The sequence below is a fragment of the Neolamprologus brichardi genome, chromosome 22 (assembly GCF_056152115.1).
Source record: "Neolamprologus brichardi isolate AB-2024 chromosome 22, ASM5615211v1, whole genome shotgun sequence".
Lineage (NCBI taxonomy): Eukaryota > Metazoa > Chordata > Actinopteri > Cichliformes > Cichlidae > Neolamprologus > Neolamprologus brichardi.
In genome coordinates, this window is record NC_142124.1 from 27,463,597 (window position 1) to 27,748,929 (window position 285,333).

General features: G+C 40.1%; 3 protein-coding genes, 1 long non-coding RNA gene and 1 pseudogene across 5 annotated transcripts; 3 read left to right on the forward strand and 2 right to left on the reverse strand.

Moving 5' to 3' along the window:
* Positions 1-3,224: 3,224 nt before the first annotated feature.
* khdrbs3 (KH domain containing, RNA binding, signal transduction associated 3) lies at positions 3,225-140,104 on the reverse strand. Its single transcript, XM_006795266.2, has 9 exons — positions 139,662-140,104; positions 74,939-75,057; positions 64,128-64,244; positions 52,628-52,774; positions 51,633-51,772; positions 45,972-46,152; positions 32,205-32,287; positions 9,491-9,543; positions 3,225-4,412 (listed from the first exon to the last, which is right to left on the reverse strand). Exons 1-9 carry the CDS (start codon positions 139,750-139,752, stop codon positions 4,321-4,323), a joined length of 1,023 nt encoding a protein of 340 aa, XP_006795329.1. The 5' UTR covers positions 139,753-140,104; the 3' UTR covers positions 3,225-4,320.
* A 56,195-nt stretch (positions 140,105-196,299) lies between these two features.
* On the forward strand, positions 196,300-208,898 carry LOC102796362 (CMP-N-acetylneuraminate-beta-galactosamide-alpha-2,3-sialyltransferase 1-like). Of its 2 annotated transcripts, none has more exons than XM_087835024.1 (7): positions 196,300-196,376; positions 196,959-197,227; positions 197,438-197,634; positions 200,155-200,316; positions 200,536-200,581; positions 200,685-200,804; positions 206,910-208,898. In XM_087835024.1, exons 2-7 carry the CDS (start codon positions 196,976-196,978, stop codon positions 207,075-207,077), a joined length of 945 nt encoding a protein of 314 aa, XP_087691150.1. In that variant the 5' UTR covers positions 196,300-196,376; positions 196,959-196,975; the 3' UTR covers positions 207,078-208,898. The 2 variants fall into 2 exon arrangements, with proteins under 2 accessions (XP_087691150.1, XP_087691151.1); XM_087835025.1 differs by having other exon boundaries at positions 196,306-196,376; positions 197,034-197,227.
* A 6,143-nt stretch (positions 208,899-215,041) lies between these two features.
* LOC102796663 (CMP-N-acetylneuraminate-beta-galactosamide-alpha-2,3-sialyltransferase 1-like) lies at positions 215,042-240,900 on the forward strand. The gene is made up of 7 exons (XM_087835026.1): positions 215,042-215,111; positions 215,740-216,008; positions 226,080-226,276; positions 227,059-227,226; positions 231,270-231,315; positions 231,956-232,075; positions 240,581-240,900. Exons 2-7 carry the CDS (start codon positions 215,757-215,759, stop codon positions 240,746-240,748), a joined length of 951 nt encoding a protein of 316 aa, XP_087691152.1. The 5' UTR covers positions 215,042-215,111; positions 215,740-215,756; the 3' UTR covers positions 240,749-240,900.
* Positions 240,901-256,536: 15,636 nt separating this feature from the next.
* Positions 256,537-259,870, reverse strand: LOC148096795 (uncharacterized). Its single transcript, XR_015717139.1, has 2 exons — positions 259,611-259,870; positions 256,537-256,734 (listed from the first exon to the last, which is right to left on the reverse strand). It is a non-coding gene; the product is annotated as an uncharacterized LOC148096795 (long non-coding RNA).
* Positions 259,871-272,015: 12,145 nt separating this feature from the next.
* LOC148096796 (uncharacterized) lies at positions 272,016-282,972 on the forward strand (annotated as a pseudogene).
* Positions 282,973-285,333: the final 2,361 nt, after the last annotated feature.

Sequence of the window (285,333 nt, forward strand, 5' to 3'; positions counted from 1 at the left end):
GTAAAATGTATACACAGCCGGTGAAGCTCTGAAGGAAATATCCCCCAACAGACCGTCCCAGAGGATAAGGAACTCCATTTGCCTCACGGGTTTCCTTCCATTCCTCCGTTCTGAAGATGTGTGATACAGACACGATCTTTCCCCTCCTTTTTGTGCATCTCAACAGGTCACCACTCCATCCCCTCCCCCACAGGATTCACCTCGGCCCAGACTGTGAAAATCTGGACGTCTGCGATTCGTCCGAAGGACAGAGTCCGTAGCTTGTTTCTTTCCCCTCATCAGGAGTGGGTTTGAATCTGTGTGGGCCTGAATGTTTGGAAGGAAACGATTCATCAAGTCTATCAAGGAAATAAAGAAGAGAGAACAATATGACGATTAACAAAAACAAAAAAAAAAGGCAAAAACAATGCTTTGTTTGGACTGCACAACATTCATTGGCCTGCTGGCGCATCTAGGCAACCTAGTACTAGGGTTTGTTTTTTCACTAAATAGGCAGATTTTCAGAAGCCAGACCATGTTACATTTCAAATGAGGTTTTATACATTTTGGCATTACAGCTGTAAATGGTTTTCCATTGGGATGTTCCAAAGATGTGAAAAGCCTTCACAAAGGGGTGCACTTAATCATACCCCTTAAAACAACACTCGATGTTCTATAGACTAATTGTGTGGGTGAGCAATGGATAGGCATTGCAAAAAAACTGGGAGGTATCAGGGGCCGTTTGAGGTTCAATGTCTTGCTCAAGGACATCTCAACCTGTGGACTAGAGAAGCTGGCTGATTGGTGAACAACCTGCTCTACCTTCTGGCAGATAATCCGGTGGGACTTGAATCCCCTCTAGAAGATTGTGGAAGGGCATAACAGGGGAGCTGCCGAGGGTTGAGCTTTCTAGAGGCAATTGTTAGAATATCACAATCTCTGGAAAAACAGCTTTACTTCTAAAGATCCATTATGACAACAACATTGAGCTGCCTCAAAGTCACATTAATATTTGATGTGCCATGATAACATTGTGTCCTCTGCAGAATATTTCATTTTAGGGGTTTTTCACTTGACATTCAAACAGGTTAGACCATCATGTGAGAATTCCTCTGACAGGCAAACATTTTCATCTGGAAGGATTAGTGTTGTTCGACTGTAACTAGCCCTCAGCCAACCCAGATAAAGCATGATCCTATTGGATGGTTGAGATCAGTACATGTGATCTTTATACTTGGACTCTAATAGAGAAGCTTTGCATAACAACCCTTCATAGTTCCCTTTTAGCTTTAAGTACAACCTTCATTTGAACTAACTTTCTCCTGATTGGTTGCTCCTCGCTTAGAGGTTAAGGCAGCAGATGAGTGGGAATTATTCTTTTAACCAGATTTGGTGCCAAAGATGACTCTATCTGAGATATCTGCCTTCACTGATCATCATACGTAGCAAAAAGGTTAAAAGCAGTTTGAAGCCTTAGCCTTATGCTTATAGGATGTGACCCAACCTAATCATTTGAATGTGTTTATACATCGTTTTAAAAATAAATTGGATTATATTTTATTTTTCTGTTTTTTTAAGAATCTGTCTTGAATTTTGTTTAAAATAGTTTTGAGCATCAGCTGATTGATTGGATCAATAATATTAAAGCCTGAATTTCATGCAAACTCTTTTCTTTTTGGTAACACGTCGAGATTTTAAATAAATAACAAAAAAATTAGCTTTGCCCTGTTTGAGATAGAGTGTGTTATTATGTTGTATCATTTTAAACATAAATCACACAACATGTCTGCACACTACTTGAAAGTCTTTGAAGTGTAACTGAAAATCATCATGCCTTTAAGTACTTTATATTTGTGATGTAGACCTGTAAATTAAGTTTACATGCTAAAACCCATAAACCTTATATAACTATGTACACTGCACTGTATAAACGCATGATTTCACATCTATACTACTGTTACATTGTTGCCTGTTCTCTTTCCCCACCACCAGATCCAACTTTGAACATAGTACGACAAGTTTAGATGAACAAGCATGCGCATGATGCAGCAAACAACATACCTTCAGCACCATTGGAATAAATGGATGGACGCCCCTGTGCAGCCAGTACTTCGACCTAGAAGGAAATATATAAACCAGTGTGACTATTCAAGTTTACGTCATAAACACAGGTAACAACAAATAACATGAAAAGAAATGCCAAGACACATAATATTTTATGGTTCAATTATTGTAACAGAGGACATATTTTTATCAAAGTCTTATGATAAAGTTATTTCACTACACAGTTAGTTGAAATATTCCTGCTATTTATCATACTTTTTTACAGTTTTTTTTTCTTTTTTTGGTTACATACATCTAATTATTCCCAACTTTGCAGCTGGATTACGCACTCAACAGAGACAGTAAAACATATTACACTGAAGTTTAGAGGGTTTATGAGCAGCTACATTAGGGGAGAGGTTAAACTGGGTCAGTTTGTTTACCTTGTGGAACGGAGGTCTTTTTAAACAGCTACTGCCATCCCTCTCTCTGCGGAGGTCAGCTGGGGGTCATTTAGAGTCTCTTTAATGGACGGGGCAGAGGCAGGCACTTTATATGACTGGGAAAGGGGTCACATGACCAGAGGAGAACAGAAAGAGCAAAACAAGAAGAGAGAGGGAAAGAGAGAGAACCCCCCCTCCCCCACCAACACCCTCCACCTCACCCCCTTAACCACACACCTGACCCCTGTGGGAGGTCAAGGAGTCTTTCTTTCTTTTTCAGTTTGACGTGGTCCTATGAGCCATTTCTGTAAGGGTAAACACCCAGAAAGTTAATGTGTGTTTACTGATGATGCTTGATGCGATCAGCGCTTGCTTCCCAGCGAATTATGTGAGCAAACAGAGCGGATAGATTTTCAGGAGCGCCGATGCCGTTATCGCTAAATCCCCTAAATCTCAGTCGGAGATATTTCCTACGAAAAGCAGCGCACGGAGTTCGAATACAAATAGGAAACTGTTGTTATCCGATCACCAAGGTCATCTGCTAGGTCACAAACAGCTGTATCCACTATTAGTATGTATTTTTTGGGAAGTTCATCTTGCCTATGCCGATATTTGACTTTACGGTGAAAATCACTGCGGCTTACTACATTAAAAGGCTTGTGTGTGGTTGTAAATATTGCAAGCGTGTTTTGTTTTTTTTTTTAGTTTAAATTATAACGCTTTTTAATGAGTTCATAATTATTCTCTTTGACACAAGTGTTTTCTTTCAAAATGTTTATTTAGCATCAACAAAGAGGAAAATATTAAAGGGCTTACATAAGCTTAAAATCAATATAGTGAACAAATCTAGATGGAAATGACTGCCAATTCACCAGCATGTGACCGAGCATCTTAAAACTCATTGTTATGCCTACACAGTCAGAGAAGTATATTGTTAAAAAGTAAAAAAAAATGACACCAAAATGACTTACTTAGATTGTCTAAAAAAATAAAATAAAAAATAATTCCACAAACATTAAAAAGCTCCTGGACTGTTTTGCAGCTCTGGTTGTGCAGTGTACATAGAGTATGCGCAGCTATTTATAGATGTACTTAAGTGGATGTTTGGGGGGCATAATCAATGAACACAACTACACAGGCTTTTCAGAATAAAACAGCTGACAATATCCACAGTTACACACCATGCTTTTATAAGCCCTTTAACACTAAATAACTATTATTTTACAAAAAAAGAGGAGGAAACAGCAATACAATATGTATACAGGATGTTTTTTTGTCTTTTTTTCAGTTTGTAAATCATTTACAAGGGACACAATTTCACCGATTACCCCTCAGAGAAAATATCTACAGAACTGCACTTTCCTAGAACTAAGCTACTACATTTTTAAGAGATCAACCACGCAGTTGAAGGTCTAAAGAATAGAGGGTGATAAATTAAGTTGCACTGGCAGCTGTGTAGAAACATTGTATCGAACACCTTACAGTGGCTCGCTAATCATTACCAAGTTAAATAGCTTGATACAATGTCATTCTTCACAATCACATAGCTGAGAGAGAAACTTAATGTACTATGAAGCTTTTTTCTTAATCTTATTGTCCAGTCGATTTCTCCTAGGGGGAAAGGATAGATTACCTAAATTGCTTCACACTTTTTATCCAGTGGGAGTATCTTTTTAGAATCAGGGGGATTCCACGTTTTTGTCTCATTCAGTGTCTCGCTATGGTCACCGTTTGGTTTGGATTATTTTTTTGCGGTTTATGTTTTCAATTCTAAAAAGGTGGGAGCGTCCATAAAAAATCCATTACTTGGGGTTGTAACAGCCATGAGGACTCAGGTGCGGGTTGTATAAACAGTTCAATATCTTGAGTATGGCTGATCTCTGTACACTCCCTTGGTTGTTCGTGCTGACGGAGCCTTGCCGCGATTGTTTGCCCACTCTTCCTGACCTGATTAAGAAGAAAAGGAAAGAAACAGGTGGAGTGATTACAGAGGCGTCGCACTTAAATCAATTTCAAGCTCTATGCAAATACTGTAAATATGCTCCCTTCCATGAAATTATTACAGCACAAAGTTAGCCGTGCTCTGGGTGTCTGGTATTGATGCTGCTGGTGAAAACCAAAAGCACTTTCATGCTGCGAGCACAAACAGCGACTCGCACCAAGAAGCTTGACTTTCACCTGGAAGTATTCATCACAGATAATTGAATGAGAGGATCAAATAGCTACTTGAAAAGAGCCCGTTTAGTGGCTCCTAGCAAAAAAGGTCACAATTACCATTAGCTCAAATCAGCCCAGTTCACCCGCTGGTACTGTCAATGTGAAAGTGCCAGTATCGATGGCACCCTTTGTCTGATCTTCAGCCAGCACTGAGACTTCCCTAGAGCTGAGGCTCACAAAGGGATTTTTTTTCCTTCTGTGTAAAGGCTCACTGTTGGCAGCACATAGCCAATACCCCTTAATTAAACCTGTCACCTCTCCACTGACAGTCACTTTGAAGAAACACACCAAGGTAACCTTGTGTTTTGAGAACATGGATGCACATCAACTCTGTTTATCTGTTTCCTTTGAACTGTCGTCCTCTTTTCAGTGTGCCGCAGCACTCCCCCCCTTGTTTTTCAGCTTCATACGATGCTAGGAAACACTCTAATGAGCAGGAGGTGCTTAGTTCTTCCACTTGTGTGGTCAGAAAAGTTGGGAAAGTTTTAAAAACTTTGACTTATTGCCAAAAACGAAAAGCTATGAGTTTACGATGCATTTGCTGTGCCTAATTAAGAAGTCACAAACTCCCAGCAAAGTCTTATTCTGCTTTAAAACACAAAAATATGCAACATGAGGTGAATCTCTACAACACATATAAATTATACATTTCAGTAATTAAAAAGTTGATCATGTCTTTGCAGTCAGTCACTAAAAAAACTGTTCGACTAGCCTTGGTAAAGTGCACAGTGAATACTCTTTTAGAAGCTTTCACGAGAAGCTAAATTAAAGCAGACACACCTTCGTATTAACACAGTGTTTCCATCTTTTCACCCAGACTGTGAGGAATTTACAGACTGACATTAAACCCAGGACAACCAGACTTGTGTATTTACAGGTACACACAAAGGCCGCACATACATAATCAAAGAAGGATGGACCTTCACAGTACAGTAGCATGCATTAGCCCTGTTATCACTGAAGTGTACTTTGCAGGAGACGTGACCTTGGCCCATTTCTCACTATATCTTGTCAGAAGCTGACACAGGATTGCTGAACATTATCTGAGATTTGTCTGAACTTTGCTGCGGTCGGAGTTATTGGCGGCTCTTTCCAGACGCGATAAACTGCCTGTAAAGCCGAGAGCAACATTTTCAAGTTGTGCTGAGGTGACTGCAGAGACAGATGTTACTGTGGCACAAACATCACACATACTTAAGTTAATTAGAAATGTTGGTGAAACTTCAGTGACTGGGCAGATGGAAGTGCAGGGATCAAAGATAAATACTGTATGATCCCATCGAGGTCATGGAAGAATCTTTGTATAACGAATTTTAGCCCGCTAAGAAGCTGCTGGATCCACCCAAATCCCTTTTCCATAAGCCACATTTTTTTTTATCCAGAATTTTTAAATGAATATATTTATTCCCCAATGCCTAAAGTATTGTGTTATTTTTGATTTTCCTGCATTTGTTTGCATCTCTACTTTATGCCAGCACACAACACAATCTAAACAAGCCATGTTGACTTTCTCAAAGACATTTCTTCCATGAAACACAATTTAATATGTAACAGGCTTTCATTTAATCTGCTTTCTTCATAATGCCAGCACAGTAGCAAGTAATCTGCCAGTGCAGCATCTGTCATTTCGCTCTTTTCAGAGCTGTAAAACATGTGTGTATAAACACAATCCGTTCCCAGGTCAGCTCCCTTCTTTGCACTGCAGTTAAAGTTACTGTTGTTGAACATTTAAGTACTCCAAATCCAGTGTTATCTCCTAAGCTAACAACTCGCCTGGCACTGTATGAAGTACAAACAGAAACCAAACACAGTTGCACAGTAACCCTGCTAACAGTAGCTGGTGTTTTATAGGTGTAGTTAAAGGTGGTGCGGACAGGTACAGTTTTTTAGTTTTCTCATTAGTTTTGTTTGCCTCAGATTGGGAACCTCACCGAGGTGTGTCCCGCCTCTTGCCCTCTGGTAGATGACTCTGATAAGGACAAGCGGAAGAGGACGGCTGGATAGTTTTGCAAGTTCACAAAATCTTTTCAGTTTTCCACAATATTCTATTCTTTGGCTGCAGTTAATGAAAAAATATTTTACCACCTAGTTTTAGCTTTAAGCAGTTTTAGGTAGCTATAATAACCTTGGTGACATATGATTCATATAGCCATATACGCTCAAATGTGTTTGAGTGAGAGTGATAGAAGGTCCTGTTCACTGGAGCAGATTTGTAGAAAACAATGAATTTAGTAAAAAGTGAGTCTTTGTAATGCTTGTTGTTAAGTATCTCCCAATAACTGGGACTCTGTAATGCTATTATGAACTATTTTAACTGAAGACTTTCTGATTCTTATAGGTACAACATTTTTAAACTACAATCTAATGTTAAAAATGTATAATAATTGTATCAATACCTGTTTTGTCTTTGCTGTATTTTCTATTGTTACAAAGTCTTTTGTCCTCTTTTCTCAATCTAAAAAAACCAAAACAGATTTTTGAACTCACTGATAATGTTACCTGCATAAATAATGCTTTTCCAAAATGTTATGAATATTTATTAATGCACTGTTACATATTAATTGATGCTTCTTAACATATGGTGCTAGCTAGTGTTTTATTATGACTTTAATTTGCATATATATATATATATATGTGTGTGTGTGTGTGTGTGTGTGTGTGTGTGTGTGTGTATATAAGAATCAGAAAGTCTTCAGTTGTGTGTGTGTGTGTGTGTGTTTGCGCGTGCAGAGCCGCATATGCTAAAGAGCATGCGGCTCTTTAGTCCTTATAGTGCGGCTCCGCGTGGTTTGGGAAAATAAATTATTTTTTTAAAGTAACTAGCTGAAGTGTAATTTATTTATGTTAGTTATTTTTTAACTTGTATTTCTCAATTGGAAGATTATTGTGATATTGAAATATAAAAATAAAATTATATTCTATTATTTTTTCATCGCTCAAAATAAGCGTCACACTCGCAGTGTACCCGCCGAAACGCTGTGCATTTATCGAGACTTTCAACCCCAGATAGGCCAATTATGGACCTTCGGATCCACATTATGTCAGCAGCTATTGTCCTCCGTGAACTATGTTAAAACAAACACCGCTCACGCCTCACAGATGACAGCTTACAGTCCTGAGTAAAGCCCTGATTTGCAGACGCTGTGCGCAGAGGTTCGGGACCATAAGTCTTATTGTAAACATATCACGACAGACCCGACGATGTTTCCATGAACACGCTTTTCAGCCTCTCTTTATTGACCACTTTTCACACACAGTTGCTGTACGCATGCAGCTGGCTGTAGCTTTTCAGCTCACAGCCCGACACACACCAATACAACAGCACAGATAGCCCAGACGTTAAGGCGGCGAGGCGTGATTGCGGGTGCCGCTCAGGTGCATCCGCCTCCCCTGCAGCGGCGCTGCAGACCACACCCCACCACACACATTAACCAGGAGAATTTTGCAAATATCTATTTTTCATCTTTTAGCAGCATAGTGCTTTTTTTCAATTATTTTTTTAAAAGTCAGGTCAAGGCTCCAACAGCCCAAAGGCGATATAAGGGTGGCGGCTCACAACAGTTTTTGTTTGCTGGATCATTTTAGTTCAGCTGGGTGTTTTTCCTTTTGTTATATTTCTTTAAGAGTTCAAAATGTGTTAATTACATAAATAAAATGTAATTTTCTCATTAGCACTTCAAGGATTTCATAAGCAACACACCTTAGTTGTTCACACAAAGCATAAAGGTAAAAAACAATATATACAGTGTTATCTTCATTTTAGATATCAAAAAGTGTTTGCGGCTCCCAGTGTTTTTGTTTGCGTGGAAACCGGGTCCAAGTGGCTCTTTGGGTTGAAAGGTTGCTGACCCCTGCACTAGGATGATGTCGGAGTAAATGTGCAGTCATATTCGTTGTGTTCCCACTAGTGCTGTCAGCGTTAATCTCGTTAAAATGACACTAATGCCATAACGCGGCAAATCTCCGTTAATGAGTTACCGCGTATCGCCCCGTGCGTGGAGCTGGATGGCGTTAACGAGCTAACTGTGCTAACGCACTAGTTCCCACCAATTGAGCATTGCGTGGCACATCCGACATACTGTTTTACTTTTGTCCATGACACGCTTACCATCAGGGTCATGCTTCACATGAAAACCAAGATAGTTCCAAACGCCAGGTCTGAATGAGGGTGGGGGAGGTTCAATTTCAGGTAGCATTGAGGCAGTTGCCATGTTGCAACGAGCTTAGCTTCTGTCTTGCTAGCTTGCGCTGCGCTCAGTGGATCTGCACTCGACAGTGCAGCCTAGGCGGAGTAGTCGAACGCAGATCCACTGAGCGCTCAACACAGACAGCATCGTCAGAAGAAAAGTTGATAAAATAAATAAAGAATTTTGTATTGTTCGATACATATGCGTACCGAACCGAAAGCACTGTATCGAACGGTTCAATATCAATACGAGTATTGTTGCACCCCTAATATATATATTAGGGGTGCACAAAATTTATACAAATTATTTATACACAAAATTTGTGTAATATTTCCTGTAAGAGAAGAACATAACATTAAAAATTACATTTAGTGCTGTTTGGTCCTTTGTCATTGCCTAATTCTCTAAATGAAGTCTGGAAGGTCTGATTTATTAGAATTCAATACGCTTTACAATTCAAACTTTTCTCATCTTTAGGGCACAGGATTTTCGGGGTGGTGTGGCAACTTAGCTGAAGCCAGCAGGACAGAATCAGGTAAAGAAAATTGACATTGTTCTGACAAATGAAACAAAAAATATTATGAAGAGAGTGAAAATACAAAAAAGAGGTCTGTAACTCACCGTATGAATCATATGATTCCCCACTGTGTCCGTATTCGTAGTAGTCATCTGAGCTGTAAAAACACAGAAAACAAAGGTGAACGTCAGTATGAGGAAAACAATACAATTATCAGCACAGAAAGAGAGCAGCTTATTTTTCCCGCAAGTGTAGGACATCAAAGTCACGTTCATCGGAGTGCAATCATGTCTAATTCAAGCAGCGAGAGTAAAGGTTTTTGTTTTCTTTACATACGTGTACTCGGTTGGAAATGAAAGTAAAAAACAAAAACAAAGAGCAGACAAGAGGCAGCTTTCAATCACTCAAAAGTTGGACCACATTTGCGGTTCTGCAAAGCAATTTTCTCCACAAGCTTCCAGTTTCATATCACTGCATATGGAGATCTATGAGAGGTGGCAACTTTAATGAAAAATAAAAAGATGGGGAGGCAAGTTGCATGGCGGTTTATTTCTTGTTTACTTATTTATTTATTTATTTGCGGCTGCCAGTGAGATGCTGACAGAACAATCCTGCGTCAGTATCATTCAGTAACAGCGCTATCATTCAAGAGAGGCAATTCATCATAAGGCTGCCACTGAGCCGACACCAGCCATCACAGCTGGGTCCTCTCCGCCTGCCTGTCACTCAGTCTGTCAGCGACAGCAGCACCTCTCTGCTCTCCAGATTAGAGAGCTGAAAGCACCAGCCAAAGCACCAATACACCACATCAACACTGTCTGACTGGTGAGGGCAAAGAGGTGACAGTAATGACACACCAGAGTGGAAGTAACAAATTCTCATTTTACTCTTGTTACTGTACTGGGGAAGCTTTTTGTGGCATTAACTAAAAAAAGCCACGGTCCAGGAGGTTGAATCAGTCCAGTCCAATATCAAATTACACCAAAGTTGGCAGAATTCAAGAATGTCGGGTTCCTGAAATTTAGTCTACTTTCACTGCGCTATATCTACTTAACAAAAGCATAAAGTTAAATATTAACTCAATAAATCTTTGAATAACAATGAAGACACAACCCTTTGTGTTGCTCTAATTAATAAGTTGTTCTTTCCTAAAATAACATAAAGCCATGTACGAGAAATTCAAACTAAATGATTTTTGTGATTACATAAAGCATCTTTCATGGATTCCAGTTTGTAGAAAATTCAATTCAATTCAATTCAATTTTATTTATATAGCGCCAAATCACAACAAATGTCGCCTCAAGGCGCTTCATAGATACAGAGAAAAGCCCAACAATCATATGACCCCCTATGAGCAAGCACTTTGGCGACAGTGGGAAGGAAAAACTCCCTTTTAACAGGAAGAAACCTCCGGCAGAACCAGGCTCAGGGAGGGGCGGCCATCTGCTGCGACCGGTTGGGGTGAGAGAAGGAAGACAGGATAAAAGACATGCTGTGGAAGAGAGACAGAGATTAATAACAGATATGATTCAATACAGAGAGGTCTATTAACACATAGTGAGTGAGAAAGGTGACTGGAAAGGAAAAACTCAATGCATCATGGGAATCCCCCGGCAGCCTACGTCTATTGCAGCATAACTAAGGGAGGATTCAGGGTCACCTGGTCCAGCCCTAACTATATGCTTTAGCAAAAAGGAAAGTTTTAAGCCTAATCTTAAAAGTAGAGATAGTGTCTGTCTCCCGAATCCAAACTGGAAGCTGGTTCCACAGAAGAGGGGCCTGAAAACTGAAGGCTCTGCCTCCCATTCTACTTTTAAATACTCTAGGAACAACAAGTAGGCCTGCAGAGCGGGAGCGAAGTGCTCTAATAGGGTGATATGGTACTACAAGGTCATTAAGATAGGATGGGGCCTGATTATTTAAGACCTTGTATGTGAGGAGCAGGATTTTGAATTCAATTCTGGATTTAACAGGAAGCCAATGAAGGGAAGTCAAAACAGGAGAAATATGCTCTCTCTTTCTAGTCCCTGTCAGTACTCTTGCTGCAGCATTTTGGATTAACTGAAGGCTTTTCAGTGAGTTTTTTGGACATCCTGATAATAATGAATTGCAGTAGTCCAGCCTGGAAGTAATAAATGCATGAACTAGTTTTTCAGCGTCACTCTGAGACAGGATATTTCTAATTTTAGAGATGTTGCGCAAATGGAAGAACGCAGTCTTACATATTTGTTTAATATGTGCGTTGAAGGACATGTCCTGGTCAAAAATGACTCCAAGGTTCCTCACAGTGTTACTGGAGGCCAAGGTAATGCCATCCAGAGTAAGAATCTGGTTAGATACCATATTTCTAAGCTTTTCAGCGCCGAGTACAATGACCTCAGTTTTATCTGAGTTAAGAAGCAGAAAGTTAGTGGCCATCCAAGTCTTTATGTCTTTAAGACATTCCTGCAGTTTAACTAATTGGTGTGTGTTATCTGGCTTCATGGACAGATAGAGCTGGGTGTCATCTGCATAGCAGTGAAAATGTATGCTATGTCTTCTAATGATGCTGCCTAGGGGAAGCATGTATAATGTAAACAGAATTGGTCCTAGCACTGAACCCTGTGGAACTCCATAATTAACCTCAGTGTGTGAAGAGGACTCTCCATTTACATGCACAAATTGGAGTCTATTAGATTATTATGACACAAACCACTGCAGTGCAGTACCTGTAATACCTACAGCATGTTCTAATCGCTCTAATAGGATATTATGGTCAACAGTATCAAATGCTGCACTAAGGTCAAGAAGGACAAGCACAGAGATGAGTCCACTGTCAGAGGCCATAAGAAGATCATTTGTAACCTTCACTAAAGCTGTTTCTGTGCTGTGATGAACTCTGAAACCTGACTGAAACTCTTCAAATAAACCATTCCTCTGCAGATGATCTGTTAGCTGTTTGACAACTACTCTTTCAAGGATTTTTGATATGAAAGGAAGGTTGGAGATTGGCCTATAATTAGCTAAGACTGCTGGGTCTAGAGATGGCTTTTTGAGTAAAGGTTTAAGTACAGCCACCTTGAAGGCCTGTGGTACATAGCCGATTATTAGAGATAGGTTGATCATATATAAGATCGAAGAATTAATCAATGGCAGGACTTCTTTGAGCAGTTTTGTAGGAATGGGGTCTAAAAGACACGTTGATGGTTTGGAGGAAGTAATTATTGAAGTTAACTCAGAAAGATCGATTGGAGAAAAAGAGTCTAACTTAACATCAATGGTACTAAGAGTAGCTGTAGATAATATTACATCTGTGGGATGATTATTGGTAATTTTTTCTCTAATGATAAAAATTTTATTTGTGAAGAAGTTCATGAAGTCATCACTAGTTAACGTTAAAGGGATGGTTGGCTCAAAAGAGCTCTGACTTTTTGTCAGCCTGGCTACAGTGCTGAAGAGAAACCTGGGGTTGTTCTTATTTTCTTCAATCAGTGATGAGTAGTAAGCTGTTCTGGCTTTGCGGAGGGCTTTCTTATAAAGCAACAAACTATTTCTCCAGGCTAAATGATGATCCTCTAAATTTGTGACACGCCATTTCCTCTCCAGATTACGAGTCATCTGCTTTAGGGTACGTGTTTGAGAATTATACCACGGGGTCAGGTACTTCTGATTAGAGACCTTAGTTTTCGCTGGAGCTACAGTATCCAGAGTCGTACGTAGTGAGGAGGTGAAATTATTAACAAGATAATCGACCTCTGTTGGGGTAGCGTTCAGATAGCTGCTCTGCTCTGTGTTGGTACAGGGCATTGACGATGATAACAGTGGCTGGATTATATTCTTAAACTTAGTTACAGCGCTTTCAGAAAGACATCTGCTTTGATAAAGTCCACTCTCCACTGCTGCGTAATCACTTATTGTAAATGTAAATGTTATCAAGAAATGATCAGACAGGAGAGGGTTTTCAGGAAACACTGTTAAATGTTCAGTTTCTATGCCATATGTTAAAACAAGATCTAGAGGGTGATTAAAGTGGTGGGTGGGTTCTTTTACATTTTGAGAGAAACCAATTGAGTCTAACAACAGATTAAATGCCATGTTGAGGCTGTCATTTTTAGCATCAACATGGATGTTAAAATCACCCACAATAATTATTTTATCTGAGCTCAGAACTAAATCAGATATAAAGTCTGAGAAATCAGACAGAAACTCTGTGTAAGGCCCAGGTGGACGATAGATGATAACAAGTAAGACTGGTTTCTGAGTTTCACAGCTGGGGTGGACAATGTTAAGCATCAGGCTTTCAAATGAATTAAAAGTCTGCCTTGGTCTTTCATTAATTAATAGACTGGTGTGAAAAATTGCTGCCACACCGCCCCCTCGACCTGTGCTTCGAGATTTCTGGTAGTTAGAATGACTCGGGGGTGTTGATTCATTTAAACTAACATAATCATCCTGCTGCAACCAGGTTTCTGTAAGGCAGAGTAAATCAATTTGTTGATCAATTATTAAGTCATGTACTAACAGAGACTTGGAGGAGAGAGACCTAATATTTAATAATCCACATTTCACTGTTTTACTCTTTGGTTCAGATGTGGATACTGTATTGTTCTTTCTTTGTAAATGTTTAAGTTGTTTGTTGCTGGTTTTTAGTTTGTTTTTTGTCTTTTTGGAAGCAGACACAGTCTCTATGGAGATGGGTTTTTGGGGGGGTAGCAGGAGGAGAGAAGCTGCAGAGAGGCGTGTAAGACTGCAACTCTGCTTCCTGGTCCCAACTCTGGATAGTCATATTTTGAGGGGTTTAATAAATTTGTCGATATTTCTAGAAATGAGAGCTGCTCCATCCAAAGTGGGATGGATGCCATCTCTCCTAACAAGACCAGGTTTCCTCCAGAAGGTTTGCCAATTATCTATGAAGCCCACATCGTTTCTGGGACACCACTCAGACAGCCAGCAATTTAAGGAGAACATGCGGCTAAACATGTCACTCCTGGTCTGATTGGGGAGGGGACCAGAGAAAACTACAGAGTCCGACATTGTTTTGGCAAAGTTGCACACCGATTCAATATTGATTTTAGTGACCTCCGATTGGCGTAACCGGGTGTCATTACTGCCGACGTGAATTATGATTTTACTGAATTTACGTTTACCCTTAGCCAGCAGTTTTAAATTTCCTTCAATGTCGCCTGCTCTGGCCCCTGGAAGACAATTGACTATGGTTGCCGGTGTCTCTAGCTTCACATGTCTGAGAACAGAATCACCAATTACCAGAGTTTGACCCCCAGCGGGTGTGTCACCGAGTGGGGAAAAACGGTTAGACAAATGAACGGGTTGGTGGTGTACCTGGGGCTTCTGTTTAGGACTACGCTTCCTCCTCACCGTTACCCAGCCGTCTTTCCCCAGCTGCTTGGGATCTGCCGGGGAACAGCTAGCGGGGCCTACGCTATCTTCGGCTGCACCAGCTACAGGGGCCTGGCTAGCTAAGGGTGAGAGAAGGGTGCAAAGCCGAGTCTCCAGTTCAGTAATCCTAGCCTCCAGAGCTGCAAATATGCTACATTTGTTACAGATATCATTACTGCTAAAGGAGGCCGAGGAGTAACTAAACATCTGACACAATGAGCAGGAAAGTGCAGAAGGGACAGGTGAAGTAGCCATGGTGCTAACGGGTCGGCTACGAGCTAAGCTAGCGAAACAGTACAGAGACAGTGAGTGAATACTATAAATTAGGTAGTGAGTACACAGAAAGTGTGCTTCGGATGAAGCACGTGAAGATTATACTGTGAAAAAAAGAATGTATTTAAAAGTTGTTAATTAAACTGCTAAGCAAATAAGCTACTCAGAAACACCACTGTGTTTGAGCAGGAACAGGAAGCGATACTATACCACAGAGCGAGCGAACACCAAGTGACAGCGCCACCGACAGCAGCTGTCAGCTATTAGTTGTATTAAAAAAAAATGAAACTTTATCTCCATGCACTTTAGAGAGGGATTAAGTTAATGCGCTGCTGGATGCTAAATCTTTGCTAAATGTTGTCATTTAAATGATGCTAGCAAGTTATACAGTTAACATGAAACTGCATGTACTAGCAGCACACTTGGACTGTATGCAAAAGCCACAGTGATGTCACCCAGGATGACCAGGTCCTTAACAGACCACCTTCAGCACATCATTTAAGGGGTCATTTTAACACGTTTAGCATTTAAAAATTATAGAACTGTTCAAATTAACCCCACAGTCCCTTATTTTGCAGCTTTTCCTACAATGGGTTTATACATGAGAGTGAACTTGTTTTGGATTTTAAAAAATAATAATATAAGCACTGACACTTAAAAGCAATCAAATCAAAGTAAAAAAAATAACTTTAGTCGTTTTTTTTCACTAAAAATAAAATATCTGGTTTGGAAAATTAATCAATTCAATTCAATTTAATCCAACTTTATTTATATAGTGTCAAATCACAACAACAGTCACCTCAAGGTACTTTAAGGTAACATTGATCTGAATAAGTGAAGGGTGAAATCTGGAGTAGGGCAGCAGAATCAGATGGGTTTCAACTGATGAGGTGAAGAGCTGCAGACTGGTCTATGTACGTAACTAATAACTGTATGGCCTATCTAAAAATGTAGCCTATGACTGGTTATGAGTGATTTGTTTTTTATACTTTTTTATTTTAGTATAATGATGACACATTATCCAAAATTCATTTTTTACTTTTCCATTACATCCTAACATAAGATGACTACATTTTTTTTTATCCTTTGTGGACTCCTACATCTATACAACTTTCTGTCACAGAGGGAGATGAGGGCAGCCATGTGCTGGATTAGTTAACCAACTAGAATTTATAGTGCCTCCTAGCAAAGGAGTGTTGCAGCAATGCCCAGTCAACTAGTAACAGTAGTAAAATATCCAATATGATTGGCCTTTTAAATGTTTTCTGCAGCAATTTTTCTCAGATCAACAAAATGACTGTCCTGCATGAGGATGCAGAAAAGCATCATTTTAAGAGCACTGAAGTGAGTCAACGAGACATGAGACAGCTCCCTAAAGAGAGTTGTGCCTTAAGTAAGGCTTAGCATAAATTTTAAACACTTCATTATTCAGCAATAAACAATGCTAAGCCAGCAGAGGCAAACAAGGCAGTTCCCCAGCACCAATGTTGTCTTCCTCTGAGAAGCGAGGCCAGCCGCCAGGGTTTGCAGCTAGCCCTCGTGGCTGAGGCGCCACCGCACATCCGCCATGGATGTCAGGTCACGGGAATATCTACCAAGAGGGAGAAGATGCGGAGAATGCATTTTTTTTTTGGCTTGTCATGCTGTGTATCCTGAGACAAGGCTTGACAGGCAACCCAGTAATTAGATTTTACTCTATGCTAAAATGTGTTCCAGAGAGGCTGCTATCAAAATATACATCATTTTATGACTTAGAGAAAATCAATTTGTCACAATTCCCTGGTGCTTGCAGACTTATTGTTTAGGATGTAAAATATTGGGTTATTTTGCGCCTTCATGTATAGCCAGGTCACATTAAGCAATAAATTTTTTTTACAAAAAGCAAGATGCCACATAACACAACTAAAACTAAACAAAATTATGTGACCTAAGATATATATATATATATATATACACACCCTTTTCCATTTAACTCTTCAAGTCTCTTTGTAGCTAATAGTGGAAGCACCTATAAAAGGACCTGCTTCGCTGGAAGCTGCCAGTGCAGAGCTGCTCTGTGCACAAAGGAGAGCAGTACAACAGGAGCTGTTAGGCGCCTCTAATTTCTGAGGTGACATTTTGTCGATATTGCTACACAACTTCTCTCCTTAGTTACTGTCTCTCCTCAGTTATATTGGCCAGAGTCCTAAAATGCATCGTGAAGGTCAAAGATAAAAAAAAAAACAATTCTCCTTTATGAAGCCAAACACTCCTCTGATGCCCTGCAGTGCATAAAACATTTTTCATTAAACTGGACCGATTACACTCATTTCTAAGCCCATGTTTAAAAAATTGTACTCTATCAGAGAGTCTTGGTTTGAATCATTAAACTAAATAGCCCTCATTGGGCCTTTTTGCCACTCAGTTCATCCACCTATCTAAAACAAGCAATTTAAGCACTCTCTTGTCCACCTCTGCCACCGGACCTGCAGCCTCACTCCATCCATCATCGACACTGCTCCGCCTCAGTATTCAGCCCTCCGGCTCTGCTCCTCAGGCCTGAAACCCATCTGATTTAGCTGCTCTTCTCCACATTTCTCTCTTTATTTGCTTAGATGAGTCCTCGACACTGGACTCTCTGCTGAGGTCAGCTATGGTTGCCCTGCTGCTCTGCACAGCCAGTTCTCCACATGTCCAGCCACACGCTCCTGCCCACTCTTTGTCCATAAACATTTGTTTGCTTTATATGCTTTTGTCCTGTAACTAAGGTTTGGTGATATATCCTCAAAATTATTGCAATATCTCATAAAAATGTGTGATAACAGAAAAGAAAATACTGAACATTTATTGATGTCTGGAATTTATAATTGTAGGTAAATGAGTGGCGTTCTCTATCCCGTTTTTCTGCAGTCAGTAGTATTCAATAGAGTGTGACTCTATTAAAACAACTATAACAAACTTAAATTTAAAACTCATCAGGAGCATGCATAATGGTGTCACATGAAAAAAGTGAAAGATATTTTCTACCTAGGATGTTGTGTCTTAGGTTAAGTTTTTTTTTACCAGCTGCTTTAAGCTCTTCTTTTCCACAATGTAACCGAATCAAGAATTATTATCCACCTTTCAATCCATCATATGGAGTACAGTTAGCGACTGGAGCTTATGATTTTTATAATCGATTTATGGATTAAAATCGATTCTGGATTGGATAACGTAAAATCGATTCATTAAAATCCTGAATCGATTTTTTAATATAAATTTATTTTGCCCGAATTGCCAGAATCTCTGGTGAAATCTCACAAAATTTCAACAACCACCAAACAGCTAATGAGAGCAGGAACACGGATTCTGCACAAAGACTTAAACACACAGCGCAACCCGCGGATCAGAATCAGTTAGATGTCGCCTTTCTCACAGTCGAGGCTGAAAGCCGACAGCTCGCTGATTCTGATCTGTCGGCGGGTCCGAGCTTTGTGTTTATGCGCTGATTCTAAAGCTGTTAGTTTGATGTCTCTCCAAACAATATTGATCGAACCAGCAGCAAAAGAAGATCCAAACTATGCTTCACATAAACATCGTCATGAATTCCCTCTGACGTTTACTGTTTTGCTTTGATCACGATGCACAGCTCTCTCTCTCTCTCCCTCTCTCTCTGTACTTCAAGAACAGTTTCCCGTCTAAAAATCTGTTTTCTTCATTATTCGCTTGCTTGTTATGCACAAGTCTACCGCTGTTTACAGGGCTGTCGGCCGCCGTTTTTTTTTTTTTTTCGTTTTATATACTTCCGAAAAGAAAACCTAATTTCTGCCGTTCAATACTGAACAAATTTAAACTTTTTAAAATTATGCAAAATACAAAACGCTTAGCCATGTCTCTAATAAAACTGCTGTAACTTCAGAGGTAATGTTCATGTGTTGATTAATGGTTTTCTTTCGTTTTTGATGTACTGCAGAATATTTTTATAAAATCCCAGGCCAGGAAAATCACCTTCATGTTTTTCTGTGTTTTATCTTCAGCTACTTTGACACAAAGGCATCTGCTGTGATGCTCACAACTTTGATAAAGTCTGGAAAGTGTCAGCTTCCTTTTTATAGATACAAAAATATATAAATGTACTGATCTGAATTATAATATTTCTGACTGTCAAAATTTCCCAGATTCAAATCGAATTGAATTGAATTGAATTAAATCGAATCGTGGATCGAATCGATTTGGGACCTTGTGAATCGGAATTGAATCGATTCTAGAAATCAGTGACGATACCCAGCCCTACTTATGATGCTCTTTTTTTTTTTTTTTTTTTTTACCTATGTTTGCCTCAAGTGCTGAAACGGGCTTGTTGTTTCTACCTTTAGTTTTCTTGCATATTTTCTACTTTACTGTATTGGAGGCTGTTAAAGTTGCTCCTTTTTAGGTACATTTACATACTGCAAATTTAACAGCTATATGACATTTTTAATTGTTCTGTCACATAAAAATTTGTACTGGTATTACTGCAGATGATATGATATGGCAGAGCCCTAACTGCTATCGACTCCTTCACCACCTGTATGCACTTGCCTGTTAAATGCAGTTCACCCCAAAATGCAGCGAATACTAAACAAAGTTATAGATTATACAGACTCCTTTTTATTCTATTGTATTGATTTATGTATCTTTCACAACTTTCACAGAATACGATTTAGTTCAATGTACTTTATACACTGATATATCTACACAGTATAAATTCACCATCGCTGACGCATCAGACGCACACAGCTGGAGGCATTAACACCAGCATGAGATGAAGTACCTGGGGTGGATCTCAGTCGAGATATCACCCTGTCATAGGTGTAAAAGCGCTTTGACTTTCTTAATAGGACAGCTTTTGATTTGACATTCATTAGCAGAAGGCGTCTGCTGCTTTGTGTGTCCCCAAACTTCACTGCCCTGAAAAGCAGGAAAGAAAGAGCCCATCTGTCTGAAGCACAAGCATGAACCCTGAGAGGCAAAAACAACACCTATTAGATAAGTGTGTCTCTTTGTGTCTCATTGATCAGGCATCTGAATCTAGGCCTGCATTTCAACTGGTAAAGACCCTTCCTCTCCTCTTCACATCTGTCATCTCTGTAAATGCTTCATCTTAAGCACTGATGTTGCTGTTCCTGGGCACTACGAAACAGATGGCAGTGTTAAATCTGAATGATGTAGTACACGTCCCTTGTGGACTTTGTTTTCTTCCATCGCCATTAGTCTTCCAGTCCGCTGTGATAAATTTGAGGAAATCTAGTAGGACATTACAAGGGGCTGTACAGATAATACGCAGCGGTCTGATGTGGAGAGAGGTTGCCTTTCTACCGTTAGCCTAGTTCCTGCATATTGCACACTTTAACTGATCATGACTGGGACTCCTAAAGCAAAAAGTGCTTCCTTGCTCCCCGTGTAATCATGCTTTTCATTCATTCTTGGCACAAGGCTGAAAAGTAAAATGCTGATGAAAAATGTCCCACGCTGAATGCGCTGATTATACCGGCTGAGTGATTTTCACAGACAACACGACAATGAAAATAAGACGGGCAGAAAGAAAGTGGAACAACCTTTTTTCCCCCACCATTTTGTATGAAATGAGGCTCACATAATTTCAAATGAAAACCTTCGTTATGGATACACTGGTGATTGCTCAGCGTGGTGACTGATTGCAAAGCTATCTCCACTGCTGACCCCCTGCTGCAGAGTCACAAAGAGGGACGAAATGGCCTACGGCAAAGATTTGACTTTCCAACTAAGTCTTATTTCGAGCTTGCCTCTTTTTTGGAAACTACAAGAAATCCTCCTCCAAGGGAAACACTGCTCCAGTCAAGTCAGGCACTGTATTCTTTAAAATTCAACATGTTTTGAATGTTGCATTCTGAGCATCTGGACTCTGTGAAAGACTTTGTCTTATTTATGGAGCATTAAATTTACAACATGTGAGTTTTGGTCCTGAGACACAGAGTACTGTAAATCCCACCCTCCTTTCCCTCAGAAGGTGTAATTCCCACACCAGGACCTGTCACTTATCTTGACAAGCTGCCTACCTTGAAAAAAGCATTAGGTACCCAGCATCTGTGACGCCACCACAGGCGTTTCAGAAGCAGACAGCTAAGGCAGCCAATCTCTACTAAGAATAAAAAAAAAGAAAACACAAGTTTTCCTGTTTTACTAACTGTCTGCCTGAGGCCTCTGACACAACACGCAGACATCAAAGCGATAGCAATGACGAAGGCTGAATGATCAAACACATTGAGTCACTCCATGCAGTTAAAGACACTGTAAAGACTGTAGGCGAGACCAAGTGGCTGCTGACATGCATATCATTCGGGGCCTTTGCGAATGCATGAGTTGCTAAGCTTGAGTTGTCAGCTTGTGGTTCTCCCGTGTTACAGGAAAAGTACAGGAAAGAAATTGCACTAAAATGGTAAAACCACTGAATAATGAGGTTAAATAACGAGACACCTGCCAAATTCTCTCTCCGGTGGGGTGGGACTAATGCCTGATTCAAACACAGAACAGAAACTCTGGGCATCAGTTGCCATAGATGCTCAATTATGGCCCAGTGACAGCAGATGGTCCGGAGCTGTGTTAGCGCCCTTTAGCTGGAAATGTACGACCTTTAAAAATACTTTTCCTCCTAGCAGTTTTAGTTATGCTATCAGCGCGGCTCTAGGAAAGGCAACAACGGTCTCTGCATTAGTCGATCAGACCACCTCTCTGTTCTACGCTGAAGTAACTCAACAATAAACAGCAGATTACTCTTATTTTCTGTTGTCTGTGAAGGTTCTCAGTCTTCCAGGTCATCGTAGTCTATGGAGCTCAGAAAGAAAAGCGTCTGGACTTCTTTAAGTTTCCCTGAAGACGTTTCACCTCTCAACCAAGAAGCTTCTTCAGTTCTAACAGCAATTGGTGGAGAGTCCCAGATTTTAAACCCTATGAGAGAGTCCCCAAGAGGGTCATGGACGCCCTAATGATCCTCTATCATTAGGTGTGAAAAACGGGTGTGGGTCACAATCAGCCAAGGTTTCGGGTGAACCCACTGTGAAACCTAACCCCACCGTGTCATGCGATTTACTGAGGTCAAATATTTTCTGTTCAGGCATTCATGGTTCACAATAACTATGGAAGATTTGTGAAATTCTGGGTTGATAAAAATGCTAAAAACGTGGTCAGTACCAATATTTTTTGTTGTTCATTCGTTCTTACTTTTGCCAGGAAAAAAGGAAATTCCCAATTTAATAAATACCTCATCTTTTTTAAAATCCTTTAGCTTCTTTAAACCATTTAAATGAGCACAAACTCACATTTCACATTTAGGAAACGTGATCCCAGACAAAAGGGCAACAAAACTGATGTTACACAACAGATAAACGAAATGCTGCTTTGTGCACCCCTGATATCTGTTTTTTTTTAGCCATTTTTGCCACTGGATTATATGCACAATAGAAAAAGAGTAACAATAATTACAAAAGTATACTTTTGTTACCCACCCCAATCCCTTCCTATGTGTTATATGCATTGTTAGTGGGATAAGACAGTTTATGGACTACGGATGAAAGTAATGCCCAATTCAACCTGCATTCCTTCTAAAAGCCAGAAAAAGATAAGCTGTAGAAAAAAGGTTTTAGTTTGCTTAATCAATGCAGTCACTAAACACTTTTCTGATGAGTCCCAATTAGTATTATTGGAAGGGCGCTAAAGCAGGGTACACTTTATGAGGTAATTAACAAGTTGCTACCGTGTGACCATGCAGTCCCTTGTTTTTCACTTTCAAATTTGCACAGCACTGACGAGAAAATGCTCAGCTCAAGTCTTTAATCAAATCTTGGACATTGTGGGGGGTAGGGGAGGGTCGCCATCCACTGTGCGTGTTGGTGATGCAGATTGTTTTGGGGTTGTTTTTTTAAGTAGTACTGTGAAACTTAGAAAAATGAGCCACTTTCCTGTGTTCCAGTTCCCGTCTCTTGTCTAAGGCTTACTGTTGCTCCTCTGGGATGCGTCTGCCCTTTAAAGCATTGTCACAGATCTATCCTTGTGCCCACCGGCTTCCCGATCCACCTTACAATGTAGCATACTAAAGCAAGGTGCAAGGGAAGGTGCGAGGTGTCAGCAGGAGAAAGTCTCCGAGGTGCCGCATGTGAAATAATACTTTGATCACACCCGAGCTGCATGAAATCACCTCACCATGACCTCTCCAAGTGTCCAGCCAGCGCTGTGCCACAGCTGTCATCCTCCTCATTTCCCTACAGAGACGTGCTCTCCTCCTCTCCACTAATAAAATTAAAGACCCTCTCCTCACAAGTACTCCCCCCCTTCAGCCTCCTTGACCGTGCGGCTTGATTGGTAGCAGAGTGCTGCAATTTTCAATGACTCTCCAGAGATAAAGCTGCCTCTCCAAAAAATGATGATAGCTCAGTGCTTTGTGTTGTATAAACACGGTAAGAGGAGGCTGTGATCTGGGAGCTTGCAGACCGACTACCACGGCTGTCATGCTGAGGTAGCGTTTTGTGAGGTTCCCCCAGGCGTCAGCTCGCTTCTGAAAGTTGTAAATGTCGTAAAATGTCTTCAGGGCATCTAAAAACAGCTTTTTAGCTCAACTCTTATGTCTTAAGGTTGCGAGCGCCTTATTTGCCTTTCAAATTTAATTATGTCTAAATTACTCAGTTCTGACTGTTCTGTATGACACAGAGTGTACAGTACAGTTACACAGGTTGTCTTGTTTCATTTGTCAGTGGCTACATTTTTTTTCCTTTGTAGACAGTAATGTGTGGTAGAACACTTTTATGCAAGTTAAACACGGCACAGAATGTTAAGATCTCTATCACTGCGGGGCGATGTCACACAGAGATGTAAAACAAGTGTCAGCATTCTGCATTTAAGCATAATGTTAAAGCCGCTGTGTGCAGATTTTTTTTATTTAAACAATCCAAAGCAGAAACATATAGTTGATGAGCCCTGTAACAATAACCACAGCAAACTAAAAAATTAAACCCATTAAAAACTTTGTCATTTTTCAAGTATTAATGCCAAAGATTTCACAGTTCCTCCCACTCTGTTAAGACCTGTAGCTGTTTTTCTTTGTTACTTTTAGAGGACATATAAAAATATTCCTGAATAAATATACATACCTGAATATTTTTAAGGAAATCCCTGTTATCATCTTGGATTCAGGTAAAGTGGTTTTTTAACCACTTTTGAGTTTTGTAACTTTAAAGCCTTCATAAAACACCTCCGGACACTTTTATAAGAAGATATTTTGAAACTCTCTTAATTTACTAATCGGATAAAAACTGCTTAGTTACAGCTTTAACAAACTTTTTACCTTGGAAGCTAAACTTATACTACCATCTATGCTGTTGTGAAATTCAAATCGGGATTTTTTTTAAATGTAATTCCTCAAATATTAGCCAACCGTTTCCCGATCAAAACACTCAGAAATAAAGATTACAATCCACAAGACATTCCTGCCTTACTTTTTTCCACTTCAGTGGAACTTTAGACAAACTTGCAAATATAAATGCATGGTTTAATATCAGTTACAAATATATATATTAAAATAAAACACCTTTTAGCATCACTAAATCAACTAATTCTTCTTTTTGAAGTTCAGTTTGATGATAATGTTCAAAAGTTTCCAGTTTGTGCATATCCGTGAAAAAGCATTAGCTAATCAAACATTGAACTGAGTGGTAGTTTGTGGTGGTAATGCACTGAGAAATGTGGCAATGGATCAGGCAAAGTAGAAAACTGCTAGCAAGAAAACAGGAATGTGAATGGATGGATGTATTAGAAGAGTCTGAAATTATATGGTGGGCGCCTATAGGGCACTTTGAAGAATGTGGATTATTACATAGCCGCAGGGTTCCAACTAGCAATTTTCAAGTAAACATTTAACCGTCACACCGATCGTCACGAAATGCTTTGAGAGGCTGATTATGACCCACATCAAAGCCACCATCAGTGTCACTTCAAACCCACACCAGTACGCCTACCGGAAGAATTGATCCACAGAAGATGCCATCTCTTCTGTGGTTCACACCACCCTCACCCACCTGGAGCAGAAGAATTCCTATGTCCGTTTGCTCTTCGTGGACTTCTCATCTGCTTTCAATACAATTATCCCGCAGACACTTGTTGACAAATGACTGACCCTGGGACTGAGCTCCTCTCTTTGTAACTGGGTCCTGGACTTCCTGACCAACAGACCGCAGTCTGTGAGGATCCACAACGTCTCCTCATCTTCCGTGGTCCTCAGCACTGGCTCCCCTCAGGGCTGTGTGCTAAGTCCCCTCCTGTTCACGCTGCTTACATATGACTGCTCACCCAACCATCCAGGCTGTCATATTGTAAAGTTTGCGGACGACACAGCTGTGGTTGGTTGCATCACAAACAATGATGAGACCGGCTACAGGAAGAAGGTGGAACACTTGGAGGACTGGTGCAGGCAAAACAATCTCTGCTTAAATGAGAAGAAGACTAAGGAGATGATTGTGGACTTCAGGAGGGGAAGACACACACACACACACCCCTGCACGTTGGAGGATCTACAGTTAAAGTAGTACCCAGCTACAAGTACCTGGGTATGTACCTGGATAGCAACCTCACCTGGAAAAAAACACTTCCAGCCTGATCAGGAAGGCTCACCAGAGGCTCTACTTCCTGAGGAGGTTGAAGCGTGCAGGAATGGAGAGCTCAATCCCCATCTCCTTCTACAGATGTGCGGTGGAGAGTGTTCTGTGCTCTGGCATATACATACACCTCCAGATGCAGGAAGAGAGCCACCTGTATCATGAAGGACCCCACTCACCCAGCACACACTTTGTCCCGCTCTCCTCAGGCAGGAGGCTGAGGAGCATTAAATGCAAAACCACCAGACTGAGAAACAGCTTCATTCCAGAAGCTGTGAGACTTCTCAGTGTATAAATGGACAAGAACTGTTATTGTAGCACCTTAACCACTACTTGACACTTACTGACACTGTCACTGTTGGGTCTGTGTTTCCACAAGCCCCGCTAATTCTAGAGACATTCATCATGAAGAAAACAAGACAGTCGATCGATCGATTATTTGCGCAAGGGAGGCCTCGTCTGTGTCCACCACGAAAATGACCTCCAGATCTGACCTCCTCCTGCTGCCTTTTATTGAGAGACAGTTCACACAAAACACGTCAGAACAAAGCCACGCCCCCTTGGTTCTAAGACAGGCATTGTATGTATATGTGTGAACTTCTGTATTTAAGTAAGAATGTGTGTGTGTGTGTGTGTGTGTTTGTGTCAGACCTCCTGCTGACCAAAGGGTCGTAAACGCAGGAAGCTTACATCAAAAGCACAAGGATGTGTCTGTGATAAAAGACTACAGCCCCCCACCTAGAACCTCGAGAATCTGGGGGGAAGGACAGTGGAATTTCTTTCATCAGAGTTAAAACAATGTACAAATGGTAAACATAAAAATGACAAACATTTAACAATTCACTCTAACAGTCATTTTATCAATGCTGGTCATTATGCCCTTTGCTGCTAAAGTATTTATTTACAGCTATATTTATACCCACACTCCATACTGGTACTCAGGTTGTTGCACTCTAGTTATAGTATTATTTATTGTATTGTCTTATTACTTGTCATTTCTGTTTGTTAAAAAACCAAAAAAAAAACCCAAACCAAAAAACCAACTATTTATTTATAACTTTAAGAAAAAAAATTCTGTTTCTTCATTATTTTTGTTTCTTTTCACTCCGAACCGTGTGTACATAATTTTGTTCCACCTCATGTTAATATGTGATGCGAATGACAAATAAAGCTCCTTGAATCCTTAATCTACATAATTTTAGAAAGCAGGGAAGCATGCCCAAATGCAAATTATTTCTTATTGTGTTGAAATTTAAGACCCAAAAAATATTTAAACAACTTATAATTTAGTAGGAAAAATGGTTTAATCAGTGAGTGTTTGACAGGAGAGGAAGCTGTTTCAGAATCTAAAAGACGAATGAATTCTTTGTTTTGTGTGTATAATAGTGGTATAAATCAATGTAATGCGCTTCGACTCGGCCAAATCAATAGGTGTAAGTAAGATGAAGTCTTATAGGATAAGATATTATAGGAACAAAACTGATCAGCAACATTTATTGCATTCACTGCACAAAACAGTTCAAGTTAATAAAGGTATCTGACGCTGCATCGCAATCAGTTTAAAATCAGCAGCCTCCTCTTTCTTTCCTTATGTGTTCACAAATGACAGCCCTGTTTCTAGCATAAGGCCATCGGGTAATACCATGACAGAGAGACTGTAAATTGTTCTGCTTGTTATCCTCCGGCAGCTGAAATCCTGCCATGCAATCGGGGCTCAGATTGGTGACTGGGAGCTCCTTAGGCTGTGAGAAACATTGTTAGGAGAATTCTTGTCCACACACACACACACACACACACACACACACACACACACACACACACACACACACACACACACACACACACACACACACACACTCTCCACAAAGCCCTGCTGCAGCTGGAGCCAGCTATGACTTTCCTCAAGGTGAAAATAATGCACCTTTGTCTATCACAAAGCTAAACAGGATTGTAACTGTGACGACGGAGTTATGGGGCAGCGTTCTGTTGCAGTTTTAATTGCGGAAGCGGCAATTAAAGGTAACAAATAGATTACTGGGGTTTTTTTTTAAGGTATGAACATAGTTCTAAATATACTTCCTGTCAGAGTAAACAAAGGACAAACAAAGAGGGCATGCTACGAATTATATTCTGTGTTTATGGACAAACAATGAAAATTTGATCTGCCCAAGACCACTTATCCCAGGCCCTGCATGAGGCTTCTGTTTCATACACGCACAATGTCAGCCTGCAGTAACTTGTGATCCACATCCAGGGCACAGGACAAACAAATAAGAGAGGAAGTAAGTGCATCAGCTGTCTCTGGAGGCAAAGGCTTCTGTGTCTGAGCCCTATTAGCTGCTTCGTCTCCCTCCAGATAACAGACATGAAAATCTCAGAGTCCGCCCAGCCTCCAGCCTCTACTTGATGGACTCCATTCTTTTCCTCCTGTGCTGCCACCAAAACACCCCCACTATTATTCACGCGGCTGCTTTTAAAACAAATAGCCTCAGACTCCTGAGGCGGACCGGCGCTTTCCCCGGCAAGCATGTGTACACCCAACCGCCAACATTTCAAGCTCCGAACGGCAGTCGGTGTGAGCCGGAGACAGAGTGTGTGTGAGAACAAAAAAAAAAAAAGACGAAGGAAAAAAGAGAGAAAAAAAGAGCGATGGCACAAAAGATGGATGAAGCCGAGGTGACATACATCCTGACACCTCTACAAAAGAAAACATCGACCACCCTACTCACAAAAGCCAGGAGACAGAATAATGCTGTTTTTGTTCTCTCTGACTGATTTCCTTTTTTGCCCCAGCTGCCGCCAATTCAATCCAATTTTTGACACCCTAAATGTGGCAACAATCATTCTTTCTTTGAAGTGGCACAGGCAGGCCTACATAAATGTAGTGCATTGTGCGCTGATAAAATACAGTGGAAGACCAAAGTGAAAGCCTTTGACCTTGTGTGGCTTGGAGAGTGTGATAGCTGCCTGGATGTAAGAAAATCAATATTCTACATTTAGCTGTTCAGGACCCTATGTTAAATGGAGCAGCATGCCACAAAGACTGTTTATTCCGCAGTGACACATTGAGGGAAATGCACCTTTCGCCTGATATTTTTAAAGGATGATTAAAGCATAGATAATATGTTTATCACAATGAGCCGGAATGAATTCCTCGGAGCAAACTGTGATTACGTCACTGAGGCTATGGAGAGAGGTTTATTTTCAGCTCTTAGATTCAAAGATTAGTTTCTCACTAACAACCAGGCCCAGACATATTAAATCTTCAACACCTACCTAATTGTATTTTTTTAAGTTGAAGCGGGTGTTTTCTGAGAATATCGCAAAGGACGACTCAAAGGTCAGTGAAAACATTTCACACTTCACAAAAGGCTTCATTAGCAGCAAGCATTCTTCTGAGTTTCAAACAGGGCAGAACAGCATAAATGACTCCTAACAGTATGCACACCATAATCCAGCTGCTCTCAACCCACAAGACTTCAAAATCTCATTGTTAGCTCATATCCTCGTTCCATACTTAAGGCCAAATGCCCAGAAAGTAGTGAACTCGCTGCCCTTGTGTAACGCAATCAGAACTTGCATTTAATCCTTCAAGAGATGTAAATACAACTCGTTGCATATTAACTGCTTTCAGTGCACTCACTCAGGCTGTTAAGATAAATGTCATTTTCAAGTTTCTGCCCTGGCACGAACTCAAGCTGCATAAAAGACATGGTGTAGCATTCAATTTGTTCGTGCAGCCATTTAAAAGGGGTGTTTGAGCTTTATGGTCATTTTGAAAAATGCTGTTGCATTGTGCTGTGTTAATGTTTCACCCTATTGCCAAATGCAGTTTTGTTCCTATTACTCACCCTGGATGGGTCACATTAGTTATGATTTGTTTGTTGAGTGGTGGGGAGTGTTGAGTTTAGATTTTAGGGTTTTTTTGGCAAAAAAGTTTTGCAACTGTTTTGCTTAAATATAGAGGGTGGGCCATTTATATGGATACACCGTAATAACATGGGAACGGTTGGTGATATTAAAGTCCTGTTTGTGGCACATTAGTATATGTGAGGGGGCAAACTCCTCAAGATGTGTGGTGACCATGGTGGCCATTTAGAAGTCGGCCATCTTGGATACAACTTTTGTTTTTTCAATAGGAAGAGGGCCATGTGACACATCAAACTTATTGGTAATGTCACAAGAAAAACAATGGTGTTCTTGGTTTCAACGTTACTTTATTGTTTCATGAGTTATTTACAAGTTTCTCTTTGTTCACAGCCATTGACATGTTGAAGAGGTTAACACATGAGGAGCGGATCAAAATTGTGTTGATATCTGGTGAACGCAGTAACCGGGTCATTGTAGCAGATTTCAATGCAAGACACCCTACGAGACCACCCATCTCCCATGCTACAGTTAGCAAACTGCAAACTGCTTGCTAAGTTTTGTGAAACTGGTTCAGTGTTGGATTTGCCAAAATGTGGACGCAAGAAAACTGTCAATAATGAAGAAACATCAGTGGCTGTCCTAGCTTCATTCAGCAAGAGCCCACAGTGTAGCACTCGCCGCATGTCACTGGAGAGTGGCATTAGTCGAACATCCCTTCGGCGGATATTAGCTACTCACAAATAGCACCCTTACAAACTCCAGCTACTGCAGCATCTCAACGAGGATGATCCAGATCGGAGCACAGAATTTGCAGAATGGGCAAAAGAAAAATTAGAACAGGACCCTCAGTTCATGCAGAAGATTTTGTTCAGTGATGAGGCAAACTTTTATGTGAATGGTGAAGTTAACAAACAAAACCAAGGCCACTGGATATTTGAAATTGCTACATGATGATGTGTTTCCCTCTTTATGCACTGAAGCTGGCACGTTCCCTGAGTTTTTTCAGCAAGATGGTGCACCACCACATTATGGGTGCCAGGTACGAGCATTCCTAGATGAACAGTTTCCTAGAAAGTGGATTGGTCGTCGTGGGCCAGTTGAATGGCCCCCAAGGTCTCCCGATCTGACCCCCTTAGACTTTTATCTTTGGGGTCATCTGAAGGCAATTGTCTATGGTGTGAAGATACGAGATGTGCAGCACCTGAAACTACGGATACTGGATGCCTGTGCTGGTATTTCTCCAGCGGTGTTGCTATCAGTGTGTGAAGAGTGGTAGAAGAGGGTTGCATTGACAATCCAACACAATGGGCAGCACATTGAACACATTTTATAAGTGGTCAGAAACTTGTAAATAACTCATGAAAGAATAAAGTTACGTTGAAACCAAGCACACCATTGTTTTTCTTGTGACATTACCAATAGGTTTGATGTGTCACATGGCCCTCTTCCTATTGAAAAAACAAAAGTTGTATCCAAGATGGCCGACTTCTAAATGGCCACCATGGTCACCACCCATCTTAAGGAGTTTGCCCCCTCACATATACTAATGTTCCACAAACAGGACTTTAATATCACCAACCATTCCCATTTTATTATGGTGTATCCATATAAATGGCCCACCCTGTACATCCAGCAGAAAACGAGAGATTGTGGGTATTTAGAAAACTGTTTATGTCTAAAGTCCAATATTTACTGCCTTTGATTTCCACCATCTCCAACAGCAGCATTTGTTCCACTGTTAGCATAAATACATGAGTTCTAACACTGTATTCTCAATTTTTACAAGCCAGTCATTGTGACAGCACCATCTGTCAGCAGTTTTCTCTGGAGCAAACGACAAACTGAGGCGACGCAGAAAGAACACTATGAAGTCCACAAAGGGAGGAGGTCAGGGTGGACGGACAGGTTAACTGAAAATTAGACTGAAAAGAGGGGCTGCTCTGCTTTTATGTTTACATTTTTAACCCATGGCTGTTTCATGTTGCCAGTTTTGTGTTTATTATTATTATAACAATGACAACAAAGAAATGACAAATTCGATTCTACTCTAAACTTGGGGTCTCTTATTTAGGAGATGCTCCTGAACAGCAACCTTTTTTGCGCCACGGACCGCTTTAATGTCAGACAATATTTTCACAGACCGGCCTTTAAGGTGTCGCGGATACATGCAACAAAAACAAAATGATACGACCAAGACAAAAACTGTGATATTTTGTAAATATAATAATAAACGCGAATTCACTGTGTAATTGTGTAACTTTATTAGCAGCGTCCTCCTGAAATGTGCCAAAAACATTGAAAGTAACATCCTCCTCTCTGCCCCTTAATGCTCTCTGGTCGCTATGGTAACGCGTAAACATTTCTTTCAAAATAAGACACACAACTACAACACGGGAAAACCATAAATTTCACACCCGAGCCTCAACTCTTGCGACCCGGCACCAAACAACTCACGGACCTGTACCGGTCCGTGGCCCGGGGGTTGGGGACCACTGCTCCTGAGGACTGCTTCCAGCTTACAGGATAGTCATGGTGTATTGCACTGTGATAATATATTATCATACATTATCTCAATGAATGGGATAATGTATTAAAACAGTAGTATATTGCACATTTACCCATAAATCCGTGTAATACATGTGTAATACTTGTGACTCTTTCGGTAAAAAGTCGAACTTACTTTTGTCCTTGATTACTGTAATTGTTGTCATACGATTCATATCCTTGGTCATCATAAGCTGTCCCGTAGCCGTCGTCGTATTCCTGTAGCAAAAAAATAGACAAAATTTACCTGGCTAGATGAAGCTCAACACAGAAAAAAATCCAGAAAACATTTTGACATTAACAGGATGTTGATATGACAAGCTGTTCAACATCACACCTGCTGAAATGTGGAGCGATGAGGTTAAGAAAACATACAGTATGATTAATACATTCGTCTGTGTTGTGCTGTTTGTTTAACTTGCGGTTCGATACCTTTCTGATGCGGGTTAACGAAATCATGCGAGTGTCGTTAAATCTTATCTCTTACTAAAGACAACTTTTTTGCAATGCAATACATCAAAGCTTTCAGCACATATATAGGTCAAAAAGCTTCATCTGCTGTTGTTGGAAGTACATATGCAGGACTATTAGAGTAGCAACTGCAGCCCTGCCCTTGTCTCTGTGTCAACTAACTGACAGTGGGATGCAAAGACTTGCTGTGGCTATGTTTCATCACCACCTCAAAGGATGAGCCTTGAACATCTGTTTATACTCCAGCAATCTGCACCCCTCCCACCCCCGCACTCTACCCAGGCCCCCGCCAAGAGGAACATCAAAGCGAACCAGTGCCGCACCCGTCCTAATTTGGGATAAATGGGACTTATGTTCCACAAAAGGCGTCGACCCCTAGCGACACATCTCTCATCCCCCACACACTTCTTGGCTAATTCCATCTGCCCCTTATTTGCAAGCTTGAAACGAATGTCTGTAAGATTCAGCACCAGAAGAAAATGCTCATCACATCCGTGTTATTATTAAAAACTTAAATCCTGATTAGAAACATGCATTTGCCAAATGACAGCATTTGAATTGACTCTTTTATGTTTAATCCTTCAGAAGCAAAGTGAAGGAACTGCATGTGACATATAACAAAGGCAACTCAGATGTAGTAAGACTTCCCTGTCTCTGGGTAAAGTATGAGATAGGCAGTTGTTTTCTTAGTCTGTGGTGGATTACGTCAGCTGGATTTTAGGAATCTGCTGGATAGGAGTATGCGGAAACTTCTTGGTCATCCAACTGGGTGACTTTTTCAGACTATAACTGGCAATTTTAATCTTCATATTGGCAATCCTCCTGACAGCAAACTAAAATAACTCATTGCTTTGTTTGATTTGGTACATCAGGTAACCCATAACACCCACATTCATGGTAATACACTAGATCTACTGATCGCTAAGTGGCCTTAGTATTACTTTTATTAATGTTTATTCATTTTTGTGTTTTCTTCAGTGGGCTGATCACCCCAGGAAATAAAGCAAGACCTACAACTAAACATATATTTAAATGAAAATGCTGGTATTTTATTATTGACAGCCACAGCTAGTCTGTGGATGACCAGCCTGATCAGTTTAACTCTGAAACTCAGGATCTTTGACGATATTGCACCTGTCATAATTGAATCGGGCAAACAGGAAGATACTTCTGAATGTAAATAGAGGAAAAGCAACCTTCAGTGTTTTCTTAAAACTACTTTCAACAGTTTAGCTGAGCTCTGAGCTTCTGAACCTTGGTGATGGTTCTCTCTGTTTATTTCTTATAAAGGAAGGCTACTGCAATGCTCTTTTTATTGCCCTCCCTAAAAGACTATTAGACAGCTACAGTTAGTTCACAATGCTGCTGCTAGAATTGTAACAAAAATGACTCCAGTTGTCAGTTCCCTGCATTGGCTTCCAGTAGGTATAATTGATTGTTTTAAAATCTTTAAATGGATTGGGGTGTAAATATGATGGATGCAAACCTGGTAGGTCTCTAAAGTCTGCAACATCTGGTTACCTCCTAGTTCCCAGATCTGGAACTAAACAGGCTGATAATGCATTTAGCCACTATGCTCCCCATAGCAGGAACCCAGAAATGAAACCACCAGAGAGCTGTACTATAATTGCTATTATTGTTGTTTTTATTGATATTATTTTTTTTCCTTTTTAATTTTATGTTGTAAACCACTTTGAATGACTGTAGTATTTTAAAGGTACTATGTTACTGGTGTTCACGTGGAAATATTGTGAATTCTTTTCTATTTGTCTTGAGGCAGCTTTAAGGGAATTAAAGTCCCTTCTGACATTTCTAATTCTACAGTTACAAACACTTTTGCAACATAAACAGTTCTTCACACTAATGCGAAGGCTAAATTTAGTCAATAACTGTACTTTCAACAATATGAACCCTCTTGAACCCACTTCAAAAGCAGAGGCTCTCAAAAGGCAGTGCAATTTTGTCAAAAGCTACGTAATTAAAACCACTTTTCAACAGGCAGAGGAAACTGAAGCTTTCCCTCTGCCTGAAACCCCAAAAACAGTGGCAATAAAAGGATCAGGCTGACAAACGCATGGTTGGATAATACTGACATGAATATTTAACTGTTAACATTTTATTGGCAACCTAGGGTTAAGGTTGGGTTAATGTCCACCTCTTTTCACAGGAGTTTCACCTTCTCAGAGCACCGAAATGGAAAATTTATATTGTTTTTAGGAGAAAAAAATACTAATTTTTTTGTGTCCCGAGTCAAAAAAAAATCTCTCAATTTTTAAAACTAGCATCTAGTGGTCATTAGAGGAACTGCAGGTTTTAGCACACAACTGGTTTCATTTTTCAGCCACGATGCATGCTGCTTCATGCCAAAATGCCATAAATTTAATGTTTTAATGTTTATTGTTAGAATACTAACCATTGAGCAATGGTGCAAATACTGATTGCTAACATTTTTAATATTGGAAATATTAAAAATGTTTTTAAAAAATCTGATGAGAACCAATGACAGCAATTATTATTGATTTTTTCTAGAATTAAGATTAGTAGCACATTTCCATTCTGAACACTACATAACTTTATCTGGCTCGGTGGTTTATTACATGGCATCAGTCAAGGTGAGGAAAGGAGCAGCTATCTTATATTAGGCTTCATTAAGTTGGTGATGCTTTTCTCCATAGCTCCTTTTTCCAGCCATAAACTCAAGCATCAGGTTCCTAACATCATCTATGAATCTTTAATCATAGAATATTTAAATGTATTAAAAAGAAATGGAAAAGCCACAACTCAAGTGTTTGAAGCTGAAACTGCGTTAACTAATAGACGACTGGAAAGATTGTGTGTGGCTATAAATGTCTTCCCATTTGAATTTAAAATAATGTTGCTGTTTTTGTCTCATTGCTCTGAGAACATCCCATTTCAATGTATTTAAAAGTTGACTCTGGTTTAAGATCACTTTATCAGGCTGGAATAAACAAGATTGGTCCTGAATATTGAATGACGAGAATCCTTAGAAGGACTCAGCTGTCAAATAAGATAATTCACAGGAGATAATTTAGTTATTTAAGTTACACTTGAACCTAACACTTTTCTGCTAGACTGAGCGAACATACAAAGTTGGTTTCCAAATATACCCAATGAGTTACACCATTTAATGCCGTGAAAAAATCGTAACTTTTCCGTGTCTCAAACTAAAACCAATTAGCTGGTGTATAAAGGAAAGCAAAGTTAATGAAATTAGCAAGGAATGTGTCTGTCCTACTTGGCTGCAGAGTTACATAAAATGATGTGGAAAAATACCACATCAGACATCTGGCTGTGTTTAAAGCTCGATAGTTAATGACACAGAGCGACATCATGAAGTACCTGTACTGAAAAGGTATGGCTAATTAAAAATAATGAGCTGTGTGGGCCGGAGAAAGTCTACCAGCCTAAGTCACTGATACTCTATATGGACAAAAGTACTGGGCCACCTACAAATATCATCTACATGAAGATGTATGATACATTTTGCAGCACCAACAGTTTCCACTCTTCTCAAAAGGCTTTCTGCAAAGTTTTGGGGTGTGACTGCAGGAAATCTCCTAAAGAGCGTTTGTGAGTACAGACGTGGATGTTGAACGAGACGGCCTGGCTTGCAATCTCCATTCTAGTTCATCCCAAAGGTGTTCGATGGGGTTGAGGTCAGGGCACGGTGCAGGCTAGTCAAGTCCTTCCACATCCAAAGTCATCCAACATTGTCTTTATATGGACCTTTAATTCGTACGCTGGAGCACATTTATGCTGGAACAGGAAAGGGCCTTCTCCAAAATGTTCGTGCAGAGTTGGGAGTACAAAAATTGTACAAGATATCATAGTAAGCTGAAGCATTAATTACCCCCTTTGCTGGAACTAGGCGGGGTTCAACAACCCCATAGCATTATCCCCCCTCCACCAAACAGACCTGGCACAATGGTGTCATGCAGGTAACGATCTCAGACTGCCAGATAATGAAGCACAATTTGTTCTAGAGTCCAGTGGTAGTGTGCATTAAATCACGCCATCCTATTTTGTGATGTAAGGCTTGGCATGAAGCTGCTCGCCCATGGAAACCCATGCAATGGCACATCTATAGTACAAGCTCCAGTTCACTGCTGAGACCCACCAGCGGTCATGTAACCATTTAGATGACTCTCCTACTCCTCTACAATACGCAGTTTTATTTGTTTTTAAATTGCATTGTTGAATTCAATTTCCTTCAGTATGAGGAATAATAATTAAATGTGAAGATCTTAATAGAAAAATTATTCTGTTCCTGTGCTATCAAGGCTGCAGGGGGGTTCTGTAATCGAGAGTTAAAGAGTAGTTTTCCTCCTCATCAGCAACCAGTAGCCTCCATCCTCTGCTGATGCTGCAATGTCATTCAGAAAATTTACTACAATAAAACAAATAGACTTCACCTCACAAATGCACTTTGTGGGTTCTATTAGACTAGCATTAGACTGCAAGGAAATGGTATTAATACAAAAAAAAAGAAACAAAAGAAAGCACTACTTTTTTTTTTAGCTCCTCACATTGCACTATATTTGTGCAATATTCCTACAGGGATAACTTTATCCCTTTTTATGTGTGTTCTGTATTGATTTCATATCATGTGGCAGCCATAGCAGCAATACATATCAATTTTCTTATACAAAATAAGTATAACATTAAAAGACAAGATGAAATTTATTTGTGCCAGGCTTTTATTAAAAGGGGGTTACAATTTCATTCACCTGTTACCAGAAAAAGACACATCCATGTTACAGATGAGCCTTTTTTTAAGAAGAATAACAAAAAACATAGTGAATATAAAAATAATAAAATAGGCGGTGGTTAAAACTGTAATAAGTAACGTCTTAGTTCTTCGTGTTTCACATGGTTGGGATTCATTTCTTCATTCATTCATTTCTTTACCTTACAATCCAGAGTTAGCCGAGATATGGTAGTAAAATTAGGACTTTATTAATAAAACTGAACTGAATTCATTTAGAAACCCTGTGTTATTGTGAAAAACAATTCTAGTTTTCAGGGTTACAATATTTTGATAAAAATCCACAGTGATTGACATTTGTGCTGTTACGCCTACTAGTAAGATGGCAATACCCTGTGGCAAAACAGAATCTGCTGTAAAAAATCAAACAAACAGAAGCAGAACTGCCAAAAACTGTTTCTCTAATGAGGTTGACTCTATTTTTTCTAATTCTCTATTTCTAACACGTCTGATTTTATTTTTTGTTTATGCTATTCATATATGTACAGCACTTTGTGAACGCTGGTTTTATTTTAAAGCACTTGATAAATAAAGGTGGTATTGTATGGCAATGGCCACATGAGCTCAGGAGATGGAGGTCATCTACTGATCGGAAGGTTCGTGGTTCAATCCCTGGCTCCCTCTAGTCTGCATGCCAAATATGCTAATGCAAGATATTAACCCCAAGTTGCATCCATCGGAGTATGAATATGGTAGTTAGTAAGCACTTAAAAGAATAGAAGACAGTGCCTGTGTGAATGGGTGGATGTGGCATGTTGTACAGAGTGCTTTGAGTACTCTGGGAGAGTAGTACAGCGCTATATAAGAATCTCCAAAAATTAGTCAATCTGCATACGATCCCATGTTAAAATCTCCAACTCAACACTATTACAAACCATAACTACAAATGTAGTACAGCTTGATGTGTCTTGATGACTGAAGCTGTAGTTAGTCTATTACTGTAATTAGTCTATTACTTACCTCTAATTAGCAGGTGATGCAACCACAGGGCTAATGAGACTGCTGACAATCTTGCTAGCGTTAGCTGATGACTTAGCGTCCTCTGGTATAAACAAAGTTCTGTAATCCAGTGTGGGAGCACCAAATTTACAAGCAGAGCTTTGAAAATGTATATTGCTCTATACAGTCCATGATGCACAAAGCCCTCTTTAACCATAGCAGATGCAGACCAAGCACAGCGGTCGCAGCGCTGGTAGACACTTTAATTAGGCTTCAGCACAAGCCCTTACCGCTAAGTCCTCATCTCGTCTCACTGGTGACTCTATCTAGGTGCTGTCCACTCACATTGGACAACGCTGACTGGTATTAAGGGCCACATTAAACTTTAACAATGGCATGTTATTGCCATTTATTAGAGCAGCTACTCTATAATTGAGTTACAAGAAGGCTGAGAGGCGAAACATGCCTGGTTTATAAATCACAGTGGCACATTTAAAATGATTCTTTTCACCGGCGTCTGTCACACAAAAAGCTTTTTAAAAATGGAGCACAGACTGTGATGATGGTTTCAGTGAAGCGATTATAATATCTGATGTGTCTGTACTGATATACCATTTACTCGAAATACCTTCCAGAGCACAATAGTGCGACAATACTGCAAAAGTGCCGTGTTTCCAGCGCTAAACAGGATTAGTGTGACAGTGAGAGGCTGAAGGGGGCGGGGGTGGGGTGCAGAGACAGATAGGAGCTGTTCTCTCTCCCTCCTAAGTGAGTCTTTCATTTGAATGCTAGTGGATGGCTGAGAGGCGTGTTGTCAAAAGATAAGGACTGGCCTCTGAGGCCACTGAAGACTAACAGAGGGTCTGGCACTGCATGTTATAACAGGCGTATCACGGCCGCGGCACTGTGCTCTACAATACCACTGTAACAGATAGGATGCCACTGACACTCCGGCGCTGGATTTATTCCAAGCAGTCTGTACTAAATCCAAATGAGTTCAGCGACGTGCAGCCCTCGCTTTACGAACTTTTCCCAGAAAGTGCACGCACGCCGTGGCCTGTGCTAAAGAGAAGGAAGAAACGCAACAAAAGGTGTCACAAAAGCAAACAACAAAGTGAGAAAATTAAGCAAATGAAAAGAAGAAGGAAAGCTTTGTTGTTCCCAAGATGACTAAATTACGACACCATCTGTTCAAAGAAAAATGTCTTGCCTCCATACAGCTGTGCCACACACTGGTCTTAACTTTTTAACGATGAAGGCAAAACAACACCCCGTGATATTGCCGCGCCGAAAACAAATAAGCCAGTATTTGCAATCCTCGGTCATCTGTCTTGGTCAAAAATTTCTCAAAGTAGCTTTGTGTCATTTATTCAGCTTCTTCCTGCCAGCATATTTCAGAAAGCTGAACAGGCTGGAATTTGCTGGAGCTTTTCTGCTGCAGGGGTAGAAATACTACTCACGCTATCAGATTGAGGGTGCCAAAAAGTTGGCCTCATGCATCAAGTTGAAGTATCACTACCCCGTGTTACGCCTGACAAATGCTTTTCCTTCCGTTATTTTAACACCTTTGGTTTTGATCTTGGCTTAGTTTTAAATGAATTCTGTTCACACCTGCCAAGTATTATCAAGGGAATTCATGCCATCAATAAATTAGCCCTGAAGAAAAACATCTGCACACTGCAAATCACTCACCGCTTTCACTTCTGATGTAGCTCGACTATACGTGCTTATGCAGAACAGAGTCATGACAGGTAGTGGCAAGACTGTATTGATACAAGGACACGAAATATCAATATTTTAATTTGTTTAAAAAATTAAATTTTCTGGATTTTGAAAAATACTACAAACAAGAGATCTCATCTCATGCACTTTGCTCCTGAGAAAATCGAACAATTGGCTCAGCTGAAAAACACCGGACACGCTTAGCTTGACAGAGCTCAGTCACAGGAGTAAAAGCAGGACAGTAGCCTCACTGCATCTATAAAAAAATTAGAGGATGCCTGATGAATGCATAAACGTCTTTCACATTCTGCGACTGACTACAGCGACTACACGGTTGCCCACAGTTGAGGCTTTGAGCGCTTTTGATCTTAAGGCCCAGGTCACCTGATTGGTCGTAACTTTTCTGCAAACAGTCGCCATCCGACCATGTCGAAGGTTTCAAAATACTTGCTGTCTAATTAATAAATGCAAACAGTTTGCCAACATGTTGCCAACAGTCTGAATGAGTTTATGTCACTGAACACAACTCGGGGGGACTCGTCTCAACTGGCTGCCAGCTGGTTGTATTCTGGTTATATATAGATAGAACAGATCACAGATCCAATAGTTAAATGTGATTTTCTACTTTAAATTTAGGCTGCTTGGAAACTTCCCCTAATGCACTGAACATTTCTTCTCCTCTCCCATTTTGCCCTCTCCCTCTTTTTGTGTTGCTCTTCTCTTTCCCTTTACTCCATAACTGGTCACAGCAGATGGTTGCGGCTCCTTGAGCCTGGTTCTGCTTTCTTCCTGATAAAAGTGAGCTGCTCCTCTCCAGTACTTCCAAGTGCTTACTTATAGGTTTGGTTAGATTGTCCAATTCTGACAGTTTTCTCTCTAACAACGCAGGACCTTTACCTTACAATATAAAGTGCATCGAGGTGACTGATGTTTTGAATTGGTGCTTTATAAAAAATGTGACATTAATTGAAGAGAGAAAGATATTTTGCTTCATGTGTGATAAAACCGTGCTGCTGGACGTGCTGAATGAAAATCTGAGAATTCATCAGTCTCCAGGCAATAAGAAAATCACATTTTGTGGCAATATGTTGTCTTGAGGCATTTTTATCAGGCTAAAAAGAGAAAGAAAAAAAGGCAATACACAAAAACAAATTAGAGGCTCCACATACAAAAATAAAATAGTAGAGGATAACTGAAATTTTTAATTTGTGGTAGAAATTACAGATGACTCTGATTTGTTGGGAGCTAACAAAGAATAATTCAATTTTCTCTGCAATTAGTACAAATCACAGGTTTGGTCCCGTGTGGGGAGGATTCAATCCTATCTTCATGACTGGTCTTGCCTGCCCCACCAGTTGGTTGCAGCTTCTTTGTTACTGTATCTAAAATATTTCCCTAACCATCACATTCAATGGTTAAAACTGCTACAAGGACAGTGAATTAGACAACACGATTCAATTAACCGTGCTTGGCTCTCAGCAGGACTCGACATGCGGAGAAGTGCCTGAGGGAGATTTTTTTGTTTTTTTTTTAATGCCACAGTAGTCAGCAAGGACTCACAATGCTCAGAACGGATTACTGTTCCTGGAGGATTTAACATAAACAATGCCAACCCACATGCATTGCACACTTCGTGGTCCTCTCACCCAAAGGAATTCAGCTACCGTGTGAACAGAAACAAACACAGTTTCTCTCGCGTACATCTCCAGCATGGAGCTGATGTTCTACTATTTCGGTTAGCCTCCTTGGATTCTGTTCCATATTGGCAATGCTGGAACGGAAAGATACCAGCCAGAGCCTCATTTCTGACATGGGAGTTACATCATGTTTAATTCTCCTCCAATGGGATTAGCAGCAGGTAAGACAGTGATCTCAATGCACTTAATGAATTACACGAAATGAGATTTGGCTGCAGTCACAGTAGGCACTCAAGACGGCTGGGGCAGCCAGGACTGGAACACGGGATAATGACATTTCCGTGATTTTGTTTGGTAACAATTAGTTTCAGAATAATTTGATACTGATGCAAGTAGAACCTTTAACAAAAGGTGCATGCCGACTGCATGGCGGAGCATCATCAAGACAAAAATCGCCAGGGGGTAATCGAGGTCTGGCTCTTTCTTCCTGAACAAGAGCGGAGAAGACGCCTCCAGTTGAACAAGTGTTCTGGCCCGTGGCGATGTCAAGCAGAGCACAACAGGAACGTGTATATGAGCAAAAGCTAAGCGGTGACAAATGAAAGCAGCGAAACATCCCTTTGTCATTTCATTGATGAATACAGGGGCCTATTTGTCAGCGGCCGACAGAGAACGCTTGCCCTGGGATAGTGATACATTCAGATAATACAGAGTAACTCATTGAGCCTCTAATTTGCAGCCATGTGCTTCGATTTATCATGTGGCAGATGTTGGGGGTCTTTTTTTCCCCTCACAAACAGACACACAGGTGCAGGTGTCGGGAAGGGAAACGGGAGGGGGGGGGGACACAGTTTACAACTGTGACAATGATGGCAAACAGCTGGTCCAGGAGTCATTCTCTACGACCTCCACGCATTTGAATTGCAACCTCTGAATAAACCTGTCAGATGTGGTTAGGTATGGGCTGCTGGGGCAATTTTCCAATGCAGGCCACCTCCTCGCTCCTTCCCTCTGCTAAATATGCGATGCTGATCCCGGGGTCTCTGGGGAACTTGCCTTGACAGTGCGGCAGGAGACTCTCTTGGCAAATGCACAAAAGCCTCTGACTCTAAGCCTAATGTATTCATCTCTGGGAGCTGTTGATATTGCAGGTTACCATAAGACTGTAGGTAAGCTACAAGAACAGTCCACAATAACAGCTCGAAAAACAGATTTCTACTGTTTACTGTAACAACTCACAGCTTAAAGTGAGGGAACTTCAGACTGATGTTTTTCTTTCCACAGGGATGTGAACTACTACAAAAACACATCTGGGAGAGACATCTGTGCCACATTTTGAGTATCAAACAGTTAATTTTCTGTACTCTGGTGATACCATCTTCACCGTTTTGTACCTTTGCTGCACTGATTTAAGGTGGAAGACCTACACATCACTCTCAGATATTTTTCGTGTTTCCTATAGACCGTGCTGAGTCGACACAATTACACAATTGTTTGTGGACGTAACCTCTTTAACTGTAAATGTGTCTGACATTCATGTTATGGTGATTAACTTCATTCTTTAGCTTCTGGACCCAGATTTTTATGCTTGTTAAGAATAATGTTGATTTCAGGTATGCAAAAGCTGACTGAAATCTAGAAGGGCACAAAATATTACTGTAAGATCGGTTAGCGAGCTAGCAACAGCTCGAGAAAAATTAGCCTAGTGGCTCCTCCATGATTATCAGCCTGCCTGCAAGTGAAGTCTACGCTGTAGAATGAGATGGAGGTAAGTAAAAGATTCTGTATATGAACTATGATGGTAACTTAAAATGGTAAACCACTGAAGAAGTATTACTCACTGGAATGACTCAGTCATTAACTGTGTTCTGGTAGCCTAACAATATACATTTTAAAGCTGTAGGGAACTTTTGATTTGACAGTCAACATTTTCAACACGTCTGGTTAGTATTTGTGCAGCACATATACATTAATAATAAATCAAAAATATTTGAATTAAAAAAGAAAACAAAATGATCGTCGTGCAATTATACTGCGTTATATTTCCCTTTTTTAAGAGGCATCTGAACCACCTAAAAAATGGGAATTTGTGGGACTATTTGTAGGTAGATGGACCGCTGTATAATTTAAAGCTTTTAAGAAAAAATTGTAACTTTAATTTATATTTGTTTTAAAGTTAAGTGATAACATTAAGTATGTAGTATGAGAACTAACTGTGAATAACAGAAGAATTTGAAGTTCAAAATACATGCAAGAAGGCTGAAAGTAACATTTTTTTCGTTTCTGAAACTATTTTTGCGGCTAAAGTATGACTGAACTCTAACCCTAGCCTTAAGTTTGCCAGAGACGGTGGATCTTAAATAGGTTACAGTTTTATGACACCCAAATGTAACATACTACCTCGAACATAGTCACATCTAGTTTTTTTTATATATGAGACAAGATATTGTGTGTGATCCTTATTTTATTATTTTGCTGCTCCAATATTGATAATTCAGAATTAGATATCAGATGCATACATTAAGGAAACAACAGAGGAGAGCTCACATTTCAAACTGAAAAAAAAGAGATCTTACTCTTAGGAGAAAATAATGATCCCATAATGTCCATTAATTAGTCACAGGCTACAAACTGAACTCAATTTTTATCCTGTATTCATTTAAATTCAAGCTAATTAGAACAAAAACATAAACCAAATTAGCCTTTTTAAGTCTCTGTTTGCAACATAACCATTACAGTACAAACTGGAGGAATACCTTAGTAGTTAAAAATGCAACATTTCTGAGGCATAAGGGACAACGCTGAAGTGTCAGTGAGACAGTGTACAGCCAAGTAACGTTGGTATACTTGGAAACCAGAAACTATACCAAGTATAAAAATATGCACATGAAACTCGTGTTTTCAGAGTTATGACTCTGAGAAGGAGTTCGATGTTTGACACACATTATAATTACACCTCCTTCAGCTATATGTCGCAGCATCTCCTGCTGCTGCCACGCTGATGAACAGACAGATCAGCAATGAAATTACAGCAACTAATCAGCTGTTGTTTCCATAACACAAGCATGCATGTTATTATTATTCTTGGCTTCTTCCTCCAACTCTCCCATTCCCACTGGGGAAATGCACCTCACAGTTTGAAAACCTCTCATCCACAATAAACAGGTCTTCCCCGGTGGAGAAAACCCCACTGCTGTGCTTTAAAATGTAATTTTTAAAACTAGATTCTACTCTTCATAGTATGGGGGTGAAACTGTCCAAAACAAACACCTCTAAAACTAAACAAACATTACAAAACAGATGGACCCAAAAGTGACCCATGCATTTTAAAGCCTAAATGTTGTGTTTTTGAAGAAAACCATCGACTATTTACCTGAGCTTCCCAGAAAACACAATGTCATCAAGCTACATTCATAGAGAACAATCATAGACTATTTGGACACAAATATAGCTCAGTCGAAGATGGATGTAACCACTGTGATGTCATTGGTTGGTGTTCAGACTCATTGTTTGGGTTTTTTGCTGCTGCCGTGTTGGTTTGAACAGCAGTCCCCAACCTTTTTTGCTCCACGGACCGGTTTAATGTCAGACAATGTTTTCACGGACCGGCCTTTAAGGTGTCGCGTATAAGTACAACTAAATAAAATGATACGACCGAGACAAAAACTGTGGTATTTTGTAAATATAATAATAAACACAAATTCACTGTGTAATTGTGTAACTTTATTAGCAGCGTCGTCCTGAGATGCACCAACAACATTGAGACTAACATCCTCCTCTCTGCCCCTTGATGCTCTGTGGTTGCTAACGTGTAAATACTTTGTTCAAAATAAGACACACGACTACAACACATGAAAAGACCCAGGGAAACCGAGTTAACGATAAAAACCGAGCCTCAACTCAAGCGGCCCGGTACCAAACGACTCATGGACTGGTACCGGTCCGTGGCCCGGGGGTTGGAGACTGCTGGGTTTGAAGACCCAGCAGTGACCATATTTGGAGGGTGACGTGCCAGCCTCAAGTGGGCATCAGAGGAATAACAATTTCTCCAGTGGCTTCATTTTTAATCCCCAGAGATTGCCTCATGGAAACAGTAAGACGTAAACTTAATTGAATCTATATTTTTAATATAACATAAAAGTCAATCCAAATCTGAAATATTTCAATAAAACTCTCTCATTCTTATTTTAAAAACGAGTAGCAGTTGATATGGCACTCAGCCCTACACTATGTTAAAAATTTATTAAACTTAAATTTCACACACATGGACACAAACTACAACACACAAACATATTTTTGCACACGTGCGCTCACTGCTGTGTTCTCGCATTCGATTGGAAATACTCACATATTCGCCGTATGAGTCCTGGACTATGGGAGGAACTGGTCTGTACCCGGTGGCCGGGGGGGCCCCTCTGGCTCTCTGCACCCCTCGCCCTCTGGAGGACGGAACCCGGCTGGGCGGGGCTCCTCTGGGTGCGGCTCCTCGAGGCAGTGCTGCGTGCAGTGGAGGAACTCCTCCGCGACTCCTGACACGAGACACAAACATCCGCCCAGGTTTAGATGAAAGAGAAGAAGAGCTAATGCATGTTTTATATCTTATTAGCTTTTTTGGAGGCGACTGTAATAAATTCTGTAGATTACTGGAGGGAGGAATGGAAATGTGCGTCTTGGTGAGATGGATCAGATGCACAACACAACATATTCATATCATTTTTAAGGCAGTAAACGATACTGTTAAATGCATATCAGTTCACAGTATTTCATCTATCTCAGATGTCCATTGCATTCCATGTCTTCACGATGATGTGCTGTAATATATCATGTTTGCAGTGAAGCTGCCTCATCTACTTCCATTCCAGTTAGTGATTTCCTACATTGGCCAGAATGACTTGACTGCAACCGTAGCAATGAATTTGATACATTCGGCAGGCAGGTTATGTGTGTAGGTGGAGAGAGAGGAACAGCGAGGGTGGAGGGCAAGTTCTTCCAGTCGAGAAGAAGTGAGTCATGTCCATTACTCAAAACACAGCATGTCTTGTGGCTGAATTGCTTTCTTGTCTATTAAGGCAAATGTAGATAAAGGAAAAAAAGTACTTCTGCCTGTTTTATAATAAATGTATTCTACTGTGTTTGCTGATTTTCTAACTTGTCAGCCTGGAGAGTAAAGCACTGGTTAAAATTCTGCAAAAACTGAACATTTTTTAAAAATCTATTTCTTAGACATGGTAGCTTTTGATATTTAGAACTGCCAACAACCGACTTCTGCCTTTAATATTTTAGTAGCCAAGCATGCCCATCACATGCGGCTCTGCAGCAAACGAGTGAGCGATTCTGATGACATCTGGAACACAGAGCCTAACTCGCACTGAAATCAAGACGGAAGCAAATTCAAGCTGCTCTGCTGGAAATCAAAGGCGGTCTGACCTTGTGGTTGGGTAAAAATGTTGCACGCGCTTTTTACATCGAATGAGCTTTCTTTTTAAAAGCAGTTAACTGATCTGGAGCAGCAGCAGAAAACCGCCAGGGGTCATTTTCTTTCTATGCTTTCCATTTCAGCTCCTTCTTCCCATCTTTTCTTTTTGTTCCTGGTGAAACATCACAGATTTGGGGCAGGAAGACAGAGAGAGTGAAAAAAGACTAACCAGGATAGTAGGGAATGTTTACTTGATTGCAATTTGGCCGTCCTTAAGTTTAAATACTTTTTTAAAAAAATGATTCCCCTTTAAGAGCTATTCCAGCAGCAGCTCCAGTCAAAGTTAGTGTAAAAAGGAACATCAATTACAAAGTCTCTATTAGATCGGCATCAAAAAAGCGTGCGAATATGGAAGAAACTGCATGCTACTTCCACCGTAGCAGCCTGTGGGACTCCTGTCTTATCACGCACAAATTAAGCATGGTAAATGCTAATTACAGTGTAATTTAAAACACAGCCAATTATATTCTGACTCTGAGCAACACAAACGCCCTTTCTTCGTGACCTTGTTTATCTCAAAATCTGATAAAAGAAGTGTGTTTTCTTTTCTAAACACAAAGAGCAAACAACACGACTGCTTTCTCTTTCTTTTTTTAAAGCGAGCGTTGAGCAAAGAGCGTTAAAGTCTCCTAATGGCCGTGAGTATTTTCATTTGTAGTCTTGTGAGGTCTCCAAGGAGCTGGAATTAGCGTGGGTTCACAGAGATGGTACAGAAGCAAGCATCAACTGGAGATCATTTGCATTTAAAGGATTTTATGCAAATGAGGCTTTGCTTTGCTAATGTTTATGGACACCAGACATTGCATCACTGCACTCTGCTAGACACTATTTACTATCATTGTTGTTTTCCAATTAGAGGTGCTTGCTCACCGGCCTGACCTATTTCATCACACATGAATAGCAGTTTTGGGTAAAACATGACCTTTTAACATGGAACAAACAAACACTGCTATTCACAAAATGTACGTTGTTAGCTTAGCCAAAAGGTGGTACACACTCGCCTCAATTTCTGTGTGCTTTTTCACATGACCAGGGGAGTACAGTTAAATTAAGAAATAATGGTGTTAAATGTAAGTATAACATTTTTCTGCTAAATAATATTTAAGTAAATGTTAATTGAAATATACCTGATCTAAGAATGATCGTGGTATAGGAAGTAGTTTGGTTTAGTAAATTCATTTAATTGTTTTTGGCATCTGCTAACTCCTTTCTATTGGCTGTTCACTGTGGGACCCTGTACTAACGTGAAATGTGAGTATGTGGCACTGCCACCGACGGGATTAGAGTGTGGAACAGAATGTAGCAGTATGTAACAGAATGAAAAAACATTAACATCACTTTTAGTTAGTCCCTTATTCTCAGTCATGGAAGCCCCAGGGGTAAAACTACTGTGGGGCCTGCAGATGCTGATAAAAAGGCAATAAGACAGGCAATAAGTCAGTCTGCTATCAGTCTGCAATTGAATGGGGTCAAGTTGACAATTACATGAATTGTGCTGGTGGTAATATGTCACTAAACTGTGATAAACCAGTGAAATCTGTTTCTGTCTGTTCCATCTACAGACACAGAAATTCAGATTAAATAGAAATTCACAGTAGCTATTTCCAATCTGATTGCAGCCAGACTGCAACATGCATCTGTCTGCCTTTATGAATTAGACGGGAATTATTTGCAAGACACGAGGCAACTTTAGCAACCACCTTGTGATCCAAAGGGGCTGATAAGAGCTGAGCTCACTACACTGTGCCACTAAGGGAAGAGGAAGGGATAGTAATGTTGAAATACTTTTCTTACTTTTCAGTTTTCTTATGATTCTTAAATTATTTATTGTTGAATATTGTAAGATTTTATATATTTTGTAAGTAAATTGCAAATAGTTTCAGCAACTGCAACCATGGGGAAGGCAAAACATGAACAGAGGTGGTTCAGGATTGTATTTTTTGTTAAATGATGGATTGGCATCACCTTTGTGCTTTGTTGCATCTCATCTTGGCTTGGTGTATTTTAAAACGTATCTGTGTTTGCATATCTGCATTTCCATTTCCATATTGCCACCCTGAAAATGGTTGTTTAACCTTAAAACCCTACAATCATATTGTTGTCTATCACTGCAAAAAACAAACAAACAGTACAATCTAGATGCTCATAATGCACATAAGGCCAGATCAATCTCAGAAGAACAGCTTGATGGAGGATCACTAAGTAAAGTTTAAAAGTTTAGATTTGACAAGTTAACAGTCATGACTTTGTAGACTAACATCTGTATAACTATAACCAGCTGTGTAAACTGTAAAATGATAACATTTGCTATTAAAAAGTATTAAAAAATACAGCCCATGCAGCATCTATACTGTATTTTTGAATAAACAGGTTTTATAACACAAGGATGATGGCTGTTATCATGGATCTAATTTATGTAACTCGTGATCAAACTGCAGCCTAGAGTTCAAAACAGCCGTACTCGTTACTGTAAGAGTAATGAAAACTTCCAAGAGTGAAAAAGCAATGTGAGTTCTACATCACAGCACATGTTCAAAAAGCTTAAGCATCAAGGAAAGGGATCTTTTCACCTTCCATGCACTCCCACTTTGTTTGAGTAAGTGAATTAAATTAAGGAAGAGCTAAAATGACTGTTGCCTGCAGGCAAACAAACTTAGCTTAGTTTGCCACAAATCAAACCAAATTTGGCTCATAGTCGTAAACTCAGGAGACCTGCAGCAGCATGCACGGTGTGTGTATAGGGACGTGGAATGTTCTCCACTACATTTATTTTAAAATATTACTACAGTGAGTTATTTTTCAGAATTACATTGCTAATATAAGTTGTATATATAATGTGTCATAATATTTAGCTAAACATTACACTATTGAGTAATTAATGTGAGGGCCTTTGATTTGATCTTTCTGACAGCAGAGCTGCTGAGTGAAGTAACAGAAGAAGAAGTCAGACTTACTTCCAAGTTATTAGCTTCAAACTTCAAAAGTCTCAGCAAAATAATAAACATCAGTGCGTGCTGCTTTTGTGTGTAAAAACTGTTCACGCAGCAAACTTATTGTGTTGCACAAAATCCGACTGCACTTGCCTGTGGCCTGATGAAAAATACAGATTATTGACTTGTACTTTATTAAAGTGGGTGAGTTTGTCTGGCTTTGCCGTAAACAGATGCGCCAGTTGATCTCTTGCATTTATAAAAAGGCTGTTCAAGGAATGCTTGCTGCATTAAAGTGCTGGTGCTGCTACCATGAGTGGAATAAAGCGTCTACAGCAGCGATCCTGGGGGCCAAATGTCTACAATGTATTTAGCCCTTCATATCTTTAACATTCAAAATGCAGAAATGTCTTTTTACACTTGTCTTTAATTAGCTTATTTGACTAGAATGACAAATAAATGTAGCTCTTTATTAAAGGTTTAATATTTAGGATAAGCAATACCAAATTCTACCTCTAAAGCAATGGTTGATAAAGAGCAGTTTTGTGCAAAAAGAAAAAAAACATGTCTCCCTCATATTTGATGCTTCTTTTGTTTGTGCCCTGTTAGTCTTCCAGAATACATTAAAAAAAGCGTATAAATTCAAGGAATTAGCAGCTGTATGCAAAGTTCCACAGTGCCAACTTCAATTGATAACGGCACTGCGTTGGGTTTGCTGCAGCTACAGTTTCTCACTCTTCTTTTAATTCCTGCTGAGGTCTGCAGCCATTCTGCATGGTGTACTCAGAAATACCAGCGCTCATTTTCTGGCTTAAGAAGAACGTTTTTTGTTACAGTTCATTCTTTCAAAAAGTAAGAAACAACTTCCAAACTATTCAATAACAAGTCATATTACACATGAAGTCTTTGTCTGGTTTGTTGTGCTCAGTTTGATGCTTTGTCCTGTTGGAATGGCGATAGATCAGTACAGACACATTATGATACACGTCTTTCTGGCAGATGCACCAACAAGTATAAATAGCAACCTAGGCTTTTTACCAGGGCTTTCAAAATGGCCTATTTAATCCTGTGTGTTTTGTTTTTTTGCTTTTTAATTAGGATAACAAAATTATTTTGTCACCTTTAGTAACAAATGATGGTACTCTGGTATCAGTACTGAAAAGCCGTATTAGCCCGTGAGGTATTATTTAATTAAATCAAGAAGTAATTACACTCACTCTGCTATCACAGCTGAGATTTCAGTAAATCCAACCCAGACTGCATTTGAAAAAATACCTAGGCTCGCTGTCACGTCAGAGATTCAAGAGACATAAGAAACATCCACTGTCTACCTTCTATTGCAAAAGCTAAACAAAAACACCAGATATTTCTTGTGTTGTTAGACACAGACGGTCAAAATGTGCTTTAATTCTAAATAGAGACATTAACTCATAAAATGCAACTGGATACTATATACATCTATTTATGGAGAAATAGATAAAGAGCCTTCCCAGTGGCTCTTTATCTGTAAATAATACTCAATCCCCAGATGATCTGAAATGCACAATATCTTGCACATAAACACAAACACACACACTCTCACACACATTTGGGCACAGGCTACCTGGGAGGCCCCGGAACAGGTGTCCCTCTTCCACGGGCGGCTGACTTGCCCCTCACTGATGGCACCTTGGCATCCTCGGAGCCGCCGTTCAGGTATGTGAGCTCCTGCAGCTGGGCCTGTCTGATCTCATCATTGTAATCCTGCACACAGAGAGGCATCATGTTCACACTCACACACACACATGCGTGCGTGCAGACGGCAATAGACTCGCTTTCAATTACACTGTATTAAATTACGTCCTTTATCTCCAGGGCTACAGCCCCGGGAATATCTAATTAATATACTTTACAGTACTGCCGTGACCGCCGTTCCTGAGGCAGCAAAACATTTCAGATGATTCCTGTTGATAAATCCTCGGGACCCAGCTTGACTTCATCTTCTCACACAGCTGCTTTTTGCCTCTAACTTAAAACGGTATGGAAATATGGCTTTAATCTTAAAATGACTGATATGATTGTCATGTGTCCCCAGAATCAGTGTCTACACTTTATGGCAACTTTGAGATGAGAAGGTAGCCAGGGGGGACGGGACTGCCTATAATTAATGACGAGATGTAAATCATTGGAGCTCTGAGTATTGGAGACATCATTCATAATGAATGAAGAGTAAATAAGCTCCATGCTGTATGCTGCTGCCAAGGAGGGTTTGGCCCATGCAGAGAGATTCCCTCCTGTGCTCTTTTATTCCTCTTATACCCACGACTTCCCACACAGGATCACACACTGAATCACACACACATACACACACTTGGAAGACCCTGACAGAATTATAGTACAAGTTACAAACAAAGGGAGACAGTGAAAGAGCGACTCATCTCTGCTGTTATTCACTCACTTCGCTGTGGACAGACTGAAATGAGTTGGCTGGGGCCAAAGAGCAGCTGGAGAGAGATTCAGGAGGAGAAAAAAGTAAAAGCCAGAAGAGGTGTGTGTGTGTGTGTGTGTGTGTGTGTGTGTGTGTGTGTGTGTGTGTGCGTGAGTAGAAAGAGAACATACTGGTATGAGAAACTTCTTGATCTCCTCCAGAGCGTGACCCATCCTGGCGTACGCCTCGGCTGGTGGGGCGAAGATCTCAATGAGGACGTGCAGGTCTTCGTTCAGGTGATGATATTTGGCCTCGCCGCTCTGCCGTAGCTCTTCTTCCTGATGCCACAACAAGAAAGAACAACAGTTTGTTATCACGTATTGTTTCTCTGCACATTATGACTGAGCTTGCTTCCACTGCAAGGAACATTCACCTTCCTGTAACGATTTCCATAACTGTTAACATAATGAGGTTTGATGCTTTGCTCCTGCAGAGTTTAAAAACTTTAGCCAATGGGCATTCTTTACAATCTCCTCAGCTGTCACATTTAGCTGATTGTTTTTGTCCCATCTTCATTACTAATGGGCGGAATTGATGTGCAGTGCATGCTTATGCCGACATCTTTGCTTGTTGCATTTTGGCTCATCTATGTGATCGCTGTCACTTCATTAAAATAAATTAAGCAACTCTGGGAGGAAATGAAAGTTTTGATTTATAATTGATGGAGTGCAGTATTGATTGCTGTAAAACAGGCTTATGTGAAAAATTGAGAAGTCATTTAGAAAAATCATTTATACGGAAAAAAGATTTTTAATTGAAATCTTTCGCTCAGTGTGTAGTAGAGGGGTGAATCTAACATCCCCGTGCTGGTGTTTGTCCCAGATTATTATAATAATGTTGGTTCGGATCACACTGCAAATGACCAATCATGTTACTGTGACGTCATAGCTTTGCATCTTAATGGGAAAAAAAAGAAATTCAGTTTTATTTACATAATGCCAAATCACAATAACAGTTGCCTCAAGGTTCTTTATATTGTAAAGTAAAGACCAGACCTATAATAAAATATCCAGAGGGTTTTCGGCCTACTGCACATTCACCTCCTCCTCTGCATACTGAGTTAATAGTGGAAACATCTCTTCCACTGCAAAACCAGCAACCAGGTGTCTTTATTTCCCACAGAAAGGCAGCTTTGGCTAAAGGCTAGCCATTAGGGCTTCAGAGGTGTAGCACCAGCATCCTTCTCCTCCTCTACTGGTGGAGCTGTTGGCTCAATGTGTTTCCTTAAAATGTGAGCTTTTTAGCATCTAACAGACATGTAATAGTTCTGCCATATAACAGTGACCCTGTCTGCTATTTTGCTAGCTGATCTTAACAAGGTAACGGATCACAAATGTAGGACTGGATACATTCCTACTACGCAGCTGCTTGGCAACATGTCAGACAGAGATGACACACGTGTGAAAGCATGATGGACTTTTGTTCTTCTACTGCAAAAATTGACTTTTTTCTTATTTTTTGTGTAAAAATAAAATACACTCTTAACAAGCAAGTTTTGCACAAGAAAATCAAGCTTGTTCTGGGAAAATATTTTTCTCTATAAGATATTTCAGCTCATATTGAGCCTTTTTTCCCCAGTTACAGGGTATGGTAATGGTTTGGCTAAAATTACAGAATAAGAATACGATTACTTTTCTTATTTCAAGAGTAAAGCCACTTAAACAACTTTTCAATTCAAGAAATGTATTTAATGGGTGCTGGTTTAGCTCACTGTGTTGAGCGGGTGCCTGCATGCTGCATGGCTGACAGCCTGTCTTCCACTCTTTCTCTCCCTCTGTTTTCCTGTCGATTCTTCACTGCCCCTACCAATAAAGCCAAACAAAGGCCTAAAAAAGAAATATATTTAATGACACTAAAGTTTGTCCTACAGTTAGCTTCTTGTTTCTTCTTGTTTATATGAAAATCTAAATTAAGCTGTAAAATCTTAAGTCAAATTTTCATCAATTAAGCGTAAATTGTAGACAGTCTTGTCCAGTTAAAAGGCATACAGAAGTCATTTGCTAGTTTTAAGGATTCTAGCAAAAAAACTTTTGCTTCCCTATTGGCAGATTTTTTTGTCAAAACAAGTTAATTTTGTCAGATTTAAGAATATTTGGCTTATTTCATGTAGAGCTATTTTTTCACTGTCTCATTCAATGAAAAGAAATCTGCAGTACTGGACGCTGCCAGACGCTCATGTGCTAATGCCTGAAATTCTTACCCTGTCAGTTTTTTGGATTTGATGAGCACCTTGAACAACGAGACATAAAACACTGACTCTCACAGACTGAATTGGTTGAATGGCAAGATAGACAACATGGAGGTAGTGTACTTTGCATTGCAAAAAGAAACTATATGGTATCTGCAAAATCAATATTTTGTGTCAATCTAAACCAAGAATAAAAATAGACTGACTCGAGACTTCTTTTTCTCCTCCACCAATATTCCCCTGCGCTGATATCCTGTCCCTTAGCACAGCGCTAAGGTTAAACTCAGATTGTTGACCTTGTAGAATCAGCATTAGTACAACCTGGTATAAAATATTGTATGAATTACACAACAAGTCCTTTCATTAAGTTATCAATATGCACTTTACATTAGAAACTATAATCTTTCCCATGCTTTAACCTTTTTGTGTCACTTAATCCTGTAAAGTAACCGAAAGCTTAAAATGCACTGACAAGACATGCAAAATGTTCCTAAAGTTGTGTGTGATTTATGCACGTGATTTCACATTAACTAGTAAGACTTAACATTGAGGTTTGGATGAGACAGACACACAGGCAGACACTGCATTTCATTCCCATTTCATTTCATTTCATTCCCTGCAAATCTCTAATTCTCAGTTTATGTCATGTTCTTTTTCAATTTAAAATGATGTTTGGCAATCATAGAAGACACAGCCAATGTAAAGAAATATAACATTTAAAAAAAAGTTAACAAATAAATAAATCACCATCTATCATCCTCTGAGCAGACACAACCAACAAGCAAATGTGTGTTTTCCCTGTGACACGCCAGCTCCACAGTGGCACTCTGAGAAGCTCCGGTTTGAAGCGCACATTTGACTTATGCGAGACGATCTTTTATAGAATATCAAGGTCACCTTATTGTTGACAGCGAGTTTCCCAGATTACTGTCACATGTAACAAAGAAAAGTGCCAAATCCTCTTAAGGGAAAGGCTACAATCCCATAAAAATGAGTAAAAGATTAACATATTTGTATCACCATAGTTGATGATTAATATTCTTTTGGCGACACAAAGGTCACCAGCAAATTGCATGCTAATCCATCACATAGTTGTGTACATATTTCATGCAAGAGTCGAAGTGTCAACCTCATGGCTGAGCTAAAAGAAAAAAGGCAATGGATCAGGAAAGGATTCATCCTCTGGGACCACAAAAGTCTGACAATTTCACGTAAAATCTGTTATGTTAGCATGGACCAAAGCAAAGAACAGAACCATTTGGTCAGAGAAAGTACTCGGATTAGTTGTATGAGCTATTTACAATTCACTGATCCACTCTGATTTTCAAATAAAGAAATTTATGCGCAAGTTCAGCAAAGAGGATCTGTAATCACTCATCCGCCTGCACTCCTGTTTATTAAAGCCTCTAGTCGATTGTTTATACCACTTTCACTTCCCCACACCGTCAACTCAGTGCTCTGCCTTTCATTCGTGCAGTCTGCTTCTTCCCGCTTTCTACCTCACCCTGTTCACTCAGACCCCCTGCAAGCCTCGTCTTCCTTTCCAACACCACCAGCGTCTCGACATCAGGGGGTCCTGTCCTAATTCCTGTCAATTCTGGGACTCTGTTTTGCCACGTTGGTTCATCAGAGTCTTGTTAATCAAATTCTCCACCTCAATAAATCATGTTCAGTTCTTCCAAATCATGTCTTCTTATGGAACAATCTTGTGGTGGGTGAAACATTATTTAATTACTCGAAAATATACCAGTTCAAAATAACGGTTTACTAGTCCTGGACTTCACACGACGGCCTTCATTTTATGTATAACACTTTAACCTGCAACACTTTTTCATGGGCTCGCCTGAAAGAGCTTGCATTTGTTGTTTACTTCCACCCAAACCCCTGAAAGCACAGCAGATGTAACTCGCTCCTCTCTGCCACGAGCCTGCGAGAGCACGGCGCATTCAGGCTGCAACAGAAAAGTATAACGTGTAAACAGAGGGGCCGCACAGGCCATTCAGACCAGACAGAAACAGGCCAGTATCGTGTTATTGATAGCGAGAAATAGGACAGCAAAAAACCCCAAATGTCTCTGACCGCATCGCACAAAGGAAACAACAGGTTTGGCGTCCCAGTTTTTCCCTTTCAATGAAAAAAAGAGTAGAGAAAAAGGCTTCTCTAGGGCACTTCCAATGGTGGCAGCTTCCTCTTCTCTCTCTCTCTCTTTCCAGCGTCACGCAAACCAGTGTCTCTGATGTCACCTAATTATAAATAACCTTCTTTTAAGAGTGCCTGTGGTATGTTAATGATATGTTAATTTCGCCCATAAATCTGTGCTTTACGAGCAGAGGGCTCCTTTGCTCATAGCACCAGAGCTGCCGGAGCTGCCGGTGTTGTGCAGGGAGTGTGAGTGGGGTGTTGGAAAGAGGCAACTGCTCACAGATCTGTCTCTCCTCTTCCCTTTCATGTGCTCCTTAGTATATTTGCATGAAAAAACATATGAAAAACAATCATTATCGAAGTTCTTTTAACTAAAAAAAAAGTCTAGGGCGTGTCATCTGAGGACTTTCTATTTAAAAATTGTTCTTTTTCCAAATACTCTGTCTTAACAGTCCATTTAACATGCAGTGTCATTGTTACACCTCGTGGATGGTGGCCACATCAAATGCATATGATATTGTAGTAGTTTTCATACATTGGGTGGCCTTTCTCAGGGCTGATGAGACACATAAGTGATGCAGCAGAGTCCTATAGCAGCTCAGCAGCCCACAGCAGGAGAATACGGCTGTCGGCTTTTTATATCTATAGGCAGCATCTTCCTTCTGTTTACATTTTCTTCCTCTGTAAATCTGCTTATTGAAAGCTGTTCACCCTGGTAACACAAGGCCACACAACACTGTGGACGTAGGAACTCCAGCAGCAGGAGCTTAGTGGTAAAAAATAACACCAAGCTTGGAATTGAAATTCACATTCAAATGAAATATTCAAGAACAGACAGTGAAAAATTCTATTATTCTGTGTGCGTGACAGGTGGGGTGAACTGCACAGCTCTATCAGCCTTACTCATCTGCACTTCTGACAACCAAAGTGGCTTATAGACACACCAGATTTCTTCTTTAACGTGACAAACGTGTACTTACATATAGTCTGAGGAAATGTGTCTCCCAACAATAGCTGTCTCACAGCATAAAGGCGCACCGCCTTAGCCAAAAAGAGTGAGAGCTTATCTCTGCCGTACTGGTGTTCTATTACTGGTTACCAGGGAAGTTTGAAATGATTTGAAGATTATTCTCATTTAAAGTTACTGAAATGATTTGAACCAGCTAGTATCTTAACCTCCAGATCTCTGAAATCTGCTGCTGAATGTCTGGTTCTCTTTGCTTTACACAGGAAAATTTTCTAGTATTTTCACCATTGTCACTCTAAATATCTCCTATTACTGTTGAAAGCCAAGTTAGACCAACATGTCCTCAGTTCTCTGAATTGGTGAGTTTTTGTAATTTTGCCTCTGTGCAGCATCACAGTAAATTTTAAATCTCACAATCAAGAAGTAATTGAAGTGGACACTTTGTAGCAAAAGTATTACAAAAGAGTGTAAGAAAACTACAATTTGGGTGAGTAGTTAAGAAGAGGATATTTACCATAACTACGTGGAATTTTACCTAACATAATTATCGGGAAATATATTCACATATTTGACCAGTCAACATGCAGCTAAACTCCTAAACAAAAGGAACATGCTGCAATATTTATCTAAATAACAAACACAGGGCACCAATTTTACATCAGGAACCAAATGATCCATCATTATTCTCATTCTGATGGTCAAATTGCCATTGAGGCACATAAAACTAGCTTTCTTTTGATTAATGTTATCTGATGATTGCTAACCTGATAGCATGGATTAAAAAAACAAAAAAATAAAAAGTAAAAATTTGCAGCTACCAGCTAACCTTAGCTTGATTGCCTGGAAACGCTGTTGTCACTAAAAATTATTTGAAGCCAGACTGTTTTTTTGTTGCTGTTGTTTTTTTTTTTTTTATAAAGGAATGAATGAACTGAGGAAAGAGCAAGCATAAAGCATGTGGCCTTACCTTGCAAGCAGCTGGTTTCTCATGAGAGCAAGATTGCTTCAGTCCATCCTGCCAGACATCATGTTAGCTGAGCAAGAGTTAGCTTGAACCAATTAGCATTCTAAGTGAGTGAGTTGCAGCTACTTTTTTGGAAAGTACCTTATCAATTCACTTTAACCTCCTAAGACCCGAACTCTTTCATGTCATGCATTTTTAATTTCTCTTCGCTATTTGGGTTGATTTGGACCTGATGAATGTAAAAACAAAGAATTACCAGTTTGTTTATTACCTGATTTTTGTTTCTGAGAGAAATGAGATCCACATATGAAGACATTTGTTGTAAATTCCGATAGACCAGTGGCAGTATAATGTCCTTGTAAGTGGATATCAGGCCCTTGTAGAGCAAAATTGAGTATTTTGGTCTAGACAACCCAAAATGTGATGTCCACATATGTGGACACAAGGTCCTAGGAGGTTAAGATGCCAGCTAGATTTCCCGTTTAAAAGTCCAGTTCTGTGAGTGAACAAAAGGATGACTTTATATGTGACCTTACGTTTATTTAAAATCGTGGCTTTATTTTGCTATATAGTGTTTGTGCACTTAAAATAAAAGTTTAAGCACTCTAACCCAAAGGTTGCAGGGTTTTTAGAACACTAGGGTACAATACAGAGCAAAATAAATCATATAAGTCTACAGAGTCTACTGCACAATGCTTTGGCAAGTCTAACCAACACCACCTTTACCTTTAAGGAAGAAAAAACAAGGTAAGCTCAGCGAATTGGCTGACTCTGCAGAAGCCACAGTGACAATACAACACCACAGAAAACTGTACCAAAAGGCTCTAAAATTACTTAGTGTGTTTCAAATAAATAAAACTATCAATCACTGAAAACAACTATAGGTAGAAATAAACTGTAGCTGTTGAACTCAACGTTATCTTCCACATTTAATCTACGAGTTTCTATGATCAAGTGGTTCATCATGTTAACTTGTTAATGAATTGTGGAATGATTAGCCATGTAGTGTTGGTGGTGGAGCAGAGTAACAGCTTGCTTATTAATCCTGATGCAGAGCTTACTAAAAGTGAAACAAAGGAATTGTGACTGTTTTATCTTTTAGGAAAATTAAAGAGTGAGCACAGTTCCCAGGGAGGAAAATGGATGAGTTAATCACGGTGCTAATGAGAAGAGGGTGGGAAACACAGATGACTTTACATCATCCTGCTCTGACAGCAGCAGGACAACTGAGCTGCTGTAAGCAGGAGCGGTGACTCCCGGCTGCTCTGGCTCCTTCCAGCTTCTGGGGACTCACATTCTTGTGAGCACATCAAGGATCTGCAGCAAACATTTGTGTAGTTATAGCAGTTCTTGCAGTGTCTCTGCCACATGTAAGAGCTTAAAAGCAAATGAAATAAGCATTGTCTAGTTTCACCCCCCAAGAAGCAAGTCTACAATTACATTTCCATGGGGTGAAAACGGTATATTATCACCTTTCCTGTCAGTCATATGTAACCCAGAGGTATGGTGCAGTATGCATTTTATCATTATAAATAGAAATGTGTCCTTAAAGGAAGCAGTTCTTCACTCGGCGTGTCTGTACAGATAAGACAGCTTTGTTTTCACTTGTCTAGAAAAAGCCTTCGGGGGTCTCTCTTTTTGCTCTGCAGTAGCCCGGCACCCTGACCCGCGCAAGGGCACAAAACTACAATGACACACACCGTGAAGCTGAAAACAGAGAGTCAGCAACCAGCTCAACATGAAGTATTCGTTTTGTAGCAACGGTATATCCCTCACCTAAAAAAAGAGAGGAAGCACTAGCTTGAGGAGCGTCCCTGACAGAAAGCTGTCAGGAATAAATCCCACAACGGTTCTACGTAGACAGGTGAGGGCTGCCGAGGTCAGCATATCGCCATAACAGATCTTTTCTCCCACCTACTCGAGGGGAGTGTACCATCAAAGACTATTGATCACAGTAATCAAAAAGAATGTGCTGTATGATAGCAAGAGTCATCGCCATCAACAAATCACCTCTGACAAACAGAGGGGGAGAGGAGACACAGACAAGCCAAGAGAAGTCGATTTATTCCCAGTTAAACACTCCTGTGTGCAATCAATCCGGCTGCTAAGGATCTTCTGTTAGAGCCATTTATATCCTCACTTTATGTGTGGACATGATCGGGGATGATAGAAGTCATTGAACTGGATTGTGTTTGAAATTTCAAGCTATACCCTCTTCACAAAATCTTTTTTCTTCCCATGAAGTTCGGTTCGAATCTTCACAAAGACTCAACATTTCTATGAAAACAAACCCATAAATCCAGATAGTGTTTTTTCCTGTGTGCGTGCTGATTTGTCTGCATGTGTTTTACACGCTACGAGAGAGACGAAGTATGCTTTGAAAGATGTCAGGCGTATTTGGTGATCCCCAAGATCATTCCCATTTCCATAAACTTTTGAAATTTGTTTTCCAGACATAGTTGTTTTTGCATTTCTCCAATGGAGCCTAGGTGACCTGAGAGCTGTCAATCAAGCAGAGATTGTAGATACGAGGGGTGATCTGAGACAAACACACTTATACATTTTCAGATCAGCGTCTTCCAATTTAGAACGAAAAGAAAATGAAAAAGGGAAAACTTCTTTTATTAAAAACACTCCCTGTGATTCTATTTGAAAGCCTTAGTAAGTGTGAATGATATGAGATAATTATTGCAGCTGATATGGGACAACAGCAATTCTATTCTCACCTGCACATATAAAACTGTATATACCACATTGTGCTTTTGTAATTATTATTCAATCTTACTGTCATTTTAAAATAAAGGTTTCATTACTGATCAGTCACCCCATGCTAATTCTTTACTGACAACCATCAATAATTACTTTTTTTTTTTTCAAAAAAGGGAATTTTTTAGTTGACTTAAAAACGCGTAGCTAGGGTTAGCATTGTTACTGATGATGATGACGTAGACCTCAGAGGGTTAATTGACTCCTTAAAAAAAACTCATTATGTTTGTTTTCTGTGATTGTAAACCACATATATTTTATATTTAGATGAAATAAGTGGAAGGGATTAACAATTATGTAAAAACGTAGTTTTAATTTTATAGGCACTTATTAATGGCCACCTATTATTTACAGCTATTTACAGTTGCATTTGTATAGTTACATAACTATGGATGTGAAGACAGATCTTAAAAAAAAAGAATTTGATGGACTTTTTTTTTTCTTTTGAGTTTTCTAAAATAAGCACAGGGTCGAAAAATATACACAGAGTGAACCTAATATCTGAATTCATTGTCTCGTAGCAAATTGCATCTTAAAACTTCTTACTGACCACCCAAAGCTCTTTATACTAAAATCTACATTCACCTTTTGAACTCTCAGTGCACTTGGGTGCTTTATCCATCTTGCATGCATACTTACGGTTAATGTAGTAGAAATACTATAAAACCTAACCTGTGAGGCTGATCCTGCAGCTTTAAACTGATAGCTAGGTTATGGCTGTTGCTGTCGTGCCACTGTGAAGCACAGTCTACTTATTTTCAGTCATTTAACATCAGCCCTTAGTCTTAGTATTTTTTATCAGGTCGATCAAATTTCAGCGTATTTTATCATAATATTTCCAGGAAGTTAGTGATAATTATGTTTCTGACGATGCAGAAAAGAATATTGAATGTTTTATTGGTGACTGCAGCTTGCAGGAGCAGCATTTATTAGAGCAAACAAAAGGCAGGGCGTTCTCCACCCTGCAATCAGCTACTGTCTCAAATGACACACTATTTAATTCAACGTGTAAATCTGTTGCCACAAGGTGCAAGTAAAAGCAGCACTCTAGTACAATAGTACAAAATAGTGACCTATTGTCAGTCAAATACAAAACAAAGAGTAGCCAAAGTAGTGTTTTCAATGGGAATTTTAAGTGAAAATAATATCTAGCCACTTTAGTTTGACAATAACAATAACTAAAGCCGCGTATCCTTCAAACTCTCTGGAACCTGCACAATACTGTTACATAACTGAAAAATATTTTCCACCTGGGATCTTGTGTCTTAGGTTGAGCTGCTTTTACCACCATGAGCCCACATCAGTAATTTCCCTCCATCGTTTGCGCTCCCTGTCATATGGAAAGCAACTAGTGAGTGCTGCAGCGATGCTCGGTGGAGTCATTTGTTTGGATCACACCACCAGCTGCTAACATCTCCTCCTCCTGTGCGTTCAGAGCCTGGTTGTTGTTTCCACATTTAGTGGGAACAATTTCCTCACTTCAGTTTATTGAAATATACTTTGTATATTTTTTAAAGTATTGTGCTTTGTCGCTTCCTTTTTTCTAAATCGTCAGAGGCTGACGAAGCTTTTGCTGTCAAACATGTCTGAGCTGGTCTTACTTTTGTGGAATGCTAAGTCATAATGTCGATGCATCATTGATATTATAACATGACACCTTTATATCATAAAAAAATATTATAGAGTATATACTATATACTATATACAGTACTATCAGAATTCCGAGGTAGTCTGAACACAGGGAACTGACTTGTGACGGATGCAATGTAGCCAGAAACCCAGGGGATAATTCTAGCAGCAGTTTGCTTTATATCACCTCAGCTTTACTCATCCAATAACTTCTTGTTATTGTGGCCAAACAATTTAATCTTTGCCTCATCTGACCATAAAAACTTTCCTTGAGAAGGTTTTTTCTTTGTCCATGTAATCAGTTACACATCTCTTGCATAGAGGCTTCTTCCTTGGACAACAGCTTCTCAGTCTATGGCAATGATAACCTCATTCAACTGTACACAGTGACACAGGTGTTCCAGGCCTATGCCGTGCTGGTTTATGGGTTATTTCTCACCATTTAAACCTCGTCCGAGCTTTCAGATCTTAGCCAAGTGGTTAAACTCCTCAGTAACTTGTACAACAATTTGAACTGTTGGTCTTGGTACATGCAGTTCTTTAGAAATGATTAAATTATTCTTGACTTGTCTAAATCCACAATCCTTCGCCTTGGTTCTGACAAGTTGAAAGATATTTTGGAAATTTCAGTGCCACTGATTTTAATAATCTAAGTGGGTGTGCGTACAAAAAGCTTACAATGTCTCTGGGAGGCCAAAAAAAAAAGTTGAGCAAAGCTGAGACAATAAGACAAAGTCATTTCATGTCAGTTCATTATTTGCTCAGAAAATCTGCATTTTATGAAATGAAAAAGATGGGCTCCTCACATTCCCCCTTTTCTATGGGAGGCATTGCTTAACTCTAAGGTATATCCTGTTCACTTCAAATCTTTTTTAAGAGTAACAGCAGAGCAAGTTAAAATGGGTTGGAGGTGAAAGAGAGCAAAAGGAGCAAGGCAAGCACGAATAAAAATGAAATAACCGACTGGAGGGTTACCTTCTCTTTGTCTCTCATGGATCCTTTACCGAGAATTGACATCTTTGTGAGAGTGTCCTCCTGTAGTCTCTTTAACGAGTTCCCGCGTGGCCCGAGGAGTTTGCCAACAAAGTTAAACTGCAACAGAGAGCAAGAGAGCACGGATCAGTCAGAATCTGTGTGTTTGAGATAAAGAGCAAAGACTTTTATGTCAGTCGCATGTGGTTCAACCTCAGATTGAAGCTAATGAAAACTTATCAGTGGTTTTCCTCTTTCATATTTTGATAAAATCACTGAGGAAGCATTTCAGAGATGTCTTATCTGAGGTTCAGAAGGTCACCTTTTCATGGGCTGTAATTTTATAGCACAAGAAAAAGCCGTGTGGCTCCGGCCAGAAGTCTTCAAAAAAGAAGACTTCTGGCCGGAGCCACATGACATTCAAAAGGCACTGTTGCAAGCTTCGGTTTCAGGAATGGCACAAACACAACGGTAAAAATATCAGTGATGAAGTTGGCATACACATGTTTCATATCTCATAATTACTAAACTGCAAAAAAGATCAACACTTCCAGAAAATAATGCAGGACTTCTTTATCTGTAAATAAAACACGGGACCTCCACCAGCAAGGTTTGGAAGCTGAAGGTGAAAATCTGGGAAAAGGCGACCTGGAGTCAGGAAACCGTAAGAGAGTGGAAGAAACCGAGTAAGGATTTCCACCCTCCCCACTGGAAAACTCACCTCTATACAGTACGTACTTCTCTTTGGGCAAAAAGCTTGTTGCATGTTATCAAATAAACTCTTAGAAATTATTTTCTTTTCAAAATTATTGTCTTTTATTCATTTATTCAATTTGATTTCTGCAAACTTTCATTGTCATCTTTCAGATATGATTCTTGACCATTTTCCCCAAAACCAGAGACACACTAGTTTACACAGGCTCAGTAGTAGCATCTCCTTGTGACTAGAGCAGATCGTTTTACTTTAGTTTTTGTTTCAATCTCAGCTTTTGTTTTTTTTAATATAAAATGGGGAACATCTGTGAGATTTAAGTACAATAATACAACACAAATTGTTTCTAAGTACATACTTTTTTTTTTAGTTTCTTTTTGTTTTTGTTTCATTCTCTAGTTGAAACAACTCGAAACAACTTCATATTTTTCAGTGACTAAAAATGTTTTTCAGGTTATTTTCTTAGCTTCTTAGTTCAGTTAACTACAATAACCTTATTTCAAAGTGATGTTATATTATGTTATGTTACATTACGATTTGTTACCAATATTTGACACAATGCAGACTGCCAGATTGGAAAAAAGCGAGCTTGAATCTTGAACTGAACACTGAAATTGTCTATTTAACAAAAACCAAAAACAACTTCTAACAACCAATGCAGAAAGCCAGTAGGACAAGAAAGCAGGAAATACTGAGTGCAATGTACCAAAGAAAAGACTGAGGGGGAATATAAGACACGGATGATCTGATATCCTCGTGTTGGTGTTGTTCCCAGATCATCATGAAAATGTTGTTCCAGGTTCAACATTGCAAGTGACCAATCACATTATTGTGACGTTATTCTTTTGCGCTCCAACCCATTCGTGCATTTATGAAATTCCAATGTTGCAAGGAAAATATCAATTCTTCTTAGCGTTTATTAAAAGGTTAGGGTTAGGGTCAGGGTTAGGGTCCGTTGATCGGCGGACAAAGGCGGTTTCTCGCAGCTTAAGTACAGTTTTTTGTTTTACGCCGGTTTTTCCCGAAGTCGCAAAAGTATGACATCACAACATTCTGATTGGTCACTTGCAATGTTAATCCTGGAACAACCTTTAGTATGATGATCTGGGAACAACACCAACACGAGGATATCAGATCGTGCATAAGACACACACCAGAGACAGGGACACTAAGGCATAGGTGAACTCCAAACAACAAGGGAAGAAAGAAAAACAGACAACCACGTGAAGAACTTTCCCTCAACATAAAATAGAATAACAGCAAGAGAAAAAAAACCCTGAAATACAAAAATACAATAGATACATTTTATTGGGAGAGATGATTTTGATGTGAATGAGCTAGCCAAAAAACCCAACAGGCAGCATATAAAGGAAGAAATGAGTCTCTATCCTAAGTGCAGTTTTTATTAACAAACTTGGGCAGCCAGTTTTATTTATTGTTCATTTTGCAGGTGATGAAGGCATAAGAACATCATGAGCTTTACCTTGTCAGTTGATGACATTCTCTCAAAGACTGGTATATTTGAATATAAATGTTTCCGTGTAGCATTTCTGGGCCATTGAAGGCTTCTCCAGCTACATCGCTTCACAAGGTCACTGCTTTTCAAGCGTAAAAACACAAATGCTACACATTGCTATCTCCAGTGTTGTGCACAGACACCTATCAAAGTCAGAGAATCTCATCACAATTTCACCAGCAGCTGAAGATGGTCAGAGAGACAAAAGGGGAACGATGCCTTCCTCCTCCTCCTCCCTATGTTTTCCCTTTAACAGTGAGTTATACAGCTGTCTCCTTCCACTATCTAGGTCATCAATTAGCGAGCAGGAGGTTAAAAAAAACAGCCAGTTTTGTTCTACACCTCACCTATATCTCTCCTGCCTTTTGTTCTGAAAGCGAGTGCTTATTAGGAAGCTCCTGCCAATTCCTGGGTGAAGGATTTGAGAGGCAAGCTTTAGTGATTCGCTCTAATGCAGTAACTGACTGCTGGGTTTTTATCCCGGCCAGGCTGAAATCCAGCCGCTCTCAGATACAGTGTGTTCCTCCAGCTTTTGTAATTACACTGAGTCCTGTGCCTGGATGTGATTGTACACTTAAAGTAAATATCATCCCTCAATGGCCAAGCCTGGGGACGAGTCAACTCCTAAAATATATCACGACTCTGAGACAATTGTGACAGAGACTATTTTTAACACTAAGATGTGCCATAGTTACATAGTGCAGGCGCACAGGCTTCTGGGTAATCTTAGCTACCTAGGTAGCATAAAAGTCTGTTAACAGCTGGGGAGGACTCTGTAGCTAGATTCAAGAAGCGTAAAGACAGACGGAGGATGAGGAGAAGAGATGCTCAGAAATTTGTGACTGAGAGAGGAGCGGTGACTGTTCAATGGAGGTTTTTAAGAAATGAGAGTGATTCTGCTTTCGTCTAACGGGTGACCAAATACTTCAAAAATCCACGAGTACTCATTTTTGACCACACCACTGAGCATTAATTTCAATGCCAATGAGCGTGATAATGAGGCACTGGTACTGTAAAACAATAAAAGAGGAAAGTAAAAACCACAGGGACATGAGGAACTGAACTTCAAAGCAAAGCAGGAGGTAAACCAAGAACTCAAACAACAGTTATACACACAGAAGGGGGAACATAAGAGTCACGTGAAAAGAAAGAACCACTAAGAATTCCAACTACCATTGTCCTTTACGTAAATATTAGGGGTGCAACGATACTCGTATCGATATTGAACCGTTCGATACAGTGCTTTCGGTTCGGTATGCATATGTATCGAACAATACAAAATGTTTAATTTATTTGATCAACTTTTCTTCTGACGATGCTGTCTGTGTTGAGAGCTCAGTGGATCTGCGTTCGACTACTCCGCCTAGGCTGCACTGTCGAGCGCAAATCCACTGAGCGCAGGGCAAGCTAGCAAGACAGAAGCTAAGCTCGTTGCAACATGGCAAATTGAACCTCCCCCACCCTCATTCAGATCTGGCCTTCGGAACTATTTTGGTCTTCATGTGAAGTATGACGCTGAAGGTAAGCGCGTCACGGACAAAAGTAAAACAGTATGTCGGATACGCCACGCAATGCTCAATTACATGGGTGGGAACTAGTGTGTTAGCACAGTTAGCTCGTTGACGCTGTCCAGCCCCACGCACGAGGCGATCCGCGGTAGCTCGTTAACGGAGATTTGCCGTGTTGTGGCGTTAACGTCATTTCAGATGAACGCTGACAGCACTAGTGGGAACAAAACGAATATGACTGCACATTTACTCCGACATCATCCTAGTGCAAAGACAAGTGGAAGCAGACAAAAACAACAAGCACGCATGCTACAAACTTTACCCGAGTCATTTAGACAGCCGTTAGCACATAATTCTCCTTATGGGGACCTGATATGTTTAATATGCCGCTGAGAATAAAGCCCAGAAGAAGCGTATAGTATAGCTTTTATTTTGGAAAGAGACATTTCTCTGTAATAAACTTTCTTTTCCAAAGATGAGTGATTTCTCGATCAGATAGATTTATTTTTTATTACTTTGTTGTTTCAGCAACATTAAATTTAAAAACTGTTCGTTTGAGTTAAAATATATATTTATAATTTTAATAAATGACAAAAAAAAGCATGAACATTTTCTTGTATCGAAAAAATATCGAACCGTGTCACCAAAGTATCGAACCGAACCGAACCGTGAATTTTGTGTATCGTTGCACCCCTAGTAAATATGTAAAAATTGTGTATGTTTCTGTTCTGTGTCTTGTGTACTGTTTGTCTGTATATGTGTCTTTCTTGCTGCTGTTGCACCCTAATTTCCCCTTGTGAGACAATTAAAGGATTATTCTTTTCTATTCAACAAGCATCAATCATCACAAAAACTCAGACAAAATGAAATGTCAGGTGAAGAATATTCAATTCAAAATTATCTACGCAAACAAAGCGCGCGCACCCTCGAAAGGAATCGAGTTTACAAAAGGATGATGAAAGCAGACAGCGGCACCAGGGCAAACAGAGGGTGTCAGGAAATGTTGTAAATGTGCTGAGTTTAACCGATGTCCTGAGCATCCATCATTTCCACCTGGATAGAGCTTTGATCACTGAGCTGTGCCGTCTCCTGAACAATGATTTGCAGAGCCAGATCACACAGCTGACATCTTTGCGCATTACCAAAGCTTTTATGCACCCTTTCCTTCCTTCTGACAGGTTGTGTATCGGACACGACGTCCGGGATGTTTGTGTAGATATCTCAGTCCTCTGGCTACCAACTGTGTGTACCCACCGATGGGTAAAAACGCTTGAACAAGCAGAAAAGAGTATTTTCTGATCAGGAACAAAGCGTTGCTGTGTATACCGTGTACAAGTGTAGTGTAGAAGCCCTATCAAATGTGCATACATGGGCATCAGGCAGAAAGCAAAAAGAAGCTAATTTACAGGGAGAGAAAATCAGACGGGCTGTGAAACAGAAATGAATGCAGACATAAATTTACTCTGCTGGCAGAGCAATTGAGGCTCAGTGGAATAAGGGACACAATTAGAGAGAAGCTGGCTTTCTGCTGAGCTGAGAGGACAAATGCCCTTCTTCATTTAGATACAGTGTTTTCTACAGAGGACAGTTTAAAGAGAGACAGAATCTACTCAAAGAGAAACGTGTCAGGGTGCTCTTCGTTTGAATTCAGATCCTACACACTGTCTCATTAGTCTGCGCTAACCAAACAGTCTACACCTGAAGAAATCCCCCCACCAGCATCCTCTTCAAGACCACATTACACTAATTAGACAAATTAACGTTGCATTTTGTATCCAATCACTGAATTGGATCTTTTTGTTGCAACAAACAAAAAAAGCACAAAAACAGAATATATGAGGCTCATCAGCAGAAAATCAATTTCTGAAATGGTTATTTTGATTATCATTTTTGAGGAAACAATATTCTCTGTTTTTTTTTGGAGGGTTTTGTTGCTCTTTCTATGAGTGCAGAGCCATAGTTTAATGAAGGAGCTGCAGAAAGGGTTAGAAATGGCAGACAGTGATGGGGGAAAAGATATTTAGGGCCTCGGGCATTTATATAAAATGGCTTTAAATGCCAAAGCATTTAGTTTCCAAAAATAATTGGTCAAGTTTGAGGCCAAGCATGGGTATTGAAGATTAACACTGACACAGCTAAAAGCATAAGGTGTGGATTACCAAGTGGGCGAACTGGCAAACCTCTAGGTTCTGTGGTAACACTTCACTTTGGTCATTTTTTATGATATAATATATACAGTACCACTAAAACACATCATGTAGTTAGCTTCAAAAGGAACTCAAGTTGGGTAGCTACATATGAGAAATTATAGAGTACTGTGCAAATCTCAGTGGACCTCAACATTATATCAAATATTTACTATATATTCTAACATACTTGTTAGAATTGCACAAACTCTGTTAATTGCCTTCTAAGCTGTAATTGTATTTCCCGTTTTTCAGTAAAATATAAAAGAAATGAATGATGGTCCAAGTCTTTTTACATTTATATACTATTCTTTAAAAAACTGCTGCAAAGATCAGGTTCACTGATAAATAAAAATGTAGCACTCCAGCTAATAAAGCCATGGTTATACGTATCACTGAAGGAGTCAAGAAGTAGTGTTTGGTACTTAAGCTAACCAGCTAACTAAGTTAGGCCATAGAGGGAAATCAGAAGAATACTGACACATATCACCTCAATTATTCTCTGGACATTTTGGGGAGTTGAGAGGGTTTTGCGACCTCCCCTCTATCCTTAATGATGAGTTCATATATATATATATATATATATATATATATATATATATATATATATATACATAATCTGATGCCTACGTAGACGTTTTTTCCTATAATCGGGCCTTAACAATGTCAGAAACCCCTCACTTCAGAAGAAGTAGAAGAAGAAGTAATGAGTTAGCAGGAGGGTGCCCCTTGAGCTAAAGCAGCTTGTATTAGACAGTGAATGAACTAAAGTGTTGCACCAAGATGGAAAATATAAAGAGGAATAATTTGTAAGTGCTAATAAAATGAACATGCTAATAAAGCTATTCTAATAGGTCTCAAGAATAAAAAATGGGCAAACAATATTTCACTTGCCAGTAGAGATATTATAATACCAGTAAACAGTTTTGCACGTATGGTCTCTGAAAACTTTCAGATGAAATCATTTTCAGGGTGCATTCTGGATTTTCAAAAAAACAAAAGCAAAAAGCTTCTGCCATGATGTGTTCAATATTGACAAGCAATGCCTATGTTTCTTAAAGCTAGTTTAAAGCCAGCTGTGCTCAAGTGGTGCATGCACATTCCTAAATTGTGTTGCCTTCATCATATAACCCCACAGTAAACCTGTTTTAATGTAAAAGTTTGGCAGGGCGAGATCTTTAAAGCGGAGCAGAGCAGCTCATGTTTGCCCCATGGCTATGTAGCAGCTTAATCCAGTCATGTTACACTAATGTTACAGACAATATAGTGACATGATGTAATGGCATGTGTTTGGAGCTATTTTAAGTTTGTGGCTGTTTAAACAGGGATCACGCAGATTTGCTTTGTACCGGTTTGATTAAAGCCAGTAAATGTCACAGAGAAGTCTTAATCCCGTTATTTGAACACATCATGAGGCAGTCGGTACATCTGCACACATCTCCTCATATGGACCGTACTCCACATATATAAGTCTATACTGAGCAAATAGCTGTAATCCCTGCTGTTTATCAGATATCAAAATCTGTCTGACTTCCAGTGTGAGTGATGCTTTGGGGTTTGGCTAATGCTTCCGTTATCAGGAAGGATTATATGACTTATGAAAACCTGCCCGGGCTTCTGTAGCCGCTTCATGTCATTAGACTGTGTGAGAGGATTGTGCTGCTGCTGTCTGTAATCACCAAAAAAACAACCTGATGTATTTAATCACAGGTTGTCACTTGCTGCTCTGTTGTGCTGTTACTTGAATGAAAAATAAATAGATGCAAATACACAGACCCCTCCCTGCCAAAAAAAAAGTTAATTGTTGCATTTTGGCCCAGCTTGTTATCTGAAACCAAAAAAAATGTGGATGATTAGAAAGAAGAGGGGACACAGGAAGAAAAAGGATGTCTGATTAATCATGCTTAACTTGAAGGGGGCGGGAGTGGTGGTGGGCACATCTGAGCTCTTTTCATCATTTGCTGAATGTATTACTGCAAGTCTGGCGAAAGGTGTGCGCACAGAGAGCCAGTGCCGAGTGATTGTGCTGAGGACAGCAGGACAGGAGCGACAGCAGAAGGATAAATCACAGCTCCCAGCCCAGAGAAACGCCACAGTCTGAACTGGAAATAAACCGGTGGGACTCCTTACGCCTCACTAATGACCTGTGGTGCTTTGTGCCAATAGAGAGCTTTCTAGGAGAAAGCCTACAGAACCAAGAAGGGTACAGATGAGCTCTGATAGCGCATCGGCATTCAAAAGGTAGAATATTTTTAGTTCCTGGGTAGGCGTGACATTATGTGTCATAGTGATTTATGTCGACAAGGGTTCGATTAAACATAAAAGACAGCTAACTTAACAGTACTGCCATGTTCACAACACCCCACACCACATAGTGGATCCCTTTGTAAGCGTCATTCTTTCCAGTATTTTAGAAATTCTAAATAATTCATCAGTGTTGGGTATTAAAAATCACTGCTGACACACGGCTCTATCTCAGCCTAGAATTTGCTGCATGGTGTCCTTGCCTGCTTCGTTTTGATAAAAAGCTGTGTTTGCAGACGATGGATTTAACCTCTCTGCACGTGCTCCTAAACGGCCATTTGGAAAATGGCAGTGCCACTTCAATGCCAGAAGCCAAAAGGTGATGCTCGCAGCTCAGGAGAAAAGCCATTCAAGTCAGACAGATCACTCTTGCCACTGCTACCTGTCAGATAGAACAAATTGAATTTGTCTTCCTCCGGTGGCTTGTAGGAGCTCTAAACAGCATATTAGTGGCTCTACTTATCAAAGTTGTCAAAGCAAATCTGTTTAGCTGTGAACCTGGGAGACTCAGATCAGTCTCAGATAGCATTGCACACATATGTATGTCGTACACAGGCAGCGCTAATTGAGATTATTTTGTTTAGCTGAATTACTTTGAGGTTTACAACAGAGTGCATCTTCACCTTACCTGATGACGAATGTATCGTCTTTTCACAGTACAGACAAAGACCTTTATATGGAAATCTAAACAAAATGTGGTTTTACTTTTTAAACACTTTGAGTTCATTTGACTATTATTTCAACAGATTTTTAAAAACATGAATGAACATGAAATGTGCTTTAAACAGCTGCAATGTCTCAAAGGCTTTAGCTAGCAAAATGTTAGCATTACATGCATTAATATCTATAGAATACAACTATGGAGACTGCATTAATGTAACATACAGTACGTATTGGACAGCTTTTACAAGGACAGCTTTTACAACAGGGCAATAGCCCTGATCAATGCAAATAGCTGACCTGATTGGCTACCTCCCTGGACTTTTTTAGGGGGGAGGTAACAATGTTTAAAACAATGACAATAATAATATTTATATTTATAACAAGGTGCAATAATAATTAATGTGCAATAATAACAGTGTGCAATACAAATACACTTATTCTTCTTTTTTATTACTAAGTTATTATACTGTGTTGTGTTGTTTGTGTTGCGTTGTGATGTGTCATATCGTGTCGTGTTGTGTTATATGTAGTGCCGACGTAGGACAGTTTTCCAATTTCATTGTACTACTGTACTATGTATGACTGTGCAATGACAATAAAGAGTTATCTTATCTTATTGATAAATTAGATTTGGCTCTATTTGAATTCCTGGTGTTTGCCTATACAATTCACAAAATGCATCTATCTATAGTTTGTCAAGGTTCAGCAGGGAATTCACTCCTTAAAAAAATATGAAATCCCTTTTAAGCCTCAGACAAATTCATTAAATAAAAATTAAAGAAAGAAAAGATGGAGCAAACAGATTTTTAAAGTTTTAAAAAGATGTTACGAGGGACCATTTTTTTGCATCTTTTTGTAAAAATCTCTAGTTTATAATACTTCATTAAAAAGTACATAAAGTGTTAACTCCTGTTTGATCTACAGTCTTTCACAAATACAAACTAAGTGCTACGTGTGAAATAATAACAATAATAAAGCATGGTGTATCGCTGATGTTTATATGCTGAAATGTCCCTCTCAGTCTGGTGTTGAGATTGATGAAACCAAACCTAGAGGTTTGTTGGTTCAGCTTTGTCCTCTCCAGTGGTATACTGAAGGTTGCCGCTATCCTTCCCGTGGGGGCTGAGATGAAAACTTGAGTGATGTCCCCCAACTAGGAGCAGCCCTCTCACTTTTACACCATGCCTCCTCATCACGCTCCCAGTGGGAAATCCCTGTCACGCATCGAGCTTGTGGCTCCAGTAAATGTAGCTGTCGATGAAGGCTCCTGCTAGCGGGTGAGGCTGAAGTGCTCTCAAATGTGCCAACAGTATTATCGCTCAAAACGGCTTTACATGGAGGTCATTGTGAAGCCGACCGTCCTGGACTCTATACTTGTGACTTATGGGCCACATTGCAATCACGCTCTCCCCATACAAGCGATAAATTGTCATGAGAAAAACAGCTTCTAGAGCTTGTAAAAGACCCAGAATCTCCCATGTTTCACAAGGAATCGTTTGACATTCAATAAAATTAAATCCACTGCGAGGTTATTCGTTGACAAATTAATATACAGAGGCATCACAGCGTCACTGACCAAGGTCAACACAAAGGAGAGTTTGGTGCTGGAGAGAGGAACAATTAGAATTAAAGTTATACATTTCAAAAGCTTAAACAGTTCTTTAGACAGAAAGTAACCTCCCTAACATCGTCCTACCCCAGTTCTGTCATCCGACTCTCTGCCTGAACACCATCTACCGGATATGCTACATCTAATAACATAAAGCATCAACAAAAAGTGTCAAGTGGCTGTTGGAAGGAATTTAAATCAAAAGTAGAGCCACTGTAGTTGACTTCATTATCTATAAATAACGCAATCTAAAATTCTCTATCTGTGCACATCACATTCTTGGAGAAGTCTCTGGTGGTGATGCCATAGCACTTACTTTAGGAAACTGCTTGACTGGTATTAAAACTTTCTGGCCCAGTTTCATGTTCTTGTTGATGACGACATCGATGAACTTCTCCTCCTCCTTCCCCTCGTCTTTCTGAATTTTTTCAATCTCTGGAAAGAAGCAAGAAAAAAAAAGATGAGCCTGTGTTGAAAAGCATGAACTTAGAGGTCTGGAGCAGCAGAGAAGTGCTAGTGCAAAAATACATTTCTTCACTGAAAGAATAATTGAAGTTTCTTTTATTTTGGGGTGAACTGTTTTCAGCACAAGAACAAGATGAAAGTACATGAGTATGCAATAGCAGTTAGCCTTGCCTGTCATAATGCCTGGAAACTGCTACACTGGCTACTTGTGTCACACAGTAATGAACACAAAACTCGCTTCTGGTAAAAGCTTTTTCTTCAAAATCCTGAACTGTTCAACCTCAAGTGAATGCTGCTTCTCAAATTGCTGAGAAAATGTCAAAAGGCTCCTTAAAGTTTTTCAATTTGAAACATTAGGATTGTGTCTTTTGTTCAAAACCCAGCTACAGCACATTTACAAAACACACAAACAAATATTTAGTTTTTTTCTCCTCTGCAAGAACCTCAAACAATTTTACAGGTAAAGCTTTGTTTAAAGGACATGAGAGTGTTTTTCATGATTTTCTCCAACTTTTCTAATACACAGTAAAAGCTATAACTATAAAACTTTAAACTATAAAAATCCACATTGCAACCTAAAATTGGGCATAAATGAAAGAATATGGAAATCTAGTGCAGTAGATTAAATCTTTTTGTGTCACTGAGAAGTCATTTAGTGTTGTTCTGAAAAAATGTTTTAACGAGCTCAAACAAAAAAAGTGTTTTAAAGGTTGGAGATGATCCAATGGAAACGAAACCCCTGACCCTATTACCTCGAAGCCTTGCATACTAAAACGGTATTTTATTATGTTTACTCGTGATTAAGCAGAATTGGCTGAAATCTGTCTTTCAGAAGCTTTAAAAACTTGAGATTTTAAGATATATTTATACAATGTGTGATTTTGTCAACATTTATGGCATCATTGTGATGCCATAGGGCTGCCATAGAGTGCGTTTAATAAAATGTGTTTTGCAGCTCTCCCCATGGTTTTTTGAATTTTTTTTCAAGGTCCACTTTGACCTTGGGCGCTAACAATGAAGGTAAAGGTCAAATGCTTAACCAACCTAGGTACTCATGTCCCCCAAGACCTAGTATATTGTTGTGAAGTTTGACTAAGATCCATGAAAATTGTGGGTAATATAAAGTTTTGACCTTGACCTGATTTTCACCAAAATGAAATCAGCTCGAGCTGTTATTGGTTTCCACCATCACACAAAATGTGAAAACGATATCTTGAAAACTGTGGGTGCTAGACTGGTAACAAAGACAGACAGCACCGATTACATACCCCCTCACTTCAGGGGGAGAACAAAATAAACACAACTGAACCACTGACAGCAGTACAGTATGTTCTGAGTCAGTTTTAAGTACTGACCTACTTTAAATTACTTCTGAAAACACATTTTTTACAGTCTTATTTTTTCATGTGCTTTTACTATATGTGATCTTTATCTTAGATTGCCTGCTTATAATTATTTCCCACTGACATATTGTTATTGTATTATTCTTTCTGCTTTCTGGCTTTTGTTCTTTTACTGGTATTCATAATTTCTTTTGCTATTTTATGTTTTCCATTGTGAATCCTTGTTTCTTGTTACTTCTTGCACACTTGCTAAGCCAAAGGTTGCTGGTTTGTTTCCAGTAGGAAAGGGCATCTGGTATAAACCTCTGTCTAATTGAACATGCAGCGTAATCCCTTGTGGCGAGGGAGCAGCTGAATGTACCTGATTTTTTCGGCTGGTGACTGTTTCCACTAATAACTTGACCTGTGAGTCTGAATGAAATTAAACCCTCACTAACTAGTTCTTTCTACTGTTTCCTTGCAGTCTGTATTTACGCATTAAAATGCCAATAAAGGTTTCCAGTCACGTGAAAAAAAGCAATTTCTTCACCTGCTCTTATCCACTGTTGCTTTGTTTTGTTGTGAGAGTGCAAATGAATGCAGAAGAAACTCAAATGAAAGCTGTCTGTATGCAGGAAAACTGTTCCGTCTGCCACAATCTTCTAATCATATCATTTCTTGTAAACTTTGCTGCAGGGTGACAGCAGCCATCCACCTTTCTCATTCTGGCAGAGAAAGCTGCAGCATGAAGGGTGAGTCAAAAAGGGGGCGCTCATTTAGCTCCTAAATATTTTTGCATATGGAATTGTTAATACAAAAAAAAGTGCTCAAAAGAATGAGCACCTCTATGAGAGCAGAAGCTTTGGCAGGTGTATGTTAACACAATACCACAATCATGCCAGGAGCAGCTGTCCCAGTAAGTTTACCCCAAACTCAGACCATTTGGTGATAAAGAAACAAGAGATCTAAATGTCTGGCTCTGAAGGCCTCAGTTACAATGTTAAATGTTAAAGTTGCAGCCAGTACAATTAGAAGAAGGCTGAACAAGTACAGCTTGTTTGGAAATGTTGCCTGGAGCAAGGCTCCAGCAAAGCATCTGAACAACTCGCAAGACTTCTGGTTACAAGATGAGACCAATGTTTGGCCATAGTACACATCACCACGTTTGGTAAAACAGCATATAAGCACTATCACATCAAACCAACTATCCAGAATGCTGTTGGTGATTTGGGCTTGAAGTCACTGAATTTACCATAACATGCTTGGTTTGTTTGGTAAATCTCACTGATCATAATCTGTCAACAATAAAATCATTACTTAATTAAATTATGACATTTGTTTGTGTAATACAAATTAGAGGCTCCATGGTGTAATGGATGACACATTTGCTTATCAAGTAAAAACTCCACAGTTTGATCCTGGGAGGAGACACAAATCCCTCGGTGGCTTTGTCAGGAAAGACGTGTAAAAATCTGTCAGTTCAAATGTGAGCTACACACTGGGTGAGTAAGGGAACACCGAAGAGCTGCTTTTGGTTTCTATAATATAAGGTACTGACTTGAAATGATATACTATGTATTGCATCATAGGTATCATAACAGCGATAACACAGGCACACGTGCCATTTTATATGCTACAGTATGTTTTTGGTTTCATCTGCTAAATGTGATCATTGGTTTGTAATTATTGATGTTTTTCTGGTGTAAAATGGTTGTTTAACGAAAGCCAAGGATTAGATATCCTCACCGTGACTCCTGTGATGCATGTGTCACATGAATTTAAGGTGAATGAATTACTAAATTACCAATAAACAGTATATAGTATATATAACAAGTGTTATTCAAAATTCATTATTACCATGATTATAAAAAAAATAAATTGAGATGCTATTGGGACTCTCTCTGTGGGGACACAGAGCTTTTCTAAGCCTGGAAATGGGAAAGAAAATGACCCTCATCAGTATATTTTTTACTGTCAAACTCTTAGTTCCCTTCAGTATCACCCATCTCACCTATTGGCTGAGTCACAGCCATCATTAATACTTTCTAATTTGAGCAGAGACACCGATTTACTTGAGCACACACGACATGCGCTACAGTCCCTTTCATGTTCCTGTGGAAAAAAATGAAAGGGAGGACACTGGCACTTGCACCTCCAGGCTACCAAAAATACTGGCTGTCACGCCTCTTCTTTCGGGAGAGGGAGACTTTGATGTATTTGGAGATGTAACCTTGAACATTTAATCAGATGGATAACATCTGTGTTTCAGCGCCAGGAAAATGGTTTTGCAGAGAGGTGCAGGAGGGGTCTGCGACAAAGACTCGGGGCTAAAAGCCCAACAGGAGGAAAGGGTGAGGGAGAAGGTGAACTCCATCACAGATTTATGTCTCCCGCACAAAATGATTTTCAAACAGGACAAAAAACATTAGATAAAAACAAAACAATCAACCTTTGTTTTTTTGAGTCGAGGTTTACGAAGACGACTTGAGAATCTGATCTGACAGTGATTAGATGAAGGCAAAACAAGGTCTGTTTCTGTTTCTATAAAGTTGCACACACTCTGGTTTAACACATCACATGAGCAGATGCACCACATACCCGTTTTTCAATTACGAGAGCTGACCATATCAGCTCTGCAAACTAGAAACTCCAAGCCAATTGTAATTTCCCAACAAAGCTCTGCAGCATTACATTAGCAGAATGTAATTAAAACCTTTGATACGAGTTAACGGGGATAAAAGAAGTATCAGCGAGATGGAGATATCTTTAAGCTTTGGTTTATCCCAAAGGGGGCACAGAGTTAATGTTGTCTTTTTTCTGAGACAAAAGACAACATTAATATTAATGCATCACCTTGCAACATGCCAAGACAGAGTTTCCTCCTTTCACCAGGCTTTACGTTGGGAGGCAGTAAGTGAGACTGTGATTCAACTGCATTTCCCCCCCTCTCAAGCTTAAAGCACAAGAAAACGCTGTATTTCAAGTCCAAATGAGCCCCAACAGGGCAGTGCAATCAATCAGCAGGTGTAATAGGCAGCCAAAACAGCAGTTTCAAATGAGCTCACCCTCTAAACATGGCATCAGAATCAGCTAGTGCAAATTAACCAACCACAGTTTCCTCCAAAATCCTGTTTGCAGCACAGAAATGTAGAAAATGTGGAACTGAGAAGCTCCTCCACCTCAGAGTCCTGCTCACACCAAAGAGATGAAACATGCATCACTGACACATGCACTGTGTGCCTGTTGTTTCCTTTTTTCTTTCCTATCAGATTCCTCTGTTCCAACTCAATTTACTTGTCTATGCACCAGGCACGACAAAAACTTCTATTGAATTTTCACCCCACCTTCCTGCATCTGAAATTGGTAAATGGCCTGTATTTGTATAGCGCTTTTACTAGTCCCTAAGCACCCCAAAGCGCTTTACACAACCAGTCATCCACCCATTCACACACACATTCACACACTGGTGATGGCAAGCTACGTCGTAGCCACAGCTGCCCTGGGGCGCACTGACAGAGGCGAGGCTGCCAGACACTGGCGCCACCGGGCTCTCTGACCACCACCAGTAGGCAACGGGTGAAGTGTCTTGCCCAAGGACACAACAAGCGAGACTGTTCAAGCCGGGGCTCGAACCGGCAACCTTCCGATTACAAGGCGAACTCTTGAGCCACGATCGCCCCTTGTTTATTAAAGGTACGTTCTCAGAAACAGGGTTACAGTAAGAGTCTCCCTGCAAATAAAACCTACATAAATGTACCATCTCAGGCTAATTTTCTGGACCAAAAAGTTTCCCAAACAATTAAAAGTTACACATGTAGACAGTGTTTCCTGATACTGCAACAAGAGACTAATTTTACTTTAAGTTTTTAAAGATTTTATTATTGTCTGACCCTCGTTCACAGCATGTCTTTTGCCTTGCCTCCTTCCTCTCAACCCCAACCAAACAATGTTAAGAAGACCTGACCTCTGACTTGACCTTGAGGTTTGAGATTTTTAAAAGAAACACCTATGGTATCAATGTGAAACTCCTACGGCACTTCACATTCACAAGCTTGGGTGTCAGGGTGGCTCACCTGCCCGGCAGGTAGACAACACCATCAGCCTTTTACAGCTGATATAAAAAAACCTACAAGGCTACAAATCAGGGCTGGGCAAATAATCAAAGTTTGTATCCAAAGAATTTTGAAAAAGAGTCATTTGCATAAGCATTTTTTTTTTTGCATTTATAAATCAGCTGCACCCCATTTCCTTTAGATTAGTTCACCTGATTTATACCTACGCACTGTTTAGTTCAGCCCTAATAAAGATCTCTAAAAGACAGCCTTCTGTCAAATAGATCAATCTATAGGAAACATAACTCCCAAGGTGAACCTGAAAAAGGATCTGTCCTTGTCTCCAGGTAGAAGGGTGCAATGACTGTAGCCTTGTACCCCTAAAGGTACAATGAGGTACTTTATTTCCTGACAGTGTAGCATCAGAAGTCTTTACTCTTGTTACACTGGCTGTGCTTTATGTGAATCTCTCATTCAACAGAAGACGGCGTCTCGTGAAGAAATTCAGTGGGTTGATCGAGCTTTTGAAGCCAATGTGTGTCAGTTGCTCCAAGACCCAAATGGAATAAATTAATGAAACATTGAATTTTGAAGATTTCCTTAAAACATCTTGAGGAGCCACTTGGCCTACATATTGTTGAATATGTATGTACATCCTGTTCCCCTGATGAGGGCTGTTGCTGCTTAAACATGTCGATTTTTTCATTATTGCTGAAGAGCAGCTAAATTCTTTTTTTCAATTTCTTTGCTTCCACGGTTATGTGAAAACGTAAGAAGTGGAAATCTTTCACTCTATTTCATTATTACTAGATCGGAACAGCGCCTACACATGAAGGTTATATACTCATATGATATAAAATGTTATTTATAGTTCTAATTTCACAGATACATTGGAAAATATGTACGCACCTACATTTAATAAAAGCATCAACATTTTTAAATTATAATCTGGTGTTCTAGATTAGATGCCAATGATTAGAACCTCCTTAAAAGCCGTAGCGTGCAACACGGGTTTAATAAGCATTAGTAGGATACCATTATCTGATGAACGCAGGCCGCACAGCTGATAATAACTACTGAACTGAGGCCATGACACGGAGCCGTTACTCTTCCACTATTTGTTTTTTATGCTACATCCCTGTTGGCTTGGTCACAATAACCGCCATATATAACATCATACAAACTGCTTATGCTCCCATAACTCAACTAGACTTTGCTTCTTTCTTTGTTAGTCGTTGGAGCCAGCTAAAGATATTGTCATAATCCTGGTCCTCTGGCACAGCCTAAAATCTCTCTCTAAGAAGTGACAAGAGGAACATGTTTTATTTAAACCTGGTGCTCATCTTTGCTGTAGAAGTGTTTGGTGTCAAGAGCGAAAGATCTCTGGTGGCTTCATATAAGCCTGGAAAGAGATTTAAAAGGATCTCCAAATCATTTCAGCTGAAGAGTTTCACTGCACAATCTTCTACATGTAGACTGCTGCTAATTTGACCAGGACAAATCACCAACAACAATAACTGTTATCTGTGGCACTCCTTTGTGTTTCTAGTTTCTCGCTTCTTCTTTCTTTCAGTGTCCCCCATCTCTGTCTTCTTGTTTCCCGGAGTTTCTTCTTTTAGTTCCTACCTACTTTATATTCAAGGTAAATTTTCTCTTATGTTTTAGTGTTGTCCTTTCCAGCCTTTCTTCATTTTCCCCTCTTTTCCAATATTTTTCCAGCCCTCATTGCTTCTACCTTTTCCAACTCCTTCAGTCTTTTATCAGTCCATCTATTTGCCCTCTTCATGCAGGAGTTCCTGTTTTGTTTGACCGAGCCTTTGGCTTCACTTTTTTAGTTATCGGGTTAAATAAAGCTTTATTGTCTGTTTTCAAGGCCTCCCTCATGTGTTGGCATTTGGATACAAAGAAGTCTCAATAAACCCCCAAAATTTAATCATGTGTTCTGAACAAAGAAACACGAGGATCTAATCTTCACAGTAACACAGGAATCAGAGTGAAAGAGGGCCAATCCACACAGACACTATGAAGACCCAGACATAAGAAGACATGGTAAAGGTTGAAGCCCCAACACATAAGTGTAGTAAACAAGGATCTTGGTCCAAGAATGGTCCTACATTTACAGCTAGTATATATGTGTACACAGAGAAGGCTTTTGTTCTTCAGCGATAAGAAAAAGCAACAAGTTTCCGCAGCAATAATCCCCATGAGGGGAACATAATATCCATATGTAGTAATGTTTAGGCCAAGTGGCTCCTTCAGAGCTCACAGAGCAGAATGTCAGAGTGAAGCATAACTTAAGAAAAAACTTCAAAACTCAATATTTTATTCATTCAATCCATATGGGTCTCTGTTCAGCTGAGACATAATATTGGCATAAAAACAGCTGAATTCTTTTCATTTTCCACACAACTTCACAAGTCAAGAGTGTTGTGCTGAATGGTGTGCACAGAACTTGGCAATTAACTTGAAGAATACAAAACAAGAAAGTTAAAGTTAAAAGAAACTGAAAAAGCACAACAGCACCTCTCTTCTCCATGTGCGTCTGCTCTTCCCTGAGCCCCTTCGTGTTTGGGATTTTTTTTGTTTTTTTCTCTTGCATCAAATGTGTCAACTTTCCAACCTATGCACACATTAAAATATATTTACAATCTATAAAATATGTCAGCCTGAGTGACGCCGCCCCACAACGGGACACCGCCCCAGCTGTCTGCTTTCCTATTAGAAATGGAATCACTTAAAAGCAGCTCTGTGATTTAGGTCTTCCCATTTAAAATTCATAAGCTGGGTAGATTTTGTGGGATTATGCATGACTTCAGCTGCATGCTACAGAGTCAAGTTAGGGACGGAAGCAACTGGGTCATTAAGTCTAAAAATTTCAGAGCTATGGCATAAATACACTATGTTCACACTGGGTGTACAACCCGATATCACGCATCTATTACACGCAAAGCTGGTCCACAGTGTCCATTTCACGATTTGCTTCTAAAAAACGTGAAATATACACACATACAGAAGTTGCAGTAAGTTGTAGTAACAGCAGAGGGAGATTTTATTTCGAAGCAACATGAAAATAATCATGAGAAAGTGTTTAAACAGACATTATTAATAAATTAACATGTATATACATATTAGCTGCTCAGCTTAATCGTTTCTGGTGATTAAGGACCCTGGAATGTACTTCATACGTTTTTTGTTTGTTACAGACTTCGTGGCTTTAAATATATCCACCTCATATATCCACCTGCTGTTAATCCAACTTCTGCATGCGTGCCCTATTCACGTGTTTTTAGAAGCAAAGCATGAAATGGTCACGGTGGACCGGTGTGTCTATTACACGTTTTGCCGTGATACTGGGTTTGGGTGAACCCACATTGTCAGTAGACAATGACAACCAGGAGGATCATGCTAAGTACATGCTGTGACTCACTTTGATCTGCAGTGCAAACACTACAGGTAACTGTTTGTTTCTATGACTCTTTCTTTTATCTTTTATTTGAGCAATCTTCCTCCAAAAAGCGACCCAGTGGGTTGATTATTTAAGCAACCCTGTGCGCTCAGAGCTGTGATGTTTGGGCCCCAGCTCAAAAAGTCACAGCTCTGGAAACTGACTGAAGAAATTAAGAAGAGGTTTTTTTAATATTTCAACACACCTGGTAAAACGGTGCCCCTGGTGGGGAAAGTTTTCGTACATTCTGTAGTTTTTAATGACAAAAATTGCCTTTTAAAGCTATAAGCTATAAGTACTATAATCAGCAGGTATATAAAGTATAATATTAGTATTATTAAATATGGTAATGGTCTTGAACAGTGTTTTTTCCTTAAACTAAACACCAGATCTGACAGAGAAGATCTAAATTTCATATATATCTATATAGTGAGACCCTAGTTTATCATGAAGAGCTTGCTACTGGCTTCCTAAATCAGTCAGATTAGCACTCTGTGTCTTATTTATTAGTCCTGCACAACAACAAAACTGTAAAGCAACATTTGGTGATTTGTCATTCAATATTTCTTGACAAACAATGCTCCATTGATCTGATTCACTCATTCTTGTCTAGTTGTTTCACCGTCACCATCCAGCCTGCGTGCTTAGCTAGACTAACTGCCCTTGACTAACTTCTTTCTTAATGCTCAGGCATCTCAAATATTCACCCTGTCCCTCTCCTCTGACAATCCAGTTTGACAAAATGTTGAGTTGTTCAGTGAATGTGAAAAAGCAGCTGTTCATTTAATCCCATGCTACACTAAAACCCACAATTTAAGAGAAACTTTACTTTGTCTTCAATTATCATGGTTTCATTTTTAATAACTGATTACCAATAATACCAAAGTGGTAAGAACCAGTGTTGCTTTAATGTAAATGTGAAAAGAGCACTGGGTCAGCGGTTTTCTAATAAGGCAGTGTGGGTGCTCTTAGTGGCCACACTTCGGTAAACAATATATATGAAGCGAAAGTTCAGAGCTAAGAAATATAATGAGCGCTACATTGGCACTGATTCAAGCGCTAATTACCCAAGAGCCCGCAGTGGCTTTAGATGTTCAGGGATATTCAAACCGTTCGTGTCAAAAACTTTGAATTAACGCGGCACAAATTTTGAATTATAGATCTACTGACACCTTTTTGTGGTGCAAACGAAAGCTGCGGATGAGAAAAAAAGGAGCATAGAAAATGAATGAAAGCCCAGCCAGTGTTGTACTTCACAGAGAATGTGCAGCTATACTGCTCTGGGTTCAATTTAGCACAACTGACTGGTGCTTTAGAATTAATCATACATTAAAAAGTGTTTTATGCCACATTGTTTTTTATGTTACTCGTGGATTTTATTTTTTTATATGTTTGTGGTATTTATCTAACTAAGGTGCCCCCAGGGCAACACGCACTTCTTAGCTGTACTAAACAGAGACTGTCAGGAGTTACATGTGCCTGTATGCAATATTAACAGACAAGTCTTTGGTCTCAAATAAAGGGAAACAACATTATTATGTTTATGTTTTTTATCTCCAGGCAATGCAGATCACATTCCTAATCGGAGAACGCTGACAAAACTGACACTTTTTCTGTCTTCGTTTGTATTTTATGAGCGTTATTATCATTTGCACTACTTTTCATTTGACTAGAGCACAGACAGGATGTACCTGCATGGAAAGAGCTTATGACTCAATGCGTTTCCTTCCGTAAATAATTGAATTGAAAATTGCAAGACAGTGAGTTTCTCTTCTGCTCCAGCGAGTGTCTGAAGCAATAAAAACATGTCTTGTCTAAACAGCACAATGGCAGTTTATTGGCAGCTTTCTGCCACTTCCTTTATGCAGCTGATGCTGTATGCAGCTGTCTGCGGCAGACACACTCATTATTTTGTTGTTTTGCAATTACGGGTCAAATGAATGAAATGCTCAAATAGGGGCAAACACATTATTATTCTCATTTTCCAGTTTCCATCCAGCAGAACATGCTAATATAAACTCAATGAAAGGACACAGAGGTCATCCAGAAAGTTGAAATACTCAGAATATAAAGTAAGAATATTCACAAAGGAAGCTTGTTAACAAAACAGAAGCTGTGCGGGAGTTTGAACAGCTCTGCTTCTTCAACTTTAAAGATTTATTTTCTCTATTCATGCCCGTGTCACGTTTTTTTATTTGTGGTTTGAAGTAGATGGAGCTTCATTGGAAACGCATGTCCATGCACCAAAGGTCAGTGAATGAACTTTGTGTTCAACCATATATATTTAAAGTGAGACACAAGTACGAGTTATGGAACAGACCTGGTTCAGTGAATTCCAAAAGAAAGAAATATTTAGCAAACACTGGCTAACCAAGATTGAATCTGCAAGGTTACTGTTGCTTTTCTAACCAAGAGTGAGAAACATACTGTTCAGAATGGGTTTTTATTAGTTATTATATTTGTAAATGTTTTCTGATTTTTACCTGGTAATTTGCTTATTTATCTGTAAGAAGAAGAATCTTTACACTACATTTTTTTTGCAAAAAACTAAGGATCTCCTTAATTTACTTAAAGTGATTACAGAGTAGCAACATTACAGTGATTATGCTGTATTATAAACCAGTCTTTTAATATGTAAAATTAATCATGTGTAGTTCTTCTGGATGAAAATTGCAATTCAGTTAATAGTGATTACAGAGCATCTCCTTTACAATCGTTGCCATTCTGCTCAGAGGCTGAACTTAAAATAAGTGTCTCAGTTTTTCTTTAGTCATACTTAAGAACTACCGAGATTGTTTTTTAATACTGCTGAAGAGCTCCGGTCACGTTGACCATCTGAGGCATGCAGCACTCCTCTCAAGTAAAAATCATTCAGGAGGAATACATGTAGTGAGTCCTGCTATTAGAGAAGCTGGAACTGCTTCCACTTTCTTTTGAACCTGTCTAACAGCATTATTTGATCAATAAAACAACTGTGGATCTTTTTTTTTCTTATTAAATAATTGTTTCAGCTTGACAGCTTTCAAAGCCTTGGTCGTTTTTGGCTGAAACACTCATATTTACCAGTCTCAATAAATTAGAACACCATTTCTTTTCCTTTGTCTGCTCATCCTATAAAAACTGCACAGGGGGACTGAGTGACTGCCGAGAGTTTCAGGCAGCGTGGTCAGTGCCAGATATGGTTTTGCTCACATAAACTTCATGTGTGCTAACAGTGTGACGGCACACATTTAGCATGAATCATGGTGTCAAAGCTGTGACCCCTGAAAGAGAAACTAACACAGGGTGGAAAAAGAAAAAGAAAAAAAAAAAGAATGAAACACATCTCGACTCGCTCCTGTCCTGAAATCTCAATTTCACTCTGGCTCCTCCATTGCCTTGACAAGGTCAGGCTGGCAGCAGGAATTCGTCTCGCCCCCTAATCTGGAGATTACATTCTCGGCGGCTGGGCAAGGCCCTCCCCCCTTTCCCTTTCCTGTTTTGCCTCTCTCCCCGCAACCCTGCCAGCCTGGCCCTCTACTGCGGGGTAACGAGCCAAGACCCACTTACAGTGTGGAGATAATGTCCGCGGATTAAGACAGAGAGCCCCTCGAGTGGAGCCTCTTTCATTTCAGTATCTGGCCTGTGAAGCATCATAAATACAGCTAGCCAGTCAGAGACTCCACTCTGTGAATGTCGGTGGAAGTCAAACTCTGTCCTCCTATGAAGTGTGTGTAAGCATATGATCCTAATCCTCCGAACTTAGTGGTAATGGTTACGGCATTACACAAACACAAAAGAACATTTTCGCAGCGAAAAATCATGGCAACTTTGGGGACGGTCTTGTCACCCTCAGGGTGAGTCACCGATTTAAAATGGTTGTGTAAGAACATTAAAGTTCCCTGAAGATCCCCTTGGGTGGCAGGGTTGTTCACAGTGCAAGAGTTTGGATTTTCAGGACATTTAACGCAACAAAGAAGCTAGAATTGCTTCAGGCGTCTACCTCGCGTGACAGCACATACTCCAGGCCCGGGTTCTTTGTTTAGCATTAAGATAGTTGCAGGGTGCATTCACCTCGGCACCGATCCATTTACATACTTGCTCACAACGAGATTATCAAAATGTTCTCAACCTGCCAAAAGTTTGCTTTAACAAAATTGCCAGTCTGTGAAGTTATGAGCAGTCACATTAAACAGCCAGGTGTAATAGATGGAGGTTTTCCTGGATAGTTTACAATCCAGGAACCGTTTTGAACAAGCTGGGAAAAATGTAAAAACAAAAACTGCCAAAGTTTCTCATGGTCAGCGCTTTATCTGCATCACAGAAAACAGATACTAGTGATCATAAAAAATTCAATCTGTAATTGACCCATTTCTATGCCCTTGCCATCAACATAACACACAAGCGCTAAGTGGATTTATGAATTTTATTAAAAGACATATTCTATGACTTGCTGACTGTGCTATACACAGCAGATGTAAGTTCCAAAGCAAATGTATAGAACATTCAGAGATTTGGCCTAAAAACTGCTGAATACAGAACGAGGTTGATCCCCAAACACCCTATATAGGTTAATATTATTCTCCCATACATAATTCAACATATTTCTCATCATAAAATATTCTGTTTTTCACACAATAGATCAGAATTTATGAAACGGTTCAGAAGTTTTCAGAAAGCAGCAAGATAAGCAAGACCATACATTAATCTTACTGTGTACGCATAAAGATATAATCACGAAAAGAAACTAAATTGCTTTTGCTATAGAATATTTAAATAATATGCATGTATAATTTTTAGATATCTCATAGATGACAGAGCAGCGTACAATGATCAGAAACAGTATCAAGTGTACGTCACAAATACATACAGACCTATCAGAAATTCCACTGAGTTTAATATGGGTTCATCAAAAAAAAGTAACAAACATACAGTCTTTTGGCATCAGGACATAAACGTTTTTTTAGTTACAATCTATGCCTGTTAGCCTGTAAAGTAACTGTAGCTAAAAACGTTTATCTGCTGTTTCACCCTTTGGGTGGCCAATGATTTGATTTTCAAATTTCATTTTGGTATTAAAAATATTTGAAAAAAAACATCAGAACTAAATCAACAAGAATTTTTAATTCTAAAAAAAGACAACCTGAATAAATAAAAAGCAGTTTTTAAATAATATCATATATTTAGGGGAAAAGGTTACCCAAACCTACCATACCACGTGTGAAAAATTGCTCCTAATGTAGGGTCGTATATAGACATTAATAGTGAATAGGCTATGTAGGTTGAATTGACCTGTTTTTGATGGTGTTTTCAGTTGTTCACAGTGATTGTGACAACAATGTAATAACAGTAACTCTTATTACTGTTTTAACCAAAATAAAGTATCAAGTATCTAATTTCACAGCCTAAAGTTAGTACTGTTCCTTTAAAACTGCAGAGAGCAATTATAATATCTATATAATCTTGTGTTATGCTTATAACACCCCTATTTTGCTTGCATCATGGATGTGAACAGAGGAAACTATCTATAGTGACATAATACGCTAGCCAGTGGCTTCACACCACTGCACCAATCTATGGGTGCATACACAAATGCAAAAAAGCACCAGCAAACAGCAAATGTGTATTGTATGTAGGAAAACACCTAAAGCATACACACCAGTAGAGCAACACTAAATGTAAACAGCAACTTTGTTAACAAGAAAATGCTGCAGGTTACCTTTGTAGAAAATTTATGGCTAGCATGCAAATACTGTATTCTTTTGAAGCAGTGGCTATGTGTTGACATCAACAAGTCCACAAGAAGCAATTAAACGGATAAAGAGTACATCACAATGTAAAGTTCAGTGCTTGTAGGTAGCTGAAGTTAACTTCCCTTGTGTCTAGGGAACGATAATTGTGCTTCCATTTGAGTTTATATTCTCGCAATAACGATAACACAAGCCCAGTGTAGAGTGACCCATTGCATCCAGGGGCACTGAGACAAAAGTAAGGCTGGCAAAAGAAAAATAATGAATAAGTGAATAAAAAAAACACAATGAGAATTCAGCAGCACTGTAGGAACCCCTCTCTCTCTCTCTTATACCAGAGGTGGACCATTTGACACACAGATATAAAAATAAAAGGTGTTCCTGGTTGTGCAGCAGCTGAAGACACCAAGTGGCTGAAAAATGAAATTAAGGTGCGATGCCTGCAGTTTGATCGATGATAACTTGAAGCCTGCTTCAAAAGCGAGCCATTTCACATAATTTCCATATTAAAATGTATAGCTAAAAGGTATTAAAAACCATGTTTGGCTAGCGTCCCCTTCCATAATCACTGTACACAGGTGAATTTAATTTTATAACTCATCCATTTGGATACTGTTATGACAAGTATCCAAATGTATGTCTGATTAATGCATATTCCAGTCCAGAATTGGACTGTTGACTGATTGTGCTTTTTTTTTAGGGCTTTTTAATGGAATTACGTGTCAAATAGCTGCCCAAAAAAAAAAACACAGTAGTTCAGCTTTGACGAGTGAAAATCTAGTGGGGTTTTTTTTTAGCTTGTTTAGGAAATGCAGACTGCTACCGAAGCCAACTAGAATCTAAAATATGTTTATTTCTGAGTCTGAAGCAAAAACAAGGCAATAAAACAAAAAAACCCCATGATGACCAAAACACCTATTTTAAAGCTCCTGTAGGGTTCAAAACAAGTGTGTGACATCACAGGTGCCATCCATCTTTTATATACAGTCCATGGAAGACACCTATTTACTTTTTTTCTGCCCAGATAACAACTTAGATGAATGAACGTCTTTGTTTAGCAGGTCCCAGTAACAATAGAGTCTGTAATGCTTTCTCATCATTAGGCTACCTGCAGACCGCTGTGCACAACAAAACACTGAGCCCCAGTGCATGTATGCCCTGAGCCAAAGGGCAGCAATGAAAAGGATTGCTCTGCAAATATAAATCATTTTAAATATCTATTAATTACCAATAAATCACCTGTCTGATCACACCCTAACCTCAACAATGAACCATTCTTTCTTGGTTGACCCAGACATGAGAGAGACACGGCACTGCCACTTTATCCCACAATTATAAGCTGATGTTTATCGGTTCAAGATCCCTTCGCCTAATGAAGTTTCCCATAAAACTGTCATTAGGCTGTGAAAGGAGCCGGGGAGGAGGGATTTGAGGAGGAAAATGAAAACTGTGCAGCTTAATGTACATCATTATCGGAGGCATCTCGGGCTGCATTATAAAAATACACTGAATCATCATATCTCATAATGACCAAGCACCTCCATTTTTACTTTCAATTACTCATCGTGTGTCAATTAACACTGCAGACAAATGCTTGAAAGCATGTAAGTGCCTCTTAAAAGCCCTCGCCGCTGCTTTGGATTTGCACACATTGTGTGTCATATTCAGGCAAATAGAGAAATTCATTTACACACTAAGTCAGCGAGCATTACAGAAGCATTAAAGGGAGCGTCTGCGTTCATGATATTATCACAAGCGTATTATTTTTGAACATTTTCCGATGCAGCACAGTGCTAACACGCTGCCTCTCAGCATCACGAGTTCGCTAATCGCAACAAGCTCGACGAACCTCTGTTCCTAACTGAGCCAAATCAATTAGATTGTGGTTTGTCGTCCCTTCATTGGACGTGAGCATCAAAGAATTCAAGAAGGGAGAAAAGATCAATATTGCAAATGAAATAAAGCACTTGATGTTCTCCAGTGGAGATACACTCATTTCTGCGCAGAGATAGGGATGGTGTTTGGCATTAACTGCGAGGGGCTGGCAAAGGCTCAGATCAGCTCTGCAAATACATCCTGTGTTGTTTTATTACCACAGATCATTTTACCGTTTTGTATTTGGGATTACCAGACGCTGCCGCTGAGTACATGATCACACAATAGAGTCAACTGAATCCATCCATCTATCCTATTTATTAAAGCCATTACACAATTGTTAGCACTCAATAGATAAATCTTACTGACGGATTATCTTCATGAAACATAAATGCAGACGACAGTTTGCTCTTCAAGAGAAGATCCATAACAGAGGAACTCACGTGACCGCTCCAAACGTCTAGGCTCAATTTTGGTGTGCAGCCAAATGTTTGGTGGCTTTAAGGATCAGAAGAATAATTGAACTGTAAGGTAAAGAGCTGCTCCATCATTGAACACATAAAAGTAAAGTTAGTACCACATGGCCTGTGAAATTAACTGTAAAAGGTTTTGTGTAGCAATGAAGTGAGTCTTTGTCTGAGCCACAACAGAGAGCCCAGGATTTTACTGAGACTGTACAGAAAGGATGGCTGTAGTCAGAAAACACAACGATCAGAGGGCTGAATTCCAACACAGCGGTGACTTTATGAGTCAGGGGTTTGAAACGAGTGTCTATCAGCAAACCGTTGGTATTAGGTGACTAATCTAAAATAATCACCACATCCATTTAAGCTGTTTACAGCTAAGAGCACCTTAGTGACCGACAGTTACATTTGCTTGCTCACATTTTCACCTTGGTGCACCTTGCAACATTAACACTGCCATTACTGAAGAGAGCATCTTGAGTGTAATGAGGAGTGAAGAATTTATAATGGATCTAAACAAAATGCCTATGTGTTTGACTTTGACCTGCTCCAGTGCAGAGAGAGGCTTAAGTGGATTAAGTGTTATGTAAGCAAAGAAAGCTACAACATCAAAAAGAAAACATCTTGATTAGGCTGGTCGGACATTTTGAAGCAGCCGGATGCCTAAAGAGACTCTAGTCCTACTGTTGGGGGAGCGAACCATGACGGGGTTTTACAGTTAGGAGGGAGGTCCTAATGAGTCTCAAAAGGCTCTGGAGAAGGAAGAGTGACTCCATCCAGCCCTAACAGAGTTGCTTAGACTAGCTGCACACATGATATGTCTCCTCTAAGGGGAAAAAATCCTTCTATCCCTCATTTACTCTTACTTTATTTCTTCCGTGAACACATGAACTTTGTGTGAGGCCTTAGATTATTCGCCTGACTAAAGGATACAAAAGCTTTGCTGTCTTTATTCCTGCTTGCGCTGAAGCCAAAACTTGAAATGTTGCTCCCAAAAGTTAAGCGTCTGTGGATGACGGCTTATGCTGGAAATGTAAAATGTCGTAAATGGTTTGTGGATGATGTCCTGATTTGAGCTCTTGGATACACAGAGGGATAAATCTCAGGCTAACAGTTTATAGATGCAGCGCTGGAAGAAAATGTTTTGACCGTGAACTCGGCTCCACAGGGGAGGGAAAACCAACAGCTTTATTTGGTGAACACACTTCATTTCTTCCCTTGCTGCCCTGAAACAGTTTGTCCCTACTGAGACTGCCACAGGACTTTAAACAGAGGAGGAAAAAAAAGAGCATTAAGCTGGTTAATGTATATACATCTGTTTGGTTTCTTTTTCTGTTTTGCTGTGAACTGATGTAGTGTGCAACCATTTACTTGCAATTTGCATATTTACTCAAATAGTATTTAAAAGACAGTAAAATGGAAAATGTTTCTTTTCCTTTCTTTGTGTGAAATGACCAACTGTGCCGCCCCCACCCCACACACCCCCCTTTCACCAGATTTATAGGCAATGTATATGCAAAAATGTTCTAATGACTTCAGGAAGTAATTAAATAGTTATGTGATATGTATTTTCTACATTTCTTTTGCTGAACCTTCATTACACGACTGTCAAAAGTTTAATTACAAAAGGAGATTAAAACGATTTCATGATGATCAAATATTAATACAGCCGGAGCGATCATTTCTCTTGGCCTTAATATTTCTTAATAATAAGCTGACTTGTATGAGTTTTACGCACATATCATTTTTGCGCAAGACACTTGACCTCAATGAAAAATCAAGGATGAATTACCCAAGATGGAGCTGAATCACATCACAATTACAGTCATTTCAGCGAAGGTATTTTCTGAAGAATGGTACAGTACTTCTTTGAGGTAGTCGTCAGACGCTCGCACAGGATGGACAGCAGTGAAAAGTACTTCAGCGCCTACTCAGAGTCCAGTGACGACGTATTGAGTTACGGTAAGTGATATCTTTGAATGGGTGAGAAGCTGATACAAGCCACTCTCTTATTTCCACGCGCACACACTGAAAGCATTGTTCACTTTTACTTTCGGTGCACCTTTCCATTTGAAACTTAGGCTTCTAAGAATGGCACAGAGGTGCTAAATTTAGTTGAGAAACAGCCTGGGTGGTAGCCTAGCACAGGGACAGGAAAACCAAAGAGATTACATCCGAGACGGGGGTTTAATCTGCAGGAGCAAATTAGAATGCTAAACATTAGCCCATGAATCATTAATTCAAGAGTGGAATTACATTCATGCTAATTACTGAAGTTGAGTAGCTTTTTACTTTGGCTTGTGTTACTTGCAAATATAGAGAATGAATGTTTGGTTCTCTTTATGCTTTTCATCAAAAAGCACACCAATGTGACAACGTTACTCTTTGTTACAGGAGTTTAAACTAGTTAATATAGAGCTAGCTACTTTTTTAACATCATAAACTTGCTAGGATACTGTGATATATAAATACCACATATTAATCTCAGATGTAATGATCACAAACTTAGCAATTATACTTCTAAAATAAACCTACTTTTAGCGGTCCGTTGACTAAAAAGGGCAGATTTTATGCTTTCAGATAGCTATTTTTAAACCTAAGAGCAGCAGAAAGTGAATGGCAGGATATATTCTAACAAAAATATATGGTTAATATGAATACATGTTTTTCTTATCTTTAATATATAATTTCATTTTTAACATCTGAGAAAAAGAGATAATTTTAGCTAGCCTGTTTCTGTCAACTAGCTAAAACAGATTTTATGTTTTTAGATGGTTTGGTTGGCAGCAACAGACTTAATCTCAGATTTATTTATTATAAAGTAATGTTATTGAGCCACCCTTTATTTCTTTTATATTTTCCTTTCAAGGAGTGGGACTTCCGTGTCATTTTTAAAGGGATTTCGTTCTCAGGCTTTTTCACTCATTTTCAGTCCAATCTTTGTATTTAACCATAATTTTTGTTTGTTAAGCCACTTTAGCACTGGAACATGAATCATGCAAGTATAAACATTTTGAGGAAACTGGAGGGAGAAAGAAAAAGTGTTATGCCTTAAAAAAGCTACAGCAGGTGAACAGGATCTAAAAGTCAAGAAGAAATACAAAAAAAATCATCAAAAACTTGACACAAGACCTGAGAGACACATTTGGTCCTCAAGTTCATCTATCTACTGTTTGCTAAAGCAAATTACCTGCAAAAACCTGCAAATGTGTAAATCTTCTGCAAATAATAAGTTAATTTCCACAGTAAAATCCACAAATACGTGAATCCACGAATACTGAACCGCAAATAGACGGGGGTCACCGGTACCATCTTAAAAAAGACTTGACTAGTAAAAGCACACCTGGATTAAAAAAAACTCATGGATTGGCCTCCCCAGAGGTTCACCCTTCAAAATTATTGTAGGAGTGTTGGATCATCATGACAGAGAATAAAAGAAAAGGCAGCCAACATTCAGAGAAAAACTTTGGATTGTCCTGGAGAGTCAGTCCTGAAGATTATTAACAAAAATTAAAAGAAAGACAGCGTTCAGGCTGTGGTGAAAAATAAAGGTGGTTGTGCCAAATACTGACTTTCAAGCTTGCTAAGTATTATAACTCTGTTTTAGCCGTATGTGCTGTTTTTCTATTTATGTTTCCATAGTTCATTAAATATCTGCAGCTATTTCCCATTTTCCTAGTGACATATAAAAAAAAGATGGACGACTAAAGACTTTTGCACAACTGTATCTACATCTTGTACTCTTATTTCAAAAGAAAAACTTACAATAAACTACTATAAACCTTACTGATATTTTACTGAATTAAAACATGTTTTCCATTGATTTTTGACAATTTTATCTGCCAAGCTAACTATAAATTTCATTTCAAGTGTTAGCAGACTCTTCATCAGTTGGCTCAAGTGTCATGTTTGTCAGATAGTATACATGGCATTGATCTTCCATTGAATTCCCAGAAACAGACCAGACATGTCTAAAGATGTCTAAACTACACCTTTAAACATTAAACATGGCTTTATCGTGAGTTAATTCTGCACGCTTGTCCAGTGTTGTTAAAAGTCACTAGCACGCCAAATTTGTATTAATCCACAAGTGGAAACTGTCCACTAAAAGCTGCAATTTTTCTGGGCAGCTCTTTATATTTGCCACCAAAAAGTACAGCGCCCATCTGTTCCTCCTTAGACTAATTATGCCGTTATTGTGACCACTAATTTCGGTGCACATCTTTAGTGGGAATGAGTAATTGCTAACAACAAACGGGGCATCGGTTTGAGTTTCAGAGAAAAGATAAGAAGCAGTCCTCACACCTTCCCGTCACTACGTTAAGGCTTCGATAGAGAGTAAGCCTGTGGTTTATAATGCATCACTTAACATTAAATATTTGTATGTTTTCTGTGTCTGCTTTTGTTAGCGGTGAGGTCAGATGCAGATGATCAGATATGATGAATTATAAAATCTGGTGGAGCTTTTAGTGAACAGTATTTCTAGACAGAAAGTCTAGAGAGGCCGCGCATGGCACAAAGAGAGATGTTGATAAAGGGAGGAGGGAGGGAATTCAGTGAGAGGGAGAGGTGGAGGGCTGGTTAGCAGTAGGCAGCTGGGGCCGGCTGTGCTGAATGGGCAGCAGCCAGGCTGATGGATTACACCGGCTCTCTCCTGGGTAAATGGACCCCGCCACCCCTCCCCTTTTAACAATGTCTCAGCCTGTATCGTCATTGAAATGTCTCCAAAGATGGAGGTGAACATGCAGCTGAGCCACTTAATCTGAGAGGCTACATTTATACCACAAGCAGTGGATCTGAGAGACCCCTGCAAAAGATCTTTTCTAAACAAATCTGATATCATTTTTCGCAGAAATGACTTGTCTACCAATACCAATATCATCTGCAAGCCAAGAGTAATGCTGAAAAACAAGACAATCCAGCCGTGCATCGATTCAGTCAAGACTAATTGCCAGGAAAGAAGCCCATATTGCTTTCATATGTATTTTCTCATTGTCATTTGCAGTACGCAGCTATAAGTGCAGCGGCTCCATTGCCTCAGCTTGGCATGTGGTTTTACAGGTTATGACACCGAGGATCACGATAGCTCCACCTGGTAAGACTGAAGCATTTTCAGGGCCCGCTGAGAGCTAGACAAGCCACTTCAATTAGGTCTGCACTGAAAGGTCACACTGCTTAAGAGTGTACTCTGACTAAATAAATAATGAGTAATGGGAATGTACGCGAGCAAAGCAGTGCAAATTAACCCCCTCACTAAACACACTCACACGCACTTTCACATTTCCTCTCATAGTGTCGATGTCGAGGGGCCGGCCTCGTGTTTTGCAGGTACAATCTGAGTCCTTTGTAAAGCCCTTGACATTTTCTCATCTATTTTGTTGGGGCTCGAAGCTAGGAAATCCTACAGTCATGCCCCTGTCTGAAGGCTTTCCGGTGCTAGGTTGCACAGTAACAAATTACAGAACAGCAATTCAATCACAGAGACTTTAATCCTCTCCTGCAGTTAAACACTAACACTCTGGCTTTGTTTGGGAAATAACCAAATGTTACAACATGTAGCAATTTTAGAACAAAAAAAACATTTAATTGTTTTTTTGCCTTGGTTTCACATAAAAGTGTGCCCTGAAGCAAAAAGAGCTGAGGAAACAATTATGACTGTAAATAATTACATCATTCGTATAACAGCTAGGTAACTGTAATAGATGTTTTTTCATGAAATGTTCTCCAAATGGTAGGTGTCAATGGACACCGTATCCTGGGACACCTCAACAACAGTCAACAGCTTTATCATCACTCCTAATTGTAAATCACTTCTCAGTCTTGACTGCAAGTAACCATAGCAACAATGCTGTATGCTGAAATAGAAAAAGGAGATTCAATTCACAATGTTTCTCTGTACCCTGAGAAACTGCCACAGATTACTGATAGTGCTTTGGCTTGAGTTTGATTAAGGTTAGGAAACCTTTGTAGTCAAAGGTTTTTAAGAAAACGTAGAATAAACAGCTGGTCCAGCCATCCACCCCAGGCTCCTCCCTGTGTGCCCTTTGAGGTCACCTATAGGTGATTAACATCGTATGCGATGCAGCTTATAAAAGATGAATAACGTTTCTTTGAAAGCACCTTCCCAGTTATAAAATGTACCAATTGACTCAGTACTTAATTTAAGCATTTAAAGCTCTTAATCTCTAAAATGGCCAATTACATAATTAAACTATGAAGGATGTGGTGCTCTAAAACTCTTGACTTAGTGTGTCATAGAGAGAAAAATACATTTTAGAGAACAGAAATCACAATTCCTTAAAACCTACAATAACTGCTCATTTGAGGGAAAAACACATTTTAAGTTTATACATTTTTATATATGCTTCGTGCTTCTGTTAAGTTCAATATCCAGCTTCTTTTAGCTCAGTTGGATTACTGACCACCTGACAGACAGGACACAGTATGTGCGACTGGCCAGTGCCCTGTCTGATCTGGTTATGCGCAGCACAACAATGTTCTGCCTTCATTCCTGTTCACCTTTCACACCTCAGACCTCCAGTACAACAGGTCATGCCACCTACAGAAATGCTCTGATGATTCTGCAGTGGTTGGATGTATAAGTGATGAGCAGGAGGAAGAGTACAGGGCAGAAGTGGATGATTTCGTGGCGTGGCCTGGGAGGAATCATCTGCTTGTGAATGTGAATAAGACTGAAGAGATGGTGGTCAGCTACAGGAGGAAAAGGACGGCTACACGTCCTTTCTCTGCCCCAAAACATGATGCTTATTTTGTGGACTACAAGGACCTGAGCATCCACATCGACAACAAACCAAAACAGAGGCTGTGCACATGAAGGACACGAGCTTTCCTAAGGAACCCGAGATCCTTCAACATGTGAAGCAAAATGACAATTTTCTGTGGCGAATACAGCGTACTTTGCTGTGGTGTACTGGGCAGCAGCATTGGAGCTGGTGACACCAACAGACTGGACAGACTGATCAGAAGGCTGGCTACATGATTGGCTGCTTTTTGCAGAGGCCACAAACTGTTATCCGTCATGGACAATCCTGAGCACCCTTTGCAACACTTTCTGGACAAGCAGAGGAGCACTAGAGGAGTCTCTAACAGACTGGTTCAGCTCCGCTGCTGCAAGGACAGACACAGGAAGTATTTTGTACCACATGCTCCATATAACACAATATATCTGACTGGCAACCAGCATCTGCCAGATAATTATTTGTCATTATTATCATTATTAATATTATTATTCAACCACTGTAACAAAAGACCTTCCCAAATAAGGGATAAATGAAGAGGTCCTCATTCATTCATACTCATGCTGCCAAGATGCTAAATGCTCCATTTTGCTCACTTGGAAACTGTTATCTGTATCTGCCCTGGGAGGAGGTGGAATGTCTCAGGTTTTCCTCAGAAAACAGAAAGCTGAAATAAAAAGTATGTGAGAGGTGAGAATAACCAAACCTCTGATCGCTGACCTTAAACTAACTAAAAATCATTCTAAAGGGAACGGTGAGTTGTGTGATAATTCTCTTTAGGTTCACCTTCAGAGAACACCTTCGTGCTGTCACATTGTTTTCAAATTGTGATTTGACGAGGTGTTCTTCCGCAGATATTGACTGAACTCACTTTACTTGAATATTTAGCTTTTGTCACACAGCTTATGCATTATTCAAATCTGCACTTCAGCAAAATTTCCTGCAATGCAAAATAACTATCATCCTGCTTTGTGTCTTTGCTCATATATTTCCTACACCCCCTTCATCCATTCTCACTTCCATTACTCACCTTCTCTACATTCTTGGCAGCACAATTTGACATGGATTGCAAAGCAAAAGCCAGATCGCTGGGTTGGGATGATCCAGTGGATGTTATTGCTGATTGATTAATCTGCAGTCTCTTTTTTTTCTATTTTTTCCTTTGAAAATAACACTCGTTACTTTGATAGCACAATCTACAGTAGACTACCCTATGTAGCAGATTAACCTTTTGTACATGGCTAAGCCTGTAAAAGGAAAAAGACATGAACAGAGCACCCCTATATTCTGCTCCTATTCTATGTGATTAAATCAATTGCAAGTGCTTAGCCTTGCTTCAGGCCCTTGCTTTAGGAGCGATAGTGTCGGCCTGCTGACTCCATGTTTGCTGAGTCACCCGGCGTGTACTGCCAAGCACTTACCAGATCCCTGGGAAGCACATCAAACCTGGGATTTTATGAAATGGGATACGGCAGAGAACCACAATGGGGCTTCAGGTTTGTGACAAGATCAACAGGATGAAAATGAGAAACGACAACAAAAAGAATGCATGTCTTTGTGAGGCTCCTTTTGCTCGGTTAATGCTTGGAGAGCATGGATCAGTTGTCCGGCAGCCTCTTGTACCTCTACGGTCTGGTAGCCTGAGGTCAAAAGTTACTCGAAGGCTTGAAGTTGCAGGATCTACAATTAATCATCCTACATAGAGCTTAACAAGGAGATCTATTCACCATCTTTATTGAAGATATTGGATTTCAGAGTGTTTTTCATTTGTGCAGTGGATTTTTTTTTATCCTGCCCCATAGGAGGCAATATGTGTGATCAAGTAGCGAGCAAACTGATGGAAAATAATGACTCAGTGTTACTGGACTGGCCTGTGGGCAGAGATTAAGGAAATGAAAAAAGAGTTCATGGAGTTATTCATGCCGCTCTCCCAGTCTCATTATCGACCACACACCAGAGGGGATGACACTGTGGCTCTCAGCACCTGCGTCCTTGCAGCAGCGCTAACTCTGCGACGGCTCCACACAGCATCACGGAGGAAACAAATTAAAGCTGTAACCGAGTAAGGCAGGGGAATGGTGGCAGGCTGTAATAGCAGTGCTTGGCAGAAATCTCCGCTTCCGTTGACTGACAGCTTGGATGTTGAGTGGAATCTCATACTGCATGTGAGTGTACATTGTGTAGGCTTCATAAGTCTCAGAGGATAAAAAGCACAAAAGCAGCTCTGAGACTTCGACCAGACCTATTAGCAGAAGCACTGGGGTGTGCTGTGTTGGTTTACATTTGGCATAAAAGCCTGAATGTATGGAGCATTCTTATCTTTTCACCTTCTCGCTTAGTCATTTTTGGCAAACAGACACATTCAAATGTAACTCGAGTAGGTGGTTGTCTTTGCATAGGCCACCGTGGTTTAAGATTGAGTTGCTGCACCGACTCCTCCACACAGCCGGAAGCTTTCTCCCCTAGCATCTGCAGCTTCAAAATCCACATAAATACTCCAGGTATGGCTGCCGTTGTGGGGTAGCATTCATTCTCCAGATTGGAGTTTTTGCTCTACAAACATTTTTCAGAGGCAGAGCTATTCTGGAGCCAGATGGTTTGCTTAGCTCTCAGTGTGCACAGCTATGAAAAAACAATGGTTCGGGGGTTATGTGTGCAGCAAACTTAAATGGCGCAGCGAGATTATAAATAAAAACAACAACTTGTGGGTTTTGTTTTGTTTTTTTTGTTTTTTTTTGGGGGGGGGGGGGGGGGGGCATTCACTCACATTTAAAATGTATGCATGCACCTGTTTAGGAACAGCATACTAAAAGAAAATGGAGTCACTTATTTTAGCATGCACCAAGAACGCTTGTTTAATGCATTCTTTCATTCAATACTGTTTACTTTTAGCATTTAAATGCATTTCTTCAACAACCTGTAATGCATTTGGAAATTTTCTATAGACTAGGACTGGAAGAGCAAGTAGCATTATCATGGTTTTATATTTTCAAATTAGTTATTTACTAGTTATTTTTATTTTGCTTAGACTTTGTTTTTCAATTTAGTTTAATCTCATTTATTTTGTTTGTTTGTTTTTAATGTTTAGTTTTTATTGGTTTCACTGTTAGTTTTTAATTATTACTGTATGGTAGACCAAAGCCAGAGGCAAATTCAGAAAATCAGTACAATACAAGAAAAACACAATTTTTGAAAGCAGTTGACTCAGTCTCAGTAAAATGTCCACCAAGTTCTAATAAATCTTACACCAAACTAACAGATAGCAAAACTAAGTGTGTTTGATTTTTAGTTAGATTTGCCAAGTTCACAAAATCATTGTAGTTAGTTTATTTTTTTCCAAAAGACTACTTTTTATTTTTATTTTTATTTATTTTGTGTTTTTTCCAACTGTAACATTGGAGTGGAGCTGCTCAAAGCAATATTTTTACATTCCAATTATTAGATGCAACACAAAAACACAGTAACATCATTCTTGAATGGAAGCTTTACTTGCTAAACATGGTAATTATACAAAATGAGAATTTTATTGAATAGTTATCCGACTACAACATTATTTTTCCATCAATAAGGGAAAAGGCCGTTGTATGAAATGATTATTAGATCCAGCATATTCAGATCACGTTAAGAAGTAGAACTGGCACTTTAGATTAAGTTTAGCAAATTCAAATTTAAAACATCCTGTTTTTAGCTAGTAATCTGTTCTATTAAAATTCATAATCTGCCAGTGAGAAATTTGTAAAAATGTGCATACTGACTAAATAAGCAATCAGACTTGTAGAGCAGAGACCTTCAGAGAATCACGTCCCAAGTCATCAAGTGTCTGCAGCATTTCAGCTTATTGTTTCTGTTTGACTTCTCCAGCAGGAAGAAACAGCTTTAGCCAAAAACACAGCTCTGATGTACTCGCTGCACTCTAATCCACCCAGCACTATACAACACACAGACAAAGCTGGCAACTGTGTAGCATTAGTGTAGCATTTAACAGAGAGTAAGTACAATTTTTCCCATAACAAAGCTTAAAGAAACAGTGGGTGTTGGACCAGGTGGCCAGAAAGCTGATGTCAAATGAATGCTAATGTTGCTCTGTGTCTGATAGACCCATAAACAAAGCAACTGTTTCCTAACAAATTAGCCTCGGCAACTTAATGTGGTAATCCATTTGCTGGGCATACAGGGCCACAGTAAGGAGTGATGACTCCTTTCTTACTGTAAGTATACTCTGCTACAGTAGTAGCAGCTTTTTTTTTTGGGGGGGGGGGGGGGGGGGGGGGGGGGATACTTACTACCGTAAAATAAGAAATCTGCACATCTGCAAACTCCTTTGCAACCCAGTTTAACCCCAGCACCACCTTTCATACTGTGTCTGACTTAATGGCTCATCTGTTAGTATTCCTGGGCTCTAGCTATGAGTCTCCCAGAACAGAATGCTGTCAAATATTAATTACTGACAGAAATCCAGTTTTATCAATTACTTTGGCTCAGTGGAGAGATCTACCTTCTAAAATACCAAGGGGGCACACACAACATTGCTTTTTGTCGCAGCTGTTAATAGAAAGTGAAACTCCAGATTTCAAAATCTGATTTGTTAGCAGATTTATCTTTAGCTTTCTCACACTGTAGCTTATGTGACATAAATCGATTCAAAGATTTTTCATTGTTGCAGTAAACCTTTTTCTTATCAACCTTCTGTTCACAAATCAGATATTTTATCTTTAAGGCAGAAATCTGGTTTAACTAGCTGTCCTAATTCAGTCAGAAAAAAAATCAATCCTTTCTTTTTTAAAGTAGCTTCAAATATTTCAGAAACTAATAAATGATGACATAACACAGCAGAATTTTTACACCTGATTAAAAGTAGCAGATGAACACATACTGCAGCTGCTCTTTTCTACTGTAGTAATAATAGTAAATCCTGTTCACTAGACAGATACTTCAGTGGTCTTAGTATGCTGTATTTTTAGGTGAGAAACTCAGCATATGTGTAAGTGTAGATTTGTGTCGGAACAACCTTGCTGTCATTTCTGACGTTGCCTAGATACCGTAGCTGAAGGCTGGTATGGCATGTGAACTTAGAGGTTAACTAACTAACTTGGACAACTTGGCACATGCTTTGTTTTTCTTTCCTTTTTCACTTGGTGCCAGAAGCTTAAAAACTGTTTTGGTTTTTTGTTTTTACGTCTACATTTGAAATGAATAAAACAGCAGTTCTGTAGCATCTCCTATTAAATTTAAACCTGACAAATGACATCAATTTGGCATCCAGAGAAATTTAGCTTCCAAGAAATATAAAGACTTAAAAAAAATCCGTAATTTTATAAATGTTATCAAAACGTAAGCTTTTTGGAAGATATGCAAATATGAATACAGGATACAGTAACTGCAATTCCTCAATGTAATGAAATCAGTTGTTTTAAAAAAGAAAATAAAAAGCTAAATCTTGTATGAATGATACAGTTGTCTGTGCATCAGCATCTGGGCCAACGCTGCCAACAGGAATGCGGCAGAATGCGGAGGCTGACACAGACCTCCATCTCCCAGTGGCTGCAGCCGCAGCCAGCCTGTCAGGAAGATGAAAATATGCCTGGCTTCATTTAGTGCTGTGGGGATCCTGTGGAGAAAAGGGGCAGGTAGAGCTAATGGACTACTCTAGGACACAGCGGGGCTGTCGACTCAGCAATGCCGCCGGCTGTCTCTCCAGGACGCACCATTTTTATGACAATCTCTCCAAGGCAACAGCAGGCATACGGGGCCAAGGAGCCATCACCTCAGTGCCCGCATTGTGCAGGATTTACTGTAAACAAAATCAATTTTCAGGGTATTTTCAGATATTTTTATTTTATTTTTGCATTTTTATTTTACAACCAGCAGCGCTGACATAAATCATATGCGCTTCCTTTTTCTGCACTCCGAACATTTAAAACAGAATTAAAACACGCACTATTCAGCTAGAAATCAGGAGTTGTTCTGTCTCAAGCCTTAGTTCCAATTTAACAATTTGATTATTTCAACGTATGGTGCTGTCTGAACAAAAAAAGTGTCACGCTCCAGTAAAACTGAACCCGGGTCAAACCTTAATGGGTTGCTAAGAGTTTTGCACAGTTTGTGCACACACACAGCATGAGCAGGTGTATGTAGGTCTCACTTGCATTTATGCATGTATTTGCAGGCCTGTCTTTGTAATCACACTTCTCTGCTGCTAAGCGAGAACTAGATCTATCATGAGCCGTCAGTCTTGCAGAGCAATAAGAGAGATACAGCTGCTGTACTGATTGACAGAAAGGAAATTGAAGTGTCACATGAAACATGTTAACCATATTTTGCTGTGTGTTGTCACCCACTGACACACCGCTTCAGTCAAGCAACTCGAACTGGAAAACAACAACAGGAGTGCAAATTCAAGGAGAGGAAGAGCTTAAAATAACGGCAGTTGTTCCCCAATTACCGAGCATGTAAATGTCTAGGTAAAGGCATTCTATCGTGCCGTGCCCTTTATGTTGGAGATGCATCTCCGGGTATACTGTCTGACAGTAATTTTTGACAGTGATGTCAGTGTCAGATCTGCAACACGAGACATATGAGCAAATAAGGCTCAGGGAATGAGAAAAAACAAGGCACTGTGAAGGGTATTCTACTCTTCAGGATGTCAGTTTGCCGTGTAACACACTGCAGACGTGGCTTTATGTCAGCAGAAAGTGAGAAGTACCCGTTCTCACACCATGGCAGTGGCATGTGTAATGCCTCTGTTCATCACCACCCACCGCACATCATTAGCATGAGAGATTTCAAGTTAAAAAGTACAGGAGGCCACTCTCCACCGCTGTCATCAGATTCAACCAGTTCAAGCCCGAGTGAGCGCTCAGAGGCGATCAGGCTTAAACTGCACCACAGAGGGTTAATGGGTTATTTATATCTGTCCAAAAACATCTGCATTGGGGTTGTGCTGTGACAGCGCCAGATAACAGAAATCATGTTTGCATGCAATTTGGCAGTGAAAACTCTCCAATAAATGATCACTGGTAAAGTGTAGGTGTGAAACACAACTCTGAAGCAAAACTGTGGGCAGGTGATAATAGGATGGAATCTCAACAGCTAAAGGCCATCATATATTTTCAGTTGTTAGCTGCACTGCAGGCTAAGAATGTCTGTTTTGGGGGTTTTTTTTACTTACAAATCAAACATTTTACACACTTTATATACTACACAACATCACAATAACAATATTATTATTGTTACATTATAAACATTAAAACATTTTTTTTTTGCTGAACTTATTTTGGTCTTAGATTGAAGTCTGCAGCAGTAAGTGCTTATTGATTTCACTCAAACGTTTTCAGTTAAATTGCCAATTGTTTACTTTTATAATTACACAAGAGCACCATTGTAATTCCATTTAGACAGGCATTATGAATATCACCTAATGGCCATAATTTGCTACTGCTAATTACTACTACTACTAACTTTCCTTACATGAAGCTTGACACTGCAATATTAAGATATAGACTTTATTAATCGCACAGTGGAGAGAGTGACTTTTTAGAGCAGTAATCAGCAAGGGTGAGAAAGAACAAGTGAATTAGAGGCGTACTGGAAGACAACAATAACAGAAAAATAAAAAAAATAATGTACAACAAAAAAACGAAAATGCTAAAACTGCTAAAAATGCAAAAATCAATAAAATACAATTAGAGACACATCACTGAGATTTTTTTACGCACATCAAGTGCAGTGCGAATGATAATGCATGTATGTGCATTTTTTAGCAGTATTTATTTATAGTCCAGCGCAGACTGCAGTAGACACACAACAGAAAAAAAGGTTCTCTGAAGTTATATTTTTAATTCTGTTTTATTTAATCTACAGTCAAAATTGGAATTAATCAGAAATAATTAGTATCACTGAAAATCAAAACAATTCAGTTGATTTTTGTAGGGAAAACAGCTTTTAAATACACTGAGTATGATTTTGAAGAAACAGGCATTCTCATTATGTGTTGCTGTCTTTGTTTTTTGGACAAATTAGGTAAAACTCAAAACAGTATAGTATAAAAGTAGTTAAAGCCTCTAACTGTACATAAAAACAACAAATACACTGCACATCATAATATTTGATAACCACGGTTGTAACCAGTACACGGCTATCATGACACCCATCATTCACACCATTCGCTCCCTGCAAACAGACCTGTTTCCTACTTCAAATTCAAAACCTCTAACCCTTTTAAAAAAGAAAATAATGAGTCCACCTTAACAGTGGTAACACTGAACAAGTAGCAGAGCTGGAGGAACATTGCTTTTGCGTGTTTGTTCATTTGTTCATTTGAAGACACTGTGTCTAAGTGGTAAAATTGAGAGCAGCGTTCATCCAGAGCCAGAAAACTGCCTCCAAATACAATTCTCATGCATTGCCAAAGCACATGACACATTGTTCTGCAAAAACACTCAGCACATCCTTTTTATGATTTCAGCACTGCCACAGGGCTTTACTCATTGTTCAAAAGTAGATTTGCTGTAATTGTTGTATTTACTATCCTGCTTTCCAGAGCTTTTGATGAATAAACTGCATAAGCAAAACAATGCAGACCACCTATGCAGAATATCATTGTGAAAGCATGCATTTGACATTTTCATGCCCTCCCACTTCACCTTTTTAGCACCAAAGTTGGCTTTAAATTTGGTTACCAAGTTACACAGTTTCCATTCTTGACTATAGATGTGTGCAAGCAAGTTGGAGAAACTTTAAACTTTTAAACATTCAGACATGTAAGGGGAAAAATAAAGTAACTTGATGAGAAGAGGCCTTTTAGTAAAATGACGAGGCCAAGTACTCAATCAGCTTCACACGCAGGGAATCTTAAGGTACTTCTGAAGATGAAAGAACATGTCCTCGAGGAAATCTTGCCAAAAAGGGAAATTTTTTACCGTATATGAAAAGCTTTAATTTAGTCTGTCATAACTGCTTCACCACTCTCGACCTCCGTCAGCGATAAACGGAGAGAAAGATTAGGCCGGCAACTAAAGTTATTTTTATTCACCTCACTTTTTTAATGACAAACTGATTAAATGTTTGGTTTTAAATCGGATTATTCCCACAGCTGATTTCTAAGAGACAAATTATGTCTCGGGATATTTTTTCTTGCTCTTTTCAATCCAATATCCACATGGCTGCCACAGAAAACTCCAAAAGCTGGCAACTACTCATAGTTAACTGGAACTCGTGGTATTCCAGATAAACTTTGTTGAATAATTAATTTTCTGTTAATCACGGAAGAACAATCCTTAATCCTTTTACAAAGCATTTGTTAATGATTATATTTTCACAATATTACTGCCATGTTCTTCTTCTATTAAACCTCTTATCTGTTTTTTCTTGTGTCAACCATTTCAATTTGTGATGATACAACAATTACTTGGAGTTTCTCATAAAGCAAACTTTCTACATTATGAACACTGTGGGTGAGAATCAGTCACATTACGATTCATTACGCAGCGACCACGATAACATCGATTATGACATGATACTCAATGCTTTGCGATATTTACATATATGAGATAAATATGAAAATATGAAAAAAGAAAGGATAAAAAAGTGGTGTAATGTCAGTGTCTGGGTATTATGCTTATTACTTTATTTTAGTCAGGTTTACATTCACTTAATTAGCTTTCTGACTCGCATTTCGTCTTGTGAGTTTGTTTTTTGTTTTCTTCACTACAACTCGTCATTATTAGCAACTTTAATAATTCAACCTGGCACAGGGACAATCTGCTTAAGGTGTCTGCACATTTGAATAAAATGGTTAATATTTCACATTTGTCTGTATAATCACATCAAAGCCATGCAATACATTGTGACATTAATATTTCCCCCTAGATTCACCTCATATAGCGTCTTAGTGATAATGTTGCAGGCTGTTTTGTTCTTATCCCGGACTCTAAAGGAACACTTTGTATACAACTCTTCTTTCTCCAGAATTGGGAGAATGTGTTTCTAAACTGCGCACTATTTGACTTGTGCACTCATGAACAGATCAACACTACATTCTGTAGGTTATGATTAGAAATCCCTTTGCTTAAAGCAGTCATGTAAAACACAGTATTATTTTTATGAATCTAGAGCTTTGGCCTGATGGATGCCCTGATTTTGAAAATAAGCACAATGACTGCGTTAATGTAAGTACGAGTCAGTGAAGTTGATTCAAAGCCAGTGCAGTCAGCATGTTTTGGGGGTTTTTTGTCTTCTTTTGTAGACAAAAATGAATTTCCTATTATCTTGGTTCTAGTTGCTGCAGGAGTTCACTCCTCTTCCTGCTGTTCTTAGTTCTTGTGCTTAGTGCCAGCAGATGTCTTACAGTGCTTCGCTTAGAGGAGAGAGAACCAGACGTGCACATCTCATTAATTATGTCTAAGCTGAAATATCAGTCCAGAGCTCTCAGCCATTTGACTAAGGCAGAGGTAATGAAACCCTGCGTGTTGAAGTTAAACCAGGGACGGTGGAGGGTGGCGTCGTTGTTGTCGTCAGGTTGGGTGGGAGCTAAATCTGAGGCTAAACCCTGTGCTGTGCTGAGGCTGAGTCAATCTGAAGCTTCATTTTGGGCTGGTGGGTTAGGCTGTAGCTTTAGTTTCCAAGACCCTGTAAGCCATTGTTACAAGAAAGCCCTGACCTTCACTCAAGTAGAGAACGGTAGTCTGGACTACATATACAACATACACTGGAAATAAGCTGAATTGGCTAAAACAGCAGCAGCAGTCATATCATATCAGCATGTGCTGTATTTAAAGCACCAGAGAAATTCTTAAGTAAAACGTTGAGAAGGTCAAGCTCAATTAGATGGATAAAGTAACAGCGATGACATTCACATTGTCACAAAAGGAGAAGGTTGGGCCCTCTGGGACCAGGGGGCAGATAAAGTTGAGACCTACTGTTGCAGCTACATCTGCAGGATGTCAGGGACTGATGCCGGCACAGACAACAATGTTTTTGCCTTTGTGCAAATTGAAGAAACATAACCATAAATTTGCAAGCAGCAGATCAATACAACACAGACGTAGCCAAGTCCTGAGAAATGTATCCAAGGAAAACTATTCGATAACTCCGATCAGAGATGGTCTGGTGGACTGCTATTAATCTTCCATGGCCCGCCACTGGCCAATGGCCATTGTAAAGACGACTGAAGACATTCAGTGACAGATTCAAGGTGCACTGTGAGATCGTTTATAGTTGACAATCAAAACCATTTCACTGTGTGTTACTGGTGGAATCACGACTATTATTCAAGTGTGGCCTATTAGAATGGTCACATTACAAAGGGCGGCACCCTTCACAAACACAATGCCACATACTCTATCACTAGGAACTGGGCAAACATATTCTGTATTTCATCTGGTATTGCTTACATGACAGATCATTGATCGGCTGAGTTGGATTTCCAGCATCCCGTCCATAGAAGGATCAAGGGCTCCTTTTTTAAAAGTCTGCAGCATTTGAACGGATCTGTAATAATGCAGTAATTGTAACCTAAAACTATTCTTAGTTAGAAACAGAGCAAGTGTTTCTCTTTTCATTTTATGGCAAGGACAGGCCTGTGACTATGCTTAATAGTAATGTTCCTATTATGCACAGCAGCATCTCTGGAGACTACCCTTAAATATGGGACTACTCAATCATGACGAGAGGAACCCATGTTAGAATGAAATGGGTCATACGATACTTTAAATAAATATGATAATGAGGCAGACACCACCGATTGCCGGGAGGTGTTATTTGTATTATAAGAAGAGAAAAGCAGGTAGACTGGAAATGAAGAATACTGTTACAGTGGATATGTAGTGAGAGTAGAAAGTGGTCTGCAGCCGGACCAGTTAAGACTGCGGGGAGTTTTGCTGCGTGTAACGGAGTTGCATTAGCCTGCAAGTGCAATAATTTATTAACATGGTGTGAGCTGTGTGAATTCCAAAATAAATGAAATATTCGGGTAATTTATTAACATGGTGTGAGCTGTGTGAATTCCAAAATAAATGAAATATTCGGGTAATTTATTAACATGGTGTGAGCTGTGTGAATTCCAAATAAATGAAATATTCGGGTAATTTTTATGTATGAGAAACATCTAATGAGCAGCTCTCTCTGATACAATAATTTATAATTAAATAGGAGTGTGTTTTATTGCTCACGAGTTAGATGTTTTATAAGTTAGTCGAACAATGTGTTATTTCTTCTTAACAAAAATCTCACAAAGTCTAGCTGTAAAGAGGAACTACGCCCACATCTATGGAATACAAAATTCAGTTCTACATATACATCAGTAGGTGGTTGATAATAAAAAAAACAAGGGGGTGGTAAATATATTATTAAAAACACTTTCTCATCTATGGGTCTTTCTTATGAATGTAACAAATATATGTAGAGTGCTGTGAAAAAGTACTTCCCCCTTTTGATTTATTAGAAGGGGCAAGCTAATAAATGAAGCTAATTTTACATTTTTTCAAGGGAAAAAGTTATCTAAACCTACCTGGCCCTGCATGAAAAAGCAATTGCCCCCTAGACCTAATAACTGGTTGGTATCAAGAACCGCAAGCAAGCATTTATCATTATCTTTATCGATGTCAGTTATTGTTGTTTGTGATAATTTCGTTATGAACCTTAACTGAGTTAAGTGAGGCCTGCAGGTTCTTAGCTGTTGTACATGTACAGTACTGTGCAAAGGCAGGTGTGAAAAAAATGCTGTAAACAAAGAATGCTTTCAGAAATAAAAATGACTGTTTATTGGCCCCAAATGTATTCTGCAGCAGGACAATGACCCCAAACATACAGCCAAAGTCATTAAGAGCTATCTTTAGCATAAAAAAGAACAAGAAGTGCTGAAAGTGATGGCATGGCCCCCACAGAGCCCTGATCTCAACATCACTGAGTGTGTCTGGGATACATCCAGAGAAGATCTGTGGTTAGTTCTCCAAGATATTTGGAACAACCTACCAGCTAAGTCCCTTCAAAAACGTTGTTCAAGTGTACCTAGAAGAATTGATGCTGTTTTAAAGACAAAGGCTGGTCACACCAAATATTGATTTGATTTGATTTAGATTTCTCTTTTGTTCATTCGCTGCATTTTGTTGATTGATGAAAATGAATGATTAACACTTGAATTTTTGAAAGCATTCTTTGTTTACAACATTTTTTCTCACCTGCCTAAAACTTTTGCACAGGCCTGTTCGTTAGGTAACTTTTGAGTAGGTTCCTCAATATTCCAAGTTCTCTCCTTTTGTGGATTATGGCTCTCAATGTGGTTTCCTAGAGTCCCAAAGATGTGAAATGGCTTGCAATCAGGTCCAGACTGATAGATGATATGCAATAATAAATAAATACAAAAGAAATCAGCAAGGTGACAAATACTTTTTCATAGCACGGTTTATTAAAACAAAATTCAGCCTTAGTGACGAATCCCCTCACTCTGATATTGATGGTTCAGCCCATTCTAACCACTTAAAACAACCCTTTCCCACTTCGTGCTTCTATACGAAAAGACTTAGTCGGTCACTGTCATGGGCGAGCCACAGAAAGTCTCATCCCACAGCTGGACAGACTCTAACTCCACCTTTATGGACAGTAGCTAGTGACAGCTGTCCTGGTTCTGCTCTGGAGAACTTCTGTGAATATTACTTACTGACACAAAGAATACATGGCAATTTTAGTTAATTTGTTAAATTACCTACCTCCCTACTTCCTGTCAGAGGTACAATAGCATACCATAGGGCAGCAGTCCCCAACGCCCGGTCCGTGGCCTGGGCTGCTAATAATAAAGTTACACAATTACACGTTATTATTATATGGTATATTAACAAAATACCACAGTTTTTGTCTTGGTCGTATCATTTTATTTTGTTGTATGTATTTATCCGCAACACCTTAAAGGCTGGATTGGGGACCGCTGCCATAGGGGACACTGCCTCATTGACAAGCCATTGTAACCCTAGAGGTAAAATAGGCTACTGTGGAAGACTTGAAAACTATTTTGATTGTCACATTTTAATGTCTACATACTGTAATTTGAAGTAATCTGTAAAATTTCCCCAGCTGCAGTGTGTAACAACCACCAAAAAGGAAAAGAGGGCATAAGGGAAAATCAGGAAAAATCAGAGGAATGAGCCCAGGATCACCGTGCTGACTCTGAAGGAAAATAGAGTAGCTGAATGCCTCTTAAAGAATAGAAGGTGGCTCCTCTAAGTTGGAGTATTCCCTCTCAGCAGGGGTCACAATTATCTCTCACTAGGTGACCTGAGGATCTCAGTGGGAGTAATGTAACTCCTGACAGTAAGATCCATGACACATAGAGCGCAATTTGTCCTACAGAGCAATAGATTCTCCGGCCTGGAAGGCAATGTGTTGAGGAAATAAAAGCAGCACTGAGTCAAGTGTTTGGAGTGATGTCACATTCCAAGAGGGTCTCGTTGATGTATGGCTTTTGATACGCACCATATATTGATCGATGGCGTGATCCTGCTCTGATACATAGACTTCTCCACGTTATATTACCTGTAATCAGACTAGCTCTGTAAGTTAGCGTCTTTGTGTGTTTGTTATGATATTCTTTGGTGCAGTGTCAAAGTTTTTTTCCACAAATGAAGAAATAAAGCTCAGCTCTGAACCAGCGTTACAGCAAATTTAGCTAATTTAGTTTTAGTCATTTAGACATCTAAATTATTTTAGTTTTAGTTGATGAAATATCATAAGATAACATAAGATAACATACCATAAGATAACATAAGTTAATTACATTTAAAGTTGATTCAGTTGACTAAAATAAAGTGTAATAGTTTGTAAACCATGTGGAGAAACTCTCACTGGTAAAAACATGAGGGTTTCCTATTTTCTTTGATATAAAATATAAAATGTGCCCATGTGACTACTCTTCTCTTCCTTCAAAGCACTAACAATTTATCACAGCAATCATGGAAGATCTTCCCTCGTTTCCTGGGGGCAGATCAAATGGGCGCGTCCAACTTTATTTCTGTCTCTTGAATCACTTCCAAGCTCACCTCGCCTTTCTACACGACTTCTGAATGTTCTGAATGACTCTCTTCTCTCCAGAATACTTTTCTTATTATTTTAGTAATCATTTTGTTTCCATCAGAAAAAAAATGTTGTTAATGAAAACTATAGCCCCTTTTCCATTGTTACCTACACGGATTGACTCGTCACGACTCATTTCTCCTCATAGCAATGCATCCGAGCGTCCCGCGACTCAATTAATATGCGACACGAACGCTACAAAAAAGGTGGGCGTTGAAGCAAGAATATAGCTGCTGCTCGGTCTGTAGCTTTTCGTGAGACTCAGGGTTGTTTTTTGTAGCCATTTCCCTCGTTGCCGACTCATGACTCATCGACTGACCAGCCAGTCGGTGGCATGCAGTCTGATGATGTCACATTTTAGTACCTGCTTGGATTACTTGGAACCCCGGCTAAACAGGTAAAAAGTACCTGGTACCAGGTACTATGACCTAATGGAAAACCCTTGAAAACCATGGCAAACAGTGCTGAGTGGATCCATGTAGGTATTTGTGACAAAGTTTCAACAAAATTAACACTCCTCTTTCCTTTTTGCTAAAGCATATAGTTAGGGCTGGACCAGGTGACCCTGAATCCTCCCTTAGTTATGCTGCAATAGATGTAGGCTGCCGGGGGATTCCCATGATGCATTGAGTTTTTCCTTTCCAGTCACCTTTCTCGCTCACTATGTATTAACAGACCTCTCTGTATTGAATCATATCTGTTATTAACCTCTGTCTCTCTTCCACAGCATGTCTTTTATCCTGTCTTCCTTCTCTCACCCCAACCGGTCGCAGCAGATGGCCGCCCCTCCCTGAGCCTGGTTCTGCCGGAGGTTTCTTCCTGTTAAAAGGGAGTTTTTCCTTCCCACTGTCGCCAAAGTGCTGCTCATAGGGGGTCATATGATTGTTGGGTTTTTCTCTGTATCTATGAAGCGCCTTGAGGCGACTTTTGTTGTGATTTGGCGCTATATAAATAAAATTGAATTGAATTGAATTGAATGTATCCATTTTTAGTAGCCAGATTCATAGAAAGAAAAAGGAAAAGGAAACTGATAAAGCTAATACATTATGAGTGACACAGACACTGAATTAGACTAAACTAGATTAAATTAGATTAAACAGTGAATATTAACTCAGCTCCTGCTCACAGCCTTCTGCTGCAGGGCTAAAAGCAAGACAAACGTATGTGCCTCAAGTGTGGTGGCAGTTGTTTTTAAGCATTTTTGAAGCATTATCTAAATTAATTTCAATGATCACTGGGACGTAAACACTGCAATGTATAACAACACCAGTCAAACCTCATCTTTTTTCCTTCTTACCACCATGTCTGATGTTGCAGAGTTCTTCCAAAGAGTTCTTCAAGTGCCCCGTCTCTCTCTCCTCTAATGTCTGTGATAAAATGCAGTGAGGTTCTCAGGCATTCTGTACGGCTTTCAAATATTTATTCTCACTTTTCTCAATAAATGTCATCCCCACTGAGCAAACACACATATAAGAATGATTTGCTCTTTTAGTTTTCTTATGTTTTGACTGGGGATGTAACCTCCTAAGACGTGTAGGTGTTGTCAGCATTAAAGACTCATTAGACATTTATAAACCTGTGGACCTGTGAACAGCTCATGTTTAACACTTTGTCACGCACAGGTTGTGATGTGGGATGGGAATCCTGTACATTGCGACTGTTTTACTGAAGGGAGATTACATTAGTTAATTAAACAAATTTTCTAAAGTATTAAAAAAAAACATGACCAAGTGCTCATCTAAACACTGGGTCTGCTTGCTCACAGTAACACACTCTGTTGTTGGCTGTGATTACACCGCAGTGTGTCTGAGGCAGGGTTAACTGCATCTGTCTAAATGATTACTTATTTTATATTTTATTTGCAGTAAAAAAAAAAAGACCAGACAGCATCAGAGGCGTTGTTGCACTTTTATAATGTTTCAGTCCCAAGATTAAATATATTTTTTCTTTATAGGATGGGCAAAATCAGATGTAACCGATCATAGTCTGAGTCATCCCCTAAGGCCCGTTCTGTGGTTGGAAAAACACTAATATTTTCTTAGTAAAATAATTATCCAGTGAGCCAGATTTATAGCACAGTGCTGGTAAACTTTAAGGCCAGCTACTGTTAAAAGCATCAAATCAGCATCCACGATACGAGAGCAAAAGAAACAGGCAGGAGCAACAGAGCATCTTCTGTCTCTATAAATGCATGCAAGTAGAGCCCCAGCAAAGCAAAACTGTGGCCCAGCAGAAAGAAAGCAGCGAGGTCCCCTGTGTTTGTGTTTTGTTTTCAAATCAATGCACTTTCCCTCATTGATTTCAAATACGATGCTCCTCAAGCATGCAGGTGTTTATGCACAACCTCTCCACTCATCCTTGCCATCTACTCAGGCATTTTCTCTCTTGTATGTGCATTTGCAGTAACACCGCTACCCTGCTCTTTTGTGCCCTCTAGAAGTTAAATGTGACCACTCACTAGCCCCCACCACACCCACCCAAAAACAGCTTTGATTCCTGGCCCCGAAATGCAATCCGCTTCTACTTTGGATCGCGTGTTCTTATCAGCTCCTCCAGGATGGGGAGCTGTCAATACAACAACCACAGAGAAAGAAAACCACTCCTTCCCCCCTTGCTTCTCGTATCAAGGCACCACATCTTCACACAGACCCAGCTCTGGTCAGACAGCAATTAAAACCCCAGTGTTCTGGTGAAGGGGTGGGCACGCACCAACCGCAGATCTATACACTTGATTTCTATCCGTTCACCTCTTGAACGGATAGAAATCTCTTGCATCGACACTCCAGCTCAGGAGGCGTCAGCTCTGTGGACTTCGCGCTCGCTGTAATTACCATCATCTTTGCTTGGAGACGCGTCACATATGACAGAAAAGAATTCAGCTGCGATTCTTGTGATCCCCACCGCTAATGAATGAGCTACCTCCTAAAAGGCTACAGACGTGCAGACGTGGAGTTTAACTTTTAGATATATACCAGAGGCTCTGTGCTCTGCACATCATTAATTTCTGCTGTTGGTAATGTTCTCGATTTTTCTCCTCGTGAATAACTTCCACCAAACCAAACTGATGTTGCAAACAATCACAGCCTGTGTCCAGAGCTGGATATTTATTATTCAGCCGCAATTGAGTTGTTTTTGTCGACAAACTACACACAAAAAAAACCAAAAAACGCACAAATGAGGCACAGTGACGCGCTTGACTGGCATGAGCTTTAATTAATATTAGTTTGAGTCGCTCCCACATGCTCCAACCAGCTGCTGTGAATACTCAGCAGCACAAAAAATGGATATTAATCCGCAGCTGAAAATAGTCCCAAAAAACAAATCTATTGTTTTTCCTGCTGCGGTTTTAAAAAATTCTTTCTTTCTGTAACAGACTCACATCCATAGCAAAAGAACCACAGACAAAGCAGAGAACATGCTTTGTCTTTTGTGAGCTTCTTTTTGGCAGCCAGGAGCTAATGCAATATTCAGGAAATGTAAAATATTTCACATTTTTCATTATTTCTTTAGGTGAGGTTGTGACATTCATGCGCTCAAACAAGCAGCGGTACTGGCACTGAAGCTATGGGAAGGGGTCAGCAGCAAAACAGATTTTATCCACCAAAATAAATCAATCCTGTGTTCACAATTCCCACAAGCTTTTCAAAAAAAACAACACCAGCACCTTGGAACACTGCAACCCTCTCTTACATTTTCACCTCTTGGGCACATTCAACTTTACGCCCCCCGCCCCCTTCTCGCGCGTGCACGTGCGCACGCACACGCACAAACACATCCTCCAACCACACACACCCATATTTTGCTCCATTGCGGTTTATTTCACACCTCAAACATTTAGTAAACAATTAAGCAAATACAAGTAATCTGCAATGAATGACTGGTAGTAATAAAATAAACTACTAGCTACTTTAGGCTACGTCCACACCTACACGGGTATTTTTTTCCTTTTTTGCGTTTACGTGTGGATGAGGAATACAGAGTTCGTCACGCAACGTCAAAGGTATGTGCCTTTTTTCACGTCACGCTGTGCGCACGTTATTGTTTACATGAGATGAATTGCAGAATGGCAGATAGAGATGAAATACTGTTAATCTGACTATCTGCAGGTTTTACACCTTACATATACACGCAGTTACTGTCCCTTCATTTAGAAAGGCAGAGGCGTCACGGTGTGATTATTTTACATGTAGTTGTTTTTTTTTTCATGTGCTATAATATTCAACATTGCTATCAATACATTTTTCAAAAAATGCCTCTCTGTGCAAAATGGGTTTAAAAACAAAAACAACTGTGGGATACTGTTTGTCCGTGATTTGAACAGCCCAGCGCTGCTCCCGACACAGGGAAAACCTATTATGCAGGGGAGACCTACCTTGGCACTTGTGCAGGAAAGATATGCTTCACCATATTTCCTGGTCTTTGGCTTAGAATGAAGTTGGTTTGGAAACATATTCAGCGATGCAGGCCCCACACTTTGGGAAGGTCTGGATTAGATTATTTAAATTGATGTTTGTTTCTTTTATTCCATTATCTTTTACAGTGTTTTGTAATGTTAAGGGGGGGAGGGGGGGAGGGGGGGGGGGTTGTGAAAAGCAACCAAGGCAACTCTAGCCAATCCTGTTGCTTGTCAACATTATGAGTGACACAACTGGACAGTGAGTACAAGTGACCTGGACACTGCTTGACTCACCATGCAACCACACCTGGACAGTGTGCCAGGGTCAGCATGGTTTATTGGAAGAAATAAGGCTACGTTCACACTGTCATATCATGATCGGATATGGGTCGCTTAGGGTCAAAATAGTCGGTTTTGATGCGCTTTCGCCTGCAGTGTGAACGTAGCCTTAGTATGCAGACAATTCACAGCTCAGGCATAAGATAATGACCACTGACAGGTGAAGTCAATAACACTGATTATCGCTTTATTGTGGCACCTGTTAGTGGGAGGGACACATTAGCGAGGAAATGAACATGTTGTCCTCAAAGTTAATGTTAGAAATGGGCAGGCATGAGGATTTGAGCGAGTGTGACCAAAGGGCCAAATTGTGACGATTTGATGACCTGACCCTGAAGCATTTTTTAAGAGCAAAATGTGGTTTGAGGAGCACAACAATGAAAATGAGGTGTTGATTGGCCTGCAGATTCCATAGATCTGAAGCCAATCTAACATCTGTGGGACGAGCTGAACTGCAGGGTCAGGACTGTTTTGGCAGCAAAGGGGGGAGCAACACAATATTAGGCATACCATTATGCCTGATCAATTATAACCAGTATTGCTCAGATTTAAAATCTATCAGTAAGCCAATACATGAACACCCCCACAGTCATAATGTGATTGGCTATATTTGTCCAGAACTGAATAACACCAATGAATTGCCACCATGACACCATGAGTTACATTTTTAAGAATCTGTTGTTTAAGGGTTTAATATGTTGCACAAAATTGGTAAAAAAAAAATTTCTAGAAAATGCCCAGAACAAGAACTCTGCAGGACACAAGCAGCATTATTTTTATTATAATTATATTTCGCCAAGTATTGTTCAGTTCTTCTATTATATGTGCCTATATAGCTTATATAAATGTTATATAAAGGTTTGTATAATTAACTCTGTTTGTTTTGTGAGAGCCATGCAGGATTTTGCTCATACATATAAATATAAATATATATACCAGTCTATATAAGTGCCAACCCTTTTTCATGTTGACTAATGATGGCCCCGACAGAAATTCAACAAGCAGACAGACAGAGATCAACTCCCAAGGCAGACTTTAACAAGCCTCTTACTGGGCAAATGCTGGGGTCAAACTTTACCAAGAAGCACTGCCAGATGGCACAATGAAGGAACCGTCCGCTGGAGTGCCGAAGAACCAGCACTATCTTTTTATTACCAAGGCGAGAGTGGAAAACTGGGCTGGTTATGAGGGTCATATACCCTAATTTGACCCCTTGTTTGTGGCTTTTCTATTGCTTAGACTTAATGAATGATTTACAGCCAGCTGGAACAGCAGTGACATGTTAACAGGCTGACTGAAAAGCACGCTGCATCTGTTCTCAACGCTGTATTAATGAGAACGAGATAATTCATGTTTAAAAGCAGCCATCCTAAAAAAACACACAAATTACAAATGGTGCCTTCTATTTTTAATGATTCTGTTGGCATGCTATGTGACAGGAGAAAAAGGGACACAAGAAACAGAGGAGAGATGCCCCTGAAAAAACTCTGAACATAATTAGGCTGTAATATCAAGCTCTTAAAATAGAGATGGGAGACACAGCGAAGCCAGCAGCCCGGCAGGACACGAGGAAAGGTCTCCTGGCACAGGTGGTAAATGAGCATCCATCTCCCCTCCTCTTCCTCCTCCTCCTCTCCTAGTGCATTACAGGATAACTTCTCCTGCTCCAAAAACCCAGAAAATGCACTTAACTTTCATTTACTGATATCTCCACCACCCTCGCTCATTAAAGATTCATGTTCCACCAAAGCCCGCCCTGTTTTCTTTCTTTTTCTTTTTTTTTCTGCTGTCAAAAGATGAGCGGGGCATTTAATACTTAACGCGACAAACAAGATTAATGATGTTTAATAGTTACTTAAAGGATGATGCTTGGAAGCAGGTCGCCTCTGTGTGTGACATCAAAACAATGCTTAAATGTAGGGATGTTTTCTGTAAGGATGTTTTCTAGTCCTGTTTATTATATTTGATCCTAATTGGATTTGCATTATCCTACACTGCATACAATGTTTGCTTTACTCCTGACAAATGTTGTATATTTCAGTAACAGATTCATTCTGCAACACTGAACCAGACTGTGGTGCAGACGACAGAAGTATTGTAGACATCAGAGCAGAGCCTAGACTTTTTTTCTCACAATTGGTGGGTGATAACTTCTGCTGCCTAGTAAAGTCCACTGCATTAACACTGCCACACAGAACTGGAAAATGTCCTAGTGTTGGCCTCTTGTTTGTCAAATTGTGGTTTCTGTTTTATTTATTGTTCACCTCTCTCATGTACACGTTCTCTAGAATCCAGCTGAAGGGTTAAAAGAAAAAGAAAATCCCTCCCATGTTTTTTACCAATCCCTTTTTCTACCTTTTGACTGAAAACATCACGAGTTTCAGGAAAGATGCGAAGGAGGTGAAATGAGTGCTCGGGGAATCTGATGACACCAAGACGGCAGCAAATATGTGACAGCAGATGTGTCCAAACTGCAAGCGGCAGAGAAGAGACAGAATCCAAAAATAGTCTGAAAAGTACATCAGGCCAAACTTACATGAAAGGCAAAAACTGTGATCCAAAAAACAAAAAAAAACTGGCATGAGGACACACATGAAGGTGCGGGAGCACGCTAGAAAGGGTGCGGAGCAAATGGAAGCATGGCTGTGTGCTGTATGCTGGGTGAGTAATCAGGGAAACAAAGGGAGGAAGTAGTAATAGCAACGATGAAACCAGGTGAGTCATTTGAAAATAATAAAACTGTGCGCATGTTGCATGAAAGTGGACAACCTAAAGACAAATTTACAGAGGCTGGAATTTAAATTAAAAAAAGAAAGGCTACCAGTCACATTTATGAAGTGAAATGTTAATAAATAAAACATGTTGCTCAGCCTGCTGTCCGCTCATATTCTCGCATCCCGCTGCCTTCCTGCTCCCTTTGTTAAAGCTTTCACCGTCTCCAAAGTAAAATCATGCAGAAATTTCTGGACATCATTCAGTTAGGAACCTTCCCAAACAAAACTGATTATCCAACCACAGCCTAGGTATCTTCTGTGCCTCCTTGGCTCGTTTTTTCGTTTCTTTTGCTGTCTTCACTCACATGAATGTATGTGATATAATTGTGCTGTATGTAGGTCTGTTGAATTAAAAGGTGCTTTACGAAATTATGTGCACTTTGACTGGTCATAGAGACAAAAAAAAAGCCACAGCAGAAAGCTGACCAAAAAAAAAGAGGACCGTGTCAGTCAACAGACCTTTTAGTATCACTGCCCTGTAGCAAGAGTACATCTGTCTATCATTATCTGTTAGATCCTATAAGACATGCTGTATGACAAAGGATGTTCCTGGTGACTAATTTCAACTTAACAAGGGAAAAAAATAGACTAATGGAATAGTCTAAAACTAACAACAATCAGATGTTAAATTTGAGACCCGGTTAATCGACAATGTCAAAAACTCTCTAAACAAAGGCACTTGAAAGCTTTAATCGCATCCTTTAAAAATAAATCATTTAATTATGCTTAACTGTGTGGCACCTGGCATCGTACATCGTGAACATTATACTCCAAACAGACAACAAAGAAGAATACAAAAGTAACTTAAATTAAATAAGCTAATTTTAAATATGATATAAAATATGTTACTACAAAAGATGTACACATATTATTAAAACATGACAAATTAACACCCAAGAAACGAAAAATTGTGATTGAAAAGTGTGATGATTGTGCCATTCTACTATTCATGTCTAAAATGAAAAGAAAACAATGAATCATCCATCCATCCTCTTCTGCTTATCTGGGCCGTGGCAGGAGTGGCACCTTAACCAGAGAAGCCCAGACATCCCTCTACCCAGACACATCTGCACATAATCTCTCCAGAGTCTAAAGGGTCTACCCCAGGGCCTCCTTCCAGCAGGACAAGCCTGAAACACCTCACCCAGGGCGTGACCACCTCGGCTGGCTCCTTTCAATGTGGAGGAGTAGCAGGTCTACTCTGAGCCCTTCCCAAATGACTAAACTCCCCACCCTATCTCTAAGGAAGATGCCAGCAACCCTTCAGAGGAAACTCATTGTATCCACTGAGTATCCAAGTAATTAACAATAATAGGGCTAGCAAAAAGATCATGCCTAGATTAACAAACTTCTGGCATTTTGCTACAACAATATTGTGGCTAAAAATATTAACAATTCGATTAAATAACTAGTACACGTGGTACTTACTAGTGACAATAGCTAAAATTAATCGTCTACTCGTCTAATCAACTTGTCGCGCACACCCCATTATAAGACAGTTTTAGCTATATTAAGGCTTACAGAACAAAAAAAAATAGTAATAGTAAAATAGTTTGTTCCTAACGGGGGGGGGGGGGGGGGATCAAGAAGCAAAGTTGCTCCTAGAAATCTACATTTCTTATTAGTATTATTAAAAAAATTTAAAAACTTTTGTCTAGTCCCCACAAACTATACATCCTTTTAGAATGTGCACATCGAACTCCACGGGTATGGTAATGCTAATTTTCTGCTACAGAGCAGGTTATGGCTTCAGTTTGAGTTACTACAGCGATGCACCCCAATAAGAAGAACCACCTTCACAACCCTGAAAAAGCCTTGGTTAAACCTGAGGTTACCCCACTAAGCCTGAAATCCTGCTCCGTAGTACAGGACTCTGGATCTCCAGCTGTCTTTTCTTTGAGACCGCCTCTACATCAAAAGTAGTCTTTTTGTTCATTTTCATCTGCCTGTCTGCTCCAAGTTTGCTTTGGCTCCTCTCCCTCAAAGAAAAACATAATAGAGGTATTTCTCACCCATGAAGAAATTGCGCCATGAGAAGCCAAAGGACATCTCGCAACAAAGATTTACCGCACAATTGCCACATTCTGAGTCGTATTTTCAATGTGGTCAGGCTATTTGTGAGCCCTTGAGCCATTTTTTAGGCTTTGGTTGTGAGCCTTTGAAATTCCATGCTGAGGATTAGACTTGCAAAAGTAATAAGGAAGAATGTATAGTGGGCGTATTAACTCTCTCACTATCAAGAGGGTGGAGACGGTGCTAAACTGTACAAATTCTCTACAAGCGACATCAAAAATTGGGTTATGATCTTCAGCCTCGGATATTTTTTCCATGTCACGCTGATGTTTGAGCGGTGCTTGAAAACATAATATTGTGCCTAACACATTATTTACTGAGAGTGTAGGTGACTTACACCATCTGTTTATAAAGCAACAGGCTCAGGCAGATGCTCTGCCAGCAAAGAGGCACAAGGTCCCCAGGCTTATCTTGGTAGAGGTGTGCTGCTGCTTCTCGGCACCAGCGAGGTGGAACGATAAACATAATTAAATTGAGTTGGATTACACAAAATGGATCGGATCAGTTGGGAAGGCGGAGAAGCTAATCCAGTGCAATCCTCTCTATAGAGGTGCCAACCACACAAAACGACATAAATAAAGAATAGAGTGAGAAAGGGAAGCAGTGGCTGTCGTGGGGAGATCAAGGTGAGGCAGGGGCATAGAAAGAGCTCCTGCAAGTTCAAAAAAAAGAAAAAAAGGGGAGAAAAAAGCTCCAAAGTTAAACATAAACTATAATAGATCAGTTTAGTGCAAAAGAAAAAACTGGGCTGAAAATATATCTGAATCTCTAGTGCATCTCAAAGTAAAATAAAACACTCACGCGATAAAAGGATGTTTCCGAGCGTGCAGAATGTGTTTGCACAGCTTCCATAGCGTCAAAAATGAATAAGCGATGACTTTGCAGCACACCGGTCCTTTGAGGGAGTGGGAAATCACACTTATCTTTCATCGTATCAGTAACGACAAAATATTTTGTTGGGGATGCGCAGTGCCACCCTTTTAAGCTTTTAAAACTGTATTTCAGATGGAGAAGATGAGATATAGCATGAAAGCAGGAGTCAACAACAGTGGACGTGGACTTTTTTTAAAAATTGTATTTTATCACTAACACATCAACAGCAGCACTCTATATCATAACTGCGTTTTTTTCTATTCCCACTCCCATTTCATTGCACTCACCACCCCCACCAGATTGCATTTTGCCTTTTGTAAGTGACTTTGGTACAATCCCCTTACAAATAACCTTTCCCCAGGGGAAAGAGGCTCTTACTTTCTCTACAGCCCTGCCAACCCTCTCCTTCTTTTATATCCCCATCCCTCTTTGTCTCTCAGCCTCAGGCGCAGCAAACAGATTGATACAGTCTGGGAGTTTCTACTGCTTTTCAAACTAATCCAATGTAATCCTGGTCTGTCTGCGTCCTGTCTTGGACACCGCTGTGGATCACATTATCATCCAATAAAATTTTGATTAATGATCTCTATATATGTGATGTATGAAAGCTGAAATCTAGGCTGCACTGTTAAGGTGATGAAACGAGCTTCTCAGCATCAGTTCTGCAATAAGAGATCTAAACTGGCCGGTCTAGATGAACACTTTATTTTCTCTTGGCACGATGGGGACAGCCAATCATGATAGAAGGCATGGACCGATACAATTTTTTTATAACATTAAATATTTTACATACCAGTGAAATCATACACAAGAATGGGAGCAAGATAAATTAAATGAAAATCTATTTATAATACTCGCCTAATTTTTTTGGTTTGTGCTTCATTTCAGCACATTGTGAGTCTTTGCTGCACTTTGCTGTGATTTGAATGTAGTGCGCCTTTTCTGCTCTCAGTGTAGAACCCCGCACACACAGAGTGGAGCAGGCAAGAAAATGACACAAATGGCAAGTAAAACAACCTGTTCATTTTCATCATGCTGCTGAACTGAACAGATACTGTATATTCAATTGTGACATATATTATCTGACAATGACAGACTAACACACAGTCTAACAGTTTGCATCAGACCAATATTTCATGAAAATATTGAATCAGTGCATCTTTAATCACATCAGCTATTTATATCATACTAAGACTGCACATATGAAAATAAAAAGAATCCAGTGTAAGGAGCTGTGTAGTTAACGCTCCAGCATAGCAGCAGAGTGTGGATGATATGGATGATGGTTGCTGCTGCATATGTACTAGGGCTGCCACAAACGATTATTTTGATAGTCGACTAGTCACCGATTATTTTTGCGATTTGTCGACTAATCACATCACGCGTCCATTGGACGTAAAACATACAGCTTATTGCACCAGCATGCATCTGCTCTTATATAACTATCATTAGCTTACAGCTTTAAGTGTTTAAGGTATGTGCTAACTAAAAATAAAGACAAGATGATAGTTTATTAAATTTTAATGAAATTTGGAGCTTGTTTCGGTGGAGTTTAATAAACGCAGCCGTCTGCTCGTTGATATCTAAAATATAACAGGACACCGGAGTATATTCTCGAGCATCTCACACTTCTGATAATCAGTTGTCTGCTTGACGTTTATTCAGCGGTGTAAAAACTATAACTTTAATCTCAGCCAAACCGATTTACTCAGGAACAAATAAAATACTGAAAAAAGCCAAACAATAACATTTTTAAGCTATCTAAGTGACTTATATATCATGTTTAACCTGAGTAGCGAAAGACAACGGTGGGTTTGATTGTATGTGATCAAGGAACTAACTTCAAAGGAGGAGATAAGGAACTACGGGCTGCTTTTGACAACCTTGCTCCGACTCTACAGCCGGTCCTGATGACTAAAAGAATCCATTTCAAATTCAATCCCCCACATGCACCCCATTTCGGTGGAGCCTGGGAGAGGGAGATACGTTCTGTGAAGAATGCTCTGAAGAGAACCATTGGTGCACAAATGGTCACTGAAGAGGTCTTAAGAACAGTCCTGATTGAGATTGAAGGCATTCTTAACTCAAAACCCCTAGGCTCAGACATTACGGCTATTGATCCCATAACCCCAAACCTTCTCATTATGGGCCGACATGATTCGTCACTTCCCTTAGTATCCTATTCTGATTCTGACCTCCTAGGTCGATGACAATGACGATATGCACAAATATTGGCAGATCACTTCTGCTGGAACTTCATATAAGACTATCTACCATCCCTCCAAAGAAGACACAAATGGCAGAAGGAGAACCCAGATCTCACATTGAACTCTGTCGTAATGATCATGGATTCACACCTTCCACGTGCCCTTTGGCCCGTAGGAAGAGTGACACGCCTCCTGAAAAGCCCAGATGACCGCATCAGAACCGTGGAAGTCTTAGCACAGGATAAGATGAAAACGATCTTGTCTTGATAAACTGAGCATATACTTGAGGTTTACACAGTTACATTCCCGCCTGAAAGTATGTTAAACATTTATTTTGTGACCCAGATAGAATAATAAGAGTAATATTATAACTAACTAGCCGCCGCCGCCATTGTTGGAAATTGAGCAGGGCCGCGCTATGAATTCTGGGATAGGTTGGGCCACGAAGTATACACCCGACCCATCCTTCAACTCTGTGGAAATGAAGGGTGCATTTGTCGGAGTCTTTGGCCTACAAATGCGGGCACAGGAGGATGCGGTTCCTGAATTTGGATAAAGCTACGATAACGGACACTGCTTCTTCTTCTTCTACGTAAATATTCACTGAAAATCTTATATAGATACAACATTAATTCAGCATTTTAAGCTTTCATTATTTTGTTTATTAATTTAATAATTTTTGTTTGATTATTTTGTTTAATTGTCTTGATTATGCACAATTTTGAAAATATATTACAAATAGCCAATCTGCATGGAAAAACACTATTTTTTCAGGGAAAACAGTAGTTTTATTGTACCAATACCTGTATCTAAAATTTTAAACCATACCCAGTGCTGTCAAGGACCTAGCAACACACACCTATGACTGATCTTCTAACCAGAGAGGTGGAATATCTGCTTACAGCATACTGCTGCCTAAACAAGTGCGCTTTGCATTATTTAAGCAGCTCTGACCGTCCGCTTTAATTGAGTCTCCTCTTGGACAGCCTTCCTAGTAGACAGCTCAAGGCAGGCCCTCAGCAAGGTATGCAAGCTGGTCGAGGAGGAAAACGCACATTTCTGTGGCATGTGAAATATGAATGCAGCGTTTAGACCTGAGGAGTGTGTTCAACATGGAAATTTGACAGTCTCAACATTAAATCAACATACTGAGCCCACGGCAAGCTTTGCGCCAGGTGGAGACTGTATTCTGTGAAATGTGGTGATGAGATTGTGTGGACAATGATAGAGATGCAAGGAGAGACCAATGAGCCAAAAGCTGGAGAGGAATCATGCAATTATTAAGCACTGTGGCGTGGAATGAGCAAAAAAAGCGCCCAGAAAAGCCACAGCCCATAAGCTACAACAGGAATGCTCTTAGTATTGGACAGTGATGCTAAAACAATGCCTATTGGTAACGGCTTTAAAAACAAAAAAATACAAAAAATTAACAAAAAATAAACAAATAAAGCTCTTTAGTACATTAGTTAATGTTATAAACAAAATTATAACTTTCCCCCCAAAAAAGTAAAAGAACAAAATGTGCACAACTAAAAAAATGAGACTATAAAAAAAATATTTATGCCAAAAATGCTAATTTTAAGTAATCTGATTACAGGTGACTTTGTCGTGTTATTTAAGCACAATTTAAAATGTTATATTACATGGTCAAATACAGTTTTTTCGCTTACTATACATTTAGTTTTTACCAAGCATATTTTTCTTAAATAAATAATTGTTTAAACAAATAAACCTTTGATTTTATAAAGATACATATTATAAGATACATCTTACTCAAAATTGTTGCTTTATGTTTATGGAGCCAAATAATTTTGGCTCTTTTTTTTCTGATATTCATGGTATTTAGTACTTACTTGAGAATTACTTGCTAAGCGTACACTGTATTGTGCACATCAAGCAACCATGGTATTAACATCAGTTGCAGTCTTGTTTCTGTAGTGCACGTAAATATAAATTATTCTTATTTATCTTTTTACCTAGCTGGTAGTTTATGATGGGCATATACTGAAAATGGCAAATGGAATATGGAGTATAACTGGCACATTGGTACACATGTGGTACATTGTAAAACCAAAACAGTGAGCTAAAAGCCACTAAAAGGCCCCATTTAGCTAGAGGAAACTACAGATAAGTGACATTTCTCATTGGGTTCATCACTTTAAGCAATTCCGTTTTCATTACATACATTTGCCATGGTTTTCTTCCAGGCCTTTAATGACATATATCAGCGGTCCCTAACCTTTTTTGCGCCACCGACCAGTTTATGTCCGACAATATTTTCACGGACCGGTCATTAAGGAGTCATGGAGAAAAAGACAAAATAAAACCAGTACTGGTACCAAAAAAAAGAAGACTTATTCATAACACACAGGAAAAGACCCAGGGAAACTGAGTTAATGATAAAAACGCTAAAAAAATAACGATAAAAACGATAAAGACGATCACATAAAGATAATCCCACCCGAGCCTAGGGGTGGGCCATAGAAACGATATACGATAGAAACAATATAAATTTGACCAACGATAGAGATTTGGACTATACCGCTCTATCGCGATAGCGCATGTTGATGATGTCATCAAGCGGCACCTGTTTTGGTCGAAAGCATCGCAGTGGCTACAACCATTATCATCTGCAAATTATGCCGGGCGACAGTTATAGCAAAGAGATGAAGCACTTTTGAAATATGGGGAAAGCCAAAAACTGTGCTTCCTCCACTTCCGTAACATTGATTCATTAATATTGAATTCTCTCGCAGCTGCTCTATTCCCATGTTCTTGCAGTATATTAATAACTAACCTCGTATTGTGGATGAATAATCTCAGTTGTTCTCCTGACTGAAGTTTGGCCCGTGTATAGCATCCTGCTGTGCGATTGCATTTGTCCCTGACCACCAGAATCCCTCACGTTAACTTTTATTGAGTGGAAGAAAGGTTGGCGTTCATCTTCCAGCTTCACTGTGCTAATGTTATGCTAACATAGCTGTGTCGCTAGCAATCACGTAGCACAACATTATATACCAGGTAGTCCAACTTCAGTAACCCCTCAAACGCCACTGCTGTTTAGTTTTCTGTCTTCATTTATGTCGGAAGTGATAGCAGAGCTGTACGTTTTAATTAGTTTCAAAAATCTCTCAGCCAGGACATGGTATGTCATGTTTAGGTGTAAACTAGCGAGCTAACTTCCTGTTAACTTCTAACTCCGTTAAATTTAATAACTTCTGTTTTCATGGATGCCTGGATGTTAAACTTAATTGTTACACCTGGTAAAGCAGCAACGCTGATCGTTTTTAACTCTCAGTGTTCGTTTGACTTTGGGACCTGAAGGGACGGAGTTTTGGACCCAGATTATTCCGTGAAGCTCCTCACTACGGCAGCCGTAATGCTCTGACAATCCATCAAGCAGTGCGGCTTACCAAAGTTGTACTAAAACATTTTTTAACAGATTTCTGCACGCCCAAATCGGTTCAAGGTGAGTAAGCACAACCAGAATTCATACATAAGGCACACTCTTGATTTTTGAGAAAATTAAAGGATTTTAAGTGTGCCTTATAGTGTGGGAAATACGTTATACAGAAGAAAAGAATATATCGCGATATATATCGTTACCGCACTTGCTTCAAATTATACCGCGATATAAATTTTAGGCCATATCGCCCAGCCCTACCCGAGCCTCAACTCGGGTATCAAACAACTCAGTACTGTTCCATGGCCCGGGGGTTTGGGACTGCGGACATACATAATAATTATTATTAATATTATTGTGCAACACAGGTGGTTTAATCACTAGCTCCTCTACTCTATATGTTGAATGAATCTTAAGGCAACCATTTTTACCCCTTCAAGGGGGTAAACACATATGTATATTTTTTATATATAAAAAATATATGTGCATGTTCTTAAGCAGTAGAAGCTACATATTTGTACCATATTTGTAAAAGAACATTGCAATAATTTAATAAAATTGCATGAGCTGTGAGAATTGCAAACTATTAAATATAAGAAGTTTTTAGTTTTTCTGGTAAATTTCTCATATAAAAAACAGCTAATAAGCAGCTCTGATACACTCATTTATAATTGTGTAGGAGTGTGCTCTATAGCTCATGAGTTACACTTTGAAATTTGTATTTGTTAGTCAACAATGTGTTATTTCTCCTTTGAAAACACACAAAGCCTAGCTTTAAAGAGAAAATATACGCCCACATGTATGGAATGAAAAATTAAATTCCACATACACCAGTATGTGGCTGAGAATAATGAAGCCCTATATAAATATGTGCTTAATAAAAACACATCAACTTCTACCAGAAGAAGATATGTATAACATATAATACAGAAAAGTTTAGTCATTTAAATTAAAAGGTGCTAATGGAATTGTAACATTGGGAAGTATACATTTATATGTATTGTAGTGAATTTTAAAATGGATGCATTTTCTAACAGCCATTCATACACAATAAACACTTTTGGAAACAGAGACACAGTAAAAGTCCATTTCTGTCTCTACAGTTGTCTACACTAATACTAAAGAGTGGCTTTAACTGTGTGCCCAAAACAGGCCCAAAACAGATACATATACATATATTCATACTTCTTTGCAAATGTTGCCTCATTTTAAGGATTTTAAGGTTTACTACCAGTCTGTGTGTGGCCAAATAAGTTAAAATACTAACTTTACTTTTAGATTTTAAGGTTTTACTAAATTTAAAGTAGATAAAAAACATTTAATATGTTCTAAGAAGTATCTAACTCTGTATCTGTCTTTAATATTGGTGGTGACTGCTGGGTTTTCTCTGGTAGTCAGGTTCCTCCCACAGGAGTGTGCTTTATTGCTTATGAGTTTTTTTTATTTGTTAGTCAAACGCTGTTTTTTTCTTTTCTTTCAAAACTCACAAAGTCTAGCTTTAAAGAGGGAGAAATCCGCCTACATCGTTGGAACACAAAATCTAATTCCACATATATATCAGTAGGTGACTGAGAATAAAAACAGGACTTGATAAATATGGGCTTAATGAAAACGCATCAACATCTATCAGTCTTCCTCATGAAGGCAACAAAGAAGCTATATGTATTAAAGATGGATTAAAAACAGCAGGAAATGTTGCATTGTGAAGCAAATATGTATTGTTATGAATTCTAAAATGGACACATTTTCTTGCACACACTCATACTTCATATACTCTCTCAGAGATAAGGATGCAGGAAAAATCCATTTGTGTACCTATAGGAATAATCTACATGATTACTGACTGAATAAAATAATGACATAAATAATTATTGGACCGTAAGGTAACTATGTGCACCGTTTTAAACGTCCAAAAGGTTCATATATATTTTACCAGGCAGTAAAAGATACATATTTGCACCTAGAAGTGAAAGTATGTATCCTTTACAACACCAGGAAACATCCAAAGGACAAAACTTTTTCTCTAAGAATTTAAGATTTGTTCTCCTGTCCTCTCACAGGGCAAAGATGTACATGTTAGGTAAGTATTCCCCAAATCTATTGTGGGTTCAGATACAAAATAAAGCTTTGAGGAGTCAGTAAAGTTAGAAAGGCCACATACATACCTACCCAACTCAAGAAATTACCTGAATAGCTACCCCTATGTCACCCTTTGTAAAGGGTCTTCTTGTTAAAATAAGTACCCCCTCAAAAGGATACAATAGACATACCTAAGGACAGAATATGCTTTGAGCACTCAGAAAAGTGTTTTATGAATGCAGTCTATTTACCATTCTAATTGATAACTAGTGATTGTGTTTGTTTACATGTACCAGTGTGACTCTATAACTTGAGTAACATTAACATATTCCAGGTTTTACATTTCAACTGTATTAAAGTCTGTGAAGGTTCTCAGTCATCCAGGTCATCGTAGTCAAAGGAGCTTGCAAAGAAAAGCGTCTGGACTTCTTTAAGTTACTTGAAGACGTTTCACCTCTCATCCGAGAGGCTTCTTCAGTTCTAAGGTCAAATGGTGGAGAGTCCCAGATATAACCCTAGTGGGAGTGTCCCCCCACAGAGGGACAAACGTCTTCAAGTAACTTAAAGAAGTCCAGACGCTTTTCTTTGCAAGCTCCTTTGACAACTGTATTAAAGCTTATCAGGTGCAGCTTCGAAGTGGCTCATTACTGCTGCCCTAATGAGCGAGAACATGCATTTCACATTAGCGGAGAAATCAAGGAAAACATGTGATCCGTCACGCCTGCAAACAAGCAGGATTTTGGAAATAGCCGGGGTGTGCCTGCGTTTGTCCTGGCCTACATTTCACCCCTGGATTCCAGTGGGAGCTGCTGCGAAGCAGGAGACGGTGCTCCGCAAACAGCCCTTAGCCACGGCAACGCTCTGCAGACTCGTCTGCATGCAAAGCCAGTTTCTGGAGCTCCGCTTTTCTGCTCACTTACAGTTCACTTGCGAGTTCACTACATCTGTGGGTCAGATCACCGGTCAGGTCCCGGCCTCAGACAGATTCAGTGCTGTGGCTGCGCCTTCACCTCCACCTTGCTGTGTGGCTCAGCATGTCGGCCCGCCGCAGATCCGCAGATCATTATCGCTATCAAGTACTGTTTCCCCAACAAAATGATATCTCTGCCTTTGATCCTATGCCAAAGCTTATTTCTGCACACTTCTGGGCATTGTATCCCACAGACTGCTCTCACTCAGGACACAAAATCAAGCATGGCTAAAAATACCCCCTGTTCTTCAGATGAGACGGAAATGTATGAATTAACAATAGGAGCATCATGTCTGAATTAAGGTTACTTTCCCACACCTGCTCATTTTTTGCAGATGTTCTGTGTGTGTGTGTGTGTGTGTGTGTGTGTGTGTGTGTGTGTGTGTAGGTGTGTGTGTGTGTGTGTGTGTGTGTGTGTGTGTGTGTGTTGCTGTTAGGGTTTTTTTTTTTATGGGGAAGCTAGCTCAGGCTGTTAATGTAATCCAAACATTGTGCCAGGCTCCCGCTGTGGAGTATCCAATTAAAAAAAGCATCTTATGTGTGGGACTGAGGTTACAATGTCCAAACTGGGCCAGAGGTCCTGAAAGATTCAGAGTGGGCTGCACGCAGCTCTGCAGACACATCCTGAACAAACAGAATACATCTGTTGCAAGGAGACACTTGTTTACAACTAGAAACCCACACAAAAACACGACTGTCTGTCCTTTGAAGCACAGCAAATTTTGTTTCAATGATCTTTAATAATCAAAGGTGTACACAAAAAGTTTGTATCCTCTGCCTGATATTGTGGAGGACTGCAAAAATGCCACGGTGGGTGGTACAACTCCAAGGTGATCAAGGCTGTCAGCTTTACCTCCTTTTAATATTTAGCTCATCAGTGTGCATCGAGGCTGCAACGTCAAACGAGAGCTGACAAATCTTTGAATCTCTCGCATTTTCGTCACATAGTCTACCACCTCACTTTAGAGCCAAACAAAATGAGTTGACAGCGAGGAGCTAATCAGGAGTAGAGTAACACCTACACGCAGAAAAAAAGCTTACATTTCCAAAAGCATTATCAACAAGACTGTCAATAATGTGTCTTTAAAGTTGTCCTCTTTTTTTCTCTATGCTTTTATGTAACTTTCTTTTTTAATTTTGTTGTCATGGTTTGTGTTTGGTTTAAGACATATATCTGTAACACTTTTCTCTACTCCTTCAAAAACAAGTAAGTAAAGGTTCATCCAATATTCCTTTTCTTTGTTGATGCTGTGCTATTAAAAAGACAAGGCCTGGTCATTTGTAAAGAAGTTTGCACTCATTTCCATTATTATTACTATTAATATGTAGAATTTGTAGACAGGGGAGGATTTCTAGGACCTCATGCTTTATAGTTTCCATAGCCCTGACCAATCACATTTGAGCAGGCTTTGCTGCAAGCAGGTAACTGGCCTATCGGACATCATGTGGCCTTTAACTTATCCAATTTTGCTAATTTGGGAAAGCAGCTGATGAGTTCCCAGACTGCATTTAAACAAATATAAAATGTATTAACATATCATATGTGCTAACCATAACTCTAATACACTTTGGGAGAGCAGCACCAACAGTAGCAAATGGTGCTTTGCAATATCAAACTGAAAAAAATACAAGAATCCAAATTATCTGTTGAGATTATTTAAAATATAACACTAAATGTTATATTTAGCTACAGCAGGTGGTAGAGCACCTGGCTGTAGCTAAATATAACATTTAGTGTTATATTTTAAATAATGCTCTCAGGTGGTAGAGCAGGTCATCTACTGATCGGAAGGTTGGTGGTTCGATTCCTGGCTTCCCCTAGTCTGCATGCCAAATATCCTTGGGCAAGATACTAACCCCAAATTGCTCTCCGATGCATCCATCGGAGTATGAATGTGTGTGAATGTTAGCTATAAAGCACTTAGAAAAGTGTGAATGGGTGAATGCACAAGTTGTGTAAAGCACTTTGAGTGCTCAGATGAGTAGAAAAGCGCTATATAAGAAACAGTCCATTTACCATTTACCATTCAGGGCATTTATTTTTTTTATATAGTTTAACAGTATCATTCACATCATAACATATCTCAAAAGCTTCTGTGTTAATTACAGTTAGACGTGTCCACAACATAGACAGCATAAGCAAGGTAAACTGTCAATAAAATCCACAGAACTGCACAGTTAGGTTTGAAAACTCTTCCATAACTTGAGGTCTGCACTTTTGACACAAGTTGAAACAGAGAGTCAGTGGGACTGTGTCTTGCTGCTACATCATCTTAAATCAGTCATGTGATTTGGCCATTTGTTAACTCTCGAGACTTAATTATAAAATGTCTCATTAATCCTAACCTTTTAATATGTGTATATTCACATGCTAACCTTGTTGTAACTAGGGTTTCTACAACAAGCAAAGCCAAACAGACCTCAGCTGACCTGTGCTGCATCTATCCACTGGGAATTCCCGGTTCACAACAGGTGGAAACAAACCCAGCCTCAGAGCTAGTCTACGCCTAGTGCCAGTCCCAAGATCGGATAAATAGAATGGTTGCACGAGGAAGGGCCTCCTGTCTAAAAATGTGTGCCAAATCCATTGGATCCATCAACTGTGGCGATCCCTTGGAAAAAGCTTCCCAACGCCCCCCACCTCTTTCTCCTCCTGTTTGCACAGGGACTGTAGCTGCTGGTCTCTCTGCACTACCACACAATTAAGAATTAACAATTGCATCGCACTTCATGAATCCTGTACAACACTGTATCAAGTCCCTTCTCCCCTTATAGTCACCAGGGTCTGGCAACTTTTCTAATGGAAAGACAGTGGCTCCTAAAATTTATTTTTACACTCTAAATTTATTTTCCTGTATTCTATGTGCATTACTACAGTGACTGTAAGCTAGGCTTCCAGACCTGCAGGTGATGTACAGCTGAACACTGCACCTGAACGCCTCCTGTGCAGACCCACGCAGAGCACCAGAGCTGCTGCTCTGCTAACATTCTGCACGCTGTGCAGACACACACGGCTTAAAGCAGATTCATTTCCCCCAAGTCAGCAAACAGTCCCACCTTTATCTATTATTTTACCGCACATTACTTCTTAGATGCTTTGATGTCATCACTCGGGTAGCATGGCTTGCTAGATTTCTCCAATTTGCATCTCCACTGAGTGAAGAGAACAATAAAAGCCTTGTTCACTAAGGGGAACAAAGCACACAGAGGATCACATCAAATATGAATGGAAGCGAAGTAGAATTCCACAAATAATGTGAAATTTAAGATTGTTTCTAAGATCCTGGATGAACTTTTGCTCTCAAAACAACTAGTTAAATTCACAATGGAAATAACAATTTTTTATTTCATTTCATGTTAATAACAGATGCACTTCCTGCCACATGAGGTGTTTTCGTACCTGGAAGCACTTCATTAGTATGCTGCTGAGGATTTTTCATTCCAGGCAGACTGTTAGTCCTGCTTGTCTCTTGTTTTGGCTTAAGATATTCCTCCAGCTCCAAGAGCCTGATGCTGCCTGTATGCGGCTTGTCACAGGGGGAAGAGATACGCTCCTTGCGGGAGAGGAGCTTTGCGAATGGCTCAAACTTATCAAAGCAGTCCGCCCCGTCCCCGAGCTTCCAATACAATGCCCCCCTAATTTTTCCTGAATGGAAGTCTCTCCAGACCCGGAGTAATCTCATATTCGCCGTGTGCACGCAGTAACTCCAGTTACTCCGGCTCTGTTCCCTGCATCCCCTGCCAATTGCATAATCAAGTCCAGAACTCATCAGCAAGATGGCAGAAGAAGTGCTCTATTAAGCCGCATCGTGTTCCATCTGTTGTGTAAGAGAGAGATAACAGTATTTACAGTTTTGGAGTTGTGGCAGACTGTTTCGGCCAAATTTTGTGCACCGCAGAGTACCGCTTACTTCATAAAATGTCACGGATTAATTCTGCCACTGCAACAGCGTCCAAGTGCAATCTTTGCCCTCGACGGAAATATCGCCAACTAACTTTATTGGAAGTACTACATTAAGAACTTGTTGTACAATATTTTACTTCACACTCTTTTTTTTTATTTCTTTTTTGGCATATTCTGGCCCATACTTTAAGTATTCACTCACTTTTATTCCTTTCCGGTAAGATATTTGCTAGAACTCTACAGAAGACCTGCCATGTGGATAAAGGTCTTTAAGAGAGAGTCTGTCACAGAGGTGGCTGGTAAGTGTCTTTCAACTAGCATTAAGGATTCGGTGCTGCCATCTTCCCTCTATCAGCAAGGGAAATGAGTGTTGTTAGAAAAAAAAAATCTAACCTAGATCTGAAAAGGAGCTGATAACCAAAAGTGCTGAGTGAAACAAAGGCTTATCTGCCTTACTGAGTGGAATGGATTTACCTTACTGTACATGAATCAGCTCAATGAAAAATGCTGCTTTTTCAAATAAGACCCAATGGTTGATATTGTGAGGCCTCCAAAATATACAGACCTAACAGAGGACAGTTACTCTGTTAGTCTAGAGTCACTTCTGTTTACATTTCACTATATATAAAAAAGGAGATCAAAGCCTTTTGGCTCTTGCATTTTTCATTGTCTACCTTCCAGTAAAGAATGTACCACACTTTTAAACCAGTCACTTTCATCAGTAGACTGTGAGACAGAGCAGCGGCAGTGGAATAGTTTTATTTATAATATTGTGCAAAAACTTGTTAAAACAGAAAGTCAGTCACAGAGTTTATGCTTTACACTGTGCTATCTATATTTTTAATATTTAGGAGCATGTATAGGAGTGTAATAGAAGTATAATTGCTTCATTTTTCTGTGTACACTTCTGTCCTTGCAGAACCTTGTAGAAAAACAAGGTGCAACACTCACTGGACTGTTAACAGGGCATGGAATATTTAACACACCTGACTTTTACATAAAACCACCATGTTTTTATTGCGATTTACTCCGAAAAGAATTTAAGCAAACTGACCTAAAGAAAAGTTAGTTAACCTAAAGTTAATCCCATCCAAGTTCTTTATTATGGATGTGCCGTACTTAAGGACGAGTCAAGACCTTGACATCTCTAATTTTAAGTTAGATACCCATTACACAACCTCAATACAGTAATCTTTATAGTACATACAGTCAGAAAATGTTGGCATAAAGGACCCATATTTAACTAAGTGTTTACATCGTGTGTTAAGAGACAGCTTGTGTTCATATCCCCCCCACACTGCAGCACATTTGAACAATATTAACAATGATCATCTCAGTCATAGTGGCCCATTAACAGCTCAATCTTTACACTGTTCTCGCACACGCAAACACTGGGAGCCGCAATGCACATCTACACTAATCAATCTTTGTCCTCAACACAACTAAAACAACCAAGGCAACAGCACAAATTTAGAGATTTTAATGCAAAAGTGAAAGCTCAAACAAGTATGCACAACTATACTCTTCACTAGGTGTGCAAAACAGACGGAAAACTCAAAATAATTAAGTACATTTTAAACACCTGCATACATTACATTAAAGAGCCTATTTTAAATTAAGGGACCACCCGTTAACTGCTTTCCTGATTTCCCTTTTCCTGTCATTTTCAGATCACTTTACATGTTCTTTTATATTGGCTCAAACAACCAGGGATCAAAATAACCTGTAAACTGATTGTAACTATGGCAAACTCCAGCATCTTAACACCATTAAACTTGATTCGTGCCTGGCTTTGCTCTGAGCCCCAGCGAACCCCTTTAACCCTGAGATCCCCCAAGTTTGCGAGACAGCGAGTAGAACTGGCGCAGGTGTCGGCATAAAAAGAGCTGGGATTCAACAGAATTAGTTACAACCCAGAAGGACTGCTTACAGACCTGGACTCCTTGTCTCGTCTGTTACCTGTAAAGGCACCAACAGCCTGCTCGACTCTCGAACAAAGCCCGTGAGTCCTGCTTGAAGGATGCACTTGGCAGCTGTAAAAGCGCACTCCTTAGAGCTCAGGAGTCTCCAGAAAGTGTTTGCAAGAGAAAAAAAAAAAAAAAAAAGGGGGGGGGGGGGGGCGGCAGCTTCAAAGCAGGACCCTGTGCAGCGGATTAATTAAAGCGTCTGCATGCGAGCGCTTTTGTCGCTCCATCCACACACGCACACACACACACACACACACACCATTTCAGTCACGTCCGTGGCTTCAAAGTGGGAAACACTTCTATCTGAATAAAGAGCGATTATTCCTGCGCTGGCACCACAGCTCACACATGTCAGCACGGGGATAGAGATGAGGGCAGCCTGTAAACTGAGATGTCATTCCGTTCCTTTCACGAACTGCAGGCTAGCATTTCATGGTATGCCATCAGAAAAATAAAAAAAATATATAGGATATTCAGATATTCACTTTACCGGCATTTTCCCCGGCTTTATGACATATCATATCCACTAATTGCAAGCTAATTAAGACGAGCTGAAATGTCATCATTCACACCAAGGCTTGGCCAATTTAAAGGTTTGAAGGTGCAGTGTTTAGTCTCTCCTGCCATATTTTCTTCACTACTGGAGGCTAAAGCACAGTGTGAGCATGAAAACTTGGCAAAAACAGCCCTGTTGCTAAAAAGCACCTCGCTGTGCTAGTGTGACCAAGGGAAAATTTGTAAGTACCTCTTATTTTTAACTCAAAAGTGGGCGGACTGTTGATGTCGTGTAGCCTGGAGACCAAACGTTAACAACTAAAAGTTCTTACTAAACATTTTTCGCGCAGCTCAAGTGTTTACTTCAGTGTTTATCCACGGACGCTTACCTTGATCCAGTAGCCTCAGGGAGTGCTGAAAAGACGGATCCAGCGTGTCCTTCTCTGCCATGAGCTCCGGTAAGTACTTTTCGCTCCCCATCTTGTCCTGCGCTGCTTTCTGGGCTTCCAGCTACACTGCTCAAACGCAATTCAAGAAAAGATAAAAACAAAAACTTGCTCGGCGTCCAGGAGGCTCCAAGTTGGGAATATTTGTGTGCGGGGAGGAAAAAACGCGGGCTCTAATGTCATCCGCGCTCGCGCTAGAAGAGCATTTCCCGGTCCTCGCGGAACACACACACACTCTCTCTCTCTCTCTTTCGCACGCGCGTGCGCGCACACACACACAGTGAGCGTTTAAATTTGAACGGTAGGTTTTATCCCATCCAAGCAGAAGGCAAAGCCCAGCTACGCATTACACCCGGAGCGGTCCTCTCCTCTGTGGGTGAAGGGGCTCTTTGAAGCTCCCTCTGTTGTATCCAGAGCTGAACCGAGGCGGAGGCAGTGATTGGTCGCCGCGCGCTCACGTAGCGGGTGGAAGGGGGCGGAGCGACACTTGGGAGCTGTCCGCGGTGCTGAGTCCCGCCATTACCATATCATTATCATAAAATCACCATGAAGAGTGGCAATTGAGAAACACCCAACTAAAGCAAACACTCCAAGAGTAAGAGTGTGTTTTGTTCTGTGCAATGTAAATAATGCACATTACTTCCACTACAGCTTATTACACTCTAAAGCCCCTTTATTTTTCAAGATACACAGTACAATTTGCTATGAATAAAAAGATGCTATTAGCATAATAAGTTTGTGTTTCAGCACTGGGAGACACAATAAGGGTGTCTAAACCAGGAAAGTGTAAGTTTCAGAACCAGTCTACGACAGCCATTCCTTGTTATATTAATCTGTACCGAAATTAGTTGGCAGTCCAAGATGGCGGCACTGAACTTTACTGCTGAAACATTAGTAAAGCTGTAAACTTTTACTCTGTGCTGCCACCGTTGTGTATTTTTTGTCTAACTAAATAAGCCATATGCAGAGCACTGATAAGGCTCCATGCATAAATGTGTTTTTATGCACAAAAAATAAGTACTATGCTGATAGTACTACCGGATTGACTCTACCCTGCTAAGAACTAAAATAAATCCTGTTTTACTTGCTCCTTGTGGAACACGGTCACTAGCGGCATTCAAGTTCTGAGGTATCTGGAATGCAGTCTTAGAAACACTACAGAAACTTCCATTTTTGTATTGTTGCGGTTGAAGGCAACGACTATTATCAGTTTGCTGCTAGAAATTCTCTGCTGCTGCTCACTTCATGACTGAAGATAATGGATTCTATAAAGCAACCCATGGTGTTGTGATGTCCCTAATACTAACAGAAATGCATTTTACTGCAATTGAAACCTATAAAAATAAAAAAATAAAACCCAGTATGTCACAGCCACTTTTATCAAAAACACAATGAACATTTTGAGAAGTTGTTTACCTCACCAAATGTATATTTTGGGGAGTTTTTGTACTCCATGGGACCCCCATTCAGTATTATACCTACAATATCTCCTGAGCTCCTCCAGAGAGAGGGAGACATCCATTATATTTGAAGTTCATCAAAGTGTACATCACACACTTCATTTCCTGCATTCTGGTGAATTTTTATGCACCAGGTGACAGCACATCATAAACTGGAATATAACGCAGGCAGGTTCAGGCATTCTCAGCTATTCTCATTTTTTAATATTACGCCTGCTGAGTCAACACACAGGACTTCTCATGTTGGAACATTGTTTTCCTCTCTTATATTAACCAAACAAGCAATGAGAGAAAGGAAAAAACAAACAAACAAACCAAAAAAAACAAAAAACAGAAAGAAACAAAACAAAATAACAAAAGCCACAACCCGGGAGGGATTATGATATTAACCAACCCTTTCCATAAGAACCACACAGAAGTTGGCTACAACATCACTGAGCTTCACATTCCTGTTAACACAGACAGAAGTTTTCCAGAAAGAGACCCCAAATTTGATCAAATGTGCCCTTTTGGTTCTGGATGGAGCAGTGGATCCTTTCCAGACTGAGGCACAACATGAGATCAGCAAGCCACCGAACATGGGATGGCGGGGCAGCAGCCTTCCACCTCATCAAAATGGCACGCCTAGCCAGGAGGGAACCAAAAGACAGCAATGACAATTCTCTTTGATATCAAGTCATTTTGGGTCTTTTGTTTGGATAAGTGAGACAATTAAAAGTGAATGTGTCACCATCACTGATATAAGCTCCTGGATTTTAAGAGCTTACATGTGTTTTAGCCCACATTGCAAACCTTTTCCAGAGGAATCATGTATATCTCAGTGATGGAATTGGGAGTGATTCAAAATAAGGAAAAGAAAGAGTGGTAACTTTAAATCCTCAGTACAGTTTGAATGTGTTCGTACTTTGTAGAAGTGTGCTATCTGTACATTGGGCCACACCTCTTAATCTTCCACAAGTGTATAAAATCACACACCTAGCAATGCAGTCTGCCTTTGAAAGCACTTGTGAAAGAAGGAGTCAGTCTATAGAGCTCACTGAAATCAAATCAAATCAAATCAAGTGAAGTACTTTAGTAGGATGCAAGAAGTGTGAAATTTCTTCCCTCCTAAATATTCTATGATCAGCCCAAAGTGGTATCACTCCAAAGTGGAAGGATTTAGAAACCATGGCAACTCAACCAGGAAGTGGTGAACCAGGTAAAGTTACAGAGTGAGGTAACTGAGCACTGCTGTGCATATTGTGGACTGTAAAAGTCACCAACACTCTGCTGGCTCAGTAAGCAAAAAGTTCCAAACCTTCTCTTGCTTTAACATCAGCACAAAAAGTGGGCGCTTCATGACAGCTTCTGTGGGTGTAATGTGTAGGTGGCCCAGTGCTTATGTCCACATGATTCAATTTTAGTGTTATATTTTAGATGCGGATATTCCACATGCATTGGAAAGCTTTAGTTTTTCATTTTGTCTCTTTCCCCTCACCCCCAACCAGTTGCAGCAGATGGATGCCTCACCCTGAGCATGGTTCTGCTAGAGATTTCTTCCTGTTAAAAGGAAGTTTTTCCTTTCCACTGTCACCAACAGCTTGCTCATAGTGGGTTGTCTGACTGTCTTTTTTTTCCTCCATATTACTGTAGGGTCTTTACCTTACAATGTGAAGCGCCCTCAGGCAAATCGTCTTGTGATTTGGTGTTGTATGAATAAAATTGAATTGATTTTTGCAGATTTTAAATCTAACTTAAATTGTAGTATTGTAGTCCAAGCTACCTAGTAGTAATAAAAGCTGCAATAATATACATCCATAAATCATTAATTAACCTTTTATGTTAGTATATTTTTATACCAAAAGTTTTGCACAATTAAGTACAATTATGAGTTTCATTGGAGCAACTATCCTAAAAAAAATCCCTCTTTGCAAATCAGTTATTTAATACCAAACAATCATGTGCACTTTTGATGTAACACACTCTGAACTTGCACTGCTTTCGACACTACTTTTTTGCAGTGCATTTATTTCTGACTCGTTTTCTCAGTCTTGCGAATCAGAATTTAAAAAGCCACTACACAACAGTGGCTGCAAAGTGATGAGATATGCTGGGGGAATAGCATTAAAGGCAATATCTGTAAACTCTTTAATGAGTAAGAGACACACAGTGAGTCACTGTGTTTTAAGGGCATAAATCTAGTCTGCACATATTTGTTTTCCAAGCCTTTCTCTCACACACGTTAGAAATAGAAACACAAGGTGTGGGCATAGAAATGACTGTTGATAAGTGCTGACAGATCCACCCAACGGATGTATGTATGAAAATAGATTTCCACAGATGCTTTTTTGACTGTTTAAATCCCGTGAAAAGTGCTCATATATTAAAACAGTGGGTGTCACTCAAGGCTACACAGGCGAGGCTATTCGGGGCAGATACAGGAACATCTTGCGTGGTGATATGTGCTCTTTATTCATTTAAACAATTGATTAGGACAGCGTGACTCTTTGTTAAGGACAACATGTCAATAGTTCTAAAAAAAAATCCATTCACCTTCTTATAGGTCAGCCATGTGTTTCTCCTGGGCGTGATTATGAATTTATTAAATAAGTAGGAGCTGCTGCTGTTGAGAAAACACAGCCACAAAAAAAGGCCTGCGGACAAACTTGATGAGTCTCCACACAACTGGCACCAGCGACATTAAATGGCAGATACAGAGCTTATCCAGGCGGCAGATATCTAAAGATACGTCCACTTTTATCAGATGGAGCCCAGCAGTTCCTGGAAACACGCACAATGACAATGAATACCAAAATGTATTTGTGAGGAAATTTGTGCGGTGCGGTGTTCGAACAGATGGGAAGGTAACAGGATTTGCACATAGGCTTCATATTTGTTCAAGAAAAAAAAGTGGTAAAAGAAAAAAGAAAAAGATAAGAATTCTGTCAATATTTGTGGAGGATGCTGCGGTAGCCTCAGGTGGGCGGCTATCTGTAGGCTGATCAGCACTGGTTATATAATTGAGAATTTTTTTCCCTTCCCCTCTCCATTCTATTTCAATAACTTGGAGAAAAAGTGACCCAGAGGCTAAAAGCAAGATGGGTTTATGTATATTTATCAGCGTTTATATTCTCCATGAACTTTGGAATGCGCTATTGGTTATTTTTCTTTTTTTTAATATATTGCTTGATATTTGTGCTCTGGAATAACCGCTCAGGGCATTAATGATTATAAAATAAACAGCGCGCAGTGAAAATGAATGGGTAGAAATATGCACGCTGAGGTCTGCGAGCTTAGGAGTCAACCGCGCAGATAACGTGTAGAGAAACTGCAGTGGCGCAAAGAAGGCATGCGTCATGCAACGTCCCACTTTAGACATGTGAGCCCTCTCCACCACCACACCGTCACCCCTCCCCTCCTGCTATGATTCTTCCCAGACTCTCGTTTATGTGTGATTCGCGGCAAAGAGAAATGCATTATGAATCAGCTTACTTTTTAATCTCTCCCAGAGACCATTAAAAACCGGCTCAAATGCACTAATCTCCTATTCAGAGGAGCGACTTATTTATAGATATGCTTGCCATCTGTTGCTCCCCGTCTTCTTAAACAAAGCCTGGCGTTACCGTTGATGTTTGGACCAAAGTTACCAGGGCCTATACCTGGAGATGCTGGCTTTTTTAAAAATTTATTTATTTATTTATTTAATGTTTTTACATTTTTTTATCGAAAGGGAGCTCAGTGCTGTAAGTGATCGCAACACATCAGCTCCAATGAAAATAATCATGGTTTATGGTGGTGTTGGAGGGACCCCCTTCTACAGAAGTCACGGGCAACTAAACGGGCAGCAGGGCGGGGTGTAAGCAAAGCTGTGAGGAATGCTCTGTCAGGCGGGTGTAAAGAATGAACAACAGCGGGCTATTACATTGACAAAGTGTTATTTTGATCATTAGAGAATGGCTGGCCCGCCAGCCCGTCCCAGCCCACTAAATATGATGTCGGACTGCTACACCTAGACAGGCTGTGCAGCGCCCCGGGGCGTCATAAATGCTACATGCACCCATACTATTACATCTGCAGTCTTCTGCTTTCAGGGTCAGCGTTTTCTTTCTTTCTTTCTTTCTTTCTTTCTTTCTTTCTTTCTTTCTTTCTTTCTTTTCTCTTTCTCTCTTTCTTAACAAGAAGAGTTCATCAGAGCCGGAGACAGCAAATGTTTATTGATTTCAGTGTCTTGTCAGCTTTCAGTCTTCTTAAAATTTCTTTCCAGGGAGAGGGAGCCGTCACGGTTTTGGGTGGAGATGTTCGGCTTGTCACCTGAGGAAGTAATTAGACTTTGATTTGTCCTCAAGTTAATTGCGGTGTCACTTCGTGTCAGGAGAGGAAAGTGAGGTGGGGGGTTTCAGAGCCTTGGGTGGTGTTAGTGGTGGGGATCTTAACTTTCTACTTAAATTTGGATATGGCAAATAGAGGGGGCACTTTTAGCACCTCAAAAGGGTGGATTCCCTCAGCAGTGGTTTGGCAGGAGAGCAGCAACACTGCCTCCTTGTGCCCGTTTTAGCAAACAATGTGAGAAAAAGAGATCCTCATCATTAAGAAAAGGGAGGTGGGATGGAATTAAAGCCCTATAAGAGCAAGGAATGCATGTCTGCGCTTAAAGGCGGACTAATTGCTGTAAAGCTTTGCTGTGGGGGTTTTTGCTTAATTTATCAGCACTCCCCCTTCTACACACATATACACACACACCCTTCAGTGCATATTGTGCTTTGGTAAAAGCATCATTATAGAGATAGACCGGTCTTGTGTTTAAATCCAAAATAGCGGGTAGTTGGAGAAAATCATTTTAATGCGTAACTAGAAAATGAGGGAGGAATTAGAAGAGGTGCGCAAAGAGAGGAAATGGGTTTTTTTATGTCACTGTGCTGCCCCTTCTTCTTTATTTATCCTCTATGTCCTCCTCTTAAGAGGTTCTACAAGCTGCATTGATGCTCTGCAGTGCCAAAAAGCTTTTGTAATGCTAAATTGCATTTTCTCTTATACACTTTGCAAATACCCCCTAATAACAGAGGAATAAAGCACAATTCCTCCTGCAGCCACGCTTGTCTTCCAGAGTAATTTTAACAAAGCTCTCCTTTCAGCATATTGTTTGCTTCCTCATAGAGACCCACAATGCCGCTTCAGACATAAAAAGGCGCCTTATTGTGGCCACTAAATGGAGCGCTTGCGTCCATTAAAGAGTCATTCAACACAAATGATATTGCCAGTGCCAATCTATCAGCCGCATTGATCATGCATCGTCGGCTGTGATGTGCAGACTCTGGTCTCCTGTCCTGGAAGTGTTGAGCAAAAGAAACCTAATGAGAAACTGTCAGCAGCGCGCAGGTAAACAAATCAATGGTACCCTGCAGGGCTCCCAAGGTCAAGACACACACAAACATACTCCCAAACACACACACCCAAGTCGTCCAAAGAAGCTGAGGTTGGAGCTGCCGTCAGAGCCTGTGCAGTGTAAAGGGGCACTGTCAGGGTCTGACTCGCAGCAGGTAAACTGGCTTTAAATGGGATTTCTCCATGCTGCTTCGTCAGTGCTTTACCTTAAGGAATAGTTCTGACAGGTTTGGGAAATATGTTTCTTTACTTTCTTGCTTTAGATGAGATGATTGATAACAGTCTCATGTGTGTAAAACTGGGACTGAGAGGCACTCGATCATCTCCACTCACAGTTACCGAGGCTGCACTCGTGTTCCTGTGAACCGGGGATTTTGCATAGAAAACGACATAAAGTGAAACCACAGTAAAAAAAAAAAAAAAACAAGTCCGCAGACTGCTTTAATAACAAAAACGATGACAAGTACTGTGAAAGCACAATCAATACCTGAGTAAACGCGAGGGAAATTCTGAAATATTCATACACTGACATGTTCCATTAGGCTTTGTGCTATGGCAGACTATAACATTGTCTTTACAAATGCTTGTTTTTGCTCTCATAAGCAATTCTAAACACAACTGATAGCTAATGCCAAAGCAGATAAATCATTTTCATTTTTTTGCTTAACTGGCAGCAAGTGCAACATGTAGTCAGTGGCTCAGTTTTCATCTTTTTTGTTGTTGTTATTTCTGTGTAATGAATAAGAGCTTAATAGAGCAGCCTTAAGTAGCTCATGCTACAGTATGTATTGACTGAATGTGTGGTGAGTGTTCTCATAGTGCACTTACATACCAGAGAAAGGCACAAGGTCAACAGCGGTAATTATTCTGTGGGAAGCACGTTGGTCTTCAGTGGGTGATTTCATTTCCTGTCATTAGCCACAGCGATTAAGCACAAGAACAATGATAGCATCAGCAACCACCACACAGCCCCAGGCTGCTCTCAGTATTCTCCAATATTCTCTAAATGTCGCATAGCATGGGCTTGAGTCTCATGTTGTGTTGTGATAGCCTGAATCCTGAATGCTTTTCTTAATTACCTATGATGACATCTAGTCTGATTTATCTGTCTGTATGTCTGTTTGTCTATACACACACTAGACAATTTATGAGATACACCAGTGGTTCCCAAACTTTTTTTGCTAGTGTAACGGGGCAATGTGATTGTGATTTAACACAGGTGTTATTCTAGAAGGGAAACCCTCCTCAAAAACGGACGGAGCAGTGGAGCAGCCAAGGGAATGCGCTGAATTAAAAAATGGCTCATAAAATATAATTTATTATACCAAAACAGTTAAAAATGTAAAAGGAACAACCCTGGCCAGGGAAAACTCACAATAAAAATCAATAAAACATAAACATTAAAAGTCCAGTGGCGTCCGCCACAGTGTAAAACTCACTAAAAGTTAAAAATCCAGCCAATTGGAGTGGACAAGGAAAAACCCGGCGGCGTCCTCGCCGTCCTGTCAGCGTTTCCGCTCCGGAGTGGCAGCGACAGTCACTATTCTTTATAGTGGCTACTGTTGATTATAGTGGGATAAGTCGCGAGACCTACCCCGGATGGGCAGAGCTCTTAACTCTGCCCGCCGCTTTCCTATAGCACGCCAACCGGCACCAGCCCGTCTCGCCGTGGGAGGTAGGGCGCTGTCCCTCTGGCCACTGATTCCCCACCGTGATCTGGCCTCCAGTTATTCTAGCAGCACAACAGCTCCCTCCACTTCTCTGCTCGCTAGCGTCATCTCCTCCCAAGTCCTGCACGGCAACCTTCACCGCCCCCCGTCCGGGCTTGCGGCCGCCAACGCCTGACACTTTTCACTCCACCATTTTTGCCACCTCATCTCCCATGCCTCTGTATCTCAAGCCTCTCTCTCCGTGGTCTTCCAGGCCCTCTTATTGGCCTCTGGGACCTCCCAGGTGTGTCAGGCTCATAATCAGGGAGGGCGGAGTCTTTCCAGGACAAGTCACCAATGAATACCATAAAAACATACAATAAAACTCATATAAATAAAACACTGTACAATATTCAAATATTAAAAAAGTAAAACACAGCAAAACATGCACAATAAAAAACCCTAGGTAACTTGTCCCTTTCCACCCCGTGACACTAGAGCCCCCTCTGCCTTTGTTTTCCAAGAAAAATAATCTCCTGCTTTGCGTTTGTGTGGAAGCCCCGTCAAAAACCTGTAAATTATGCTAGCAGTGTCCAAGCATTCTTTTTTTTCTTTTCATACCGCCCCCCGCCCCCCGCAATGGCTCTGCACCCCCCCTAGGGGGTGGGCCCCACACTTTGGGAACCTCTGAGTTACACCTTGTTAGAGTCTCCACATTCCAAGTGTGCTTTATTGGATTGAGATCTGGTGACTGTGGAGGCCCCTTGAGCAGATCAAACTCATTTTCAGTGGTCAAGAAACCAGTTTGTGATGATCTGAGCTCTGTGACATGAGTGTTCCTGCTAGAAGCACTCATAAGGAGATGGGTACACTGTGGTCACAAAGGAATGCACACGGTGTTCACCATGGTAGAAAGGGCCTCAAACTTGAGTTCCTGTTGCCTTCAGCTAGAAGCAGTGTGGCCGTTCACTTCTGTTCTCTGACAAAATATCCAGACAGTATATTTTGTATATTTGTCACATATTTATATTTCAGATCATCAAACCAATTGTAATATTAGACAAAGATGACCCTAGTAAATAGAAATAATTTAATCAATTTAATAAATGAAATAATTAATTTCATTTATTAAATGGAAAAAAGGATACCCAAACCTAAATAGCAAATTCTCTGTAAAATGACTTTATTTGATTTCTTCCAATTTCAACATTTACACAGAGAGAAATGGACAAAACCTGTAGTGTTGGTATATCTCTGACAAGCATGTTCTTTACTTGCTTTTCCAAGGTGTTGTGGTATAAAGGAGATAAAGGATTTGGCTAACAGCAGTCTTCTTCATCCCCACAGATCAGCTGTCTAGGCCAGGCAGGTAAATCCTCTGCTCAGCCCTTTCAACATTATCTTTCATCCATCATCACTGCAACTAATGGCTTAAGCAACCAGGGGGGGAACTAGTTCAACTTCCCCTCCTTCTCAGTTCCATTTCCTGTGATCAAAACTTTCTTCCAATCTATAAAACATATGAAAATAAGTGAATGCAGTAACATCTTAATTTATCATCCCTGTCAATAGCTTTTTACCCCCTTTGTATGAGCATTGTAGTTTCACCTTGTCAGTTTAAGTTACTGGAATGTCATTCCTTAATTTGAGGCATGGGGGAATATTCTGAAAAATACATATTTTGTCATTTCATTCTAGGAGAATCTCTTTCTTTGTTTAGCGCTTCTCAAAACCAAGAGAAATATAATAGGGAAATCTTTCAAAACATGAGGCTGATAGTCTGCTCTCACTCCCAGCAGTTTTTTTTACTTAAAAAAATGTAGAACTTTAAACTTAAACTATGTATATGTATGTATCCATCCAACCTCTTTAACTTGTCCTTATCAGGGTTGAAGGGGGAGTGTGGGGTGATGAGTGTGACAAATACGTGAAGACAAAAAAAAAGTGCTCTGCATGGAAAAGACAAATCAATTGTAAAGACAGGAGTGACATATCCTAGAGAAGGGGTCCTAATAATCGTATTATTAACAAGTAAGGTTTTCACAAGTGGCCCGGCAGCATAGAGGTCATCCTGTAATAAAGAGGTGACAAGAAGGTCACAGTTTCAATGGACGTCAATATCAGCTAAACACCAAGCAGCTGACTCACTGCAGTGTGTCTTGATAACAAAGTCACCTACCAGGGCATGCCCTGTAGTGGGGTGATAAGATGATAGTAGCTGAAAGGCTGTATTTGTAAAGCTACATATTCATTTCAGGGGAAGGAAAATCATTACTTGGAATTCACTATTTAGCAGCACTTAAACACAAGGAGCTAACCTGCTTAAGTGTCTCGAGTTACTGCTTTGACTTCATTCATTCTTTATGGAGGACAGCAGGTTGGAAATCCAAGTAAGCAGTTTGGAGCACACCAGTTTTGATAGCTACTATAAAGATGATTAATTAAACTAAATGGAGTGGAAGAATACCGGGGTTACCAGAAGCCATGAACCTGACACATACTGAAGCATACTGGAGCCTGGAAAGTTTTAAACTATCCTCCAAAGATATGTGGCTGCCAAATATGCCAAATATGTCACCATTATTGTCACAAAGGGAAAAGAATATGGGGGCTGGCAGGTAGGTGGATAAACACAGACCTTTATTCTGTAACTACTAGAGCTGATAAAAAAAAAAATCACTGCAAGATTCAGTTAAGTATTACAATCTACAAAACAACAAGAGCCAGCAGGAACACAAGAGCCTGACAAAGACTGAGGGAGGGCACACACACACGGACACAGGATGATGTGGCACAGGTGAAGTCAAGTGTGACAATAACATGTCATGTCGGCATACCACTCCTAAACAAGAAGTATCAGCAGGACTGACCTCGTACTCTGTGAGAGTAACACATAACCTCGGTGGACCGACGGCCTCAGCAGGGTGGTACACACTTATTTGCAAAGGTTCCCAGCATCAGAGTTTGTCGTGCATGAAACACATTAAGAAAATAAAAGTCACCACAGGCCAGGGGGAGCAACAACAAGCTAAGATGGTGATGGTGATAAACTTAGCATGGCGTCTATGAGACTTCAGCACACCAGCACAACCTCATTGATAGTTTCAATTCCGGTTTATTTTTTCAGTGCTAAATCACAATAATCCCCCCAAGGTGCTTTATATTGTAAGGTAATGGCCCTACAATAATACAGAGAAAGCTGTAGACCATAAGTTATTAGTCTAAGTTAAAACTGATCCTGACTATCTAAAGCCATACATGGTAGCATCGTCCATCTCATGTGATTATGGGCTGCCATGTTTGATGGACCCTGCAGCGCTTGCTATGACTGATCTGTCACGAAATGACAACATTACACAGTTGTGGCAGAACATCTCCGATGGTCCTCGGCTATACCGTACTCTCTTAAAAACTGTATTTTGAATTTACTGGTTTTATCTTTGTCTAATGTTACAATTTGTTTGATGATCTGAAGTGTAGCAGAGTCTCTCTCTCTCTCGTCCTTAGTGGGCGTCTGGCGGCAGTTGTCGACTGCGCAACCAGTACGCTGCTATAGGTGCCGCAGGTTCTCTTGCTTGACCAACGATGATCTTCCACACTTTTTGATCTAAGGCGATGGTTCTTGCCTGCTCGAGATCGAGTCAATGGGCCTTCAAATCATCCTCAATTTGTTTCGTCCATGTCTTCTTTGGTGCATTTTGCTGCACCCTCGAATCGGCGGGGCGGGTCAACCAGAGTAGGCCATGGGGATAGCGGCTCAGGTCCATTCGACAAACGTGGCCAAACCATCGGAGTCTGCAGCACTGGATTAGGTCGCCTATCGTCGGTTGGCTGCCGCAGCTGGTAAGGAGGGTGTCATTTGAATGATGGTCGCCAACGGAAATGCCGAGAATGCATCGAAGGCAACACATTTGGAAAACTTCTAGCTTGCTCAGGTCATGTTTGAGCATTGCCCACATCTCCATGCCGTAGAGTAGAATGGGCAGAATCAGGGTTCGGTAAAGGTGGATCTTTGTCGCAAGTGAGATGTTGCTCTTCTTCCAGACGCACCAGCGCAGGGAAGCGAACGCTGCCGCCACTTTCTTCTCCTCAACGAGGGACCCCAGATATTTGAATTGTTGGACTTGTTCGATCTGCACACCTTCGAGGTGGACGGTTGCTGGTGAGCCATCGGTCACACCTCATGGTTTAGCTGATGATTCTTTTCGAAGTTGGTTAGCTTGGCCTTCTTGCGTTCAATGACCAGGTCGAGACACTCGTCCGAGATCTACAATTGTGTGCGACATCGGGTGGGTAGGCCCAGCAGCTTGGCGCAGTCCAAGATGGCTTCCAATATTGTTTGCTCTTCTTCGTCAGCGTCATCGCTCAGGGGGAGGAGGGAAAAGCGGTTCGAATATGCGATCTGGAATTGGTATTGGTATTTGGAATTGAATTGGTGTCGGCTTCTTCGCTCGTTGGAGCTTCATGCGCACTCGGGCGCGGATGAGATAGTGATCAGAGCCGTAGCCCGGACATCTTGCAAGGACAATCGGAACCGGGTGTTGATGAGCATGTAGTCGAGTAGCCCCGAGTCATTTCCTCTTGGGTTGCGCCATGTCAGACGGTGCTTGAGCGAGTGTTGGAATAGCGTGTTCCCGAGGACCAGTTGAGGTTAATGACAACAATCGCAGTCCATTGTCGTTCATTTCTCCATGGCCGAACTTTCCCATCGTTTATTCCCAGCCAGTGCGGTCGATGCCGACGTGGGCGTTCATGTCGCCGGTGACCATGATCATGTCGGTTTGAGGTAGGGAGTCCAGGACGTCTTGCAGGCGATCATAGAATTAATCTTTGGATGCGTCGGAGTTCATTTCGGTTGGCGCGTAGACCGCGATGACGTGTAGCTTGATCATATTGTCAACAGTTAGGACGGCGATACAGTCGTATATAGGTTGAAAGGCGACGATGCTCACAGAGAACCGATGGTGCACCATGAAGCCAACTCCGGCTTCTCTTTTTTTCGCCACCTGAGTAATACAACGTCATCTTCTCGTCCATGGCCGGCACTTCGACGGCAAAGGTGCCAGATCCAGTCAGCCGAAGTTCCAATAGGGCCGTTATCAAGGCGCTGAGTTTCGAAAGTTCACGGGCGATAATCTCCTTCTGCCCAACATGGTGACCAGTTCTGACGTTCCACGTTGCAACGTTGATTGGCGTCTTGGGCATGAGTCGATGGAGTCGATGGCCAGTAGTCCATTTCCCACCAGCGCCCTGGGTCCCCAGCGCTGGCGCTTTGGCTGCCCCGGATGCGGTAGCATTGGTCGATAAAGCTGATTGTTGAGATTCCAGGGTTTCAAGCCTAGTTTTCCCGATTGGTCGGTTCTGGTTGCTTCGGCAAGGCGACCACCCTCCTCCTTTTACATCTGGGCTTGGGACCGTCCTTGATGGCGTTGCAAGGCAGAGTAACAATATCAACGGAAGGGACAAACACGTTTTCAATCCTCTATGGACAGATATGTTTAGAGCAGCCTAGCCTTTACATAAACGTAAGTCATCAATGGGACCTTTGGCCACATTTACTGTATGAGCATACAACAACAAAATAGTATATTTCAATATATTTATGACAGAAAAGAACAAGTAACAGATCCAATTTAAAGCTATCTGGAAAAGAAATGTACTTTTTCTGTGAAACAGGAAAACAACCATCAGGAATAATTGCTATGATTAGAAGTCTTGCTATTTAAGCAAACTAAACTTTCGCTCCTAGGTTTTATAGAAACTTACAATCAAGTTTGCACTCAAATCAGTTTAATCATTTAATTATCAGCTTAACAGCTAGAATAAGAAGACAATTTCCCTACCTCAGAAAGTGAATGCAAAGTAAATATGGAGTGATGTCTTGATGGCTCTGTCTCCCCCTCTTCCCTCACTTCCATGTTATGCTTTTGATTTTTAAGTATGGGTTGTGTTCATGGTCTTCTTCTTTTGTTTGTTGTAGCAAGGGTTCCCGTGTCTTTTGTTTCCATTTGTTTCTCTTAGTCATCACAGTCGCATTATTAAACAATTGTTGAATGGCAGCAGTGTTGTGGTATCTAGTCTGTTGGTTTCCTTTGTGCCATGCAGTTCACCTCTTTGAAACTACAAGCTGCACAACTTGTATAAATGCAGCATAATCAAGGCTTATGTACTCTATCGATCAGGAATTATGATGTCAAAAAAATCTTTTTGAAACAGTCGTAGAAAGTGAAACAAGGACAAAAAAAACAAAAACAAAAAAAGAATTTATAGAGTCACCTGTGAAAATGAAATACCTCCCGAGCACTGTTCCTGGGAGTTAATATCAGATGTGAAGGTTCAGAGAAGGCTTCTCTTTTTCATAATTCAATGTTTGAACATGCAAATACCAAAGGAAAGCTTTAATGTGAAAAACCTGCAAAAAATAAGAATGTAGCACATGAGGGGTAATTAATTTGCAAATCCTCAAATACAATGTTAAACAAAATCCAGGAGTGATAGTCCAGGAATTAAGACCTGATCTATATCAGATGAGGAACTGAGAGGATAAAACGATCTCTGGTGCATTACATCCCTCTGGGGAATCCCACCGTTATCACTCTCACACAAAGCTATTATTTTCTGTTAACTGCAAAAAAAAAAAAAGAAAAAAAAAAGGGATGGACGTGCTGGATGAAAAAGGGGGTAATTGGCATCGCAGTGCTCTACCGGAACTGGGAAACATCTTTTTCAGTCAGTCACACTGGAAGCAGGGTGTCACGGCCTTTTATGTTCCAAACACTAAAAAAGTCCAAGAAAAGGCCATGGGTGGCACTGGGAGGTTTGTTTTAGAACACACTTCTGACTCCATTGTTTAAAAATCATATGCCGTTTATTTCGTGCAAAATTATAAACAAAAAAATCAACCAAATAACTTCTTACAACTTAAAATTAAACGAAAGTTAACTTAATTTGCTTTAACAACTTCAAAAGTGGTCAAAAATCATCAGACATTTGGCAAACAAAAAAAAACATCCTTACCACACCCCTCCAGGGTGCTCTTAATCCCCTGATTAATGGGAGGGTCCATAAGCCAATAAACCAATCACTTTCCAAAACCTTTTCCAATAAAATGAATCACAAATTTACATAACAAAACTAGGTCAGCATATTCTTACAACTTTAAAGAAAAAACAAAAATGAATACAAATTGCGTTTTATAAACATTCAACAAAAATGACCACAACATTCCGGCCCCTAATTGCTGCGTAACATGAATTATATCTGTCTGAGTGGCCATCACAAAGAGCAATACCGATAATTTTCTTCAGTAATCCATGTCTTCATAAAAACAAACAAAAATCAAAAAAAGTCATTGTTCTATGATTTCAAGTCTTTGTTGTTTATGTGTTTACTTTGTGTGTATTGAAAAAAGGTGTATGTTGCATAATGGAGTGTAGAGCAAAATGAGTGTCAGTGTGAATGTAGAGCCAGAGGTTCCAGAACTTGGCTCAGTTGGAGGCAAATATTCATTGTTTCCTCTAGATGGCCTCCACCAGGAGACATATTTTGTTGATTGGCCTCTCCAGCTCATTTGTTTGTGTCTTAACTCGAACACAGCGAACTAGTACGTGTGCATCGGCCATGGTTTCAGTGATGCGGCCAATGGGCCAAGAATTTCTTGGTGCAGCTCCATCAACAATAAGCACAACATCACCAATGCAAAAGTTCCTACTAATCTTGTTCCATTTCTGTCGTTCCTGCAACATAGGAAGGTATTCTTTCACCCACCTTTTCCAGAACAGATCCACAATATACTGGGCTTGTTTCCATCGTCTTCGCAGATACAGGTCCTCTTTTTTGAATAAACCTGGTGGCAGCACAGGTTTGCCTTTTAACTGGAGCAAGTGATTTGGAGTAAGAGCTTCTACATCATTGGGATCATCAGAAGAAGTTGTGATTGGGCAGTCATTCAGTCTAGCTTCCACTTCACACAAAACTGTATGTAAGGTTTCATCATCTAGTACTTGCTGGTTTGTGATAGAGCATAATATTCTCTTTACTTCTTGCACCAAGCGCTCCCATACTCCACCATGATGGGCCCCATAAGGCGGGTTAAAGGTCCACTTTATGCCATCCTGTGCTAAACCTTTTTGGATTTTACTTTGGTTTAGCTCTAACATAGCTTGTTTTAACTCACGATTTGAGCTGACAAAGTTGGTTCCATTGTCTGACCGGATTTCCTTGACTTGTCCTCTGCGGCAGATGAATCTCCTCATGGCATTAATGCAGGAACCTGTATCAAGAGAATGTGCCACCTCAAGGTGAACTGCACAACAGGTTAGGCATGTGAAAAGAACTCCATACCTCTTAACAAGACTCCTGCCTCTCTTTACTTCTATTGGTCCAAAATAATCAACACCAACATAAGTAAATGGTGGAAGATCAGCTGAGATTCTGTCAATAGGAAGATCAGACATTTTCTGCTCACCTGGCTTTTGCCGTTGTCTTTGACACACTTTACAGTCTTTGATTATTTTTCTAGCTGCTGAATTAGCATGAGGGATCCAGTATTGATGGCGAAGGGTTGAAAGCATGTGATTTCTTCCTGTGTGACCAACCTTTTCATGAATATGTTGAGGAATAAGCTTTGAAACATGGCTTTCTTTTGGCAAAATTGCAGGATGTTTTGTTTCCTCGGGTAAATCTGCTTTGCTCAGTCTTCCACCCACTCTCAAGACACCATTAGTAACAACAGGATCAAGCTTATACAGATGACTTGACTTCCTTACAGTGCCGGAGTTTAGGGCAGTCATTTCATCAGCATAATGTTTTCTCTGCACAAAGCTCACTATAGCCTCCTCAGCCTTGGACAAATCATCAGTTTTGAGCAGAGTGTTCCCATCTTCTTTAGCACATATTTGATTTCCACGGTGCGTGTCCAGCGTTGTTTGCAGTTTAAGTCTTTCTTTTACTTATAGGATTCATGCCACACACCTTTTTAATTTTGTCCAGCTGGAGAAGTACATCAGCAGCTTAGTAGTGTGACACACATCTTCTTTCAGCACAGCTGCACACATCAGGCCCTCCCCTTTTATTTCTGGGTCAGCTTCCAAATGGACAGATACATAATTTTTGCCTACTGGCCAGTGAACAACAGGTTTACTGAGAAATTCTGGACCACTGATCCAGGTGGAAGATTTCAGGAAACAGCCAACCGTCATTCCTCGAGAGGCTGCATCAGCTGGATTCAGCTTTGAACTAATGTACCTCCACTGCTGAACTTTTGTCAAAGCATGAATGATGGAAACTCTATTAGCTACATATGTTTTGAACCATGTGGTTGTGTTTGCAATGTACTGTAACAGTTATGCTGTCAGACCAAAAGACTGATTCACTCAGATTAAGCTTAAGTTCAACTGATAGCATTTTGTCCAAGCGCACAGCTAAAACTGCAGCAGCCAGCTCAAGACGTGGGATGGTGACTTGTTTTAACGGCGCCACCCTTGCTTTACCCATAATAAAGGAAACACACACTTCCTGCTTGCTATTAGATAGCCTAAGATATGATACAGCACCATACCCAGTTTCACTGTCATCACAAAAGTGATGCAGCTGTGCACTTTTTACCTCCCCAAATCCTTTGGGTGTGACACATCTACTAATACTAAACTTGTTAAGAAGAACTAAATCCTCAACCCATTTTTGCCAAGTTTGTGCCATTTCTGCTGGTATTGTCTCATCAACAACACAACAACACAGGGTCTGCGAATGGCAGGTACAGAAGGCGATGTTCTGAGCAGCGGGTGTTACAGAAATGTAACACCCGCAAGATGATCGGAACTTAACCCCCCACCCTGAAAAAAAGGTGTCACGGGGAGAGGTGGAGAGTTTCCAGAGAGACCAGGACCCTGAGATGCTGCTTACACACTGGAGAGATATACCATAATGCACAACACTGAGGTAACGGTGAAAAATATAGACTGTATATAACAGATGGAGATGGTTTCCAGCTCTAAAAAGCAAACTCAGATCACAGACGTGCTTGAAAGGATAAACAATAATGTGCTCACTGGTTAACGACTTGTCACTCACAAGTCACCAGCCAGTGAGCACTCACGGTCAATCAGTTTCTCGCTTTACATCCACTCCATTCTTTCATAACATCCAATTTCAAAACACTGAGAATGTGACTGCAAAAATACTCTGCTCAATGCTTCATAAGGGAATAACCAGTGAGTAACATCATCCTGCTTATATATATAGTGCTGTGTAAAATGACATGCCCTCTTCTTGATTCCTTAGTTTTTTGCTCATTTGGCACATTTAGAGGCTTCCGACGATCAGACAAACTTTAACGTTAGACAGAGATAACTCGATGAAATGCAAAATGCAGTGTTTTTAAATGATGATTTCACTTATTAAGGGGGGGAAAAACTATCCACACCCACCTGGCCCAGTGTGAAAAAGGTAAAAACTTGGTTATGGTCATTTGTTTGATCATCTGAAATGTGTAAGTGTGGCAAAGAAAAACAAAGAAATCAGAATGGGGGGAAATACTTTTTTCACAGCATTGTATAATTTATAAGGAGAGATCACAAAGTTGCTACCACTTGGACTGCTGTAATGATGTGGAGGAGAGTGGGTGGTAAATGACTGGGTGTGCCATCTGGAACTGGTGTGTATACACAGGACTTCACAAAACAAGTCATTCTTGAAGCCAGCCCACGTGCTCGGAAGCAGGAGATGATGTTGAGATGCAATGCAACATAATTATCAGCTATCAATTTAAAACTTAGGCTACAGTCCCACATGCTGACACATCAATGACGAGGACACACACAAAGACCTTTCTTTAGCATTAAGTATTAACATGAAACTGACAGCAAAGTTGGTGAAGACCACCCCAAAAATACTGATTGAAAGAGGTACAGTTAGAAAATGTGTGCTACAGTGCTGCAAGCCTAACTGCTAATTACTGCTTTTACATGCTGAAGATCAGACTCTGGCTGCACTTAGCTTTATCATTGTGGATCAGGAATTCCTCCCTACCAATTTTGTGTCAGGATGTTGTCTTTGCAGATGGTCACAAAAACAAATAATGTTGCGCTAGTGTAGTGAAGTAGACTTTGGGGAAGGATTTTACGTGGTGTCTGCGAATGCAGCACTAACATCCACACCTTCCCAGCTGATAATTAGCAACCTTATAAGAAACAGCTGCACTTCACTACTGCACTGCGGCATCTGGCAGTCTTTTCCCATCCAAGGTGGCCAAGAGTGTCACGTGGTTAAGCATTACAGAGTGGTTTGCTTTCTTTAGGAAAGCTGTTCATTGTAGTATTCCCCTTTAGAGAGTGGTAAGTGGGACTCTTGTGTTTGTTATAATGTGGCATATAGTAGGTAGGGTGGACCTTAACGACTGTTTCCCTCTTTTGTTACAGGATTGTACCATACTGCTGCTGTCTTGTGCTGTTTTGTTTTGTTGTGTCTTCTTGTGGCTGTTGTCATCTTACAAACGTTTATGGACTGGCCTTGACTGACTCCTGGTTTTATGGTCTTTTACTCGGAGTTGTTTTATTTATTTTAATCATGCTTTTATAAAGAACTGTAACTTAGGGTGTATTTGTTTTATGTATATCTGTTTTACTAATTTGTTTAACGTTTGATGCTTTGTTGTTTTGTTGCTTTAGTGGAGGTGCGGCCGCTTGTTGAGGGGCTAGGCACGTGAGGTGGAATCCCCCCCCGATGCATGAGTGTACACACCAGGCATGGGTAGATTGCACCATTTAGATTTCAGTGTGAGTGACAGTGAGGTTTGCAGTGGAACTACACGGGTGAGTAATTGACGGCACCCTTGGGCACTCCTCCCTGTAGGTTGCCTCCTCAAGTGGCCGGTCTCCACCATTCTTGTTTAGTTATTTTATTGAGTTGTTGTTTTACTAGGGTAGCACCGTGGCAGCGAGCCTTGTCGTTTTAATCATTGTTTGTTATTAAAGTGTTTTAATTAACAGTCTTGCAATCTCAGCCCTGCTACCCTAAGAATTTCTCTGATCTTACAGTTCTATGCTTTTAGTAGTTTTTCTTAATAAATTTTGATTTGTAAAACTGATCTTCCTCACCTGTGCTGTTAATAACGAGCCTGTGGGCTTTGATAGCTAGTGTAACATCTACATTGGCTATAAAAATCTTTCCTGGGGTGTACCTACCTGTTGTCAACATCCCTTAGTCACCTTCCCTGGTTATCCCTGCTTCGCGCCACCACACTAGCAGTAACAGGAAGTTGTTTGTGGCCTGGCCAGTTTGCACTTTCTTATGCAATGACAGTGGAAGGTTGTGGTTTTTTTTTTTTTGTAAGATTTCCACTTATAAAAAGTTTTATGGTAAATGGCCTGTATTTGTATAGCGCTTTTACTAATCCCTAAGGACCCCAAAGCGCTTTACACAACCAGTCATCCACCCATTCACACACTGGTGATGGCGTAGAGGACTCTACGTATTTCCCTCTCTTCATATTAACTAAAGTCACCTGACTGTAACTAAAGTGTGCAGGGAAAGGGGACACGTGACCTACTACATTGTGCTCCAGTTTTGATTCGCATTCACAGCAAAGTTGCTTTGCTATCAGGTTTGTCTTCATTTCTTCTTTTTTTTTTTTCCAAAGTCTTTACTGAAGTAGGAACAAAGTTAAGAAGTTAACTATCCCAAACACCATTCCAATTCTGAGCAGCTCTTTCTGCAGTATATTTCTGATCACTAGCTATGTGCTTATATCTGATACCTTGTGCCAAAAGACTAAACAGCTGCATTCCATTTTTCTGTCTGTCTTTCGCTCCTTCATACATCACGAACAACTAAACAAACAGCAGTTTTGACAACGGAATCAGAGGGCATGCCTTTCTCGGCACTTTGTCCCGAGAGCAGAGCATTTCTGAGCTCCTCCGGCGGCTGTCACAAAGCTTGTCTCGCTATTAGGACCGGACTGGCAGATTTTGCTCTCTCTCCATTAGAACTGTCAGCTCCATGGAATGACTCCCTTTAATCACCTCAAATATCATTTCACACGAGAAATTTCAATCCCCTCGAGTGTGACAGAGAAGACAAAGACCCATCAATTGAGCATTCACAGGCTGGCAGCTGTGAACGTTCCACACAAGGAGCTGTTGCTTTCCAGAGAGAACGTGTAAGGATGTTTTGGTGTTAAAAAGCTAAATGGGAATAGATGAAAAAACTGTGAATTTATAACCGTTAAATCACGTTTGAGTCTGACTGCTCCTATCAACAAAGCGTGAGTATCCCTGCTTTGATTCATGATGTGCTGTTGCATAAATAATGCATCCTTTGGTGATCCCCTTACACGTAACAAATTAAAGAGTCAATTTTCGACTTGTCTGATATTTCCATGTCAAAACTATTTGCTGGGGAGTTTGTTTCAGTCAGTGCTCTCTGACCACTCACTGTAATAACCACATATCCACAGTGATGTTATCTGGAGGGATACTTTCTGTAAGTCTTTTTCTGAGATTTGTATCATGCTGTACCATTTCCAGTGTTTATTCTCACACAGGCACTACTTGGATTTCATGTTCTGCTTGCAATTGCTCTATTATTGACCTTTGACCCACACTCGGGGCAATAGTGGTGAGGTTGAGAAACTGGATGATGCAGTAGCTTTCCTCCAGAGGCTATCAGCTCCAACATGCTCCTTCTTATTGAAACAGCAGTAGGTGTGGAAAACTTACAACAGGCTTTTTCTGAGCTGGTCAAAGGAGAGGTTTCTGTGTAGAAAAGCCAGGAAATGATTCTTGGCTAACTGAGTGTTGAATTAAAACCATTTCTTTTTCAGTTTGCACTGTGATTTCCAACATGAACTCTTTGTTCAAGACTCTTAACAAGTCAGAGTTCCTTTTACTGAATATCTGCATATATTATTTGTGTGTGTGTGTGTGTGTCTGTGTGTGAGACAAATTAAAAAAATAATCTTATACCTACATACAAAAAGAGACAAGTTATTATTTTCCAGTATCCTAAAATACAGTTTTACAGTAATGCCTGTAAAAACATTTCACTAGCTGGACCCATGTCCTCATTTAAGGTCTGGCAGCATTTTTTAGTAGATAAAGGCGAATGGCTTAATCGAGAATTGAGCTGTGGTTTGGGGACGTAGGGATCTCCCGGGCCTGGCAGATCCCCTAATGAGAAGTAAAGAAGTGAAAAGATTTAAACAAGGGGAGGGACGGTGGGGCACGAAAACGTGAATGAACAGCTTGTAGAACTGGGGGGGTCATATAGAGATGAGACAAGGAAGGAAGGGGCATGTTTGGAGGCATGGTCTTGCTCCTGAAATTAAGATAATTTAACTCCAATTAAGACAGATTGTCATCTAATGGCTGTTAAAGGGTCAGTTTGTGGTAATTACATTGACAGGAACAAAGGCAAAATGATTTAATCTTAATCTGCCAGCAGCCAGGGATTACTCACAGCTATTTTCAGCACTAAGGCCTCTGCTACTACTGCCACGTGCAGTCATGTGAGACAAAGTTTTCACAACATTTAATGCAGTCACGTGAAAAACTAAGTACACCTCATTATTCAGTAGCTTTTTGAATTGCCTTAGTGGCACTAACTTGAAGTAATTGATTTCTGTATGACTTCATCATGCATTGTTTTGTAGGAATCTTGGACCACTCTTCTTTACCACGTTGCTTCAGGTCATTGAGGCTTTATGCATAGCTCTCTTATAGTTTTGCCACAGTCCTACAATGTAAAGCACCTTGAGGATGCTTGTGTTGTGATTTGTCACAATGTAAATAAAATGGAATTGATTTGAAATTTGAATTTATTTCAATCTGGTTTAGATCTAGACCAGGGGTCAGCAACCTTTCACACCCAAAGAGCCATTTGGACCCGGTTTCCACGCAAAAGAAAACACTGGGAGCCGCAAATACTTTTTGATATCTAAAATGAAGATAACACTGTATATATTGTTTTTTACCTTTATGCTTTGTGTGAACAACTAAGGTGTGTTCCTTATGAAATCCATGACGTGCTACAGAGAAAGTTACAATTTATTTATGTAATTAACACATTTTGAACTCTTAAAGAAATATAACAAAAGGAAAGCTGAACTAAAATGATCTATGTAGCAAACAAAAACTGTTGTGAGCCGCCACCCTTATATACAGTGGGGCAAAAAAGTATTTAGTCAGCCACCGATTGTGCAAGTTCCCCCACTTAAAATGATGACAGAGGTCAGTAATTTGCACCAGAGGTACACTTCAACTGTGAGAGACAGAATGTGAAAAAAAAATCCATGAATTCACATGGTAGGATTTGTAAAGAATTTATTCGTAAATCAGGGTGGAAAATAAGTATTTGGTCAATAACAAAAATACAACTCAATACTTTGTAACATAACCTTTGTTGGCAATAACAGAGCTCAAACGTTTACTATAGGTCTTTACCAGGTTTGCACACACAGTAGCTGGTATTTTGGCCCATTCCTCCATGCAGATCTTCTCAAGAGCAGTGATGTTTTGGGGCTGTCGCCGAGCAACACGGACTTTCAACTCCCGCCACATATTTTCTATGGGGTTGAGGTCTGGAGACTGGCTAGGCCACTCCAGGACTTTCAAATGCTTCTTACGGAGCCACTCCTTTGTTGCCCGGGCGGTGTGTTTTGGATCATTGTCATGTTGGAAGACCCAGCCTAGTTTCATCTTCAAAGTTCTCACTGATGGAAGAAGGTTTTGGCTCAAAATCTCACGATACTTGGCCCCATTCATTCTGTCCTTAACACGGATCAGTCGTCCTGTCCCCTTGGCAGAAAAACAGCCCCATAGCATGATGTTTCCACCCCCATGCTTCACAGTAGGTATGGTGTTCTTGGGATGCAACTCAGTATTCTTCTTCCTCCAAACACGACGAGTTGAGTTTATACCAAAAAGTTCTACTTTGGTTTCATCTGACCACATGACATTCTCCCAATCCTCTGCTGTATCATCCATGTGCTCTCTGGCAAACTTCAGACGGGCCTGGACATGCACTGGCTTCAGCAGCGGAACACGTCTGGCACTGCGGGATTTGATTCCCTGCCGTTGTAGTGTGTTACTGATGGTGACCTTTGTTACTTTGGTCCCAGCTCTCTGCAGGTCATTCACCAGGTCCCCCCGTGTGGTTCTGGGATCTTTGCTCACCGTTCTCATGATCATTTTGACCCCACGGGATGAGATCTTGCGTGGAGCCCCAGATCGAGGGAGATTATCAGTGGTCTTGTATGTCTTCCATTTTCTGATGATTGCTCCCACAGTTGATTTTTTCACACCAAGCTGCTTGCCTATTGTAGATTCACTCTTCCCAGTCTGGTGCAGGTCTACAATTCTTTTCCTGGTGTCCTTCGAAAGCTCTTTGGTCTTGGCCATGGCGGAGTTTGGAGTCTGACTGGTTGAGGCTGTGGACAGGTGTCTTTTATACAGATGATGAGGTCAAACAGGTGCCATTCATACAGGTAACGAGTGGGGGACAGAAAAGCTTCTTACAGAAGACGTTACAGGTCTGTGAGAGCCAGGGATTTTCCTTGTTTGAGGTGACCAAATACTTATTTTCCACCCTGATTTACGAATAAATTCTTTACAAATCCTACCATGTGAATTCATGGATTTTTTTTTCACATTCTGTCTCTCACAGTTGAAGTGTACCTCTGGTGCAAATTACTGACCTCTGTCATCATTTTAAGTGGGGGAACTTGCACAATCGGTGGCTGACTAAATACTTTTTTGCCCCACTGTATAAGGGTGGCGGCTCACAACAGATATTTTGCCTTTGGGCTTTTGGAGCCTTGACCTGACTTTTAAAAAAATAATGTGAAAAAAAGCACTATGCTGCTAAAAGATGAAAAATAGATATTTGCAAAATTCTGCCTAAATATGTATTTTACCTGGTTAATGTGTGTGGCGGGGCGTGGTCCGCAGGGGAGACCACGCCTGAGCGGCACACGCAATCACGCCTCGCCACCTTAACGTCTGTGCTATCTATGCTGTTGTTGGTATGTGTCGGGCTGTGAGCTGAAAAGTTACAGCTGGCTGTATGCGTACAGCAACCGTTGTGAAAAGTGGTCAATAAAGAGATGCTGAAAAGCATGTTCATGCAAACATCGTCGGGTCTGCCGTGATATGTTTACAATGGGACTTCTGCTCCTGAACCTCTGTGCACAGCGTCTGCAAATCGGTGCTGTACGAAGTCACTTTCATCTTTATGCAGGACTGTAAGCTGTCATCTGTGAGGCATGTGTGGTGTTTGTTTTTAACATAGTTCACGGTGGAGAACAGCTGCTGACATAATGTGGATCCGAAGATCCATAATTGGCCTATCTGGGGTTGAAAGTCTCGATAAATGCACGGCGTTTCGGCGGGTACACCGGCTTCCGCGAGTGTGACGCTTATTTTGAGCGATGAAAAAATAATAAAATATAATTTTATTTTTATATTTAAATATCACAATAATATTCCAATTTAGAAATACAAGTTAAAAAAGAACTAACATAAATAAAATACACTTCAGCTAAATACTTCTAATTTATTTTTTACCAAACCACGCTGAGCCGCACTATAAGGACTAAAGAGCCGCAGGTTGCCGACCCCTGATCTAGACTTTGACTTGGTCATTGACACCCCTCATTTTTTTCTTTTTAAGTAAATGTGCTGCTCTTCTTAGGATCATTGCCTTGCATATCCCAATTTCAGCCACGCTTTAGGTATCCAACCAATGGTCTGATATTTTAATCTAGAATACTTTGGTATACGGAGGATTTCACGGTCAACTCAATGACTACAGGTCATGAACTGGGGCAAGCGCCACACACACTGATACCACTCTCAAAAAACTGTTGCCTCCTGGTGGACAAATCCCTGCTACAACACAACATTCCTCCCCCCTTAAACTGAAACTACTGTGTAGTTTTAATCACTACATAAAATACCCATAAACAAAAACGTCACCTTTATTAAAATGCAACAACCCCGTCCCCGGTCTTTACTGAAATTTCACCCCGTAATAAAGAACCTTTAGTCCAACAGTTTTAGATAAAACTATAACAGTTCACCGTAATCTCCTTCTTCTTATTCTCAGTCAAAGCACAAAGTTTCTCAGATGCTCAGGAGGTGCCTTGGTTCTTTGTGATTGCCGTAACCCAGTGGCTGGTGACTCCTGTGAATCACTATTTTCCATGTGTGGCTTCACCACTAGTGTAACTTGCACCTCCATGTTTCTCTCATCATTGTCTCCTGCCTCAGCGCTGATGATTGGTGCTGCTTTTGTGGGCTCGGCCGGGTGGACTTCAGGCATTCCTACTGACAGGTACGGCTCCAGGTGGGCAAACAGCTGACAACTGTCCCATTGCCCATGAGATCAAGAGTACACCTCAACTTCCGGCCCATCATCAACTCAGCGGGAGACCTCCCCGTTGTGGACTGTGGTGTGGTTCGGTAAACCTGTTTAACTTGGTTGCCGGTGTGTCTCCGGTACTCTTTTTCATGAGTTCTTTGAACGTTTGCACTGCTCTTTCCGCTAACCCTTTGATGCCGGGTGATATGGAGGAGAGGTGACGTGAGTGATTCCGTTCTTTGTCATGAACTCTATAGTTTGTGCACTTACGAAACACTGGCCATTGTCTGAGACCAACATCTCAGGAAGGCCGTGCGTGCTGAAACAGTTTCTCAGTCAGTCTATGGTTGCAGCTGATGTAGCGGATGCCACTGGATACCAATCTAACCATTTGGAGTGGGCATCCACTATTACTAAGAACATTTTACCCAAAAATAGGCCAGCATAATCAATATGTATTCTTCTCCATGGCTTCTCCGGCCACTCCCAGGGGTGTAGCAGTGCCTCTTGAGGCCTGTGTCTATGTTCTTGACATGTACTGCAGGACCTCACCTTGTCTTCAATGTCAGAATTGACATTTGCTCCTTTTTATGCGCAGGCCCGCCTCCTCCAAGCATTGCAGCACTCCATCCAGTGTCTGAAGATGTTCCTTGTCATTCTTTTCCGTCAGAATGATATCATCCAGTAGTGGTGCAACGGATCACGGTTGATCCGTAATCCTAACCGATCCCACTCCACGGTTCGGCACGCACGTGATCCGAAGATTCAAAAAAGAAGAAAAAATGTGTATGGTGCGTGTGGTCAGTCTGTCAAGCGATAGCTATGATCAGTGCTAGCGGTCCAAGTGGAGGAGCAGAGGAGTTTGTGGTATTTAAGCAGCCCTTTGCTGCCCAATCCGACCGGGCTAAAGCTATTACAAAAACTATTAAGGTGTTTAGCTGCAGACGGGAGGCCGTATTTTGTTGTGCAAAACAAGGGGTTTAAACTAGTCAACGCATTAGTTATCTTTGCTGCAAACCCCTTCAGCGTCCCTAACTCGTCCTTAAACACTGTTTCATGTCTGGCCTTAATCCACTCCCCCCTGACCCATCAAACTAGTTCTAGCCCCTTCAACCACCACCATGTCCAGTTTCTTTTTACTGTCTCTGAATTCCACCTGCACGTGGGCTGCTCCCCACACGGGTACCTTGTGGCCTCTATATGTTCTCTGTTTGTTTCCACACTTGCTTACTTTGGGTGCCTTACTGCCTTCAAAAAGCTTTTTAAATGTCTCCTTCGACTAGGGATGGATATCGTTTAGGTTTTATCCGATACCAGTACCAAACCGGTACTTTTGAAACGGTGCCGGTGCTTAAACGGTGCCCGAACCGGTGCTTAAAGAATGGAGAACACAAAATTGGTCCAAAAACCTCTCATGTTCAGCTGTTTTTTTTGTAAAAAGATAACAATGTTAGCCTTTTCTGCAGCTATAGGGCATATATGGTATCACTCTTGGCTGGAAGCAGTGCTTAATCAATGGAAAAAACACAAACTTTGTCCAAAAACCTCTCACGTTTAGCTGTTTCCCACTTTTTCTTTGGTCATTTTAGCCTTTTTGGCCAGGGTGAAGGGAGTATCTGCCATCAAACAAGAAGACAGCCGCATGTAACTACGACGGTGTTTGCTAGTTCACCTTACATGCATTAATGTAATAACGTGGTTAGCCTACTCAACGTAAATTACACACGGACAACATTAAGCTACTCACTCAGAGAAGAACGGCTGCTGCTGCATCATCACCCGTCATCATTTCTGCTACACTAGCAGGGCTAGGGGCCAGGACTCTCGTCTTCGGGTTTTTGGGGGATGTTGCTAACTCCGGGTCCAATAACAGGCAACCCACCCGCAGTAGATGTGCCCGGTGTGAGGTCTCGCAGCAAGCTATCAAATACAGCGCATTTCTCGGCTTTTAACAAAATGCTATACGTCGCCAGGTGTTTCATCAGATTTGAGGTGTTACCTCCTTTGCACAGTATCATCTTAAAGCACTTGTTGCAGGCTGCTAAGTTTGCATCTTTTGCTGTGAAGTACAGACAGACTTTTGACGACTTCGCCTTGGGCATTTTTAATCTGCAGCTCAGCTCTAAAAGAACATACGTACGTGGGCCCGCCTACAACGCTTGCAAAGGTAAAATGATTGGCTGGAATCCAAAGTGTATGACATCTCAGGGAAAAAAAAAGCACCGAAATGTGCGCTGCTTTTCGGTGCCATTATGGCACCGGATACCAGTCACTTAATGTTAGCTATGTTATATTGCTGCCTCTGTTCGGTGGTGTCAAGCCAAATTGACTTTAACGTGTGTTTGAACGAGCTGACGGTTCACTCGTTAAGCTGAAAGAAAGATGCTTTAATCACAGGAGTCACACATGTGTCCACTGTACCATCTGGGAACTCTTCTTGTTTAGCACTCGTAATAACACAAACACTAAATCCTCCTTCTCTTGTGCTGTTTTGTAGCAGTGTCTACACCTGATTCTGTCACCTGTCTGTCTGTCCTGCACTCTCTCTCTCTTTCTTTCTCTCTGATTGTGTAATAAAAGTATGAACATGTATTTATAAGTTACACTTGTGTTTGAATCCTGCAGCTTATCACACATTTGATTTCCATGTGTGACAACTGCAAGTGTCCAGAGTGAGGACAGACTGAGGGACCCACTGCTGCACATCATCCGTGAGGCTTTGCACCCCTGATGATCCACCAGGACAAACTCAGCAGTGTGTGAGGAAGAGGAGGAGGAAGAGCCAGCAGCAGCTGACAGATGGAGAGAATAGACAGACTGTTCCCTGTTTGTGAAGGACTGCTAGGAAAGTTTAAAATCACTAATTGTCTGTCCTGAATCAGTCTTATTAGGTAATGTTCAAATAATTTTATCATTCCAGTGTTTTCAGTGTGGGAGAAAGTACTCAGGGCCTTCAAGTTAAACACTATGAAAGGCAGCAACAAGTTTAATGTTCAGAAACCTAAAGTATGTATCAGCAGCAGAATGGAGCTAAAAATAAATGTTTGTTTCAGTTCTATGAAGCTTTGAGTATTTTGGATTAGTAGTACTGCTGTGTTTGTTGCATCATATTGCTGTAATTGTTTATATGCTTTATGTATTCTGAGGTAAGTTGATCTATAGTGTTACATCATATTCTATAAGGATGTTATCTGTTTGTGTACTTTCTGCCCAGTTTGACCCATTTAGCAGAAGTCAGCCTGTTTAAGGCTCTGATATCTATTCTGTATGACTTAAAGCAGTTATGACATGGTGTGATTTTCTCACCCAATAAAGGAATATTTAATATATCAGTCTACTCTTCATTTTATCAGAAACAGTTTTCACAGCTCGTACATTTTGTTTTTACACATATATGTAAGCATTGAGCCAAATGTAATGTAATGCCAACATATTAAATGAACAATATTTGTCTCTTATATATAATACGTCTGTATATACACTGTCAAAGATACTTGTCTTTGAGTGAAGATTCAAGGTGATAGGCAATATAAATAACTGCAACTTGAATCTTTGACCCAGAGTTCAAGCTCACTGCTGTAATATATATATATATATATATATATATATATATATATATATATATATGTGTAAATAAATTCCCCACTCGCCCCTGTGGGCGGTCAATCCTCCAAGCTCGGGTCCTCTATCAGAGGCCTGGGAGCTTGAGGGTCCTGCGCAGTATCTTAGCTGTTCCTAGGACTGCGCTCTTCTGGACAGAGATCTCCAATGTTGTTCCCGGGATCTGCTGGAGCCACTCGCCTAGTTTGGGAGTCACTGCACCTAGTGCTCCGATTACCACGGGGACCACCGTCACCTTCACCCTCCACATCTTCTCGAGCTCTTCTCTGAGCCCTTGGTATTTCTTGAGCTTCTCGTCTTCCTTCTTCCTGATGTTGCTGTCATTCGGAACCGCTACATCGATCACTACGGCCGTCTTCTTCAGTTTGTCTACCACCACAATGTCCGGTTGATTAGCCACCACCATTTTGTCCGTCTGTATCTGGAAGTCCCACAGGATCTTAGCTCGGTCATTCTCCCCCACCCTTGGGGGCATCTCCCATTTTGACCTTGGGACTTCCAGGTTACACTCGGCACAGATGTTCCTGTATACTATGCCGGCCACTTGGTTATGGCGTTTCATGTGTATATATATATATATATATATATATATATATATATACACATATATATATATATATCATAATAATCTGACAATACATATAGTATTGGCCATATTATATTTACATTACCACAGTGAGATGACTTTAGTCTCATGAACAACATTAGCTAATTGTTATTTACTAACTAATCTTGAAATGACTGTTCAGTACAGAAATGAAGCCCAACAATCATGTTTTACAGTCCTGTGGTCTCAGCCTCAGAGACTTAACTAATCAAAGTGATGTCTTGACAAAAATGAATGACCAACAAAAAATTTTTCTCCTTCATTTATGTCAAACAATGCTGTATGTAACGTTTCTCACGGTTAGTATCATGGTTGCTAGGCAACCTGAACAGTGCAACGAAGGCTAGACCGTCCCATTTCACAAGCCTCTCACTTCCGCACTTCTCGTACTTATAGTACGCACCGTACGTAGTACGCATAGTGTGCGTACTTCAAGCGTGTGGTCTCTTAATTGGGACACAGCCTGAGGATGGTGCTTAACCCCTCCTCCCCATTTAGCAGTCTCCAACAGCTCAAGATCTTGCATTATCACATAAGAAGCTGGACATCACCAAAAAGACCAGGGTAACATGAACCTTCTCTCAAAATTCTCTTAAGACACCACGAAACCTCCCATTCCTATAGAGGTGAATAGAATAAATAATGTCATTACTGAATTCCTTCTCAAAATGTTACATTGGGTTTTTTTTTCCACCTCTGTTTTAATTCTACTGTATTAGTTCAAGGTTTGCTTCATGGGAAGAAAAAAGCACCATTTCTTCTTTCAAGTGTCAGGCAGTCTTACTTAGAATGAGAACTACTGCACTTCTCCCAATGATAAATGTCAAGATATCTGACTGACAGTTAACTGTCTGTGGCAGTCTGGGTTTTTCCTGTCATGAACCGGAGCTTGCAATATCTATTACTTGTGTCCTCTTCAACCTCTGAGGAACAAAGGCCCATGTTTCTGTGTGAGAGGACATGGCTCCAGCATCAGGCAGCACATAACTCTCTGTCTCTGCAAGGCCTGCTGGGAACTCTTAGGTGACAGCGTCATTTGAGCTGAGGTTGAGGGCTTCCTCCAGCCGGCTGCTTGGCTGCCTGCCTGCCCCCTCCTCATCCATGCTCAATGGACATTGATCCCCCAGCAGCGACACCGTGTCCCAGGGAGGGGTAAACAGATACACCTCGTTGCCTCCAACAATCATTCTGCCCCTGTAGGGACAGGTCGTGGTAAATTAATAGTGTGCTTGCAGCGACTAGATATTGTTAATGTATTTGCTATTGATGGAGTGAGATAACATGAGTAGCTTCAGCCTTACTTAACACAAAACATAAATCCTCCAAGGCCATTGTGGAGAAGCTGCATAGGCAGTAAGTTATTTTGAGCTTTTGGGAAAGTACAGCACAGACACATTAATTCAGTTCATGCGAGTAATACCATAAGCACTGTAAGACGAAGCTTCACTTATTGATTTTCATTTGATTTACATCATTAAGCCGAAGTCAAGTATTGAATAAATGCTGTACTGTTTTAAAGGACGTGGTTTCATTTAGGATTTTTGCCCTCTTGACAGCTGAGTGGTAAAGAGGAGAGTGGAGGGGAAATGGCAGAAAGTGCAGAGAGCGAAGAAAATGACCGACTAGGCCTTATAATTCTCTACTCAAAATCATGACAGTCTTCTGTTTTTCTTGAATAAAACAAAAAAAATGTATTGGAACCAAAATGAATACATGGTCATGTTTAAAAACGGGACCTTTGGATGGTGTCATTTCTCCTTTTAGATAAACACTTGTTACCACCCCCTTACACATATGAGACAGTGTTTCCTATGGGTGGAAAAATACCACAGTCATTCATTTTACCAAAGGTGCACTTTACCTAAAACTCAGGCCCTTAATCCAGTTGATCCTTCATAAGAGCTGTCAAAGTACTACATCTACGCTGTCTAAGCTCACTTTGAACTTTTGGATTTGATGGGCTTTGGTGTGCTGTAACATGACTTATAAGCCTGATCTTCTTTAAACTTGCACCCAGTCGAAAGAAACAAACAGACAGGGTACTCAGGGTAGGCCTGTCGCTTAGCAAGTTTGCTCTCCTGCAACATGCATACAGGGTGGGCCATATATATGGATACACCATAATAAAATTGGAATGGTTGGTGATATTAAAGTCCTGTTTGTGGCACATTAGTATATGTGAGGGGGCAAACTCCTTAAGATGCGTGGTGACCATGGTGGCCATTTAGAAGTCGGCCATCTTGGATACAACTTTTGTTTTTTCAATAGGAAGAGGGCCATGTGACACATCAAACTTATTGGTAATGTCACAAGAACAACAATGGTGTGCTTGGTTTCAACGTAACTTTATTCTTTCATGAGTTATTTACAAGTTTCTCTTTGTTCACAGCCATTGACATGTCGAAGAGGTTAACACGTGAGGAGCGGATCGAAAGTGTGTTGATATCTGGTGAACGCAGTAACCGGGTCATTGCAGCAGATTTTAATGCAAGACACCCTACGAGACCGCCCATCTCCCATGCTACAGTTAGCAAACTGCTTGTTAAGTTTTGTGAAACTGGTTCAGTGTTGGATTTGCTAAAATGTGGACGCAAGAAAACTGTCACTAATGAAGAAACATCAGTGGCTGTCCTAGCTTCATTCAGCAAGAGCCCACAGTGTAGCACTCGCCGCATGTCACTGGAGAGTGGCATTAGTTGAACATCCCTTCGGCGGATATTAGCTACCCACAAATGGCACCCTTACAAACTCCAGCTACTGCAGCATCTCAACAAGGATGATCCAGATCGGCGCACAGAATTTGCAGAATGGGCAAAACAAAAATTGAAACAGGACCCTCAGTTCACGCAGAAGATTTTGTTCAGTGATGAGGCAAACTTTTATGTGAATGGTGAAGTTAACAAACAAAACCACCGCTATAGGTCTGACACTAACCCACATTGGATGGATCCCTCCAAGACTTTTGGAACAACAAAAGTAATGGTTTGGTGTGGTATATGGGGTACAACTATAGTGGGTCCATTCTTCATCAATGGAAACCTGCGTGGATTCTCCCCGGGTACTCCGGCTTCCTCCCACAGTCCAAAAACATGCAGTAGTGGGGATAGGTTAATTGGTCAATCTAAATTGCCCATAGGTGTGAATATGTGAGTGTGAATGGTTTTCTGTGTCTCTGTGTGTTAGCCCTGTGACAGACTGGCGACCTGTCCAGGGTGTACCCCGCCTCTCGCCCTATGACAACTGGGATAGGCTCCAGCACCCCCCGCGGCCCTGGAAAGGATAAGCGGAAGCGAATGGATGGATGGATGATCTACACACGTCTGTTGCTGCCACGAACGTCATGTGTTCGTACGTCATTGTCATGAGACACTCCCACAAACAGCAGTAATGCAGTGTGCTTACGGGCAAGTAACAGTAATCGAATTACTTATTTGCAATAGTAATCCCTTACTTTACTCGTTACTTGGAAAAAAAGTAATCGGATTACAGCAAAGCGTTACTTTTAACCAGTACTGCCCATCTCTGGTGGAGAGCGACATTTGCTTTGGGGAAAACTGAACCCTGACATCAAGTTTTCTGGTGAGGCTAAAATGGAGTTAGATGGACAAGCAGATACTCACACCGCTGTATCAGACTGAGACAACCTGAGAGAGAACTGGAAGGCAAGACTTCCAGTTCTCTGCTAAAGGAGGATCTGATTAGAATGTGTCTTGGGCACCTTCCTTTGCAGGTTTTCAGGGCAGAGGTTTTCAAAGTTTTGGAAAAAAAAACCCCAACAAGTGGAAAAACCTTCTTAGTCTGCTACTACTGTAGTCTAACATTGTCTAATTGGATGGATGGATTTATGGATATAGGCCACTCAAGGATGTCCACTTCCTACTGTTAAGCCAGTGTTTGCCTTTTTCTCCTTCCCCATACAGTTTTGATTCTAGATTTGATTTGTCAGCTATTATTGTCAGGCTAAAATACCCAAAAAGTTCAGCCTTGTAAGAGTTTTACATATAATGGACAAGAGAACCAGTTTGGATCTGTCATTTCAGGCTTTTGTTGTCAAGGCAATAGTGGTCTAATGTGAGTATCCAAGGTTATTCATTTTTGTTATCTCTATTACAACAAAACAAACAAACATGGTACTACTTAACAGATTGCTTAAGAAAGTTTCACTTAATAGGCAAACGTGTCCGCATGCAGTCCAAACAGAGACAATGACCCAGTGAAAGAGTTGTTGAGGATGTGCTACTACATGTCTTATCCACTTTTACCTGTGGGACTGAAAGGATCTGCTGCTAAAATCTGGGTGCCAGATTCTGCAGGCAGCTTCAGAGATCTGAACACACTGTTTTGGCTCTCCAGTGCAATCTAAGTGTAGGAAAATTACTGCCAGAATGTTTGGGTTACACAAATGTAAGACGGAAATGGGTTCCAGCTGTGATGTCTTGAGTTTATGATATTGAATGTCAATGCTTTATAAATTAGCACATGGTGCGAATGGTGTTAATACCAGGATTTTTAATTTTTTTTTAGCTGCGTGTAGATGTTCTTCTCAAAAAGTTAAACAAATCTGAGAATGTGAAAATGAGGGAATCATTTACGGCTGTATTTTCAGACATGGTACAACAGTGGGATTTAGCTTTAGTTAATTGACTTAAAAAATTATGCCATTATAACACTTTACATTTCTATAGTTGCACTGGGGAAATTAGCTTCATTGAGTGATAACGGCAGACTTGCACTTGGGCAGGTTGCAGCCAAGTGTAAAAGAGCTGGGATGAGAATTAACACCTCCAAGACTGACGTCATAGTTTTTAGCCAGAAAAGGGTGCAGAGTCTAAGTGCCCACTCTGAGTTTGATGATCAGTTTCTGACTTGATCAAGGGGCTAAACAACACACAGGTGCATACACTTTTTGATCGTGTATATAAAGATATATGGGAAAATATATAATATAAAAAATAATAATTATTATAATAAAATTATGATAATTTTTGAAATTGCCACAGACGAATTGATATATTTGGCAAAACATTTGTTTCCAGACACTGTTGCGATGGCCAGTTTTACCACTAATCTTGACACAATCATACATTTTTTAAAAATTATTTTCTGTTCAACAAATTGTCATTGAAGAGGAAAAGGAAGTGTTGCAAACCACTGGTGAGCAGTTCTTTTGGTTGCTTGCTTTGTCGTTAACAATCCAACAAATTCACATGGTTTATTCAAAACATATACAGTATGTGAGCTGCTGAGTCCAGTAAATAATTCCTTCTTTGCTGAATAAGGCTAGAGGAAGTTAGATGAATGTAAATGCAGCTATTGAGCCGACACTATTTCTTTAGATTCTCCTTGCTCTCATAGTGATTTCAGTTCATTATTTTGGATTTCAGTTCCTCCCAGTGAAATTAAGCATAATGTTATGGTTTCTGTTTATGATTCTCTTTGTTTATTGCAGACATTGCTTACACTGAGTTGTATTATGCATGTTTATTTTTTTACTTACATTTTTCAAAAAATTGCACATATATTTAAATCAGGATCAGCGTAAATTGTACAAATGCTTTATGCTTGTCTCTTAAATGAATAATTAGCACTTTTAGCCATATTTCAATATTTTATTCATGAAATCATCTAAAGTAGCTTTGCATGATTCACAGTTTAAAATAATCTACATTTATCTTACACTGAGCCTTGGTGGGCCATCACTTCATTCTCTCTCAAAGCCATTTTAGCTCATCTTAATTTGCTGCTCCTCACAAATAAAAGGTTTCAAGTAAGTGGGTGGGGCTTCCTTGCTCAGTCAGAGCTGTGTGCCTGAGATGACTATGATCATGATTATTAATACATCCACTCTCACTGACATCAGGAAGGGCAAAAACTCTGCCAAATCAGCCAGGCGGCGCTACCTGCTGTAGTGACCTTTTGAATAAGGGAGCTGCTTCTTCTTCTTACTGACATCATATAGAACCAAGAGTAAACAAAATGCATTAAGTGGTGAACTATATGTACATGGTTTATTGCTCACAAGGATCACTTCCTTAAAGTATACTGACGTTCATACCTGAAAAATTGTCCGTGTTTGATCTCCATTGCATTGGCATATATCCATCCATCCATTCGCTTCCGCTTATCCTTTTCAGGGTCGCGGGGGGTGCTGGAGCCTATCCCAGCAGTCATAGGGCGAGAGGCGGGGTACACCCTGGACAGGTCGCCAGTCTGTCGCAGGGCCAACACACAGGAACAGACAACCATTCGCGCTCACATTCACTCGCACATTCACACCTAATGGCAATTTGGATTTTCCAATTAACCTATCCCCACCAGCTGCATGTCTTTGGACGGTGGGAGGAAGCCGGAGTACCCGGAGGGAACCCACGCAAACACGGGGAGAACATGCAAACTCCACACAGAAAGACTCCGGCCTGATGTTGGAATTGAACTCAGGACCTTCTTGCTGTGCGGCAACAGTGCTAACCACCGTGCCACCGTTCTGCCTGACAGAAAATAACCAAAAAACACAACAAAAAGCTTTTTTGTTTTTTCCAGACCACAACAACAAAGTTGGTGAAGAAACTCAAAATGAAAGAATGCCCATTTCTTAGTTTATGGGTCAAGCACACTCTGATTGTAGCCACAAGGTAAAATACTGGAAAATAAAGCAATCCATATTTTGGCAATGTGGCGAGGTGTTATAAACCTGCCAATCCAGCCTGCAAGCATCCGTTTTTAAGCGCTGATAGCCTTTGTAATTTCCAGCCCAGTAAAAGTACCCAGACACACATTTCACAGAAACCTTTAAAATTAATCAGAGCGTGTATTGATTCTTCTATTTATCACGCCACAAAAACACTGACTTTTACAGTAAGTTGTGGGTGGTCTATTAACCAGTAAAGAATCACAGAAGCATGGTGAAAAACATCATGTTGCCCCAGATAGGAACATACCTGTGGTCCTCTGGTACACCCCTCTGCTCATCTGAAATAAGGATCCCATGCAGTGTTCACAGATATGATAAGAAGGGCAGTGATGTAACTCTCAACTCCACTACTGACTTTCATTTTCCTCTGGGACAGCTCATCTATGACCTCTGATTGGTGTAGCCTGTTGGTTGAAACATACACAGAATTTGTTGCTCATGTGACATATATGTTGCTTTGGCCTGATTAGGGGGCAGCATGGTGGCGTGGTGATTGGCACTGTTCCCTGACAGCAAGGGCCTGAGTTCCATTCCATCACCTGGCCACATGATAACTGTGTGGAGTTTGCATGCTCTTCCCGCGTTCCGGCTTCCTCTCAAAGAAATGTAATTAGTGGGGTTAGGTTAATTGGCGACGCTAAATTGCCCATAGGTGTGAATGTGAGTGTGCCACTGGTGCCTCCACATGTCCACCACATTAGAAACACCTCTGATTTGTTGTCAAAAATATTGTTTGTTGTTGTTTAAGTTTTTTAAAAATATATTTTAATATAACTTTACAATTAATGGGATCATTTGAAAAAACTAACAAACCTTATTTCACAACTGTCAAATTAATTACAACTTTATTTTTTTACAACTGTCAAAGTTATGCTGTATGCAGTTTGGTTAAACATGCAGAAAGTGTTTGTACCAATGCCTTTGTGTGAATTGCACGTTTTAGCACAGATCAGTTAGATTACTCTAAAAAGCTTAAAATGTTTAGGATATCTGCCTGAGAGCACATGATAACATGCCTCTTTAGCAGTGCTGTTGCTCATGAATCTGTTCACATTTCACAAAAAGCTCTACAAGGCAAGACTGTTCCACTCCACTGCACAGCGAAAATCAGTCTCTCTCATAATAGCTCTGGGCAATTTCAGACCACACAGAATGACAAGGGAATCAATTTCCCTGGTTAGGTTATAGATGGATTTTCTCTCTCTCTCTCTCTCTCTTGCTCTTTTTTCATAAGAAATAACTGCAATACGTTATATGAATTATTAAGAAGTCTTTTGCAGTGTTACATAAAGAAGGCTACACCACCACCACTACCCTCTGAAATATAATGAATATTGTTATGGGTTCAGAAATAATTTTTAGAAATTTGCTTTTGCTGATCTTGCTTCACAATTTTGACCAAAGATTAGGTACTTTGAATATTCTTGCGACATGTTCATGGGCTTTGAATATTAAATAGTCACTATACGTCCTGTAATCTATCACAAGAATTCAGCTAACTTTGTTCCATTACATAATGAAAAGCTAGTTGATTTGTGGAACTAGCCTGACCTCATGTGGAGAATACTGCACAAAGCAGTTTCTAACACACTCTCTTGAAGAGAGCAATGACTACTTTTTGGATTATGTGAAGTTGCTAGGACCTTACTTACTCTTTCATCTACACTCTTTGATTATATGTAATTAAAAATGCACTTAACTCTATTATGCTTAAAGAATTATTGTATTACATCCATTACACTTTGACTGGACACAAAGACACGGCAAAGGCAAAGATGATCAGTCTGATCTGATCCATCTGATGGAATAAACATAAGTAGCTAAAGGCACTAATTAGATTAATGAGCACACTGCTTATCAAATATGTCAACAGGCATGATGTAATAGAAAACATGAGTGGGCCAAAAGCATGTACCTTAAATGATTAATCACAGATTATTCCACAGGCATAAGCAGTTGGTGAATGCTCAGAGCTTTTTTCCCCTGCTTTTTTTTTTGCAATTGAAAGCCTGTTATTGACAGGCCACATAACTTTGTTAGACTGGACTCAGGGTTTCCCTCAAGGAAGTAGTTGCGCTATAGTAACTACTAGAAGCTAAGGCAGAGCTGAGACCAGTAATCTGGGTGAATAAATACCAATGTGCACTATTGAACAAAGTTTAAATAAAGCTAAACTTGTGTAATATGTTTGATGCCTTTGTGAAATATGAATTAGGGCTGTAAATCTTTATCGGTAACTAATCTAATAATCACAGTGACTATTAATGTAAATGAAATATTACATAATGAATTACAAAAGTAAAGAAAATGCTAAGCCCCTGGGCTCAAATGGATGACTTTCAATTGCCAAAATTTGAGTCTTAGGATTTTTTTAAAAAAATCTTTAACATATACTTTTATAAATGTCAAAAAACATTAAAAACAATGATCAAGATCCACAATCCAACTTTAATTAAAAGGCACTATAATATCTATCTATCTATCTATCTATAAATAAAACTTTCTCCACTCACCCTGTGGGTGGTTTTTGGTTGTGCTTCAAGCTTGAGATCTAGGTAGATCTCATGCCCTGCCGGTCATCAGATACCCTATAAGCTGGCCAAAGGAGGAGAGAGAAGTCACTGACTTCAAGACAACAAAGCTTCTTATCATGCATGGAGTGTTTCACCCCAAATACAGCATCATGAGACTGTACGCTATGCAGAAGGCCAAATTCTAGTGTGTCAAAACCAATATTAAAGATGAAACAACAAACATCCATGAGTATATCAGGAAGATAACCACAACTGATCATGTGCTTAGTAGATAACTCAGGCCGCAGAAACCTGAGAAAGAAGAGGCGCAACAACAGGAACCATCATGAAGGGACAGGAGCCTGTACAGCATGTACCACACCTGGTACATGGGTTTACCACACCAGGGAAGACCCCAGGTGCAGGCTGTGCAAAGATGCCCCAAAGACAATGCAGCACATAACAGCAGGGTGCACAATGCCAGTATGCAGGGAATGTCACAGAAAACATGAAAAAATAAAAATAAAAATTAAGGCAACTGATTGCATTAAGTACTTGCTTTAAGTACATTTCTTCAGTTCAATGGTATTTTCTTGGCCTCCAAAAGTCATTGCAGATTTGGATGAAAGGAAAGAGGGAAGAAAAGAGAAAAGCAAACAAAAGAAAAAAAGAAAAAAGAAAAAGAAAACAAAGTGTGCTAATGCTAGAATTCAAAATCCCAGTTTGAGGCTCCTGTCCTTTATAATTGCTAATATAGAACCAACAGCCTACTAAATATGTATGCAAAAAAAACCAAAGTAGTTAAAAAAAACACAGGCTTGCAAAAATAATAGTTTTGCTGATGCCTAAATAATCCAATTATTCAAACTGGCTTTTTTGCTATGACTCTGCTTTTGGTAGTTTAAACATATTTGTGAATGTTTACTTAACAGTTTAAACATATTTTAGTTATATTCGTCTTTCTGTTATTTTATCATTACTTCTTCTCACGAACAAACCGGAATTAAGCTTCCTTTGCGCTTGTTCAACTCTTTAGAAACAAAAAACACTACATTCACAGTGAGATGTTAATTACGGCTATATTTCAAGCGTAAAAGGTAAAAGTAACTACCGTATGTCTGTCCGGGCTCGCGGTAGGAGGGACTGTGTTGCCATGACAATGACGTCAATGTTGGTGTCGAGTAACCAAAGGTCAAAATAAAGACAAGTGAATGAAAACGGAAGGAAACTAAACAGGCTTCCTAGAATAGCACAGAACATTACCAGGTTGACTCAAAATACAAAGTAATTTCCTGCACTGGATGCTGTCGTGTCGTTCGTCCGGGAATAATCGTTTTAAATACCGGTAAGGGAACGTCACACAGCACAAGGTTAGGGTCACATACAAGCTAACAGCAGCTAGCGAGCTAGCTGTAGCCTAGGTCGTTGGTTAGCTAGTGCTAACACTTACCACATTATATTGTTTAGTCTGGTAGGACGCCTGGCAGCACAAAGTTACTTTAAGCAGTTCTCTAGAGATGCCGGTTACCTCACAAGCAGTTGACGTTTGTTACTAACAGTCATCTTGCTGTTTAAGTTAGCTTTTTCTGTGTTCAGTTAGGTAGGACACAGTAGCTGGCCTTGCAACAGTCTTTACCAGCAGTGCAAGTTTACTTCAGTGACATTACAGTACCGTTAAACCGCAATATGCTTCTAAATAACAAGGCACCAAACAGCTGTTTCGTAGCTAATGTAATTTAACCTGTGGCGCAAGTCAGCCTGAAACAGCAGGCTGGCATGTTAATCTTTTGAGGCAGTGCAGTGAGGGACAAAGTTGTTTTGTTTTGTTGTCGTTTTTCTGCCAGGAGCACCATTGTGCTAATTCACGAGGCTCTATGGATGCTTGGCACTAAAGTATTTCGGAAACGATTAAATGTTAACTTTACTCCTCATTTTTCCCCCTTTTTTTTTTTCTTTCTTTAAGGAGCCACGAAACTGTACACGGGTATACATCTGGTCAGCGTTTGCTTCAGACAGCATCTACAGTTTCATAGTATGTCTTCCTGGTCCAGTGCGTGAACTGTGTTCCAAATATTATGCTGCTGCTGCTTCTTCTTCCATGTCTAATGGCAGAAATGATTATGCAGTCACATGTCAGTAGGATTTAAACAGATACAGCTGAGTTATTTTTTTTTTTTTTGTTCTCTTTTAAATTGGACATGGTTGCTAATTGGTTTGCCAGGTGTTTGTTATTAAATAACCTCTAGTTAAATTAAACAAGTTGCATTTCTCATGCAAAATGGGAGTGCGATTTCTCAGAAGATAAAGTGTGGCAGAAGTGCAGTGTCTGGCATGAAAAACATGGATATAATTTTGGAAAAATGAAGAGGGTTCATAAAAATCTTGGGAAAAGTGTGAGTCAAATAGAAAAATGGTGGTAAGGTGTGTATTGTGTTGTTTTGTTGCTTTTTCACCTTACTGTGTAGAGTTATACATGTGCTCCCTGTGTCTGTCCAGAATACATGCATGCTAGGTGCCTATTCTGTATTTGCCACAAACATGGATGCATACTAAAGTGCTTAAGGACTTGGAGTAAATGAACCATATTTTTAAGGAAGACTTCTAATAAACAAAATAAAAACATATTTCCAAGAGACCAGATATCTGTAATTTTAAAACTGTTTGATCCACCAGTGAAAGCCTTTCTACTATGGTCCAGGTGGATGGGGTTCTAGATGACTGGTCAACACTAACCTAACTCACCAAGCAGAAGGCAGAGGGATCTGAACTGGAATACTGTGTAGCGAGATGATTTAGACCAGGGGTGTCGAACTCCAGGCCTTGGGGGCCGGTGTCCTGCATGTTTTAGATCTCACCCTGGGTTAACACACCTGAATCAAATGATTAGTTCATTTTCAGGCCTCTGGAGAACTTCAAGACATGTTGAAGAGGTAATTTAGCCATTTAAATCAGCTGTGTTGGATCAAGGACACATCTAAAACCTGCAGGACACCGGCCCTCGAGGCCTGGAGTTTGACACCCCTGATTTAGACCCACTTCATTGTGTCAAAATGTCTTCATAGGTGTATTGTGATCCCAACTTGGCAATGTCCTAACATGCTATGGAAAGGTTTTTCTTTTCTAGGCTCCCTGATTGCTCAAAAGGAAAACCACAGTGTGGCCATTATAACCTTCTGACCTTAACTCTATTAAGGACCTGGGCTGGCATCTTCAGATCAAATGTAGGTGGAAAGTGTTTGTATAATCTGCATTTAAGGCTCCACTTGGTAGTCTGGGGCTGTAAACATCCCCGACTGGAAGCTGTCTGCACCACAGAGCTTTCAGTCTGATGTTTGCGGCTGCTGGCTACCCCCTACTGCCAAGTTAACCTTTTTATTCAATATTCATTGAAATCCATACCTGATTTAGACACTGCTCCTTTAAAGTGTAGTTTTGTGTTCAGTTGTTCAGACTCAGTTCATGTAAACATCCTACACTCAGCTGTTATTGATTGCCACAGAGGCTGAGAGGAGGTTGTTTACTTGAACTGGTTGGGAATGATACTTGGACTTAAGATGGAGTGCCTTCATTCACATCGTCTGTTACACATCATTCATGAGCTAGCCTGGAATCGACGGCTCAAGGGGAAGAAATTTGAAGTCTTATTTGTCAATTGTTCTGGTTTTTAACAAATAAAGCTACTTAAATACATCTTTGACTTTGTGCTTATTTGCTTAATTTTTTTAAAATGGTTTTTAAAAAAGAGATGAACTTAATTAAAATGATTCAAAAAACACTCATTACCCTTTTTGCTTATTGTGGCACAGTGGTATGTTATGATTTGCCCTTTTTTTTTTTCAGGTAAAGGGGAAACTGGATGGTGGCTACAATAATACTAACCACTCAGTATTTCACTTCAGAACACATTTTGATCATTGTTTTAGTTTTCTATCTCCAGTTTGATTTGATTGGCTCTGTATTTTGAAAGCATGCTGTTAGAAGTCAAAATGGATCTGTCCACCTACTGTTCTCCAATCTTAAAAAGAGGACTTTGGAGGGCAGTGACCATCTCTACTAAAAAAACAGAAACCAACTAAACAAACAAGATACCTATATCTCAGTAAAATCTGCTGATGCATTGGGTACAGTGATTTGTAAAACATGAGTTTTTCATACAGCTTAGTGTTGCTCTGTCACACCATCGTTGTGTTGGACAATATTTTAGTACTGTATATGTGCTTTTGTGGCAAAACAGTAAATTTGTGAACTTCATTATCTGTCATGTTAAAGAGCAGTAAAACATTTAAGACTTGAGCATGCATCAAGACATTTAAGACTCCCTTTTTTCCCCTCACATAAAAGTTTACATTGCTTTCAAAAAAAAAATCAAAATAAAGAATTACTTTTGAGACCACTGCTGCAGCATTTCATACATGTACAAGAGAATAAAAATGATCAGCGTGTTTGTAAGAAAAACATGAGGAATCTAATGACGATTGACCTTTTAGTACATGGTGTCATGCACAGTAACTGTGTTCACCACTAGATGTCAGGTTTGTGCTTCTATTTAATCAGCAGTCTAATTCTACAACTCACTGGTGACAATAAAGATAACTTGGCTGTTTCCTTTTCCTGGTTACCACAGTATATTAAATGTGCTGCTATATGAGTAGTTTTAAACACAACATGTTCAAATAGTGCAAGCTATAATAAAAATATTGGCAGATTTCAAACATAGTGACAACAGATCAACAGAAATTGACATCCAAAGGCTGAGGATAGAAAGTGAGTCGAAATCTTAATTTTAGACCTGTTACAGCTAGACTTAAAGTCTAGCTGAAGAGTGAACTTAATGGGTGCGATACTGTATTGTTGATCACTCATACTCACTCTCTTACATGGTTCAATCCTTTCCCCCCCTCAGGTGTCCCATTTGCCTCTCTTCTGTCCAGTCCACAAAGGCTTTTACATTACTGCAGTTCTAAGTTACGTTCTTTGACGTAAATACATTTACATTGCTCCAAATGCACATGCAATGCTCATAAAAAAACTGTAGGTGGCAGAAATTAACCATAAGTAAAGCACAGTTGCTGTTGTGCTGTTCAGCTATATTTGATGGACCAAGAATGTATCATACTTGGTTTGCAGCTCTTTTACACCACTGTTGTACTTTGACAACCTGTAGGTATAGTGAAGGCCCGGTGAGGTACTATTTCTTTTTTCCTTGTAAAAACGACTTGTCAACCACTTTTTCTAGTGAATATACTTTTAAATACAATCACAATGTAAATTCGATATAAATGACATTGAAAATACACTTAGTTACAGCTGTGTTATGTTATGTATTACCTAATATTCTCATCACACTACAGGACGCCAACAGAATCTCCGAAGTAACCTAGAAGATAATATAATAGGCTCAATATCCATGGGTACATTTACAAGTGTACAATCTCCTTAAAAATGCCCTGCCAAGTTAGCTCGGTAGCTGGCATGGAGTTTAGCTGCAAACAAATGTCCTTGCATGATTCACCTGTGTGCTCCATCCCCCACAAAGAAGTAGCACACCTTTTTTGGCTGTGTGTTGACAGCCATCATCTCAGAATTCCTCGGTTTAAACAAGGACACGTATTGATTCAAGATCACACACCGAAAGAGGATTTTTAAGGTTGTAGTTCAGGGCAGGATTCAGCAGTCTTTGTGAGAACATGCACATGGAAAAAAGAGAGAGAGAGAGAACAAAAACAAAAACAAAAACAGGAAAGAGCAGAAAATGCACGAATGGGTATTTGTAATATAGTCACTCGTGTTATTACATTTGGCAAACTAGAACACTGTGTTCAATAATGACTTTATATTCTACTTGCAGGAATAGAAATTAATGGTTCGAAATCAGTCCGCTTGATGAGGGAGTTTCTACTATCAAAGGAACACATCTAAAAATGTTTGAGAGGCTGACATGCATCACTACATTTTGGGAATGAAAACTACTGTAAAAAAACAAACAAATCTAAAACTGATAAGGACTGTGTTAGGGCTTGTTGAGCATGCAGGTTTCATCCAGAGAAGAACTGGTTTATACATTTTTTAAAACTACAGTTACATTATTTCCTGTGTTGCTTTGTTGAAAGACCTTAAATGGATTCACACCTTTTTACCTCTTACCTCTGTGCTTACTTCTTCTACAAGAATTACATATTTTTGATCTGTTGAATGGTATGTTTAATGACGTCAAAAGGTTTAAGTAATGAGAAGCACTGACTCAGAATGATAACACATTGAAACATACTTTGAATGAAACTGCATTTCATGCTGCAGCTGAAATGCGGAAATGAGTAGGTGTAACAAAGCAAGACAAACATGCCCAAACTGGAAAGACTGGGAAAATTACACAGTTGGTATTTGTAAATATCACATTTGGGCACTGCAGAAGAAAGCGCTAGCAGCTTTCCTAATCGTGGAAAAAGTTCTTTTCAAGTTTCAATTCAATTTAGTTTTATTTATATAGCACCAAATCACAACAAAAGTTGCCTCAAGGCGGGTTAGGGGTCAGTGGTAATTCAAGATTCAAGAAGTTAATTGTCATCTACACTGCACAACACAAATGGTTACACTGAGCGATGAAATTCTTACTTTGCGAGTTCCCTTCACACAACTAAATAAACAACTAACTAAAGAATAAACTCTAACCATAAAAAGAATAAGAGTACACAAGAGTAGGGTGTAATTAAAATTTTAAAGGGCAAGTAGTTATGCAGCACTGTCACAGTTATTAAGATATTCCAAATGTGATAATTGCTTATATTATATGAAGTTGTATTAAATGTTCAATAATTGCAAATGTACAGGTCAGGTTATTCAACAATATTCAGTGGATAACAATTAGTCAGTGATTCATTATGTTGAGGTCAGACGGTCCTCACCAGTCAGCCTTCCTGTGATGTCGTGTTCTCGCTCCCTCTCGTTTCTCTCTATATGTTTGTTTACGTTCGGGAGTGAAGAGTTTTCCCGCCAGTCTGTTTGGGATGACGGCGCCAAATCACAACAGAAGTCGCCTCAAGGCGCTTGTTGAATGCTGAACTTTCTATAATCAGCATTCGAGGATCTAATGTGTCCAGGATGGCTTTTTTGATATGGGACATGACTATGCTCTCAAAACACTTCATTACAGTTGGAGTGAGTGACAGTCATTCAAACCGGTTATGTTGTTTTTCTTTGGGAGGGGCACTATGGTGGTGGACCTGAAGCATGTGGGTACAGCTGACTGTGTGAGGGACAAATTAAAAACGTCTGTAAACACCTCAACCAGCTCTGTAGCACAGAACCTCAAAGCATGGAGGTGTTTTCAGCACACCATAAATCTTTTCATTTTAGCTGCTCTAAATGCCCTTTTTTAAGGTGTGGCCAAAGTTACCCACATTGTCTTTCATGAGTTGCACTCGACCCCTTAGTTCCAGTGAATTAACTCTTAATGCTTTGGCATACCAAGAGATTTTGGACCATTTCATGCTTTTTGTGGAAACAATTTGGGAATGGCCCCTTCCTGTTCCAACACGGCAATGCACTAATGCACAAAATAAGGTCTATAAAAACATTGATGAGACAGTTTAGTGTGGAAAAACCTGACCTCTACCCAACAGAATGGCATGACATATGAAAACCTCACCTCTCCACATGCACCTGCTTTTTTTTCTTGATCTTAGTTCTACTCCTCCCTCTATACATGTGCAATGTTTGTTTTTTTTTTTTTTTACAAAGGAGTAAAAGCATGCCAGAGGCATGCCAAGAGGTGTGGTGAATAGCACAAAAAGAAATATTCTTCCAGTAAACACATACCCTGTCATCAAATGCATTATGAGACTATAAATGGGGGCGATCGTGGCTCAAGAGTTGGGAGTTCGCCTTGTAATCGGAAGGTTGCCGGTTCGAGCCCTGGCTCGGACAGTCTCGGTCGTTGTGTCCTTGGGCAAGACACTTCACCTACCGCCTACTGGTGTTGGCCAGAAGGGCCGATGGCGCAATATGGCAGCCTCGCTTCTGTCAGTCTGCCCCAGGGCAGCTGTGGCTACAACTGTAGCTTGCCTCCACCAGTGTGTGAATGTGAGAATGAATGGGTGGATGACTGGACGTGTAAAGCGCTTTGGGGTCCCTAGGCGGGACTAGTAAAAGCGCTATACAAATAAAGGCCATTTACCATTAAATCTTTTGGTGTCCCGATGCGTCAAGTTAGGTTTAAAATCCGCCCCAGTTATGCAACAATGGTTCAAAGTTTTTTTAGTGAGTGAGAATGTGTTACTTCCCGTCCCTTACTTTAGTGTTCCCTGTCAAAATTGACTGGTCCTCTTAAATTAGCACAAAAACGATTTTTCACGACCAAATTTTTATATTATTTAATATTCAGCATTCTTTAACTGTGAACAATGTCTCAAAGTAGTGTTTAACATGAATTTATAGAATTAGAAATGAAATAACTGCAATGAAAAAACACGAATATGCACTGAAAATAAATGGAAAACCAAAGACCAAACTCAGCATGAAGTGCTATGATTCACATAAATAAAAATAAAATAAAATGGATGAAACTTTGCATTACCTTATCAAGGCAGTCAATGCCTCCTTTGTTCTTGTTGTAGTTCTGGATCATAAGGGGCTTCCTGTCCTCTGTGGTGCTGATAGGGACATCTTTGTGTAGCGTGCTCAGCAGGATGACATTTCTATTCTTCTTTGGAACATCTGACACAAGAGTTTGTGTGTCAGTGAAAGCAAATTTTGATGAGAGTGCCTCTCTTCCTCTGGCTGATACCAGTGCAGGGGGAAGTTCAGGCTTGTTCTTTCTCACTGTCCCTACCATGGTGATCTTTCTTTTTAGCAGCTTCTGACCAAGAGCATATAATGTGCACTTACGTTTCAATGAAAGAGGTGATCATAAATCTGTGGAGGATATCATAAGGCCTTGAGGCAATCAGATGTAAAACCTCTCTTGCAATGCACCAAGGGAAAAATCTGCTTGCATGTCATATCCAGCCTTTACATTTCTTCTGCCAGTTATTGTTTTAGCAGATATAAACAGTAAACAAAAAACAAGAGAAACACCCCAATAAAAAGCAACAGTTTCATCTGTTTCCATGAATTCTGGTGATGAAGCTTCTGTGATGATGTCTTTCTTCTCCTGCTCACGCATGTTCTTATAAAAGGTGAACATCCTCACAATCATTCTTTATAGGACCAGACCAAATGCAGACTTTATTCAGTAGGATCTCAGTAATGACACTTGTGTACGGGAATCGGAGCTCACTAAAAAGAATAGTGAATCGATGTGTAACTTTGCCAAAACAATGTCCGACTATGTAGTTTTCTCAGGTGCCCTACCCACATACCCCAATTAGTGTGTATCAGGAATGTCTTAAAGAGCTAAACTCATCCCTGAATCCTAAATTCAGATAAAACCGAGGTTATTGTACTCAGCCTTAAAAATCTTACAAATCTGCTGCCTAAACAGATGCTTACTCTGGATCGCAACACTGTCGTTCAATGTGCATATTAAACAAGTAAAATGCTGCAGTGAAAGTACTGACAGGGACTAGAAAGAGAGAGCATATTTCTCCAAAATGGTCTTCCCTTCATTGGCTCCCTGTTAAATCCACATTCACATTGAAATTTCTTCTCCTTACATACAAGGTCTTGAATAATCAGGCCCCATCTTATCTAATTGACCCCAATACTGGTGATGTGGTAGTATAGGTGTCTTTGCTCTCAGACTGCAGGCTTACTGATGGTAAATAGAGTATTTAACCTCCTAGGACCTGGCGTTAGGGATGGGTACCGCTAGTAACCAGACCGAAAAGCAGCGCACATTTCGGTGCTTTATTTCGGTGCTTTTTTTCATGAGATGTCATAGTCTTCACACACAATTCTAGCCAATCATTTTACGTTTCCGAGGATAGTAGGCGGGCCCAGGTACGTACGTTCTTTTAGAGCAGAGCTACAGATTAAAATGCCCAAGGCGAAGAGGTCAAAAGTCTGGCTGTACTTCACAGCAAAAGACGCAAACTCAGCAGCCTGCAACAAGTGCTTTAAGCTGATACTGTGATACTGTCAAAGGAGGTAACACCTCAAATCCGATGAAACACCTGGCGACGCATAGCATTTTTTTTATAAGCTGAGAAATGCGCCGTATTTGATAGCTTGCTGCGAGACCTCACACCGAGCGCATCTACTGCGGGTGTGGTTCCTGTTATCGGACCCAGAGTTTGCAACATCCCCCAAAAACCCGAAGAGGAGAGTCCTGGCCCCTAGCCCTGCCAGTGTAGCAGAAATGATGAGGATGATGATGGCAGCAGCAGCCGTTCTTCTCTGCGTGAGTAGCTTAATGTTGTTCGTGTGTAATTTACGTTGAGTAGGCTAACCACGTTATTACATTAATGCATGTAAGGTGAACTAGCAAACATCATCATAGCTACATGTGGCTGTCTTCTTGTTTGATGGCAGATACTCCCTTCACCCTGGCCAAAAAGGCTAAAATGACCAAAGAAAAAGTGGGAAACAGTTAAACATGAGAGGTTTTTGGACAAAGTTTGTGTTTTTTCCATTGATTAAGCACTGCTTCCAGCCAAGAGTGATAACATAAATCCCCTATAGCTGCAGAAAAGGCTAACATTGTTATCTTTTTACAAAAAAACAGCTGAACATGAGAGGTTTTTGGACCAATTTTGTGTTCTCCATTCTTTAAGCACCGGTTTGAGCACCGTTTAAGCACCGGCACCGTTTCAAAAGTACTGGTTTGGCACCGGTATCAGATAAAACCTAAACGATACCCATTCCTACCTTGTGTCCACATATGTGGACATCACATTTTTGGTTATTTAGACCCAAATGCTCAATTTTGCTGTGGTCGGCATGAAGTTGGACACTCTGGTGAAAGTGGCAGAGAAAAGGACATTAAAGAAACTGCTGGACATTATGGACAATGCTGGGCATCTTCTGCACATGGTCGTAAACAATCAGAGGAGCCTATTCAACAATAGGTTGCTTCTCCCAAAGTCAAAAACCAACAGACTTAAAAACTCCTTTGTCCCACACACCATCAGACTGTTTAACTCCTCACTGGAGGGGAGAGGGAGGGCAAACAGGGGGACGAGGGAGGGCGGGAACAACTCAGCTGTAGAGCTTTTTTTCACTGTGCAATATTTGCAATTTTTTTTTCTTACATGTACAATAATCACTGTGCAATATACTCACTCAAATGTGCAATCCTGTTTATCCATGTTATATATTCTGTATTTATATATGTGTACATGTGTATATATGGTATATTTATGCTTATATTCTTACTCTCATTCCCCTTATTGTATCTGTAACATGCAACTTCTGTTGGTGCTGTGCTACTGGAAACTGAGTGTCCCGGAGGAACCCACCCGAGGGATAATAATGTTTCATCTAATCTAATCTAATCTAATCTAATCTCTCATTTTTCTTAGAAACAAACATTGGGTAAAAAAACCCCCCACATCTGACACCTCCGCATTTGCAAGTCTCAAGTGAGCATCTCTGCTTTACTGGAACAGCAGGAAAGTTAAGAACATAATAACACAAAGACATGTTGTCAGGTGTGGTGCAGAAACTTCTGGAACTGGAAACTTTTGTCTCATTCTCATGCGTCATGCTGATGTCACCGTGAGACATTTCATTGACAAAATCTTTCTTGGATATCAAACAAAGCAGAGATATGATCAGTTTAGACACAATTCATAGGATGTTTTGTGTAATCAATTTGAGGAGCAGTAGAAGGCCAGCTTTTGGTCCAGATTACGCACAAAGCCCCCCCCCCCTTTCCCTACCGGAGTCTTTGTCGTGGTTCTGGTGGCATAGGGTCCGGCCCAGACAAGTTCAAATTACGCTGACGTTGATCTCAAAGCAAAAATATTCAGCTTCACCTCAAGTTCAAGATCACAGTTATAGTTATTCTGAGAATGTTGTCAATGTTATAACTCAAAAGAAATTGGATTACCTTGGATTAGGGACAAGGTGCAGAGTGGGACTAGGACCAGGGACACTGCATTTCTGCCTTATTGCCTACTCACACCATGAACTAAACTGGCACTCTTAGCCTGGATCCATGCTCATTGCAACAACATGTTCACACACCCATAATAAGACTTGACATACTGTTCTGGGACTTTCTAAAAACGTTCCTCCTACTAGGAAGGGCATGGAGGTTTAAGGGAAAAAAAGTAGAGCCATGTCGAGAGGTGTGATTAGTACAGGTGTGGATATAGCACACAAAAACATGATTAAAAAGAATCACCTTGAACCCACAACATGAATAACAAAAAAACAGGAAAGCGCAGTGATCACATGTCCTGCCTTGCAACGTTGATTTAGTTATTGTTTGTTACTCATGTTGTGTTTATAGTGAAATGTTATAATGTTGTTAATATACAAAAAGGTACAAATATTGACAAAATTGTATGTTTTAAAATTTCTTTCTGCTGGAAACCTTTATACCATGCCATTATTGCTAATATCTATCTGCAGCAGTTCTGTTGTAGATGTGATTGACTTTAATTGTGGTTACTATTTTGCATCATTACACACCAGTGGCATGTGGGAACATTTCCAGAAAGCCTTGGAAATATGAAATACACTGACAGCCTTATGCAGCTTTCAGGACTCTTCATGGTGTGAGATTATTATGCTATCATATGTTATCCTATGCCTATAATCTGAATGAGTGAATCATGATACTGCTGTAAGCCACACCATACTTCTTGTTATAGAGCAGACCTTCCCAAAGACCTTCCCCCAGGGGGCGGGCCCCACACTTTGGGAAGGTCTGCTCTTGGACACTGCTAGCACGGGGCGCCCACACAAATGCAAAGCAGGAGATGAAGTATAGCTGAATATGTTTCCAAACCAACTTCATTCTAAGCCAAAGACTAGAAAATATGGTGAAGCATATCTTCCCTTTGGTTTCACCTGCACAAGTGCAAAGGTAGGTCTCCCCTGCATAATTGTTTTCCCTGCGTCGAGAGCAGGCGCTGGGCTCTTCAAATCACGGACAAACAGTATCCTACATTCTTGATTTTTAGTTCTATGACTAACTACTCCTGACATTTTGGAGATGTTAGCTCTTTATACAGTAAAGTTACAGCGGGATACGAATAATATCAGGCTGATCCTGTCAGGATTTGTTCCCTCGGTTCAAACCACGGACTAACAGTATCCCACAGCTGTTCATGTTTTTAAACCCATTTTGCACAGAGAGGCATTTTTTGAAAAATGTATCGATAGCAATATTGAATATTATTACACAGGAAAAAAAACAACAACATGTAAAATAATCACACCGTGACGCCTCTGCCTTTCTAAATAGAGGGACAGTAACTGCGTGTGTAAATGTAAGCGTGTAAAACCTGAAGATAGAGACAAAATACTGTTTATCTGACTATCTGCCATTCTGCAATTCATTTCCTGTAAACGTGCACAGCGTGACGTGGAAAAAGGCGCATACCTTTAACGTTGCATGACGAACTCTGAACGAACTTTTCATACTGCTGAGTTAAGGAGAGAATATTGTGTGCAGAGAGCACAGAGCACATTCCACAGGAGCTTCACCCCCACCTTTGTTGGAAGCAGAAAAACAGGGAGCCAAGGTCATAACTCAGGCTCACTGAGAGTTAGAAAGTATGTATGTTTAGGTTTTTACGACTAGGTGGGGGCCATCAGAGGCTATAAGAGTTTGAGTAACCCTCCACCATTTTGAGATTTTGCTGTGACCCTCTTCATGCATGTCTCCCCATCCGGATGGTTTATGCTCATAAAGTGTTGAATTGTATGGAATAAAAGATTGTTGATTGAGCATTTATACACCGAGTATTGTCCTTCCTTCAGCCCAAAGATCGAAAGAATTGGGAGGATTTAACAATGGACATCTTCAACTTTCAAAACTTCAAAAAAATAAAAAAGCAAAACATTATTACTGTCACAGTCTACAGGGTCAAGTTTGAGTTTCTTTTCCTATCTGACTTTTTCTGTTTTTTTTTCTCTTGTACTTTGGTTCAAGTTTTATATCCTCTCATTATCCATTATTTATATTTAAGTTTTCAGTTTCCCTCTGCCTTTTGTCATGTCCTCCTTCACATTTTCCCTCTTTGACGGTTTGTTGATTTTGTTTCTTTGTTTTTATACCTTCCTTAAATTCTGCAGTAATTTTGTTTTATAGTTTAACCTTTGTTTCTGAGTCCTGCATTTGGGTCAGACTCCTGCCTGCCACACAGGCAGCTGTGAAAATTAAATGCATAGTTAATAAGTATCTACTGTGTAATCAAAAATTATTGGCTCATGACTTTATCACGGATGAAGTCTTTTAACTTACATGCAGTACCATGATCAACTACAGACCGTATAAAAGCTTGATGTGGCTACCCTAATGCTTCTCCCTTGTAAAAAAGGCAGCCACCTCTGTGACACAGAACTTTTTTTTTATGAATCTTGCTTCACAGTGAAACCTTTGATAGCCATGCTCTGCTTGCTTGTTTTGCTTTGAAAAGAATTTGCACTGCTACTTTACTGTGGCAAGCATAAGCTTGTCTTTACTGGAACTGGTGCAGACTTGTAGAACTGGTTTGTATTTGCATGTGGTGTATTTTAGCAATTTGTCAAGGCATTAATGTTTTATTTGCTTTTTTCTACAGCTGTTTATTTTTGTCTTCATTTATTTTGTTTTACCTTAGTTTTATATTATTTCAAGAGGACCTTTTGCTATATTGGTCCACTTGATTGTCATAGTTTATTTGCTCTTTATAATTTATTTTTATTTGAAGTTATTACAATCAGAAAGGACAGAACTCGGGGACAGAAAAGAGAACTAATATGACTAAAGAGAAGTTGGGAAGAGAGTTAACAGAAGGAGAGGGAAAGAAAAATAGAGGAAAAGAGGGATAGAGAGAAAAGACACTGAAAATCTGCTTCTGTAGTTGCTTTGCAAAACAGGAAAACAGCACAGAAGGGAAACTACAGCAACAACCAACATAAGCATAGGTAACAGTAAATAATAAATATTGAATCTTATTGAGTAGCACACAAAGCCAACAACGCATGAGATGTTTAAAGGCAGCAGCCAACCAAGATAGTGTGTGTCTGTGAGTACCTGTTTGTACACCTGTGTGTGTGTGAAAGCGCAGGTAGTCACATTTGACCTTTGTGACTGTTTTTATTCATAATGTCTATTCTGTGTTATTTTCATGAGATTCATGAGCATGAGATTGTTGTTTTTCTACAGGAAAATGCAAAAAAGGATATTATGTGCTATTAAGGACATGACAAAGGAATCACACCGTATGGAACTTTTAGCCAAGCAAAATCCTTAAAATAATGATTTTGCTTTAATGCATTTGGGTAAAGTTATAATTTGGTCACTGCCCGCCTCCAAACATCAAACCAATTTGACCCTAAACAAGAAAGGTGTTCATGATCTTCTCTAAGCTTTCCTCCACATCCACACATACAGGTAGAATACAGTAGGTAGAGTAGTTTTTGAGTGAAAAACTGTGCATGGTCACAAGAAATTTGAGGTTATCAAGATTTCTGTGGTGTTTCTGCACCACGTTGCATTTAATAATTATTATTCCTAATCTATCTTCCTCAGTTTGTAATGTGTCTAGTTCAATGCAGAGGGTTCCTTATAAGATTTTTTCCTTCCCACTGTTACCAAGTGCTTGCTCATATGAGGCTGTCTGAATCTGGAGGTTTTCTCTCCATTAATGTTGCATACCATCTTTGGTACCTTCTTAATAATATAGTATCATCTTGTACTATGAAAAATTAAAAAACAAACAAATCCTTCCCTCTGGTTTGTGTATAGAGGTTGAATGGCATTCTAAAACATTTCAAAAAGCATCAATTTTTATACAAGAGATGACTGGTATGAATGACTCCAATTAGAATTGGTAAAGGAGTAGACCACATCAGCTTCAGCACAGGTGAACTACTGCAAACAATAATAAAATAATAAATATAATTATAATAACAGTCATTCATCATTTTCAAAAATGAAATTATATATAATATTAAGAAATATAATAATAATAAATACAAATAAAATCATGTGATATTCTTCTTATTATTATTATCATTATTTATGGTACTACATTCATAAGCTCATATCAAAGATAATCTGACATGGATACATGGTTTCCTTCCATGTATGGTTTTCATGGGTTAAACAGATCATAAATAAACCCTCCCAGGTAATGCTACACTGGCTGTTGCACAGTTAACAGACAGGTTTTTCCTCTTTTCTCAATTCTGAGAACAACCCAAACAATTCAGCTTTCCTAGAACCAAAAATAAACCCCACTAGTTGAATAGTTGCTCTATCTTTCACAGGCTCTCTGCCTGCTTTCTACTTCCTTCACTTTTAAAGGTAAGAGAAAATATATTACATTTAACACTATTAATTACTCATGACAAGCTTTATAGAACCTCTTAAAAAAAACCTTGTTCAGATGTTGTTAAATATATACATTTAAAAAACATGTTAGCATTATAGTGTGACTGAATTGAGTTTTTCTGTTTGATTCTATAGCAGGTTAATAGGATTATTTAGTTTTTAGGAGGTAGAGCAGGTCATCTGCTAAGTGGAATGTTGGTGGTTTGATAGATCAGAAGAGAACACTATAAGAACCAGTCTAATTATAAAATATTTTCAAAGCGTCTTTCTATGTTATATTAAATAAACATTGTCCAAGATGTTTTCCTTTCTACTGGGTGTCATGTTATGCTATTTAAGTAGAAAGGCAATGTCTTTTAAATGAGTTAACACATATAAACCCCTCACATATAGCATTGATTATACTTTGTCCTCAAGGGCAAAGCAGTCCCCAGATTACGTCACCAAGGTTGCTTTTGAAATGGTGGATAGTGTTTTGTTGTAGGCTTCTTTGTAACATTGTTTACATTCTTAGATTTACTCACCTGAATGTTTCTCCACTCACTGAATCCACAGATTGTTCTTCATTAAAGATGAATTACAGACTGAAAAAATCCAGGGTTCTAATTTCCCTACTCCTGTGCATCGCAGTGATGCCTATGTTTTTCAGTCCTTCATGGAATTTATCTGTTTACTCCTTTGGGCCCTGGAAGTCAAGCTTTTGTTCCTGTCTCAAATGTATAAGAGATGGTGATCCTTGGTTTAGGGAACAGATTGATGCATCTCCTGAACCCTTTTTGCCAAGAAAACACAGCATCTCAGAGAATGATTTCCTCTGGTGGAAGGTAAATTAAATGATCACTAAACAAAACAAATGTTGATTAACTTTGCATTTCATTATATTTTTCCAACTGTTGGAGCCACTGGAAAACATATACTTGGAACGTGTGAGATATCCATCTATATATATATATTCAATGTTGACAAAATAGTGTAAAACTTGCTGGTTACCAGTTCCATTAACTTTATTAACTTTCCTCTGTTATGTCTGTCAGAAAATAAAGCAGGAAAAATACGACTTCGCTTTCTTCAATGCAACAGTAGACAAGGTGTTTGAGATGCTACCGATCATTTCAGAAGATGTAGAACCCAAGCCTGATCGCTGCAGGGTTTGTGCTGTAGTGGGGAATTCTGGTAATTTGAATGGATCACGTTATGGACCTCTGATTGATTTGCATGATTTCGTAATAAGGTAAGATAGAATACAATCAAACATTCACTTTTACTTAGAGTTGACTATTATGTTGTTTAGGGGTGCAACGATACACAAAATTCTCGGTTCGGTTCGATACTTTAGTGTCACGGTTCAATATTTTTTCCATATAAAAAAATGTTCATGCTTTTTTAATTTGTCATTTATTAAAATTATAATTATATATTTCAACTCAAAAGTACAGTTTTTAGATTTAATGTTGCTGAAACAACAAAGTAATAAAAAAATAAATCTATCTGATCGAGAAATCACTCATCTTTGGAAAAGAGAGTTTATTACAGAGAAATGGCTCTTTCCAAAATAAAAGCTATACTATACGCTTCTTCTGGGCTATCCTCTCAGCAGCATATTAAACATATCAGGTCCCCATAAGGAGAATCATGTGCTAACGGCTGTCTAAATGACTCTGGTAAAGTTTGTAGCATGCGTGCTTGTTGTTTTTGTCTGCTTCCACTTGTCTTTGCACTAGGATGATGTCTGCGTAAATGTGCAGTCATATTCATTGTGTTCCCATTAGTGCTGTCAGCGTTAATCTGAAATGACGTTAACGCCACAACACGGCAAATCTCCGTTAACGAGCTACCGCGGATTGCCCCGTGCGTGGGACTGGACGGCGTCAACGAGCAAACTGCGCTAACACAGTAGTTCCCACCCATGTAATTGAGCATTGCGTGGCACATCCGACATACTGTTTTACTTTTGTCCATGATGCGCTTACCTTCAGGGTCATACTTCACATGAAGACCAAAATAGTTCCAAAGGCCAGATCTGAATGAGGGTGGGGGAGGTTTAATTTGCCATGTTGCAACGAGCTTAGCTTCTGTCTTGCTAGCTTGAGCTGCGCTCAGTGGATCAGCGCTCGACAGTGCAGCCTAGGCGCAGATCCACTTCTTTGGCTCTCGGAGGAGGCAGACGCACTTTTTCTCCTCTCCCTTATCTTCCCTGCTAATTCTTATGTCCTTGTCTAGTCTTGTGTCTTTTTTGTATTACTTACCCTGGAACACTCTCTCACAGTCTGTGTCTAAAACCTAAAAGAGAATTATGGATTTGATCAACTGGTCTCTGAATGCTATTGACACCCTTTAACGAGAAGTCTGGGCTTGGGAAAACCCGAGTGCCCTGGAGGGACTTTCCCTGCCGGATACACGATGGACAGGTGGCAGAGGATCGTGTGCCTGGCGGGACTGTCGATCGAGGACGCTGAAGATATCTACCTATTCGGAACCATGATAACAGGGTTCTTGCTGATCGGAGCTGGCTTGGCCCTGGCTTATCGGAGGATTAAGAGAGCGGAACCGGCTGTTCAAACCCCCACAAGGCTGGGATTGGAACGACAGGTGCAACTTCTCAAAAAGGGCTCACTGAAGGCAGCATGGTTAAGAGCTTGGAGGCGCTTACGACTGCAGTGAATGCTCAGAATAACACCTCTGAGCGTATGTATGTTGGATTACATCAGGAAAGAATCAACTCAGAACAACATCTCTGGGCGGAAGCTGGATTACATCTCGGATCAGTTGGCTGCAGTCGTGAGGTCTCAGAATCTGCTATGTGAGCAAAAGAGTGACAAGACCACAGAATCAATGGCTAATAACATCATGGAGAAACCCGCAGCTATAAACGGGAGATTGAGAGACCAGTGTCGGAGTGTTAAAAACAGCTTGAAATTCTCATGACTTGTTTGCAAAAGAAAAATTACCATCATAATGCGGCTACCCCTTCGGCGCCAGCTGTGGGCTCAAGGCTGGAGCTGAACAAAAACACCCTGATAACGACTGTGTTGAGTCTGTTCCTTCCCATTCCCTACAAGGCCACCTGGGTTGGCTGGAAGACTGTTTACTTAGCCTGGCGGGGCGAAGGACACTGTCTCAGCTGAACTATGGACACGCACACACATACATATACTGATACTGATAAGCACTCACTGACGCATCACCCTCCCTATCCAACGCCACCTCCAACGCTTACCTCCCCCATGATGTGGACATCGGGTCAGCTGAAGGCGCAGTCGAAGATTGCAGCGGTCCCAGATCAGATGTACACACTGGAACACTTTCCCATGTTGCTTGTCTGTGTTTATTGTGCTATGGTGTGTTGATATCTGTGCATTCCTGTATTATCCTTTTGTGTTACACATTTTGATGTTTTTTTTCTCGCTACCTGGCCTGACCTGTCTCCCCAATGTGATGTTTGTATTGTATGTACGGTCGGCAAGGTCTGTCATCTCGGTTGTGGGCAAAAGACCTGCAACTAACAAATAAAGGCTATCTCATCTCATCTCATCCACTGAGCTCTCAACACAGACTGCATCGTCAGAAGAGAAGTTGGTAAAATAAATTAAAAATTTTGTATTGTTCGATACATATACGTACCAAACCGAAAGCACTGTATTGAACGGTTCAATATCGATACGAGTATCGTTGCACCCCTAATGTTGTTGTTGTATTGACTCTATTAACAAAATGTGATTTAACTGCATGATGTTAAATATGTGTAATTTAGAATGAACTATGGGCCGACCAGAGGCTTTGAAGTGGATGTTGGAACCAAAACAACTCATCGTGTCATGTATCCAGAGACTGCTAGCTTATTGGACCACACCACTCACCTTGTGTTTTTTCCATTCAAGATGGAGGATTTTTTGTGGCTCCTCGAGAACGTTGGGTAGTTCAAACCTTGCTGATACCTTTTTATGCTTTTGTGTTTAGAATATATATTTAGTACACTTGAATATTTAGGGTTGTGAAAAGCTTAACAAATTCATTATTGTGTGCATTTATCATTTTAATCGGAATCTAGTGTTAAATGATTCTAATCACATAATTGCTAATTAATTCCTTTTCTAGCATATATACCATTAATGTAAAAGCATATTTCCAACAGAGAAAATGGTGATTTAAACAAACAGAGCCTAGCCAACAAGAATTTGGTGAGTACATTATTCTATATTTTAACAAAAATGACAAACTGTATATTCATATATCAAATATAATTTAGTTAAAAGATTATATTGTGCCATGTTTAATTACCAGGTGACGATCCTCAATCCGGCTTTCATGAAACACGTTCATCAAGTTTGGTTGCAAAAGAAGGGTGCTTATCCATCTACTGGCTTCATGGCTTTGGCAATCAGCTTGATGATTTGTGATGAGGTAGGATCACATTCCAAAAGTCAAAGAAATACCAGTGAAGCAATAAGGACTGCTGTGCAATAAGTACATATGCCATAACTGCCAACTATGCTAAAAAAACCCAGAGAATTGTAATTTTATTTTTGTCCATTACGTCTTTGATTGCATTATTTTGGATCTACACTGACAAAAAAGGCCATGTTGGATTTACTTAATTCAATAGTGGACATTGGTTGCATACAATTGTTTTGCTTTCGCAGAAACTTAAACAACTGAGTTAAATCAACACAACTTTTTCATATTCAATAAACCTGTGCATTTTGTGTTCATAAAATGCGATTGAAACATGTTTAGATGAAGTAAGTTGAGTTCTTGGAATATTTGAATCCTTCACAATTTTGTCATTTTATTTCAACACTATTCAATAACTTTTACCCCAATACAACTTGGTCACTTAAATACTACATGTTGTCTTCATATTACATAATGTTCAACAAAGTCTAGAGTCTGGTTACCATAAAAATTGAATGGATCTACAACAACTACGATCCTCCTATCTTTATCCTGGTTGCAGGGGGTCTGGGAAATAACCCTGAAGTGATAGGTTACACCCTGGACAGCTCACCAGTCTATCACATAGAGACAAACAACCATTTGCACTTACATTCACGGGTAATTTAGAATCACCAATTAACCTAACTCTAATAACTGCATGACTTCTAACTGTGGGAGGAAACCAGAATACCCAGAGAGAAACAACTGCAAACTAGCTAGATTGTGGATTTGAACCCAGGACCTTCTTACTGTGAAGCAACAGCACTAACCAGCATACCACCAATCCAGGAAATCCAGGAAAGCTATGATTTCAAGCTTTGATGCAGAATTTTTTTGTTTTTGTCCTTGACAGGTTAAACCACAATAAATAGCAATAGCATACATGCGATGTGTGCTATTGTTGTTTAATCAAAATTTACGAAGACCAAAGAGTAAGAATGATAATGTGCTGTTTACCTCTTTCTCCTGTTTTAAATTAAACAAAGTATAGAGATTGAAAATGTGATGTCATTCAAGGGTAAAACCGCAAAGAATTCTGGGAACTCGTGGCAAGAGGTACTAGCGCACGCAGGCTTTCAATTGAAATCAGTTACACAGCGATAAAAAGAAACACAAAAAACTGGCAAGAAGCGGTTGTATTATTAACTGCAATAGCCGGTCGCATGACAGAGATCGTTTTTTATCAGATTACGTCGTTGAAGAGAAATTGTTCAGCCATGTTTCCGAAGTAACAAAGAGCCGACGGATGGCCTGGATTGCAGCCATTCAAAGACCAAATATAACATCCCAGAACATTCCAGCTCACATGTTAGCCTGCTCCAAACATTTCCACAAAGGTCAGTGTTTTGTAGTAGTTAATACGTCATTTTATATAACATAATTGGTGATATAGGTTACAAGCAAGTCTGGCACTGAACAGAAATGGTCGCGCTATGCTCATTTGTTTATTGTGCATAAATAGTGAATTGTCCTGACACAATATTGCGTTTCGCTTCATTTATTACCATGGTACATTGACAAAAACGTATACTTTTATTCACAGGATAAAACAGGGTGTTTTGTATCACTAATTGCCCAGTACGATTACAGCATACAGTATTATTGTCACTGCTACATTTCTGTAATGCGAACCAGAAATTATTTCCACTACTAATTAATTACCGTTGAGCTCAAAGGTCCTATTAATAAACGGTTAACGAATGTGTATTTATGAAGACGATTTGTGAGACTGGTAAACTTATGATACCTATGGTGGTCTTTCGTTCTACACGGTGCATTTCATGGTCCTGTACCCATCCGTCGGTAAAGTCTACCTGGGCTTGTTGCAGTGACCTGAAGATACTAAACTTCATGAGTGTATGCACTCACTCCAAGAACCGTATAATTATAAATATGAGCGTGGTGAAAGTTGGGCAGCACACTAACGTATTTTGTCCACTCTGTGTGCTCGTAAGGGTATAAACCTTTCACTCCTTTGATTTTTTCCTTGTATCTTTTCTTTGACTTTTCATCAAGTCTGTCTTTGTACGGTCCGGCATTGTTCTCCTTCGTTTTGTACATAACTTTTTTGGGGGGCAAAGAAAAAGCAAGAAGGTATTGGAACCGGAGAATGAATGTTTTGCGGTGCTGCAAATGCTTGCGTTTGATGTGGTACTTGGATTGTTTTGCCACGAGTTACCGGCATGCAATGCGCGAAAGTCACGTGGTCTGTCAATCTCTATACTGTGATGCTGACTTTCCCAACACATGTATAGTAATTCCTTATAGCAGTGGTTCCCAAACTTTTTTTGCTAGGACCCCCTTTGTTTTAGAAGATCATCACAGTACTGCCAATTTAGTAGTGATGTGTCGGTCGCGAACGAAACGGCTCTTAGAGAATATTTGAAGTGAACGACGCAAGCTGGCTCCTCATTGGGAGTCGTGGTTTTCTTTCTATCTTTCTCTCATCCTCTCTCTCTCTCTCTCACTTTTTTTACGCTTCACTCCACACGCAAGCCTTGTGCTTTGCGCTGGGAAGAGGGGGGAGGTAGTTACACTCGCAGTAGCACAGGAACAGAGCGGGAGGGAGAGAGAGAGAGAAAGAGAGCCAGGGACAACAACGTCACATTAGAAAGGTATAGTGATCATCCACAACTATTTTCAGTTGCGGACGATAAAGGATTCAGAAAGTTTATTCATGCAGGCCCAAATGTCAGAGAATGTGCATTTTCTTTTTGTTTTCATATTTTTTCATATTTATATTTAATTGTGTTGTGGTTTTTTTCAGTGTTTTGTCTTGTTCCACTTTAAATTTGTTTAAAAGGAAAAGCTGAAAATGTAAATGTTTAAAAGTTTAAATGTAGTTGTTTTACAAACTCCAAAACACGTACAAACTCCAAAACACGTACAAAGCACAACAGAAGTGCTCCAGGATGCTAGGGGCAGTGTTGAGCTTTTGTTTCCTAGTGGCTACACAAGTCAGGAAGTACCAATGACTGGATTTGGTGTGTGGTAGTAACAGGTAAATGAACATTTTTTAAAAATTATTTGAATATATATGAGTGCTTGAGTATAAATACACAAACAATACACATATGCTTTCAATTGTGTAATTTAAGTGATCTAGTAGCTCTGCTTTGGAAGTTCAGTTAACGCTAGAAATGTGTTTTGGAGTTTGTACGTGTTTTTTGGAGTTTGTACGTGATTTGTCTCTAGGAGCCACCGTATAAATTTATATACAAATATATATAAATAAAATCACAGTTGTTTTTACATTAGTAATTCCTTTTGTGCATAATTTTATATTGCTGTTAATAATAAATAAATTAAAGCAACAAAACAACCTGAAGATCCGGTTGCGAGCCGAAAGAGCCGGCTCTTTCTAGTGAGTCTAGCCAAAAGAGCCGGTTCTCTAAAAAGAGACGGAAATCCCATCACTACAACTTAGTGACTTGGTCGTTAAATTTGAAAATCTGGCAACTTTTTCTGGTGTCACTGGAGTCTTGTGACGATGTCATTTAGCAACTTCTAGCGACTTTTAGGACAGCCAAAAGCAATTTTCCTTACTGAGGAGTTGGCAACACTGCAAATACACCCTTCAACCACAGACACGCCCACTGCGGTTTATTCCACACCACACATTCCTATAAATACATTGTCTCTCTGTGCAAAATGGGTTTATTTTTTTTTTTGGACAGTGAGAAAGGGGGGAAAAAATATCTCCGGGATCACCTGTTGAGAGAAAAAGAATACAAAATGGGTTTAAAAATAATCAACTGCAGGATACTGTTTGTCCATGATTTGAACCGGAGGAACAAATTGTGGCAGGATCAGTGTTGTGCCAAGATAGGTATCACTGACAATATTTGTTTCTCCTGCGTCGCGAGCATTCGCTTAGCACGGAGTGCTGATCCAGTTTACTCCGCCTCCATTACAGAAAATTAGACGTGGAAGTAGTGATGTTTTAGTTTTGTGATAAAGTGAAAATGAGTGTCATTGCATTACCATTCAGTTTGAGGGTTACAGCAAAAATGTTATATTTATTATAATCACGTGGTATCGGACGGGATTATTTTAACAAACGAAGGACATTTTACCTGATAATTATTTTTTTTTATCCTCCTGTAACTTCACTTTATAAAGAGCTAAAACCTTCAAAGTTTCAGGATTAGTTAGTGGTTATGAGAAGTCTTTGTGAACTAAAAATCAAGAATGTGGCTCAGATTGGTGAGGTGTGGGTAGGGGGTTATTGTCTTTGGGAGTCGCTAGTTTGATTCCCAGTAATGGTCCTGGCTAGACCCCACATGCTAAAAAAAACCCAAAAACCAAGCTGTAAAATGGCACAGCTACGTCTGCAGCTTGTCCGCACCTCGGACACAAACATTTCACTACATGTTGTACTCTGTACTCTGTATGTGATAAATAAAGGTTGTTGGCATGCCAAGAATCCTTGGCATGCCAATCCTTGGCATGCCAAGGATGCCAAGGATTCTTTTTTGACAGTGTTAATCACTCTGTGCAACCTTCCTGTTCTCCATTGTAGCCCTCAATGGAGAGCATGCTCTCCTACTGTTAGGCCTTCTTTACCAGGGTATTGGTGTATTGGGTCCAGGTGAGATCAGCAGAGATGTGGGTGCCCAGAAACCTGAGGTTGGGGACAGATTCCAGCCGTTCTGTGTTTTTAATCAGAGGGGTGAGGACCTCTCTGTGCCTTGTGAGTTCTTTTCCTTTAACCCTTTAAAACCCGTTGGAGTGGGCGCGCGCCATTTTGCATAACTATTTTTAAATTGCTGTAGAACTGGAACCACGTGAGCTAGCGCAATAACTTTTCTTGCATATGAAACTGGAGGAGTTGTACTTACATCTTATGCTATCAGCTTGCCCTAGGTCACGGTTTCCTTCCACATATAGCTTTGCAAAAATTGCATAAAAAGCGCTTGCAGCAACAAAAATATAATATTCCAGAAACACGCTTTGCCGATCCGATTAGCTGTTCAAAACACTTCCTACGTTGGAATAGACGTCAGCGCGAACTATCGCATTACCTGGCAAAAACCGGAAGTGACGTCATTTTTTTTTTACCTTCAGGGCCTTATAAGCCTATACTGGTGTTTTTAAAATTCACGTTTGACTTTACGCTTTTCTGAATAGTTTCTGGGATGCTTAGAACTTAAATTGCACTGCAGGAAATAGTTTATTTTGATGCACATGCTTTTTTTTTTTTTTTTTTGCAAATTTGCAGTATAATATTTATTTTCGTTTTTCCTGTAGTCCATAAAAATTGGTGTATTTCAAAAATAAAACTATGAAGACACTCATAATAAATTGCCTGTTGTTGGAAACTACTTTGTGCAACTTTTTTGTATTTACTTTTTTGAGGGATAAACCTCTTAAACTTCTCTAACTAGAAATATATGTAAATAAAATAAAAATGATTTTCAATTTTTTTGTAGTTTATTGCATTTTTTGGCAATTTATGTAGTTACTATGGACTTAATGATTACATATTATTAATATTTGGGCTATAACGGTTGTACTGATGTATAGGAACTTGAAATGGCACTACAGAATGTAAAAATATAAAGATAAGCTCTGGTGGACTTAGTTCTATGGTCTTAAAGGGTTAAGGACGTTCATCTTCAGATGATTTTCTGAACACCAGTGGGACAAGTTCTCTACCTCCTCCCTGTATGCGGTCTCATCTCCAACACACATGAGCCCAACCAAAGTGGTGTCATCGGCATGCTTGATGATGACGTTGTTTGGATGGGTTGGTGTACAATCATAACTGTACAGTAGGGGCTGAAAATGCAGCCCTGTGGGGAAGGGTCAAGTCGGACTGACTGAGGCCGGTTTGTGAGGATGTCAGACATTCTCACCACCAAACTGCAGGTGATCCAGTTTGTTGGTGAGATTCCAACTGAGCAAAAAGGTATTGAGCTCTGCGAGTCTGAGGCTGCCGTCAGGGGTTGGGGGCCTCTGTTCTTTGTAGTTAGTTCAGTTAGCTCTTGTGACAAAGCTGAAATTATATGACATATTGAAATTTAACTTTCAAAATTTATTTCTTATGTATTTACTTTTTTTTTTGTCCAGGTCAGCGTCTTTGGGTTTGGAGCAGACAGCAATGGAGACTGGGGCCATTACTTTGAAAAAATGAAAGAGCAAAATTTTGGAACTGGATATCATCCAGGAACATATGAATATAATCTTATTCAGCAGCTACACATGATACAGAAAATCACATTGTATAAAGGACATTAATTTTTTTCCTTTGTTTGTCCTTCCTCTTTTTTAAATCCAATGTTTACAGCAAAGCTTAATTCATTATTAACGTAATTTATTTTGTGCTTCAGTGTTTTTATCTTTAGAGGAGTCATCAGATTTCTTTTTTATAAAATTGATTCTCATGGTGTGTTTTTATATATTCAAAGACAAGGTCTTCAGGTTTACTAGTGCTTCTAAACCATAGATGTTAATGTGAGTGTGAAAAGTTGTCTGTCCTGAGACTAGGGTGTACCTTCTTCCAGTGACAGAGGAAATAGCATTGAGCTTCCTCTCCACTACACTCAACTACATAAGAGCTGAAGACGATGGATAGATGGATAAGTGTTTCTTTCGAGTAGGCATCAAGATTATGATAGTTAGCTAAAACTAAACTGAAAACTACTAGTTGTAATAAGAAAATATTCTTAAATTCTCTATTGCCCTTCCACACTTTTTAAGCAGCCTAGTGTTGATCCACTAATTATTCTTTAAATCAGACTTAATCTGCTTTTAATTGCAAAGAATGTATTTAATTTTTGCACATAAAACTGTGTGGTAATCATTATTAGGATATTGAAAAGGTTGTGCAGAAAGCTGGTCAAAAGAAAAAACAAAAATAAACAGCTGATGATGGACAGATGCAGCAATATCAATTGTGCAATGCCTTGTGCAATAAAGAGGATGTAAGTTGTATCACAAGACAAAAAAAGTCAGCTGATCATTTTGTTTCACTAACTCTTCCGGGAAATACATTTTGTATAGGGTATAGGAGCTGTGGCTGTTTGTCTGTGCCCACCTTTAAATTTTAAATACATATAGACATTGAGGGTTCTTGGGAGGGGCTGTGCTGACACCAGCTGTTGTCTGGCAGTTGGTCGTTGGCACCCACTGCTCTGCTGTTTTCGTTCTGCATCAGTGATATACTGGCTGCCTTGGTTTGTGATTGCCAGATGCAGTGGCTGCATTTTTAGGGAAATAGTTGTATATAACTTTTATTGTTTACCATATTTGTGCATAGGTTTTTATTTCTTTATATTTGCATTTCAAGTTGTGAAAATAATTCAGTAAACATGTCTGTGGTTTTTACATACAAATATATCACATTTTCCCTACTCGGTTTTTATGTTTTTTGAGTGATTTCAGATCAGTTGTATTAATACAGTAGTCAGTGAAAAAATAACTGTAATCCACATATGTGAAATTGTGCTGAAAATAAGAATACCAAACAAGACAAGACAAAAAACATTTCTAAAGGTGAAATATCAAGGTAAAATCAAAAATAGTCAAGAATGATATTTCATAATTAGTATCACATACAGTGTTCCCTCATTCATCGTGGGAGTTATGTTCTAAAAATTGATCTACGTCCCTACCCCCTACGGTCACGAGCTGTGGGTAGTGATCAAAAGAAAAAGATTGCGGATATAAGCGGCAGAAATGTGCTGCCTTCGAAGGGTGGCTGGCCTCTCCCTAAGAGATGTGGTGAGAAGTTTAGCCATCCGGGAGGGGCTCAGAGAAGCGCTGCTGCTCCTCCACATCGAAAGGAGCCAGTTGAGGTGGTTCGGGCATGAATCTGGGAATGCCTTGGTGTTCCCCCGGACAAGACCCCGGATAAGCAGAAAAAGATAGATAGATGGATATCAGCAATACTGGCCCTGTATTTTCTTGGTATTGGATCGACACCAAAATTTGTAGTGTAGCACAGCACTACTAGGAATGAGTGAAAGTGTGAATGTTGAATGTTTTTGATGAAATGTCCAGGCAAGCATATACGTATTAAATGACACGATATATGTGTTCTAATAGCTAACTGACAACTTCAGGTTTTTTATTTCTATATGACAATTCTTCATAATTAAACAATAAGAACAAGTAGTCTGATGTCCTGTAATCATTATGAAGATACAATTTGAAGTACAATAACACATTAAGATTTCGTACAAAGTATCAGCATTGGATCAGTAAATCAGTAAATCGGAAAGGAAATCAGTGGTATCGCACATCACTTCCACAAAGCTGAAGCCTGAGCCTAACCTAAGCCTGAGAAGAAGCCTTATTTCAAATAAAAAAAGAGTGTGAAATTGTAGTTAGACTTGTATTTGTAAATGAACCACCTCGTGATGTGTAGATTTCTTGATTTTATACATATTGGGCTACATACTTATTTATTATAATTATTATAAGGCTATATAGTACATAAAAATTCACGTTTTATGTTAGTGAAATGTTTAATTATCTGGGCTAAAGAAAATAAAGTTATAGACTATACTTATATGAAGCTTGTATACTTACTGCATTTGATGTATTTTAACCATATGTAATGCACATTACAGGATGTAACACCTGCTTATATGTAAAAAAAAAAAAAAAAGGCTTTGATTTTGCCACCCCTTTTGATTTCCATGCCAAAATTTCTCTAGATCCGCACCTGATACGCATTTAATAACCTGTGATGTTGTAAACTGTTTAGTTGTGTTTGGAAGAAAAGCTAGTATATCACGGCTAACAGCTGGACTTTTCAGTTTGAGTGCAGATATTGAACAGCAACTTACTGCTAACGAGACCAGAGTGAACGGGAGTGAACGTGAACAGTATAACCTTTGTTTCTTAACATAAAACTAATTGTTGCAGCTAGGGACAGCCCAAATTTTATCTCCTTAAACTGACTTTAGTTTTAGTTTTCCTTAGTTAACTAGCATAAATTAATGTACTATTACCCCCCTCCAACCACATGATGATGCCATTCTGAGCTGACAGAATGTCACCTAAACATGTTTGTAAAACTTTGACTTTAAGCACTTATTTCTTAAATCCAGCTTCACAGACAGTGTTGAATCTATGCCAGTTTTTGAGAGCTGGGCTCAATGGTGTAATTTAAGCTCTAAATGTGTAGCATTTTATGTGGCCTTTAAATTTTTTATTTTATGCTGTTTGTTATTAGCAGCCAATCATGAAACAATATCATTTGTTCCAATTTATTAAAATTTATTTCACATAAAAATATTGCTTGAGATGCATTATATAGTATTTTTGCACAAAAAAGTGATTCTTTATTTGTGAAAGTGGAACAATAAACAACTGTGTTACTGCTTCACCACTATTTAAGTTTGTACATGTTTCAATAATTTGCTGCACCCGTTTCCCAGTTTCTTCGCAACATTTAAAGCAGTCGGGGGGGACTCAAGACTAAGTATTGTAGGTTATCAAGTTACCCTTAGCTTAGTGCTTGTGTTACAGGCCTTCAATGGGGTCTGTTTTTATACAGAAAAGTAGAGACAGGAAACATGAGTTGTGTTTGGTCTGCAAGCTCTGCCTCATCTGAGGTACAGAGCGTTGCAATGGCCTATTGCAGTCACAGCTACTTCCTCCTTGTGGCGATGCCGTCCAATTGCATCCTTATAACTTTAACTGAAAAGTGCAATACCACAACGCCTTTTACATCACTAAATATTTAAAACCAATTACAACTGTGACCATAAACTTGTAGGTGTCACACTTGCACCTGCTTAGTGTGGCCAAGTGAGTGTTTTCTACACACAATGCTATACCATCTTCTGTCACCAGAGACCAATATTGAGTTAACACCCCTTAGCACGCCTAATCATAAACTGTTGGTTTTGGTGTATTGTAAGCACATGTTTATGTTTATAGGTTAGCAGGACTGTTTTGGGATAAACGGAATGTCACACTGTCATCTTATTTTTTGTTTGGGTTTTCTTTTATTATGAAACGCTGTAGCTGCCTGAAAGTGGCTATAAATGCTGGAAATAAAATATTGTTTTGTGAAAGAAATGATGAGCAATGGGATATAAAAGGAGGCCACTGGGGCCTACCGAGGCAGTCTGTGAGATGTTACAGTGAGGGTAACATGTAAGCTGGCTCAGCCTCTTGCGTTCTGTACATAGATTTTTGTTTAGTGATGAATAAGTTCATTTATTTTCTTTGTAAATAATGCATCTGGGAGGCCAGCAGAATAAAGTATACACACTGAACGTTTCCTGACGATGCCTGCATTTTTTCGGGAGAAGTTTAGGAGAGGACCCCACAAAACAAATAATTACAACTTTTAATTTTAATAATAGGGTACGGTCACTTATTTAGAGTCCTCTTTATATTTATGAGACTTGTATTTCTGGAGTCACTGTTGACTGTCTACTAAACCGCTGAATCACTCACACACTGAAATATGCATATTGTATGCTTTAGTCAGTAGTTAATAGCTATTATTATGCAAGAAAAATTGTCTTAAACTGAAAAACCTTGTAACTAGCTGTTGGGTCTGCACCTCAGCAGGCCCTCTAGTTCTTTATTCCCGTGAAGAAAGCAAGTGTTACGAAATCAGTTTCACCCCAGTTCTTTTTATTCCTCGGTCATCCAGGGACGGCACCAGACTCAGTAGTCATTTTCACAAAACCTTTATTCATCTTTATTCATCTTCATTTAAGCATGCATCTTCTAGAAGGGGAGACATGCAAGGCCGGTGTCCCTCTGCAAATCTTCCACTCCTTTGTTTGTTACAGTCAGCTTTATAGAAGCGACCCCATCATAAAACCCCCATGGTGTGCTGCAAACTCTGTGTTTGTGTGTGTATGCGCGAGAACGTGAGTGCCTGTATGTGTGCGTACCCATATGCCTATGTGAGTGCACGTGAGTGACTGTATGCGCGTACCTGTGTGTATGTGTGAGTGCACGTGAGTGAGTGTGCATGTGGGTGTGGGTGCGTCGTAACAGTCAAAGCACTGTGTATGTGTCTCTGTGTATGTGACTTCCTGCCAGTCATAAAAGTAATCTCCTCACCCAAGCTACACCAAATTCTATTAGACAACATACAAAACACAGTTAACATATTACAGACACTGAGACCCCCACTCTGCATCCACTGGGCCACTGGCCTCTTGTTGTCTTACATTTATAGATAGGGTGGAGAGTCTCCTGCAAACCTACTTCTAAGTTTATAACAATTATGACCGTTTATTAGATTCAGGTTAAAGCATCAGCATCCGCATCCCCCACTGTAGCTTCCTGACTCCTTTTATGACAGGCAAACCCCCAGTGTCAATAAATTTCTTTCTCTCTACACAATTACACACACTCTCAAGCCTACAGCTAAGCCAAACTAAAACACACAGACAAATCCTTCCCTATTCCTCTGATATACTGCTGGACCCTCTCATCTAAGCAAGTTTAACACATTGTATTCTAATAATTGTTTTCTTGTACTCACACAAGACAGAACAGCGATCAGTTTTCACATGCTAGCATGGACCGCTCGACAGCATTTCTGCCCTCCATGTCAAACAAGTCCAAAGAACCAGCACCCCCTGCAGCCTTTTATTGTGTGACACACAGTTTACTCAAACACCCATTGTAAAACCCCCTGTGGTGTGTCAGGCACTGTATGTGTGTATATGTATGCATGTGTGTGTGTGTGTGTGTGTGTGAGTGAGTGAGTGTGTGTCGATGGGGGTGCATTTGTGTGACTTCCTGCTGATCACAAAGAGTCATTTCCCCTCATCCCTGCCTTTTTAATCGTCTCACCATACACATAAAGGCCAGGAAGTCACACTTCTTACATAGAATGTACCTGCAGTTACACTATAGCCCCCCTCACCATTCAACAAGCTGGGGAGGACAATAGAAACAAAAGAGTGTCTCTGAGCATACAGTTTAAGGCAAGGCTTACAAATTTAAGTACAATAATGGCAACATTTAATAATTTCAACCTAACACTAGCCATGAGTCATACTGGTCACAAAATAAAGTACAAATCTAGAACGAATTTAACACATTATTACGAGTCCTTCTCTCTGTAGCTTTGACAGTTAATGCGTTGGCAACTTTAAAATGCCACCACACCTTCTCTGTCAATATTCCTTTCAACTAAGCTGATGCCTCAGCAGCTGGTGATTTGAAAAACATTGACTTATCTAAGCGATTTATATCTAATGGCTTAACAAGTAACATAGTGGAAATAGCACAAATAATACCCTAAAATTTCTTGAAACGTAAAGATATGAATTTTAAAACAGAGAACTAACATGCCAATTAGGCCTATTCAAGAATCAACTTTCATTGCCATCATGGAAAGAGAACAGGCATCAGCTAACATATTATCAGCAAAGATCATAATGTGTGTTTTAATGTTTTACATAACACTTCTGTTTTGTAAATATTAAATAACTACTTCCCAATGTTTCATACTCCATCCATCCGTCCATTTTCTTTCGCTTATACGGAGCCGGGTCGCGGGGGCAGCAGCCCAAGCAGAGAAGCCCAGACCTCCCTCGCCCCAGACACCTCCTCCAGCTTATCCGGGGGAATACCAAGGCATTCCCAGGGCAGCCAAGCGATATAATCCCTCCACTATGTCCTGCCCCGGGGCCTCCTCCCGGTGGGACATGCCCGGAAAAACTTGCCTAGGAGACATCCTTGTCAGATGCCTGAACCCCTCTTAACTGGCTCATTTCGATGTGGAGGAGCAGCGGCTCTACTCTGAGCCCCCCCCCAAATGGCCGAACTTCTCACCCTATCTCTAAGGGTGAGAAGACCCCTATGAAGAGACCATCGAGGGAACAGTTCACCCTGCCCGGGATAGGGTGCCCGAGGGCAAACGTCTGGTGGCTGGACCTTAGTCCATGGGGCCTGGCCAGGCACAGCCCGAAAAAGGGACATAGGCCCACCACCCATAGGAGGCATCGTAGGGGTCAGGTGCAATGTGAGTCGGGCGGCGGACAGGAGCAGAGGTCCAGCTATCAAGAATGTTTCATTCTATTTAGTAATTATAACATTGGTTCTTTCACTTGCAAAAAAGAAAAATATAAAAAATTTAATGCTATTTTATTTTTGGGTCTTGTTCTCAAGTGAAGGTAGATCAACCGACAAATTGGTGCTGCGGCTGCAGTGATGCAGACGCTCTACTGGTTGGTCATGGTAAAGAGAGAACTGAGTGTAAAAGCAAAGCTTTGAATTTACCAGTTACCCTACTCTCAAGCTAGAGGAGGTGGCCCAAATGTTGTAAACAGTTTTAATTCTATAACTGTTTACAACTTGAATAGTTCCCATTTCTGTATAGCTGTATATCTCATATATGAATTTCCTTCATATTCTGTATAGTTTTTTTTCATATTTATATCCTGTTCATAGCCTGTACATAGCTTGTACTCACTACAGCCTGTACATACTTTTAGTTATAGCATATTCATAACATACTTCATACCGTGTGCATATTACATACCGTAATAGACCCATTTCTGTAATATACTTACATATCTATATTATTGCTAATATATATTGTAATATATCTATATCATGGCTAAAGCACTTCTGGATGGATGCAAACTGCATTCCGTTGCCCTGTACCTGTGACATGAGCAATGACAATGAAGTTGAATTCTATTCTATTCTATACCACACCTTTTATCTGTAGCACTGACAGTTCATGTGCTGACAACCTTATGTTGCGTCCACACCTTCTTTGTCAACATTCTTTTCCTCAAAGCACAGCTGCTGCCATTAGATTGATGGTGATTGTAAAAATAAAGACCTCACCTAAGCAGCTTATATCCAGTGACTCAACAAGTAAACAAAGTAGAATTGACAAAAATAATACCCTATTGCAAAATGTATAAACTCTTTCACCTAAGTTTTAAATTAAAAATCTGAAATTTCTTTAGAGGGAATTAATGTACACATCCAAGGCCAATTCAATGGCACTTTAAATGATTTACTCTAACTGCTATAATGGAAGGAGTACCAAAGGGCTAATAGATTATATATTTATACGTATGTATGTATATTTGTGTGTGTATGTTTTGTGGGTTTACATAAAACATTTAAATTCTGTGCAACAGTTGTGTGGCAATTCACAAGTCAGACACAACCCCAATAACTGTTTGCACATAGTCCATAACCCCTCCCTCTCCTTTTGAAAAGTTCCTCTTTTGTTGATAGCTACATAGATAGCTTGATAGATGTATCATAGAGGTTCTTCTTGACTCATATTCCTGCTTTTGTAATTTCATCTTTATGCTGGTAAGACACCTTAACTTTACACTCTGTCTCATCTCACACTAATCTGTACTGAACCTCCAGTCATTTAGTTTCCCAAATGTATTTTTCTCTCACTACATGTGTGTGTGTGTGTGTGTGTGTGTGTGTATATATATATATATATATATATATATATATATATATATATATATATATATATATATATATATATATGTATGTATGTATTAGACGTGATATATAAGACATGATATTTTAGGTTATTCATCAGCAATAGAGATAGGCTAATACAACAATGACATAAGTAATTCATGCAAATACACCAACCGACAGACTCTGAAAGTATTTTAAGTTCTGTGTTTTCCTTTCTGTTGGCTGTCATGCTATTTGATTCAACTTTAGGCAACACATCGTGATGTGCTCATAATGTAGCAGCTGGTTTATGCTGGTAAATGCGATCTGTGCAAATACCATAAATAAATGAGGACATTAAACCTTCTATGTTTATCTGATTTTTCTGCCTTCCAGTGCAGTGCTCTTAATATGTTGCAAACTATAAATAATTTTAATTAAAGAGTTATCATTTCTGTTACTGTTTTCTTAAAGGCTTAGTGCTAATTTTCACATTCACTCACATTGTATTTGTTCACAGATTGGAACTCCATCAAGATGTATTTCAAAAGGGGAAAATTCAGAGTGCACATTTCCCCACTACTGAATATCACAGCAATTGTTTTGGTCTCCATCCTTTTATGGAATTTATCTGGATATACCTTCTGTCATCAGGAGTCAAGACTTTGTGCCTGTCACAAATGTCTAACAGACAGTGATCCTTGGTTTAATGACATCATTGGTGAATCTCCTAAACCTTTAATGTCACAGAAACATAAACCCTCGGAGGAAGATTTCAACTGGTGGAAGGTAAATAATGAAAACATATTACAATAAACCTTTGTCCAACTTAAATTTATTTTAACTGCCCATCCCTTGTTTATTTTATGACACCTGTGTTTACTGGTACAGCAAGAGCAGTATAATCAAGTCTGTGCTACCTCCACCCAAAAAACCAACACAAATATTCCTCCGTAGTTTAGCTACGGATTAGATAAGTTTAAAACAAACCTTGTTTTATACTTATCTTTTTTTCTTTTATGTATACTCAACTCTTTATCCTTGCAACCCGTATTTCTAACTGGCTGAAGAATTGTAAAATACAATTACTTATATAGATATCTTTAAAATGACAAAAGAAAAAAAAAGAAGTTTCACCACTCATCTGAGAAGCTTCTTCAGTTCTAAGAGCAACTGGTGGAGAGTCCCAGATTTTAACCCTATTGGAAGTATCCAATTGGAGGGATAATAGGTACTTTGTATCAAACCAGTGATTTATGACCCGCCGTCAAATGATCTATGACAGAAGAAGTAATAAAGGAAGTAATAAAGGTTTACAACAGTCATAATTTTTATGAATATCATAAAATTATATAATAAACAGAGAGAGTCCATTCCTGGAAATGGCTTGCATTACCTGGATTTAATTGACACACAACTGAGTTTAAGATTGAAAATAATGAACAGTGATGGCTCTGATCTGGCCCCTGATGCCCTGGTTGTTGTTATCAATTATCCTTTAAATACCATTTTCGCACAGTGTGAAGTTACTCTGGGTGACAGTAGGGATGGGTATTGTTTAGGTTTTATCCGATACCGGTGCCAAACCGGTACTTTTGAAACGGTGCCGGTGCTCAAACCGGTGCTTAAAGAATGAAGAACACACACTTTGTCCCAAAACCTCTCATGTTTAGCTTTTTGTAAAAAGATAACAATGTTAGCCTTTTCTGCAGCTCTGGGGCATATATGGTATCACTCTTGGCAGGAAGCAGTGCTTAAACAATGGGAAAATACAAACTTTGTCCAAAAACCTCTCATGTTTAGCTGTTTTCCACTTTTTCTTTGGTCATTTTAGCCTTTTTGGCCAGGGTGAAGGGAGTATCTGCCATCAAACAAGAAGACAGCCGCATGTAACTACGACAGTGTTTGCTAGTTCACCTTACATGCATTAATGTAATAACGTGGTTAGCCTACTCAACGTAAATTACACACGAGCAACATTAAGCTACTCACGCAGATAAGAACGCTCTTGCTGCCATCATCATCTGTCATCATTTCTGCTACACTGGCAGGGCTAGGGGCCAGGACTCTCCTCTTCGGGTTCTTGGGGGATGTTGCTAACTCTGGGTCCGATAACAGGCACCACACCCGCAGTAGATGTGCATGGTGTGAGGTCTCGCAGCAAGCTATCAAATACGGTGCATTTCTCGGCTTTTAAAAAAACGCTATGCGTCGCCAGGTGTTTCATCAGATTCGAGGAGTTACCTCCTTTGCACAGTATCACCTTAAAGCACTTGTTGCAGGCTGCTGAGTTTGCATATTTTGCTGTGAAGTACAGCCAGACTTTTGACCGCTTTGCCTTGGGCGTTTTTAATCTGCAGCTCTGCTATAAAAGAACGTACGTACCTGGGCCCGCCTACTATGCTTGTATGACATCTCAGTAAAAAAAAAAAGCACCGAAATAAAGCCCCAAAATGTGCGCTGCTTTTCGGTCTGGTTACTACCGTTTATGTCAGAAGTATTTTTTGCCTGCTAAAAACATTCAATTCAAGACTCATTCCATGCAATTATTAAAAAAAAATGTATAATACAGTATAGGGCAGTATAGGGCTTTGTATCTACCACTCAATTCAATTCAATTCAATTTTATTTATAAAGCGCCAAATCACAACAACAGTCGCCTCAAGGCGCTTTATATTGTAAGGTAGACCCTACAATAATACACTCATTATATTGCACTCCGCTGTGATATAATGAGCTGTCACGGTCACGTAGCTTTCCGTTGCCCTGGAGGTCCACCCATTTGTAGTAGTTAGAGCAACAAAAGATGCCTGGGACAGTTCAGCCATAACTTAAATCTTTTCCTGCTCATACATGCTTGGAACAATCTTGCCACTAAAGTGGACGTGCAACGGGATATCACTGCGTGACTCAAGCGGGTTCATCATAGTTTAAACCCCTTGTTTTGCACAACGTCTGCAGCTAAACACCCCAATAGCTTCTGTAATAGCTTTAGCCCGGTCGGACTGGGCAGATAAGGGTTGCTTAAATACCACATTACAAATTTTCACAATATTACAATACAGTTATAGCAAATGACAAATACCTTGTACAGCCGGTAGACTAACCAGGCAGATAGCGCGCTGAACTCCTTAGCGTGATTATTAAGCGTGGGCTCACAGCCTATATTATCATGCCCAAAACCTTGCGATAATAGCGGTGTAACAAAACTTGTTCTTTGTGACAAGATAAACATGTCTCCTATACAAGATAAACACACCTTTACAATATTGTCCACAGAAATGTACAAGCAAGAACATTTTAACTGCTGGAACCATGTATTAAACTTCTTTATACATAAGCCATTTCTGTGACACTTACACTGTGTCATGAAAATGGTGGAGAACATTTGCCCCGAGAAGAAGCAAGAATTTCTGAGTGTTTGCTTGGCACGCAACACTGTATTCGCTCTAAAGCTCTGTACCACCGACAGTTTCAGCAGTTTCTGCATGACATCCAGGCTGAATATGGTGACGTAATTTATTACAATGATGTGAGGTGGCTAAGTCGGGGGTTTGCACTACAGCGATTTTTCTCTCTTAGAGAGGAAATCAGACAGTTTTTAGATGAGAAGGGACAACCAATGGAAGAACTGTCTGATCCTGTATGGCTGGCAAATCTGGCTTTTTTGGTTGACATCACGAAGTATCTGAATGCGCTGAATGTTAATCTTCAAGGAAAAGACGCAGTGGTGAGCCAACTATACGCTCACATCAAGGCCTTTGGAACCAAACTGTAACTTTTCCAAAGACATTTGTCCCTAACAGAGCCCTGTACCGCACACTTCCCGTCTTTGAAAGAGGTTATTGACAGTTTCCCAGTGGACATTAATGTCCAAATGAAGAGTTACGCAACAGCTATCGCATCTCTTTCTGGAGAATTTAACAAACGCTTTCAGGACTTTGCAGCTATTGAAAAAGACATGCTGCTTTTCTCATCTCCCTTCTCCGTGGACCCTGATGATGCTCCTCCGCAGCTTCAGCTAGAGCTCATTGAGCTGCAGTGTGACGATGAGTGCCGCGGAAAACACCGGCAGTGTTCTCTTGTTGACTTTTATCGGCAGCTAGACAAAGACAGGTTTCCTGAAGTGTGACCTCTTGCTAAGAAAATGCTGAGCTTATTTGGTTCCACATATTTGTGTGAGCAAACATTCTCTGTCATGAACTTAAACAAGAACCGATTGAGATCAAGGATGAGTGACTCCCACTTGCGGGATATTTTACGCGTCTCAACCACTGCCCTCAAACCAGACCTGATTGCTTTACTAAAATCTAGATCTCAGTATCACCCCTCTCATTAGTCCAGGGATGCCCAAATTCTGTAATGGAGAGCTGCTATGCATGTTTTAGTTCTTTCTGGTTTAGCACAGTTGAATCAAATGAAGAGCAGCCCTCCAGGAGAGACTGCATTACTCATTTGTTCCTGAACAGTAAAAAGCATAAAGCACGCTAATACAATCCACAAAAGGAAACGTATTTTGTTAAACTCTTAAGATTTGGTTTTAACTGTTGATGTTATGCTCTTAATTCATAGTTGAGTGTGTTGTGTACATATTGCGTAAATTTACAAATGTGTTTATTTCTTGCGGCAAGTGAACTTCCAGTTGTGTAATCTTCCAGTAGATGTGAAAAACTTTGGCTTCTTCAAAGGTCTTGTGAAAGTCAAGGGCAAAATTCACTTAAAAAAAAAACTTCATTGATAACAGAACACTTTTCATTACTTATAACTCCTGTTTAAATGTTCATTAGGCAAAGATATTGCAAACCCATGGGAATTTAGGGTATTCTATACAGTTTGTTCAATGTTGTCTGACTCTCCAGATATAAATGAAAGGCGGAATTGTGTCTTTAGAGTTGTAAATGCTTGCCTGAGTGTCTTTTATTTAGGTAAATTTCTATTTTAATGTAACTTTGTTATGGAAAAAAAAGTCAAAAGGAACCATTGGCCCCCAGGCATCTTCACTTTATCAGCTAAGGGCAGAGAGCTAGCCTCTGGGGAGGCCCTGGAGAAAGTAACTGTCTCAAAAGTAGCCAGTTCATGAGAAACACCACAGGTTAATATGAAATTTTCTCCCTGCATGGAATGAATTGGCGAGAATTGTGCCCGAATGGGTGGCTGAGCTAGTGGGGACTGAGCTGAGGGCAGCTGAGCAGCTGATTGAACTGTAGGCTGTAGGTCAGCTGCCTGAACTGAAGGCTGTTGGGCAGCTGACTGATCTACACCTTGAGCAGGTGATAAACAGTTCTCAGAATTGTCAGTCTTTACATTAGCAGTAGGGATGGGTACCGGTATCCGGTGCCATGATGGCACTGGTTCTGACATCGGTCTGGTAGCAACCAGACCGAAAAGCAGTGCACATTAGTGATGTTCGATTCGTGAACGAATCGTTCAATACTCGAGAATCACTTTACTGACTCGTGAATCATGATTCACAAGCCCAACTGACTCACTGACTCATCCCTGTTGTTGTTAGCAAACTAATTCCATTAGTAGAAATATATCTAGCTTATAATTAAAATTGTGTGGGGGGAAAACAACAGCCAGTTTCTTAACAAAAGCATTTCTGCTCTGAACTGGAAGAAAAAACCCTGAGTAGAAGCTCACATCAAGAAAATAGCTCCTCGGTTCACAGTAGCATCGCTCTGCTAACATGCTAACAACACATTTGAGCTACTCACCCCCTCCCTTCCTGTGCTGAATTGTAAGCATAAGCGAATCACTCAGGACTCGCTCACCCCCTCCCTCCTGTGCTGAATCATAGAGCGAGCGAACGAATCACTCACTCACTCACTCAAATTCAAATTCAAATTCAAATTCAAATTTTTATTTGTCACATACACAGTCATACACAGTACGATATGCAGTGAAATGCTTGGACAACTGCTCGTGACCTAAAGAAAATAGAAAAGGCTATGAATAAGATAGGAAATAAATAAATATGAAAATAAAAAAGGGTAAATTTAACCAGGAAGGAATAAAATAAAATATAAAAAATTAAGTTAAGAATGAGATAACTGTACAACACAAATTAGAATGAAGGGTAAATTTAACTGGGAAAGAATAAGATAAAATATATAAATTAAAGTTGAAAATAAGATAACTGTACAACAAAATACAAAGTATAGACATATATAAGAATGTAAGAGAAATATAAATATATATACACACAATAACAGCAACTGTACAAATATTAACTGGAAATGAGGAATATAATGTCCAGTGTTGTGCAATCCACATTATAGTGTCTTGTGCAGTGCAAATATGCTTAAAGTGGTTTAAGTGATGAAGTGCAAAACAATGTCCAGAATGTCCAGTGTGTGTGTAAGAACTATATGTGTGAGTCAGTACTGTGTGGTGGTGTGATTGAGGGACCGTATCGCCTGCGGGAAGAAGCTCCTCCTCAGTCTCTCTGTGTTGGTCTTCAGGGAGCGGAATCGCTTTCCTGACCTCAACAGAGAGAACAGTCCGTTGTTGGGATGGCTGAGGTCCTTCACGATCTTCCTGGCCTTGGTCCAGCACCGCCTGCTGTAGATTGAGTGCTGGTCAGGGAGCTCTGAGCGGATGGTGCGCTCAGCTGAACGCACAACCCTCTGTAGAGCTCGTCTGTCCTGCATGGTGCTGTTCCCGAACCAGGTTAAGATGTTTCCCGTCAGAATGCTCTCTATGGTGCAGGAGTAAAAGTTCCTGAGCACCTTGGGGGGCAGTCGGAAGTCTCTCAAGCGTCTGAGGTGGTAGAGACGCTGACAGGCCTTTTTCACCACGGTGTTGATGTGACAGGACCATGACAGGTCCTGCGTGATGTGAACTCCGAGGTATTTGAAGCTGTCCACTCTCTCCACTGGGCACTCGTTGATGACGGGGGTCTGGTAGTTCCTCTCCTGCTTAGTGCTGAAGTCCACTATCAACTCCTTTGTCTTACTGACGTTTAGAAGGAGGTTGTTCCTCTGGCACCAGTTCTCCAGATTCCTAATCTCCTTCAGTTAGGGCGTCTCGTTGTTGTCAGAGATCAGGCCCACCACGACGGTGTCGTCAGCAAACTTGATGATGGTGGTGGAGCTGGTAGTGGCCACACAGTCATATGTGTACAAGGAGTACAGCAGGGGGCTCAGAACACACCCCTGGGGGGCTCCAGTGCTGAGAGTGGTGTAGGCTGAGACATGTCCGCCCATCCTTACTGCCTGTGGTCTGCCAGTTAGGAAGTTGGAGATCCACTGACACATAGATGAGCTGAGTCCCAGATGCTCCAGCTTGGTGGTGAGTGTGGAGGGAATTATGGTATTAAATGCAGAGCTGTAGTCTATGAAGAGCATTTTAACATAATTCCCCCTTCTAGTGTCCAAGTGAGTAAGTGATGTGTGGAGGAGATGAGAGATGGCATCGTCTGTGGAACGATTTGGACGGTAAGCGAACTATAGTGGGTCCAGTGTGTCTGGTAGTGAAGAAATGATGAAGTCTCTGACCAGGCGTTCAAAGCACTTCATCACTACTGAGGTGAGGGCTACAGGGCGATAGTCATTGAGAGAAGCAGGGTGTGGTTTCTTTGGGACAGGAACAATGATGGACTCTTTGAAGCATGTGGGGATCACCGACTGAGATAAAGAGATGTTGAATATCTCAGTGAACACAGGAGCTAGCTGGTATGCGCAGTCTCTGAGGATACGACCTGGGATGCCGTCTGGTCCTGCTGCTTTCCTGGTGTTCACTCTCTTGAAGGCTCTCCTTACTTCATGCTCGGAGATGACGAGCACATTTCCGGTGCTGGCAGTATCTTCCTGTCTGCAGCCGTTAGCGCCGCTAACGTCCTTAGCTGCAGCCTCGAAGCGAGCATAGAAAGTGTTCAGCTCATCTGCCAGAGTCACGGCCGTGTTCGTCATACTGGTTGTTGGTGCTTTATAATCCGTTATTGTCCTCACTCACCCCCTCCCTCCTGGCTCACAGCTTTTTCTTCTTCTTGGTTGGCAACCAATGTTAAGGGTCAAAGGAGCTTGCAAAGAAAAGCGTCTGGACTTCTTTAAGTTACTTGAAGACGTTTCACCTCTCATCCGAGAGGCTTCTTCAGTTCTAAGGTCAAATGGTGGAGAGTCCCAGATATAAGCCTGGTGGGAGTGTCCCCCCACTGAGGGACAAAGGACCCCCTGATGATCCTCTAATCGCCTGAGCCAAGGTGTGGAACTGGGTGTGGGTCCCAATCAGCCAGAGTTTCGGGTGAGTTCATTGTGAAACCTGGCCCCACCTTATCATGCGAATTCCTGAGGTCAGATGGCCCAGGGTGTGAGTGGGCCTTAAGGCGTCTGGGAAGGGATCTCAAAACTGGATTATAGATGGCAGAGAGTTGGTGTCGTAAACCACCGCCTCTGTTCAAAGATGGTCGCTCACAGTGGACATAGATGGCTTCTTTCACTCCTCTTTCAAACCATCTGTCCTCTCTGTCCAAAATGTGAACATTGGCATCCTCGAAAGAGTGTCCTTTATCCTTAAGATGCAGATGGACAGCTGAATCTTGTCCTGTGGAGGTGGCTCTTCTGTGTTGTGCCATGCGCTTGTGAAGTGGCTGTTTGGTCTCTCCAATGTAGAGGTCTGGGCATTCCTCGCTGCACTGTACAGCATACACCACATTGTTAAGTCTGTGTTTTGGCGTTTTGTCTTTCGGGTGAACCAGTTTTTGTCTGAGTGTGTTGCTGGGTCTGAAGTACACCGGGATGTCATGCTTGGAGAAAACCCTCCTGAGTTTCTCTGATACACCGGCTACATAGGGGATGACAATGTTGTTGCGTCTGTCCTTCTTATCCTCCCTCGCTGGTGTCTGATCTTCTTTTCTGTGCCTCTTTGCTGACTTTAAGAATGCCCATTTAGGATAGCCGCATGTTTTGAGTGCTTCCTTTACATGTGTGTGTTCCTTCTTTTTCCCTTCAGGCTTAGAGGGAACATGTTCTGCCCGGTGGTGTAGGGTCCTAATTACTCCAAGTTTGTGTTCCAGAGGGTGGTGGGAGTCAAACAGGAGGTACTGGTCCGTGTGTGTGGGCTTCCGGTAAACTTCGATGTTGAGGTTGCCATTCTCTTCAATGTGCACAGCGCAGTCCAGGAAAGGCAAACAGTCATCCTTTGTGTCTTCCCTGGTGAACTTGATGTTTTTGTCCACAGCGTTGATGTGCGCAGTGAAGGATTCCACTTCTTGTGTCTTGATTTTGACCCAGGTGTCGTCTACATATCTGTACCAGTGGCTGGGTACTCTTCCTTTGAAAGAGCCAAGAGCCTTCCTTTCCACTTCCTCCATGTAAAGGTTGGCTACAATAGGTGACACGGGGGAGCCCATGGCACAGCCATGTTTTTGTCTGTAATAGCCTTCGTTGTATTTGAAATATGTAGTGGTGAGGCAGAGGTCTAACAGTGTGCAAATCTGATCGGGTGTGAAGTTGGTCTTGAGTGAAGTTTGAGTGAAAATGTACATTTTTTTGCACTCTCTGGTCAACTAACTCAGTGAATCAAATGACTCAAAAAACCCGATTCACTTTGCTGAGTGACTCATTAAAACTTGATACAGTAAAAAGAATCAAATTTACCATCACTAGCGCACATTCCGGTGCTTTATTTCGGTGCTTTTTTCCCTGAGATGTCATACACTTTCAATTCCAGCCAATCATTTTACCTTTGCAAGCGTAGTAGGCGGGCCCAGGTACGTACGTTCTTTTAGAGCAGAGCTACAGATTAAAAACGCCCAAGGCGAAGCGTTCAAAAGTCTGGCTGTACTTCACAGCAAAAGATTCACCCTGGCCAAAAAAGCTAAAATGACCAAAGAAAAGTGGGAAACAGCTAAACATGAGAGGTTTTTAGACAAAGTTGTTTTTTTTTATTTTTCCCCATTGATTAAGCACTGCTTCCAGCCAAGAGTGATACCATATATGCCCTATAGCTGCTGAAAAGACTAACATTGTTGTCTTTTTACAAAAAAACAGCGCTTTGGGGTTCTTAGGGACTAGTAAAACGCTATACAAATACAGGCCATTTAAAGGGGAGATGCAGGGAGACTCGAGAAAACCACACAGAACACACGCTACTATGAGCGACCATCTTTGAACAGAGGCGGTGGCTCATGACACCAACTGTCTACCATCTATAATCCAGTTTTGAGATCCCTTCCCAGACACCTTAACGCCCACTCAGGAAATCACATGATAGGGTGGGGTTAGGTTTCACAATGAGCACACCCGAAACCTTGGCTGATTGTGACCTACACCCGTTTTCACACCTTGGCTCATGTGATTAGGTAGAGGATCAATAGGGGGTCCATGTCCCTCTTGGGGGACACTCCCACGGGGCTTAAATCTGGGACTCTCCACCATTTAACCCTAGAAATGAAGAAGCTTCTCGGATGAGAAGTGAAATGTTTTCAAGCAACTCAAAGAAATCAAAGACGCTTTTCCCCCCCAAGCTCCTTAGACTACGATGACCTGGATGATTGAGAACCTTCACAGACATATCTTAATAATTAATAACACAAATGTGCATACGTTTGATCCTTGAAGACACTTAGAAATAGATGCTGGTGCTATCCATCAAATAACTGAAATTGAATCAAACTGAATTGATTTTATGATTTTTTTTAGTGTTTTTGTGACAAAAGTCAGAAAGTTCGTATATTGTATGATTGGAATACTTAGAATCAGAACACTTTATTAATCCCTAAGGGAATTACACTATTGCGCACAGTTGCTCCAAGACAATGCAGATATTTTGTCATTAGCAGGGATAATGTTAAAGACTAAATGTGTTTTGAACAAGAGATGTGATCTGAGGTTGCAAAACTTTATTCTTTTTTCTCAGCCCTTACAGGGGGAAAAACAAAACTTCACTGTCTACAATAAAACACTAGAACGTGTGTTTCAGACAATAACACCCTTTGCAGATGTTGAAGAACCTCGCCCTGATCGCTGCAGGAGATGTGCAGTGGTGGGGAATTCTGGAAATTTGAGAGGATCTCAGTATGGACCCCTGATTGATTTCCATGATATTGTGATAAGGTAATAATAATTTAACTGCATTTGTCCCGATTTGTGATTGAGGTGTGAGACAAACAACTACTGGTCCAAGTGCGTCAAAACAATGATTTTATTAAACACATGTGTGGAAAGATACACAGCTCGATACAACATCACATGTATAGGTTATCATTAACGACAGTTCAACAAGTTTCCGTGTTTAACAGCATTTTTCCCTATATGGTTGTCTGGCTCCTCCAGATGCTTCCTGTAGATCCCAGATCACTAGTTGCCAAGCAGAGACAAAGCAAGATGTCTTTCACCTTTTCCCTAGAAATTATACTTCATGTCTATGTGTATGTAAGCATGTTAGGCATTCATTCACAGCATTCAAGTAATTTCATCAATATATCAGTTCAGACATAACGCTGAACGACATTTTTAACCTTCATTAGACTGTATGCTTAACTCTATCATGAGCACAAATGCAATGTGTGTTAATAACATGATTGAAACTGTATATTTAATACATGGAATAAATGTTTAATCAAATGTCATTGCTCAAAGCTTAATAAAAGATAGAAAAGAATCAACATAATATAAAATGATATAAAATGATATAATTCCCACACATTATAACCATCATTACACAAAAACAAAACACTAAAGCTAATTTCAACAGCACTGTTCACTGACAAAACCTGAAAAGCCTAGATTCATGTCACAAAAAAGTTTTGTTATGTTTTGTTATACATATAATGAGATGTTACAATGTGTCTAAAATGCTAAATATGTAAACTTATATATCCTTCTGTACTATTTAGAGTCAACCGTGGGAGAACCAAAGGTTTTGAAAGAGATGTTGGAACTAAAACAACTCATCATGTCATGTATCCAGAAAGTGCTACTAGATTGGACAACACCACTCATCTTTTGTTTTTTCCATTCAAAACACGTGACTTTTTGTGGCTTCTGAAGTCATTAATTCCAGGGTAGGCCAAACATGGCTTCTGTCTTCACTTTAATTATATTTCAATTTCTTTTAAAACTTATGTTGCTAGAAACTGTACTACAACTGTACTGGAATGGCATTATGAAATTTCAGATTTTAATAGCTTTTGTCACGTAAAGGAATGTTATTTTTCTGTCACTATGTTATTATTCACATGCGCGGTCATTATTTCATCATTACTTCATTAGACTGCATCACTTATCATCAGGTTATCACCCATAGTATCATGTATCATTTATCATTCAGTATATTTGCCAGAGCACGCAGAATAACACATTCTAGATGCAATACTTTATCATGCATAGCACCAGCATAGTGGTGGGTCCACAGTAAGTCAGATGAGGACGCTGAACTTTCATTAGCCTGGACCTATAATCTTACACAACTGCACACTCGTCTTACACAATTGTTATGTTCCCAGACGCTGATGATGGGAAACATCTGGTTTCAAGTCTGGGAAAGGGTTGTTGTTGTTCTGATAAGATGACTCCCAGGAATTGTTCTGACGTCATAAAGGCTATAAAGCTTCCTGTATCGGGCCGAAAGGGGAAGTCCGGCTTCCCACACTGTATAATAATAAATAAATAATATATCACTTTTTGGGCACTCCCTAGGACTCTTTCTGCGCTTACTTTTCCTTCCAAATCAAAAAGAACCTTACACTTTGCTACACAGTCTTAGCTAAGTGTAAGTAAAGGTGCAATCCAGGTTCGTCTGTTTGAACAAGCAAATTAAACAAGGTTCAAAATTTAGTTAAACCTTAAAGGTCTCAGATCAATGGTGCATATTTTGTTTGGCATTGAAATTACATATTTAAATTTTCTTTCCTGGCCCTTAAACTCATTTACATGGTGGCCCCGACAGCCCAAACGGACTGCAACTTAAGAAAACACCAGCAATGAGAAAAACGCTGCAAAAGCAAACAAAACACAACGGAAATATGACCCCGCTGTGTCTGATATGTCAGACGGTGAATGGGTGTTCTCCAGCGCGCAGCGCTGGCTCTCTGTCTAGTGGGTTGCCCCTGTATCACGGGTCACCTGGCCAGAGCAGGTGCCCGCTCAGTGAGCTGACACCTCCCATCTGTCCGTTAGTGTCTCATCAGGCCCACTCTGCTGGCCCCCTGTCTATAGACACCGCGGAGTGGTTGCTATGCCCTAGTGGTGAACCTTGGGTTGCCACTTGGGCCCTCAGTGGCCTGAGCCACCAGCACCTCCCCTGTCGTGTATGGTCCAGGTCATCTGCTCTACTCCTGGGACAGGCCCTGGGCCTCATCCTACCTCGGCCATCCTCTGAGTGGCCGAGCTGCTGTGACAGGCTCTCTCTCTCCCTGGCTCTGTGTCACTGCCTAGTGCCAGGCAGGGATCTGTTGTGACTTGACCTCTCCAGCTGGTGGCTCCGCCGTTCCCTTCTGGGGCGTTATCCACATATCGCGGGCTTCTGTCAAAGCGTTAGCCAGCTGCTGTGCTCGAGTGGCTTGGTAGGCTGTGTTGCCCCGGCGTTTTGCCCGCGTTCGCTGGCTTACACGCCAGTCGCACTTCGATGCGGCGAGTGCCTTCTCCAGCCTAGTGTAGCCTGTTCTCTCTGGCGTTTTGCCCACAGTGCGCGGTTCACGCGGCCAGCAGGGCTCCTGTCGTTCCTCGATTGGGATGGCTTCTCGGCTCTGACCGCAGGTTAAGCCGTCGCCACTGCTGCTGCTACTGCTGCTGCTGCTACTGCTTCTGCTGCAGCTGCAGGCTGTGTTTCCCTGGCGTATTGCCTGCGCTTTGCTGGTTTACACGCCAGCTGGACCTCGCTGTGTCTGATGCTCAGCCAGCAAGTGAGTGTTCTCCAGCCTGCAGCGCCAGGCTCTCTGCATGCGGTTCACCCATTACAAGTTAGCCTGGCCTCGCTGTGTCTGATAAGCCAGCCAGCGAGTGTGTTGTGTTCCAGCCTGCGGTGCTGGCTCTACTCGAGTGTCTCGTCCTCGAGTTCACTCTTGTGGCTCCCCTGTCTATGGATAGCGCTCGGCAGCCACTTAGCCCTGGGGCGACCTGCAGGTTGGATCCCTGGCTTGGCCCTCCTGCCCAGTGGCTGCACTGCAGCCCGCCAGTCGGTCCCCGCTGTGTCTGATACATCAGCCAGCGGGTGAGTGTTCCCCAGGCTGTGGCGCTGGCTCCCTGTCTGGCGTTGCCCGCTTCTTGCAGGCACCCAGTCGGGTCTCCTCTCAGTGGCTCGATGAGCTACGCTTCCTCTCCTCTCTCTGCTCCTGGGATTCCAGGTTCGGGCCCTGGGCTCCAGCTGGGGATCCTTGGGGAGCATATGCGTGGGCTCGTCCTAACCGACTGCCTGTGCTTCTGGCCTTTAGTCGCTCCAACTGCATGCCACGGGTTGAGCTTGTCAGACCTTGCTGTGTCTGACATTTTGGCCAGTGAGTGAGAGGTCCCCAGCCTGCGATGCTGACTCCCGGTTGGTACTTTGCCTGTGTGTCATGGACTTACATGGCCAGCACGGGGACGCCCAGTAGCTGAGACTTTGTGTCTGACCTCAAGTGTCTCATTGCGAGTTCACTCTTGAGGCTCCACTGTCTGCGGACATGCATGTGGTGACGGTGCTGGTGGTAGACCGTCGGGTCGTCGCCTTGCTCAGCCCTCCACTTACGCAGGCTAGGCTGCCAGACCCCCCCTCCCTGTCTGTCAACAGCTTGGGGTGGCTTCAGCTTTGAGGATGGATGGGTCACAACCCAAGCTTCACCTGTGCTTGCTGGCTGTGTTCACCTGGTGTGTTGCCCGCTTCGCTGGTGTACACGCCAGTCGGACCTCGCTGTGGCGAGTGAGAGTTCTCCAGCTGTAGTGCCAACTCTCTGTCGGGCATTGCCATATGCGACCAGCGGGCTGTTACTTGGCGGCTCGGTGTGCTGCGTTCCCTGGCTATCTGCCTCGCGGTTCCCGGGCTGACCTTGAGTGGCCGATCACTTGCGGTCCTGCGTCCTGCATGACCAGTTCAGGCCAGTCTGGCATCTGCAGACTGCTGTCTCCACCCCCTGGCTCGGCCTTCGCATTGCGAAGCCCTGATCAGGGTGATGTCTCTATTGGTGCGTTGCCACTGACTCCCGGCACCTTCACTCTCGGCGGTGCATTGTCTCCTCGCGGAGTGTCTTACAGAGTTACCCCGTACATATGGAATATGTAACGGTGTGGAGAGATAGTCTCGATATGCTAGAGAACGTACGGTTACAGTGTAACCTTGGTTCTCTTAGTGAGAGACTATCTCTCCACCGTGAGGCCACTCGGAGACGCGTTCCAATCAAACTATCACCGGTGTCACGTCCACACAGCTGTTTTATACGTAAGCTGTGGGGCGTAGCCGGGCGTGCCGGAGTGTCTTAAATAAATATCCACACGCCACGACCAAGGGGGGTGGTCTCTCACTAAGAGAACCAAGGTTACACAGTAACCGTACGTTCTTCATCGATTCTTCTACCAGGCTCATCTTACTTCATTTTTTCTGCATACAAAAATGCCTTGATTTCCTGAGGGTCATGAATTGAACATCTTGCATTGTCCCATTGTATGTGTGGTCAAGCCTTTGACAGAATGTTAGCTTCAAACCATGTTTCCCTAAAACAGGCACTGCATCTCCCCATTAAATCTGCTCTCTAGTTGCCGTTGGGACCATTGGGAGTAATTTAACTTACAGCTAAAGCAGTAATACTATTACTTTTAGCTGCATATCCACTTTCTTTAACAATTTTCAAATTTTTTAGTGAGCTAATAAACAGGAAATATTAAAACACAATTTTGAGACACCCCACTCCCCAAGAGCTGTTTGATATTAAAATATATTCCTATGATATATTCTGGTTTTTCACACAGCTAGCAGCAACTCTTTTTTTTTTTACATGGAAAAAAGGTAAATAAATTGTTTTATCAACAACTGATACTTGATCTTATTGTGATTCTTAAGTCTTAGGTAATTATTAGCATTTGTTTGTTAAACAATAATTTTTTAAACAAATTCAACAATATATTTTCTTTTCAACAGGGAAAAAGGTGCTCCAAACTCTGACAAGATAGCTAACAAAGATTTGGTGAGTATTTTACGTTTACCTTAACAAAACTGGCAAATGTTGATACCCAAGAAGTCCAATAATAACTTTACGCTACCATTAATTCAGGCATGCATGCTTACATAGACACACGCAGTCACTGTCCCCCATTTAGAAAGACAGAGGCGTCAGACGCTCTACAAACCAATCCTGACATCAACGTCGTCATTTTGAATAAATTTAATTTTTTAAAATAAGAATTATGTATGCTCCCACTAAAAATCAAGAATGCTGGATACTGTTTGTCGCCAATTTGGACAGCCCAGCGGGTGCTCCCAATGCCTTTGGAGTAGGTGAAGCCAGAGGCTAGATATGCTTCATCACATTTTCCAGTAATGCTTCCCCCCCCCGGCAATGGTTCTCCCCACCCTCAACCTTTACTTTGTTGAAGTATTTGTTGTTTACTCTGTTCTGCAATGAGTATTGTTATTGTTTTCCACAGTTGCTCATACTTGACAATTATGTGCTCAGAAGGTCATGCATGTCACTGAACAAAGCCATGCCACTAATAGTGGCTTCTTTTAGCCACAGTGGTATTTTGTATATTAGTATATTGTGCATATACTTCATAAAAGAACAATTAATAAAACTCAGATTTAAAGATTTGTCTGATTCACAACAGGTGTCGATCCTTCATCCAGCTTTCATGAAATATGTTCATGATGTCTGGCTGAGAAAGAAGGCTGCTTATCCATCCACTGGTTTTCTTGCTGTGGTTCTCAGCTTATTAATGTGTGATGAGGTATGTTCACCTTACACAATCTACTTCTACATCATGCATCTGACTGACACTCATGTAATGTAAATTATGAAAGTATATTTATGGTTAGTACTTAAAGTGCACCTTTGATTGTGTAGTTTTTAACACTTTGGACTGGCAAGTGAAAAGTTGCTGGTTTGATTCCAACTGGAGAAACATATTGTCGTTTGGGGTTGTGTCTGAAAGGGCATCCAACATAAGTTCTTCCCATTCAAACGTACAGAGCTACCCACTTGTGTCAAATAGGCAGCCAAAAATAATTTTATGCAACTCTCAGATAGCACTGTATACAAATGCCAAACTTACAAACTGATCTAACACCAAGTAAAGACAGGACCAATGTTGGAGTCAAGGAGACTCAACTAATACATTGCACTTATAAATGAAGTGCCTTGAGGCGACTTTTGTTGTGATTTGGCGCTATATAAATAAAATTGAATTGAATTGAATAAATGCAGTGTACTCATGGCCATGTAGGGCAGAATAGTGTGACGTGACCATTTGAACAGAACGTATCATAAACATATTACATTTGAACACATTCTAACGACACTTTATTTTGCTTTCTTCCCTGGAATATTTACCTATCTAGTTGGAACCCTAGCTTAAACCCTAGGTCAAAATAAGGCTGTAAATGTGAGAATCAGATGCTCTTGTAAAATAGAATTTATATTTTATCTTAGGTAATACAGTTATTATTTGATTATAACTTTCCTTCCAATTTTATGTTATCCCTTCGCCTGTGTTTTCATGTTGACAGACTCACAGTACCTGTACTGCAGCAAGCCACTAGAGGGCAATTGTGGTATTTTAGGCTTCATATTTGTGAGGCTGTTAAACTATCCAGCACTGTCATATGCAGTGTTGTAGTTTATGGAGTTTATGGAGAAAGCACTTCTGAATATATTTCAAGCATGAAAAATGGTACTCTTGAAGCTCCTTAAGTGAAAGGTTGATGCAGCTTTAATGAAGAATGCTCTTGTAAATATGTATTCATATTGCCAACTTATAGAAATACTGTTTCTATACTGCTGTAACTGCTATGAAGCTGTAACTTTCACGAAATAATATATTCTGATGTGCCAGCAAAGCATGCCGTCATATGTATTAATATCTTTATATTTTGTAGAGTTCAAGTTCAACTTGTGATAGGAATACTGTCCACAGTATACTGGTGCATTTACAATCTGAGTCGATTAGAGATGATGCCAGTGGCAGTGATAAAACAAAAAGGAGGATGGGGATTATTTAATACTAACAGTTTCGTCAGTGGATCTCGGGATGTTAAAAGAGCTGTGGATGTCAGCTAATTTTTCATGGAGTTACAAACATGTTCACTCAGCTGGTGAACCTAAGAAATGTGTATTTAACAAACCAATAAGTAAAAAATGAGTTATCATTTATATAATATTTTAACATATTCTAATACTTTTCAAAGCAATGCAAAAATGTTGCATCTAGCTTTTGCCTGATTAATTCAGGGCTTGCTAGAAAAAACCCCCCCATAAAACTTAAATTTGACTGCAAGGAATTTTGGAAGAACGTCTAGGGAACAAACCAAAAATGATCTTTTCATTAGCTAGCAGGTGCTATGCATAGTCTTGCCATCAGATAACACGATGCTGCACGCATACATACGAAAAACAACATATGTCTGCAGCCTGTGTCTGGATGTTTGTTAATCAGTTACTTGAAAAAAGTAATTAGTGACTAATTACTGATTATGTCTCCAAAAAGTAATCCAATTACTTTACTGATTACTTATTTTCAAAAGTAATTAGTTACTTACTTACTTTTTGAAAACATGATACACAACATGAATACATAATAAAGCAATAGACCTTTCAGCCCAATTCTATTTTTTATGCATAATCCATCATATAAAATTGAATCAAATGGAAAGCCTCTTTTTAAGAATTGTTTTATTAGTTTTAATCTTTTAATTTTATGCACACTGCATTAAGCAAAAGTGAAATTATATACAACTGTCTTTGACTTAAAGAAATTGTTTAACATTTAAACCTACTTTCTGCATATTACAGCATATAAAATAAAATAATGTTTTGTGTTTACATGCTTTCAAATGGATGCAAGTAAAACACAGCAAAAAATAAATAAATAAAATCAAAGATTCAGCAGCACAGAGTCCTGTCACTCTTAAATCACCTGTTTAGCAGGAGTGGGGCGGGTGGAGGTTTCTCTGTGAATTTAATATTCCTGTGGCAGCGTGCTAGGTGCTTGCTCAGATTCTAGGTTTAATTTTTCGCTGAAGAAAGAAGTTTTCTTCCCACGCAGAGTGTACAGCGGACACTAATGTTTTTGTCACTTTTTACAGAATAAAACTTAAAGTAATGTAAGTATTCCACACTTTAAACGCTACAAGGTCATAGTCTCTCCCACACTCCATATGATCTATTGTTGATCTACACACGTCTATTGCTGCCACGGACGTCGCACATGCTTACGTCATTGTCATGAGACACTTTCACAAACAAAATCATGACAGTTTAGTAACGCAGTAACGCAGCGTGCTTACAGGAAAGTAACAGTAATTTAATTACATTTTTGTAATAGTAATCCCTTACGTTACTCATTACTTGAAAAAAGTAGTTGGATAACGCAATACTGCCCATCTCTGTTGTTAATGCAACATAGATTGGAAGTGGAGATAAGGGGTGTGATGATGTGAGAGGATGATAGCAAATCAGAGGGGTTAAAGAACATTTGTAACCTTCCTCTTCTTTATGTCAGACTAAAGACATAGATCAACAAAAAATTTTTTTGTAATCATCAGAAAGCACAAAACACTTGTCTAAACCAGTTTTTCATGAACTTTTTGAATTATTAGTAATATTCATCTGCAATAGAATTGAATGCAGTTTTTTATTAAACGGCGGGCACCAATCAAGTAAATTTTCAGTGCGAAGTCAGATAGTCAAACACTGTGTCATAGATATAATGACCAGTGTCAGTCAGCTACCACTGTACTTCAAAAACGCTTTTAACTACAGACCGGCCCACCAGGTATTAAAGCCATAAAGCCTTTGAATGAAAACAAACACTGTTGTGACAGTTATATACACTGTCCTGTTGGTATATGTATGATTTCTATACATTTGACATCAGATAAAAACTTTAGTTGTAAGATTCAGATAATTATTTAATAAAAGCTAGACATTTTAAATGAGAATACAAAAGAAAAGTATTTCTTTGTGCCCCCCCCCCCCCCCCCCCCCCCCCCCCCCCCCTTTCCCTCTTAATGCCCTACCTGCCCCCCTGGCAAAACTTTGCTGGACCCACCCCGGCACAATTACCAGCTGTCAGCTACTTAGAAAAGGATCCTGGTGTTATTTGTCTCTTAGAAACAGTTCATAACTTCCCATCAACTCATTCATGCCACCTTAAAGATTAACCGGTTTCATCTTCATGTTTCCTTCTCACCACATATCCAAACCGATATCATGACCAGCTGCTTTTACGGCTGTGGCTCCAGCAAACATCAGCTGATACTAAGTAATATTAAATAAATTCTAACAACAGCTTATCACGCTGCTGTTTAGCGCGACATCGCTGGTTTCCTCTTTCTGGCGCAAAGTGGGAGATAAACAAACAAGAGAGACAGGACTTGCGTCAGAAAAGCCTATCAGCTGATCATTGATCAGTTTCATGATTGAAGTAGCTACAGGAGAGGGAGGGGGAGAGAATGAGAGAAGAAGAAGCAGCTGACAGAGTAAAGACAGAGTAACTCCAGCTTTGTGTCTTTTTCCATTCTAGCTGAAATCCGGGACAAACTGCGTTCCTTTTCAGCTCAATGCGAAACGTTTTCTCTGAATACGAGACGATTCAGTTTTTTACGGGACGGTTGGTAACTCTACTAACTAACCTTATGAACAAAATAAACTTCACTATCAGCCCAGCAGTATAGAAACTCCATCATGCTAGCTAGTACGCAGTACCAGTTATTGTAACTACCTGTAAAAAGTCAGCAAAACGAAAATAAACTCCACCTAAACTTGGTTTATATCTGACCCAGATAGACTGCAGGTCATAACTTCTTACCTGAAGTTCAGTTCACTTGACACTCGGACCCTCATCCACCTGCTGGCCTCTGTGGAAACTCCACCATAGCCACCACCAACCAACAACTTACACATCGGCCAGCATCTGGCCAATCCACCACCTTTCATTGTTTATACCATTACAAAAAAAAAAATCATCGGCCCATAAAAACGAAAAATCACCATCGGCCCACCAGGCAAATGCCCGGTATGCCCGATGGCTAGTCCAGCTATGCCTCAAGGCGCTTTTTCTGGAAAGAACTCAGAAATGTGAGTGTAGGAAGTGTATTTTCATTGATATGCGACAGCCCAGTTTCTGGTAGGAATCAAGCAGATGCTGAACTCCTTCCTTGTATGTAGGAGACTTGTGGATGCCCACAAAGTTTTCGCAGAGCCACTTGAATGCCTCCCAAGCTTCAAACTCTGCTGTTGAGAGTTTTTTTGAAGCCTTCATTCTGCAAAACTGACTTGATCTGCGCACTTACAAATATCCCTTGCTTCATTTTTGCAGCACTTATGTTTGGAAACTTTTCAGCAAGGTACTGAAAATGTAGTGAGTTCGCTTTGCCCGTGGCTTTGACAAGATTCTTCATTAAGCTTCTTGATATGGAGAGGTGGCAAAAATATTTTATGCGGTTCAACCAGAGGCAGAAACTTGACATAGGCATCTAGTGGCTGCCAGTTACGCTTGACACAGTAGATTGACTGTCCACAGGCCCAGGAAACAGCAGTATTTGGTGATTCGCATTCCCAAAAGCTTGCATTCCCATCAACATACCAGTCACCTACAGATCACTACTGGTGAGTTTTATATGCAACTGTCTCAAGCAGTGTCTTCATGTTGTCATAGGACTCCTTTAGGTGAACAGAATGGGCAATCGGCACACTTGGTCTGGCATTTCCATTATGGAGTAGGACTGCCTTCAAGCTTTTTTGTGAAGAATCATTGCAGAGATGACATTCAGCTCTTGTGTCTTGGAACATGCTCTTGTGACAAACTGCTGAAGAGTCCGTTGACGTCATGACAATACCACAGTGAGTCATCAGCAGTGAAGAATTCTGTCAAGTTATGACTTTGACCTCTTTACAGTAACATCCTTGGCAAGCAAATGCTTCAGCTTAAGCCTCAAAGGCAAGAAGTTCTGCTATGTCTTTTGACAGATTTAGATCATGAACGAGAGTCTTTGGTCTCTGGTTCTAAATAGTTATCAGGCACTTAATAAAGATCTGATGACTCTGGATTGTTACCAGATGCACCATGACTGTGTTCCTCGTAACGTTCTACAGAATCTAATGCATCTTACAAGAACAGGCAATTAGTTATCATGAGAAACAGGCCTTATTGTGGAACCCAGGCTAGGATATAAAGTTTTGTGCTTATTTTTGGCTGAGAATCCTGTTGTATTCACGCGACAAAAATAGCCACCGTTGAGATGATCTTGTGGTTCCCACCACACCATCAGGATTGCAAATGCCATTGCTGCCTTTCACAGATTTAGCTAGTAACACAGTCCATTGGAACAACTGTTGCAGATAACATGTGGAGCCCAAGTTTATCCTGGTCACCCAGTGGACAGCCAGAGTACAATTTGCATATCTTCTTAAGGTCTGTTGTAATTGGGTGACATTGTGCTTTTATCGTGAATAAACCAGACAAGTAACAGAAACTGTCTGGATGAGTAAAGCAATTTCTAGGCATGGTAACAACTTAAATCAATCGCAAGTAATGCTGTCTATAACATAAAACACAGGGAACTGTCATAAAATCTGGTAAAAAGCTTAGGCTAATTATACCAACTATCATGCAATATTTAACTAGTTTCATCACAAAAAACTGTACCTACTAGGGAAAAACTAAACACAGATTTGAAATGAGCATGAAAAACACTACAAAACCCACATAAACATATTTCTGATGATTTTGACCTGGAATACCGCTCCCTGGCTGAAGAAGCAGATTGCATCCTGCTGGCTTCCTGCACGTTCGGAGTGCACGGCCTGGCTCCGAACCCACCGGCAACAGCCCCACCGGAGTGGACGGGCTGGCACTGACGGCAGGAACTGCTACACTGCGGCACCATGGGAAAAAACTTTGTTTCTACCGTCAGCGTTTTTGGCGTCATGCTTCTCTGTTGTATGTTAATTGCCCCTTGGGGATAACTAAAGTCTTTCTGATTCTGATTCTGAGAGCGCGTCGCTGCCTGCCACCCAGCACTTTTTACGGCTCAAGGAAACGGGACTGCCACGGTGCCATAGCAGCCGCGGTCACTGATGATATTGAAAGGCTGCTCTTCATTGAAGACGCATGCTCCGGGCGCTGTTTTCTGGTGGAATCTGACTCCCAGAAGAACGTAATCCCGCCCACCACCGCGGACAGTTTAGAGGCAGGACACGGACCCCAGCGGATTGCAGATAACGGTTCTCCTATTGCAACTTATGGGGAAAAGTTAGTGACTGCTAGTTTCCACGGTCGGGAATTCGAGTGGAACTTTGTTGTTGATGCCAGCTCAGTGCCTATCTTAGGCGCTGATTTTCTTGCTCACGGGCTGTTAGTTGATTTTGCTCACAGACGTTTGATTGACGCTCTGTCATTCTTTTCGCTGGCATGTTTTACCCGGGCCGCTAACCCCCTCATCTGGGCCAATTTGGTAGCCCCCGGGGACGTGTTTCAGCGTTTGCTGTGTTTCGGTCACTGTCAACTCCTAATTTCTGCAGCGCGGCAGCGAAACAAGGGGTTGAGCATTATATCCCATGGTTGGTTCCAGTGTTTGCGCACGTGCGTCGCCTCGACCCTGCGAAGCTGTCTGTTGCCCGGGAGGAGTTCGCGGCCATGGAGTGCCTGGGCATTGTGCAGCATTCGAACAGTGCCTGGGCCTCTCCCCTTCACATGGTGCCCAAGTCGGACAAGCGGTGGTGACCGTGCGGGGATTTTCGACGTTTAAATAACGTTACGGAGAACGACCGTTACCCGATTCCCCACATCCAGGATTTTTCCACCCATCTCGCTGGGACCTCAATTTTTTCCAAAATCGATTTGGTGCAGGGGTCAGTAATACCAAGTGCTGGTACGCGCTGAGGATGTTCCTAAAACCGCCGTCATCACTCCCTTTGGCTTGTTGGAGTTCCTGCGCATGCCATTTGGGTTGAAAGGTGCCACACAGACGTTTCAGTGCCTGATTGACTCTGTTTTGTTAGGCTGCCTTTCGTTTTCGTCTACCTGGATGATATATTGGTGGCCAGCAGGTCGGTGGGCCAGCACCAGGTTTTCCAGCATTTGGCGGCACATGGCCTGATCATCAACCCGTCCAAGTGCCAGTTTGGTTTGCTGGTCCTGGATTTCCTGGGGCTGGCCCACCCGTCCCCATCAGCGGAGATCGCATTGACCATCAACCCGTTGGATGTAGCGTTGGGCGCCGTGTTGGAACAGCGGGTCTCCAGCATCTGGCAGCCCCTTGCCTTTTTCAGTCACACGCTCCGAGATGCTGAGCGTAAGTACAGTGTTTTCGACAGAAAGTTGTTGGCTCTCCATCTCGCAACACAACATTTTTGATTTTTCCTCAAGGGTTGCAGTTTTACCACGTACATTGACCATAAGCCTCTGACCTTCACCATGTCCAAGGTTTCTGATCCTTGGAGCACGCGCCAGCAGTGTCAGTTGGCGGCCATATCGGAGTTTACTACGCGTACGACTGTCTGTCCCACGCGCTGGCCTCTCCAATTTATGTCGGTGACGACTACGCCGCCATTGGATTTCGGGGGACAGGACAGGAAGCTCCACTGATGCCGGCCCGGGCCCTAGGGTTAATGCCAGACAGTTGGATTCTGACCCTTCCTCGGAGATTGCTCCGCACCCCCGGTCCTGGACTAGTGGACATTTTCTTTGGGTTTTTGCGGGGGGGTTGGGGGGTTGGGGGGGGGGGGGGGCATGTGTGGCGACCCACTAGAGGGCTTGACTCCCACCCAAGCTTGGAGGAGATGTTCTGTTGTGTTTGGGTGCGATATCCTCAGTTGATGTGGGGAGGTGAATAAAGTTGTAGTGGAAAACTAGAGCTCCTGTGTTGTGTGTCCCATGCCTCCATTATGCCTTTGTTTGGTTTGTTTGGCTTTTTTAAAAAATTTTAGAAAATAGTAGTTTACTGTTCCAGAACTAGGTTCAACATTTTTGTCAGTGCTTTGACATACATATTTACATGTTTCTTTGAATTGTAACTCCATAAAAAAAAAAAAGGTTCATAAAGAAAATTTCAATTACATTGGGGGGTTTTTTATGCCTAAAGAGGAATAATAAAAAAAACTCTGGAAAGTTTTTTTTTCCATGACTGAGGTTTTTATAATTCATGCATGAAAGGGCTAAGAGTGCAATTTGTGGCAACATTTATTTAAGTTCAATACTAAAGACTTAATGACTGTAAAAACTTTGTTTCTTTAGGTTAATGTCTTTGGGTTTGGAGCAGACAGCGAGGGAAACTGGAGCCATTACTTTGAAATCCTTAAAAACAAACGGTTAAAAACAGGAGGCCACCCAGGAGAAGAAGAATATAAAATGATTGTTAAATTACACATGAAGAAGAAAATAGTTTTTTTTAAAGGATGGTAATTTCCTTTACTTTTTCATTTTTCTCCTCATCATTTTCAAGTCATCGTCAGTGATAACCATAACTCCTTAAGAATATATAAATTTAGTTCTAAAAAAAAAAATCAGTGACCAGCAAAACCAAACAGCAAAAAACACAATTACTGAAACTGACATGCATGGTTTGGGATTGTTAGTAATGAAGACTCAGACCTCAAGAGATAAACATTGTTAATAGAATCATCTGTTAATCCAGTGGTTCCCAAACTTTTATTGGCAGATATAGACAAAATACTGTTACTGTTAATCTTACTATGTTGAGTTTTTATACGCTTACATATACACACCCTTTCTAAATGGACTTACTGTCCCTCCATTTAGAAAGGCAGAGGCGTCATGGTGTAATTATTTCACATGTAGTTGTTTTTTTTTCCTGTGTAATAATATTCAGCATTGCTATCAATACATTTTTCAAAAAATGCCTCTCTGTGAAAAATGGGTTCAAGAACATAAACAGCTGTGGGATACTGTTTGTCCGTAATTTGAACCGTGGCAACAAATTGTGGTTCAGACTGAGATTATTTGTATCCCACTGTAACTTTACTGTATAAAGAGCTAACAACTGGGCCCCACACTTTGGGAACCTCTGTGTTAATCTATGACAATTATTAAGCACTATGTAGCAGAGATGGCAATCGCAAGTTATACCTGACCAAAACAAAAACCAAACCAAAGTTTTGGGATTCGAGTCTTGAGACCTTGTCATGAATTGCTGTGTGAGGCAGGTAGGATTGGACCCAAAATTCTGTTTATTGCAATAACCCTGAGTGAGTATGCACTTATCATTTTAAATGCTGTTGTACATCAATAAAGCAAAGGCCATATGAGATCATTCATAACAATTTACTAAGTGTTAGAGAGACTAGTCAGTTTTTATCTAACAATAGAATATCAGTTTCCTCCATTAGACTCTTGAGACTTGACTTGGACTTGAAAAAAAATTGCTGGTGAATATTTCTGCTATGTAGTATGTCTACATTTTGTCTCCAAAATAAAATGAATACAAAATGCAATGCTTCTTTCAGTTTGTCACTTTTCACTCCATTACCTGATTAGACGTTGAAGACTTGATGAATGGGTACAGTGCCATTTAGTATCAATCATGAATTCATGCCATTCACATTAAACTCCTGTAACTTGTTCATTATCAAGAAACTATGTATAGATGTTTGTTGCTAAAAAGTTATTGAATATATTCTACACTCATACTGGATGCTCCCATCCAAACAGAAGGTTTGGAGATTTTCTACAACACTTCACAATCAGATTTATAATAATGAATGGATTATGTCATGGTGGCTATGTCCAACCTTTGCATGTATAAATATCTGCAGAAGACATGGTGCGGCGATGGTAGGAAGCTGAAGTACTTTGATACAGTCCAGATCAAAAGTGTAAGACTACTTGAAAAATGGTAAAAATGAATAAATAAATAAATCCTATTTTGCATGGTTGGATCTTAACAAGGTTCCAAGTAGAGCTTCAACATGCAACAAGAAGAAATGGGAGAGGGACAAAACACTTTTTTGAGAATGCAATTTATTGAAAGCAATGCTTAAACTATGGTAGCAAATGGTCGCAAGCTTGGCTACCATTTGGGGCAGCGTCTCCTCTGGCTGGCTCACTCGTATTTCCGCCATGCCCCAATCCTGAGTTTCGGCACCACTGTCAACTATGCATGATGGACTCGACCACGTTTCAACACTTTTCAGCATTTTCCTGTATTCCCGGTTGTCATCTTCACAGACACCAATGGACGCAGATTTTCAGCAGCGTCCTGGACACAACAACAACGACAATTCAGAACCCAGTTAATTCTTCTTAAGCAGGTGAGGCACAATTGCTGATGCAGCTCCAGCGTGTCAGCCTCCCTGCAGCGTCCCCATGGATCATGCCCTTATACAGAGACGCCATAAGACAGTCATTCGGAATTTTTTAAATGATCCCGGGGGTTATGGAACAAAAAAGTCAAGTGGAAGGCCCCAATTACACCAGCACTGAGGCAGAGGATCCAATTGGCTGTCTGTCATGACACTGGACAATCCTAGACGGCACAAAACCGACTGCTTGAACTTTGCAAGAGAGCTTGGGGTAGTGAAAGGTGGAATAAAGTTTCCAACATTACTGGCATGACAAGTAAATCCCACCCAAGATGTTTTCTACGGGGAGAGGCTCAGACTCCAGGAAGGAGCATGTAGAAGCCAGGCATGAGAGAGAAGGACCAGCTGCCTGATCGCCAGATGGAGCAGCTTGTGCGACGATCGGTGGGACTTTATTTTTCAGTTTCAATATTTTTTTCAGTTTAGTTTTATGGTTGCATCGTTGTAACCCCATACAAGTGGGCCATCACTACCATTCAGCAAATAACGCTGTGCTTTGAGTTAACGTTATTGTACTCCCAACTCAAAAAAGAAAGCAAACAAGGATTTGGTGAGTATTTTAGTTTTACCTTAACAAACAGGCATATTGATATCAAAGAAATCCAGTAATAACTTTAATCTACCATTAATTCAGGCAGGCCACAAAGTCAGCTGATTTTACTCATTGAACTGGCAAATCTCATATACAGTTGGTTATACTATTAACCTGCTTTAGCCGAACTACCGTTGCTATAAATGTGCAAGCCGTTTCACAAGCCACCTGCACCTAAACTTTTACTTTGGGCGTTGTCAGGTATTGTTATGGTTTTTCCCAGTCGCTCACACTTGACAGTTATGTGCTTGGAAGGTCGTGCAGGTCACTGAACAAAGCCATGCGACCAAAAATAGATAGTGGCTTCCTTTAGCCACCGTGGTGCTGATTTAAAGTATTTTATTGTGCATTCACTTCAAAAAAGATAAGAGAAGTTTTAATAATAAAACTAGGATTTAACGATTCGTCTGATTCATAACAGGTGACGGTCCTTCATCCAGTTTTCATGAAATATGTTCATGACATCTGGCTGAGAAAGAAGGCTGCTTACTGGCTTTCTTACTGTGGTTCTCAGTTTAAAGATGTGTGATGAGGTATGTTTATCTTACACATTTTGTGTTTGTCCATTATGCATCTGACTCACAGTCATGGTAGTCAGACGCCAAGACACACTGACTAACCAGCAATGTCAGGAAGAAATGTATTTATGAAATGTAATTTATGAAAATGTATTTATTGTTATTACTTGATAGTGCACCACTGATTGTGTAGTTGTTAACACATTGGATTGGCAATTGAAAGGTTGCTGGTTTGATTCCAGCTGGAGATACGCATGGCCTTTTGGGGTTGTCTGAAAGGGCATCCAACATAAAAAGCTCTTCCACATCAAAAATGCAGAGCTACCCACTTGTGTCAAGCCAGAAATAGTTTTACATAACTCTCTGATAGCACTGTATAGTGATGCCTTAGTACTTAGTACTGACCAAGTAAAGACAGGACCAGTGTTGGAGTTGAGCAGACTCAACTAACACTTTCAACTTATAAAAGCAGCGTATTCATGCCCATGTAGGGGAGAACAGTGTGATGTGACCTTTGAGCCGAATGTATTATAAATATATTAGCATAATAATAATGTAAATATATTCTAATGATCCTTTAACTTTGCATTTTTTCATGGAATATATAGGTGTGTATATCTAACCCCAACTTAAACCCTCGGTCAGGAGTCATCCACTATATTTGTCCATGGGCTAAAGTTTTCTTAGCAGACACTGTGAGGGTCAGATGCTCTTGTAAAATAAAATTAATATTTTATCTTGGGCACCATATTAGTATTTGATTAAATTAAATTTCTTTCCAATTGCATGTTAGCCTTTGTCAGCATTAACAGACTCACATTAACTGTACTGCAGCAAGCAACTAGGGGGCAATTAGGATATTTTGGCTTCATATTTGTGATGCTGTTAAGCTATCCAGCAGTGACACATCTAGTGTTGTACACTGGCATGAAAAAGGAGTTCTGAATATATTCTAAATATATATATATATTCTGGCACTCTCAACGAGACTCAAGTGGAAAGTTAAAGCAGAAAACCATAGCTTTAATGAAGAATGGACTGGTAAATATGTATTCATGGTGCCAACTTGTATAAATGCTGTTTGCTATGAAACCGTCACTCTCCCAAAATAAAATATTCTGAGGTGTCAGCACAACAAAAAACATGCAAGCTTCAAATAGTCATACCCTAAACAGGCCCAAACTGTTGCTCTGACATCTCAATACTCATAGTACTAACCAAACTTCAAATGAACAAGAGAGGATAACAAGTACATTTCTGCAGGCTGCCTGGACAGTCTCCAAGCATAATTAGCCATTTACAAGCTAATGTGAGGAAGGTGATGCCTCTGGCCAACGTGGCTCTGTTGATGTTATTGAAACCACAACTGTGCGCTACTGTGTGTGTCCTGCAGGCCACCAGCTGACATTCACTGCCCCAGGCAATCAGAATATGCAAGTTTGATTGTTAATAAATTGTTCCAAGTCTTATCAATCAGGGAACAAAAACATTAAAAAAAAGTCAGTTTACACACATAAAACATGTTAGTGGTTAGGTTCAGGCAGGATCCAAGGAGCAGACTTGAATCAGAGTTGACAAAAGTAAAAGAGAAACGTATTCTTGAAAAAGTTAAAGTAAGAAAACTGTTTTTTGATGAACAAGTGGCTCTGTTGAGGAAGAAAGTGAATGTTATACAGATATTAAACAGGGGGAAGTTACTGCTGTAAGTAGTGAATTAGTCTGATTCAGTCTTACTTGTTATATCAGGCTGGCTTAATATGGAGGCCAGGTGAAGAGTGACAGCTGATTGCAAATAGGTAGGTAGAGGGTCTCGCTACAGTGGTGGTGCCAGAGAGGAGCTTATTTACTGGAGAGATCCCCAGCATGTTCAGAAGTAATCTGTGTGCTTAGGGAAAGTAGACAGGTCCCAACAAGGCATCTAGACAGATAACTGTGATGGGAACAGAAAAGCCAAGTAAGCAAGTGAGGACGTAGCAAAGAGATTTGAGACAGAAAAGGCAAGATATATTTTCCCTTTCTTTACAACATAAAACAAAAGTTCTTCATAAATTTGTATGGAAAAAGGTTATTTATTTTATACACAGTCATTAATGCTAACACAAAGCTAGCAGTGAAGAAATTAACAGCAACATAGGATTATACATTTTTATCCATATTCTATTCTTTTGCAGAGTCATTGTCACCACAACGTCTTTGGCTTCCTATTGGCCAGTGATGGGAAGTTGGGTGAGCGCCAAAAGTTCTTCTTATCTCCTATTCCTAACCTATTTTTCTTGACCTCAATCACATTTTCATTGAGTAGAAGATGGACTGCAAAACACCCATCTAACTTTTCACACCATGCTCTGTTGTTTTATGCAGGACATTTAACAAAGAAGAGCCTATGAAACATACATTCATTACAAAGGTTGCAATTATAAACAATAAGGACCATTAAGGGTCAGATTTACTGAAGTCTGCAGGAGCCAAAAGCCTTCTATGGACATTTAAAAGCTACTGGGTTTAGTGAGAGGCACAGTGTCAATTTGTGACTGTCAGTTGTGAATAGCACTATGTATTCATTAGAATTTGACTTAAGTAAGTCTGTCCAATAGCATATAACATTTCATAAATTGTATTTATTATATTTAGCTGCTGTATAACTCCTTCCCTACCCCGTGTTTAGGATTTTTGTGACTGCAGTAAAATACCCTCCATCCATTACTTATTCGAGCAGAACTTTACTGAAGTAAAAATTAATCCTAAGACTGCAATACAGCAAAGGACTTTACTAATGAACACTGATTATAAAGAAAGTTAATCACACTTTTATTAGTTAATAGAGATCATAATCTTGAGCTTATCTAGCATTCTGTGTTTTTATGCAAGGCAGCAAATCAGTAATAAATAGTTTTGTTCCAGTGGTGTAATGCTCAAAATTCAGCTGTGAGTTTAGAAAACTGTTAAGAGCTATAACTATATCAGGAAGTTATGGCATGGAATGGAAAACACAGTTATAGTTAACATTTATAGATCTGCACAACTTTGTCTATTGTTTTAATCAATGGTCGCATGGTCCGGCACAAAGAATTGGGCGACAGCATTTTCTACTTTCTTTTCATAAAAGATGGTGCAAATTATCCTATGCTAATTTAGTTACATGTCCAGCAAAGTGGACGCCATGCACTGAGTATATTACTACTGCATTTCATACCACTACTGTAACTTTGTTGTTCTGGATAAACCTGAGCTGCAGTTACATTTTTTGTGTAAATAAATTGATATTAATTGATATTTGTTATTAGAATTAATTTTTCTGATGAGAGCGGGTTTGTTCAGGGTGGTATGCATGTACGCTTCTGTAGTGCCTATGTGGATCAGCAGGGGAACTGGCTCCAGGGAGGTGTACTTGTCTTCACCCCAGAGGAAAGGGGACAATCTCATGGGTCTGGGGGGGTGGATTGCCCATTAACTAACAGGATTAGTTAATAATCGCAGTAGTGTCAGTGGATCTCAGGATGTTAAAGGAGCTGTGGATGTCATATGTATTTTAATACTTTGCAAAGTAATGCAATCTAGTTCCTGCCCGATTAACTACAGGCTTTCTACAGGGGGGAAAAAAAGGAACATATACTCTTCAGTATTACTGAAATTTACAGCACTTAGGTATGGAGGTCCAGGAGTGATAAAATTAATTAAATAAACATGCCATGAAATAATCAAACGTTTTATTAATTAATTAAAATGCGAATCATCTAAATAATATTTGAATAATTAAATAAATGGCCACTCTGAAAACATTTAATAAATTGTTCATATCAAATTTTATTTAATTATTGGTAAAATGGTAAATGGCCTGTATTTGTATAGCGCTTTACAGTCCCTAAGGACCCCAAAGCGCTTTACACTACATCCAGTCATCCACCCATTCACATACACATTCACACGCTGGTGATGGCAAGCTACATTGTAGCCACAGCCACCCTGGGGCGCACTGACAGAGGCAAGGCTGCCGGACACTGGCGCCACCGGGCCCTCTGACCACCACCAGTAGGCAACAGGTGAAGTGTCTTGCCCAAGGACACAACGACCGAGACTGTCAAAGCCGGGTCTCGAACCGACAACCTTCTGATTACAAGGCGAACTCCCAACTCTTGAGCCACGATCGCCATATTTTGGCATATTTTAATTAATTATATATTATTATTATTTGACCACAATTAATTATTTAATGATATGTTATTTAATTAATTTTGGCATTCAATGACAGCTCGACGGACCTTCAGTTTACCTGCATATATCCTGTTCATGATTTTATAATTAATTACATATATAATATAATTATAATATATAATATAAATAAAATCAGAAATAAATAATGTATTAGATGTGTTTTACATTAAATTAATGGCATTTAATTAATCAATTCCAATTTCAGGTTAATCTGTTTCTTATATTTTACTGGTTTAGAGTTATTCCAGATTCTGACTGATACTGCTGTCTGATATGACACGTTTTTCATCCTGTGACAAACCACTCATATACTCTAGCTTACAATGAGGGTCAAAGGTCAGGCTGCAAAAAACAACCTTGTACATAAACAGTGGCATGAAAGATTATCTTTCTTCTTTTTGCATTTGTTACATGCTATATGTTTCAGATTGTGAAACTGATTTCAATATTAGACAGTAAAGTAAATGCAAAATACAAATTTTGTGTATGATGATTTCATTTGGTAAGGAAGCAAAAAACAAATTATCTAACCCTGACCCTATGAAAAATTAATAGTCCAGCCAATACAGAGTTTGAGTTGAATGTAATAATGTGACAAAAAAAAAAGCAAATGTTAGGCATTTGTTACCATCTTTAAACCAGATGCTTGACAAAAACCCATATTTACAGATATATACAGATGGCACATGATATTGCACAAATTATGTTTTATAACCATTTCGTTAATTTTATTAAATAATAGATCATTCATCAGTCAAAAACAATGGATTGCATGTATATAGCGCTTTTCGAGACCCTCAACGCGCTTTACAATTCCACTATTCATTCACTCTCACATTCACACACTGGTGGAGGCAAGCTGCAGTTGTAGCCACAGCTGCCCTGGGGCAGACTGACAGAAGCTGCCATATCGTGCCATCGGCCTCTAATGGCCAACACCAGTAGGTGGTAGGTGAAGTATCTTGCCCAAGGACAAAACGTCCAAGACAGACAGAGCAGGGGATCAAACCGGCAATCCCCTGAACCATGGTCCCCTCAAAAAAGTACATATTTCACACCTTTGATTAAATACTGTCAAAGGCTGAGTGAGCGGCTGGTGTTTTTCGATTCCTGGGTGGGATTCTGGACACTCACCTCTTCCTCATTCAGTGACAATCAGCATGGCTGCATTTAAGCTCGGCGTGGTCATCTCTCCTTCGTTAGTCCATCAGGTACCTATGGTAACAACACGGCCACAATTCCTTGTTATTTAGCTATTGCTTGTTGCATTCTTACCTCGTCTCCTTGTGTCTAAAGCTTGCCTTGCATCCACTCTCAACTTGACTCTGTCTGCAGCCTCATGCCAGCCTCACGGCATCACGGGCATCGGCGAAAAACCCCCCATTAATATTACACATAATAATAAAACATTAAATTATAAACATTATAATACAGACTTGCACCGATGTTTTTTCGAAATTCTATACGCAAAAAGTGAGCGCGAGAGCCCTCGGTGCGCCTGCTCGCTGCTGAAGTCAAAGTAAACTTTATTGTCATCTCTGCTATATACAGTCCAGTATATAGAGACGCGAGACGACGAGGCTCCAGTTAGAGCAGTGCAAGAAAACAAACAATAAATATAAGAAGAGTAAGAAAATAAATATACACTTTAGGACTAGGGGTAAAGGGATCAATAACAATTTAAAATTTACAATTTACAGTTTGATGATTTAAAATCTCACACTCAACTCATCGAAAGGGGAGGGGGGGCCTGCTGCTTCCAAATAGAGCACATTTCATTCATAATGTTGTAAATCCAAGCCCATTATGTATTCATGATTTGAATCCTGGGTTGTGTGAAATCCCAGAAATGCACCCTAGACAAAGTGAATCTGTGAACTAAGGTGTAGGTCTATTAGGTTATGTTGTGGTGATCCTCGGGTTGGGGGATTTATGTTCATACTGAAGTGCAAAATTAAAACCAATGGAAGATGGACAAGAAAAGTTCAAAGCCATCAGGTGCTCAGTTTAGAAAAAAGAGAAAAGAAGAGGAGGAGAAACGAGCAAAAGATACAGGTAAGCAGATGTGTCATTGGATAATGGCAGGTCATCCTGAAACAATCAGAATCAGAATACTTTATTAATCCCTAAGGAAATAATGTTGATTACAGTTGCTCCAAGAAGAAATGGTAAAAATAGTAACAGTAACAGACTAAACTCCAAACAATACATTATGTTACAGATTTTAATATTAATTAGTCATTGTCAGTTGTCGATTCTTCCTGTTCTCATTGCATGACGAATTATGATGGCTGTTTGGTAGCCATTTGTATACAATGCATACTCTCTCTCTCTTCATATGTGTGTGTGTCTGTTTCTCTGGTGAAATTCAATATGGTTCCGACAACAGTTTTATGTTAATGTACAATCCTTAATATGTATGTTTTATGTGTGTGTGTGTGTGTGTGTGTGGGGGGGGGGGGGGGGGGGGGGGGACGAGGAAGTGTTCGCCCAGGGCACCAAACAGGCTAGGACCGCCACTGAGTAGGCAGTAGGGTAAACTGTCTTGCCCAAGGACACAACAACCAGGACAGAGAGCCCGGGGCTCGAACCGGCAACCTTCTGGTTACAGATGCACTTCCCAACCCCCTGAGCCAGCATAAGAACTGCTCCTGTCTAGTTTGGTTTATCCTTTATGTCCTTTATGCTTATGTACGCTGTAAAAGATGCTTGTCTTTGAGTGAAGATTTAAGGTGATAATATAAATAACTGGAACTTGGATTTTTACTGAAGCTCAGTATTTGAGTTCAAGTTCACTCCTGTAATAACTAATAATGATTAATATAATAATAACTTTAATACTTAATATTGGTAATATTACATTACCAAAGTGAGATGACTTTAGTCTCCTTTATATCTGTCAATGCTGTATGAAACGTTTCCAGCAGTCGATGTCATGGTTGCTAGGCAACCAGGGCGGGTGGAGGCTAGACCGTCCCATTTCACAAGCCTATACAAGCCTCACACTTCCGGCCTTCTCGGTCTTCGAGGACACATCCCACGTAGACCGCGAAGGCCGCGTCCTCCAAGGCTGCAGACCCTGAATTGGGATACAGCCTATGAACACCTGTGACACCTGAGGATCACATGTCTAATGTGGAATAAAGGGGTGGCAGGAGGAGGAAGAGTGTGATCAGGTAATCAATGCTTCACAATTACATCTTTGAAGTAGTGTTCATGCAATGGCCAGAAAGGGACTCTTGTGGACAAGCAGGTGAGAATAGCTCATAATTTACCCAGTTTAATCCTTTACCTTTTTGATCCTTCTGTTTTTCACCCAGCAATGCCAAAAAAGTGTATTTTTAAGTTGCATGTCATTCATCCATCAGCTAATGTCTGTCGGTGTCAGTCTAAAGACACACAACCACACATGAGGCAGTGTAGGTAACACTAGAGGGAGGAGGTTTATCAAAAGGCAAAACATACAAGTGGAAATGAGGAAGTGCTGCATGAAAACAGATGAAAAAACACATTTGGTTAAGAATGTTTTTAGTTACAAAATGTTAAACTAATGAATCCAGCCACATTTTTCTTCTATTTACAAACAGGTGATGGAGTTCCATTTTCCTCACCCATTCAAGAGTCACCCATAGCGTGCAACATTAGCTGTACACACACAACTATGGGCACACTAAGGTTACATGGAATGTTCATGAAGCTGGCTCCAGAGATCAGATGTTAAAGACATTTAACCAGCTTAAGAAACTACAGGCAGATGTTGTTTGCTACATATGAACTTAAAACATCTGAGTTTCCTAATGTGTTCACTGCCTCCTATAACATTTGCCAATGGAAAGTAGCAATTTTAATACATAAAAATATTAATTCCACAGTACTCAACACAGTTATAGATCCAGAGAGTAGATTTCTAATCATTAAATTAGCCATACTTAATCAAAAGCTATGTATTGTAAGTATATATAGCCCAAATGTTGATGACCCCTCGTTCTTTCACGTTTTTTAGTGCACTCTCTGAACACTGAGATTGTGCACTTGTTCTTGGGGGCGACGGCCTTGGACTAAATCAGTGGTTTCCAAACTTTTTTTGCTGGGCTCCCCTTTGTTTTACAAGAAAAAATGTTCGCGTCCCCCCTCCGCGTGCGCGCACACGCGCGCTCAAACACATCCTCCAACCACACACACCCATATTTTGATCCGTTGCAGTTTATTTCACACCTCAAACATTTAGTAAACAATTAAGCAAATAAAAGTAATCTGCAATAAATTACAAGTAGCAAGAAAATAAACTACTAACTCTTTTACGCTGCGTCTGCACCTACACGGGTATTTTTGAAAACGCAGCTGTTTTGTCCACGTGTAAACAGCGTTTCGAATCACCAAAAACTCCTTTTTTGCGTTTACGTGTGGACGAGGAATACAGAGTTTGTCACGCAACGTCAAAGGTATGTGCCTTTTTTCACATCACGCTGTGCGCCATGTTATTGTTTACATGAGATGAATTGCGGAATGGCAGATAAACAGTATTTTGTCTGTATCTTCAGGTTTTACACGCTTACATTTACACATCTAGTTACTGTCCCTCTATTTAGAAAGGCAGAGGCGTCACGGTGTCATTGTTTTACATGTAGTTGTTTTTTTCATGCGTAATAATATTCAACATTGCTATCAATACATTTTTCAAAAAATGTCTCTTTGTGCAAAATGGGTTTAAAAACATAAACAGCTGTGGGATACTGTTTGTCCGTGATTTGAACAGGGGGAACAAATTGTGGCTGGAACAGCCTGATATTACTTGTGTACACTGTAACTTTACTGTATACAGAGCTAACATCTCCAAAATGTCAGGAGTAGTTAGTCATTACAATAAGTGTTTGTGAACTAAAAATCAAGAATGTGGGATACTGTTTGTCCGTGATTTGGAGAGCCCAGCGTGTGCTCCTGACGAAGGGAAAACCAATAATGCAGGGGAGACCTACCTTGGCACTTGTGCAGGTGAAACCAAAGGGAAGATATGCTTCACCATATTTTCTAGTCTTTGGCTGTGTCCCAATTCAGCGTCTGCGCGCTTGAAGTACGCGCACTACGTACGGTGCGTACTATAAGTACAAGAAGTGCGGAAGTGATAGGCTTGTGAAATGGGACGGTCTAGCCTTCGTCGCGCTGTTCAGGTTGCCTAGCAACCATGATACTAACCGCGAGAAACGTCTCATACAGCATTGTGTGACATAAATGAAGGAGAAAAATGTTTTGTTGGTCATTCATTTTTCTTCTGACATCACTTTGATAAGTTGAGTATCTGAGGCTGAGACCACAGGACTGTAAAACATGATTGTTGGGCTTCATTTCTGTACTGAACAGTCATTTAAGATTAGTTAGTAAATAACAATTAGCTGATGTTGTTCATGAGACTAAAGTCATTATAATATGGCCAATATTACAGTATTGTCAGATTATTATGATATATTATGTATATATATTGTGTATGTATATATATATATATACATATATATATATATAGAGAGAGAGAGAGAGAGAGAGAGAGAGAAGCACAAACTTCACTAATGTCACATAACTTTGCTGTTGGCCACATGTCGGCAATGTTTTATTGTTCTTCGTTGTTAAACATTCGCACATAAATAAGTGACATCGTATTCAGTACTTACTTTTGACAGTTCACTCTTGGCCGCTCCCGCCGGGCTATGAATTGTGGGATATATGGGACCACGAAGCGTGCACCGGACCACGCTTGATATTTGGGGAAATCGACAGCGCATTTGGAGTATGCATTTGAAGTACACTTCGAATTGGGACAGCTGTTGTCGCGTGGCGGTGACGTAATCACACTTAAAATGCGTACTTCAAGCGTGCAGACCCTGAATTGGGACACAGCCATAGTCTTAGAATGAAGTTGGTTTGGAAACATATTCAGCGATGCTTCATCTCCTGCTTTGCATTTGTGTGGGCGCCCCGTGCTAACAGTGTCCAAGCATTGGTTTATTGTTTGTTTGTTTTTTTCCCTTTTCATCCCGCATCCTGCAATGGCTCTGCGCCCGCGGGCCCCACACTTTGGGAAGGTCTGGACTAAATGAAGAAATGGACAGGCTCAATATAGCAGGAACTAAGCGCAGTTGGCGGTCCACAAATATAATTAAACAGTACATAAATGACTTTGGTCTTTGCGACGCTTCCTTATCCCAACCATAACGAATATACTTTCTTCTCACATGTCTCACATCACTCCTACTCTCCTCTGGATTATTTCCTAGTCAGCAGCTCACTGCTGATTGACATTTCAGACACTGAGATACACCCATGCTCCTGTATCTTTAATACTAATACATAAGACGAACATTCCACCAAGTAAAAACTGAAGGTTTAATAAATCATCGCTTAAAGATGAAGAATTTATGAAATATTTTAAGAAAGAGTGGACTTTATATTTAGACTATAATGACACTCCTGGAACATCAGCATCTTTTCTCTGGGAAGCAGGGAAAACTGTGATGAGAGGTAAAATAATTTCTTTCTCATCACATAAAAAAGAAAAGAGAAAACAAAAATATCCATATACAGTATATTTATTAGAAAACAACCCATCCAATCCTTAGAAGCAGCCTACGTGTCCTGTCAGGAACAGAAAATTCTGAACAAAATTTGTAAAAGATAATTAGAATTAAATGATTAATTATTAATAAAAAACAAAAACCAAACAGTTTTTAGTACAAAGACTTTTGAACATGGTAACAAATCTGGTCAATTTCTGGCCAACCAGTTACAAATAAATAAAGAAAAAAGACTATGTGTGCTGTTAAAAGATCTGGGAACACAGTATATGACCATGAAAGAATAAACAACATTTCTAGGGATTTCTATAAAACTTTATATTCAGCACAGATAAACCCTAAACAACAAAACTGATCCGTTTCTTGACAATGTAACCCTTCCAAAATTACCAAAATGTCAAGCAATGGCACTGGATTCGTCGCTGACACCAGGTGAACCCCTACATCTTCCTCAAAACCTTTGGCAATGGCACCGTTCATCCTGGCAAACAGAAACAATTTAGACAATTGTTCGTTGGTTCAGTTTACATTGGTTTAATTGTAATGTTCAAAATCAGTCACTAGTTCAGGCGATAGCATTCAAATTGAAAGCAGTGTGATATACCTTTCATCTTATCCTGCTTTTCATTCATTTTTGTCATATAGCAGCCTTTGTGCAAGTATTTCCAAAATTCATTCCCATAAGGTCCAAGAGGGTTTTTATTTATAGAAGTTTATTTACATCACTGAAAAACATGTGCATTTAACAACTAAAAAAAAAATGTTTTTGTGTATATATGAGTAAAAGAAAATTGGTTATTATCGCAAGGTTTAGACTTAATAGCTAGAAATTTAAACTTTTGAGTAGAAATGACATTTGCTAAATATTTAGTGATTCAGATTCTATAATCCAAATCACTTAATGATTTGATTCCTTATCAGTTCTCTTATTGATTCTCATTGGGTTGGCTTCACTAAGTGACATGTTACACTACTTTCACTTGACCTGAAATGCACTGTCTCTTAATTACCATTTAACAATATAAAGCTAATGACTACAGTTATACACACCAACCCAAGATGAAAACCAGTACAAAGAAAAATAAAATGCTCTGCTTTTGGTGACAGATGTTACAAAGAGCTCCCACAGTCTCAATCAAAAGTGTAAGACCACTTGAAAAATGGCAAAAAAAAAAATCACATTTTGCATGGTTGGATCTTAACAAGATTCCAAGTAGAGTCTCAAGATGCAACCAGAAGAAATGAGAGTGAGACAAAACATTTCTTTGAGCATGCAATTTATTGAAAACAACGCTTAAACTGAAACAGGCTGTTTAACAGCTGATCAAAAGTTTAGGAACACATGCCTTTAAAAGACCAAATATGTGCAAAAATGTGGATTCTTTGCCATTTTCTGTCAGGTAGTCACACTGTCATGATGTTCTGATGGCAAAGGCAAAAAACATTCTCTTTTTAAACGTGGTTGGGCTGTTGAACTGCAAAAGCAGTGTATCTCACAGCATGCCATCGCTGCTGAGGTGGGACGCATTTTCAAGTAGTCTTTAAAAAAAAGATAGGGGTACAGGCCTCACAGTGACAAAAGGCTGCTTCTGCCACCACCACCTGTGGAGATATAAGGATGAGGCGGAGGAAGATGAAGTAAACATGGTAAAAAATAGATTAAGAAGGGAGAGATTCAACGATTCAAGTAAATTGAATGGCTACTTAGGGCACGAGGCATTGCTAATAGCTAAAGCATAGCTTTTAATTTTTGTCATATGCTTCACTGCAACTAAAAAATAACATTTGTACCAGTCTGATTAAAACCTGTTTCAATATCTATAATCAAACAAAATTAAATATATGCATAATGTTAATGCATGAGATATATAGCAAGATCATGGTGCAAAAATGCCAGAGATGATTCTGAATTCAGTAGCATTTCATTCAGATCATAAAATACTAGGCATCAATGTCACAACGGGACTGAACGGACTCACGCGCAGGCTCTAGGTCGTGAAAGCACAAGAGTCTTTATTATGATACACCAGGTGAATATATACAAAAGTGAGGGGAAAGCCGGGCTCTGGGGGTCCACACACGAACGGGAAAGACGTCGAAAGTCACACACACACACTCCGTCCACTCCTCACGCTCCTCTTCACGCTCCAATCACTCAGGTAACACAGGGGTTGGTCCAGGGAATCTGTACACAGAGACACGAAGGGATTACAAAGGAAGATCGCTGTGAAAACACTCTAGAGTTAACTGAGCTGGGGTTACACTGACGAGGGTCGGCAACGGTCCAGCGACGAGAAACACAGAGCTCCCATCTTATAAAGGAGCTGGAACACTCGTTATGAGCCACAGGTGCGTGATTGTGACCAGGTGCGTGGGCCAAGGGCAGGAGCCCACAGGTGAGCTCCGCCCAGGCAGAGGGAGGAGGGAAAAAGGGGAAGGGAGAGAGCAGGAACAAAAAAGAATATAAACATATGTAGCCATACTGAGCCGACCGGGTAGGCACAGGGACCCTGACAATCAACTCATTCAGTGACCACTTGTTCTTCAGTGATAGAGGTTTTGGCGAATGGAGAGGACCATACCTATCATTACAAAATTTCTCTTCTCTCTTCCAAGTGGATAATTGGGGATAATATAAAAAATATAAAAAAATAATTTATTTTTATTATATTTTCTGCTAAAGTTAGAAGTTAACATTTTGTCTGGAATACATTCATTTTCTGTTTAAAATAGATTAATTTCACTGTCTGTGTTTCAATTTTGTAATACATGTGGTGGTATGAAAAAGTGTTTGCCCTCTTTCTGGTTTTTGTTTTCTGCATATTCGTCACCCTTACTTCAGACAACAGAACACATTTTAATGTCAGACAAAGATATTAACAGAGTAAATTAACAAAAAATAAATACAAACATTTCATTAAAGGGAAAAAATATCATATCATATTAATTTATTGGAATTTACCCACAGAAATGCACTTTAGGATAACAATGACTTCCTGAGATGAGTGATGATAATCAAATCAACTTTTCTCCAGATGGTTTAGTTTGCGTGTATAGTGAGCTATTACTGCTGGGTCATTTTTTTTTGCAATGATAACACCACAAAAGGAGTTGTAAAAACAAACCAAAAAGCTACCATCATGAGTAAAACTGAGCATCACACATTGTCTCACATACACTGAACAAAAATACAAATGCATTGTTTTTGCTCCCATTTTTCATGAGCTGAACTCAAAGATCTGAAACATTTTCTACATACACAAAACACCCATCATTCTCAAATATTGTCCACAAATCTGTCTAAATCTATGTTAGTGAGCACTTCTCCTTTATCTCCTTTGTCGAGATAATCCATCCCACCTCACAGGTGTGGCATATCAAGGTTCAATTTTATTTATATAGCGCCAAGTCACAACAACAGTCGCCTCAAGGTGCTTTATATCATACAGTATATCCTATAATAATAAATACAGAGAAAAACTCAACAATCATATGACCCCCTACACCAGGGGTCGGCAACCTGCATGCGGCTTTTTAGTCCTTATACTGCGGCTCTGCATGGTTTGGGAATTACAAGTTTTTAGCTGAAGTGTATTTTTTTGTATTAATTCTTTTAAACTTGTAGTTCTAAATTGAAAGATTATTGTGATATTAAAATATAAAGATAAAATTATATTTGATTATTTTTCGTCGCACAAAATAAGCGTCACACTCCAAGCCAAGGTGTAGTCTCAGTGGCAAGGGAACAATATGAGAACAGGCTGGAGGCAGAACAATACTGGAAGAGCATATGGGAGAATTGTTCTGCCTTGGTGGTGCTCATATTGTTGAGAGAGAGTACTGAGAGTACACCTTGGCTGGTTCCGTGGAGAACAGCTGGTTTATTCTCTTGCCTTCTATCGCTCTGGTGTACCTCCTCAAGCGGCTGGACAAGGCTGTGAGTCTTTGCTTGGCAGTTTTCAAGGCCTCAGGTATAGACAGCTTCCTGTACTTCTTAGGCACCTTCCTCATCGCGCCTTTCTGCAACTCCGATAGTTGACTAACCTCCCTCCGTGCTACCTTGATCTTAGCCTCTAGCCTCCTTCTCCATGAAGGGTACTGCCCCTTGTGGCTGTTCAACTTGACCTGGCATCCTGGCTCCCCCTTGTCGTAGCATTTTTTATGTTGTACCTCGTCAGTCTCTAGCTGTGAGAGCAGTCCCTTCCTTCGAACGTTGGAACACTGAGCTACTAGTTGTTTCGCCGTCATTGTGGATGTTGGGTATCAAAGAATCCATAGGTCCCTCATCCTATTCATGTAACCCCTTCTGCCAGGGTTACTTGCGTAGTAGCATTCCAACAAAATTATCACGACTACAACAACCATGAAAAGAGCTGGATGGACACTGCTGCTCAATTGCAGCTGCCTGGCAAATGTTTTTCATAAGTAATTTAGCAAAGTTGATGGTGGTGGTGTGTGTGTCTGTGTGAGCGAAAGACAGAGAGAGGGAGAGCGAGAGACAGATTTTGTATGTTAAGCTGTTATGGACAGACAGTTTGAACACACAAGTTGCATCAGAGCATCGGGCTGTATATTGTGAGACCCTGCATCGTCACCTATGAACTTCTAACCCTTCGATTCAATTGTACAGTTTAAGCAGGAGCTGAATAACGCGACTGAAAAAAAAAATCGCACAGTATTTGTCCAGCTTAATCCAGACTGTTTAAACTAAACAATCTGCTGTTTCACATAATAAACCCTGTTACCCGCAGTATTGCCTTCTGTTTTAACAGTTAAAGCAGTAGAGATGAGCTGTTTACATGTGCGTGGAACTCTAGAGTCATTAACCAGGCTAGCTGTTAGCTTATAGCTCACGCTAGCTAACCAGCGAGCAGTTAAAAGGACAGCTGAAGCTGCACAAAGCACCCACAAACTTATCTCACTACAACGTAGCGCCGAAAATATGACTCGCAGCTCGAGCTCGACAGCTCGTCCCTTCGACAGCTCGAGCTGCGAGTCTGCTGTAACATGAGACTGACATCCAGCTAACCACAGCTAAAAAGATATTTAGAGAAAACTTACCGTTTCCTCAGGTTACACGTTTTTTCACGCTGAAAAGTTTGTTTTGGCTCTCACCGACACCGAAGACATAGCTGTTCTTTTGTACTGCTTTTATGCAAAACATTCTTTGTATATGAGGCCAAGGGTGTTCATCCTCTTCAGCTCTAGTGTAGACACTTGGCTCTGCCATGTTTTCATGTGTTTCTTCTTTACGTGTGTCCGCTACTTTGAAAGGCTTGGGCGGCTCTGCCTGTCACAGTTTCAAACTGGTCATGTGACTGAATGGCCACATCCGATTGGTAAAAACGTTACCGGAAACTCCACTGGCAGCATGTTATCTAATGTGTTAAACTAATTGTTTTTTAAACAGTAACGAGTCAAATTTTGCAAATGTAGCGGAGTAAAGGTACCGTTTCTTCTTAAAAATGTACTCAAGTAAAAGTAAAAAGTATCGTGCAAAAAAGGTACTTTAAAAGTACATTTTTTTCAAAAACTTACTCAAGTAAATGTAACGGACTAAATGTAACTTGTTACTACCCACCTCTGGTGGTGGACTATTCAAATGAGAACCAAATGTGCAAATATGGAAACTAGGAGTAAGCCCATAGGAAAACAATAACAAAATTATATTTATTTTTTAAAAAGTATTCATTGTTTGTTCCATATCAATGCTGTAGAGTGCACAAACATCACATAAGTACAATTAGGGGTTAGTGTTGTCTTGTATTATGATACTTGAACTGAAAAACTTGAATAACTGCTCTTCAGTTAAACTTTCATTGTCTTGCTGGTCTTAGGTAACCAAAAATTAAGTAACATAAAAAGGTAAAAAGGATGATTTTTTTTTTTACAAAATGAAAAAAAGAACCCAACCTCAAAATGACATATATTGAAATTCCACAAAGGACTGTCTACTTGAGGCAGATTAAAATACATTTTTAAGTTAATGAATGAAAAAATTAAATACATGCAAATACTCTTGCTTGAGAAATTCAAAAACATGTAAATTCAATGTGCATTATCAGTAAAATGATTACATTAAAAAACAAAAAAACAACAACAGGCAGATGAGTCAAGAAAAACTTGCATGGTGTAATTATCAAGCTATATATGGCGCTATCAACAAATAAGGAACTGTATAAAAGGAGAGGGAGGAAATTGCTTAGTTTGTTCCAGTACATCACTTGGCCAAAAAGAATGCATTGATTCAAATGGTTTGGGTGTTAAAATGCTAATTCTCGCTAACACAATTAGCATGCAGCATATGAGTGTGGCAATGTGCTAATAAAACATGTAACAACATAAAGGAAAACATAAATTGCTTAAATAAAGCCACTACATGCTGCCAGAACAACAACAACTGGATATCCTCATTCATACTAAGGAATCTGTCATATATTTTTTGTTTGTCTGTTATTAAATGCTTCTTTCAAGACTTAATCTTCTCTTTTTGACTTATATGGTTCATAAGGGGTTTGTCCTATTCAGAAAATTACATTTAGTTTATTTATTTATTTATTTTAAACAAAATAGTAGTTAGGTCTCTGCTCTTTTTATTTATTTATTTATTTATTTTTGTTGTTTTTTTGGAAAATGACAACCACTGTTATAAATAAATTATTTAAACCCTGGAAGTAGTTATTTAATATTTATTTAACTTAATGTTATGTGATAGTTTTGCATAAAGACACATTATAATGTTTGCTGTTGGCTCATGTTACTCAGTAGTGTTCAGCAGGCATATTATGTTTAATGTTTATTTTTCTCTCAAGTGAAACACTGCAAATGTCACAGAGAAGTGTTCCTTGGCATTCTTCTTTTAATTCCTTTTGTTTTCATAGATCCAAATTAACAATAAGCTGTTCGTAACATTCCAAAAAAATTCAACAAAGACCCATGACTGTCGAGCAGCTAAAATCCAAACAAGAATTGGACATAAATCCCCTCAAACTCTAGCAACTGGTCTCATCATTTCTTACAAGATTATGAACTATTGTTGAATGAAAAGAAGGAAGTGACTGAATTAATACTTGCGCAGGACCCTGTTTGCATCAAATTGTAATAGACATGGAACCTCTTTGACATAATTTGTTGTGACCTCTGTCCACTGTTGTCACTGTGTTGAGATCATCACTCTTGCTGTGGTCTTTCCTAGAATTTAACCAAGACATCTTGACATCAAAACCTAACCAATCCTCTATAAAAACAGTTTTGTAGTGTTGTATGATGTGTTTGAGTTAATTGCATCAATGTACAGTAATATTGTATGTCTAAAATCTAGGATGAAATTGTGTTCATTTTCAATTACTCCGTAAAAACATGGTGAAATTAACATGGTTACAATCTGTATAATACACAACATAAAAAAAGGCTACACATGTGTAGCTTATAAACCTTTGTGTAACGTTTGTTCCTAATTAGCCTAACAATGTCCTGAGAAAGTGCTTTACTAATAACTCCTTACAAAGCAATTTTTTCCTTAATGACACTTTAGAGGTTTAAGTCTTTTTTGGATTATGCCATTATTTATAACATTGTGTGACTATATGACTGTAACATAAGTTAAAGGGCAAAAATGTCTGGTGCTTTTTAAGGGGAAAATGTAGATTTTTAGGGATTGTGCAGCAGCCCTATATTGTTGATAAAAAGAGTTTTGTTCTCATGAGAGTAATCAATGTTGCCATCCATCACTCTTGTCCTGGTTGTGATTTCAGTAGAAGTCAAGAAATAGCCAACTTCAGGTACTATATTCAGTTCTTCAAATAATATATTCAGCCCACTGAATTCTGTTAAATAAATGAATTTATTATTTTATTGGAGATGAAAATATATATACCTCAAACATGAACATGAACAGAAGTGGTTCCAAAGTGCTATAAAGACATATTTATATTACAGGTCTTCAAAAAAGACAGTTTCAAAACGCAATATAGCTGACATGTTTGTTTTATTGTGTTAACTAATTATCCTGGAAAGTCAAAATCAAAATGATTTAGGTGTCATTAAATTGTGTTCAGATTTGGCAAAGTGACACATCGATCTCTCCTACATAAGGTGCCTTTATAAGTTGAAAGTATCAGTATTTGTACTGGTATTGGTATCAGCAATACTATTCCTGTATTTACTTGGTCCTGGATAAATTGCTGTATCTCACACAACTAGTCTTAATCACACACAAACACACTCATTACCTTTTTTGCTTATTGTGGCTAGGGATGGGTATCGTTTAGGTTTTATCCGATACCAGTACCAAACCGGTACTTTTGAAACGGTGCCGGTGCTTAAACGGTGCTCGAACCGGTGCTTAAAGAATGGAGAACACACACTTTGTCCAAAAACCTCTTATCTTTAGCTGTTTTTTTGTAAAAAGATAACAATGTTAGCCTTTTCTGCAGCTATAGGGCATATATGGTATCACGCTTGGCTGGAAGCAGTACTTAATCAATGGAAAAAACACCAATTTTGTCTAAAAACCTCTCATGTTTAGCTGTTTCCCACTTTTTCTTTGGTCATTTTAGCCTTTTTGGCCAGGGTGAAGGAATTATCTGCCATTAAACAAGAAGACAGCCGCATGTAACTATGATGGTGTTTGCTAGTTCACCTTACCTGCATTAATGTAATAACGTGGTTAGCCTACTCAACGTAAATTACACACGAACAACATTAAGCTACTCACGCAGAGAAGAACGGCTGCTGCTGCCATTATCATCCGTCATCATTTCTGCTACACTGGGAGGGCTAGGGGCCAGGACTCTCGTCTTCGGGTTCTTGGGGGATGTTGCTAACTCCGGGTCCGATAACAGGCACCACACCCGCAGTAGATGTGCTCTGTGTAAGGTCTCGCAGCAAGCTATCAAATACGGTGTCAAAAGAGCTTGCAAAGAAAAGCGTCTGGACTTCTTTAAGTTGCTTGAAGACGTTTCACCTCTCATCCGAGAAGCTTCTTCAGTTCTAAGGTCAAATGGTGGGGAGTCCCAGATTTCTGGTGAGAGGTGAAACGTCTTCAAGCAATTTAAAGAAGTCCAGACGCTTTTCTTTGCAAGCTCCTTTGACTACAGTGACCTGGATGACTGAAAACCTTCACAGACCTATCAAATACTGTGCATTTCTCGGCTTTTAACAAAATTCTATACGTCGCCAGGTGTTTCATCAGATTTGAGGTGTTACCTCCTTTGCACAGTATTACCTTAAAGCACTTGTTGCAGGCTGCTGAGCTTGCATCTTTTGCTGTGAAGTACAGCCAGACTTTAGACCGCTTCGCCTTGGGCATATTTAATCTGTAGCTCAGCTCTAAAAGAACATACGTACCTGGGCCCGCCTACTACACTATTGCAAACACAACTAAAACTATAACTGAAACTAATCAAAACTAAACTGAAACTAAGGATTTCCAAAAAAATAAAAACTAAACTAAACTAGCAAAAAATTGGTAAAAACTAATTAAAACTGATATAAAATTAAAAATCTGAAGTCAAAACTAAATAAAAATAAAAACTAATGAAAATTGCAAAACTATTAAAACCCTGCAACAAAGTAAAGCTATTTTTCGGCTATGAGCCCGACACAGAACCCACCGTATTAGCCAGAGGTCCCTTTACTACGGTTCGGAGCAGCGGACCTTCAGTAACAGTAATAAATCACAGCAATAGTACATTCACGTAGTTGTAAACAGCATGATAATATATTAAGTAATCCAAAGTATTCAGAATACGTTACTCTCATTGAGTAACGTAACGGAATACGTTACAGAATACATTTCGGGGCATGTATTCTGTATTCTGTAATGGAATACATTTTAAAAGTAACCTTCCCAACACTGTCTATAAATCAGTTAAATCAGCTGATGCATTGGGTACAGTGATTTGTAAAACATGAGTTTTTCATACAGCTTAGTGTTGCTCTGTCACACCATCCTTGTGTTGGACAATATTTTAGTACTGTATATGTGCTTTTGTGGCAAATCTTCATTATATTTCATGTTAAAGAGCAGTAAAACATTTAAGACTTGAGCATGCATCAAGACATTTAAGACTCCCCTTTTTTTCCTCACATAAAAATTTACTTTGCTGTTTAAAAAAAAAAAAATCAAAATAAAGAATTACTTTTGAGACCACTGCTGCAGGAGAATAAACATGATCAGCGTGTTTGTAAGAAAAACAACATGAGGAATCTAATGACGATTGACCTTTTAGTACATGGTGTCATGCACTGTAACTGTGTTCACCACTAGATGTCAGGTTTGTGCTTCTATTCAATCAGCAGTCTAATTCTACAACTCACTGGTGACGATAATGATAACTTGGCTGTTTCCTTTTCCTGGTTACCACAGTATATTAAATATGCTGCTATACGAGTAGTTTTAAACACAACATGTTCAAATAGTGCAAGCTATAATGAAAATATTGGCAGATTTCAAACATAGTGACAACAGATCAAGAGAAACTGACATCCAAAGGCTGAGGATAGAAAGTGAGTCGAAATCTTAATTTTAGACCTGTTACAGCTAGACTTAAAGTCTAGCTAAAGAGCAAACTTAATTTGATGGACCAAGAATGTATCATACTTGGTTTGCAGCTCTTTTACACCACTGTTGTACTTTGACAACCTGTAGGTATAGTGAAGGCCTGCTGAGGTATTATTTCTTTTTTCCCTGTAAAAACCCGACTTGTCAACCACTTTTTCTAGTGAATATACTTTTAAATACAATTACAATGTAAATTCGATATAAATGACATTGAAAATACACTTAGTTACAGCTGTGTTATAATGTATTACCTAATATTCTCATCACACTACAGGACACCAACAGAATCCCCCAAGTAACCTAGAAGATAATATAATAGGCTCAATATCCATGGGTACATTTACAAGTGTACAATCTCCTTAAAAATGCCCTGCCAAGTTAGCTCGGTAGCTGGCATGGAGTTTAGCTGCAAACAAATGTCCTTGCATGATTCACCTGTGTGCTCCATCCCCCACAAAGAAGTAGCACACCTTTTTTGGCTGTGTGTTGACAGCCATCATCTCAGAATTCCTCGGTTTAAACAAGGACACGTGTTGATTCAAGATCACACACCGAAAGAGGATTTTTAAGGTTGTAGTTAAGGGCAGGATTCAGCAGTCTTTGTGAGAACATGCACATGGAAAAAAGAGAGAGAGAGAGAGAGAGAGAGAGAGAGAGAGAGAACAAAAAAAACAAAAACAGGAAAGAGCAGAAAATGCACGGATGGGTATTTGTACGATAGTCACTCGTGTTATTACATTTGGCAAACTAGAACACTGTGTTCTAACTTTGACATTTACAGTTTAAACTCTGATGAAAGGCATTTTTTAAAGAGTTGCCAAAATATTTCTATAATGACTTTATATTCTACTTGCAGCGATGCAAATTAATGGTTCGAAATCAGTCAGCTTGATGAGGGAGTTTCTACTATCAAAGGAACACATCTAAAAATATTTGAGAGGCAGACATGCATCACTACATTTTGGGAATGAAAACTACTGTAAAAAAAACAAATCTAAAACTGATAAGGACTGTGTTAAGGGTTCAAATATTGAGGAGGGATATAGGAGGAATTCCAAAATAACAACACTGATCCGGCCGGGTGGAGTCAAACGATGATTTTAATGAACACGCGTGGGAGATGAACACTGTACGCAGACAGCATCGATCTCGCTCGAACAATACACAATCAGTTGTTTTTATACCATCAGTGAAATTTATAACGCCCCCTCATGCGTTAAGAAGATACAATATATGCATACGTCAAATCAAAACCACAATGACTTTTAACACAGTTTGAAAAGAACATTGTCTCCGCGGAAGGTGCTTCCTGTCCATCTCCTGACTCTCGCTTCTCCAAAACCTCGGGCCATGCTCTGCAACAAACTAGCAATTCTGCACGCACAAAAATGCAGTTGCAAGCAAATATATCTGAACTCTCACCTAGAACATAAGCCTACCTACAGTGTGTGCAGGTGTGTGTGTGTATGTGTGTGTGTGCGGCTCGACCTCACACGAACTTTGTCTTATGAGAAGAGAGGCCAATTCTCATGTGCATAATAACCTAACTGAAACTATATCTGTAATATGTTGAATAAATGTTTTAATCAAGAACCTCTACTAAAAGCTTAATCAAAAGATATAAATGAATAAAAGACAATAATGAATAACCTGGTTATTCAAATAGCATCCTCCCAACAGCTCCTCAAAATAACCACCAATAAATGCACACTTTACAGTCGCGCCGGACGAAGCTTCTGACCATCAATTAACTGACCGAGCTTCAACTCTTTAATAAGCACCAAAATGCAATGTGTAGACAGACTTTGAGGGTGAGTGACAAATTAAAAACGTCTGTAAACACCTCAACCAGCTCTGTAGCACAGAACCTCAAAGCATGGAGGTGTTTTCAGCACCACCTGCTTTTCAGGGGTTAGTCCTCCTCAGTACCTTGACAACCTGTAGGCATAGTGAAAGCCTGGTGAGGTAGTATTTCTAACTCACCAGAGAGAGAACAACAAAAAACAAACAAACAGCAAAGACCAGAAAAATGCACCGATGGGCATTTGTACTATAGTTACTCATCTTATTACATTTGACAAACTAGAACACTGTGTTCTGTTCCTGAGACCAACACTAGCACTGCCAGCAGATGAAGATCAGGGTGGAACATCACAGCAACAGGCTTTGCATTTTTATTTTTTTAAGAGTTGCTAATACACTGAAAAGAAGAACCTAAACTTTTAAATGATCTCTTACTGTAGTCAAAATATGACACCAAAATGATCACTAGTGATACAAGTTAAGTTGCAAGTAAGTTAACTAATTTAAAAAGTTCTCTCCTCTGAGGTGTTGCTGTAAACACGCAGACTCAAACGCAACAGAAAACCATGCTAAGCCCTTGGGCATCTTGCTTTCATACAGAACTTTCTACATAACATTCTACTACACCACTAGCATGTCACTGTGACTGTGATGTGATACTACACTATCATGCTTTATGCTATCAAGCTAGAACAGTGTGGGTATAAAACAATATCTTTAGTGATGGGGATTTTTAAAGTCAAATTATAGTACAAATGTATGTAATCTATTGGTATCACTTGACTGGTTGACGCAACAAGAAGAACTTACTGACAGGGACTAAAATACACTGGGAGGCACATGAGGAAACGAGGAACAGGTGGGCACACACCTGGGACTCATTGGGCTAGACAAGACAAGGACGTAAAGCAGAATACACTAACATGAGACAAGACCTTTAAAGTAAAACAGGAAATGCACAGACTGAACTCAGAGACAATACTAACACAGTACAGAGGGAACACAGTACAGGGACCGGAGGGTCACGAGACTTGATTGACTAGGGAATAAGAGAATAACACGAGGGCAGAATTAAACCTAAGAGCTACAAATCACAACCCAGAAGAACAAGAAATCAGAAACCAAAACCCTAGTAGTCATGAACAATAGAAGAGAACAGACTAATAAACAATAGTACAAAATGAAAACACTGGGCCATAGGCCCAGGACTGTGACAGTTGATCCACGTGGAAGGATCAGCACATAAGCGCGGGAAAAAAGATGTGTACCCGCAAAATGTGTGTGTGAGTGAGTGAGTGAGTGAGTTGGGGAGGTGTATGGGGATGTTTTCTGTCTGATGGATGAATATAGTCTGGATACTTATTGGTGTCATTATGGTGGTCACTTTTGACTGGGAACACCACAGCTGTAAAAAGGTTGATTAAAACACTTAAGTTTCAATAAAAGAGGTGATCATAAATCTGTGGAGGATATCATAAGGCCTTGAGGCAATCAGATGTAAAACCTCTCTTGCAATGGACCAAGGGAAAAATCTACTTGCATGTCATATCCAGCCTTTACATTTCTTCTGCCAGTTATTGTTTTAGCAGATATAAACAGTAAACGAAAAACAAGAAAAACACCCCAATAAAAAGCAACAGTTTCAGCTCTTTCCATGAATTCTGGTGATGAAGCTTCTGTGATGATGTCTTTCTTCTCCTGCTCACGCATGTTCTTATGAAAGGTGAACATCCTCACAATCATTCTTTATAGGACCAGACCAAATGCAGACTTTATTCAGTAGGATCTCAGTAATGACACTTGTGTACGGGAATCGGAGCTCACTAAAAAGAATAGTGAATCGATGCCCTTTAGGGCCATGTTTATTTTGCAGTCAGTTCAGTTTTACATTCAGTTTAATTTTATCTATACAGCGCCAAGTCACATAAACAGTCACTTCAAAGTGCTTCATATTGTGAGGTAGACCCTACTACTACTACTAATATGATTCCTTTGCTGCATTTTCTAAGATGTTTAAGTTCAGGTTTTACTGTTTAGTCTTGAGTTTAGTTCTTTTTGCCTTTAAGTTTATTTCTAGTTAGTGTTTCCTTGTCTCTGTCTCATCACAGTCTCCTGTGTCATTCCTCTCTTTACGTTTTATTCCATGTCTGCTCTGTCTGTGTCATGTGTCTTTCCGTGAGCTACCTAAAGTCTAAATGAATCAGTTGACAATATCACATCTGACACCTCCGCATTTGCAAGTCTCAAGTCAGCATCTCTGCTTTGCTGGAACAGGAGGAAAGTTAAGAACATTATGACACAAAGACATGTTGTCAGGTGTGGTGCAGAAACTTCTTGAACTGGAAACTTTTGTCTCATCCTCATGCGTCATGCTGATGTCACTGTGAGACATTTCATTGACAAAATCTTTCTTGGATATCAAACAAAGCAGAGATATGATCAGTTTAGACACAATTCATAGGATGTTTTGTGTAATCAATTTGAGGAGCAGTAGAAGGCCAGCTTTTGGTCCAGATTACGCACAAAGAGCCAGACTTTTGACCGCTTCGCCTTGGGCATTTTTAATCTGTAGCTCAGCTCTAAAAGAACATACGTACGTGGGCCCGCCTACTACGCTTGCAAAGGTAAAATGATTGGCTAGAATCCAAAGTGTGTGACATCTCAGGAAAAAAAAGCACCGAAATGTGCGCTGCTTTTTGGTCTGGTTACTACCGTTTATGTCAGAACCGGTGCCATAATGGCACCGGATACTGGTACCCATCCCTAATTGTGGCACAGTGGTATGTTATGATTTGCCCCTTCTTTCAGGTAAAGGGGAAACTGGATGGTGGCTACAATAATACTAACTGCTCAGTATTTCACTTCAGAACACATTTTGATCATTGTTTTAGTTTTCTATCTCCAGTTTGATTTGATTGGCTCTGTATTTTGAAAGCATGCTGTTAGAAGTCAAAATGGATCTGTCCACCTACTGTTCTCCAATCTTAAAAAGAGGGCAGTGACCATCTCTACTGAAAAAAACAACAAAACAGAAACCAAACAAACAAACAAGATATATAGATATCTATATCTCAGTTAAATCAGCTGATGAATTGGGTACAGTGATTTGTAAAACATGAGTTTTTCATACAGCTTAGTGTTGCTCTGTCACACCATCCTTGTGTTGGACAATATTTTAGTTCTGTATATGTGCTCCTTTTACACCACTGTTGTACTTTGACAACCTGTAGGTATAGTGAAGGCCTGCTGAGTAGTATGTCTTTTTTCCCTGTAAAAACCCGACTTGTCAACCACTTTTTCTAGTGAATATACTTTTAAATACAATTACAATGTAAATTCGATATAAATGACATTGAAAATACACTTAGTTACAGCTGTGTTATAATGTATTACCTAATATTCTCATCACACTACAGGACACCAACAGAATCCCCCAAGTAACCTAGAAGATAATATAATAGGCTCAATATCCATGGGTACATTTACAAGTGTACAATCTCCTTAAAAATGCCCTGCCAAGTTAGCTCGGTAGCTGGCATGGAGTTTAGCTGCAAACAAATGTCCTTGCATGATTCACCTGTGTGCTCCATCCCCCACAAAGAAGTAGCACACCTTTTTTGGCTGTGTGTTGACAGCCATCATCTCAGAATGGCTCAGAGAGAGAGAGAGAGAACAAAAAAAACAAAAACAGGAAAGACCAGAAAATGCACGGATGGGTATTTGTACGTTAGTCACTCGTGTTATTACATTTGGCAAACTAGAACACTGTGTTCTAACTTTGACATTTACAGTTTAAACTCTGATGAAAGGCATTTTTTAAAGAGTTGCCAAAATATTTCTATAATGACTTTATTTTCTACTTGCAGCAATGCAAATTAATGGTTCGAAATCAGTCAGCTTGATGAGGGAGTTTCTACTATCAAAGGAACACATCTAAAAATATTTGAGAGGCAGACATGCATCACTAAATTTTGGGAGTGAAAACTACTGTAAAAAAAAAAAAAAATCTAAAACTGATAAGGAATGTGTTAGGGCTTGTTGAGCATGCAGGTTTCATCCAGAGAAGAACTGGTTTATATATTTTTTAAAACTGCGGTAACATTATTTCCTGTGTACTACATACTTTGAATGCTGCAGCTGAAATGCGGAAATGAGTAGGTATAATAAAGCAAGACAAACATGCCCAAACTGGAAAGACTGGGAAAATCACACAGTTGGTATTTGTAATTATCGCATTTGGGCACTGCAGAAGAAAGCGCTAGCAGCTTTCCTAATCGTGGAAAAAGTTCTTTTCAGGTTTCAATTCAATTCAATTTTATTTATATAGCGCCAAATCACAACAAAAGTTGCCTCAAGGCGGGTTAGGGGTCAGTGGTAATTCAAGATTCAAGAAGTTAATTGTCATCTACACTGCAAAACACAAATGGTTACGCTGAGCGATGAAATTCTTACTTTGCAAGTTCCCTTCACACAACTAAATAAACAACTAACTAAAGAATAAACTTAACTCTAACCATAAAAAGAATAAGAGTACACAAGAGTAGGGTGTAATTAAAATTTTAAAGGGCAAGTAGTTATGCAGCACTGTCACAGTTATTAAGATATTCCAAATGTCATAATTGCTTATATTGTATGAAGTTGTATTAAATGTTCAATAATTGCAAATGTACAGGTCAGGTTATTCAACAATAGTCAGTGGATAACAATTAGTCAGTGATTCATTATGTCGAGGTCCGACGGTCCTCACCAGTCAGCCTTCCTGTGATGTCGTGTTCTCGCTCCCTCTCGTTTCTCTCTATATGTTTGTTTACGTCCGAGAGTGAAGAGTTTTCCCGCCAGTCTGTTTGGGATGACGGTGTTCAATTCAATTCAATTCAATTTTATTTATATAGCGCCAAATCACAACAAAAGTTGCCTCAAGGTGCTTGTTGAATGCTGAACTTTCTATAATCAGCATTCGAGGATCTAATGTGTCCAGGATGGCTTTTTTGATATGGGACATGACTATGCTCTCAAAACATTTCATTACAGTTGGAGTGAGTGCGATGGGGTAACAGTCATTCAAACCGGTTATGTTGTTTTTCTTTGGGAGGGGCACTATGGTGGTGGACCTGAAGCATGTGGGTACAGCTGATTGGGTGAGGGACAAATTAAAAATGTCTGTAAACACCTCAACCAGCTCTGTAGCACAGAACCTCAAAGCATGGAGGTGTTTTCAGCACCACTTGCTTTTCAGGGGTTAGTCCTCCTCAGAACCTTGACAACCTGTAGGCATAGTGAAAGCCTGGTGAGGTAGTATTTCTACCTCACCAGAGAGAGAACAACAAAAAAACACAAACAGCAAAGACCAGAAAAATGCACGGATGGGCATTTGTACTATAGTTACTCATCTTATTACATTTGACAAACTAGGTCACTGTGTTCTGTTCATGAGACCAACACTAGCACTGCCAGCAGATGAAGATCAGGGTGGGACATCACAGCAACAGAAAACCATGCTAAGCCCTTGGGCATCTTGCTTTCATACAGAACTTTCTACATAACATTCTACTACACCACTAGCATGTCACTGTGACTGTGATGTGATACTACACTATCATGCTTTATGCTATCAAGCTAGAACAGTGTAGGTATAAAACAATATCTTTAGTGATGGGGAGTTTTAAAGTCTAAAAGTCAAATTATTGTACAAATATATGTGTATCTATTGGTGTCACATTTTTCATATTTTTCATGCATGGAGCCAGACTTTCTTGCAATTCTTAATCTGCAGTCTCGTCTTGTGTGACCCTAGCTTCATTGGTGGCGTGCAATTTAGCTTGAACCATGTTTTTTTCTGTTTGTTTTTTTACCTTTGTGCTTAGTTCTCCTACAACAAAGTATGATAAATCTTTTCATTTTAGCTGCTCTACATGCCCTGTTTTAAGGTGTGGCCAGAGTTACCCACATTGTCTTTCATGAGTTGCACTCGAGCCCTTAGTTCCAGTGAATTAACTCTTAATGCTTTGGCATACCAAGAGATTTTGGACCATTTCATGCTTTTTGTGGAAACAATTTGGGAATGGCCCCTTCCTGTTCCAACACGGCAATGCACTAATACACAAAATAAGGTCTATAAAAACATTGATGAGACAGTTTAGTGTGGAAAAACCTGACCTCTACCCAACAGAATGACATGACATGAAAACCTCACCTCTCCACATGCACCTGCTTTTTTTTCTTGATCTTAGTTCTACTCCTCCCTCTATACATGTGCAATGTTTTTGTTGTTGTTTCTTTTACAAAGGAGTAAAAGCATTGCAGACACAATGCAGAGGCATGCCAAGAGGTGTGGTGAATAGCAGCAAAGAAATATTCTTCCAGTAAACACATACCCTGTCATCAAATGCATTATGAGACTATAAATCTTTTGGTGTCCCGATGCGACACACTGATGTTATTTTTGACACAATCATTCTTTGCAACAGTTCACAGGATGGTCTTCATTGTCTGCAAGAAAAAGCAACACCTGTGCTAAAGCTAGATTTAAAATCCGCCCCAGTTATGCAACAATGGTTCGCAGTTTTTTTAGTGAGTGAGAATGTGTTCAAAGGTTTGAAAAAAAAAAGTTTACTTCCCGTCCCTTACTTTAGTGTTCCCTGTCAAAATTGACTGGTCCTCTTAAATTAGCACAAAAACGATTTTTCATGACCAAATTTTTATATTATTTAATATTCAGCATTCTTTAACTGTGAACAATGTCTCAAAGTAGTGTTTAACATGAATTTATAGAATTAGAAATGAAATAACTGCAATGAAAAAACACGAATATGCACTGAAAATAAATGGAAAACCAAAGACCAAACTCAGCATGAAGTGCTATGATTCACATAAATAAAAATAAAATAAAATGGATGAAACTTTGCATTACCTTATCAAGGCAGTCAATGCCTCCTTTGTTCTTGTTGTAGTCCTGGATCATAAGGGGCTTCCTGTCCTCTGTGGTGCTGATAGGGACATCTTTGTGTAGCGTGCTCAGCAGGATGACATTTCTATTCTTCTTTGGAACATTTGACACAAGAGTTTGTGTGTCAGTGAAAGCAAATTTTGATGAGAGTGTCTCTCTTCCTATGGCTGATACCAGTGCAGGGGGAAGTTCAGGCTTGTTCTTTCTCACTGTCCCTACCATGGTGAGCTTTCTTTTTAGCAGCTTCTGACCAAGAGCATATGATGTGAAGAAGTTGTCACATGTGATATTACGCCCTTGGAGACCGGTTGTCACGTCCAGCACAACACACATGCCCTGGTTTCCTTCTGCCCTTCCAGTACTGGGTTTCCCTGTGTAGACCTGCATATTCCAGGCATAGCTGCTTCTGGCGTCACACGCTCACCAGATCTTTATACCACATTTCCCTGGTTCTCTTGGAATGTACACCTTGAAGGAACAGCAACCGCTGAAAGGAATCAGGCAATCATCAACTGTCACCTCAGGGCCTGTATTGTACATAAGTGGTAGGCAGTCCACCCACCTGTCCTAAATGTTTATGACTGAAGGGAAAACTGTGTCTAATGAAATTCACAAACAGAAATCAGTGCACTGTTCAAAAATAAAAATAAAATGAAAAATAACAGATAAAACTGAAAAACAAAAGTAAATAAAAATACAGAAGCCCGGTCTTGGGACTTGTCACAGAATATTCTCTCTTATAGGTGAAAAAACACCAAATCTAAAACTTGGTGCCATGGTAAAACTTTCCCCATACTTCAGAAACAAAAACAAAACAGAACAAAACAAAAAATCTGCTAGTTTCACTCTTTTAAACTCTGGCTGCAGGATTCTGTTCACCCCTGCTATAATCTTCCCCAAAATAATACTGATTCAGTCGTCTATGTATCACTTCTCAACCCACTCAATAAACCAGACAGGATGATGGTAACAGTATTACCTTCTTAAAATTGTGTTTGATCCTAATGAGCTTCATTACACGTGTGTGTGTGTGTGTTAGTCGGGTTAATACATTTTCTATTTCTGTGTATCCTTTTATGTACCTTCCCCCTTTTTTCCGAAACAAAACTTCGTTCACTCCAAATTTTGTTTCAGAAACATCTAAATGAAAAATTCTGTCATAGTCAGGCACAGCTAAACCCCAAATGCTTGCAGGTTACCATCAGCAACCACACTGTGTGTTGTTAACCCCTTCTAAAAATACCCTCTTTGGATGTGTGCGACTTTGTGTGTGATTTTGTGTTATCTCTAGTGCATATCATGTGCATGTGTGGTGTCACTTTCCATTTTTCCTAACAGTACTTTTGCATACCTCAGTGCTTGTCTTCCTCCCCCTTTTGTGGTGGTCTGGACACTGTGTCAATCCTCCACTTCCAGGCAGTCGTTTGTCCCCCCTGGATTCCTTAACCCAATTTGATTCCCCACACTAAAACAGCAGCCTCTGTCCTCACCTGCTCCTTTCTCTCCGTTCTTCTCTCCCACTTTTCTGTCCAATGGCAGTCAGTTCTCTTCAGCTTTGTCCCGTGTATCTCTTTGTCCCACTGTCTCTTTCATTGCCATCTCGCTCCAAACATGGCAAATAAAAAACTCAGACAGTCTTCTCAAAGGTCCTTCACACACAGTGAGGTTGTAGCTTGCTGGAAACGCATCTCCATCCATCCAATCCAGATGGTGGATCTTCTCTTTCTGATGCCGTTTGCCCACAGTGCTGCTGGACCTCTCTGCTCATAACTCTGGTATTGTCTCTTGGACTGCTGTCCACTGTTGATGTTCATGCTCGTGCTTTCTGGAACTGCACTCGGTGTCTTCAGGGAGAGATTAGCTTCCTTGGAGCTTGCTTGTTCAGGATGAGGACGGGAAGCTGCAAAACAATTCAGCCAAAAATTCTGGCTGGGTGTTTCTATTTTTTCTAATGATTTTAACCTATAATTTTCTTCCGACTGCTGCCCGTGGAAAATTGATCCAGGTCCATTCGCCACCTGTAATCGACAGACTGAGAGACTTTCATTATTCACTGTGACTGCAGATGTTTTCATCACTCCTAAAGCAACACATCTCTACTTATTTTGTTTTGAACTCTACTGACTTTAAACCCCCAAAATGAAATTTTTATTTGATCTTAACCGCAAACACAAAAAATCTTCTTGATGTTGTTATTAATTCTTTTCATCCACAACACTCCAAATTATGTTTTCTTTTGTGTCCAGCAGGGGAAGAAGGTGACCCGTAGCATCACTGCTTCCCCCAGTTGGAGACACTTTCTCACACTTCCACACTTTTTATTTTCTTTGTTTTCACCATTTTCTTTTTTTTTTTTTTTTTTTTTTTTTTTTTTACCCCATTGTTTTACACCCACACATTAACCTGTTAACTCACTCCTCCAACCTCATTTTCCTTTCACCCCAACAGCTCTCATTCATCCTTGAATACTTGGTCAGCTTTAAATGTCACTGTTAATTTTTATCAATTTATTTATCATTACTTTAACGCTAATCCACTTTTTAATTTGCTTTATTTACTTTAGTTCATTTTCTCCTATTTGATCACTATTTCTTGACTATTATTATTTTCACAGAAAATCAACTAATCTACTTTGTCTCCCTATTTGTCATCAAGGAATTCACTAGTGATGTGCGGATCGATCCTGAAATATCGATTCCTCCGATACCAGTCATTTATGTTGTAGAATCGATTCTCACATTAAAGTATCGATATTTTAGTAATTTAGGGTAAATTTGTAGTTTATCATTAACAGGAACACAGTGGAAAGAAACTATAACATTCGGATATTCCACATTCAAAGGAACTACTTCCTCTTCCGCCTTTCATAGTCATGTGCGAAATACGGCTGTATAAATGTCTCGCAGCCCCTTGGCGTGCGCACTCACGACAATGGCTGAGCATAATTGTGCGGACATACTTTACCTCCACAAACCGCTGAGACGTGGTTTGCGATACATGTGGCAAAAACTGAGGTTTTGTGGCCATACTTGCCAACCTTGAGACCTCAGAATTAGGGAGACATTCAAAAGGGCTGTTGGGGGGTGATAAATACATTTCACAGTGTTTATTCATCGGATAAAATACGTTAAATGTCACCGTTATTATTGGCCGGCCCGGAAACAGCGGGGGTGTCCAAATTCAGAGGCTGCTTCCACCTGAGGACCCGGCCTTCGTGGTCTAAAGAAAGCCGGGTAGTACGTCACGAACTCCCTCGGTGGAGTGAAACTCAGCCGTCTGCTCGTTGCTATCTAAAATATAACCAGGTGCTGACGTAAACTCTCGACCGTCTCACACTTTGTTTAATTAGTTTTCTGTTTGACGTTTATTCAGCTGTGTGAAAACCCCAGAGGAACCCTGCCGAGGGATTAATAAAGTTAAATTTAATCTAATCTAATAACTTTAATCTCAGCCAAACCGATTTACTCACGAACAAATAAAACACTGAAAAAGCCAAACAATAACATTTTTAAGTTATCAAAGTGACTTATATATCATGTTTAACCTGAGTAGCGAAAGACCGCGGGGGGTTGAAAACGATGTGTCGGTCGGCTCAGATATTTGAAGTTTACACAGCTTCATTCTTACCTGAAAATATGTTAAAAGTTTTTTTGCGACCCAGAAAGAGAAATAAGAGTAATATTAAAACTAAGTCGCTACCGCCATTGTTGGAAACTGGAATTGGCTGGGCCGCGCTATGAATTCTGCAATATGGTTTTTCAATTTTGTTGTCCGGGTGGACATTCGGGAGAATGGCGGCTCCGGGAGATTTTCGGGAGGGGCACTGAAATTCGGGATTCTCCCGGGAAAATCGGGAGGTTTGGCATGTATGGTTGTGGCAACATCACTAACCTTGTCAAACACCTCAGAGTAAATCATATCACAGAATATGACAGTGTATGTTGAGGTGAACTGAAGAGGAGGAGAGGGACAGGTACTGCTAGGGCGAGACAGACGTTTCTCACAGAGTCCTTTAGTGCTGCAGGCAGGCAAGGTGTTCAAATAGTGCACAACTTCAGTTTTTTTATTTCTATATGATGAACTCTGCATTATTAAGTGATAAGAACAAGTAATCTGATGTCCTGTAATCATTATGACGCTATGATTTGAGATACAATAAATAAAATATGTTTTTGTACAAAGTATCGGTATCGGATCAGTATCGTCGATACCACCCTGAATATTACTTGGTATCGGATCGGAAAGGAAATCAGTGGTATCGCACATCACTAGAATTCACACACACTCACAGGCTGGTCACTCGCCCCCACCTTTACTTTCTCTCTCACACACACGCACATTTTACTCTTCCTTTGTTCCACCTGTGAACTCGCCCCTCGAGGCTGGCTCACACACACTTCATTCAAACTTTCTGCGAGACACTTCTGCTGATTCAGGACAACGCCCTAATCAGAACAAAGAGCGGGTGCCGTCCGCTCTTATACACCTCAACCTAACTAGGACAATTAGGCTCATGATCTTCAGATCGCGCCACATTTGCCTCACAAATTATTCAAACTGCGCCACGGACTGGATACCGCAGTTTCTCTTCCCCATAAAAAATAAAACCAAATTAAACCCCCCAATTGACTTCACAGTTTGCAACAATTCGCGACACGGCCTCCTGCCGCAATTTCTGCGCACCACAAACACACACTTTTAGACACAAATTATTTTTGTTACTTTAATTGACTCCCGTACTTCAGACGAGACGCCGACTCTAACGGCGCTTTCACACACACTACACCGTCCTCCTTCTGCATCAGGCACTGGTTCAACTCAGCTCGGAATCTAACCGGCGAAAGCAACCGATCCTGCTTTTATGTATACTTCAGACTGTGACAGGGACCTCTCCCCGACTTAGTTATTTAAGGAGCCACGAATCCCCAGGTCACCACCCTGGATCTCCTGCCCTCACAGGTCCTAGCCCCGCGTCCGAGACTAGGTGGGGTAACCAAACCCGTGACACATGCAGCCCTCAGCTGGCGACGAGGCCTTAAACCCCGCTTTCTAACTAATAGTAACACACGTTTCCTGCTTTAACGCACGGAGGACGGATCACACACCGCCACTTTTTTCCTAATAACTAAAGACGGATCACACACCGCCACGGATGAAACACCGATTCTATTAATTACTAACTAAGACGGATCACACACCGTTTCTTTAACATACTGAGTGATTTTACACTGAGATACGTTCAACTTAGCGAACAGATAATTTAGGCTTTAAACAATATGCACGGTTCGAAAATAAACAGGTCGTGCTTACCTTTTAATCATGTGAGCTAGCTCTCTGTTCGCCTCGTTTCACGATCTCAGCTCTGCCAATTCATCCTCTCTGGGCCTCGTGCGAATCCTGGGTTTCGGCACCAAAACTGTTGCGAAATCAGTTTTACCCCAGTTCTTTTATTCGCCGAAACTTCCAGAGACGGCACCGGAACTCAGTAGTCATTTTCACAAAACTTTTATTAATCTTTATTCATCTTCATTTAAGCATGCACTTCTAGAAGGGAAGACGAGGCCGGTGTGTCCCTCTGCAAAACCTTCACCCCTTTGTTAGTTACAGCCAGCTTTATAGAGGCGTCCCCATCATAAAACCCCCCTACGGTGTGCTGCAAACTCTGTGTCTATGTGAGTGCTCGTGTGTGACTGTGTAGTATACCTGTGTGTATGTGTGTGTGCACGTAAGTGAGTGTGCGTGACAGTTAAAACACTGTGGGTGTAGGTGACTCCCTAGAGGTCATAAAAAACCCATTTCCCTTCCAGACCACAGTTATCCAGGTCAAATGTTGAGACCCCCACCCAAACATTCTCTGGGGAATTTCCTCTCAGGATTAACTCCTCTCTGTTTTACTTTCACAGTTCAACTGGGGAGGGTCTCCTATACTCTGCTCCTAAATTCAGGACACCATACGGGGTTACATTGAGGGCAGTGTCAATGTCTCTACAATAATTCTAGATTCTATGTTAACACATTTCTAAACTCTAAATCAACTAAACATTTCTACACTAATTAGGTGTCTAATTAGACACTAATTAGACACTAAGTCTAATTAGGTGGACTTAAAGTATACAAAAATAATAAAATAGAAATATGGTTTCTACTAACCCCTGTGATAATCAAGAGACTACTGTATTGCAGTGCAGTTACGCAGTTTTGTTCTACTCTTGGAAGGTGGTGATATGCTGGTTCCTGTCGAGTTTAAGGGAGTGAGCAAATGGGTCAGGGTACCAAAGACAGACGATGCCTACAATTACTCCGAATTTTTGCAAACTAAGTAAAACTGTAACTGTAACCAGTGTTGGGAAGGTTACTTTTAAAATGTATTCCATTACAGAATACAGAATACATGCCCCAAAATGTATTCTGTAACGTATTCCGTTACGTTACTCAATGAGAGTAACGTATTCTGAATACTTTGGATTACTTAATATATTATCATGCTGTTTACAACTACGTGAATGTACTATTGCTGTGATTTATTACTGTTACTGAAGGTCCGCGGCTCCGAACCGTAGTAAAGGGACCTCTGGCTAATACGGTGGGTTCTGTGTTAAACTAGCTTTACTTTGTTGTCTGGGTCAACTTTGCTAGCGAGAGACAGAGAGAGGCGTTGAAAGGCTGCTGCAACTGAACGTATTGTTTTTGGAGGAAAACACGAACACGGTGTACAGTCGAGTCTTAATAGCTTACTTACAACTGGGCTCGTCAGGTACTCTTCTTGGCTGCAGTGGTTATTATTATATTTACATGCTTCCAGCTCCGGTTTTTGCTCGATGACAGCTCGTACTTTTCCTTTTTCTCCCTCCCTCGCTCACAGACACATAACGTGTATGGCAGTCCATTCTCCCTGCAGCACGGACTACACTGCCAATGATGCTACATTCTTTAGAGCTATACCTGTAGCATTCTGCCTATTAGCTTAGCACAACAACAACAGGCGCTCTCTCACCCAGGAAACACGCAGAGAGAGAGAGAGCGTCACCCTGTAACCATGGCAACCGTAACGCTGCCACCTGGAACAACAGAACGTAGCTGTCAAACAAAACCCAAACAGTCCTGACCCGCGACAATATGAAACAGGAAAGTACCGCCGTATAATCCATTTATTTCAACAAAGTAACTGTATTCTAAATACCACCTTTTTAAACGGTAACGGAATACAGTTACTCATATTTTGTATTTTAAATACGTAACGGCGGTACATGTATTCCGTTACTCCCCAACACTGACTGTAACTAAGTAAATTTATTCATATACTATTCATGTAAATATTGTTTTGATTTACTTGTACTATACTCAAACCCTTCACTGCAGTCCAAGGGCAAATACTGTAAGTTTAGTTCACTACATTGATTGCTAATTTAAATGAAAATTAGCAATCAAATTAGTAATCGAATGAATAAAAAATTTATAAATATTATCAAAGTAAAACTGTGATTTACGGATTTATGAATCATAAATTCATATAGAACTTTATTGATTGCTTCTTTTTTAGTGCTGGTGAAATTCAGTTTGCCAGGTTCTACCAATTTGGTCCTGATGGATTCTGCGGGAGTGGAAGTGGATTCGGACATATTTGATGAACTTTTGAAGTCATCTCAGGTGTCTTTCAGTGTCTTCACTGAAGAATACAGTGGTAAGAAGCTTAAGCCGTATGTTTCATTTAAAAATGCGTTGTTAAATTTACTAATTTATAGTTGTGTAATCATGTTTAAATCTATGAGGCTGTCTGTATTGTTAGACAACAGTGTTGCAGGGTCTTCTTCAGAGGCCCCATCTTCATTAGAGTTGTCACCATCACCTGCATCAGGAGGATCATCATCAGGTTCAGACACAACAGTAATACTTGAATCTATCAAAGCTCGGAAAAGACAGCTAATTGAAGGACCTCCTGACAGCAACACTGCAAGAAATGTAAGTAATCTTCAGGATATATGAATTTGAACTTGAATCTGTGTTGGGGTAAATAATTGATAGTTTTTGTGTTCTCTGTATCTGCCTTTTAGGAGGATCCCACCAGTAAGTGTCCGCATTATGTATGCACTTAGGATTACAACCTTGTTCCCAAACTTGAAGGACCCAGATTCAAAGAATGGTTATGTAAGTAATGATGTTATGATGCATACAAGCTGTCAGTGTCATAGTCCTGGGTCTGTGACCCAGTTTTTATGCAATTAGACTTTTTTGATTCTGGTTTAATTGATAAATGCCTATACCTGCAGATATGACAGTCAGTGGTTTGTGTAAGTATTTTGTTGTTGGCTTTTCTGATGAAGTGGTTAAAGAAATCATATGATAAGACTAATTCAGGTCAGTCTGTCATTCAGGCAGTTTACCAAGTTATTCCCTAATGGACCCAAAATAAATAAATGTAAAAAAATATGTCATTGTGTAACAATTGATTTAAATAGACCTCTAATGCATGATGCCATATCTGGCTTTTTGACATGTAGCACTGAACAATCCCACCAGTCAGGAGTTTTCTTCACTTGCTACAAACAGTGTAGGTAGGGTAGCAGGTAATCAATACTGAACTAATATCTCTCTTGCTCTTAATTCGACAGGAACATTTCTATGATCACCAGAGTGGTTCTGGTTACCTGGCATGGAGATTGAAAACTGTGCAGCGCAACTCTACTGAAGAGATGAAGAAATCAAAGTCAGCTTTTCAAGACAGCCCCAAGACTCTTCGCAACTTCGCAACAAATGCGAGACAATTGTCAGGTGATGAATGCAAGGAAGCTATGTCAATGATGAGGCACTTGACTGACATGAAAGTTGTCAAAGAGAAAATGAAGGTGACATTTCACCATAGGCAAAAAGTGATTCAAGATCCAGCCACAGCTTCTTCTGTCCTGGACCTTTTCCCAAGATTTCTGGATACACCTGGCTTGGTAAGGCATAAACTGATTGACTGACAGCTGTGTGGTTCCTTTGTTTGTTTGCTCATTAATGTGTTCTTTCTATTGTCACATTTTGTGTTTCAGATTGACCAAGACTTCACAATGCTGTTTGGGGAGGAAGTGTCTTAACAGTGTTTAAGACAATATTCTTCACCAGTGTAGAATATTGTTGAAACTGGTCAGTGTTAGTCAGTGTTAATCTTTAACTCTGTACAGTGTTAAAATAACACTAGCTCATTGTTAAAAATATAACACTTTGAAAATCTGGTCCGCTCTGCAGGCCTACTTGTTGTTCCTAGAGTATTTAAAAGTAGAATGGGAGGGAGAGCCTTCAGTTTTCAGGCCCCTCTTCTGTGGAACCAGCTTCCAGTTTGGATTCGGGAGACAGACACTATCTCTACTTTTAAGATTAGGCTTAAAACTTTCCTTTTTGCTAAAGCATATAGTTAGGGCTGGACCAGGTGACCCCGAATCCTCCCTTAGTTATGCTGCAATAGATGTAGGCTGCCTGGGGAATTCCCATGATGCATTGACTTTTTCCTTTCCAGTCACCTTTCTCGCTCACTATGTATTAACAGACCTCTCTGCATTGAATCATATCTGTTATTAACCTCTGTCTCTCTTCCACAGCATGTCTTTTATCCTGTCTTCCTTCTCTCACCCCAACCGGTCGCAGCAGATGGCCGCCCCTCCCTGAGCCTGGTTCTGCCGGAGGTTTCTTCCTGTTAAAAGGGAGTTTTTCCTTCCCACTGTCGCCAAAGTGCTTGCTCATAGGGGGTCATATGATTGTTGGGCTTTTCTCTGTATCTATGAAGCGCCTTGAGGCGACATTTGTTGTGATTTGGCGCTATATAAATAAAATTGAATTGAATTGAAAAGTGTTAATTTAACACTCAAAAGAGTGGACACATATAGACACTTTTCTAGTGTTAAATTTAACACTCACAGTGTCAATTTTACACTGGCAATTTTGCTGTTTGCCCGAGGGATTAATAAAGTTTCATCGAATCTAATCTAATCTAATCTAATCGAATCGAATCTAATATAATATAATCTCTCATTTTTCTTAGAAACAAACATTGGGTAAAAAAAAAAAACCCACATCTGACACATCCGCATTTGCAAGTCTCAAGTCAGCATCTCTGCTTTACTGGAACAGCAGGAAAGTTAAGAACATAATAACACAAAGACATGTTGTCAGGTGTGGTGCAGAAATTTCTTGAACTGGAAACTTTTGTCTCATCCTCATGCGTCATGCTGATGTCACCGTGAGACATTTCATTGACACAATCTATCTTGGATATCAAACAAAGCAGAGATATGATCAGTTTAGACACAATTCAGAGGATGTTTTGTGCAATCAATTTGAGGAGCAGTAGAAGGCCAGCTTTTGGTCCAGATTACGCACAAAGCCCCCCCCATTATGTGCTATTAAGGAAATGACAATGTGATATTCTTCTTCTTCTTCTTATCATTATTTATGGTACTACATTCATAAGCTCATATCAAAGATAATCTGACATGGATACATGGTTTCCTTCCATGTATGGTTTTCATGGGTTAAACAGATCATAAATAAACCCTCCCAGATAATGTTACACTGGCTGTTGCACAGTTAACAGACAGGTTTTTCCTCTTTTCTCAATTCTGAGAACAACCCAAAAAATTCAGCTTTTCTAGAACCAAAAATAAACCCCACTAGTTGAATAGTAGCTCACCAATTCAACTTCACTTCAGTTTTCAGGCCCCTCTTCTGTGGAACCAGCTTCCAGTTTGGATTCGGGAGACAGACACTATCTCTACTTTTAAGATTAGGCTTAAAACTTTCCTTTTTGCTAAAGCATATAGTTAGGGCTGGACCAGGTGACCCCGAATCCTCCCTTAGTTATGCTGCAATAGATGTAGGCTGCCGGGGGATTCCCATGATGCATTGAGTTTTTCCTTTCCAGTCACCTTTCTCGCTCACTATGTATTAACAGACCTCTCTGCATTGAATCATATCTGTTATTAACCTCTGTCTCTCTTCCACAGCATGTCTTTTATCCTGTCTTCCTTCTCTCACCCCAACCGGTCGCAGCAGATGGCCGCCCCTCCCTGAGCCTGGTTCTGCCGGAGGTTTCTTCCTGTTAAAAGGGAGTTTTTCCTTCCCACTGTCGCCAAAGTGCTTGCTCATAGGGGGTCATATGATTGTTGGGTTTTTCTCTGTATCTATGAAGCGCCTTGAGGCGACTTTTGTTGTGATTTGGCGCTATATAAATAAAATTGAATTGAATTGAAAAGTGTTAATTTAACACTCAAAAGAGTGGACACATATAGACACTTTTCTAGTGTTAAATTTAACACTCACAGTGTCAATTTTACACTGGCAATTTTGCTGTTTGCCCGAGGGATTAATAAAGTTTCAGCGAATCTAATCTAATCTAATCGAATCTAATATAATATAATCTCTCATTTTTCTTAGAAACAAACATTGGGTAAAAAAAAAAAACCCACATCTGACACATCCGCATTTGCAAGTCTCAA

Excerpts from the sequence above, each read along its gene's own strand:
- khdrbs3 (XM_006795266.2), bottom strand. The coding sequence starts at position 139,752 with ATGGGGAGCGAAAAGTACTTACCGGAGCTCATGGCAGAGAAGGACACG. Across the intron at positions 64,245-74,938 it reads CAGTCAAGCAGTTTCCTAAA|TTTAACTTTGTTGGCAAACT; the intron begins GTAAGTGCTATG and ends TCTCTGTTGCAG. Across the intron at positions 9,544-32,204 it reads TACAGTAATCAAGGACAAAA|CTCAGATGACTACTACGAAT; the intron begins GTAAGTTCGACT and ends GTGTTTTTACAG.
- LOC102796362 (XM_087835024.1), top strand. The coding sequence starts at position 196,976 with ATGAATTACAGACTGAAAAAATCCAGGGTTCTAATTTCCCTACTCCTG. Across the intron at positions 200,317-200,535 it reads TGGCTCCTCGAGAACGTTGG|AGAAAATGGTGATTTAAACA; the intron begins GTAGTTCAAACC and ends TATTTCCAACAG. Across the intron at positions 200,805-206,909 it reads GCTTGATGATTTGTGATGAG|GTCAGCGTCTTTGGGTTTGG; the intron begins GTAGGATCACAT and ends TTTTTTGTCCAG.
- LOC102796663 (XM_087835026.1), top strand. The coding sequence starts at position 215,757 with ATGTATTTCAAAAGGGGAAAATTCAGAGTGCACATTTCCCCACTACTG. Across the intron at positions 227,227-231,269 it reads CTGAAGTCATTAATTCCAGG|GGAAAAAGGTGCTCCAAACT; the intron begins GTAGGCCAAACA and ends TCTTTTCAACAG. Across the intron at positions 231,316-231,955 it reads AGATAGCTAACAAAGATTTG|GTGTCGATCCTTCATCCAGC; the intron begins GTGAGTATTTTA and ends GATTCACAACAG.